The following is a 288358-nucleotide window of genomic DNA, read 5'->3' on the forward strand; positions in this document are numbered from 1 at the left end:
TAAAAGCACCTCCAAACGATGGTTGTTTACCTGCAAACAGAGCAGTAGTGTAGACAAACACAAAGTTATAAAAAAAAGTCTGCAAACCTTAGACGGGGAGGACAACCTGCCCCCCCTCACTCTGCTTTCAGGTGGACTGAAAGAGTGTTTAATAAAATGTCTTATGGAGCTCAGGAGGACTTTTTGTGGCAGGTTTTTCTTGCACTTTATAATCAGGTGGAAAAACTCACCAACCACAGACCAAATTCCCTCACATTTAGATTATTTTCCACCACCAAGTCTCTGCAGAAGCGATAGAATAAACATCAAAACCTAAACCAGGCATGATGACTAAAAAAAAAAGAAAGGTTGCTCCAGTGGAGAAAAGAGCAAAAAACACAATAAAGTGAAGTGCTTTGATTCCTCAATGCAAGAGTGAACAGAGCTGACTCCTTAACAGCGCGACGCTCGCTGGGGTCACTGAGTGGAGTTGTGAGCACATCCAAGCTTTCTATAATTATAGAATGTCAACTTTGTTCATGCTTTCTGCTCTGACCTTTTCCCAGTGCTAAAAGTGTGCCCTTTAACCAGACGGTGAGCAGTTCTAGTTTGCCGAACAGGCGTGAGAGCCTGGAACTAAATACGACGCATTCTTTAGGGCATAATGCAAGTTATTAAATTGTTCTATTACTGTACTTCTCAGAGGGTGGGAAGTTAATAAGTTTGTGAGTCAGGAGGAGATGTATTTTCTATATCGGTGTACGCCTCTGCATTCAGTCAAAGACCTGCAGGTGTTGTAGTATCCAGCTTATATTCTGCAAAGGTGACCAATATGGACTAATTCAAGCCTGCTCTGATATTCAGTGTTTTTCATGCTGCGGTTTCCCCTAATTTTCCCAGTTGACAAAAAGAAGTGGACCAGTGATTTCAGATAAGGCCCGTTGAAAAAACAGGTGAAGCAGATATAAAAGCAAGGAAAGATGTAGGAGCGGCTTCGAGCAACCTCACACATGGAGCAACAGGCAACAAGATCATTTCAAGAGCCAATTTTAAAAAGAAAAGAAAAGCGATGAATGCTTTTCTTTCTCAACTTGTTTTTAGAATCAATATCCAAGTTCTCCCAAGAGATGTGGTCAATTCAAAAGTCCCATTTAATAAAAGGTGCAAATAAGGAACCAGCCGCTGACGCTCGCCCCTGTGGCTGCTCACTCTCTTAACGTACGTGTGCGCTTGATGTTCAGAGTTGTTGGCCCGCTGTCGTTTAAACGTTGGCATCAGTACTCCACTGTAGCTGCATCAATATGAACACAGTCGTCACTTCTGCAGGGGCTAATTGGGCAGACGTAGATAGCTCAGGGACACGGAACAATCGCCATCGAGCGGCAGGGTTTCTGGCATTGAGGCGGGGAGAGATGCGTTGCATTTGGGGACAGGGGAGCAGCAATTAGAGCCTATGGATTTCCTGGGCAACGATCACAGAGGATGCTGAACCGTTGCCCCGGCCCGCCTCACGCAGATCAGCGTAATCACTTCAGTCAATCAGAGTCAGACGATCTATAGGAAGCCTGTTTCACATGAGCTGGAGGCGCAGCACTGCCAAAGGGACAATCGTTAAACACTGGAGGCTTTTTCTGTTTTGCTGTGTGTGTGAGAGCACTGGGTGTGCACCTGTGTGTGCAGAGCCATTGGCTTTCATTGCAACTGGAGGAGTAATTAGCTGGAAAGGTTTCAATCTGCGCTGGCTTACAAACCAGCCAGCCAGCCAGCCAGCGTGGATGAGATGTTGCTGTGGTCTTGTTTTGTACTCGGCCACACAGCCAGAGAGGCTGGAAAGGCGCTTGGCTCGGCAGCCGGACGGCGACAGAGACAGAGAGAGACGGGCGGAGACAAAGCTCCAGACAGGCCACAGAGAAGACAGCAGCAGAAGACACAGAGGCCGATTAGAGATGTCACAGACTCTTTAGACGGGCTTTGGCTGCACGGCCGGCCTCCTACAGTGGATCCTCATTAAAGGAAGACTGAACATGCTGTTAGCTTGCTCGGAGGCCGGACTGTTCAGGACTCCGGTGACACCAGCACTCAGTGCTGAGCTGTGAACATGACAGCAGGCGACAATGGGCTACAAATGGGTACAAGATTCCTGGAAAGTTGGTTTTTGGAAGTGTCTGTGTCTGTGTCTGTGCGTGTGTGTGTGTGTGTGTGTGTGTGTTTTGTGTGTGCATGCGCAGCTGAACATGTCCAGTTTGTTCCTGCCTTCAAAACAAAACAATACAAAACAAAGAACAACAATAACTTAAGTCAAACGAGATTATAGAGGGTTGCAAAGTCTCTGGATTTTTCAAAAACTACGAGACGAGGATCTCTTCTAGCAGCAAGCCGTGGCCGCCTCGACTCTAACGAGGCGGTGTCGACAAATGTAAAATGTTTTTTTTTGAGGGGAAAAGGTGAAGTCAACACCCGCTCTGTCCCTCCCTCCCTCACCTGCTCCCCCTCTTTGTGTCCAGTTTCTGTCATTCAGTTTGTGGGGACCCATAGTTCCCGTAGGAGGACAGGGAGGGGAAGCCCGCTGAGGCTCCAGTCCGCCGGACGACTCGGCCCCTCACCAAAATGTTCCAGTTCTGCGTCCCAGCATGCACCTCTCCCTGCCAGAGTGGAGCTGGCAGAAGTCTCTGAAGGAGGAGGCCGAGGCGGGGGGTTGATTGGAGAGCATGGGTGGTGGGTGGTAGAGGAGGACAGGGGGCGTGGTCAGATACAGGTGGATGGCTGTGCGGTGGGCTGCTGTTTGCGGTTCCTCAGGCCTCCAGACTTCTCCTTGTAGCCCACACACATCTGCTGGGAGACGTCCACCAGCGCACTGGCCACTGCCAGACCTGCACACACACACAATATTATGCAAACATGTGAATGCCATTGGTTTCTTATTTTGTGATCAGGACACACCGAGTTGTGTTTCACTGTAGGGATGCATACTTTTTTGTTAATCATTTAGTCTATAAAATCCCACTCACAGCCACATACACAGGTGGTGAGGTCATAGACTGGCAGTGCAGGCACTCATTAACTTATACCACACTTCATTAACATTTATTAATACTCTCTGAGGCATGAAATTCAAATGAACTGCATTTATCTCCAATGATGGATGCATTTACCCTGATCAAGTACACATAGCCAACGGCAAAATATAAATTCCGAGGGGAGAAGCTGAAATCATACAGTCCGATAGTCTTCAGCGTAACAGGCTGCAACTATTAGCTCGTTTCTTGATCTAAAAGTGGGTGCAGGATGGTTCAAAGCAACCAAATGAGGCTCAGATACAAATCAGAGATAATCTACAGTGCTGACCTCCTCTTGGATGTTTGGAGAGGGACGAGGTCGGCCATTTTGGAACGAGCTTTACTTTAAACAGATGTGCTGTGATGTCACGAGGCTGACGACAGCCCGAGGATACGAAACGCACACGGCCGGATGGGAAACAAGTTAAAAGCATTATAACAGGAGACCCTCGTGGGCATGGGGAGATGGTGGGAACACGGCTAACATGGTCTCAACAAAAGCTGCCCGAGGGAAAGCTCCACCGAGAGCCGAGGCAGTTTTGTTATGACAAAGGGACTATGTGGTAATTAATAAGGGCCTGGGGCGTACTGGTGGTCTGGGGACTGCAACTGTGGGAGGCAAAGAGGCTATAAAACAGAGAAGGGAACAAAAAAAAAATACAAAAAGAAAAGAAATCAAGTTGAGTTCTTGTTTGAGTCATTGAAGACGACAGTGGAAGAAACAGAAAAGAAGAAATAACTTTGAGAAAAGGCAAGTGAAGTGCTTAGTCCTGGGTCCTATCAGTCTGACTGAAAGATAAGGAAAACAGATGAAGGACGGATGGGAATGTAAAGAGAGCAAGTGACAGAGCAGAGGATGAAAAGAAGTAATGGGCTCAATTCTCAGTGCTATCAGACTGTCCGGGAAAGAAAGGAGAAGGAAGAGAAAGAAGGGAGAGAGCACAGGGAAATGCAAGAAAAGACACTCGACAGCGTTTTAAACCCAGACCGCACTGACAAGAAGGAAAAGAGAAATACAACTCAAGAGTGGCAAAGAGGAGAGCTGCAGCAAGCTTCTTAGCTTGGAGAGACATGACAACATGCAGACAGAAAGATGATGAAGGGAGGAAACACAGATGAGAGGGAAAGCAACAAACAGGCTGCAGCCAAGGCAAGACAGAATGAGGAGAACAGAAAGGCAGGGAGGGGACAAATAGGTGAGGCAAAGCAGGGGGGAGCGCTGCAGCCTGCAAGATAATAATCAATACATCCATGTCACATTAATGGTGCAACCATGAAATAATTACTGCAAACAAATGAGACCACGGTCAACATGATTGGTAGCCTCTGCTCTGTAGTTCGTGTATGATTTTGCCACATATCCCATAATCCCCGATGCTTCTCTTCTGTCACAGAGCAGCGTCAGTCCAACGTGTTATTTTCTCCTCATTTCATGTAAGAGGATTTCACTGTGTCTCTTGGTTCTGTTTGCACTGTAAGAAGTGCACTCTTTCCGTTTGGTTTTCTTTATGTCAAACAGCAATGCAGTGAGACGTTTCTGTGAAACGAAGCTTTATGTCAAAAGGACTGACATTGTAACAGGGACGGGACAAATGAAGCTTTTCCAAAACAGAGAGAGCCGATTGAATTGTCAAGAAGCCAAGTTCCTGTCATCTTCAGCTCTCTGATATCCCTCACTGTTTAATGCCAAAACATGTATTGATACATATCTACGTTTCTGTTATCAGATTACATTGCAAGCATAAAACTGTGATTTGATTGACGGACTGCTGTTTAACTGGTTCAGGTAGCATTTCTATTTAAAGCCATTTGTGAGGCAACAGAAACAGAAAATCAATCAAAATCAATACATTATGTGAATGAGAACAACTAAATTGTGTGTTCATGTTGTAATCACCAGTGGAAAACAACTGGGGCTCCATAAAGCTCATGTTATAAGGATAAAGCTAAATTTTGTAGAGGTTTGCTTTGTTGTTGTCACGGTGTTTCAGTGTGGATTGAGAATAGTTTGAAAACAACCTGAAATTGTTAGCGTGGACACAAAAGAAATGGGAAGAAGTTAGAAGCGTGGGGTGTAAACTGGCTCTAACTATAACTAAAGCTTCATAAGACGGAGGAAGGAAGGTGGATCAAGGAAAGGATGTGGAAAAAAAAGCGAACAACAATCAAACAAAGACAGATGAAGTGAGGAAAGAAGAAGAGTGAGGGATTCAACGGCTGCGTCTTACCAGACTGTCCTGGAGGAGGGATGCCGCCGGTGCCCCTGGGTAACCGCACAAAGATGGAGAGCACGGCGGCTTTGTTGCCAAAGCAAGGCTCGAGGGCGATGGGTTTTGGGACGGACTGCGGAAAGAAAAAGAAGAGAAAAAAAACAAAACTGTATTACACATCACAAGCCTCCCAAATCCTGGTGAACACACCCCATTATCAAAGACATGGATAACAGAGGCTTTGCTGCTACTGCTCTTGTTTGTGTCAGCAACATGCACAGCGACCAGAAAAAAACCTTTTCCCTCCCCTGTTGAGATACACATACTGATCTGCAGGCACAAATTGGACCCCTCCCCCCGCCTCCCCCCCCAAAAGCCCCCGCTGTGCACAATTTCATGACAATGCCGCCTGTGTGCAGCACGGGCCGCGACTGGATATCGAGTGGCGAGGCTGGGAGCGGAGATTTGTGTCGCCGGTGCCGGCGGTGCTCTCCTGTCGCCGCAGGCTGCCTGACACACCTGACTCTCTAACACCAATATCTCCTGTTTATCAGCAACTCATCCATATGTGGGGATGAGTTTCCCGCCTGTAAACACTGGCCGGATCTGCTGCTGCTGCTGCTGCTGCTGCTGGCCTCGTACAATATTCATGGGTTTACCTCGATGGAGGATATGGGAGACGCTGCCACCTCAGCCGCATACAGATAACGTCCCTGTCTCTCTCGCCATCTATCTCTCGCTGTATTCTCGAATTCCTGAGGTGGACAGGAAACTGGGCCATGGCATGGTTTCACACACTCCTGACACTGCCTCTCAATTTGCTCACGTACACACACACACACACACACACACACACACACACACACACACACAAAACACACCTCTGAACACACACAAGTTAAATCCCTTCCTATGCCGGTCTTTATACTCTGGAGAGTTGAGCTGAACGGACCAAGTGGAAATGCAGCTGGAGCGTGACACACACACACACACACACACACACACACACACACACACACACACACACACACACACACACACACACACACACACACACACACACACACACACACACACACAGTGTAACGTTCACATGCGGAGCGGGGCAGTAATGATATTCAGGCTCTGACCCATTTTACACAATTATTCTCTGCTCCGTCTCTCGGAGGCTTACCTTTCATACCAGCAGGATACACAGGCTGTCACACAGGTAGCTGGGGAAGTGGCACAAAGACCTGGATGCCTGTGTATGCGTGTGTGTGTGTGTGTGTGTGTGTGTGTGTGTGTGTGTGTGTGTGTGTGTGTGTGGATTCAACAGAGGGGGGACTCTGTATTTGTTTATGCCCCTACGCATGTGTGGCTGCATGTTTTCACATGTGTGTCTGTGTTCATGTACGATATTACGTTATCTTCACTGTATATGTGTCAGTGGACAAGACTTCACTTGTTAAACGCGCAGGTAAGTTTACATGTCGGCCTCATGTAGGAATAAGCCCCCAGTCAGTTTTCTGTAAAAGGCATTCCTATTGGCTCAGACATTTCTACAACACTTCCAACACAGCGTTGGGATTATAGTTCTCAGGTACATGAAGACTTTCTGTGGGTCTACACAAAGGAGGGCGTAATTACAGGTCGCAGAGGAGCCAACGCACACACCTCCCAAGCCTCAACATCATGTCGTGCATCAAGCAAGCTGATTGGTTGAAATAAAAGAAGAAGAAAAAAATGTAAATGTGTACTCAAACTTTGAGTATAAAAGCCACGCCAAGTGTAAAACAAACAGCCATGTAAAGGCCTCTGAAAGTGCAGTCCTGAGCAGCCTTTAACATTTATCTCGTAATTATCATCTCTTAATACACAACAAGCTCATTTTTCAGCTCAGTTCTCGCAGAGCCTTTTTTTCCTTTTTTTTAATAACGTCTTTTTAACTCTGCTCGGACGCCGTCAGACTGTATTCAACAGGGAGCAGAATTTCATGTCCCATCTGATAAGTGATTCAATTGATGACAAAATTTATTAGAGGGCTGATTACACTCGTAAAGCCGGGGCTAGCAGCTCCACGGTATCTGCAATGGTACTGTCATTTTTAAATAAGCTTTATGTAAAGAATATGTATGTTTGAAAGACATCACTTTAACAGATGAATAAAGCCACCAACATTACAGATGTGTGTGTGTGTGTGTGTGTGTGTGTGTGTGTGTGTGCAGCTGAGAACTTACTTTGTTCATGCATCTTTGGACAGAGAAGGTTATCAGGAGGTTGTGTTAGTGTGTGTATGCTTTGTGTGCATGCCTCTGAGCTTGCAGCAATTTTCGGCTGTGTTGCTGCTGCACTCACACACATGCGGCGTCACAGCCCCCCACCACCCCCCTAAGAACTGACAGGGGGGGAATAGTTCAGATGCAGACAAATGGGCTCGTAGTGGGACGAACTCGCCTGCTGGAAACACTGCAGTCAAACCAGCAGCAGCATCAACAACACACAGACGATAACAAATACTCAGAGACATGTTTGGATACCAGAGCTATGTGCGGCACCTCAAACCCTGACACGCTGGAATTTTAACAATAAAATCAACATTACAGCGCTTTGTCTTTGAGAAATTAGCGTGACTAATGTAAACAAAAGAGAAAAAAGGGTCACTGCTTTGTTTTATATCCTCTCCGTCATCAACTCCCTCCTTGATTATATCTTTCTCTCTCTCGTCAAGTCACGTTTATTTAAAAACGACAAAATTAAGACAAGTTGGTGCCGTCAGTCTGTGCAGCACGTGACACTCTATCCTAAGACTCCTAAGTGAACTCAGACAAGGAAAAACATATCAAAGAAAAAACAGAGCTCCTTCTTCTGTTAAATGTTTTCCATCAAAGAAAAAAACAGTTCCCTTCCTTCTTTTCTCTCTTTCGTTTCCTGTGTTGCTTCCTTGTCTTTTGGAGGTGTTACATTAAGCATCTTAACTTCAAAATGAATTTAAATACATGTTAATGACATTTAATTATATATTCAAAATATAGATATAATAATAATAATAATAATAATTACCATAAACAAACAAGACCATTGCTGAGAAGACTGGCAGCTTCTAACAACCAGCCATTACACTGATGTCTGTATCCTCCTTAGCAAAGTAAAACGAAGTAAACACAGAACGATAACAGGACGAGCCACGAGGGACGAGAGGCAACAACCTCCACAACAGTTTTATGAAAAATGAGGTTATAATTATTAAGAAACACGCCACTGGTGTGAAAGATCATTTTACCTGTCAAATCTGTTTGCAGTAAATAAATAATAATAATAATACCTCACATGACACTTTCGTCTCATCATAATTAAATCAAGAAAATTTGTCTGACGTGCTTGGATAAGCTCTAAAAAGTATTTACAGTAGGACACAAAGATGTTTATATAATCCTTATATAATTATAGAACGCAAATAGTACATTGAAAAAATGTGATTTCATATCATGAAATTGGTAATTATAACAAAAAATAACCAGCTACGTATCTCCTCCTGTTGCGTTTCAGAGCAAAGGTTTTATATCTTAATTGATCAATATGTCAAGACACTGGTGTGGGAAGACAATAGCAGAGAGGAACACTCTAATTAGAAAAGTACGTGTTTTTATTCGCTCTTTAATTTGGTCAACTTTGGAAAACTAAACTAACAGTAAAATCAAACTTCTATTAATTTGCCAGCGGACCTTGTGGGACCTCAAAAAGGCTTCTATCGCGCTCTGGAAGCACTTTAGAGGAGCTTCTTTAAAAACTCACGAGAGAGGTGGGAATGAACGAGATAAAAGTCTCCTAATTAAATACTGACAGAGAGCAAACTGAAAGTTTGTTTTTTCCATTTGATTGCAGTTAAAGCCAATATTGTCCCTCGTGGCAATAAAACATTAATACCACTTACAGCTTCATGTGATAAATGAGTGACGGCTCAATAAGATAGATAAGACAACCAAGCGCTCCGTGTAAGGATCATTTCTTTCCATTTTCAGAATCACGGTGCTAGAACGTCATTATACGCAGCTTACATGGATTGCTGAGAAACAGGAATAAAAATGCTGCCAACTATTCCTATACAACATTAGGTGGTGCAATATCACACTTGGCTAATTTTGCCTCTCCATCCCTCGGTACAAGAAAAGATGAAACAATTATTTTGGCCTTGCCAGAAGCAATCCAACCAGGCTCGGTTTGCTCCGGTCCACAGGTCTGTTTTTGCCTCAGGCGAAATGTATTTCTCATCCAGCGTGTTCACAATTGGAAAAATGAGGGCTGCCCGTGATAACCTGAACACATCTGTACTCTATGTGTTAAAGATAAATAAAAGAAGGAGGAGACTGGCAGCTTTTAATTTTACAGCTTAGGGCTGTGGTAAGACTTGTCTGCCAAGTCCAATTTACACTGCAGCAGCTGCAAGCTGCTCTTAGGTTCTGGCTGGTTTACGTGCTTGTTTCTCATTTTCTAACACCAGCATCTCATATTCAAACTGGAGAGGGAATAGGCATTGCAAAATAAATTTGGAATTGGAAGAGGCTTGCTGTCAGACTGAGGCGGGATGTGACAGTTGGATCATTTTGATTTCAACAGTCCTCGTTTCGTAATTGTTCATCAGTAAAACTACTGTGTCCGATGTACAACCTCAATTTCAACCTGAGGGTTCAAGCCAGGTGCTTCACTTTCAATTTCTGACAAAAACAAAACAGTGTGCCCTTAAAAAAAACAAACAAACAACAATTTATCTCCTTCAACACACATGTCCACTTTATTTTGTCCTGAGCTGAAATTAACGGGGGAAAAACAAAACAAAACACCTTGAAAAATTCAATTATCCATCCTTTTAAACTCTTTGTGCAAGTGATTTTTTTTTTCTTTGCCTAAGATGTTCCCCAAAGGTAGTGTCTTTTCCCGTGGTCTTCTTCAGAGGCTGCGTGTTAATAACATCCCCCAGCAGATGCCTTTGTTTTATGGCGTCGAAGCCCTCCCCTCGACTCCCCCCTGCCAAACCTCCCCCACCAGTTCCACTCCGGAGAGTTATCTAGACTGGCCAGGCAGAGCGGCGAAAGGTTTTGTTAAATTACCTCCAGTAATTAGCCCAGCACGTAGGACTGCTGCTGAGCCCACACACACACAAACACACAGCGATGTGGGCATACACTGCAGCTGCATGCTGCTCCTCTTTCATCCGCTGCATTCATCTCTACTTTAGCAGCAGCTGGGGATGAGTTTCCCCCCGCCAGCGACGAGAGCAAGTCAAACTCCCTGTTGCTATGACTCACCAGGTACAGCCACTTCCACTGAGCCAACTTTGATGAGTTTTTATTCAGTTGGCTTCTGTTTGCCAAGAAAATGTTTTGTCAGCCTGTACTAATAATGCCATATTGGGACGCATTTAAACTAAACTCAGCGGAAAAACGAAGATAAACACGATAAGTTTAAGTGAACTTTATTTTACTAAATTAGAACTTTGGTTCTCAATCTGAAACACGACGAGACGACCTGAAGGGAAACGCATCAGAGAGAGTGCAGCTCTTTTCTGACCTGGAACTGTCAATGAAGTACACCGACAGTACACCACTTAACACCATGTAACCGCCATCTTTAATGAATTTCTGCAGCTGGTCAAACCTAACTCTACTCAGCAGGAGAACGGAGGCAGCGGAGTCTTTGTGGAACAAAAGACGAGGATACTTTGGGACAATAGGTGAGAAACTTAAAGTCTGATATCAGCAAACAAATAAGCACCTTTTGTTTGCAGCGCTGCCTCATCTTTCTCTCTCCTCCCGAGTCACCAGCAGCTACCAGCAACATTTTTCAAGTTTTCAGGGACACACAAGTCGTGTTTCCTAAAACAGTTCTGGACTTTCCTCGCTCCAGGTAACCAGGAGACACGACACAAACACTATCCATGCTATGAAAGATGCTATAAATAAACATCACAGGCAATTTACTTCTAAATATAAATAAAACGTCAGATGTTAAAATAGTGTTGAATTTGTTGAAGAAAACCCATCACAACATCATATGGAATATTTCCAGAAAATCTGGCGTCACCTCGTTACGCATGTGCATCTCAACAAAGCGGTAAGTCAGCCTGTCAAAGGCAAGTCTTTACCACACACTTCTATCCGAAAAGATCATAATTGTGCATTCCTCGGGTGGGTCTGACCTTTGACCTTACTCTTTCTTGCCTGTAACACTGGCAATCATGGATTTTAAGGTTATCACACTTGCAGAATTAGTAAAAAAAAAATCTGCTAAATCCCTATAATTCAATACAATATACAAAGAGTGGAGGTGAAGATAACAGTGCACCACAATCCCATTTGATAAACCAGAACAGTTCCTTTCTTTCCCCGTTTTTCTTTTTTTTTGCATAACATGTTTGGTTTTCTCTCGTCCCATGGTATCTATAAATAAAAGCAGAGCAGGAGGCGTCACAAAGGTAATCATCTGCCCGTGATGCCGGGGCCGCAAGCTCCATTTGGCAGAAGCCGAGTGAATATATCTCATCGCCGAAGCAAGTTTGGACTTCCCACCGAGGCTATAAACAACTTTAATGATCTTCAGCTCACTGTGCGGCGCCTGGCCCCCTCTATACTCCAATCGCGGGTAGCGTCCTGATAAAACAGCATGGAAACAAGGGGAAGAACCTGCTCCGAGTCGCTCAATCTGAGCCAGTAGGAGATAGGATAGTGTGCGCTCACCGTTTGAGCTGGTGAAGGCAGAGAAAGCTGAGGAGGAAGATCTAAATTGGATCTGTGCTCCTGGGCTTCTCCTGCCCTGATGGAGAGGAGGAGAGCAGGCCAGGAAGAATGGAAGAAAAGGAGAGTAGAAGAAAAGGTAAAGCCGAGAAGGAGGAGGACGTGGAGGGCGCCTGATTTCCACAGCAAGCTGCATCTTTTCTTTTTACACAGCAGCACAACACGTGCACACACTAACATGCAGAAGTACACAAAAACACACACACAAACTGAACCGGCAGATAAGGCCAACAGAAAAGCCCAGACAGCTGATAGGATCAGTAAAGGGCTAGTAAATTAGAGGAGAACACTATAGTAAAGTAAGGATGTCAGTAAGGAGACGAGAGGAGAAGAAAAGAGGAGAAAAGACACAAAGAAAATAAAAAGACACCGAGAGAAGTAAAGACAAAAGAAGAAAAAGACACTGAAACTACGAAGGAAAAAACAAGGACGCAAGAGAAAAGGAAAAGAAAAGGAAAAGACAAAAGAGTGATGTGAAAAGAAAGAAAAGGGGAAACAAACAGGAGAGAAGAGAAAAGGCAAAAGAGATGGTGAACTGAAAAAAAGAGAAGAGGAGAAAGAAATATTAGGAGGGACAAAAAATAGAGACCACAGCTGAAGAAGTGAAGAGAGAAGAGAAAAGAAAAGGAGACAAAGGAGAGAAGAAGAAAAAGGACGATGAAACCAACAGAGATTAGAGGACAAGTGAAAACAGAGAAACAGAAGACAACCTAAAGGGGAAAAAAAGGGGTCAAGAAAAAGCAAAAGAGAAGAGAGGAAAGGACAAAAAGCGAGGAGGAAAAGAACAGAACAGAGAAAAACAGAAGACACAAGGAAAGGAGAAGAGAAGAGGGGACATTAACAAAAAGAGGCGGGGGGAAGAAGGACAAAAGAGAAGTAGTAGATGGTTTCTGTTCAAGCAGGGATTTGATGAGCTGCTGATCTTCCCGAGGGGCCCTGCAGCCTTTGCTTGGAGTAACCTTGTGTTTCGGGAGCCGAGCCCCTTGAGATGCATGGCCCCTGTCAGAGCCGAGGGGCCCCCGAGCCACCCTGCCGAAACAGCCCTATAATTCTGCGCTACATCTGCATTCAGAGGCCATTCATCACAAAGTGCACAGTCACAGGTATCCCTGCCAGCGGCTCCGTGCCCACCGAATACACTCAACTGCAATTTCTATAACTCTGCACAATTCCTACTTTTAAATGTTCTCTACTGCTGCCGCTGTGCTCAGTATCTGCATTTAAATCTGCTCCAGCCAACTTCAACTCCACTGCTACGTCAAACTCTCCCCTATAATAAAGTCCTCTGAACCACCATCTCCAGCTTCATCTTTACATTTAAATCCGCCCTGCGACTACCTCAACAGGCTCAAGCTCCTCTGTTCATTTGGTACACTGATAATACTACAACTGCGCTGCGCCGCTCACTGTGCCTGAACTCCACATTAAAATCTACACAGCAGTTTGTTTAAAGGTCAACATATCCTGACAGCCAAACAGTTTGTCAATTTATGGCTTGTTGAGGGAGGTGCTTCGAACTTATTTACACATCAAAGTTTATTTACAGGTCTGAGGGAGTACTATCGCAAGTGAAAAAAGTGTTGCATCTTCTTATAATTTGCCTTAAGTGATGTCACTTCAAATCTGTTGCTGTGGAGCTTGAAAGAAGTGAGCCCACCAGACCCCTGTAGCCCGCTCCCCATCTCTGCTTGAGGCTAGCAGCTCCCACTTACCTTGAGTGGTATGTAGTGATGCACTTCATTTTAATTTGACTTGCTCAGGTTTTGAGATATTCTCATCTGGGATTTCTGCCTCCACACTCTGACATAAAGCAGGTTGGTTTGCAGCAGGTTTGCAGCGCTCAAAGCGTTGAAAAATGACATTTTAAAAACTAAAGAGGAGACGGCAGTTTCATTGGAACTACTTTCTGTCTGTGGTGGAAATGTCCTGTGACCACGTCTTTGTTAATCGTCCCAGTTTAAACATGACTGGGTTGTTGATTATTTATCTTACTTGTTTGATTTAACAAATATTATACGGTTGAAAACTTATATTTACAACACCAAGAAACCTAAAGCGAGGGGTTTGGGGTTGTATCTGGTCTTGGGAGTTAAATAAAATTCCAACTTCCAACAGTGTCAAGATTTCTTCTAAGTTCAGAGCCGTAGTTTCAGACTGACTCTGTCTTTCACTTGCTCTCCTATATGTATGGCTTTGTTCCAAAAAGCTGTATATATCCATATGGACTTGCGACCTTGGTTTTCTCTGTCAGTATTTACACAGATGGTTCAAGGCACCAAGACAAGGCTGTAAGATGAAGCATGACTTTAATAGTGTTCCATAACGGTCTTTATTTTCATGCCAGCAAACCTTTTCCCGCAAGTAGGCGTTAATTCAGTAATTTCTTTCCAAATGAAGAATATCTCAATGTTGGAACGAAAGTCTTATCTCATTTCTAAGTATAGTCTTAATCTACAAAACCTTACGCTCATCTGCATGTGTTTAACTCCGGGGTTAACTGAATTCATTCTCATTAGAATTCACAGCCTACTCACAATAACTGGCTATAACTGGTGTAGTGCGTTGTGTTACTCATCAGCAGCCCACTTTCATCATCATCATCCGGCCTTCACACTGTCCCAGCAAACGTGCACTGCACTGACCCTCATTAGGTGGACTAGACCTGCACTTCTTCTTAAGAGCCTTGAAAACTAATGGAATCATCTCGAAGAGTTCGGCATGACGTAAAACAGATGATGTGAGGAATATCTATCACTACGGTGTGACTGTAATCACAAACTGCGCTCCCACGATGGATGGAGCTTCTCCGTTTGCCGTCCTGTCAGTCCAGTGACAAGGTGGATCTCTGGGGTTTTGGCGGTGATAAGAAAAGGTTGTGCTCACCTTGACGTTTCCTCCTATCAGGTCAGGTGGCTCCTCGTCCGTCTCCAAGGCGACGTTGATGGTGGCGAAAGGCCGGCTGGCCATCTGCTGCATCTCCCTCAGCAGTTGCTATGGAGAAGGAGGAAGAAGAAGAAAAGTGTGAAGGTCAGTGACTGATGACCACAGACTCGCTATTGTCCAGTCAACTGCCCAGCATGACGCCAACGTGTTTCATCTCTAGGTACTGAATAGAAACACCTCCGAGTTGTTTTTAAAGAGACACACAAAGTTCACACACACAACTTGAAATCAAGGAGGCAAGGCTGGAAGACATATTCAGATCTTTCACTCAGGTAAAAAGAGCAATATCACAGTATAAATATACTGTGTTGCAAGTACAAGTCTTACTAACAAAAGTCACTATATATACATATTTGCCCAGGTGTGAAAACAAAATTGACATGTTATCATTTTATCAAGTTGACACATTGAACATCAATAGTTGCCTATTTACACATTCAACAGACAACAGAGCAACATCAGAATGCATTTGGAGTCGTGTTTTTTGGCAATCTTACAAAGTATTTTTGTCTCGTCACTTCCTTTAGATTTGTTTTTGGTCTCCACCAACCTCTGAGGGAAATATCTGGCTCTTCAGCTGCTAAATGCTCCTCTATGTTCACCAGCTAGTCGCTCACTGTGTCTGTCTCGGGAGCGTAGAGTGAGTTTATTTTCTATTCGTATTTTTTGCTGAAAACAGCGGCCTGCTGCAGCTGGAAGTGAGCTTGATGAGAGCAAAGAGACTGAACCGAAACAAGTTGGAAGCCACAACACCAAAACAATGAGTTGAAAAACGTTAAAAAACTCCTTGGAGCTGCAGAGGTGGGTAGTGATAGCTTCATCACAATGAGCAACACCTTCTGTATTATAAATATATTACCTTATTAGATTATATTTATTCTAAAATGTAGCAGAACAGAAGTATAAACGACCATGTAATCAAAATAGTGGAGTAAAGTGCAAGTACTCTTTAAACTGTACTTTAAATGTAACTTTCCACCATTGCAAGGCGGAGGCACAGTCTCATTTTGTTCTAATTTACAACATGGACCTTGACCAGAGGAAGAGGAGGAGGGAGGTGATTATGAGGGAAGGAGGGGGAATGGGAGAAGGAACAGAAGCTGAAGAAAGACAACGAACAAGGAAATAAGGAGAATTAGAAAAAGAGCAAAAAAGGGGAAACGGGACGATGAGGATGACAATGATGTGAAAGATGCAGAGGGTGAAGAGCAGTGGAAAGGAGATGACTATGGTAGAAAAAGAGGAAGGGGAGGGGCGAGGAAAGCCAGAGACCGCAGTAAACAAGGCGATGCACTGGTGTCGTCGACTGTCAAAGTGCTATGAATAGAGAAACAAACGGCGTCAACTGTCAAGACACCAAGACCAGAATACCAACGGGAAGCTCCTCAAAACAAAAACACCTGCAACCGAAGCACGAGCAGGAAAAACACTGACAGAAAGGAGACACACAAAAAAGAAAGAAAGTCAAACACGTTGGGGGAAAAAAAAACGTCTAATTGATCGTTTATTTGAAATACGTCTCCTAGCAGTTTAGCTCATAATGGAAGTCAAACAGCGACGATTGAGCCTGATGCAGTTTGTGCGAGCAGAAAAACAGTCAAAACAAGTTCCACACAATCCATCGGCCTCTGTCTCATTACAGTGAGTCGCTGGCGGAGAAGAGGTGCAAGCAAAGGGCAGCGCTGCAATTCAACTTGAAGGCACGCACGGCAGAAATCACAGGTGGCATTTGTGTGTTGATGCGTGTTCACGTGAGGGGGCGGGGCGGGGGGGGGCTTACGCGAGAGGTCGACGGCCTCCCGGTCAACTCAACAGCTTGCAATTAATCTGCAGGGCGTTTACATCCCCCTGTGAGGCTGTCAATTGGAGTTATTGACATGCCTTATAATCAGATCATTACCAAGGGTTACAAAAATAGCTCGAGGGAAAGTCTCACTTTCTCTCCACAGTAAAGCCTGACAAGGAGAAAAAATGTCTAACTTTAATGTCCCGGATTCTGTGTGAGGAGAAAGTCAACTCATTAAATTCCTGCATGTCGGTGGATGTGTGCCTGCATCTCCTGTAAGTCTCTGTTGTGACGACTGGGCGAGAAGGAGCTGAAGCTTTACTTTCCCTGAGTCACTACTTTTAAAAGGAATTGTTAACATTTTAGGGAATATTCTTATTTATTATTATCAGAGTAATAAATGAGGTTGATATCACTCTTATGTCCATTAAATATGACGCTACAGCAGAACCCAGTTAGCTTAGCTTAGCAAAAAAAAAAAAAAGGCCAGATATATGGAGAAACAGCTGGTCTGGCTCTGTCCAAAAGTTACAAAATCTGCCACCTACCACCTCTGAAGTTTTTAATTAACACATTATATGTTGTTTGTTCAACTGATATGAAAAAAAAAAAACAATCAGTTTTGTCATCACTGTGAGGTTGCCAGGCAACCAGCAGAGACTCCAGAGAAATAGACGAGACTGCTCCCAGAAATACAAGAGGACAAAAGCACATAACCCCCCCGTAAAACCACAATTTGTGCTGGTGGGTGGATTCTTTTACCTATGACTGAGCCAAGCTTGGTGGCTTACCCATGTTTTCGGTCTCTATGCTAAGCTAAGTTATTGGTTTCCGGGCTCCATGAGAGTGATGTGGATCTTAGACTCTCAGGGATAAAGTTTTCCTTTAACCTTTTTAAGTCAGAGAGAGAGCGAGAGATCAATGGGAAAAAAAAGTAATTCATCAAGTAAAAATACATTACGGCTTCTCGAATATGAGTATAATATATAACATTCTATAATATTGGTTTTTTTGATAGTTTACAAGAGAAATGAAGCAATGTTTGACACTTAACCTCAATCACTTAATCGGGTAACACACAAATTTCCCAGTTCCAGCTCTGATCCCGTCAAAGCTCGTTACAAACTATTTCTTACAGACTATTAATGTTTACAATCTGCTCTTTAATGGGGGCGATCCCAAACAAGCAGCGACACAAAAACAGACTATTTATTAACACAGCAGCAGGTGACAACAACTGCAGCTTTGAAAGTATGTGAACTGACTGTCGCTTGTTTCTTGTCATCTGAGAGGAGCTGGTGCGTAACTTACCTGGATACCGCCTGAATCAATCACTACCCACCAACCACGAAGCCATTCAGGCTGAACTCTTGATATTTTTTGCACAGGGAAGTTCATTAGCAAATGTGCAAGTTAACAAAACATAAAAGTGCTTAAAGCCAGTGACTTAACAGAATCAGAATATTACTTACTGAGGAGGCGATAAAGTGTAAGAGAGGGTTTATAACAAGCTCTCACATCAAACGGGAAGAAACCAAATCAGTCATGACAAGCAAAACTACGAGCAGAAACTTTAAATAGAAATGCGCGATGCATAATAGCAGAATAAGAACACCCATTAAGTATGAATGAATCCAAACACAATGGCAAAGCGTAGCCTCATTACCATGTACACAAATAAAAACAGGCTGAAGCATCCAGCACGGCCAGTCTAATGTCTTGATGTTGTACGCTCTCCGCTGCCACCGCGGCAGCCGACACGCAGAAACAAATAAAAAACGCAAATGAGCAACTCAATGTTCTGAGCCCCGATTTGTCATGATTAGACACCCTGCTGTGTGAAGCATCGGAGAGCCAAAATATGTAGCCTTTGTGAGTGTAATGACTGCTGGGTGTGTGGCAACACTGCACACTGAGAACTCTTCAGCGGAGCCTGGTGTCCTTAGTCTTTAACTGAGATATCAGTCTATTAACACCAACAGTACTGAGCACTAATCACACGTGTGACTTTCTGGCCAAACCGCAGCCAACACACAACACTCCAGGTTTCACTCTGACATAAGATAATGGACTTAAACTCATAATGAACCTAAAGAAGTTCTGGCAGCATCAACGTCATTCATAATGATGCAACGGGCCGGGCCAGGCAGCAACATCGCAGTCTGGATCTGTGTGGCCAACAGCATGCAGAAGAAGTGAGGGTCTGCATGCACACAACATCTTTTTCCATAAGCGGAGCTGCTTGAACAGCACAAAGCAACAGAATTGATTTACTGGATAAAAAGCAGATGGGGGAGCATCTGAATGCTGCGGTAAACAAACTTTATAGATTCAGTCCGCCTCCCTCAGCCTCTCTGCAAACAGCTTGCTCTCTTGTCTAACATACAGGTAACCTCTGTTTAAACAGTGACAGTTGGCTGAACTCATACGCTCTTTCTTTGTCGTATATACAATTAAATAATTCTGCTGTAAAACTTGGAGCCGTCTACAATCAATAGCTTGTGCTACTGAACAACAAGCTGCTCCAATGGAGTACTTCTACTATGAATGTCAGCAGTTAGAATAAAACATGAACCCCAATCCAATGCGTCAAAAAAATGAAAATAAGATAGATTAGGTAAATTGCTGAATTTGATTGTGTTCAAGACAGTTTAAGGCATCTATGTCTATGTGATTATACCATGTTGCAATAGTGTCGTTTTTAGCAATTAATCTTCTGAAACATTCAGATCTCACAAGTTAAGATGCTTTTATTGATGTTTTCAGCTACTCGGGGGGCAGCAGAACGAGCTGTAAACACAAAACTGAATCACTGTTAACTTACGACATCTTACAGACATGTAGCAACATTAGCATCTATTTAGAGTCGTGTTTCTGGCCACCTGACAAACGTAACTCCAATGTTCACGCTCCTTTTGGTCTCCACCAACTCCTGAGGGAAACATCTGGCTCTTCAGCTGCTAAATGCTCCACTATGTTCACCAGCTAGACACCAACTTTGTCTGTCTGGGTACAGGGCTTCATTGCAACAATAGAGGCAACAAAGACAAGCAGTCAGCCGATCAAACATGTAGTGTTTTCAAAATGAAGTCTTCCAATCTACAGACTATAACCTGCAGTATTTTCCCATGATTACACTGCACAGTTGGTCCACGGTATCAGTCCAGCTTCTTTCAGTCTTCAGCCCTCCTCTCTAACGTCTGGACTGCCACCATCAGGTTAAGGAGGTGTGACAATTTTGAGCACAACAGTCTTGGACGGAGTCCTACAGAAGATACAGTTTGCACAAATCTCATTATGCCGTGCTGCGAGTAGGCAGCTGCTGTACTGCAAACACTCAGCACTCCAAAGATAACCAGGAGCCGGAGGAGTTACAGTGCAAGTCTCCTACTTCTTAAATTGGCTCTTAGTTTTCTGCAGAGTAGTTAGTGTGTGTGTGTGTGTGTGTGTGTGTGTGTGTGTGTGTGTGTGTGTGTGTGTACAGGAGCAAATATCTGACTGCGGCAGAGTGAACCGCATATATAAACCTAATTATGAGACGTGTGCATAGAGGTGGACACACGCATGCATTCACGGACATGCAGGCAGGGTCATGGAGATACCTGCACGTGAGCAATCATGTATGTGTGAGAGAATTCATTTGCAATATTCATAAACACACGAGTGGAATTAAAAAAGGGCACAGAGCAAAAATGCCTGCAGGTAAAGTTAGAATATCTAAATTAAATGCACATAAATAGAGAGGCATAAATACATATACAGTCACATGACAGGCTCCAGCAGCGTGTGGAAACAATGAATAACTGATTGATAAATCATCGGAAAGCTAATCAACAATTTATACGACTGATTAATTTCCATTTATTAGGCAAAAATGCAATACATTCAATGGTTTCAAGCTTTGTCTGTGATGTCAGTTTTTAAATGGAATATTCTTGGATTTCAGACTGTTGGTCAGATATAACAAGTGGTGAAACCAACATCAGGGGCACCGAACCTGTTAGAAAGCAGTGGTTTATTTACACACCCAGCAGGCACAAAGCAACATTAGCATTCATTTGGGTGGCCTTGTTCTGGTCGCAAGAGGGAACTATCTGGCTCTTTAGCAGCTCAATGCTCCACTATGAACACCAGCAAGTTGCTAACTCTGTCTGTCTGACATTTGGAGCTGAGCAGTTAGTGTATACTGGGTTTACCAGAGCTGCTGCTGCTGCTGCTGCAGCTGCAGAGAGCAGTGAGACTGAAACATAACAGCAAAAGTTGAGGGATGTAAAACAAAAACTATGAGCCGAAAGACGCCTCACACAGCCTGTAGAGACGAAGGGAAACGCAGATTCAGCCGATGATTCTCTGTGGCCACTGTGAGCGACACATTTCATTTGATTCAGTGTTAAATATATAGAATACATTAAAGCAGCTACAGATAGATCAATAATGACAATCATTAGTTGTTGCAGCCATAGAACAAATTTGTGGATTCACAAATGCTCCTCTCACATACACACTCACAGAAGCTGTCTGAGGGAATTGTGTTTGAGCATACTCACAGTGAGCAGCGTTGCGCCAAAGAGATTGAGTGCGCCAGCAGGGGGGGGGGGGGGGGGGGGGGGGCACGATGCAGGAGAGAAACAGGAGAGGAGGGAAATGAGACTAAAGAGAAGTCAGGGAGGATGTTGGAGAGGGACGAGTGACGGAGAACACAGCGGAGAAAAAAAACAAAAAAGCTTGGGAGAGCGAAGAGAAAGAAATGGGAGCAGAAAGAAAGACAAAGGCGTTCAAAGAGTTCGCCCCTGGGAGGAGGGGATGGAGTGCCAGATCGCCTCGGCATGGAGAACACACACACACACACACACACACACACACACACACACACACACACACACACACACACACACACACACACACACACACACACACACACACACACACACACACACGCAGTACATATCTCAGCGCACTACATCGAGCCGTTATTTATTGATGTGTCTGTTTAAAAATGCTGTCGGTGGGAGAGCTCTCAATCATCCTTCAGCATCACTGAAGGAAAACTGCGGAGTGAGGGGGGGGGGGGGGGGGGAAGGGAGGGAGGGGGGGAGGAAATCTTTGTCTGTGAAGCGACGTTAGCTGCTTCTCTCTCGCTTCATCTTTCCATCTCTCCGGTGGTGAGGTGGGGTGTAGAGGACACACACTGTGAATACTGACAAGGGAGAAGGCTTTGATCCCTCCCTCTCTCTCTCTCTCTCTACATCTTTTTGTCTATCTTCCTCTCTTTTCTCCCTCCGTCACTCCCCAGCTCTCCCTTCTTTCTCACCGCCCGCCTCCTGCTGTCCATGCCGCGCACCTCTCCATCTCCACTTCATCTCACCCTCCCTTCTTCTCTCTCCTGTACATCCTGTACACACTCTCAGGGACGACACCGCCTCGTCCGCAATGCTAATCAATACCGCATCAAAGAGGAGCGGACGAGCAGAAATGAAACAACGAAAAGAAAAGAAACTTCAGAGAGCTTGTGATGAGACGAAATTGAAAATAAAGTGAAGCGCAGGAGGTTAGAAACAATGGAAACCGTCAAATAAAGCAATTACTGAGAGACTCTCTGAAAGAGCAATCAACCAATCAACACAGTGAGTCTCTTGTTTAAAGCGGCTCATTTCAACTCTCACTCTGAGGCGTCATGTTGAAATGGATCATTTGGACAGACGGAGACGCCTGGAAAACGTGGTGGAGCTTGCGTGAGGATGGGAACCCCTAAAACACAAGGCGTTATTACGAGTAGAAGGAGACGGACGTTGACATCTGTTAGCCCGCAGTCGCTGGACCGAAGCCCATCACGAGCAGCCGAGAACAACTTACATGCCAACAGATGTATTCATAAGAAGCGTTTAGTCAGCAAACTTCTAAATGAAGTTTCCTGACGTGTAGATGTTGTTTAACATGTTTGGCATGCTGTCAGTCTCCTCTGATACTCCTCTCACTAACAGCTGAATAACACCCGGCCCGGTTCTGTCTGCTGGTCAGATCTAATATGGAAACAACTAAATCAACGCGTCCCACTCCGCTGTTTACATAATCATGACAGATTACACACCCCGAACTCTTTGTTTTTAACCTCATCCGGCATCTTCTTTTTGTTTCAGCCCACATTGTTTCACTGTATTGTGTGAATGTGGTTTTGTACTTCAACAGGCTACTTGTTAAAATAAAGGTTATTTAACAGTTTCATTGTCTTAGTTCTGTATGTCGAGTCTGTACGGCAGATGTTAAAGGACAGGAAGTGCTGAGAGGAGTTGTCGGAGTTATCGTCAATATCCTGGAGCTCAGATCATCTACATCGTCATGACAACTGAGACGGTGCGATACGGTCCAAACTTACAGAACAAGCACGTAAGAGGACTTTGCGTCGAGATAGTTTTGTCCATTAATAAAATGTAGTTTGAATTTACTGGTGACCCACTTCATTATCATCAGTAGAAGTTTTACAGCTTTCGAAGCCGACAATAAAAAGGTGCGAGGATCAGCAAAGAGAGAGACGCATATCTACCATGCTCTGTGTTCACATGAAAGGCCTTACATAAGAAAAAAGGAACATTTCAACTTAATATTAAGCTACAATAGTTGTATATGTTTTCAGAGTGTGAACAAAGGTATCAGAGTTGTTTGACTTTGTGACAGAAAACTGAAGTGGTTCGAAGGTTAAAACAAAGATAGACGAGATAAGACAGCTGCGGGGAGAAGAAATGAATAAAAAGTAAGGAAAGTGAAGACAGCCTGAGATGAGATGAAACGGAATAAAAAGAAGAAGCAGAGGAGCGGAGGTTTGACAGAGGTTCTGAGCTTAGGATAAGCCCCGTACTAGTGCCATGATGGATGGGTGAGTGTGTGGAGGGCTGGATGTTACTAGGCCAAATGGGGGTCACCCACAGTGCAGGGGGGCTGGGACCATAAGTCAGCCTGTATATTGTAAGCAACAAGACGCTGGCGCTGATCCAAACTCTAATTATACGCACCATCTCTGTGGAATTAAGATTAGCAGGCTTTAGAAGTGTCTCGGGAACCCGGAGACAAAAAACCACGTGCTCACACACACACACACACACACACACACACACACACACACACACACACACACACACACACACACACACACACACACACACACACACACACACACACACACACAAATTGTGAAATGACACAAGCACAAACACTGCACTGAAACAAAATGTGGGAAGGAGGTAAAATACCACACATAGCCACACACACACAAACATTTGTTCACAAACACAGACAATGACCCCAAATCGAGCAGCACAAACACATACATGTACTATCAGTATTCCTTCACTCGCGCGCACGTTCGTGTCAGCAGTCCATTATTTGCATGCTCGTTATTTCCTTTCAAAGCCAAAGCTAATATTTGCTGTGGAGAGCTGGCACGGCTTCAGGGAGTGCGAAGCTCGTCTTCCGACGCTGTTGCAGAGGTAGCTGGCTGCCAGTGCTGCAGTGGCTCCCGATTCTTTTTCATCACATTTTGATGAATCCGCATCCCGTCAGGTCCGAGGAGACTCTGGTTAGCTCGACTATGCGGAGGACACCATTAAGAGGGCCTTCCCTTTTTACGCAGGATGCATGTTTTCCAGAAGATTCTCAGCTTCCTGTGTAAGTGACCTTCATCGCTGCCTCTCTCCTCTCTCGTCATCTCAACTCCCCTCTCCTTACCTCTCACTTCAGGATTGATCACCTCAGAAGTAGGCCTTCTGTTCTGTGCGGTGGTGCAGCGAACGTTGACCTCAGGAGAGAGGAGGAGATGGAAGGCAGCTCTCAGAATCTTAAAGCAGCGCTCAGAGTTGATCTACAGGGGCCTCACAGCAGTTGATGTTGATGCCTCCGTTCACAGGAAACACTTTTTCCCCTTTATGTCTGTTTGCTTCATAATCTGGAGCTCAGACAACATCAGTAGCTTCTTCGTTGGCAAAGTTACGGCGGGCAGCGCTGGTCGGAGGAGCTGACAACTCACCAATAAATATGAATTGCCATTACAATATTTCATTGACTAATTTCAAACAAGTTTTTGTGTTGCATCATTTAAAGGCTGCTCGAGACACTTTCATTAAAACTTGTTTCAGCGAGGAGTTTATGGCTCACATGGTCCCAATCTGATTAGCACTAGTTTCAAGGGAGAGTTTTACTGTTCGATCATCTACATGCTCATGCACAGACTTTCATTAGACGTGCTTTCAAAGGATAGTTTAAGCATTTTAATGCGGCTAAATGCTGTTTCAGAGAACGGCAGAGAATCAGTGCAGTATTCGCTTTAATGGACAGCTTTTAGAGTTATGAGCAAATCATATAGAGGATTTTAATAAAATGTCTCTAAATGAGTAAAAATGTAATAAAGCCTGATCGTGTGATAATATATTTCTTGATAATGTAATACATCATTACATATTAGGGACTATGAATTCTCCAATAATCATAACACGCCTGGAGATGTTATTGTATAGCCGGTAATTGACTATATTAGCATGTTTTACTACTACATATTAAATATTTTTACGTCATCACCCTTCCAAGAAACACTGGGCCACACGGCAGCGAGCTGCAGGGAGAACGTGGTGGGGAGTCTCAGACTAAGAAGCTGCTGAAGGCGGATCTGAAGTCTGCCGCCTGGGGGGCTGGCAGCGTGCGAGCCAACACAAGAGAATGGGTAAGTGTGAGGAACGGTGGCATGAGGGTGGACGCGCCGAGCAGACAGTGTGCCGGCCTGGGTCACCTTGACCAATCCATCTCCCATCTCCAGCAGGGAGGGAGACTGCAGGAGCGGGGGGGGCAGGGGGGGCAGTTTCCTCCCACTTAATAGCATTCTGCGGAGGGTGAGATAAGGTGAGGGCTCTCCCTCTTCGATCTCCTCTGGTGCAGATGCAGCCACAGCTGGATTGGTGGGAGAGGAGACGTCCTGACATCCAGGACAGCTGAGATAAACAACACATCTCTAAAGTCTGTCAAACGCCGCAGCTCAAATCTGCTTTCACTCAATAAAACAGAAGAGTTGACGTAGGCCGAGTTTTGTTCAGCCTTTGATTCCCTTCTTTCTTGTTTTTTTGGGAGACCACGGGAAGACAAAAGAACAAGGCTTACAGTAGAATAAGCTATTCAATGAGAGCAAATGCATCACCTGCATATGTCTTAATGTTTCGGGGGCACCACTTTCTCCCTGGGGAGCCTCGTAGCGTTCTGCTGCACTGTTAATTGCGTGGCAAGTTCAATTTATACAAGTTTGTGTGTCAGAGAGGAGGAGGAGGCAGCAGGGGAGACGATTTCTGCACATTTCTGTGTTCACTCCACAGCCAGAAAACAGACATTTTCAACCCATAAGACACAGTTACAAGATAGTCAATAAAGTGCTGGAGATGTCTCCAACAGCGCGGCGTGTCCCAAGTCCTTTATATTTCATAAAGTGATCCCAGTTCAGCAGTGTACCACTGAACTATAACGAAGACCATCGGCTCAACAGTCTGCCTTCAAGGGCGCAATTATTCTTACTGAGAGTGGGCATGGTTGAATCCTTTTTCAAGGGCACACAATGGTAACACTGATCCCATCTACCTTCAAACAACATTACAACGTTTCTTTCAGGGGTTCAAGAATACCACGTTTCCTGTATCTATTGCATATTCGCTATTTTAGTCACATAGATTGGGCTGGTTTTTTGTTTTTTTTAAAAGTGACCTTAAATGAGCAGAATTATTTCACGAGCCTTAATTCACTGTTTCACACTTCCACACCACATGAACCGAAAATCTTCAGACTATCTGCCACTGAGAGAGTTCAAGTGGGTGAGCTTACACCAGCAACAAAAGCTGTATTTGCAAAGGGATATTCATGGATTACTTCTTCTTCTTCTTGTCTTTCATTTGTCACCATCAAGTAAAACCCATTTCTCAGGACAAGAGGAACCCAAATGTAGCTGAAGTCTGCACAGGATTAATATTACCAATGGACCTTTACTTGCACCAAAACACCGTAGGCAACCTGCACTGGAATTTCCACCTTTTAAATTACAGCCTTGGCAGATTCTGACACCAATTAAACACAGAAAAGCCTTAAACCATATTATCGACTGGGCCAATGAGATTACAGGGGTGAAGCAGATATGTCCGTCTGAGGGATGTAATGGACAGACTCTGTGCAAAGCTCTTTTAGACTGTAACCATCCACCACACCGTGAATACCTCCTGCTCACCTCTGGTATCTGTTCCTGTCTGCTGAAGAAAAAAAAAAAATCCCTTCAGCAATGTCATCAGAATACTGAAACTGATTTTTCAGTAAATGTGTACACATGGTCCTTTTTTTTTTGTTGTTGCTCACTTTGTACACTGTTCTATTTTTTACTCTGCGTCTGGGCTGGTGATAAAAAAAACCAAAAAAAAACTGAGCGGATTATTAAAAATTACTGGATGTCCCCAGGCTGTGTTAGTTCTAAGCAAATGAGGCTAAAGATAAAGTTTAGCTGGATCAAACTCTGCTCTGCTTAGTGTTATGCTGACGTGTAATCATGTCTCCAGATTGTGAACAACAGGAAAACGCTTTGTTGTTACAACTAGGGAGCATTCACACATTATTCCAAAACGGCTACCCGCACTGCCAAACCTGTTGGTGCCACGGATAAATGGAAATGTTGCCTAAATGGTATATTTATAGTTTGGTACATATTACATAACAAGTTAGATCAGATATAAACAATCTGTGCAGGCTGTGTTGGTCACTTTTGCTGAGGATGCCATCGACCTTCCTCTTCACCACGTACTTACCTACACCTACATTATGTTCATTGATTTTCAGTTTAATACCATAAACCCCATCAAAGAGCACACTCAGGGACATGAATCCCTGCACATGTCACTGGAACTGGAGCTTCCTGTGGGACAGATGACAGTGGGTTAAGGTGAACAACCTCTCACAGGGCTGTGGCCCATCAGCCTGGCTCTTCTCCTTACACACTATGTTGATGGCACACTGGTAGCCCAGGCAGTCACAACAACCTCCCGCTCAACACACCCAAAACTCCCATATACTGTGCGTCTCAGCAGGTGAACGCATGTCCATCACAGACTCATTTAAGCTTCTGGACGCACATATAAGCAACGCACTCACATGGAATATTAACTTGGACCACAACACTAAAAAATAAATGCCCAGCAGAGACCGTTATGCCTCAAACAACTCAGATTTACAGCCATCACTGAAAGCATCCCCACTTCATCTGCAAGAGTCTGGCATGACAGAAGTCAAACACCCAAAAAACTGCAGCGTACTCTCAACACATTATCCAAAATCGAATCACATCATCAAAAAGGGCAGGTTAAATCACATCTCACCATGCTCACTATCGGTTTCATCTTCTGGCTACATGCAGCGTTTCTCTGCCCACCAACTGCAGCAACACTGTGATTATTATTTACTGTCTGTTATACGTCAGCTTGCATCCCTCAGATCTCCCCACTGCCTTTCTTTTAGTACTTAATGTCTGTCTTTTGTTTTTACGGCCGTAAACTGGGGAACACACTCCTCTTGGATCTCAGAACAACAGAACTTCTTTACTGTTTTTAAAAAGAAATTAAAGACCTTTCAAAGATCTGATGTTAGTTTTATTGGTATTGTTTTTCGTGTGTTAAAATCTTAGATATATAATATAATAATTATTTTATAGCACTCCGGGCTGCATCTTTGCACGCGAGGAGCTGTACTGTTGCTGTATGTTGTGCTGCTGTGTACTGAGCATTTTTACCAAGTTGTACCAAAAACAAATTCCACCGACTGTGAAGTTTTAAATAGTTGCATTGACTGCGTTAGTGTTGCTGTTGGATTTTACACTAACACTTTTCAGCTATTAGAGATATCGTAGCCGTCTCCTACTTGTAATCACACTGCTATGAATGGGTTTTTTTTCCCACTCTGCTGAGTTCAGTTTGGTTATCTTGGTCATCATTTTGTCCATTTTGAATACAGAAAGTAAACATGTGGCATATCAAGTTAAGGTCCTGCGTATTAGACCGCTTTCGGGGGATTCAGACTGTGGATTGTGTTGTAAAACACTCCTGGCAAGCAGAAGAGCAGAGGCACAGAGCCACAGTGTATTCCCATGATTCTGAAATTATAATGTGTTACAGAGCACCATCGAGAAGTGCTTCGTAAGGGTGTAACAGCTGCAAAGTAAAGGTGGAAAGATTGTTTTTCCTTTCTTCCCTGCTCATGTGTGAACCGCATTCACATCCAGCCATCTGCTCCTGGGACTGAAGTGTACAGGGCGGGAGCAGACACGCCGGTGAGAGCATCCTCCTTATCATTACAGATGATTCTGGAAACTAATTTGATGTGGGGCTCTACGTGCTCAGTGATATCTTCATTGTATTCCAGGACTCAGCTTATTCGGAGGACACCGATGCCAATCTCTCCCACTCTGCTGCGCTTTCGCAGTGAACCATCTGCCGTAGACCTCGCCGAATGCGAGTTAGTGTGTGCGAGGCGAGCGGGGAGTCGACGAGGGTGTGAGTGAATGTTGGTGTGCGTCTGAGAGCGCGGGCTTGTGCGACTGTATGACTGATTATGAAGATAATTAATTACAAATAATTTACAAATATGCCTCTCCTGGCTGTAGCAGAGACATTCAGGTAGCAGGGTTCTCGTTGTAGCCGGTGCTGACCATCACCTTATGCAAGTATCTTGTCCACAGACCTAAATGAAACTGGTTTATGTGTATAAGACCAACAGAGTGACGAGTCTTCTCGATTCAAACATATCAAGTTCACTGGGCCGCTTTCAGCCGTCAAAATCTCCCAATAAAGCATATGTATGTATTTCATATCAATATTTCATCTGATCGACGTGAGGGCAACACACACTGCGATTTCCGCCACTAACTACTTCCTGTTTGGTGTGTGCGACTGGCTTCAATTGACTGATAATTGACAAAGAGTCTGATTAGAGATCTTAACAGATTCCGCTTTCTGTTCAAAGGGTTTGTATTGAGGAAGGTAGAAGGGGTTTGTTATCCATTTGACTGGAATATATTATGACAAACACTCATCTTAATAAACTGGGGGTGAGCCGATCCAGCTGTTAGTGTTCATACACCATTGTATTAGGTTGGACTTCGAGGATGAATGGGATCATCGGGGTTATCAAATTCATAACGTTATTCATCTCTTTTATTCATACATTTCAAGGATTTTCAACATATTCATTTGTATTAATTCTTACATTCTTTGTAGCACAGTAGTACACTGACTGAGGGACTTTCTTGGTTAAATAAGGCTGTTCTATTGAAGGTTTGAGTGTGTGTATTAGTGTGTGCTTGTGGAGGCGGACGGGCGCACGTGTTTATGTACGAGTGCTATCGAGCAGCAGGAGCAGTCGGCAAGCTGCGGACAGGGTCAGTGACGGCACGGGTCAGAGGTCACACGGTTCTTGGCATCAACGGAGGTGGGAACGGATGAGGGCGGACAGGAGAGGAGGCACCAGACGAGGAGGCTCGGTGACACAGCCCCCCGCCCGCCCAAAAAACCCAGGGTCAGCAGTTTGCAGTGGCCGAGGGCACGAAGACAAGGACACAGCCGTGGAACCGTTTAACAAGTTTGTCGCCGGTTCTGATTCGTCCTCACCCTCTGCGTCAGATGGCAAGACTAGAGCCCTGGTTAAATTTGGCCTCTAGTGCGCATCAGCCAATGAAGGCGTACTGTAGGTGGAACACACAAAATAATAACGTCCGCATTTCAAGGAATACAAAGTGTGGCATACAAAACCCAAAATGAGAAGGTTTATGCAACGAAATAGACTTAATGTTGAAATATATTCCAAGGTGCATTTCCATGAATATCTGAGATGGAGAACTACATATTTATCTAGTTGTTGAGGACTAGCTTTATTTTATTTATTCATTTTTTAATTGATTTATCTACCAAGTTGTAGATTAATCTTTTTCTATGTCAATTATACAAATTCTCTCTCCAGAAAGGTTTTGTAGGTTCGTTAACTGATGTCATCAAATGCACACATGCATATGTGTAAGGGCAGAATTACCTAAAACCCGAAACACTCATCTCAGGCAGACAGACCCAGACAAACATCTAGAGATGTGGCATTCGTTAAGATCTAAACTTCTGTGACTGTACATTCATTGTTTTCATACTTTCTTCGACATCATGAACTGTTTACAATCCGGACGCCAACACTACATTTGGTGCTATTTTTTACAGGTGATCTCACAGGTTAATACACTTGACTAAAACCAGTGAAAAGTCTTGCTTCAGAGAGCGGAGCTGTTTCACAGCAGCCTGTCTTGTTAAGGCCTCAGATCTTTCCTCTGATCTGCTCTCATTCTTTAGAAACCTTCATGTGTGGACTGTGTACTTTCCCTCACAGAATCATCAAAGGGAGAAGTGAAACGGTGGCAGTTCGTTCCCAGCAGGGGAATGTGTGTGTGTTCAGACAGAGGGGACTTTTCAGGGAGCTGTACCTCGGCACATCACTTCATTAATATCCCACAACCTGAGCTGTATAACATTTGATCAGAAAAAATAAATAAAAAAAAGACTTCAGTTTACACATCACAGGCCATTGAGCAGCTTTCCATTCATTTTATGACATAATAGCAGGTATTTCTAACAGAGGCCTGAGCCTTGACACCTTGGTTGACATTCATATTTATAGCTGAGGGAAGGTGGCGGTGAGAGGAGGGGGGGGGGGCAAGGAGGGCAGCTTAATGGGCTAATAAATATGTGAGGGTATCTGGAGACGTTTATGCCGCTTCCTCTCCCTCCCTTGCACCTCCCGGCGTAGTGTAAAGAATCCACAACACAGTTAATCATGAGGGACGCCGTGGCAACGATCAGAGATATTATCACATTCTGCATTTCTGTCAATACCTCCGGGTGCAATTCATGTCTAATATACGTCAAGTTATGTGTGATATATACGCGTGTTAGAGCGACGATGGATGTCGGGTGAATACACATGCTGTCATCATGAGGGTACTTTTGTGGAGGCACGGTAAGGAAGGAGGGACATCACGGGGATATGACAGTGCGAGACGCCCGTGAAGAAGAAGAAGAAGAAAAAAAAAAAGGAGCATTGTGAAAACTGACAATGAACAAAGACTCAAAGACTCACTGTACACGCGAAGTCATTCAAAGGGGCAGTACGATTTTTACTGCCCCTTCATGAATCAGTACGTATGACTCAACTCTTACGTGGCCAGGTACCGAACATTCAGGCCTTCAAAACTCACATTCTGAAGTCTCTTTCGGTGCTACAATCGGGTGAAATGAGACTTTCTGTCCTACGGCAAAGAGAGTGAATGTTAAAGCGGTTCCATCATTACAGTGTTTTGCATCATGATATATTACCCCGCCACTGGATGCTTTTGTGCTGGATCGCTGCTCTAATTAGCCAGCTTGCTCATCTATCAGAGCATCTATTCAAAAAAAGCTTTTATCATTTGTGTCTGTTGCAGGCCTCCGTAAGCTTCGCCTCCTTCTATTACTTAGTCTTTAGATTACTAAATACTGTACAGGTAAATAAAGAAGTCATACCACAATAACATATAAAAGTCACATATAATAAAATACTTTCCTCTGAGAACAGACTCAGGAATAATTAACCAGCAGTGACGGTGGGTCGCTCAAGCTGCAGTGGGGCTCACCCTGACAAAAAGGCCGGTGCCTCCTATGGCACAAAATGGCCGCTGTGGTTGGGTCTGTCTATTGCCATCTGGCAGCTCCAGCTCCTTCAAAGGAACTGTCAGGTTTCAAAGGAAGGCTTTGATTACAACTTAGACAGTACAGAAATACACACGCGTATACACACACATCTATGCAAACAGATGCACAGCAAACACACGTGAGGAAAAACTCTGCACCAGTCTCAGCAGGTGCCGGCGAACACAGTGAGAAGAACCTCATACATAGTCCTAAACTTATTTCTACTCAGTGCTTGAAATTTACACATGAGAGTAATAATGAATTGTGGAGGATAGCATCATCAAGTTACTTGGCAAATTGATGGGGGCTGAATTTGAATTCTGATGCAGCTACCAAAAGGTGCAAACACGAGAGTTTGGTCATGTGCAGAAGGGCATTCACCGTACAGTACTGTCATAAATGTAGACTGTGCATAAAAGTAAAGCATCAAATCGGTCAGCTCGTGATAAGTTGATACTTTCTCGCCTGCACTGCTTGTCTCATAGTCATTAACACTATTTTTGGTATTCTGTTTGAAAATAACCACGATGACTGAACAGAGTCCAACCTATCGACACACATATAACATGTTCATGTTCAGTTATGTACTGGCAGTCAATGCATAATGAAAAACTGCTTATCAAATGGAGAGGAGAGCGCAGGTCAGCTTCTCTACGTAGAAAATACTTCTTGGGTTCAAAATTAAAAAGGCACATGACATGGAAGCATCAATAAGGATGTAAAGGAAGGTGAGGTTCTAAATTGAAGTTGTGTTTTTGTTGATATATAATCTTGTGGTCAGTTAAAAGAGTTTTAATAGATTCATTTTTTTAGAAATGAATACGTTGGATCAATGCAATGACTCATGAACCCTTTTATTTCAAGAAAACTGATCTGGCGAGTGGCTGGTAGTTCCAAAAAGTTGATTTCAAGCCCTGTTTCTACTTCCTTTCATGAAAAGAACTCAGTGACATTTACATTTTAGGGCCTAAACTAACACTGTTATCCAGAGCGACTTACATTGACTGTGACAGCACAACAAGCTTAAACTCCTTAAAGTCAGATGACAAGCAGCCAGTAGTAACAAGTGCAAGGCTCAAGGATATAGACTTAAATTCCTGTGACTCTGCAATGACCAAACTAAATGCAATGGCCACCGTTTCCCTCTGCAACGGGCCTAAGCGAGGTGAACACGGGCATAATTAGTTGCAAATGTGTGTCACTGTACAGCTGATGCAAGCAGCGAGTAACATGGAGGGATCGTGGATGAATGTGGGAACGAAGCCTGGAGGGACAGTGCTGAAAAGAACAGAGCGGTCCCGGTGTCAAGGAAGCAGGCGGCTGTAACGAGAGAGTCGACCTCATGGAAAAACATGATTAGCTTTCCGTTTGCTGGAAATTATGTGTCACGTTGTGTTTACACAATACATGTGAATGTATGAAGGCTCTGTGTGACTGTGTGCACTTCTGCACGAGTAGGACAAGGTAATTATAGTTCGAACTGAAACTAGAAATGAGGTTCCTGCACAGATTCAGTGGCAACACTTTGAGCTTCTTCCAGACCATTTTTTGATTTGTAAGATGGTTTGGTCGGCGTTGTGCTTCCTAAATTCATAGCACTCCATATAACATCACGCTCGGTTGCAAAAAACTTTATGTGTGTGAAATGATGAGGGTCTAAAACCACAGAAAAGGAGTGTATTTGGAGCAGTAAAACAATACCTTTCAATACCTCAAGTTATGAGGAAATCTTGCAGGAGTGAATAGACTATGAAAAACGTTATGTCCAAACATAATTCCTTATGCATACAGAAAACTGAATTTCTTTCCACAGAGTGGGTGTGGAAACCTACTGCTGACTATTCCCAAAAGGAGTCACAGCCCTAATTCAACTAGACATCTGTGGCAGGGGGTGCTAACTATACACTGGCCCTGTGCTGCAATACAGGTCTGCGTTCAGTTGTTTATGTCTTTGTAGGTTTGCAGATCATCACATTTCTTTTAGAAACACCTTAATCACAAACATTATAGATATATTTATGCGTCAGGGCACCATTGAGATGGTCTTATGGCATTTTAAAGATGTGATGCAACAACTCAGTTTAGTCTCAAAGCTGTGGTTCTTTTGTACACGTCCACGTATGATGTTTCGGCTTTGGAAAACAACTAACTTGCATCATCTCATTCACAGCCGATGAGCTGTAGTGTTGCAAAATGCCTCATATATGAAGGTTTGAGGTTTAACCAAGCTAAAGAAACTTGGTAAATTGATCTCACCTTTGCCTTTAGTGACATTATTTACACTTTCAAATTCAAAGAGGTGACTACATAGCCTTTGTTAATGACTTTGAGACCATACAATGTTAGAAAACACTGGTGTCATCACAAAAGAAGTGAATCATGGGACGTCAGCGCTCACTTCATTATGTTAATCTACATCAGAAAAGCCTACAAATGTTTGTGAATATACTACTGAAGTGCGATGTGCTATTTTCTCACGTTAAGGGGGCATGTTGATTCCACGAAAGGCATTTTAGCAAACCCCGCTGTCCTCCAAAAGCTTTTGCAGGTGTTGGGGGAGTTTAATACTGCTACAGTTTCCTGTAGCCCCCAGTCCTCTTAACAAAGGTCCAGTGCTAATTTTGTTTAAAGGTCAGCCTGTAGAGGACCCAGCTGGACAACAGTGGTTGTGTGATGGAGGCAGGTGAAGGGGGGGGGGCGGTGTTAAGAGGCATCCAGAGGTGAGGGTGATGACAGCACTCTTGGGCGAGGTTACAGCCGAAAGGCACTTCAGCGGGCAGGCCGGGTGTGAAAAGCACAAACCAAAAGTTCACATTCACATTAAGCACAACATTAGCCTGCATGCTCTCAGACACTGCCACACACACACACACACACACACACACACACACACACACACACACACACACACACACACACACACACACACACACACACACACACACACACACACACACACACACACACACACACACACTTCTCACAGTGGCTTTTCATAGTTTCCACATCACTTTAGTTAGCTAACCAGCTGCAACATGCTAGCCACGCTATAAATAGCTCAGACAGACAGTCTGCTGGTTAGCCAGTTAGCAACAGCCACTTATAATATTTTACAACTCATTAATAATCATAACATCACTCAATAAGATTGTCAATCTGGCCAACCAGCTGGTCATGACACACTGAGGCTACTGAGAGTTCTGTTTCGTCCTGTTTCCTCTGAAAAAGTTACGTGGACAATGACTTTAAGAAATAAAGTCATAAAGTGAGCAAATCTATTGTGGCTGCTGTCATCTTAGGAGGCCTAAACCAATCACACAGGAGCTTTGTCAGGATGCCTGCTTTCTGCCCGTCAGCACTGTGTGCAGTGTGTGTGTGTGTGTGTGTGTGTGTGTTTGAAAAAGTGGGTTAACGTGACTGAAGCCTAAAATCTGCAGAGCATTACAACATATTTTAAAAGCTTGTTTCCTGATCCAGAGGTACGATACAGACAACTTGACGTATTAAGACTTTTCCTCCAATTAATCAACGAATGAATGAATATTTGAACTTGATTTTGGTTTTCCAGAAGAGTTAAATGACCCTGCAGAGCTTCTCACAGTTCGGCAGATTGCTTGGGCCTCCTCTGTTCATGACTTGAGGTTTTCAGTTGACTCACTGCCATAAGAACAGGAAGTATGGTCACTGCACTTCAGGGATGTACGTTCAGTGGCTGACGGCTTAAAATGAAATTCTGTTTTCTAAAATGACATTTTGGAAATGTTGAGTGTGGTTTTCATCGATGTTCATGAACTTATGTATCTACAGGTATTGAATTAATATACACTTCATTTAAGCATCTATGGACAGTTACTATTTTGATTATTACCTTATAAGGATGCTTGATTCAAATGTGATACCTGCAAATGTCTACTGTTCTGTATATCATAATGTTTTCAGCTGTACTGAATCTAGAAAGAACATATTTTTATCATTAAGTCATGTCTGACGAGACAACAATGGGACTTTAAAACTGGGGTGCTTCTGTGCTTCTGTCCTGGTCAGCTTTTGTGTTACTGGATGTTAAATTACATAAGTAATTAGAAAAAGTTAGCAAAAGCAATAGCTTGCTTGAGATAAAAGCGTCTATTAGGCTCTTAGTACCAGCTTGTCAGAAAAATGGCTGTACTTCAAATGAGGATAAAAAAAGGACAAACGTGAATACACCCCGGCTTGATGTTTTGTTCCCTGGATCTTTGCTCCAGTAATTAAAACGTTGTCTCGTCTTTGTTCAGTTGTAGGTAATTGTGTGACAAATTGATCCACAAATGGGTACAATCGCCGTAGCGAACTGATGATCGATAGGACTGATTTATCACTGGTGGTTTGAGAAATCTACAACTACATGTTGTCTGCACAGATAGTAGAAGACAACGAGAGGTTTGATACCAATCTCACATTGTCTGTCGGCCAATTAGCTGAGCTTCGCATAAAGACTGGAAACGGAGGGGGGGGGGGGACTGCTACCGGTCCAAAGGTAGAGTCTAAATCTCAAAGTATTGTAATGTAATGTTAATAGTTAGGCCATTTACAACTCATAAAATCCAGAACTTGTCTAACATACAGGAAGTCAGAATACACTTATATATACTTTTTCATTGATTTTGCTTCTAAAATTACATTTGAGAAGACAAAACCCATCAAAGTAACTCAGCTTATACCATAACGCCATACTCCAGAGATGCATGGTGCAATGTTGTACGATCCATTTACCAAGTTCCAAGTATTTTTACACTTTCAGGTGTGAAGCCTAATCTTTTTTTAAGCAACATTAACCAAAAACATCAAGCTTGAACAGCAGCTTCGTAGCGCCCAAAGCCTTCAAAATCGATATTCGTTGTCAGCATGAGTCTCTGACTTACCTCTCGTCGCCGTGACGCCCAGCAGCTTTGTTTGATCTTCCAAACCACGGCGGCCACCAGGAGCAGGGACAGGAAGCAGCTGTGGACAGACGGTGAAAGGAAGAGACAAGAGTCAAAAACTAAGAAAAAGACAAACAACTGGGAGCCTTGGGAACATTTGAGGTACCATTTGTAGCTAAGGAGTGCACGACTATGCGTGTCAGTTTCTGTCATACATAAATTAATGAATGAGCACCGATTTTCTTCTTTGAACTTATACATATTCATGTGTATTTTGGTCTGACAGCTCTTGCCAGAAGAGCTGATTACAGCCCACATCGATCAGTATTATTATTTAATGAGCTGCAGGTCTGAAGCTTGGGGACCAGCCTTTTGACAAAAAAGTCATAAGCTCCTGCTGTGCTGTGACAACAAGCACAACCTTTAAAGTCATTTTGACAAATCACTGCAGTTCCTCAGGTCTATACTGTACGTCAAGAGAATGATCACCAACTGCTAGAGATGAGAAGTCATCCAAATGTCCTTCTACAACAATTACAGTCCCATGAATTCAAGTAAAGATTCAAAAACTCCAGATACAAAATGTGACCAGGTGTAGAATCAAAACTGAAAATGTATCTTCTATAAAACAGCTGAGGATGATGTCAATGGTTCACAAGATGACGGGTGTGAGGTGTAAAATGGTGTCAGACAGAGGAAGCAGCTGGAGACAGAGAGAGAGAGACAGAGAGAGAGACAGACAGACAGAGAGAGAGAGACAACAACAGGCTTTGAACTTTCCATGAGGACTGGGAGGGAGGGAGGTCAGACCCACATGAGTGTTTCCTTTACAAGCAGCTCCATATTTATCTCTGGATGATTCTCCTCCTCTGAGCTTTGAGGTTAAATAGCATCTATATCATCTTGATTTGCTTTTTTCCTGCGCTCTCTTCCTTTGGGTTGATATGATTTTTCTTCTTTTTTTTTTTTTTTTTAGCACTGTGGGATTTTCTTCTTTTTTCTTGAGCACTTAATGTTTTTTTTTTTTCCTTCTTCCAAATCCACTTTCAGTATTTTCCACATTTGCGCAAATAAAATATACAAAGAATCAAAACCCTGAGTGTTCTCTGCACTCTACACGAAATCGCCTCGAGGTGAAGACGGTTCAGGTGACACGTCTTGAAGAGGTGGTTTGTTAGCAGTGTGTGTGTGTGTGTGTGTGTGTGTGTGTGTGTGTGTGTGTGTGTGTTCCCTGGCTCCCTCCAATTCCCCTGGCTGCTTTCACACTTGCACTTAGGAAGCTGTGAAGAAGACAGGGAAGAAAACCACAAAAATAAAGACAAAGACAGAGAGTGTGTGTGTGTGTGTGTGTGTGTGTGTGTGTGTGTCTGTATGCGCTAATACATCAGAGACAACATTTCCTGCAATCTGAACTTCATTCCCTGACTGTCGTGCCTTTCACTGATTTCCTGTCAGCGTTCGTGCGGCTCTCTGGCCCAGACTTCCTATATTTCAGCTCATGTCAGTGTCGGCAACGGGCTGCTGATGAGCCAAGTATCAGCAACATGATGGCAAAACGCCTGAACACCAGCAATCCAAACATCATCTCAGATTTTCTTCCAGGAAAACATCCACTGTGAAAAATAGAAATTTGCACATTTAAGTTTGATGTCATGTAGGACGACTCAATTTGTCAAAAAACAGAAATACAAAGTCTTTCCCAAAACGACAAAAACTGATCAGCGGGACAGAATTATAATGTCACAATGAGACAAAATAAATATATGTTTAAACTGAGCTACAGATATATTATGTTTATTTAGGGTTTCAAAGACTACTGAGCTACATTTAACATTAATAAAAAAAACTGAACTGTAAACGGTGACAGCTCCGAGTTTGTATTATGGAGATATTGATGCATTTTCTAAACACAGTCTGTAATCACCGTCAACGCAGCTGATTTAAGATTAATCTCAGCAGCAGCACGCAGTAATGTTTACAATCTAATTCACCACTCAAACAACTAACACCCTTTTTACATAATTCCCACTGCCATGCATTCAAATACTGAACGGTCTGAATTATGTTAATGGTGCTGGTTGATGTTTAACTTGTGAATGAATCCCCATGCATGTGTATAAAAACAACTGTTTCTTACTGGAGAGACATTCAGCTCAACACTGCTGACATCCCCGTTCACATGTACACAAGAAATCAGAGAACGCATTTAAAATGCACTGTGTTGACCTGGTTACTGTAAAATAGAAGCACCCTCAGGCATTTCTTTAACTGCAGTAGTGTTAAAATACACTGCTTCCTTCTGTAATTAATTCACAGCACAAAAGTGTCTGAATCTTACAAACATCTCGATGTCCGACTGTAGAAACAGAGTTATTAAGACTTCTGGACTCGACTTTGTGTTGGCTTCAGTTTTATTATACATTCAGAGGAATTCATTTAAACGCAAGAACGCATCGTAACCGGATCTCTCCTTTCATTCAGCTCATTTTAACTTTTTCTGAGTCCACATGTTTTCTAGACATTAATGTTTACAATTCAGTGTTATGTCATGCAGTCCTGATGGGCTAGAAGCAAAATAACAACACATTTTCTGATGCATTGTCGTTGTAGCTACAGGCTATTTTTATCAACAGAGAAACCTTGCTGGCCGACTACAGCACTTGTCACTTTTTTATTGAAAAGTGGAGAATAAAGTCTTGTTTCAAGTTATACTACTCCCAAGCGTCCGCCGGGTCTCTGGCTGCAGACGTACTGAAGGCAACCGTACCTGGATTGATCAGTGGAGTAACAACCGTCTCTGATTGATTTCTGTGCACATCTAACCACACGGAGGCTGACAAACTGTATAAATATACATGCGTGCAGCTGATTTTCTTCTGTTGTTTAAGATCAGAATAATGAAGGTGAATTCTCTTTCATGGGTTAGAAGTGGAAAAAAAGTTTAAACTCCATGTTGAAGCATAACTTCTCCAGACATATGGGCCTCCAGCAAGACCCCTCACAGATTTTTCCTCCAAAGTTTTACCACCTTTTCAATTTAAATGCCTATGCCCATTTTAATAGTGGCTGTGATGCGTTCAGATCTTTATTCATCACTCCCCCTGCCCACCCTGTGTGACTCTTTAAAGTGCTATCCATTCAAAAAAATCCCTTATCTCTCCAGGCTGAAGAGGACTCTTAAGCGATCCATCCGTTCAGCCATCTTATTGATCTGGCTTCCTGCTCGCTGCTTAAAGAGCGACATGGTGCTGATGAATGACCCGCGTGAATAGATATCAGCCCCACATCAAAGGCCTCCCTGCTCAGCGGGGTGGGAGGGAAAAGGAGAGTGAGACAAAGGACGGGAGGAGGAGGAGAAGACAAAAGGGACAGAAGGAAATGGACAGAAATGGTGAAAATGCAAGCTAAAGTCAGAACTATGGACAAAGTAAAGGGACAAAGAAAGACACAAATAGACATATATGGAATTATATTGACGACAAAACATTTTGAAAGAGCACAAAACTAATTCTGAGTGCTACTCAGTCTGCACGTCAACCTTTGAGAGCGCCGAGGCACAGATTCGTGAGAGCCGAATCAGATCTGAGCGTGCAGTCTGAGTCTGCTCCCTCTTCTCTCCAGATGTTTTGACGATCAAGCTGCAACAGGACACATCTGGACAACAGGGTCATGTCTTTTTCAAAGTCCACACAAGGACAGAAAAGTCAGCTTTTGAATATATTGCTCCTCTGTAAAGGACAATTGGCCATGGCCAACATGTGATTTACATATTTTAGTTCTTAAATTCGGTCAGATTCTGGCTATCAAACTGATCCCCTTAATGTTGCCTAATTATTCATACTAGTATGTCGGATTTGCACAACGCAAACCGACTCCACGTGGAGTCACATCAGATCACAGTAAACCCAACCACCCCTTATTAGGCTCATTAGATTTCTGAGGGCAGCATTCTGCTCAGAAGTGACGATGAGCCTCATTAATAAATGTTATCCTTATTATGGTTCTATTAACATTCTGCAAAGAATTATTCATAAAAACAGAAAAAGAAGAAATGAGAAAACCCTACATCTGGTTCAGAAAAAGATATATAGCTAGCAACTACTTTTAATTTATCAAAATGACTCGGCCATAACGGCTTAAAAATCATGATTTGCCAGCAACCTGAATATGATTTTAGTCATTTAGTGTCAGAGCATTTTGTTTTTAAGATAACGCAGACAAAATACTGCTAACTGGATGGTCTAACAGGATGACCCTTCACCTCCAGGTCATCACTGAACAGGTGACGCTCTGCGCTCAGGTGGAGTTTGCACTCAGAGGATTCAGACTGCCAAAAGTGAGCATGAGTAGCTGTGATTATTACAAGCGTGAGAATCCCTAGGCCTCAAATGTAGTTACATAATTTTCCTTTTGCATGCTCAAATCATCTGCCACGCTCATGATTCTGTCCTCCCTCACGCACAAATCTAATCCTGCTCTTACAAATCTGTGCCAGTGCGCTCTCAAAGGTTGACTTGCAGACCGAGTCGTGCTCAAATTTGTTTTATGCGCTCTCAAATCTTTTGTCGTCAATTCACTTCCGTAGACGAGACCGAAAGACAAAGACTGAAAGAGAAACATATAAAGTAACAAGAGAGAAACATAAAGAGAAAAAGACACAGATGGAAACAGACAGAGCGGTGCGCTTCATTTGATCTCAACCTCCACAAGGGAAACTGGCCAAGTTAGTCAGCCTTCAGCCCCCACCCCCCCCAACCACTCCATCACACCTAGAGCTCCCACTCTCACAGGGAATAGAAATGAGCCTCCACTAAAAGATGCTGCCTCCCCAGATCCACCTGCAACAATCACACTTCACCTTCTTGACTCTTGTCTTGAATGTCATTATTGCAATGAGTCGAGTCGCATTTCTAAACTGCAGCAATATCCCCCCGTTATTAACAACGCGCTGGTCCTTTTAGCATCTTATTCAAATTCAAGGGACAGTGTGGTCTAATGCATCGGCTTTAAACTAATAAAAAACAATATCGAAGTGTCAAAGACTAACAAGACAAGAGTGCTTTTGACAGCCACACAGGCTTAGTCAGATTGACTTATTTCCCCACGGCCTGACTAACATGCTGAATGCATTTTTTACCTCATAAAAATCTTTGCAAAACCTTGAACGTCTAGAAATCCGATATGTTTACTTTGGCCGGTGGTCTTGTTCTGCTCATTTTATTGCCACACTGCTGTCACCAACTGTTACTCCCTCTGCTGTCTGCAAGAATGTCATGTCAAAGCACATGTTCGAGTGCATGCGCTGGCAGACGACACAATGCAAGCATTATAGGTTATCAAAAAGTCTTGTTTTTGTTTTTTTGTTTTTTTAAAATCAAGCCAGACACCAACTGATATGCAGATTCACGGCGGCATCTAATTAGTGAACACTAAGTCCTGAAAACACAGAGCTCAAAATCAGATAATTGGTGCTGAAATTCTGTTTGCCAACAGGCATTTCTTTCACCTCCTATTCTGATGCCAAAATCGATGGTTGGTGCGCTCTGATTCTTTGTTTATGTTGTCATAATTTGTTTTTTTACAATGATAAGTATTCTGCCAGACATGTACACTACGTGCAGCGGGCGTTAATATATTGTTGGGCTATTAAGTTGTTATTCACGCTAAGTAGCTTTTCTACATGACATATACGTAGCGTCTATTTTAATAGATGTACTGGAAAAAGAAAGTTTGATCGATTTGTCAGCTGAGTCGTGAATGCGTGCCAAGTCTGAGGAAATAAAAAAGAGAATGCAGAGAAAGAAGGAGGAGGATAACTGGGGACAACAATGACAAATCACTCCCCTACTTTAAAGCAACCACTGTATTGTTGGGCAAAATACAGTAAAGAAGAAATACGTTGCCAATATACGCATGTGTGTCAAGCAAACCTTTCGGGACTGTAGCAGGTTAAAATATGATGGAAGCTGTCGGTTTCAATGGCAGACTGGAGTGAAGAAAGAGAGCCGGAGAGAGAGAGAGAGAGAGAGAGAGAGTGTATTATAGCCAGAGAGGTGAGCTCTGACGTGTCATTGGCTAACCTGACAGCAAGACAACAGCCACAGGGCAAACACCAACAGAGCTGCTCTGTTGTCTACAGCCAGCTGAATACTAATCCAGCAGCCTGCCGCAGGTTTTACTCTGGGGTGGGAAATTAAACCTGCTCACCAGCCAAACGACTACGACTGATAAGTCTGTCCACTGAACCACACGCACTAACCAGCTCAGAGGTCCTATGCTGCCCTGCACTTGTCGCCACTAAACTCTGCAGCACTGGAGGTCGTGGGACACTTCCAAGAAGTCTAACCCACCTGAAATAGAAGCAGCGCTGAACATGTTGCAGAATACAAATTTCTGTATAATCTCTTCAGCTTTGTTTATGCTCTCCCAGCACAATGGGAGCTGGGAAAAGTGACTAGATTCTCTCCTTCACGTTTGGTAGGGGAGACAAAAAATAAAATCGTATTTGGCATGTGCTTACAGCCAGTGTGGCAGGTTAGCAACCACAACAGAAGCATGCTGCTGCAGCGTGCACAGGTTTCCTCGCTGAACTTGTTAACATTTTGCCAATTCATGGATGTTAATTAGTTACAGATAATTAAATGTGCCACCGACAGTTGTCATTACACCTCTAAAAACAATCAAAACTCCTGTTCTTTAGGCCCTTTTTCAAAATTGGAAGTTCAATAAAAGAACATTTAATCATTTTGGGCTAATGCATATAATTCATACTGTACATCTGGCAAATGGAGCTGCAATGAGTGTACTGATATTCACCTGTACGAAGCTATCGAGACAGAGATGTAATGTAGGAGCAGTGGTGACAAAAACTCAGGGATAAAAACTAAAGCTGGAGTGAAAGAGGGACAAAGGCAGCAGAGGGAATATGAGGATTTAGAAATTGTTTCGCGAATAAAGAACAGATTCCTTCTAAAAAAAAAAAGAAAACCTCAGCAAGCCGAGCCCCGCACCTTTCATTGTGAACAGGTAAAGACATCGGACCGAAAAACAACAAACTGAATAAATAAGAGCTTTTCCATAAGTCACACTATATTGCAGACAACGCTGCACTGGAGGCTGGAGCACGGGGAGTTCAAAGACAACGCTTCTCTTTATCTGTTTCTGCAAGCTTTTTTTTTTTTTTTTTTGTTTGCTTGTACGAACCTGCAGAAACTCATTTCCACAGCAAGCAACTGATTCCACAGCATGAGGCATGGAGGGAGGGAGTGGACACGAGGCTGATGGGATGGGAAGAAAAGACTTTGACTCCCTCTCGGGACTCCCCAGGAGTGCGTTACGGCCCAGTTCACGTTCCCGTTGCTCTCCTCCCTCCTCATTACAGGTGAGGAAGAGGAGGAGGCAGAGGGGAAGAGAGCGGAGGCTCTGAGTCAAACCGACTGATCTGACTCATTTATTATTAATCGGATGCAGAGCGGCTTTCAGCTCCTCGCAGACCTATCAGGAGGACGGTTTAGCCGCGAGGCGCTTCTTGCACTCTCGCTGTCTGCTCCATCTTCCACTTGTATCACTCTCTGATGACCTGACAATGAAGTCGGATACAAAGAGAGAGTGTTAAAGAATGCAAGAGAGGGGAGAACAGGAGCAGAAAGGAGATGGAGCAAGAGGTGGAGAAAGAGGAGTGAAGAGAGAGAAAGAAGGGAGACAGAGGAGGAAGATAAAGAGAAGGTTGGAAATGTGGAAGGAATGAGAAAGACCGAAGGTGGTGGAAAAAGGAAAAGAGAGCAAGAGGGCAGCAATGAGAGGCAGACAGAACAAAAACACAAGAAGACAAACTAAGGCAGGGAGGTAAACCGACAGGCAGCGATGCAGCAGCAAAGGTTCAGATAAAGATGGAGAGAGTAAGAGGAGGCAGAGATTCACAGAGAGAAAGAGACGGGAGTAGAAAGCTCGGAGAGGAGGAGAGAGGGGAGATTCTGGTGCAGCACCGGCAGCAGCCCCTGCTGAGTGCCCGGGGAGGCCCCTTAGGACAGGCAGGCAGGGTTTGAATGTATGTTGAGTGTCTCTCTGCCTCTCTCTCTTTCTCAGGTGTCTCGGGGGGGGGGGGGGAGAAAGAGAGAGAGAGAGAGAGAGCGTCTGCTGTCAGTCAAAACCACAAGGAGCAAGCTGAGGGCAAACACTACACTCAGAGTGCACAAGTGTAAGTGTGTGTTTGAAAGAAATCATGTGCAAACAGTGTAGATGTGAGAAAGCAGCTAGGTTTCCATGCAAATGTTGACTTTCACATTTTAATGGTATGAAAAGAGAGAGTAGATAAAAAAAGAGAAGAGCTGCAACTAACAAGTAACCAGCAACTAGCTGCAGCTTGTGATCAGCGCCTGCAGTGAACAGTTCCAACTGATTTACCCTAAAAACTCCTCGGATGGGATGTATTTCAGAGTGAAACAGAACATGTGGGTGTGTTTTAACTACGAGAGGGATTTAAATCAAATCGTCCCGTCCTCCACCCACATCTCCCTCACCTGCGTTGTTAAATCAGGAGGAGGAGGACGAGGTAGAAATGAATAAATCAGACCTCAACCACATCCTCCGGAGATCTAATCAAAGTTTTTGCTGACTGAGCTGCAAACACTTCTGCAGCTAAGACCCACTGTGTCTTTAATAAAGGTCTACTTACTGAATTCAATTTTGTGTAACAGAACAAGGTTTTGTTTTTTTCTTTTCTATTATGTTAATCACATGAGGTCCCTGTTGGGAAACAGCGGTTTAAGCTAGTTTTTTTCCTCGAGCCTGAGGTGTCATGTTGTGTCCAACCAAAGGTCCAAATCCAAAAGATTTTCTTTTTCAAAGAATTTACATAGATTAAAATTCTCACACTGGAGAAGCTGAAGCCAGAAACCGTTGAGCCTTTCTGCTTGCTAAAGGACTTCAACAGTCCACTATGTGTAGACTTCTGCTATTCTCTAATTATATCGTCTTTCAAGTTATTCTGTTGACAAAAGCTTTTGCTCACAGAAAAATGAGAACATTCCAGTGGAAAGTGATCTGTTGCTCTTGAATAGCATGCATTTTGATACCATTACTGCCAAAGTCAGGAATTTCATTTTCAAATCCTACACATAGTAAACGATTGCTAAAATTATTGATTCAGTTTCTTTCAATCAAGCTTCAGAGAATAAAACAAATTCACTTTTTGTTCCAGTTTTGGACGCAGAGAATGAAATATGGCCAACAATGGATAATAATAAGAACAATGACAATTTGTCCAACACAACTCAACTCTCTTTTTTTATATAAATTTGGAAGTCTGTTTATACAACATTTCAAAAGTTTGAATAACATTTGCTTGACAGTTGATGAAATCACAGCTACGGTTTATGTTTTTGTGCTGCGGAGTCGCCCACACTCTGTCCTGCTGTCAATCACCCATCAGCCATCCTGTCACCGCTGCTGGTGACGCTGATGCAGCCCGACGTTTGTGTACAAACACAAACATGTAAGAGAGGAAACGGCGAGCCCCCGCGCTCCACAGACCGCATCTTACAGTCGGGGTCAATGTCACTTTCTTTCCGACCAATCGTAGTGATGGATCTCTTTACAATTTGAAGACAGAAAACCTCTCTGCTGGATAATGAAGCCACTGAAAACAAATACCACGGGGAAATAATTGGGAAAGTCATTAGTAAACGGGTTGCAATTTAAATTGACATTTAGAATTGATTGTATTGAGCCGACCCCAACGCGTGCACTCGCTCCGAAGATTTAAAGATACAGTAGAGAAGAAGAAGAGCCAGTCGGGGTGTGTGTGTGTGTGTGTGTGTGTGTGTGTGTGTGTGTGTGTGTGTGCGTGTGCGTGTGCGTGTGCGTGTGCGTTTGAAGGACAATCATACAGCTCAGAGGGCACACAGCACCACTGAGTGGCCAGCTGCCTCCTATGTTTGAATGAAGTGTTTCTGAGTGCATGCATGTGTGACCGTGTGTGTGTGTGTGTGTGTGTGTGTGTGTGTGTGTGTGTGTGTGTGTACAAAAGACTGAGTTTGAGAATTTCTGTGCCAATGTCTAAACCTGCAGATGTGTTTAAGAGGCTGAATAGTGAGCTGATGATCACAACAACAGAATTATTTATGTTCTGTTGCAGGCCACTTCCAGCTGCCAAAATATGCATGAGTGGACGCTATGTTGTCCTCAGAGCCTGGGACCAACACAGAGAGCCCATACTGTGTGTGTGTGTGTGTGTGTGTGTGTGTGAGATTATAAAATCAACATTTGTGTATCATGTGTAAACGGGGGGCTGCCGAACCCTCAAAAGCAAAATCAGGAGACGTACAGAACTCCAATCAATGCTGTCCGATGCAAACGCTGCAACTGTTGCCAGCTTGCAAACTGCTCAAAACATCTGACCATGAATAAATGATTTAACTGGAGTGCTGTCCTTCTCTCAATTCTAGACCAGTTCTCGAAGGACCAGTACCTGCTGGACCCGACAGCAAAGTCAGTGTCAGCGCTTTCATATAGTGTCAATTTAAAGGGCCGGTACACCAAAATGCCAAAGAAATTGTAAAATAGTTCCTTTAATAACAGTTCACATTGAGGTCCATGGATTATGCATCGTAACTGAGGCATTGTTTCTAAGACGACATGCTGCTGTTGAGTTTTCCCATATATATTTTTTCAATTAACCAAATACAATTACACACATACACAAAAAAATATCCTTTTCCTCCACTGTAGTACTTGTCGGAGACAGAAGTATCACAGGCGGATATCTCAAAAACAAAAAAAACACACACCAAAGCGAGGGCTAAATGAGGGCTGAAGTTTTTAGGGTTTTGACAGTTGGATGGTGAACTAACGCCCGTGCTGCCGAATCAAATGCTCAGTTTTTCGGTGCCTTCTAATGATCTCTAGCTAATTAGCTGGCTGCTGTTTTGACACAAATTATTTCAGATGGGTTAAGTTTGTAAGTGATTACGTACATTGTTTGGTATTTGAGAAAATAAAAATGAGAAAAGAAAAGCGGAGAGGATAGTGCAGAGGTGGTGTTGTATAACTGGGACACACTGAGCAAAGACCCAGTGGTGAAAAGCAAAGGATCCTCAGTACAAGGGGTTAAAGGCCCTGCTGGGGAGGATGGGGAGTGGAAGCGGAGGGTGAGTTGACAGTGGGGGGGGTGGGGGGTGGAGAGAGGAGGAGAGCAACGTACACGGCCAGCATGCCGAGCCGAGGGACCTGTGAGAGACGACACTAATCACCTCTCTGCTGTAACAAGGTAAATTGTTCAGAACACGGTCAGCGAGTGGAAAAACACTGCGGCCCACTTTCTGCTGCATGTTGATGGTGATGGTGGTACTCAGGGTCTGAGAGTGATTAGGAACCATTGTCGAGCAGATTTTGACGATGAACGCTTAGATGCTCGAAATCCAAGCTGAACATAAATAGAAATATTATAAACAAAGGGGTAAAGAACTCCTGACGGGTAGAACAGACTGAAGAAGTACGTCTGAGTCAAAGTTGTCTCTCTCTCTCTCAGAGGAATTTAAGAATTTAAGTCGGCTTGATGGCAGCAGGGTGATTCATTCATATCATCAACTCCCAGCCACCCACACGCCACCCAGACTTGGCCCAGGGCGGGCAGCCTGCTGGTCCCCCTTCTTTTAATGCCTCCGCCCCGAACAAATTACATCTCCCCTCTGTTCAAACAGCCGGCAAACCAGTATAAATCACTAATCATCTTAAATACACAACCGTGATAACACGCTGCAAAGTGAGGTGAATTAAGATTTTTAAATGTGTTTTAAATTTTAATAATTAATCTCAAACAGGATGACATTTTTCGAAGGGTGTTGAGGCTGATTCACATGAGCTCTGTGAGGGTCCGCGGACATTAATGTTCCACAGTTATGTTGTCAGTGAAAGAGATTCATGTGGCGCTCTGTGCTTTTAATAATATGTTCATCCCTTCTCTATAGACAGACGTCTGTGCATTTCCTTACAGTGCAGTCGCGCCACAAAGATTTCGCTTCCCGGTCAGTACGGAGACTCTTTCAACGTACACATGGCAGTGAGTATTGTATTAAATTAGACTTGAATCAGAACCTTTTCTTTAGAGTATGAAGAAACAGACTCAAGTATCTGACCAGTGACTGTGAACGCTGCCAACATCAGGGCTTCACTTCCCACTCGGACCAGTCCTGTACTAAAAATATATGTAAGCACTTGTGTTGGATGTAAGTGCTCACCAGAAAGCATGGGTTATTTTAATATTAGCTGCAGAGCCGCACAGATGTAGCGGGGACGTACACTCTCGGGGGAAGCAGGATTTTCTGGGACATCGGGCATCAGAGCCACGCCGACCATTAGAAGGTTAAGTCAAGTTTTTTAAGAAGTAAACACCACAGCGGGCCAACACGTGGTCAGCGATCTAGAAGAATAGTTCAGAAACTCTTTTTCTTCCGTTACTTTGATGTTTCCATCAAAAATAAAAAATAAACACAGGTCTCACAACAAAGAAGTGGGATCCCGCTGCAGGTTAGAGGAGCTGAATGTTGCCTCAAAAACCTGACAGTTTTATCATCGTGCCTCGACCTTGTTTTTCCAGGATTACAGTTACATCAAAACATCATGTCTCTCTTGTTTTGCCCACACTGCTGTAAACTGGTTTATTCTGCAGAACTCACTGCTACACTGAAATATGAATACTTGGCTGAATAGGACATTAAAGCGTTCTTATGTAATTTTGTTAATTATATATTCGAGTACCATTAATTCTCCAAGACACACACACACTGATGTAACCTCTGTAGGTTAAGTCCCACTTTCATATGCACCCCTGCTGAACCACTGCTGAACACTGGCTTCATAAACAAGATAAACTATTCAAAAAACATAAACAAACTAACTTCTTTTAAAAAGGAACTCACAACTAGTTGGGAGAGAACAATGCAGGCTAGACGATGTATAAAGTCAGACTTGAAAAATAGCCACAACTGCAGTAATATTTCCATGACAAATATGTCCCAGCGTGCGATGTTAAAGAAGCTGTATTCCATGATAGCTCTTTTAGGTTCCTCCATCCAGCAGTTTGACTTATGTAGCCAAGAAATTTGTCATTCAGGTCACTATTACTTCAAAGGCTGCTTGCTTTAGCGGCAGCCAAGTTTTCAATTAAAAACATGACAGCTTGAGTGGAAAAAAAAAAAAAAAAAAAAGAGCTCAAGACTACATTTTCATTGCATTTCCAAAAATGTGTTGGAAATTTCACATTCTCCAGGGCTTTTCCAGGCCTGGAAGAAAACATTAAATTTGCACAACTAGAGACAACATTCAATTTGTAAAATATTTATGAAAAAGTTTTCCATGAATGTTAGGGACTGGTTTTAAAGTGTTAATTCACTTTTACAAGCCATGATTCAACATGACGAGTCCAAGGTGAGAAGCTGCTGAACAGCTGGATGTGTGAATGTATGTTATTGTGGTTAACGTTGGTGTTTAAAGCATCTGCTTTGTGGCTGGAGAATGCTTGTGGGGGTATCTTTGCTGGCGCTGCAGATAACGGGGTGGCACCACCTTCATCTGTCCCCACAGGGAACATGGCACCGAGAGAGAAAGACCAGAGAGAAAGAGAGTGAGATTAAGACATAGAGAAACTTGGAGTGAAGAAGAGCAAACAATTTCAACGTTAATTAGCATCCCTCTCCTCCCCCGCAACACAAACAATGCTGCGCCCAAAGAACCAGAAGCAAACAGGGACAAGGCTGCGAGCTCGCTAACTTTAGGTCTCTACTCATCTGTGCTGAATCAGTGGCAGGCAGCACACACATCAGAAAAAAGACTGAGCTGTGGGATTAAGAGCAAGTCAGGGGGGGAGTGGTGGGAGGCTGGGAGGAAAGAAAATGGAGAAGGGAGGGCGGGAGGGAGGAAGAGGATGGAAAGAGGGAGAAAGACAAAGGGAGGGAAGCAGAGGGAGAACAAGACGAGGAGAGCAGGAGGGTGAGGGAAAGAGGGAGGACGGGAGAGAAGCTGGGATAGAAAAGGGAACAGAGGGGAGAAACGGTGACCCAGCGATGGAAAAGGAAGGAGGAGAGGTGATTTAAAAAAAACAGGGAGAAGGTAAAGAGAGAGATGGAGCGAGCAACACAGTGCGGGGGGGGGTGTTATGTTTGCTGCGATGCCTGCTTCCTGCACACAGCAGGTGCAGATTGCATGCTTCGAATGCTGACATGCAAACATTCAGATGCTGACGCATGTGTATAAACATACGAGCATCATGAGCGAGTAACTGCAGGGTCGGCATTTGTATGCAAAGGGAGTGAGGTGTGAAACAGCACCACAGCGTTTAAAGCCGAATACCATCCAAAATATACCTCAGTGTGGAGGGTGATTTATTCAGCCGATGCTGAAACATACGGTTATTGAACATCACTGTATTGGCAAAGGGCTGGTGGCAAAACGATCAGCCCTATCAAATCTCCCCGCCTGTAGATGGCTGCTGGATCAATACGAGCAGTATGACTTGGAACAGCCAGCGATTCTTCAGAGCAATTTGGAGAGCACACATACATAAAAAGGTCCTACGATTCTCCCCTGGGTTGTCGACTCACACAAACACACTTACAGGATACACAGGAGGAAAAAAAACACACACACATTCAGTCGAGCATGCAAGGAACACACTTGTCCACCCAATTTTTGGTCCCTCTCATTTTTTAAATCGATAACACATTACAGCAGTTCCTGAAGAAGTAGAACGCAGGGCAGCACATGCACGAGTGTTCAGCCCTGCCAGCAAAAACCAGTGTCTCCAACAATACAAAGCAGCGCGTCGCTCTGCCAAGAATCCTTCAGAAATGTATTCTGGATTCTCGTCATGATCCAAAGATACCAGAAACTGTATGTCAGGGCGAGTCATCCATCTGCTTTCCATCATACGGATTCTTTGAATGTTTGACTCGCTGTTGTATAAGCAGATACAGAATATACTGTACACGTGTTGCTGTCATACATGTTAAACTTCAGTGGTTTAACGTCTCATCTTCCGCCAGTGATGTAAGAGTGTACTCCGGGGTGTGTCAATACAGCGTGACATCACTGTTGGGCGTGGTCACAGGTGCCACAGAGCACACTTCTGACTACACCCAACCACATCCAAATTTAAGGGAAAAGCTTTCATTCATTCTTCCCGACGATGTTTTTGAATGTTCTGCAGGCGTCTAAAACTCTGAAAAACACATATTAATAATGAATCACATGACTGTGTAAGGTGAAAGGGGTTACTCTTATTAAACTCTTTAACTATTTATTGTTCCTCTCTCCTCTTTTTAAATGTATGGACATATTTTAACTGTTGTAAATTGTCTGCTCTTTTATTTTGTAAAGCACTGAGCTGCATTTTCTGTATGAAAGTTAACAGCAAATAAATTATCATAAATTATTATTTGCTGTTCTACGCTGAAATTTCGGCTCTTTTAGCTCATTGTTATTTAGGATGATAATATTGCTCTGCGTCTGCACTGTGTAAATCTTTTCTTTTTGCCAACACATTAGCCATGGCAGCCTTACATAGTTTTATATACACCAGGGTTGTGAGTTTTTATGTTGCCTTGTGGCTGAAAAAACATGCAGTGGATGCTGCTGAATTAAATGCGAACAAATGTCCAAGTTAACACATATTTCAGAGCGGTTAGATTTCTGGTAGACCTCCATTTTCCTTATTACTTGGTAGACCACAGAGATGGCATTTATATAGAAAAAATACATATACATACAGCAGCTACCGCGCAGCGTGCTGGACAACCAGTTGGGAGCAATTTGGGGTTCAGCGTGTTCGACACAAGGACGGGAGGAGGGGATCGAACCAACGCCAACCCTGTGTTCAGTGGACGACCCGCTTTACCTGCTGAGCCGGAGCCGCTCCTCACAGACGTAAGAGTCTGTGTGTGCATGATGTGGGTGAATGAAAGAAGAGAGTGGGACATTTGCCTGTGAGAGCTGACAGCTAACCAGCGCCTTTATACCAGTGAGCTGCAGCACTTCTTCATAGTAATGGCTGCTGCACGGGCACAGCAGAGCAGCTTTGGTGATCCATCACTGTGGTTCACACGGCATCACACACACACACACACACACACACACACACACACACACACACACACACACACACACAGACGTCGAAGGCGACTGCTGCCACTTTAACACCAACACGTCTGTGGTTAGGAGTAAGCGAATTGACAGACGGGAAGAGGAGAGCTGCTCACCTGAAGAACGTGACAAAGAACTGCACCAGATCCATGAAGTTACTGTGCTGGGAGAAGGCGATCTACAAAAGGGAGAGAAAGGACAAAAGACAGAATCAGAAATCTGCATTAATGAGGGCGAGTTTAAAACAAAAGGATCAGCATTATACATTCATAAACATGCAAGCTTTGGACTGGAGTCGACCTTGTAGATCTGACAAAAGGCACACGAACGAGCAGCAGAGATAATGCTGCCTCTGCTCACGAAGGCAGGCAGTGCATATGTGTGTTGTGTACTGTGGATCATGTGTGTATATTTAAACTAGGTTGACAACAACTGTGCCTTTATCCGTACTGTATATTTCGTACTGCGCATATTTCTAGTGGTTCACAAGTTAAATCACAGTCTCGAGATAAGGGATTTCCAGGGGTTTTTCCTTCCTTATGGCGATCACAGCTACTGGGAGGTTCCCAGTCTGTCTGCTTATCTGTGTTTCAGACTGCACGCCTGTCAAAGCGACAACACAGCAGCAGCCGGGCCTCTCAGCTGCCCACAGACTGCAAAAAAAAAAAAAAAAAAAAAGGAAAAACTAATTCCTGCACATGTGGGCAGAAATATTCACTATGTAATCATCACAAGAGCAATTGTACCAACGACATCCTGTCTTAATCAAGGTTGCCAGGGGTAACACTGGCAGTGTCGTACCACCTCCCCACCCCCTCCTCCACCTCCACCTCCACCCCCTCCTCCTCTCTACACTTATGCCCACCCCCTCCCCTGAAAATGCCTCACAATGAACATTCCTGCAACAACACAACACTGCCTCTCTCTGGCGACAGCGGGGTACTGTGCCTCCCGCCCGCAGCAGAATTCCCCTCACACGTCTTTTCTCAGAGGTGACACCTTGGACCAGAACTTATCGCCGCTCCTGCTTATTATTCCCCGGCAAAGCAGGGATTTGCATACAATTCCAGCGGAAGAAAAAGGAGCAGGAGGAAGAAGAAGAGGGGAAAAAAAAAGAAAAAAAAGACAAAAGCCGGGAAACCCAGCAGTGTGGATGTCAGATTAGTCTATGAATACTTAATATGTGATCAAGAATTACAATACATGCATAGAAAAACTTGATGGGTGAGAGTGTGTATAAATCTACAGTGACTTTACACACGAACGCCACAGGGCCAAAGGCACTGGCCTCTGTGCGGAGATGACGGGGGGGGGGGGTGTTTTGCGAACGGCCCGGGGTCTCATTGACTTGTGCAGTCAGCACCATCTGGCTCGCTAATGTGTTGCTGTTGATTACTGTTGAGCGCCGAATCCTCAGTGTGATCATTTTCCTACAGACTGTTGAACACTGAAGGGAAGTTCAGGGTGCCAACACACCCAGAGAAAACTTTTAAAAAGATGTCAGCAGCGTAGGACTGGTTTGATGTGTAGGTGCCAGGCTAGCACAGCAGATGTGGCACGGCACTTAACGCTGCCAAGATCAAGTGTCTCACGTCGATCAGGGCACAAACGTGCCATTAATGACTGAGCAATGAATCTCGATCTGTTCGTCTCATTAAGTTTCAGATTGGTCTTACTTATTTTTATGGTTTTGACAGTTGTTTTAAAAAAGGTACCGTCTAGGTCGTTTTAAGGATGAAATCAGGAGTGTATTAGAAATGTTATTCATGATTTTATAATCGCATTTCTGTTTAATTCTGATTTTAAGACGTTGTGCTATTCGTCCCATGATGTTTGTCCGTAGCTCAATATTGTCGCTGACTTTCTTGGCCAGTACAGTCTTGAAAAAGAACCTCAATGAGGCTTTAAAATAGTAAAGAATGACTATCACAAGTCTGCAAAGCTTAAGTTGAGGTCTGAAGCTTGCTTGTTATATCCAACTAATGGTTCAATACTCAATTCACCCAATATATATAGTGATATGACACAGAGAGCAGGCTGGAACCAGCAGGTGTGTGTAATTTGGCTTAGCAAATGACTTCATCATCATCAAAACAGTGAAACTGATGAATTGATCTGCTCATTGCTTTAGCACAATTCTTAACTGGGGGGCACAGAAAATATGGCAGTGAGTTAAGATAAAAATGTGTGAGGTGAACAGCCAGAACAACAACATTTCTTCTAATATTTCACATTCACTTTTTGACAATATGTAATTTTGACATTACAATCCAAAATATTCAGCAGCTCCACATTCTGCTCACTTCCTCAGTGCTTCTCCAACGTAAGAAGGATTAAAAAAAAATCTTCACAAAGCACTACAGAGCCATTTTTGGAAATTATTCCATAGAGTTTCTAAGACGCCAATCAGGTACTTGCAATTACGAGGAAATCGTTTGGAGGGAATATTTTCCTTCTTGTGCTCATGAATGTAAATGGGAGGTAAAAATGAAAGGATTAAAGAAAAACTACCGGAGATTGTATGAAACTGTGAGCGGCGGGGATTCTTTTAAAAGCAAAGTTTAGAATCATCAAAGAAGGCTTGTCAGCCGGGGTACTGAAACCCGGATCGCTTTGTGACAGCAGCCTAACAAAGCCATCTAACTCACTCTGTGATTAATGAGACATTAATGTCTCTCTGATGACATAATACCCACTTCAAGAACAGCGCAATCTTCCCCAACACGAGAAAAAGCAACGATAGGGGCTTCAGCGTCAGTCATCACTGCACAACGCCATTTTGAAAAGTACAAGCAGGCTGTCTCGCTGAGAAGATGTGCGATAACAGTTATTCTAGCGGCTAATCTCAGGTGTCAGTCGTGTGCGGTGCTCTGTCACCAAGAGGCAGGCTGGCAGTGGCGGCGGGAGGCCCGGGTGACACTCTCGTTATGTGCCCAGCAGAGGGTGACTCTTTAGGGGCCGCAAAGGATCTGGCAGCAGAGCCTGTTAGCCTGCCGCCGGGCATTAGAGCTGGAAATATTCTGCCTTTAATGGCTTCTGACAGCCGCTTGAACTATACTGGAAGTTTTGAAGGAAAGTGTCGTTATCAGCGTGAGAGGGCTGCTCAACAGGTTCTACAGAAAAAGCAAAGGAACATGAAATATGGTGGAGCTGGATTATGTGCACGTGAGATACTTCTGTGCATGTTTCTAAATAGTTTTAGCTGGCATTGTGGCTGTACGGATGGTAATATCCGTCTGTCCGTCCGCCACATTGGTCCAGACTGAACTGTCTCAACCACTATTGGATGGATTGCATTTGATTTTGTACATTCATGGTTTCCAGATGACGTATCCTGCTAACTTTGGTGATCCTCTGACGTTTTCTCTGGCCCCACCCTGAGGTTCAGTTTTGTTCATTAGTGAAATGCCCCGACAACTATTGGAGGGATTGCCATGAAAGATGGTGCAGACATTCGTGGCCCCCTCAGGAGAAAATGTAGTAACTTCATCTCGTGTCATCATCAGGTCAAAAATTTCAATTTTCAATATTTTAAAATCTTATTTATTTAATTACTTTTAATTAAGGTAAAACAACCTATCTTTATACATTTTCTTTGTTTATTAATGTGCAGAGTATTCTTTAATTTGTTTGCATTAAGTCGAATTCGCTGTTTAAATAATAAGTAGCTGGCTGATTTCAGGTTGCACCCGCCACTGTTACAAGCTGGCAAAGCCGCTCGGTGCCTGTTTTCTAACCTCTCTGTGATCAATATCAAGACGCACACATCAGGCAGCCATGCATGGCCCAGATACACACTACACGAGTCCACACAGATACGCAAAGTGGCCCAGCCAGCTGATAGCTACAGCTGCTGCTACTCCACAGCGGGGTATTAAATTGGAGGCTGTTCTAATCTCTACCATATCATGACATGTTCACTAAGGCACGGAACAGGAGATCACAGCTCTTTAATGTAATTAGTCTGGGATTTGCGTTTCATTACAAACATCATTAAATTCAGATCTATTCTTCATCAAGCAGGAAAAAAAAAAAAAAAGAGGGGTGGGAGAAGTCCTCGCTGACTAATCTCTGCAATTGATTTTGCTTTGATGATCTGAGCTGCTCAACGGTGATGAAGTCGTCACAGAATCCACTTTGACCTTTGTAAAAGATCACGTTTTTTGGGAGGGTCACAATGACAATATCAATGTGTTTTTCTCTGCAGTCTGACATCTGTGCTTTTCAGACGTTTTGTATATTTCATCTGATACACACTGGGTGGAAAAACTGTCCAGTTTTGGGGGGTAAAAGAACGTGTGCTGCTGATTCAGTGCAACAGATTGGGTGGCGAGTGCAACAAGTGGAGTCCGAAAACAAACCGTCTTTGCATATGGTATGCACGCTGTTCTAACGCTACTTTGACCACGTGAAAGCAAACAGAAGCAACCTTGAGGGGGGAGAGAGAGAGAGAGAGAGCGAGCTCTGTATAGCTGCACACTAAAGCCGGGGAAGAGAGGGCTTAGCTTGCACACAGCCCACTCTGAATGCAGCATGTGTTTCAACTTAACATTCCACTTTGCCCTCGCTCTTTCTCGGCTGCTGTTTATGAACCGCTTTCCAACACTCCGATCGCTGCCTGCCAACACTGGAGGACCAACCGCCTACACACACACACACATCCGATTGCCACACTGCAGTAGACAACTGACGGCGAGGAGAGTAAGAAAAGGCAACAAAAGAAAAAAACGAAGAAATTATTAAGAAGAAATGTTAAAAAATATATATTTTGAGACGAGGAGCAGTGGCAGAAAAAGAGTAACAAGCGGAAAAATTTTACCTCGCTGACGAAGGTAAAGCTCCATGAGTGCAAGGAAGAAAAATGACACGCTAGCAGACCTGCGCGCTTTAGTTTGAAGGACAGGGGAGATCTTCTATGTGATCCCACCCACTAAGACAGAAGGTGAGGTGGACCAGAGGAGGCTGGGAGGGGGGAAGGCTCTCTCAACTCAGCTAGGCTCTCTGTTCTGTGGTGGAGCTGCTCTGGAGACCTCCTGAGGCTGACTGGCAGCAGCTGAGTTCTGAAGCTGAGAGAACTAAAGGCCTCACAAGGCAGGAGATGGAAGACGGAGGCAGGGTTTTTCTGCCCTTCAGGAGGAGGGCAGGGGGAAGGAGCTTGCAGGGGGGGGGGGGGGGGGGGGCAACCAGTCAAATCACTTCCAGAAGTGATCGGGGAGGCACACAGGCGGGCCAGGCTGCACAAAAAGCCAGGCCCAGAGCACCTCCCGCTCCCAAACCAGCACCAGCCAATCCTGGCAGCGCATTCATTCACTGCATCAAACTATCCTCACGCCGCAAAAACACCCATGTACTAACTATGCATGTACATGTATGATAAAAACTCTGAAAAGCTGCTTTAACAAACAGCTACACGTGTAAGCATGTAGATACAAAGCTACGTGGGGAGCTTTCTGTTCGATGAGTCGGGAAGTTGTGTGATCAGCGTTAGACCTGATCAAATGTCAACAATTTCATTAACTTAACTGAATTAAAAAGTGCTTTTTCAAAAAGGTACTGAGATCTGTTGGTACTATCTGAACTCACGCCTTATCAAATCAAACGGCCTTTATTTCCACTACTACCTCATAAACTCTCAACTGCACATAGAATATTGAATTGTATATTAAACCGTCCAGAATAACATCTCAGTATGGTTTTTAGGGATATCTGCTAGCCAATCAGAAAGAGGTTTCTTCCATGACCATGACATAAACTGTCACTACTTAGTAATGTGTGTATGAACAGACAGAATATCTTTTTTTGTGTTTTTTTTACTTTGAAAAAATCCACATTTTGTACAAACTGACTGAAATGAATCCACTTCCATCCTGTTGCAAATTACAGGCATTAAACAGCAACATTACGGTGACGCCACTTTGCTGCTGACGCACTATTGAGAGACAGCTTTCTGTCCACCGGCCGTCCACATGGCAGCGGGGATCGTAGCTCGGCTGCATAAACACACACCGCCGGCTACCAGGCGGGCAGAGACAGAGCCCCATTCACGGCTACCGCCAAGCAGCCACATCAACACTGGAGGAAAAGCTCCTGCACCACCAAACACAGGAAACTTGTTTTTCCTGCAACTGACCACATTTCACTGGCGACTGCCAACATTTACATTTTGCCATTTTACCAGCCAACGTTTTGGTTTATTGAGTAGAAAAGTGGCTTGTGAATCAGACAAGCTGGCCAGTCACAGTGAAAGCTGACCGCATGTTTTTTCTGCACTTTGATCCAAAATATGCGGGGCTATAAGTGTATCAGTAAGTGGGTATTTATTTACATACATACACGCAAGTCAAATATGGGATAACTTTGCACATGAAAGCACATTAGGACCTGACATGTGCCATTTTATAGACAGTTTCATTCAAAGTGCATAAATACATAAATCCTCAGTACAAGCAGCACCGATACAGTTTGTACTCATGTTCTACTTGAGTAAATCTTTTATCATATTCTATGCTCTTATTAAGTCTTGCTTCTCTTGAAAGGTTTATTACCTGAAGAAGCAACATGACTTGGCTTTAAAGCTGCATATTCCAGATTAGCAGACCCGAATGGTGTATATGGCGCATATGATACAACTGTTCGAACCTTTTGTTAAAGATCATTTCTCCCACATTTCTCCCTTTTTGTTCATATAATGGCGAGTCATTCCCACTTTCCACTTCTGTCACATTTTATTCCCATGCTGTCAAAGCACAAAGCCTCTCGTTTATAGATTTCAAGCATCACATCTAACCAGTCAGCTTTCAACATATCAGTCAGTGGAAGCTGATCCTTCGTTGTCATTCTGTCTGTCAGCATTACATTTGGCCTGTTGAGATGAATCTAAAGCATCACGACTGGGAATGAGTTGCTCCTCTGACAAAACGTAATATAAATATATTTATATATAATATATTGCATAAATATAGTGGAGCTTGAATATTGGACGATAACAATCATCATTTCAGCAGGTTTAAATGCTCTGCGATGGTCTGTGGTGTTCCTCAAAATGTAAGCTGGTTTAAAATGCAGTAACATGTGTCCGTCCCATCTGGTGCAGCTTGACGACATTGTCAGATTGTTATACTGTAGCACAAACTACGTCTAACTTTATATCAAAGTGTACAAGTTGTGTTTTTGTTGCGCTGCAGTGAAGCTTACCTGGATCTTTATGGGCCACGTGAAGTTGCTGACGTAGACAAAGAACGTTATGTTTGGGCTGTTGCGGAAATCAAAGTTCTCGTTGGAGAAGCTGTCTTTGAACTCCTTGATGTTGCTCCGAGAGACGATGGGGATCTCCTCCCCGGTCTGGGTGCCTGCTGAAGGACAGAAAGAAGAAGACGACGAAGAAGACGAAGAGGGACAGAGATCAAGGAGGGAAACAAGAGAAAAGATAATGAGGACGGAAGAGGAAGGACATGAAGTATTTTATATACTGGTTTGTCTCTGTACCCCGAGAACGTAAACAAGAACCATCAGCTTCAAATTAAGGATTTTGCACACATATAACCAGCCTGTTACCTGTTGCATCCTACACTAAGCAAAAACACAGAATCTAATCTCAGTATTTAAGGATCTTCAAATGACAGTGATGCAAAACAAAGAAAAAGCAGCTCTTCCTCACATTTGAGAAGCTACATGAAGGGTGGGTTTGGCATTTTGGCTTGATGGAGGACTTTCAGTTATAGTCTGATTGTTTCAGCTCTACCAGGGGGGGGGGCTTGTTGAGACCTACCGGTGAAGCTCGTGGCCCAGGTTATGTTCAGGTTGAAGTTCTTTGAGGCATTTATGAACATGTCTAGATCCCGGTTTGGCTGAGGAGGTAGAGAGGACACAGAAAACACGCAGTCACCATCACCATCATCATCATCATCATCATATTCCTTCGAGTCCCACATATCAGCAGTGGAGACGGCTGAACCAGATTCAAAAGAGGAGAAGCGCAGCCCCTCTGCTTTACTGTAAATGCTGAGCAGAGCGGTTTTTTTCACCCCCTCTACCAGTCTGCAGCTGTACAAACACTTACTGTATCGCAGACTGGAGCACATTTGCACAGCTAATGGTAGCTCAATTAGCAAAACAAATGTTTGAACAAGAGTCAATGATGAAAATGATACGTATTAAAATACTGTCAGTGATGTCAGCTTTGATAGCGTCAAGTAGGTATAAATTTAGGCCTAATTAATGTTTACTTACAGATTGATGGCAGCGTTTGCTAATAATCATCTAAATAGCTTTAGTGGAGATGAATATTTGAAGAGGCTCTAGTGGGAAAATTCTAAATATGTTCTTAATTTATTATTAAACAAGTGTAATGTAGACAGTTATTTATTTATTTAATTCTATAGCGTCTTTTCTTGTTTAGCTCACTGTTAAAACACCACATCATCATCCAGAGCGTCTCCAGTCACCAAGTTTTGCCTGATCTGAGGTCAGTTAAATTTCTACAGGATATACAATTATAAAAATTACAGGAGCAAGAGCATAATCAGAATTCCTGTGACTCTATTTTTGCACACCTGTAGCTGACAAAGGGATCGCAGCTCTGCGTTTGTTACCGTTTGGTAAAAGTTTTGTCAGGGGAAAAGCACCATCTGGAGTACATAATCAGATCCTTGTGCTTCAGTTTCCGGCTCCAGATGCTGCAGCCCAGGTAAACAGGACCGGGCAAGTTTTCGTTTGCAGGGAAAACATCTGCGTGACGAGTGGAGTTCACGCTACGACATCACACTTCAGTCTGACGTGATTAATGTCTGTGCTCATCAGTGGCAGACTGACTTTCACTGACAAGACAGTGGTCTGTTTTTTTCTTCATTTGTTCATTAGGTTGATAAGAAGAACTCACTCTTAATGGGACTTTCTGAATTATACTATTATGACATAATGCCGGGAAGAGTTGCTCCCATCATTATGGTTGGTGCTTGTTCTTCCTTTAAAATTGAAGTCTCTCTCATTGCTTTTTAAAACAATATACTCAAGCATTTTGAGTGTCTGAGTGTTTCCTTTAGTGTGGAGCTAATTAAGTGTGTTCATCTATGCTTGTGTCTGTCCAACGAAAAGCATGTATCTCCAAATTAGAAGAGGATGAAATGCTCCCTCCTGAGTTTGGAAAATGTTCATTCCACATTTAACAGGAAAGTGACATGTTCAGAGGAAACTTAGTTGTTTGATAATGAGGAAAAAAACAGCCACAATCACCACCATCGTCATCATCATCTGGTGCTGTCTACACAATGTTTAATCCTAATAAAAAGGGACAGCTGCTGAGACGGCGGGCGTTCACTGTCAGAGACATACCTCCTCAGGTGTGGCCACGAAGTTGATGGCGGTGTAGTAGCGGTCGTCCTCCTGCGACAGGCTGAAGGTGAACTGATAGTCGATGAGGAGAGTGTCTATTTGAAGTGATCGAGCCGGCGGTGTGGGTGTGGGAGAGTGTGGTGGGGATTACAAAAGAAGAAGAAGAAGAAGAATAGCTCGATAAGTCTAGTTTGAAAGTCACACAAGAACACGTCTTCACACAGCGCTCGGGGCAGGATATTACCCAGTTCCTCATTCTTTTCCCATTTCAAATTCTATTGACTTTCTTGGATGGACCTGAAGATTTCAGTTGTCAGTCGTCTGTGATGAAGGTCATGATAGACACTGAGTTAGATGAGAGCAAGCCTGCATTAAACGATAACTGGAGATCACTGGATCACCACAATAATACTGAGCCACACATGAACCAGGCCTGGACCAAACAATCGAGTAATCGATTAAATGACTAATTGTTGCAGCTCTAACATTATATAAATAAGGAATAGATGTTGCATCTATTCCTTATTTATATAATGATTATAAAGATTACTATTTCAAAAGGTATTTAATTTACAATGACATAAAATCCTCACATTTGAGATGCTGTAACAATCAAACTGAAAGTTAATATTGGTTACAATTGATTCACCAATTATTCAGCAAATATTACAAAACCACGTTGTCTCAGACTGAAAGTGACTCCACCAGGTCGACCATCACTTACGGCTCCTTCTGTATTCTTTACAAACATTATTAGATTATAAAATAATGAGGAATGAGTGTTTGAGGACCATGGACGTTATCTAAATTCCACGGTTTGACAGATGTTTCCAATTTCCTATCTGCATTATTATATTCGAAATAATCACGATTGACGAGAATAATAATGAGACTAATCTGCAGTGTAGGCCACTCTGCTGCAGTCTGTCCCTGACAAACTGAGAGAAACACCGTCCTTCAAAAGCTCCACTACATTCACTTTCATCTGCGTCTCACTTTCGATTCTTTCCACCTGCGACTTGTTTAAAAAAAAAAAGAAGCTGTTTCTTCTCTGGCTGTTATTTCTTTAAAACATCAAACTTCTTGAGACCTACTTTGATTTAAGAGCCATGTAACTGTCTCGGCATTGACCCAAACAAGGGGAGAGTAAGGCCTCACAGTGGTTTCTTAATGTGATCCCCCGCCCCACACTTTCACTGAAGTTGGTAATTGGAATTCGACTTACAGTAGCATGTTCCTTTGAGAGGGTTGCCTTGGTAACGATTCTCGACTTCACATCTAGAAGAGAGAGTTGGAGGATAGATGTGCGGAAATGAGGCAAAACATAAGCGAAAGACAGCGAAAGGGGAAGAAAGGTGAATCAGGACGATTTAATTGCTGATAAAAAAAAAACAAAGCGGGAAGAAATCCACACATGAGCCGGAGCTGAGATAACACACAGTCGAGTCTTGACCTTCAGTCAAACAGAGAAAGAAGAATGAATGAAGGCCTACGAAGCTGACGGACATCTCTAACAGACATCCTCCATCGACATAAACTTCAGAAATGTAAAAAGACAAAAAACAGCCTCATTTTCAAACTGATGACCGCTCATTTGTGGAACTGTATCTCATGTTTTAATGGGTTTTGGGAAGCCCCACGGTAATGAAGGCCGGGGGTTAAGATTAGTGCTGACACACTAGCACTAATGAACAGCTGCTGCTACAGTATACCAAAAAAAAAAAACATGGAGGGTATTGAGTGTTTTGTTAAAATCTCAACATGTTAACATGTGGCCTTGCAGGTCTTCGTAAAAACTACATTTCTAAAGAAATCCTTGAATTTCAAGTGGTTCAACACTTTTGCGAAAAAGGGTTCTTGACTTTTGAAAACATGTGAAAATACAGATTAATATTAAGTTTCACATCTCTATGACTAACAGCATGGAGGCACCATTCTCCAAAGAACAGATCTGCTGATTGTTTTTGCAGTTATTTATTCTTACTTTAGTATGCAAACACAGTGGAACCATTACCTTTGTTAGACCAGTTTGGAAGATGACTGCATAATCTTGTGTTTTAACCTCAAAAAACATGGAGAATATAACATTCCTACTTCTAATATTGATACTAATGGAAACCAGCACTTACTGGCTGCACTTACGACACACGTACACAAAAACACTGCCGGCTTGTGCTCGACCAGTCAGTGACACTGAGTGTTAACTGCCTGATAATTCCTGAGCCATCATAAAGTGCTTCCCCCAGATCCCCAAAAGTTAGACCTATTGCAGGTTCCTCTGGTCATAAGTTAAGTTTCACAGTTCATAAAAAAAAAAGGTTCCTGGGAAAAAGTCCTGCAGTGACAATCAGCTATCTGAGGGCCCTCTATAGGCCAATAAGAACTTGTGAACCATCAACATCTCAGCGTGTGGTGTCACAAAAATACTGCATGTGAAGGACAAAAGAACAAAAGACTATTTAACTATTTTCTCCCACCCAGAATTTAACTGTAGGGGGCTAAGATATGACAGTTAATAAGGCTTTCCTAAAACTGCAGATGTAGCCCAAGTGGAGGAGACAATGTGAGAGTACAGGACAGAGGGGGAAAGACGAGGACAGAGGAGGAAAGACGAGGACAGAGGGGGGGGGGCAGGTGAAACTCACAGGTGGCAGCGATCTCCTTTGATGCCCTTAGTGGTGCAGAAGCACTTGCCGTTGTTGGGGTTGCACATGCTGGCGTGGCCGTTACACTTGCAGGCTGAACAAAAGACATGAAACATGAAAAAGTGCCTCAGTGAAGCAACACCACACAATTTTCTACATTTTTTTGACTGCTTTCATTCTAAATAACAAACTGCTGCAGAATATCGGATGCATTTCATTATAGAGGGTGACAGATTAACTCTTATGTAATCTTTCTTTGTAGAATATCTTGCAGTAAATGAAGAGCTTTTCCTGTGCGTCTTGTACACAGTTTGACACAGTTATGACAGATTTCCTGAATGTTGACTGCATCCTGGGATGTTCCCAGTTCACCCTCACTAAACATCTGGGTTCACTGGTTCTGACTGACAGCCTATCTAACACCACCCGATCAATCTCAGCACCGGGTGGTGATCAGCTGATGGCTGTGCTCCTCTCTTCAGAGTGTTCAAGACGAGACAACCACAGATCTGATACAGTCAATTTAGCGATCTTTGAAGGCGCTCAGGTAGCAGATACACTTATGAGCTACCTTATAGTCAAACATGGTGCTTTGTTACAGCACAGAAGTCCAAGAACTACTTGGGTTCAGGTCAGGCAGGCGGTTCCTCTCAAGCATCGCCCTCAAAGGTTTGTTTGTCATTGCTGACGTTGTCCTGAAGTCCCCCATGAGTCCCCAGAGCCATCCTTTTCAGAACCGCACACAGAGACTCAAACAAGACCAGATACTCAGAAATGCTCTTCACATGTCTTATCGTCAAAAACAAATTGTGCCTCTATCCAGAACTTTAGTTCCAGAGCCAAGTCTGTGCATAGAGGTGAACCCAACTTTAATGCTGCATCTCTGGATCCTTTCCACATCCCAAGAGACAGTTTTTGTGACAGTTAACAGATGCCAAATGTCTATTAGGTTTGGTGATATTGAGGACAGCTAGTGGAACAACAATATTAGGATTTTATCCTTCATTCATTTATATACGTGTGTTATCTTCTCCTTTTTGAGGTATCCTTCACTCATTATGCCTCCTGAGTCACACTGATATAAAGAATGTCATGATTAGCTGTAGGCAAAACATGCCTGTTAATGTCCCAGAGGGGAGCTTTGCTGTACAACCAGGAGGCAGAAAATAAGAAGCATAAACAACGAATGCAATAATGCTCACAAGATGAAGATATGCAGAGCGGCTGGTTTATTGATTAGCTGTCAGGGATGTAGAATCAAGTACATATACTTTCCAGAGGGACACCTGGAATTAGAGCTCCAAAAAAAGGAAAATAATTCACAAAACATACACCGTGGTTGGTATATATTGGTAAGGTAAATTAAGCTGTCGAAGGAACGGACAATTGATTTGTTGTCCGATTGACTGACTGTCAGTATCAGCTGTAGAGCGGAGTAAATCTTTAATATCCCACGGGGCCGCTTTACTGTGCAGCCAGAAATCAGGAAAATGGCCGACATAAAACTGAACTATAAAAATACTGACAAGTTAAATGAAGCCGTGCACAGAAAGACTGACTGGTTGATTTAGCGCTGGACTGAATAGCCCACGGATACTCACGCTGGCAGCTGCCCCCGTTGGTCGGATCTCCGTAGAAGCCGGAGATGCAGCTCTCGCAGTGTCGGCCGGTTGTCAGGTCCTCGCACTTCTCGCACACACTCTCGTTGACACACTGGCTGTGACCGTTACACTGACAAGCTGCCGAGGAGTGAACAAAACACATGAACATCACACGCCAAAAAAAAAAAAGGTTTAATAATAGACAGCCCGAGGCCCAAACATGAACGGATTTGTTTGTTAATTTCTGCAAGTAGAGAAAGTGATGAGCAGCCTGGGATCTGTCCTGCTCTGAACTGTCCGCTGGTGCTGCTCATCAGGTCCTCATGTTACCTTGATATTCTCTAAGCCTGCCAGGTTTATTTACTACACAGCTCTATTAAATGGAGAAGTCACAACAGCCACTGCAGGTCATTACAGCGGCAGGAGGATCCGTTTACTCCTCAGCCTGAGACGACGGCTGTGTAATGTTTTCTTTGGATCTGAAGGGAGCCACAGCCCTGATGGGTGATCTCATTTTGGGCTTTAGGCTTTAGACAGGAAGCCTGCATAACAAACGAGGCATGTGGTGTGTGAAAGAGGTGGGCACTATTGAGTTGCACTATGGAAGTGTAGGAGCCAGTGTTTTTGGAGTTTGAGCCACACTAAAAGACAAAAAGCTGCGATATCTCGGCCTCTGCTGCTTTGATTTCTGGCCCTTGATTTTTTTTATTTTCTTTTAATCTGTCTCTTGTGAGTTCCTCATCTTCATGAAATATTTGCACAAACAGCAACGCGATTCAGAGCTATAAAAAACGTTTTTCACCTTTGTACTTCCTATGACACGTTTGGTGTAATCCTTTGAGTATAAATACATTTACCGAAATAGCATTTATACAATAGATATTTGTATTATCAAATGATTAATATCCTCGATCACTGAACAAAACTAAGAGCTGATTCCTCCTCACCTGGGCAGTGGATAAAGGACCAGTTGTATTTGGCCTCGCCGGGACACATGCTGGCATTGAGGGCCGGCTGGGGGCTGGCGGGCAGGCCGGGGAGGGTGGACGGAGCCGGGACCGAGGTCTGGAAGGGCCCTCGATACGAGCCCTCGATGCACTGACCTTTGCCCGTATTACTGGGGTCAGTGCACCAACCGCAGCCCGGCTGGTCCAGACACTGGCCACATGTTCTGTACCCAGAGCAGTTCTCCGCTGCAGCAAAACACACAACACCCGTTACACAACAATTCAGACATGAATCAGTGTGAAGTCTGATATCATTATTGTTGTTGGAAGTCAATGTCTCTTTAAAATCCACCTGTGTCATAACAGACACAGACTGTTAGTGTTTCCAGAATCTGGTCACAGTAAGAACAGAAGGCCATACGCTTTCTTCCAAGAGTTAGATGAGAAGATCAATACCTCTCTCACTTCTGTGCGTTACGTACAGAGCTGGAGCCAGGAGGCAATTAGCTTAGCTTGGCATCAAAACTAGAAACAGAAAGCAGCTTTCCTGGCTCTCTCTAAAATATTCAAATATGCCCAGGTCATGGACATAACGTTGATGATGTAATACATCATCAATTAGTGAGCTTTGGACAGAGCCAGGCTAGCTGTTCCCTCCTGCTCTTTATTCTAAAGCTAAGCTAATAGCCTCCTATTAAATGTTTGTTTTATATATAAATAAACAACTTGTTAGACTTATTTGCTTACCAGTTTAAGGATTCCTGCAGAAAGAGAGTTTGTTTCTCTTGTGTAACTTCTCTTGTTTCAATTAATCAATCAATTAAGCAAAGCATGAGTGATGGGTAAGAGTGAGTTTGTTATTGGGTGTTAGTAAGTAAGGTCCAGCCTTTCCAAAAGTTTAAATTAATAAACACTCGCAGCACCTCTACAAGGCTCAACAGTTCATTTAGCTAATTCCTGAGCCACTGGTTCTCTCCACCTGCTCTTCAGAGATATTCGCCTATATTTTAATTCCTAACTCTCCGCCCTCGAGGGGTTTCTCTGCCTATGGCTGTAAGCAACAATTTGTACTTAATTGACCTGCCAGGTTAAATAAATGAAAATTGTTCTCTGCTGCGCTGTATAAAAACAAAGCACCAGTCGGAGACTAAGTTATCAAACTACTAAACCAGATTATTAATCCCCATCTCATCCACTGAAGGGGCCACAGTGTAATGCTCGGCTAAATGAAGGTTAAAAAAACAAACATTTAAAGATGCCCTGCTCCAGAGAGCCACAATCATTTAACATGTTTGTCTGATGAAGATTGGTACATATGCTTAAATGGTACATAAACTGTAACTGGAGCATTACGTGAGAGGACTTCCGATTCTTCTCCTTTCATAGGTTGCAGCTCATGAATTCTGCCTGGGAGGGAGGTGGTTATGCATGTAGCTGTTGCAACTTAATCATAGGTTTAAACAGCACGCTGCAACATTTCATGTGTCAGACAAAGTGTTTGCAAAGTGTTTTCCTATGGCAGCAACAGCAATTTGTTTGGAATAAATAGGACAGGAACTGGGTAACTGGCATAAGAAATGCATGGGGAGATTTGTGCACACTTAAAATTAAACATTTTATGTATAATCAATGGGTTTCGACTCAAGAGATGCCGATGCCAGGGCTGCAAAAGCAAACACTGCAGAGAGGTTCTTACACTGAGGTATGATGAGATCAATGAGTCGAGTCAACTGATGAAAAGACATTATAGATTACAAAAAAAAAGAGCCCAAGAGATTTACTTGTTCCCACAGCAGAGAAGAGGGTAAAGCCTCATGTTGCTGCTCCTTAATTTCCCAGGAAATTTCCTTCAAAGGAGTATGTAATTTGGTTCTAATTATATGGGAAACAGGAGTCCTTAAAAGAAAAGCTTCATTTCAACCCAAGTAGATATTAACATATTATTGAGAACGTCATCCTTCATATATGAAGATATGGTTGCATGCAGACAATGTGCAGCTGACCTGACTAAAAGACAAACTGACTATTGATTGTACCAACTCAACACTATCTCTATTTTCCCTGAAATTACTATCAAATCACACATTTAGAAATGAAACTGAAAAGACTGACAAGTTCGAATGGTTTTGTAGGGCTGCAAACCCCGAAATCATCTCGTGTAGTTTATTTGTTATTTGTTAATTCAAAAGGTGAGACTTTACAACAGTCGCCTAATCATAAACTCCTTGTTCTCAATAAACGAATACCTAACAACTCTACTGCGAACATTTGTGTAGTCAATGCCAGAAACAGTAACTGCAGGAAGATAATGTCCTGCCTCTTTCAAGTTTCTAGCCACAGGGTTTTTAAATCTTTTCTTTTGACTTCACTTCTGTGTGCTAATAAATGTTTCAGGACTTTTTAATTTCAGTGTACATGCTGCACACTGTTATGAAAGGCCACTGAGAGGAATACATTTCTTTTGTATCACATGTAATGATGTAATAACGGGAAATGATTTTCAGACTCAATATTCAGAGTGTGTATATAATTGTGGTGTGTTTTTGCCAAAATAAAAAAAAAAAAGAGACAAGAATCATTGTCATATTAAACCTGTAAATTAAAATATAAAACCTGTAACAGAATAAGATGTCTTACGTGGACATGTGTTCATGGTGTACCACTCCATACACTGTCCGAAGGGGAAGGAGGCCACATAGGCGTTGGAGTCGACGCACTGCTTCATGTTGCTGCACCACATACACTCGGAGCTGCTGCTGGTGCATTCGCTGCAGGTGCTTCTCATGGCACACGGTGTCCGGCACTGCTTGGCACTGTGATTGGCTGAGGAACATTATAAAGAAGTTATGCTCTGGGTGTCTCTGGGAGTCAAACCTCCTCTGGTAGTGCTCTTCTTACTGAACTCTACCGGACTGTGATAAACAAAGCGCTTCTTTACGCTGATGCTGCTAGAGGTCAAACATGCAGCACTCCGATTCAATCCAGCTGAAACTCTGAGTTAATATTATTACAAGTTGTATAATGACCCTCAAATCTAGTTACATCCATTTAGGCCTCAGAATCAGCAATTTAATAATACACTTCCAAAATGTATTTATCGGACGTTCTCAGCCACAGTATTTGCTGATAACTACATGCTGAAAATTAATTGTTTTTTCTAAACTATAACTTATTTCTGTTATATCTTAAAGGATAAGACGCTTGTTTTGATTCAGAAAGTATCGTGAACCCACCTGGCCGTTCACACAGGCTGCCGTTCACTGGGTTGATGCAGGTTTGTGCTTTCAGTCCGCTGGACGCAGGCTCGGCCAGGTAGCCACAGAACCCGGCGTCGCTCGGCTCGCCGGGCAGCCACTGCAGGGTGGTGTTGGTGAAGGCCGACATGTCCTCCCAGCACCAGTACGACACGTTGATTTTCCTGAGCCCCACCCAGGGAGTCACTGTGGCCTTGTACTGCAAACACACAACAGTAAGCCAAAGTCAAAACAAGGACTTTACACATTGTTCTCTCCTTCTTCTTCTACGCTTTATGTCAAGTTTTCTTCTTTTTTTTTAGATTTGTTTGTAAATCAGCCTCTTAACCATCACTGATAAAAATTAAAGAAAGGAAAACTTTCTTTTCACCTTAAAAAAGCATGCAGAAATGACCACTTTGCCCTCGTTGTAAGCAACAAAAATAGAGCAATATTTCTCCTGTGCAGACATAAATTCCACTGGACTGACTGAGCGGCAAATAAAAGCAGCTTTACTTCACTTGACTTGGGAGGCTCCGTTATCCATCCCATCTCTAATCAATGGCCACGCTGTTGCAGTAGTAGTAAACAAAGAGCTCGATCTCTCACAGCCGAGGGTCGAATTACTGTTCCATCGGGATTTAATTGCATTTCTTGGATTGATTGATCCTGTCTGGAAATAGTTGAAACTTCTTAACAGCACAAACGGAGTCGATATAAGACGGCAGGAAGACTTGTGAAGCATGTTGCCGAGTCTCTGCGCCTGTACGGCATTTTATTGTTGAACTGGACCGTTAAATGTAGCTGCAGAGAAATTATTTCTTCTTTACCTTTAAGTGAACATCTGGAACTGAACAACAGAATTGAATTTAGGTCAACAGGGTTCATTAGTATGGATGGAAAACACTCCCTAATTCCGGCCCCACTTTGTGATTCAGACTCAAAGGGTTTTGTCTTATTTAGCTTCAACATTACGTGTGCCATGTGGCGGCTCCGGGGAGCTTTGTATGATCAGCGTGGCTGATCGAGTGGCTTACAAAACTAAAGCAGGACTGTGTTTCATCTAACTGCAGTCCGGGTCGTTAGTACTCTCACGGCGCTTTTGACACATTCGGGATTATGTAATGCTCTTCAGTGAACTCAAGTGTAGACGGACACTAAAATGTTTAGACAGATTTAGCTGTGATTAGGCCGATCATCGCATGGGTCCTACTTCTTTCTACGGCGCCTATTAATTCAGGAAATGTGGTGGTGTGAACCCTATTCTATGTGTCATTTTTGTTGAGGCCTTTCTGTACATTTTAGGGCTGTAATTATTCATTATACTGCTGCTTACTTTCCCGATTGATCGATTCATTGTTTAGTGCATAAAATGTCAGAAAATATGGAAAAATGTGCACATTATAGAGCACAGGGTGAGGACCTAAAATATTCAGGTTACAGTGATTTAAGAGAGAAAGCAGGTAATACTCTGAATAAACTGGAACCAGAGGATGGTTTTTATTTTTGCTTGAAAGGTTCGAGTGAAAACCTTCATTTCTATTAATCGTTTCCGCTCTGTGACATAAATTAGTATTTCTGTGTAATCAAATCTCTTGATTAAGAAATTAAAAAATTCAGAATACAGTCTCTGTTGATGTTCATCAGATACACTCGAGTTTAATGTTCTCAGTGTAACTCTAATTGACTTAAAGCTGAATTTAGCCCGTTTGGCTCTTGCATGTAACTTTTGAGCCGATAGTCACACATACAGTCAAACATAAGCTTATACTGGATTTCTTGATCGTCAACATTACAAGCAACCATGAGTAAAGGCTGCAGGATCAAAGCTACAAGGCCCAGCTCATATCTTCAAAGACAGTAAATCACCATGCATGTTGCTTCTCTCAGAATACTGAAAAATAGTGCAGATGTGCATGTGGTGCATTTACAGAGTGCGTTATGTGTATCAACCCGACACAAAGATTAAAAGGTAACACTGTACATCTCCCCATCATTCACACATCTATCTGTAGATGTGCGACCTGCATCTGATGATATAAACAGCAGCTTGCGATGGTTAGTCGATGGTCGGGATAGATTTCTGCGTATTTGCTCTAATGGAGCGAGTAAGAGACGTCTGAGCTCAGAGGAAAGAATCTGTTAGTGGAAGATTTGTTTCACGCTCACTGGTCCAAAACTCACAGTCAAAAATAATCTAACCAGAGCTCACCTGCAGATAAAAAAGGCAACATCTCAAAAGAGGGCAGCTACCACAAAGACGTCCACGTGCAAAAAAAACCAAACATGCTTCATCATGAACACCCGTGAAAGAAGAGGCTCGATGGAAACTACATCATTATTCAGTTAGCTGATACGTTATACTTCTACAGTCTTGCTGTAATTATCTAGTTTTATCTTCACCACTCTCTGTGCATCTCCTCTGACGAGCCAATTTCCCCAAGTTTCTCTCATCTGATAAATGAATGCCCTGGACTGACTCGCCCTCCTCCTCCTCCTCCTCCTCCTCCTCCTCGTCCTTACCACCACGCTCATAATCTGCAGCTCCTTCAGGACAAAGTCCACCTTCTTCTGCGTGGTCAGCGAGGCCAGGACGGCGTTGTGGCTCCTGCAGGCCAGCTTGGCGTTGTCGTACGAGTCCTTTGCCGTGATGAACTTCAGACAGGAGTTGCCCACCAGATGCCAGCTTTCACCGCACACGTTTTCTGGAACGGAGGGATCAGGTACTATAGACACCAGGATCTGTTTCTTTTGGTTGTCCACCTTCACTATCTATACATCTGCTTGCCACCTTTCAGAAGACTTGTGAGCAGTTCAACCGTTGCCACAGTTACCTGGCAGTGAGATGCACTCCTGGTTGCGAGGTTCCCACTGGCAGTTCTGGTCCACAGCGCAGCTCTTGCAGCTGGTTTTCTTGTTGCACACATATGAGGGGTTGTCCTTGGGGCAAACCTCATACTCCCCTATGGCCCCCTGGGAAGAGAAAGCAGAAAATAACAGCTGTCAACTCTTAAGACTCAAAGTACCTAATTATTACACTTCGTGCTCCATAAATGACACGATGATACGGCACAAAATGAAATGTTACTTCATCCTGAACAGAAGGCAACTGAATTTTATGAAGAGGACTCAGGCTTTTCTAGATTCATGAGATTTCCATTGAAAAAGTGTATGTGGACATAATGAGAAAGAATTGTATTACATCCAAAATAAAACCATTTTCTTTCTTACTGACAATGCAGCCATTTGAGCAGAAAGCCAGTTTATCACAAGCATTAGATTACCAAATAATTGCAGTCGGAGACACTGACCCTTATTAATCCAATATTTTAGAGACAAGTGCGGATGAGTGCGCTGGAGGAGACACATGAACTGTCTCGGGGTGTCATATTGCATCCAAATGAGCAGTGATTTAATCAGAGATCGACAAATCAGATCCAGTGTTGGAAACAAGAATGTTCCTCGTCAGTCCTTTATCTCATCATTACATTACGTTGTCACGGTTTATAAAGGTGTAATAACTCTTAGAGGAAATGAAAGGACGTTTGTCACGACAACATTTGTGTATCGTATTCAACAGTTGGTGGAGTTACACTGAAAGCGGGAAGCCGTCGAGTCCGTGCATTCATCTCTGTGTGATGAGACTACTTATTCATTAATTACAATAAGTCTTAAAATGACATTTCAGATTGTATGGCAAGCAACACCTTAGGACTGATTCACCCGGCTCCCCTCATCCTGTTTTATCAAATTAAGTGCTGCTTTTATATATACATGTTTTTTATTTAAGCTTAAACTGCCAGATGTGGACATGCAGTTGGCTGCGATGTCCCCGCGTCCTCTCAGCAGGGTCAGCGTTGTCTTCTTACCGTGGCAGAGGTGCAGTTGCTTCCCAGAGACACACACTGGCCTGAGCACCACTGGCAGCCGTTGGTGTTGGCAGTGCAACTGTAGCAGTCGGTGTACTGGTCACACCTCTCGTTATCCGCATCTGCAAAAGTTGTAGGAATGTGGAAGATCAATCATTTTGTTAGGAGTAGAGTCAACAGTATAATATTTCCCTTTGAATTGTAGTAAATAAGTATAAAGCAGCATAAAACGCAAATACTCAAGCACAAGTACCTCAAATTAGTACAGGATTTGAGTAAATGTACTTAGTTACTTTCCACCAGCCAGGCAGCAGTAGATTTCTTCTTTTAAATAAATTCATTAATATTGTCTATATTCTTTAACAGTCTGTGCTGTATGAGAGCACTGGGGCACTAACTGCACACTTTTCACAATTTAATGTTAATCTACTGTTTCCATTACTGTAATTTCTTGTGAGAATTTGACCTACAGGCCTAAGATGACAGAACAGGGAATTACTTCTTGTTCATTTCTCACACGGCAGTTTAAGTAATTGTGATTCTGCCGTGAACCACAGATCAGTCAACGCGTCCTGGACGTGAGGTTTGTTCTGGGGAAACTGGGGCGGGGCGGCCGCCAGACGGCACAGAGCAGGAAGGCCTCCTTGGTATTAAATGTGCCTGAAAGATATTCCGCGGTGCAGTTTCCATCTGCCGGCGCTTCTGAAGACGCCGACACCGGAAAATGAGACGGGCCGCGTTGGGAAAAGTGAGGGGTTTTTGTGACAAATGGCAAACACCAAACAGAAGACAATTCTCAGCGGGAAGCGGAGACACCCGGCTGAACTGTCCCTGATGATTACCTCTTCCTGTCCACACACACACACACACACACACACACACACACACACACACACACACACACACACACACACACACACACACACACACACACACACACACACACACACGTAATCATACAAAGGCTATAATATCAAGGTGACATCAGGACAGGAAATTTACCCCTTTTACCCTAAAATGTTACCACCAACAACTATTTTGATTGATCGTTGATTGATCTTGTCTTTGTCTGACCAACAGCTCAGAAATCAGATCTATTCAATTTAAAACCAAGAAAAGCAGCAAATCCTCACACAGAGCTGGTGACTCTTTGGCTTCACAAATGAACGATTTTCATTTTCTGTTGATCAACTAATCAGCTGATCCAACAAATGACAACATCTGAACAGCTCCTAAAGATGAATGGAGGCTACGTTTTCCACACACACACACAGATTTGCAAGACTGCGTTGGCAGTCCTTGACAAAGAAGCGGTTTCTGCCAGTCTTTGCATGCCAGCAGACATCAGTGTGGTGAATGCAGATGAGTTCTGTAGACACGAAAAGACTGCAAGAATCTGAAATCGAGTCGTTTGACATGGCAGACATGCACCAACGCAGGATTTCAAGGCGATGACTGTGCCACATACATGATCGCGTGTTACAGGACGCTGGTAGCTGCTGCTGTTCGCTTCCGATAGCGCTGCTCTCCCAGGGCAGGCAGGTCCCCTGGGTGCCGTTCCAGACGCAGTAGATCCCCGGCCAGGCCTGGCGGCAGGACGCCGGGCTGGAGAAGGCCAAGCAGCTGGGCGAGGTGTACACGAGGACGTCACTGAGCAGCAGGCTGTTGAAGCCGCCGAACACGTACATCGCACTGTAAGACAAGAGAGGAGAGAAGAAGTTAGAGGGCTCCAGGGGAAGGTGGTGAGAGGAGGGGAGGGAATCAAATCCGGAAGCAAAACCAGCCCATTTCTGTCCCGCAATCTTCCCCGGTTTCGACCTTTTGTGCAGAGAGAGAGCCAGAGAAGCTTAGTCCGAGTGCTCTTCCTCTTTTCTGAGCTTCAACCCGCCTCACAAGTCTGCTAAATCCCCAACAAGCGCTCTCTGCCTGTGAGGATGGACCCGACAGTGCCCCCCCCGCTGTGTGCGGATGCCAGGTCGAGGGCATTTCTTTCTTCACCGGCCTCTGCTCAGCTGCTGGATTAGTGCGACTGTGTACATGCAGCCAGCTGAGAGGTTGCGTCCTGCCGAGAAGAGAGCGGCGAGGCTTCAGTGTTTGACAAATATTAGCGGACTAATCGATGACACGACACATTAAGAATTAAGCACTGCACAGCACGCATTAAAAAGTCCACTGCAATTTCCACACACACACACACACACACACACACACACACACACACACACACACACACACACACACACACACACACACACACACACACACACACACACACACACACACACACACACACACAGAGTCACAGCAGACGGCCGAGACACTGAAAGGATGTATTAAAAAAGGTCGGTTCACCCACATAACAGAAAAAACGTTTCCTCCTTCTTTTAAATAGTCCAGGTTTTGAGATTTCTGCCTTCACCTTAATACAAAAGGAGGTGAATGGAATTCTATTTGTGGTTCTTGTTAAAATTCAAGAGCAATATATTCTAATCACCCTGGATAAGCATGCTACGTGTGACTGGGACAATCCACAAGTTAAAAGTAAAAGACTTCCAGAGTTTGAGGGACCCTGACTGCAAAAGCACTGGTCTCTCCTTCAGGTCTGGGTCCTGGATCTGAGGATGAGTGCAGGTACATATGGGCAAAAAATGCTGACAAATGTATGTTGGGAGTCACACGTGAAGAGCTTTAAAAGTAACACCTTAAAAATCTACTGGGGGCCAATGTGAAGAGGCTGAAAAGGAGCGGTTACAGCTGTTTTTCCACTGACTACATTAATGCTGTTTTCTTGCAACATCAGTATTTTCCCCTTCAACATTCAAACTAAAACTTACCCCTCATGGCTCAACCTTCCCCACATCACTGCTTTTGTCTTTAAGAGGAACGAAGTGGGTTTTTGCAGACTATCCCCCGGGATACATTTTCCTGCGTTTCATCATTTTGTTTTTAAGCCTTTTGCCGTTTTCTTTCAGAAGCAAAAATGGTCAAATAAAAATTCTGTCTTGAACTCGGTGATTGCGTTGAATCTGAATTTGATCGATGAGCGAACGCACGAACAAACTCTTAATTGTCATCAGTGAGGATCGAGTCAAACAGGGCCGGTGATTCATGTTAATATTTGATGCGTTCTCCACAACAGGACGTATAATTTAATATGGATTGCTGCGTCTTGCTCTGCTGCCGATGCAGATAATATTTACAGATGAGTCATCCCTTCTGGTCGCAGCCCCATCCCCATCACAATCTATTCATATCGCAGGCCAATAATGAAATGTCATGTATGAATGCTCAAAGGATTCTTTTCCAAGGTAACAAGCTTTAGTTTTTTTCCCAGTTATACTGTCTCTGTCAGTTATCCTTGGCTGAAAGTGTTTGCCTTTGTTCCTCATGCTGTCACAGGGTTTATTGGGCTGAGGTAAGATCTTTTTTTTCCATGTCTACTCAGCATGTGGATTTTCTGCTGAATTAGAACACTGGAAAAAAAAAAAAGAAAAGAAAAGCACATGTCTTTTGTGAGTACATGAGAATCGAGAATGAGATATTTATCCATCTGATCGTGTATTTAGTTTAATAAAAAGGACTAAGAGACCATCTGCACACTGGACATTTTTAACCATTTCATATAAATATAAAAACTCCTCTGTGAGTGGAAGAAATCAAGAGTTAAATACAAAATGATTAATGATTATTTTATTTTTGAACTACTTTAAATATTCCTAACAATAAAAAAAAAGCACAGTCATGTTCTCAACTCTGCGGTTCTTCCGCCAGCAAAGGTTTCAAATTATAACTTCGGACACCCACAATGAGCTTTATGTTTTCCAGGAGCGATCCTTTTTAATCATATTTACCACCAAACAGAGGCTATGTCAGTTTAGTTTAACATATATTTCCCCATTTTTCCCCTCCTCTGCTGAGTGTGCGCATATTGCTCCGACACGAGTGTTTCCAAGTGCACAGAGATGAATGTGATTGTGAATAAAAGAACCAGGAAACTGTAATTTCCCCATCAGAAAAGATGAAAAGTCCCATAATGTAAAACTTGCATATGAAAGAGAAAAACTACATCCCGGCTCACATTTCCATCAGATGCAGATACGTACCGAACATGTTTGTCTGCATAACATATTCCATTTCAACATGTCTTTAAATATCATGAGTGCATAATTAAACATGAGTGGGCCCCAGTAGAAATAAAACCTGTCACCCTGGTTTACATGCACCCCAGCAACAAGCTTACTGAGAAACCAGGTTAAGAAAAGAAGGAAATCTGAGAACGTGTTTATGTGCGCTGCAGTAACATGGGAGAATTACTCGCTACATATTTTAACCCAGAGTGGTATATTCTTTATGCACTAATGATATACAGATGGAAGGCAAATTAAAATGGAAAAAACAAGTGTTGGCACTGTGAAACTTTGTGGGAGGGATAAACTGCCATTCTTCCAAAAGAAACTCCCTCATTTGGTGTTTTCGTCACCCATCTTTATGAAGACAGCGAACTTTGTTTTTCCTTTCTTAATCCGAGTATTTGCACTGATTGTTGTCCGACTCCTCAACTCATTTGGATTTATTCATCTCAAATTTCATCAAAGTTTGAATTGAATTGTTTGGAATTTAAGGATCCACAGCTACTTTAACGGTCCTTCTTTTTCTCTTGCTGCTACAGTTAGCCACAGCCATTATGTCTAGGTTTCTCCAGCTGAACAGTTATCCCCTGCAGGCCCCAGCAGGTTTAGTTTGTTTTATGATCATGATTTCATGATGATTATGTCCAAATTGTTATATTTTGGTAAGGTCCTTAATCTTATTTTGTTTTCATTTCGTTAAGTATTTTAGCCACTTATACATTTTCCATATTATCCATTAAGCCTTTCTGCAAAGCACTCTGCAAACTCTGCTTTTAGTTAAGTGCTGCGTAAATGATTACCTGTCACTGAAGACGGCCGAGTGTCCGAAGCGATTGACGTCGTGGTAGAGGTCCGGTCGAGGCAGCACCGTCCACTCATCACATGCTGGAACGAAAAGAAGACACACAGAGGTCAAACTGCTGACCTGCTCCCACATGCTATACTAAATCATACATGTCTTCTGCAGTAGGAAATTCAGCTGACACGTCATGGCTGGTTAGCGAGACCTTTAGCAGCTCACATCCTCGTGTCAATCAATGAGTCAGCCGGCTAAGTGTCCTTGACCGACACACTGACGGCTGCAGAAAGTGTCTCTCTGGCATGTGAAAAGAAATACGTTCATAAATGATGGTTTCATACAAGCAAGTAGCTGTGAAAAATAAGGTTAAACTCCTCTGCCGCTTGCAGCTACAGGTTCTGAATATGAATTAGGCTGCCGTTAAAATGTTATTTACACAACAGTTATGCATAAACTTTCACTTTGACATCATTTAGCCCAGTTTTAACCCAGACGTCGAGATGTCTTGACCTCCAAATCATCAAGTCAGAGCTTACTGGGTTAAGAAATGACTGAATATGGTGATGGAGTCCTTTAGGGTTGTTTTTGAATGAAGCTCCAGCCGTGTGCGACAGTGTACAACGATCATAAGTCTGTACAAACAAACAAACAAACAAACAAACAAACAAACAAAAAGACCTGGCATGTGAGCCTGAAACAGTGACTGCGGTACATCACCTTCAGTCAGTACAATGCAGTGCAAGTCATCATGGTCTCCCAGAGGAGAGAGAGTGACATCCGTGAGAGCTGCCCATTCACAGGTAGACACTGCCCTCTGGTGGCGCACAGCTGTACTGCAGGTGGTGTGGCGCATTGCCCCTCAGAGTGGGGATTTATTGTGACACCATCCACCAATGTCAGGACAGCGGACGGCCCTTAAATTCTACACTCTAATTGAGTTCAGCTTGTTAAGGAGGGCGATTAGTCCTCGACGCGCAGCCCATCTCGACTGTAATTACCAGACAATTACAGAGCTGCTGCCGCTGACACCGACCCTGCAGCTGGCTGCTGGGGAGGGGGGGTACGGGGTCTACTAGTCTTTCCTGTCCAATTACAAAATCATACAGAGGATGATGAGAAAGAGGGAGGAGAGAGGGGCCAGAGCGAAGGAAGGGAAGACAACAATACTTGAAGTTTTTAATTTCGAAAAGTTCGACTCAAATGCGAACTCTCCGGGGAAATCACGACAACAATTTGTTTCCCGCGGTGACTAGTGAGAGATGAGTTAGTCTCATTACGCCAATCAAGTGAGGACATGTGGCAGTATAAATGTATAAATGGGACGCTATGCTAAGAAATTAAATGAATGCGACGCCTCTACATGTGCTGCCGCAGCCTCCATCGTCTGCTCTTCACACCACGCCGATGAGCTCGAAAAAGGGACGTTTGTTGGGGATGTTTCAGCAACATGCAATTCTCATGGACAAAAGCGGATTGCACAGGGAGGGGGGAGGGGGGAGGGGGGTGCTTGTGCCCCTGAGACTGTAATTTCCTTGCCTGTCAATCATCTTCGTAATGACACAGAAAAACAGAACGTCCTGGGGCCATTTCAAGGCCCGCAGGGAATTCTCCCTCCCATTAACGAGCAGTTTATGACAGCACTGCGGAAGGAGGCAGACTCAATTTACAACAGTGTTCAGCAGGCAGCTAACAAAATGAGGATGCCAGTAAGGCTTCTGACAAAGCTCCTATTAGGACACATCAGAGAACTTTAAAATGGGATTATAAGTAGAATGCAAATAAAGTACGCTACAATGGACAACAATCAACATTTGATCGCCATATTTAACCAATAACTAGAGGCAGAGCGCAAGAATAAACATTAGAGATTTGAGAATAAGCCCCCAAGGCACCAGTGTGAATCTTAGACTGCCCAGTTCAGAGTTTACATTATTAAGCTTTGATCACTTTGTATTTACCTTCACCTAGAAATCCTCAAAGAGTCAAGTGCGAACTGCAGCTCAACGGTGAGTTCAACGGAATCTGATCTGCCAATTAGCCCCCTAAAGACCTGACTTCCCTTTAAGGTACAGCTGTGAATAAGAAGCAAACACCAGGCATACTAATAACAGCTTCTGGGGATGTAGTTCATGCTACAACTTCAGCTCACAGCAGCATCTTTACATGCGGTCTATGATATGGTTTCAGGCTTTCCACCAGATTTTGGAGCCCTGCTGCAGAGATTTGCTCCCATTCAGCCACAAGAGCATCTTGTCGTCTGCTTATGTTTGGAGACGAGGCCTGGCTCGTGATCTCCAGTTCAACCCAAAGGTGTTGGAGGGGGTTGAGGTCGGTGCTCTCTGCTGCAGCATTTGGCAGCTAACCCGGACCACAAGGTGAAAAGTATATAACAGTACTTTTGACCCTGTTGTGTGTGTGTGTCTTTCAGGGTTCCTCTCTAGTTATCCAGGTGATATCATGTCTGGAGGAAGTTGAATCCAAACTGATGCAAACAACATGATTAATATGCACATGAATAACAAAAACAAGCAGCTTCCAATATGCACTTCAAAAGCCAACACTCTGCTTCACTTCCTCTATCCAGGATAATCATATCACATATGAGTGCATTCTGCATGGAGATATTACAAATAGTGTTCATCATGCAAAAACACTACACTGCTGGAAAGTTGAAGAAGACATTATTCTGAGTATTATGTATGAAGAGGGGCTGTGGTTTACCGCTCGTCTACATCGAGTTGCGACATTTGACCTTCTCTTGCTCCAGTGGAGCTGCTCAGTGTCCGACAACAAAACACTGCAGTTGTACTGAGCAGCTCCCAGGTGTGACACTGCGACTGCATGAATGCAAAGCAGCTCGGTGCAGGAAAGAGAAGATGCGGCAGGCCGAGCAGCTGCTGCTGTTACTAACCCAGACTGTAGGCCAGGAAGTCGGAGGAGAAGCACTTGGCTCCGTGGCTCATGGATGTGTCGTTGTGCGTGTTTCCTCCAAACACCAGCATCGTCCCGCTCACTATCACCGCCGTGTGGAGGTAACGGAAGAAGCCGCTGTCTCTCAGAATCGTCCTGCACAAACACACGTTGATGGTTGTTATACAGTCGGATGTTACACAGCTGTTACTTTCAGACAAGCAGCGCGGCTGTCGTGACAATCTGCTGTTGCAGCCGATTTTGTAACTAAAGAGAAGGTAAAACTCACAGTAAATCCTATAAAAAGACATTTTCAAAAGTCGCTTCAAACACTGATGTCTTGCATATATTGCATGTTATTCTTGTTGCCATTTGCAGAACCACGAGGAATGGACACATCTGTGTGTACATCAGTGGTTCCTAATCTCCGAGTATAAAGAGCCGTCTATTTGCAGATTTTCCATCTCTGTTTTACTTGAATCATTTTTAGAGGCCTGAAGAGGTAAAACTACTGTATTTCGCAAGAATGTGTAAATAAAGTGAAAAATACACAGAATACAATACTTCCATAATTCGACAGCGTACTACACTATCGAATTGTGTCAGTACCAAATACATTATTGTCAAAATAAGTCTGCACCTAAAGGAAATCCTCACCATTTCCTCTTGTCCACGTCGAACTTGTACAGGTCTCCAGCCAGGCCGTACTTGTTGGCACTGAAGGCCTTATAGCCTCCGTGGATGTAGATGGCTCTGGTGCTGGGGTCGAAAACACTGCTGTGACCGTAGCCGCCCTGGACCAGCGCACCGTCCGTGGACACCACGCTCCACGTGTTCTTGGCTGGAGGATCACACAAACATCTTTTACTGAACAACAGAAGACTTGCCTCAAGTTATCATAATATAAAAGAAACACCAGTAAGAAAGTGAAGGGAAACTCCAGTCAGGTTAAGAAAGGATGGAGTTTTTGGTCCCAGCAGGGATGCAGTGATCAGTAATTACCGCTTAACTCAGTTTACACTGTGTTATATTAGTGAAAGAGAGTTGAGCCAATATAAATCTTTGTATTATTGTTCCTAAAATGCATAACAAGTCCAAAAGTAGCATCACACTGCCATCAGATTTTACATTGGCTCATTCAGGAAATGATAATAACCAAAATCACTTTCATTTGTGAGCAAATAGGAGATGCACTCTTGTCCATCGGCCACAGTGGCAGGTTAATTCATCCCATTTTCTCAGACAGATTGGCATTTAGAAGACAATGACAACTCCAAATGAAGTTTGGCTGCCCGCCAACTCGGTTGGTGAATTAGATGAACAAACCGCCCGAGTCCAAAACTCGTTAGTTTTTCCTGTTGTTATAAACTGATATATGTAGGCACTAACATCCAGGCCAAGTTCTTAAGCTGGGCGCGCGGCTCGGAGACACATGCCAGATGCAAAGACTGAACTTGTGGGTTTTTCTTTCTGGGACAGTCTCTCTACAGCTCGACACGGACCTGCAGCTTTCTGCTCCTACAACTTACCGAGGTTGTACTCCTGCACCTGGCTTATGTAACCGTACAGAGGACAGTGTCCAAACAGGACAAGCATGATGGGACTGGCCCCCTCCTGGATGGGAGGCACAATATGGGCCGAGTGTCCCACCACGGCGTACTGCTCCTTGGCCCGGGGGCTCAGGAGGACCCAGGTCTGGTTCTGAATGTGGAAAACCCACAGCTGGCTGGACACGTTTCCTGTGGAGTCAATCTTTCCTCCGTACATGTAGATCTTCCCCTGGAGGAAACAAACCGAGGAGCAGAATTTGACGTGTGCGATATAAAACACGTTGTACCTCATTATGGCTTCAGACTTAAACACAGCAAACACACGAAGGATTCTCAAAGACATAACACACCCGGGCCCCAATAACCTTCCATCCGTCCTTGACTTTTGAATAGTAACACCAGGGTATTAATCATTCCCTGGACCTTGTTTCCTTCAGAACAATTTTCAGCGTCAAGAGGTCAGACAGAATAATGTCTCTCCATATTAAGAGCCAGTCATCTTACTGTCTTGATTTCACACTAAAAAGCAAACATGGGCAACATTTACTCATGCACTTGATAATAAATGTGCAAGGTATTGCAGATAGTATCGGACAGAGAACTTCTTTGGGGTTGAAATTGATTTGTTTAGCTTTGGAATTAATATTGTGGTGCATTTGGCCTTTACATTGTATTTCTACACAAAACTTTCTCATATCACATCAAAGAAAAGAGCGTTTTCTGGACCCAAAAGTCACAGAAAACAGCTCGATTTCACAAATGCTTGGATTGTCTCTTCAGATTTTTAGAAACCAGTGAGGGTTTGTGTGCTTTAGAGCCTGAACCGGTACGTCTTCTGTTTTTGCGAGACTTACATCAGTTCTATCTGTTATGTATCATCACGGATTTGATTTCGGATTTGTCTTGCAAGCCCACATCGACTTACAAGACACATTCATACACCGAGATGCAATTTGTGCATTATAAACACTCTGCAGCTCAAACCGAGTTCTCTCAAACCACAGAGCAGTCAGGCCGAGTCTTCCTCTGAATCCTCCTCTAATTTATTATTCCATCAGCGGCTCCTAACAGTCTTTCTGGCTGAGAAGAAACTGCTTCACCACTTTACTGCAGCATATCAAAACCTAGAGATTTATATATTAGTTCCAGACAACAGACACCACTGAAAGCATAAATAAAAGGATGGGGAGTATATAATATTTCTGCAAGTTCCTCCATTTAATTTAGTTGTCATCTGTTGTTTTCTTCCTCTTCCTCTTTTGAAGCTCTGTTCATAGCACACTGAGTTGGAAGAAACTACAGATGCATGGAAAATGCACTTTAATAACAGTGAAATGTACAGTAAGGAGACATATTGTGTTCATAGTAGATATGCATACCTCATGCAGAGCCAGTGAATGGCCATATCGTGGCGTGACAGTGTTGACGGAGGGGTCAAGGGTCATCCAGCTCTTGCTACTGAGGTTGTACCTACAGAAAGAAAACAAAAAGGTGTGAAGACCACGACAGAACTGCTTTAAGAAACTCCTGGTCTCTTCTGTGTTCAGTCATTTCTACATTTCAAAGTAAATGTTAAAAAACTGTCCCTTGATCCCTTGAATGTGACCCCAGTGAACCCAGTTCAGCCGGACAAACGGTAACCGTGACGCATAACTTTACACATAATGTTGGGCAGTTCCTTGCACCTTACAGCAGGCGATGCAGCATTCAATATGGATTACAGTGCTCTGCAGATGTCTACATGCAGTAGCTCAAAAGTTACTAGCTAGACGTCACCCCCTGTTTTCAGTCTTAATACTAAGCTAAGCTAAACGGCTGTATTACAAAATGCTGAACTATTCCTTTAACTCTTTTTGCCAATTTGAGCTTCACATGTGGGACTTTGGCTGGTGCAGCTTCAATGCTTTTTTATGGGGTTTGCTTATCTTCCTATCAAGCTGCTAACTGCCTGGTCATTCAAAAGCTCCCCACGCCCAAACTTACTTAGTACCACACAACAAAGACTGTGGTAAATAAAACTACATGTGGTGTCAATAAACAACACGATCCTCAATCAAGACTCCAAAGTCTAATCTGAACCCTAAACCTACCGACTACCTATCGAAAAGAAAGGGGGAATGCCTCTCATTACGCGCCTTCGCTGTGTTTCTTTGCTTTAGATTAGATGTATGGTTGTTCCACCAACTGCAGGAAAGCATTGCTCTTGAAATACCTGTAAGACTGCAACTACATCAGGAACAAGCTAAACAGTTAGACTGAGGAGGAGAATTACACGTCTGTCCTGTCTAACTATGGCAAGGTGCCAAAGTTGGCAGAATGTTTCTTTACAGATTAGATTCAAGTACTGAGACAACGACATTTAAGCAAACGGGCAGATAACTCCTAATGTGCAGAATCTGGAGAGACGCCCAGCCTTGCATTGTGCGTGTGCCACGATCTTAGGTCATGTGATAGATGGTCTCATGTGATAGACCGTGAGCAGACGGAAGGCTTGGCCCGCCTGAAACTCATAAAACCAAAATATGAGCCAAGGGAATAAGTGTGACCTTCCTGGGTGGAGTTCAGGGTGAGGAGCGTCAGCCTATCCTGTAATTTTATGGTTTTAATTACACCCCTCACTCTGTGCCTGACGCAGAGCTGTCTGTACAGAGCTGTCTTCTTTTTCTGACAGCACTGACAGCCAAGTATTACTTTAGGACTCGGTATTACAGGCATGCAAGTTAAAAATATAAAAAAACATTTGCAACAGAGACACTGTGTTTGAAAAGTACATTCCCTGCAGTTGCATAGCAACAGCAGGACTCATGTCTCACAGCTCTTTCGGATGAGAGGAAGAAGCGAAATGCCTAAAATCCGAGCGTGGATGCTCACAGGGGAGAGTACTTACGCTTTGACCATGTGATAGTCGGAGGCGTTGAAGACATAGCCCCCAATGACCCACATGATGCCCTGGTCCACCGCAGCCTTGTGGGAAGCCCTGGCCAGCCCGGCCTCGGTGTACTCCTCCCGGCTCCAGAAGGAGGAGTTGGCAGGCACTGAGACGGAGCAGTCTGGACCTGAGGAGGGAAGGAAACCACAGAGTCAGGGCTCCACAAGAGATTAAATGATGCAGGAAGCTCAGTTAATTCATTCTTTTGCGCTGACCTATGAGAAACAAGCTGCCACCTTTTAGAGGAACATAGAAACGGACTGCCTTAGAGGGCCCATATCATGCTCATTTCCGCTCTATATTTTTATTCTGGAACTCCGCTAGAGTAGCTTTGCATGATCCACAGTTCAAAAAAGTCCTTCAGTATCTTCTACTAGCTCTTCATGCAGCCCCTCAGTTCACCGCCTGTCTGAAACAAGCTGTTTTACACGAACTGAACAACCTCCAAAACCTTGAGGTCCTGAGCAGAACAGTCCAGTAACTGTGACAGACTGAGCGGGTGGATGAGCGTCCCTGTACTTGGTGGGTTCGCTGTAGCCGGAGCAGATGACCTGTTGGGGGCGTGGCTGAGTGCAGTGACATCACAACCTCACAGAAGTCCTGACAGCTCGTTTAAAAAGGCACAGTGTCTGAATACGGGCTGTGTGCATTTCTCTGCGGACTGAGCGTTTTGATACTTTCACAGTATTTATACAGCACCCAGACCTGCTTTATAATCAAACAAGACAGGGAAATCTCACTTTCTACAATATGGGGCCTTTAAGAGAGACAAAAAAATACCAACAAAATGAATCAGCATAAAAGCTCTAGCTTGTGAAGAAGTGGAGGATTAAACTTTCACAGGCTCCATTAGTTCACTTTAATGTCCTGCAGCCCGGCAGAGCGTACAAATATGGGGGCCATCTGCCTTCCATGAATTGACAGTGTCGGTAAAAAACCCCATGATCCATTATTGATTTCATCTCTTGAATTATGAAAGCGAGGTGTGAAAGAAAGGGCAGAGAGGTTAAAGAAGCCTTTAGATAACTGAGACTGATTTATGCAGGTGTGGAGTAATTTAGCATGAGAAAGTAGTTCCTAAAGTTTTTGAAATGCGTAGAGAAAAAATGATGCGTTATGATGTTTGGAGAGATTGAACTTTTTCAGGAAATAATAACTATGAAGGCTTTACGGATGAGTGGAGTGACTGCCTTCCTCTGTTACGGGACAAGAACAATAACGGCAACATAAACCGGAATCACTTCTGAATGGAGGGAAAAGATTCGGAGAAGTTTTTTGGCAAACAAGTGCCCAGTCAGAAACAGACAGATTGGCCTTGTCCACAGGTTGTGATACAGTTTGTGGACAGTTTGTTGATCTTGTTCACCTACAGTCTGTCCTTCCTACCTGAGGAAAGTCACAGGTTAAATAAATGCAATAAAACGTTTGGTGCCATCGCTCCATCTTACAGCAGAAACAGGATGTTAACTACTGGGGGAGTTCCTTATTGATAATTAGCAAAACAATGCAGAAATGGCCACGTGACAGGAAAGGAAGTGCTGCGATTCACTGCAACAATCAAGGTCACTTCACCCATTCTCCTTGTTGTTTTGTTCAGTGGCTGAAAAAAAATCCCTAGTGGCTAATATTGTTCAACTCCAGCATGCTAGGCAAACAAAATTACCTTTGCATCATGGTGGCATTTCCATAAATAAAACAAACGCGGCCTTAGCCTCCCTTAAAGGCGTAATTTGTTGAAGGCTACGCATCTGTGAAAGAGAGATTAAATGCGAGGCTGGCTTGACTAAACAGGCATCTGTCTCCGCTTTTACACTGGTAGGTGTAGAAAATGAGTTCATTTGAAAGCTGGCAGCACAGAGTACAAGTAAGTGTGCTATTCCTCGGCTAACACACCATGACAGGGTAATAAAGGCTAAAGAAAACGCCAGTCTGTTTCTCAACTCCCTCAGCTTTGGTAATTAGATCGTGAGCACACTGAGCTGCTGATATAACTGCAGTTAAATTAAGCCGATGTCTACGCTCGTGCAGGGTGGCGCAGTGGAGCCGTTTAAGAACTAATAGAGCGGTTAAAACGCCCATACGGTCTGATTCAAAAAGGATACAGTAGTGTCAGGTCATCACCAAAGAAAAAGACTCAATAGGCATGACTCAACCAAAAAGATGAGGACGCTGATCCTGCAAAAAGTTCATTTGAAGTGCATCAGGTTCCAGCAGGTGGATGTTGTGGGGGCAGCGGGAGCCTCAACAACAGTGGCGGAGGCTTAAAGCTGAAGAGGCACTGGGTTGAATCACCGGATAAACAGGCAAAATCTGGACGGATAAAGTCAGTAACTCTCTCTTTAAAAGACATCCAACTGCTTCAATGGAGTTTTATTCCTGGGTTCTTTTTGACTGGGATTAACCCTCGTACGGAAACCGTCCCTCACTACTGACTAGTGGGAGGTCAAAAACTCCTAACGGCTTCATTAAAACCTAAACAAATTATATGAGCGGCTTTCAGCCCCTTTCTAAGGGGGAGGTACACTAATCGTACTGAATTGACATTTGGTTTCACTTCATTCATTCTATATGAATCACTGAGCAGGTCGCAGATGCAAGGGTCTGAAACCAGGGTAGTTTCACATGGTCTGTAGTCTAGTTCTCAGATCTAATCACTTTATACTCTCCGCCTGTGATATAACAGCTCTGCATCAAACGGACACAAAAGGTCTAAGCAGAGTTGTTGCATCTACTCTTCATTTTCTTTAATCACTGAAAGCACCGTACCTGCTCCGTTAAAAATAGTATCAGAAATAGGAAGGAGGCACGCTGTTTTTCCATAATTATCCTGCATTAATAATTTTGGCTGTTGAAAGTGAATGTTGGCAGCTCAATGTATGATTTACCCACCCCTGGGACCAGAGCCACTGTTCATTCTGTGCAGTAAGAAGCTTATTTAAGTCGCTGAGGAGGGTTTGGCATGCGTGGGCCTGCCGAAGCCAACCTGATGACATTGTGGTTATTCAAAACCAGCGCAGCGTACGAAACAATGAGGTCACATCACTGGCAGACGAAGGGATGCTGCTGCAGTGCCAGCCCACCTTGCCATCCGGTCTTGCAGACACATGTCTTGCCCTGGCAGTGACCTCTTTCAGGGTAGCCACAGTCAGCCAGGCAGCAGGGGACGTCACAGGCTTCACCCTTCCAGTTGGCTTCACACTCGCAGTACACCGAACCAGTGGAGTTCCCCACGCGACATTCGCCACGGCCGGAGCAGTTGTTGGGACATGTATTCACCCTGGGAGCGAGGAAAGAGGAGGAAACAGAGAGGGAGAGAAACTAGGATTCAAATCCTGGCCTGAAATATAGACTCTGAATAAAACATCAGGAACACTTTTCAACGATCAAGCTACATCTGCTTTTGTGCGAGCAGCGCCTCAGCTGTCTCCACGCTCAAAGGTAAAATATGCAACATTTCCCCTTCAGCAGGAAATCAGCAGAAGGTGTTGCTAGTGGCACTGTCCTCCCTCATCAGTTGGTCAAGCTCCTGCCTCAACACTTGTCACTCATCTCAGAGGACCGTCTGCACTGAAACAGCATCGAGCCAGAGGATGAGGCAACTGGCAGACATCAAGTCACCACGGACACAGCAGAGCAGATGGAATCAGGGCATATACATTATGTCTGTTGTAGATAAACATCTGTATATCTGTTAAGAAATCATTAAAAAAAATCAGCAGATTTTGAATCTTCTTCAGTGTCAGCAGTATTTCAGGTTCACACACTGTTGTCCCACAATGCAATGCACAAAGAATATGGAGGAATCCACAGCTGGAAAAAAAATCTTCTTTGAGATCTTGGAAGATAAAAAATGAGTAATAAATCTTTGGAAAAACATTTTGCTTTCTCCTTGTGAAGTTTAACTGGCAGTAATAACACACGTTGTTTTGTCATGACAAAACACATTTTTCTTACTGTCAATAAATCCCATGAAAAGACCAAAACCAACAACGTGTTAGTCCATCTCTCCATACTTCAGTATACTGAATACTGACTTCCCTGTTTGCCTGAGGCTCTTAGCTTCAAATAGGTTCCTACTGAAGCCGTAAATCTTCAGAGATGGGTCACCAATATACTGAATAGTTTCATTTTTAAAAATGGCTGGACACTGTAGAGGAACACACATGCAGAAGCAGCGCAGGGTATGTAGGGTCGACTCAAAATAAACTACAGGGTCCATGTTAATGGTAAAATATGGAAAATGTCACCCAGTGTGGGTGGGTCTCACTGATTTGATTTTAATAGCTTTTGGACAACAATGGAGATCTATGGGAGAGAGGAATAAGCTGTATCAGACATTGGATACTTGGACAATACTTCATTGTTGGTTTTGGTCTAATTTATGGAATCCATTGACCACACAAAAAATATAGAATATTGCTTACTCTTTAATACGGGAAACACTGCAAACTGAGTACAAGACTAGAAAATATTCCTAATGTTTTTCTATAACAAGAGTAAACAAGTCAATGTCAAAAGTTTTGCTTTGTTTTGAAAACATTATTATCCATCAAAGCGAGAGTGAGACGCCTGAGATGTTTTCCTCCTGAAGACAAACATGCTTGGGAGCGAGACAGACGACACAAAGGACCCCCGTCATTCATTCATGTTCCTTCGGCAGCCTGATGGTTTGATGTTTCGGGCTCCTCCACCTCTCCCAGACACCAAAGACCGGGGGCCCGGGGGCACTTCGCTTTCATCCGACTCTGTGCTTCTCAGCCCAACTTCAATCCCATCACTATGGCGACGGTACCAATGAGAGAGGGGGGGGGGATGCAGGAGTCCATTGTGTCCTTTGCAGATGTTTGGAAGGGACAGGCTCCACTTTGGTTTTTAGAATACTTTTCCTTTTTATGCCAGTTTGAAACTACCAGCCTGAAGAAATGAATGACATTTTTGGCTCTTTCTGACTTGAGCAAAGTTTAGTTTGATCTATCCATCTGTGGATGACGTGTCTTGCACCCAAGTTTTAGAAACATGGGAATGAATACGTTTTCTGTGTTTATAGATCTGTGAGCAAGCACAATATAATGAAATAAAGGGTTTTTTTTTGCTGCAAAGAAGTCCAAACTGGTCTCTGAAAAGTTGATGACAGGTACAGACTAAAGACACTGACAGCTCACAAGGAAAGATCGGTGGAGTGAAGCTGGGTTCAAAGAAGGAAAAGGAGCTCTAATCCAGGAGGACACAGAAGTTCAATCTTGGCCTGAAGTGGACCCGCAGAATATATAAAACATGTATGTCTGGTCAACAGATGGACAGAAAGGTGGACCATAAATAAATAAGCCATAAATGATCTTATTCTGTCATAGATGACATTTTGTATTTTCCTTGGCCTCCACGCTGCTTTACAGTATGAAATACCACAGATGTTATGATTCAGCCCAGCGGCGTGTTGCAACTGATTTATATTTCATGTGTTTGTAAGGTTGCCAGTACCAGAGTTACCTAAGATCACCCTTCAAGTCCTACACATGTGTGTGTAGCATCAGAACCAAAAGACAGTCTATCCACACTGGACCCACTGATTAATTAATTTCACAACAAACTCTGACAGGTGGTCTTTAAAGATAAATCTATATTTCCTATATATGATATATGACATATTTCAATTCCATAATTTGTGGCATTTAAATTTCAACATTAAGGATTCAGTAGTGGTTCAATTTCTCAATCAGTTTCTCATCAGATAACAAAAGGCCAAAACAATATCCCAATTATTGTGGCATTTCTTTGCTTCCATGTAGCGTTCATGTCAGCATCCCCCTAAAGAAGCACGTACCGAAACACAACAAACAACAAACCACAGTGTGCCTGACAGGTAGATGATGGTGTAACGATGCAACAATAACATACTGCAGCAAATGGACAGCAGCAGCCCGACATGATCCTCTAAATGCTGTCAACCAGCCGTGCCAGCGCGCAGGCTGAATCACGGAGAAAGTGATAGCTTTCTATGCGTCATCACGTCCCATGGAAGGGTGTGAAGTGGGCCCTTCACCTAAATAAATCTCAAGTAAAACAGAAATGATTTGCACTGGAGCTCGGTATCAGAGTATCTGTCATTTAGCAGATACTTTTATCCAGTGACTGACACTATCCTGAATGCATGCGTGGACCCTGAGAGATGCGACCCCTGAGGCCTGGCAGCTACGCACTCAGCTGTAGGGGATTATGAGCAATTTGATATGCGGAAGCTGCCATCCCAGCTAAGATTTCGAAATCAAGGAGAGGCCTGAGAATATAATTTAAGACACTTAAAAACATTTCATTTACTAAGAGAATACGTGTAAGAATATTTTCATGTTGTGCTTCTCTCACCTGTAGGATATGTTGAAGCCTGTCAGGTTGTAGGCAGCATCACTGAAGAAGTGCAGCAGGGCGTAGCCGGACTGAGACACCACCTCAGGAACCGTCTCGTTCCCGTAACGTTCAGGAACAATCAGACCGCTGCAATAATAAAAATAAAACACAGAAGTCAAATCTAACATGTTTTTAGTGTCATTTTTACATATTTTCCTCCTAAACTGAAATGTATTTGAAGGTCAGGCTGTCATTGAACGCAATATAGTAAACGTTGAGTTTAGTAAAGAGTTTAAAAGTATGTTATTAGTCTGTGTCTCAATGGTGAGTTCAGTCAAACCCACAGTAGACGTACCTGAAAGCGGCGAGAAGGGGGGCGTAAATGGAGTCTCCGTCATACACGTAAAGGTGGTCCCAGCTGCATTCAGTGGCAAAGTGGTTGAAGCGTAATCGGAGGATGGTGTTGGGCCTGGAAAACACACACACACACACCCCTTACCTTAATACTAACCAAGACCCTCTAACAGCAATTAGAAGTCCACCCGTGTCATCAGTGCATCAGAATCTGTGACAACTGTATCTAATAATATTTGAAGATCATATGAAGATTATACACTTTATGTACAGTCATAATGCTGATTTGATGACTGTCTTTGGGAAACTTTGGAAATGAGAAGGCTCGCCAACTTCCCTGCTTAGAATTCCAACTTAAAGATCACTTTACAACTTAATAACATCACATGAGAAGTATTAATATTTCAAACAAAACCCTCAAATACCCATTGTTTACTCATTCACGTTCACGCTCACCACAGCTGCACACAGCTTTTGAAAGTTACTGTTTCACTAGCTGAGGAGGCTCATTGCAAAAGGAAACCATCCAAAAAGAGGAGGGAAGAACACAAAAGGCCCATTTAGCGGATCCATAACGAGGGCACAACATGTACAGGAAACGTTATGAATGGTCACATTTTTGTCTTCACAGTTTTATTTATCAAAGTGAAGCGGTGGCTCTCTCTCCCTCCCCCTAGCAGACAAATAAACTCGCTTCTATTAGTAAAGTGTGACCGGTAAATTAAGAATCAGAAGTGAGGAGTGACTGGGGCGTGCAGCAAAGCGCAGCCACATTTCACTGATCATTTCCCGGCCTCTCCGTGGGTTAAGTCACGTCAGGCCACTGCAGACGGATTCAACACACTTGACTGCAGAGAAAGCTCAGAGTGGATATATGTCCGGGGCTTATTGAAGGATTCTTGTCATTTTGACGCATATACTGCATTAACCTTCTGTTCAGAGCGGGCCGAGGTCTCAAGACAGCACATAAAAGCGCCATTAGTATGTAATGAAAACGTTGGACGACAGTGTGGACTAGTGATTAGAGGAGCCATCCAGGAACAGGAAGGTCAGAAGTTCAAAACCCTGCAACATCTACACGTCCTGCCAAAGAGAACATTAGTGTGACCTCCAGAGCCCCAACCAAGTCACCCGTGGTTAAACCCCCTGAATGAGAGCGTTGGCTAAATGCCTAAAATGCAAATGTAATCAAAGAGTTTATGGTTGGGATGAGCTGGCTGTCGGCTCTACATCGATACTCTGCGGCGTGGTTATGCTGACTAACACAACAGCGAAGGAGTATTGAATTTCTCACGGTTACTTTGCCATTCATTTTCATCCATCATCTTCTGGACACTGTATACTCCTAATGCTGGACGGATCTCAGTTAAGGACTGCAGTGCATTCTGTGTACATAACAATCATTACGAGCACCATTGCAATATTGAGTCGCAGCCACGCTTTTCACAATCCATCTCTCAGCTGTCTCGGGGTGTTGGGATTCCTTCCTTAGCCTTTATCCTTTATGGCAGAGGCCGACTTAATGGATGAAATCGATAAGGGAGTTTCGGTTTCATGTACTGGGTCTACGGTCTTTGTTCTGGATACTTAGAGACCAGACGTACGGGGTTATAAGCAGCAAAGATGCTTGATCACCTCCAAAGATCATTTGAAAAATGAATTGATATTACTTTTGGATCAAGATTCAAAATGTGCACAACATATTTAAACTGTCTGGACAATCAAATGTAGGTACTACAAGTAGTCTATTATAAACACTAACTTTATTAGAGAACATCGATTACCAGATTAACTTATTTATAGTGCTGTTTGAGAGTTTTACTAATACTAATAAAGGAATTCAGTCAGTGTGAGTTTTCCAGTCTTAAAGAAAGTCTTTAAAGAACAGTCCTGTGCTGATCTGGTATTTCTGCACTCCACTTACTGTCCCTCGATCAGCCAGGTGCACTTGGTCTTGTACTTATAGTTTCCTGGACCGTCAGTCAGATGACCAGAGGGCCCCGTCAACCTGAAAGGAGAGAAAAGAGATTCAAGGTTACAGAAGAAGATGTAACTTTTTTGTTATTCTAGACAAGCTGAAGTCCTGGAAACTGTGTCCTCCCGGTCTGAAACAAAGTACGACTGACGGCAACACGACCACAGCAAAGATCACTAAGAGAATCACGCAGCAGTTTTCAACATACTGTATGTACCGTTTAAAAAACACACTAAACTAAGACGGTGAACATGGGAAACATCAGCACGTCAGCACTGCTGTTTGTGAGCATGTTAACATGCGGCCTTAGTGCAGCCTCACAGAGCCGCCAGCAGGGCTGAAGACTCTTGGTCTTATTATTTGATAAATAATCAAACTGATAAATCAATATAGTGCTGAAACGATTAGTGGATCGATCACTGGTCATTTATCAGGAAAAACCTTTTCTGCTTCCAGCCAGTGGGAGGACTTTATATCACTGGTTTTCAGTCAAAGGATTCCAGCACTAGAATATTGGTCAAAGTCAGTTAAGTAAGCTGCAATACGGATATCTGTTTCATGTCACTATCTAAAGCTTTATGTTCTGTAGTGGCACCATAAAAATTATTACACAAGAGCCAGTCAGCAGAGCAGAGAGCGCAGGTAAACACTAACGTTCACAGCTTGGCAGTTGAGCAAGCAGCAGATAGGACAGCTAAAGGGCTGAGAATGATTAAACCTCGCAGCAAATTATTATCTAAGGCCGACACCGCGACGGGCAGCCGCAAACACTCTAATCGTACAGTGCGGCGCCCGGCCTCTGTTATTGCCTGATCAATTCCAGCTTGATGACACAGCAGCAGAGAGGAGCTGAATTACACAGGGGACACTTAGATGCAGTCAGAGATTGTATCATTACTGATGTAGGTCTCAGGGTGCAATGACTCCGCTAACACACCCAGTAACAGTAACAGTCTTGTTCCAAAACAGTCTCTCAGCTTCAGACTAAAGTCTACTGAGAAAGCTGCAGAGAACACACTCCTGCCCCGTTCAGCTACACGAGCCAGTTAAAGACCTCTGCACCACAATGCAATACCAACCTAAAGGAACGCACTGATGAAAGTGCTCCACATTTTGACAAAATATTACATTAGTCTCAACTTACTGTGGATGATTTCTTTTATTTATTTATATAATTCTACTTCAAAAAAACAGGGTGTTATTCTTTCACACAAGAGATAAAATATGTTTTTTGAAACTGATAACATTAATCATACCCAGAACTTCTGGGGAGGTCCCTGTTGTGTATTGCATAACAACGTTTTGTTGTGTGCTGCAACTTCTTGTTATTGAAAACTTTAGCCTGCAACCATAGCTGCAGAAGTGCAGGCCAATAGCCTCAGCTGTGTGGGCTGGGCAGCTCAAGACCCAAGGCCAAGGGTGTTGTTAAGTTAACGACAACTTTACAGACCAAAGGTATGACTGTATATTGCAACAATACTCTTCTGCTATCTCTGCAATGTTTATCAGCTTAGATGTCTCAGAGTCAGTACGTCAGCAGATGAAGCCTTTACTCCAAATAGATGTGGGGTTTTTTTTGAGGGAAACAGACTTTGAGAAATAATTTATGCAACAAGTTCAAACACTGACAGCCACACAGGAGTATTGCCGGCTCACTGTTTGTACTCTACGTGTTTTAAGAGAGTAGTTTCACCCAGCCCTTTTCACAAGGCAGGTCTCAGCGGTTAGCTAACGAGTACACTAACACTGTAATTACAGATCTCTCAGTGCTAATACAGCCGTGGGCCTGCAGGGACTCTCAGCTCTCCCAGCTAGCAGACAAACAGAGCTCCCTCAGAGGACGAGAGGCTCCAGATTCTCCTGAACCCAACACACCACCACTCTCAACCCTATTACTGTACCTTTCTTAATAGTACTGGACAGACTGTACTACTACTACTACTACTGGGATACAAATATCAAACGCCAAGAGAGATGATCTAAAAATAGTTATACATGAACCTAGAATTCATGTTTTTATCATTACTGACCACTTAAAGAACAATTAAAGGGTTAGTTCGCCCAAATCATGCATATGTGCACCCTAGGAAGAGTAGTTATTGCTAAACCAACAAACAAATGGGGATGCAAATAGACAAATTTGACTTCATAAAAACTTATCTCACGAATGTCTAGTGGAGGTAAATGGAATTTCCTTTGACTAAAGACTTTTCAGCAATGTCAGGTTTTAGAAACAAGGTCTGTTAACTCAGGATTAAAAAACTGTGACACTGAGGTCTGGACTATCCAGAGTAGTGTGGACACATAGCTCAACAGTTGCTGTTGAGTTTTGCAAAGTCTCAGCACCTGTTAACGTGTCAGATGTCAGATATATTATGGTCATTTACAACCCTGAGGCAATACAAAAAAAATATGATCAATGCTTTAAGGACAGCAATCTGTACATGGAACATATTAGGGTCCAAAATGGGAACTGAACTGAACTGAACAATCCTCTATGAATCATTTAAAGCTTTGAAAATACATGTTTTTACTGCATTGGATTGTGAATTAAATGTGATGCTGATTTACTTCATTATCACATGTAAAATTAAGTTCTGTTAAAATAGCGGCTCCTGCTCCCACTCCACCTGCTGTTATTAAACAAATGGTAGCTAATTCATCACAGTGAATATCTGAGCTTCTTCAGAACTGCTTGTCAGTTGGTGGAAAAGCTTCCAGTGTGAAACAACGACGAACACTTTTGATTTCCTATGTGGTCCGACAACACGTCACACAAACTAGTCCTGATCGAGCACAACCCGACCTTTAGTCGCCTTTATCTTATTGTCAAGACAATGTTGTCATTGTGTTGCAGCCATAAACTCTCTTGTTAAAAGGATCACTCAAGACTTGAGAGATGTCATATCATAGTAAAATTACTAAAAGTTTTCCTGGTGCTGGGTTGATACATCTGAAAACATAAAGGTGTCAATGGTACTTTAAAGGTCATGTGCTTTACAGTTAATGAGCACACATATATACATATGGCAGCATTAAATTCGAGGCAAACTGTTCCAAGTGTCATGTTAAACTCTGATAAAGAGTAAGCCAGCAGGTGCCTGTACTTCCCGTTATTAGAGGGACACTGATACAAGCAGAGCCTTTCATTCACCGTGACGTCCAACAACGGCTCCCTCTAATGCAAACAGTATCCCTGCAGCAGAGCCAAGTGGTCTGCAAATGGCAAAGTGGTGCAGCATGAGAGCAGAGCAAACACGATTCTTCATTCAAAGGCGACAACAATCGTGTCCAGTGGCACAGACTGGAGGTGGACAGAGCGTGCTCAGACAGTCAGTAAATGCTACAGAGGCCTAAAAGGGTTTTCCCCTCAGACTCTCTGAGCGGACACGGAGAAGCTGCTGATATGAGATTTTAAATCAATTAGGGAATATTGGGATATAACACCACATGAAGGGCTTTGGACACTGATAATGTCACGTGACTTTGCACATGTTGGCAGAAAGAAACTTCAATTCATTCACTCAAAGAAAGATCCACCAGATGCTGTAATCAACAATAAATATGCTATCCTCCCTTGTTAATGTTAAAAATAATGAAGAGATACACAAGATGATATAAAGTTACTCAGCAGCAGCCACGGAGGAGGAGAGCTGTGAACCGAACATGGCTGGCAACAAATCTACAGAGGCTGTGCGCCCAAAACATGCTCATGGAGCTATAAGTCAGTTATATTGTGCAATAAATATTTCATAAATTATTAAAAGTGGCTATTTTCCAAGTTCCTGTGCTTTCACACCTCAGTGTTTTACTTGAGTTACAGTTGCACTTCAATGAGAGCTTTTTTTAATGTCCAAACGTATCCGTTCATCAGCCTCAAAATGCATCCCATCTCCACTGAGACGATGTAGATTTACCTCATGCTGTCCTTTGATATTCAGCAGCAAAGACTGAGGCCACCTTACAAGATTTAAATAGTTAGCCCACTGCCATTTCAGCCACCGTGGCCTTTCTGTACAGTTATAATACAAATCCATCCAGTACCTGTAAAACCCCTTCTGTGAGTCTGGGTAGCTGTGGAAAGGGATGGGGCAGATTTCTGTGCCTGTGCATCACTAAGCTGGAAAAAAAGAATACATCAGTAGTACAGCAGTGGGGACCATTAGTCTCTGCAGAGGGCAGGCAGACTGGTCGCTCAGCGGGGCCTTTAGTAAAGCGAGGTCAGCCTTCAAACAGGTTCCAGAGAGGGCCTGAGGATGGATGTGGACTAATACGCAGACCACACAAGAGACGACGACAAAGGAGCAAGCTGTGAAACTGAAAATACCGAACCAAAGTTCCTCTTAGGCCAGGACAAATGTATCAGCAGAGTATCAGTGGATGAGATATTGTTAAAATGTAGTTTTGTCATTTCTACCAATGTGGATTCTGCACCCTGGTCAGGATTCGAGATCCTGAATGATTCAAACTAGTGCTGCAAGTAGAAGATTAAATCAATTAGTCAACTGACAGAAAGAAAAAGAAGTTTTTAAGAGTAGGTTATCGTTTTGTTTATATCTCGTACATTCGCACAAGAACGTGGGGACGATACACATTGCTGCCGCCGTCTATGCCACTGATTGGTGGTGGCAACACGATGAGGAACGTGGCAGGAAAAGGCAGGAAAGAGGAACACTGCTAGCTAGCAATGAACGATGAACAGGAAATTCAGTTACTTCGGGAGTTGGCTTCATGGAGATACACATTAATTGCATTAGATTGGGGGAGTCAGAGTTGGTGCCAGGACATGGACATGCAGCAGAGGCACACTGGCTCTAAGTGGCATGGACAAGGCATTTATTCACCACCCCATCCCACTGCAAGAGAAAAATGGCTCATAACTCCATTCCTAGAAAAAGAAAACTAATTGGTCTCGTCAAAAGCCCCATCTCATACTAATTTCAAAAAATTACAGTTGCGTGTCTTTGGGACTCGTGCATAAAGCTGACTTTTGTAGCCATAATCTGATCAGAGCAGTTATGCTGCATTCACGTGGGTTCAGGCAGACAGCAAACCAGACATCACTTTAGTGGAGGAGAGCAGGGCGGTAAAATTAGGTGAGGCTAACAGAGAAGAATGACAACGGTAGATGGCATGGCTGTCCAAAGTTAAGACATGTTACGTAGCTCCCTGACACAAGGAGAAAACACGGGCGATCTGGACAACGAGAAGCTAAAAACGTCTCAGGCAAACATAAACAAAAGGATACACCAAGTGCAGTTCTCCTTTCACTCTCCATGCTGGAAACGAATGAATGACCTCACGTCTTGGAGGGAATTTAACATTGATATTCAAGTTTGCAATTAAGAGAAAGCTGCATTTTATAGCTACATGCATTATTAGAATAATTAGATAAGATAACAGAAACAAAATAATTCTAATATATTCTACTCCATTCTTTGTAAACAATACGATATCACCATCGCAACATATCACCATGCCTGTTTCCTTCTGCCATTTATGTTATAGTAAACCAGACAGAAGTAGGTTTTCACATGAATATAGAAAGTTCATAACTGCCATGTTACATTTTTTGGCTTTCTGAGGATCAACAACATAAGCCAGCAGACTGAGCAGTTCAGCAACAGGGATGATTTTCCCCAAACAGACTTACCATTAACCTCAAACAAGCAGGTATTAGACTAGATATAGGGGCAGGACTTGACTTTGGGTGGGCCGGTTTGGTTTGGTGGTGGAACAGTATTCACTTTGCATATATTTGTCATACTAGGACAATTTGCATTAATATTGTGACATTCATGTCAACCATATTGCCCAGCCCCAACAAGATCTACTCACTGAGTCCCGTGTGAAAGAGTTACACACTTCACTACTCAGAAGCACAAATTCACAATATCCTCAGATGAAAGAGGAAATCTATTTTCTATGCCATAAAACGACAACAAAAACACACTTGTCTGCTTTTGTCCCCCTCCTCCTTCATGTTGATTTTGGCCCTCATGGCTAGTCGGGACTCCATCTTGGCACGACCCTGCCAGAGAAAGCTGCTTTTACCAGCATTCAGCCAGCCTTGTATGGCAGCATTGTCTGTATGCTAAACACGGCCTCAGACCACCGGCTCTCCCCGAAAAACTATCGGCCCTTTGACCGCGTTAACAAGACAACACAGCCCTGATTCCCGGCAAATCTGCCATCACAAAGCAGAAAGTTTACCATTCCATTCAATGATAATTAGCACCTGACGGGGTATGGTAGCTACAACATCGCTGATAACGCTGTACACTGTGGCACGGGAGTTAGCGCCGATAAACATTATACTGTAAGTCAGTGCTCTGCTGTGTTATTAGTACAGTTCAGGGTCAGACTAGCACTCCTCCAGCAGACAAGCACCAGAAGAATACAAACTAAATGCTTGTCTGTTGCTTTTAAAAGTAGTTGGAAAAGAAGACAAACGTAGCAGCCACTGAAAAAGTTCAAATTTAATAATCCCCACAGGGACGTTCATCCTCTGCACTTGGCCCAGTGGTCAGTGCTAAAGCAGTTCCCAGGAACTAACTCGAGCTTTAAGGGCCAGTGACTTGGTCAAGTGCGACGGCAGGAGTATGCCTGATACTTCTTACACAGCACATATGCTTGAGGAACTGCAGGCGAAAGGGCCATGCAAAGAGGGCTGCAACTAGTAGAGTATAGTATACAGTATAGTATAGTATAGTATACTTGAGTCATTATCAATAAATTGGTCCATTTTCTAGCATAAGAAATTGTGAAGTTTACAAAATGTTAGAAGTGAAAATGGCCATTATAATTTTGCAGAGCCCAAGGTAAAGTTTCAAATAGATTTCTTGTCTGGCCAGCAGCCCATACAAACCAAGGATATTCAATTTACAGTGATATAAAACAGAGAAAAGCATCTGCACAGACAGATTTGCCTGAACGATTAATCCATCATCCAAATTGTTGTCGAATATGTTTTGTCAATCAACTGAAGAATTGATCGACTAATCCAGCAGCTCCCGGGCCTTTCCTGTTGTCTGTCCCTTCTGGCTACAATCTGCTCATCTTTACATTACATTGCATTAGAGTTCAGTACAAACCAACTTCCATTGTTCTCTACACACACTGGCAGTTAGCAATGTGAAGAAACCTTTTCTCTACCGCATGTCGTTATAAAGCAAATCTCTTTAGGTTTTAGGCTAAACAAGCAACTGGACGATCACACCTTAAGGCTCTGGGTCCCTGCGATGGACATTAGTCCTTTTCTAACAATTAAATCACTTGAAAAATGATAGCTAGATGAATCAGTGATGAAAATAATGATTGCAGCCCTTAACCTCCACTCCACTTGAACCCAGGACTTTCACGCTAACATCTGAGCCAGCAAGTTACCCAGGATGCAGCTGGTGGCCAGCGATGATTTCCCACAGTGATAGACTGTTTCAATTAATCGTTGAGTGCAACGGGCTCCCAGCTCTTAACCACAACCAAGACGAGCTATTTCATCCTGAGAGCACTCAACTCTGCCATTCTGAAACATTAGAAGCTCAGCAGCCATTCAGCCTCCATTTTACCTGTTTGGATATGCTCAGCAGCCGATGGTGCTAATGTGCAAATAGTTCCAGCTTCCCTTTTTCTTGACCACTACTGATTTCTGAGGATGCATAAGACAGCAGGCCTCCTACCAGCACTGCTTTACGACCTAACAGGCTGGCACTAAGCTGAGACAGCATGACAGAGAATATCAAATAAAACAAAATAAAAAAAAGGAAGAAAATGCTCTGGATCTCCTAAAAAAAAAAAAAAAAACGTTTAGCCGAGGCCTGGCAGTAGGGCACACCCTGATGTCCACATTTTAGCTGCACAGACATGCCACCTCATCACAATTATGGAACAAGATCAGCTTGCTAACAACCAAAAAAGAAGGAAAGCAGAAGTGTAATATTACCGTTAGCGCTCAAATGTGACTAAACCAATGAAAATGAATTTGGAAAAAAACGTTTTCCTCATGAAATGCTGGTTTATGTTATCTTGGCAGGATACACAGAAGGGCACAAGCCTCTATAAACTGGCCAATAGCGTAATCGTCATTGATTTTGTCCAAATGAAGCTGTCATCAAGTAATGCAGGACAATTTTCCTCACCAGAACATGAGACTCCAGTAATGAGAAGTGACACGTTAATGGGCACAGAGAACGAGCTGCGCAGCACTGATTGTCTGAGTATTCTTATCAATTGACATTTGACACCTTTTAATTGCATACTGCTTTTGCCATTGAACAGTATGTAGTGTCACCATCCTTTGTTTACATCAGGGGGAGCACCTACACTGAGAGCTAAAATAGATGTGCACAGAATGGGAGGGGGGGGGGGGGTGAGAATGGATTTGTTATTGGTTTTTATCAAGTGGTCACCTTCCTCCCACCTCTCGGATGTTTCCACAAGTTCGACCGAGAGCACCAACCTTGATGGCTCAGCTGTAAAAACGCAGAGTGCTTTCAGCATGTGTGCACGCAAACATTCCCATACTTTGACCCTGAGCTACTGTTGTCCTGTTGTCCTGTTGTCAGTGATTATCTGGTTATCAGTTATCTGAACACTTCATGCAGCCCTTTGGTTCAAAGCTAGCCTGACACCTCCTGTATTTACAGTAATGTAAAGCTGGACAACACAAAACAGTCTTACTGAGGGGCCTGAGGAAACCACTAAGAAAAAGCCTGTTTGGACGGTACCCTCATCTGTGCTCCCTGCTGAGATCTCCAGCAGCTACCACCTCTGTTCCTGTTCAGCAGAGGGGACACTGCCAACTCACCGTCCTCACAAATACAACCACAGCGATCAACACGTGTTCTGGAAGAACCTGACTGGAAATATATACCTGCCTGGGTTGTATGGAGGCATAGAAAGCTAAATGAAAGGGTTTGAGTGCAACAATTTTGATAATCATTTCATCATTCAAGTACTTTTTTTATTTAAAAATTCTAAACATTCTCTGGTGGATTTGCTGCCTTTCTCCGTTTTATGCCATTTTAAATTGAACACATTTGGGTTTAAGGTTAGATGACGTCTTCTTGGCACCTGGGGAGATTGCATTGAGATTTCTTCACTATTTTCTGACATTTTATCACCAAAACATGTAATAACAAATGTATATGACGGAGAATATAATCCTTCATTTCAACCTTGCTATGGTTACACTTGTGTGGTTGACAGGTGATCACAGTCAAGCAGCACCTGCAGTGATGTGTTCAAAGACGGTTACTTGGTTTGGTCACACTGCAACAGATTTGAGTGACTGACTGACAAGATGGTGACAGTAATGAGGATTAAAGCACTGAGGCTCAATATTGCTCAACTGCAAGCCTCATACACCTTGTAATAACCATCCAAATGACATACATGCACTATTCAGTATCTAAACATGTACCGTATGAACCAGGAGGACTGTGCCTTCATGGTAACGTTATTAGCAGTAGTAGTAGTAGTAGTAGTAGTAGTAGTAGTAGTAGACCGGTGTTTAAATGCCTCAGGTGTGCACTGCTCGGCACCTCTTCACTAGAAATCTCGGCTCTGAATTAGCAAATATTTGGCACGAAGCAAAGCAGACTTAGACCACATACACAAGCTTTTATCAGCGATACATGGAGCTTTATTCTGCCCGTGTGTTCACTGTACCTGAATCTCCCTCCGCAGTGCTGGCATTGGTCCCCAACCCAGCCGGGAAAGCACACACAGTTGCCAGTCGCGGTGTTGCACTGCCCGTTCATGCAAGGTTTGTCGCATTCCTTCGCCTCGGTGAAGCCGGGCAGCCCGGAGAGGAGCCCGATAACCGAGAGCAGGACCGCGGTTGTCAGCATCAGCAGGCTCCGGCCCCGGCCAGAGCCCGAGCAGGCCCGCCGTGTCGCCCCGTACATTCTCTCACCAAAGATGGCTGCTTCGGGCAGGCGCTCCGCTGCTTCGGGGATAGCGACTCAACGAGCAGCCCGTCGGCGTGGTTCCGTCTCTCGGACCTCAGGAACAGTCTCTCTGGAGATAACGTTTAGTGTCTTTGTTGAGGCTGGTCTTCGCTGGTGACTTGGTTTACATCTTTCCCAGTGGTTCCGTTTCCCAGCGCCGCACCAAGCCGCATATTGACATCCAGAAGTGACGTGATGGCAACGGAAATGCGCAACCGGAGCTGAGGCGAAGCGCGCAGCTCTTTAAAACTCTTATTTTGAAAACGGAGAGCAGCAATACTGACCCTTTACAAGCTAGCTTGTTAGCTTCTTTTCCATAATATCTTAAATGGTTCCTGTCATCAGTTATTCTGTAAAGATGAAACACGATATCTGCCCCCAGGAGCGTCCCACAAACAGCCGACAGGTGCACGTCAAAGCATCATGGGAAATAATTAGTTTAAATGCTAATAAAAAAAAAAATCATGTTATCTTTCTTAATATAAAAAAAAAGTACTCGGATAGTAGTGAAAATCCGTTCTTGACCTTAGCATTAGTTTGACTTAATAATCATAACTCAAGGTCTACTTATTAGCATTTTCTTGGGCTTTCAACCGCATCCTCTCATGGTCTTCATCAGCGAAAATGTCATGTGAGCAGCAGTAAGCAACTTCATGAAAACTGAACAGCTAGTGGGGGACGAAACGACCTACTCAGACCTTTCACTTTGAGTAAAAGTGGCAACTCAAGTAACAGTACAAAAGTATTAACATCAAAATATATTTGTAGTACCAAAAGTAAAAGTACTCATAATGCAGAATGGCCCATTTCAGAATGATATAGATTGTATCACTGGATTATAATTAGTGATGAATTAATGTGTAAGCATCTCTTACGTTGCAGCTGGTAAAATCTATAATAATACATCATAATTAATTAGTATATTTTACATTATTTTGTATTTACTATACGACTCTAAATAGATGCAGTGAAGTAAAATGTACAACATAGGCTTCCAAAATGTGGTGGTCGTGGTCTACTCTTTCTTACTTGATTCAGTGTCAGTGTAGTGGTGTATTAAACAACTGTGTTTCTGTGCATCACATGTTGTGCTGGAGAAACACAGCTTGGCATAAATATATATATACAGCAACTTTAAGTAGCACCAAACCAGTGTGGATGATTTATAGGACTGGTGTTTATGGAAAGAAACATTATTTTTTATGAAAGTTTTAACTTTGGTGGTTGTTTGCCGAATGATGATCAGGTGATAAATATCAGAAGGATCCAACTGCCCAACACCGACCCACAGACTGCACACCAAGGACACAAAACTGTACAAACGGTATAGAACAGTTTATTAAATTTAGACTTGTAAGAAGTCATCATATTCCAACGCGCTCCGTCGCATGAAGCGCATTCATAATAACACCAACCCAAAAAGGATTGATCACGTCATTAAAACATAAATAAAGCAAATAAACATATTTACAATTCAACGTGGACAGAAAATGGAGTTTGTGCACAAGAACACGCAACTAAATGTCCAGACAGAGGCGTCAGAGATTGAGAAAGGGGGTCTGATTCTTCAATTGAACTATCCTCAGGAAAAGCTACCTGGACGGCAGGAGTAGAAGGAGGATAAACACAATTCAACGTAGCATGAAAAACCTACTGTATAATCACATTTTCTTGGTTTGAGTGAAAAGAAGAAAATCTCTAGAGCCTCCGATAATACACTATTGTCAATAATGCTGTTTTCAGTCTTAACGGTATGAAGCTGACAAGCTATTTACTACTGTAGGTGATTTAAGTTGTGAAAGTTTCCTTCTTTCCTGTCGTAAATCATCCACAAACAAGTCTTTGTATAGCAATTCACTCAGAAACTGACTTCTATGAAATGGAGGAGAAAAAAAAAGTCTCCAAATCCTTTCAGCTAATTTTATGGGAGAGAAGGATTTACTCTGGAGCCATTATTGAATTCCTTTGAAATATCCAACATTAATTCTACAAAAAGGTGTTAAATTGTCAAAGGACTTAAGTAACCGGACCTACATGTCTGAATTCGCGGCATGAGTTTTCACATTTCCCCCCCTAAATTGAGGATATGTCATTATGGAACTCTTGTCATGGTGGGAGTACAGTCTGTTTTAAACTCTGAAGAGAGAGTTGATAATTTTACAACAATGACTCATCTTCAGTGGGCTGGGTGGATGGATGAACATCAGTTTGACTTCCTGTATCAGACACAGTCAAGACTTTACAGTAATCAAAAAACCCTGCAGAATAATCAAAAAACTGCTTATTTAAAAAAAGAAAAGAGAGAGAGAGAAGATCCTTAGAAAAGTACAATCATTGAAAGCACATTACAATTAGCAGTTTGTGTGTGTGTAGTTACAAATGGGTCATGTGACTCTCCCAGCACTTCTTATGTACATAAAACAATGCTTATGCGGATCACATGACCAACATCAGGTCCAGGTCCCCAGTAGACAACGTAGAGGGGATAAAACGGTTTCATCTGCTCGACTAAATGCTATTTTTCCTGCACCGCGGGAGAGCTGCAGACCTCGGTGTTCGTGTTTGTCGTGCTTCACCGGAAACACCAGCAGGATGGGGTTGGGGCACAGTAGCACAATTCCAAAAATGTGAGGTGAGTTATCAGTTACAGAAAAGTACACTTAACCGACTTTCAAATGGCACTCTGGTCCTGTGGGTTCTCCTCTATTGCTCAAAACAGGGCAAACCCCTTCCACTTGGTACCCCACACATGTGAAAACAAACACTGAGAATAATTTCAACAGCTAGAAGAGGTGACCACCATCATCTGTCTCTGGAGGTCACACTGTAACATTCAGCTATCCGTTAATGGCAGAGATCGTCTCCTCTTTGTTCCCGCTCCCACAGTATATCACACTATCTTACAGTTTCCTCATGAAAAAGCCATTTACAAGCAACAGCGTCTTACAATATGTACAGGATTGATCACACATATCTTCTGAATTTAAGAAAAAGATATAAACAGATTTTCCCTTCAATTATGTACACAGAGCAAAGAGGAGGTGTTGGAAAATGATTGAGCACCTCAGAGTCATTGTGTAAATTTACACACAGAAAAACTGCTTCCAAGTACTGGCTTTAAGATAACAAACTCACTCAACTCTTCACTTTCCTATCAGGTACATGCAAAAAAGACAGTTGCCAGAGGCTCAGCATTCATTCAGAGGGGGCCGCAGTCCCCTTTCTAAAGGCAAATCATATCTGATGAACTTCTCTACGCAATACATCACCTTCTCTCATTAAAAAAAACACATAGGAAAAAAGATGGTCTTTTTTGGTCTCCCAAATCAGGCATATCGGGTGTCAGAACACCAGTTAGTGCTCGTACCAGTGAGCAGTACTAGTCACTAGTAGATAGGTTGATCAAGCATCAAAGGCCCCTTTGGAGTGTCCTCTTGGTTTTGATACCTGAGGTGTAGCGTGGGTGAGTGAACACTGGCTGAATGTAGGGCGCAAGCAGCATGTTGTGACCAGACAGGGATCAAATCATACCTGAAATAGTTCTCAGCATGTCTGTCAATTGTCTCAGAGTACCAGATGATTGAGTTAGTTGTTTAAGACACAGGTAAACATTTCATAATCATTTGGTTATAATGTTCTGTGAATAAATGCTTAGTCTACACTGAACTGACTGGCTGCAGTAAACACTGCCCATCTGGTACTCGGAGCCATTTGAAATAACCACTAAGAATTACTTGCAAGTACCACTTAAGCCTGGTCTGGTCGTGAACGTTACGGAACGGCTGTCGCTTTTAAAATATTCTTTCACTTGTAAGTGTGATTAAAATTGGGACCGTGGGCAGCTTAATGGTGTGCGAATATGTAACGGCATGTGTATTTGCTAAGCAGAATAACTGTGCAGGACTTTGTCTCGCTGCTCTAAAGCCACAGAGATAAATTCCTGCACATTCGTCTTACTTGGCCTTTAAAGTGATTCTGTCTGAGGCAGTGCGTGATGGCGTGGGGCTGAGGTGTTTCTCTTGGGTGGCAGACCAGCAGGGGGATGAAAGGGAAACGGGGGGGGGGGGTTGTGGGATGAGGGTTACATATTGCGTCACGGGATTTTCAGGTAGTCGATGTCTGGCGAGAGGGGCGGCCCATGGATGAGGCGCTGTAGGTGCGGGAGCGCTGCCTCATGGCCAGTCGGCAAGGCAGCTCCAGCTCCTGGAGGAGGGGAGTCCCTATGATCTCAGCCGCCTCAGGACGCTCACTGGGGCTCCACGACAGCATGCTGCGCACCATGCTCAGCTACACAAACAGAGAAAACAGTACAGTGATGTCTTTCAGAACAGTGCCATGCTACTGCTAATATCATCACCCATTAGTTCAACTGACTTGCTTCACGTAAGGCTCATGTAACACAGCAGACCCAGTGGAAATTGTAATTTAAGCACTAAATTACACACGCAACTCCTATAATGAAATACTACATAAAAGCATTCAGCCACAAACACACACAGATCGTACACAAAAAAACACAGAAGCACGATGTTACAGGACATCTTGAAATAGAACAGTACACAACTAGTAAAGTGGGATACTAGGATAACAGGGCGAGGGTATTTCCAGTGTTGGAGAATCACAGATTATGCTATGGGATTATGTTAATCTCATTACAAAGTAAAGAGGTAAACAAGGTAATGTAACCAACCCCACACCAAACTGCAGGCCGGGGCCTGGCGCGGTACTAAACGCATTTTGTTGATTATTTGAACATGTAGATAATTTGATTACAATGGGATTATGGATACAAATTAGATTTACAAATCACGTTGATATGATTGTCTCATATAATAACGTTGCTATTTACATTTCAGTGTGTGAAATTATGATTTTTGCATATTTAATTTCATATTCTGTTGACTTGGGAGCAAATAATCCCTACATCTCCTAATTGGATTAGCTCAGTAGGAGGATAATGTAGGTGTGGACAGGTCGTTTTAAATCTGTGACAGACTACATACTGAGAATGAACTCTCACAGCTCTGTTCATTGTTCATTTCCTATGTCTTGTTCTCAGGATAAACAACACACCAGTTTTCTTTTCTTGGTTCAGACGTTGTTTGTGTTTACAGCCACAAGGTGGCAGTAGACGGCCACTCACCTCCTGAACGTTGTTTTTGGAGAAAACCTCTGGGAAGCGCAGCGCTCTCACCTCTGTCAGCGTCTGGAAGAAAGGATGTAAACACCTGTGAGTGGAGCTGTGCTAATAGCTAATCAGGCCCTTTGTTACTGAAACAAAGACATCCTGGTCAATCGCACACACAAGGGCAAAGAACATCTACCATTTAAACTGACAACAATGATCATTCACATGACAATAGTGATTATGTAGTACAGCTCCCCAACAGACTATTCACACAAAATAGAATAATTAACTGAATAAAAGACCAGACAGAAAGATACACTGCCTCATTACAAAGTCTCTCTCTTCTTCAGCTTAAACTAATTACAGCAGCAGGGATTCTTCCTGGAGCCAAAATTGAGATCATATTATTTCCATTTTAACTCTTAATCTTTATGATCCGTGGTGGTCTGTTGTTTTCGAAATGATCTGAAAATTTGAATTGCTTCTCACTCTTTAATAGTTCAGGCTGGGTAAATATTGCTTACAACATAAATGAATTCTCAAAAACACACTTGAATCTTTATTCACTTCCAAACTCCTGTAAATTACACAGAAATCATTGTGTATTATAAACAGGAAAATACAAATACAGTCAAATACTGCGGCCATATTGCTGTATAACTGTATAATAACCCTTCTGAGAATCAAATAAAAAGGAGAAAGAAAATGAAGTAAACTTCAGACATGATTATGTGCCCATGTGTTTGCTGACTCACCCTCACTCTCTCCATCTGGGTCCTGAACGGATACAGCAGCTCAAACAGGATCAGACCCAGAGAGTAAATGTCCACTTTGTGAGAGTACGAGTTTCCAGAGAGCTGCCAGGACAAAAAAGAAAGGATGAAATTTGCAAACCTATCTTACTTACCCACAGAGGAATTCTAGCATGTTATAGTTTCTTTATTGCAGTTTCAGTTTATCGTTCTGGTGAAAATCAAAACAGTAGTAGAATGTCTCCTGTAATGTGTCTTACATTATCACTGGTCCACGCGTCTGCTCACCTGTTCTGGGCTCATGTACAGCTTGGTGCCGACCTGGCCCGTGTGTCGGGTCAGGAGCGGGGCGGGCGTCAGGGCGCTCGGCTCTTCCTCATCCTCCTCCTGATCCATGGCCGTCACCAGGCCGAAGTCTCCCACCTTCACCACGTCATCCATTGTGAAGAAGATATTGGAGGGCTGGAGGTTATATAACATGTACAAAAACATTAAACACATGAAGGCAGAGAGTGTTACTAATGCATGAACCTGTTGACGCTACCAGCTAATATTCCACTTCTCGTACATAAACACAGCCAATCTCATCATATAGAGAGTCCAAACCAAATCCAGGCAGGAAAATCTTTTTTGAGAGTTGTGTTTCATTTCACATTAGGTTTTAACTTGACACTTGCTATACACTATGAAGGGACAATAGTTGAGACCAACATTTATTTAGATTTTAGGGCAAAAATAGTGAATCTACAGAAACTCAATTAGTGTTTTCTCTACCGCTGCCTCAGTGTTAGATTTAAAATATCCTTCACTTGTTGCCTGTAAAGTAGACAGTGTGTAGTGTGTGTGTGTGTGTGTGTGTGTGTGTGTGTGTGTGTGTGTGTGTGTGTGTGTGTGTGTGTTCACCTTGAGGTCCCTGTGCATGAGCCCCTTGCTGTGCAGGAAATCAACGGCCTCTGCAATCTGGAGGAATATATCCAGACACTGATTGTGCTCCCTCTGCTCCGGGAGGCAGCGCTGAGCCATCCAGTCCTTCAGGTTCTCTTTCCGACAGAGCTGCATCTGGATGTACAGGTACACCTGGAGGCAGGAGACGAAGGTTTCAATACATTATGATTTACTAATGTTTCACTTAAGAGAAAAAAGAAAAAGGGAAATCTCAGGTGTCTGTATTCACTGTGTAGTGAAACAGGATTGTGCACCAGTTAATCAGAGCTGACTCAGTGAATGATTGACTGACCTTGGGAGAAGGTTGGACTCGCTGGGTTGGAGGAGCCGTGGGGAGAGCCAGGGTGAGTGAGGTTGGCCGGGGGGGAGAGGAAGAGGAAGGCGGGACGGATTCCTGTCGTCTGGTGTGCGAGGAAGACGAGCTGGTCTTCTCCGTTAGCGTGCCTGGACTGGCTGCACTAGAAGCCGAGTCTGTGTCTGCGTCGGCATCTCGGTCGCAGCCCGAGTCCTCGAACACGATGTCAAAGGAAGAGGAGGTGCAGTCGCTGGGGCCACGTGGAGGACAGAGCTCGAAGGAGTGGGGGGTGTCCGAGGCGTCGGGGTCGGCCTGGCTGTCCCTCTCAGACATCAGGCTGTCATGGCCCAGCAGCGGGTGGAAGGACAGGTCTCCAATGTCAACACCAAAACCCATAGCACCACCGGCACTGCTGGAGAGCAGGGCCCGGGCATCAACAGAGGCCTCCAGAGCGTATCCTTCAGGCCCAGAGACAGGTGACACTGAGCTGGACACTGGAACTTTGACCGACAGCGCCTCCATGTGGTCAAGGAAGCTCATCGGCCAGCCGGTGGTACTGAATGAGAGAAAGGAGAGAGTGTTGTTGCTGACAGGCTTACTGGTACAATCGAATAACAATCCAATCAAATTATATTATTATTATAAAATACTAAAATATTCTATAATCTTTTATTTTGACAAATTGACCTTATACGTTTTCATTCTGTTTTGGTTTTACATTTTTGCACATATTTTGTATTGCCTTGTATTCTTCATTAACATCTGATTTACTCGCTATTGCTGTGCAGTTAACTTGAGTTTGTACAGCACTTTGGACACATCTATATAAATGAACTGGATTTGATTTGAATGAACTACTATGTCAATATTACCACGAATGAACAGATAACAAGCAAATGTGCAATAAAATAATTATGACAAAACACTTAAAAAAGTTTATAAAATACCTTAAATAGTCAAAAGTAACAAGACAACCACACTTACACAGGGTATATGCAGGAATCCTGAAGTTAAACTGAATATCTTTTAAGACCCTTTTTTTAAGACCCTTTCCATATATTTTAAGACCTCGTCGTCACTTTGTTACTGAACTCAGACTTGAACTTATATTTACTATACATTGATTGTAAGATGATGAAGCGGTGGCTGTTGTAGTAACTTCAGCGGTGGGGGGTAGGGACGGTGGTGTAGCACAGAAATGTGCAATAGAGACCTGCTGTCTGCATCCTATAGCAGCTTTGTGGCTCGCAGGGGCGGTTCTAGGGTCAGTGGAGATCCAGGGCTCAGCCCTGACATCTTTGAATAAGTCTGGCATCATGTGTCGATCGATAAATATTGCAATATACATAAAGGGTATATGAATAAATGCTTATCATCATTATTCATCATCTTCTTCTTATTATTATGATTAGGCCTATTATTTCATTTTTATTTCAAATACACTGCATTTGAACAACATCTTTGGACAAATATACATAGTGAACAAGCTACAAAATGTAATGACTCTGAAAATGGCATTTAAAACTTTTTGAAGGCCTTAATTGTCGATAAATTGATTTATCAACTTTTAATACTGAAGAGCCTGCATACAGCGAGTGATGTAAAGTCTGTGGTGCAATAAATGTCATAATGTCTCCTGGGTTAAATTTCGTTGCATGGATGCCATCCCTGGACAACAGACCCCCGACAGTGTTAGAGCCATGCTCGACCTGCTGAACTGTATAGGATAACAGGTTTAAAAGCCCCGGCTCACCTGGCGTCTTTCAGCCACCTCTGGTCCATCTCCTCCTGCCAGCCCTCGGGGGGGCTCTCTTGCCAGGCGTTGAAGTAGCGGATAATCCCCGGGTGCTCCAGCTTGGCCAGGGCCTTCACCTCTCGCATCACCTTCTCGCGGGCCAGCTCTCTGAATGCCATAAAAATTGAGCTTTAGGGTTTAATCCACATTCAGGACAACCGCTTCCAGACACAACTTTGCTGTTATAAGACTTTCTTTGTGTTTGGTATTCAGAATCAGAATCAGAAATACTTTATTCATCCACGGGGGGGTAATTGTACAAGTCCAAGTCACACACTTTATTTCTATAATTATTACAGTCATTACATTAACTGACTGTAATGACATTCACATGAGCCCAGTCTTGATACACCAATGGCTCAATAAGTGCTTCAACAAAAACACTGGGCACGAAAACAATGAACAGACTAGTTTGTCATGCACAGCGTGATGCACCAGTCGACAGGGCTGACATGAAAATACACGCAGAGCTGCTGTTGCTGAGCACTACATTTTCATGCTTGTCAGTATAAATATAAATACATGGCTAATATTTGTACCAAACTGTCAGTTATGTCTCTACGTGGTTTTCTGTGTTTAGACAAGGAGGTTGCTGCTTACAAAACTGAGTGTAACAGCTTCAAAAGAAAACAGAGATAAAGGATAATAGCCTCAAGCAAGGAAGTCTGTGTTGTGACCAGCGAGAGGCGCTACCTGTTGGGCAGACGGATTCTTTTGATGGCGTAGTTGCAGTCGTCCACTTTGTTGCGGGCTTCAAACACGACACCGAACCCCCCGTGGCCAAGGCACTGCACTGGCTCAAAGTCAGTCAGGTACCTGGGGAGAAGACACTTTGGTTGTCATTATGCAAAGAAGAATCACACTGCTCTCAGTGGTAGACAGGAGCTGTGTGTGACACGTCCCTGACAATTTCAAAGACCTGGGATCATACAATTCACTGCGGTCAAGGAGGCGTATAAAGTGGTAAAAAGGTGATTATCAGGGAAGGAATTATTACCAGCAGATCCCGGTCAAGGCTGACGCTAGCTGGAAGTTGGTTACCTGCCAGCTCAGCAAACAGTATCACTAATTCAAACTGATGTTGTGCTGTCAGAAAAACGCTTGGCTGTCACTAAGCCACGACAGACTCTAGTTAGGTGCCCCATGCTGAATAACAGCCAAGACAAATGACTTATAACACACTGTAGAGGGTGACAGTGCTTTAACTATGTGCTCAGTAAACATAGCTGTACTGCAGTGCGTTTTTAATAATGCATAAAAATAAAATAATAAATACAGAATCACCGTATTAAAAATATGCAGTTTCATATGCAGGTATGCCGCAGCTACTGACATGACAACTCATGGTTGCCGGTTGTCATAGTAACACAACACGCTTTCCTGGTCGGGACTTTTCGAGAGCTCAGCAGAAAAATGACCGTCACAACAAGCGGTGGAGGATGGATATCCATCATTGTTCGAGAGTGCATTCACTGTGGTACTGCACATTCCCGACATCATGTAAGTGTGATCTTGCTCTCTCATCCCTGGTAGTCATGAAAACAAGACAAGAAGTTGTCAGTAGACCTGCAGGTTGCGCTCTCTCTCCCACCACACGAGAGGGTGTTGCGCAGCAGGCTCACGTGTCCCATTAAAATGCCTGCAACCTTTGTTTTGTTTTGTTTGTCCCTGTTAACCTTAAATATAAGCCAAATTAAATTGAATATTTATCTATAAATCTGCAGAGCACCTGTTGGCTTTAATTCTGTGTGATGTAGAGAATGGGCCTATATTATTTAACTTTATATCGATATAATATAATATATATCTTTTTTTTAACCAATAAGCATCTGTGTGCATACATACGTACATGTTATATTTGGCTGGTTGGCTCTGGGTACCACGATAAAAAGAATGTGTGCCGTGCTCTGAAGAAGTTTGTTCTACACCCAGTCAAAGCATCCCTGCTCAGGCTCCTTGGGGGATTGAAGGCTGTCTTATTAGGAAATGTGTGGGCACATGTGGTTCAGGCCATGTTTCCTGATCTCTATCTCCCTCCTAATGATCCTGACTCATGCCAGCCTCAGCTGCTGCAACAGCCACCAGTTTTATTTTGGGAAACTTCTTCGGCTAAAGCAATTTGCATGGATTGCAGCAGCAGCTTTGAAAGGAAAGGGGTGGGTGGGGTGTTTGCAGATTTTTTTTCTACTGTTGTCATCACTTGCACATTCTCTTCTTTTGATCCACCCTGAAATGACAGTTTAATCAGTATCTTGCTTGTGTTTGGGGGGGGTATAGCCATATTATTCATCCAACGAATCTAAACAGGCCAACTCCATCGATCACACTACAGGAGGTCAGTGGCAGGCCATAAATTATGGCTACTGATCATATTAGGGATGTCCAAAATAACAAAAAAAACTTCTGACAATGTGCTGACAGTGATGTAAAGTGACACTCCGACCCTGTGGCAGATGCTGCTGGGTAGGGTGGGGTCTGCGGGGGCCAAGGTCATTCTCATTTGATGGTAAACAGCTGAGTTATCCAATCACGCACTACTACGATTCCTATCTCCCATCTCTGCCTTGTCCTATCAAGGCAGGCTGGAAGACCAGTGGTCACCATGGTAACAGTGCCGGATCTGTAGCTACACCTTGAAAGAGTGAGACTCGCGTGTGACTTTCAAGTGTGGGGATAACAATTCCCAGCACAGTCGTAGTGTTTATGTGGAGTTCTCCTGAGTCATAACAAAAAATCATTTACAGAGAGCCTCGGTTTCACAGTGTATTAATGATGTACCTGGACACATATTCGCTGGAACGGGTCTCCATAGCAACCGGCTCTTTGGATTCCACCACTTCAAGGTCAAACTTGCTGTCTGTCTGGCACTGTGTCTCTGACTCTTTCCGTTGCTTTGAGGGACAGAAGGAGGACAGCAAAGACACATAGGGAAATTATAAATAACTTCTGTGGCATGCTGGGTATTTTTTGGTACACGGATGTGACGATAAAGTTCATTAAGTGACGTATTTTCCTGATGGCCACATAAACGTCTGTGTGATGAAACAGAAATGCTGACAAAATCAAATGAAGCCTTCATCCACACTGAATCACAATCATAATCATGTGTGGAAGCAGGTTTTTCTACTGTACACTGGTTTCAGAAGTTACATGCAGTGTCTAAATTAACATTAACAGCATATGGCAAGAATAAGCTGCAGCAGTCACTATGGTATTCTGGCTGCAGGAGGTGTCTGTGGTCTTACCCTCACGTAGGCCACAGGGGCGGGAGGGTGGAAGAACTTGCGGACGACGTAGGTGGTGGCGACGATGCAGAAGACGATGGTGCCGAGGATCTCCTTCCACCAGGGCAGCAGCAGCACGGGGTCCTTTCTCCTGCGACTCTCACCTCCCGCCCCATTTTCCTTGATCAGGCTTACAGCATTGTCACGTTTCCCCCGGTAACGCTTGCTGTAGGGGAAGTAGTAGCCGTTGTCTACAGAGAGGAAAAGCAGAAATGAAGTTAGTGGTGTTTTGTTCATTTCGTCCCTCTCAACCAATGAACTTTTCTCTTTATTGTGGTCTTTTACAGCCTATGTCAGGTTAGTACCATATGGATACTGAAGGATGGACAGCGCTCCGTTGCTGTATTCTTCATGGGAGAACTTGTCATTATTCAGACACTTGTCGAATTCATCAGAGCCGACCAGGGCTGGTGTTCGAGATGGGGAATCTGTGTCAAGGACATGATGAATCAGTTCTTTGATCTCGGTAGAAAGAGGGATCGATACAGTCAGAATAACAATGACGGAGCTCTGAGCAACAGGGAACAAGCCCAAAAGGCTACTAATTCATTTCTAATAATAATTTCTTGAAGACAAAATAGAGTATCACTTTGTGTTTAAAGCAATAATAATGGACCCCAAAGGTTGCCTTGGTGATCAGACACAGCACTGAATGACAAAGGAGGCCTGAACTTACGAATTAGAGGCTTCCATTTGACAGTGGGTAGTGGAATTATGTCGTTTTCCAATCCGATAGCTTTGGAAGGGAACTTTTCAGTGATCCTCACTGAGGACTGGAGGTAGAGTTGTCCCTGGAACATCCCTGATAGACCAAGAAGTTACACATTCAACTGTTGAGGGTTTGTGCCGATACAAATCACAGAAATTGCAACATTGGAAACGAACAAACGCATGCAGTGTGAGCATCTGTGAATGTGTATGAAGTTACCAAGGTAAACACTGGACTCTGCAGCTCCTCTGGCCTTCTTCGGGTCGTCCTCATCATCCTCTTCATCAGTTTCCGACTGGTTGCTGTAGGCATTGTCATCAAACAGGGTGATTGGCGTGACTTTGCCCCCGCCCACCAGCCAAGCCGAAGCGATGGGTGTGCAGAACTACACAACACGGGTGATACAGAATGAGTTAATATACTTTATAGATCTCCAGAGTGAGGGTCACGAAACACTGAACTCGACTGAATTCAAGCAGCCAAGTAAATAAATAAACCACATCTCACCTGACGTTCCCAGACCAGCTGTCCATCAGGCTCGGTACTGAAGGCCATGACCTTCCAATCAGGAACAGACACTTTGATGACGAGGTCCAGATGTTGGTTCGGGTTTTGCTGGTTCTCCGTCTGCTCTCTCTCTTTTGGCTCATCAGTGATGACCCGCTGACTCTCCCTCCAGGCGTCGCCATTTGCAACTTCTCCCTCCAGGAAGTTCATTCCAGACTGCATCTCTGGAAGGAGCTTCAACTCAAAGTTTCCAACACTGAAGTTCCACCTAGAATCAAGAGAGATAAAACATGAACGAAGGAACTACTTCTCTTGTAATTATGTAACCGATTATCACAATTAAGAGTCAACCTAAATACACATAAACGATAGTTAGTTGTTGATTATTATTTTGTAATACTCATAATGCTCACTGTATTTTAAATATGCTCAGGCCCAATGTAAACAGAAGCTATATTTATTTACCATGATGGGCCTGCTTTATACAGTTACATTGACAAAAAGAATGGATATATTATGATACTTCAGATAACATATAAGAAAGTAGAAATAAAAATGAATTTAAAATGATCAGTCTGGACAGAGTGGTAAAGCCGGCAGGTGAAAAACAAGACGTACTAATGTTAACTCCAAGTGGCTGAAAAGTTTACAGAAAACTACTGACAGAAAGTCAATCTGTGATGCTTTCTGAAATACCACACAAGATACAGCAGCTGCTTCATGACTCAAGTTGGCTGACTGACAATGACAAACTGATTGACTGATTAAATAAAACTCACTTCTCCATCCCTGATCGGGGCCTGATGGCTCGCACAGTCTTCTGAGTCCTCTGCAGCAGCAGCACGTCTTCGGTCTCTACCTCGTCGTCCCCCCAGCGACTGCAGCCCACCGCAGAGCAGATGTACCGAAGCTGGGGTTAACAACGTGAGGGGGAATTACAAAGAGGGTTATTAAGTTCAATTCCTTTAATTTATTCAAAAGAGAGGACAATTATCATTTAATTCTTGAAAATGTATTAACATACCACAAGCTGATTTTACTGACCTTGCCACTGTAGGCCCCCAGGCCATATGTAGTAAGGGATTTGCCCCCAACCAGGACCGTGTCCTCTCCGATTCGGTAGGACGACTCCAGCAGGGACTCCACGCTGAAAGGCACTGCCTCCATACTCTCCCTGTCTCGGTTCCACTGAAACAAGGCACCGTCCAGTGAAGGGATGACCATCTTATTGCCAAACACCTGCAGGCACAAACAAGTTGGTTTGAAAGTGTTAGTGTCGATTGTTGAATTGTCAAAACAAGTTGAGGTTAATGAGTTGGAACAAGCTTAATTGCCACGCTAACTCCTTCCTGTTAGTTGCCATTAGATCGCTGGTAGCTTATCCTTGCTAATGTTGTGTTAGCTTTGTGTCCTTTGTGTCTTCCCCTGAATAATGTTTTCTTATCTTCATGTTCTGTTAGCTGATGAAGCTAATGTTGTGTTAGCTTTGTGCGGCGTTACTGGATGTTGTTGACGCTTATATTATGTTTGCCATGATTCTTTATTTTGATTTACCAGTTTGCAAACTAGTAGGACAAGAATTGCAATACAGATGATGCTGTGGCACACCTGGACTCAGTTGTCTGAACAAACCTCTCATACACAGAACAGTAGGTTCTGCTGCCATTGCTGCAGACACTACGTTATGTCATGACACCCTGTTCCAGTGTCGCTAAAACAAATTGCTGAACTACAATGTCCTGGGCAAAATAATTGATTCCGAATTTCATTACTTCTGTCTGATGCAATAGCTTTTAACAAACATCAAACCTCTTGGAATATCTTTTACAGTTTGAAGTCGTTTTCAGCTCAGACAGACAATCGTTCAAAAACACTTTGTGCAACCAACACTGGCCGACACACATCCGCCCACACAGCAGCCGCTTTAGCCCCCGCACACTTGGACTCAATCCACAGGCTTGGGACCATTACACAACTAAGAGCCTAAGTAATTAACCTGGATCTTTATAAAAGTGTGCAACCATGGATAATGTGTGTGTGTGTGTGTGTGTGTGTTCCTGTGTGTGTGCTACTAGGTGTTCACTGTAGGGGGGCAGTAAGGATGACATCATTGCAAAAACCTGAGCCTAATCCTGATCTAGCCTCCACAGCTTTAGCTCATCAGGGGGTGTTAGGACAACTGTTTTCTTCAAACACTTTATTTATTTATTTAACAGTCATTATTATACATAGACTGTCAAAAATCGGTTTATGTGGAAGTCCAAGTTGTGACTCACTCTTTTGAACAAACAGTGACATAACAGCAGTTTGGGACTAATTAGTGATTCATTGTCTTGTTAATAGACTTCCAAAAGGGATGGACACATCAGGTGCTGCTGGTGTTTAACCTGTGACCTGTTCTAAAAAGACCTCAGTGTAGTAGCTTTATGGTAGATTAAAAATGCCAGGAGGGATAAACGTGTGGTAGAATGATTTACTAGAGAGCAGAGCCAGGAGCAGAGGTGATGTCATCTCTTTAGAGGGAGGGGGAGGTGTGGAGACAAGATGAGGATAAATTTAGCAAGTGAAAGGAGGAGGGGTTAACAATCTGACCATCACATCACACCACGCTGGTATAGCTGCGGGGGTGCAAAGAGGTTTACAGCAGAGGGGAACTTCTCAGAGGATGAGTCATCCTGCTCCTGATGCCTTAATCCATGTCCCTGATCCGGCCCAGTGTTCGATCACCAGTTACCCTGGATCTCGTCGTGTCTCATCTCCTCCATGTTGTGAAAAGTTGTGCAAGAGTTTGCATTAATTATGCATTTCAGTTTTTATTCAAAACATAAATTCTCCAAGATGACAATTATGAGGTTTCAATAGGACAAAAAGTGTACGACTCGCAGCAGATGTAAGGAAATCTAAGTGGTGCCCTGCAGGCCGAACCCAACTTTATTCAGTGGATGACCCTTATTATTACCATCACAGTGGCTCTTTAACATCCGGCAGGGATGTCAGGTTCAACAGAGAAATGGTTAGTTTACCAAAGTGAACAGGGCCTTGACAACCATTATATCTCAGCACAGCGTAGTTAGAATGAGTCTGTAGAGGTTTTCGTGGCATGTGGGATGATTCACTTTCACATATTTTGATAGCTCTTGAATCACAACGCAGTCTGTGTATATGAAAGTCATGAAGGAAAGCACTAAAGTTTAGTGATTAAAAACGGCAAGACAAGATGGGACTGAGATGACTTTGAGTTACTTATAGATAAAAAATAAATGACAAAAACTCTGCCTGTACTTCTACACAGATATACTTTCATGTAATTAACATTTTTTGCATCAACTTTATGTTACCCCATCCACCTAACTTCCAACAACTTACAGTACATTGGTATAGATGAGGGAACAATCCTCACAGTGTCACAGATTTTTTAGTCTGGCTCACAGGAAGTAGGCTGTGGGTATAAGCCTGCCATTGGCCGAGTATTTCAGTAGGAATTCTCCTACCACTATCTATTTTGCAAGGGCACCGTTGCTGCATCCTGGGCTTAATGACGCTCAAGACGATTGTGATTGGTTTAAAGAAATAAAAACAAGCCAGATCGTTTTCTTTTCTCCAGCACTGGCACAGAGCTAAAACAAAGTGTGGAGAAACAAATTTAATGACTTTTGCCATGAAGCTTACAGAAATCCTGCGAGCCATTGCTATGAAAATGTATTCCATTAAAATGGAAATCTGTTGTTCTGCCAATTGGAATAAGGTTATTTTTAGTTTGCGATGCATTCAAGAAAGAAACAAGGTTTGAGGAAAAGGATGTATTTGTATAAGATATGGCAGCCCTATCTTCATTACATGAAACCCACCCCCATCAAAGCAAATTAAAGGTATCCTTTGATGATCTGTGTATGAAATTATGATCAACGTCCCACCCCCACTCTGCCTTTTTGTCTTTGTCTTGTCTGTTTGTATAAAATGATTTTTGTTTTTTTGAAAGGGTCTTGTGTTTTATATTTTTGTTACATCTTTTAACTCCCCCCCCCCACACCCTGCCAAAAAAAACAGAAAAGGGCTTAGATTGTGCTTTTGGAGAATAATAAAATAAAAGCTCATCACTTATTAAATTCTATATATATTCTAAATGATTTAAAAAAAAACACATCTACATATATTTTTCTTCTCCTTGGTTCTCATTTGCTATGAATTTCCGATGCCTATTAATTCTTAAAGAGTTAAAACTCAGACTCATTCAAGTCTTACCCTCTTCTCTTTCTTGAATGAGTGGGAGCACATTTTTCAAAAGGAAACAAAGATATCCACTACCACTCTGAGACCAGAGCCATTCAGTTATTTTGAGATATTCATCTGTTGACAACAGAGAGCCTCCAGTGTATGTCTTCACTGTGTAAGGTCAGAATGTAGTTGGATGTATTTGTTTTTGCACCATTAACACTACATGTGCACTCTGCAATGATGATTATTAGTTCATCTTTATTAGTGTTGTTTAAAAAATACTATTTCAATACACATTCATCCAAAGTCATCCAAATGAGCAAATGATGATTATTTGATATCACTAATTATATCATTGTATTCCACTCTTGGGAAAAGTGGGGGTGGGGGTGGGGCTCTAGGTTCAAAGGGAGTGGGATGGGGGGGTCGGATAGTCGCGGTCTTGTTTTGCTGCTGACGCTCCAGCGTTCCTGTCAAACAGAATCAGCTCAGCCACTGTTGGCCCACAAGGCTACTGCTCCACTTAAAGGCGGCAGACAGCGTGAGGCCAAGTAATGCTGGTGGTCTGAGTAGAACAAAAACACACACACACACACACACACCAAAAAAAACAAAAAAGACATTCGCAACAAAATCAGAGTGGCCGGAAGGAAAATCGACTTTCTGCCAAAAATATCGCCCGTCTGGCCTTTTTCATTTCCTTCGCCACGCTGGAAGAATTATTGCTTGTCACATTAGTCACAGCTAGGCGATCAATCGTTAGTCATTGTGTAGCGTTCAATCAAATTCTCTCATCGTTCATTCATTCACGCCGCATGCCGGCACAGGGCGGCAAGTGTGTGTATTGTCTATTATGTGATGACATCATCTCTGGTCTGAGGCATTACCTCACCTCCCTGATCACCCAAACTCCCCCTCTTCTTCATCCCTTTAACCCCACCCACCCCCAGTATGAGTCACTCCACGTTGGCACAGACTCCCTCCATGTAACCCCCCACTCCATGCACACACACACCCTTAACCCCCCTCTAACACCCCCAAGCGACTCCTGGCTTTTTGAAGTGATGGCTTCTTTTTCTGCAGACAATGCTGTTTGTGGCTCTGCTGTCCCTCATTTCACAAAAAAAAAAAAAAAAAAAAAAAAGACACACACATACACACTCCGCAGGATGCAGCAGGTGACTGGCTGTTTCCTCCCCGGCGTGTCGAGGCCAGCCAATGGCACGGCGGCAGACCCCCCCCTAGCCTCTAATCACCGAGCAGACTGGTGTCTCAGGGACCCAGCAAGCACCAATGAAACCGTTGCTAAGCGCTCTGGAGGCATTGGGTGGGGGGTTGGAAGTAGGAGCTAGTGGCAGCCCCCCCCCCCTCTCCACAAACACACACACAGCAGACAGGCATCCCAGGTTACTGAGGCCAAGGCTAGATTTAAACTTACATAAAGTAAATGAGAATTAAAAAAGCACTCATACAAGAGACACACACACACGAAATCATAACAAATGACGTCACAGCGAGTCACCGGGTTCAGAGCTGACAGGCATCTCTCCTCGTTCCGCTCTGTCAGCCAAATGAAAGCCAACAGGTGAAAACACACAGATAGAGGGAGTCCAACACACACACACACACACACAGTCAGCATCCTCTGTCACAACATGAGCACACAGGAGGATGACAGGAGGATGTTACATGTGTGTCTGTCTATGAATTTCTTGACACTTCTTGTGAAGTCTGACACACTGAACACGGGTGTAAAGGCAAGGAAAACAATGTAATGTCCTCGGAGATACTGTAAAACAGCTGTGAAAAGCAGTGACAGAAACATTTTGCTACGGTGTCATTACTACTTTTACTCTGACTACTTCACTTTTAATTCATTACATTTGGATATTTTCTGGAGAGAACTTCTTGTACTTGCTACAAAATAAACTAAACCAAATTGGTAAACAGTAACTGTTGGACCATAATATTAAATGGTAAATGTCTCCAAACTTTCTGGCTTCTGTAAGTTTAAACTCTACATGTGCAAAGACAGAAAATATTTCTGAGAAAATGTAGAATTGCTTTGTTTTGGATTAACTCCATCAGTCCCGCCCACTGTTTAAGTGAGACTTGCAAACGGTTGGTCTATTGTGGTGTCAATCAACACATCGATAGCCCTGGTTCTTGAATGAGGTGAAAAATTAGGAATCACACTTGCTTGAAACTCCTCCTTGTGTGTTATTATGGCAATTCAATAGACATGCGAGCATCACAGTCTGGTGGCAGAAGAGGCTGTAAAGACTGAATAGTTGCCTGTTGTTAACTGGTTATGATGCTTTAACCCCTGTGAAGTCCGAAAGGTTTTGCTTTGAGTGAATCTTTGTCACTTTATCAATTTTCACCTGTTTTGTTAATTGGTTATGAGGCTGTTGTAAGCTCAAAGAAATAGTATAGGAAAACATTGGTGACAAAAAACACACACTTTGAATCTCTGAGAAGAAGAGTTTTTGGTTAAACAACAACTTCTTTTCTTTTTTCTTGAGTTTTTAAAGTGATTCAGGAGCAAGTCTGTCATCAGACCATAGAGAGTCATGTTATCCTTCCACTGAAGGCATGGAAATCACCAAAACTGCAGATCCCATATAACAAGTGTGATATCTTACCATTCAGTATAGCAGGGTGCAACTTTATATTCAAGGTCAAATTTACATTCTGATGCATCCAGTGGAGAAGCTATACTGTGCTTGCACAGTCTCTGTACAAACTCTAAGTGCTTTGAGGAACCTTTAGGGGTTCTCCACAGTATAACCTCCGAGGACCCTGGAATAAAAAAGGGTTCATGAATTCTGATTTTCTAAATCTCAAACACAGCAGTTTGCAAAACCATGTGCGATCAAGAAGCACAGATTCAAAGGTTTTTTTTTTATTCCAAACCCACACTACAGCAGCTGATTTCAGTGATTAGTTCCCTCCTTCTAATTGTAGGTTTACTAATCAGTGAACGTTTCAGGCTTCAGGTTTGTCAGGCTGAATGGAACATACTTGAGAACCACTTCACCCACTAATATGGGAGGTTCAACACTTCTTATCTTCTATACTGAGTAGCCCCGAAGTTTCTATATGTGGATTGTTGAAGATCAGATGAAACTGCTTATTTTTTATACACATTTCTTATCTTTTGCTCTAAGTGCATTGGTTTTTTTTATCATTACTTCCCAGAACGGTCAGGGTTGGCTTTTGATCTGTGTTACCCACCACCTCTGATCAATCAACCAACTTCTGTGGGAAATATAAAATACATCCCGACCTATGAACCAGGCTTTCTCAGCAATCTGGAAACATGCCACCTGTCAAAAGATATTAAACTTCATGAACTGGTTCTAGATTGCTTTTTTATTGTTATACCAGACTAATGAGCAGAAATGAACAGAGCGTTCAGAGAGTTCATTACACTCAAACACGCCTTACGAGCACCAACAGACTAACATTAAACTGATCTCAGCAACCACCCAGACCCTTGTTAGTATCAGAGGCTTATTCCCTGAGGCAAAACTCTCACAGACACAGAGCGAGTCCACATCAAAGTAAACCACGAGCACATCTCTAGTATGTATCTCGGAGAGCAGAGCTCTAAGCTACACTTCACTTTCAGCATGTCGGTGTGGGCGGTTTAAGCTTCTGTATACATGTACAGACGAGGGTCTTGCTATGCTTGTATGTGTAAACCACTACAGTCAACAAAGAGGCTAATCCTCCAGGCGAAACAGCTACACTCAGATTTATGTGGGGGTGTACAGTATGTCTGGTGTGTATTGGGTATTTGTGTACATGAAATGAATGTAAGCAACAGCAACCCTTGGTTGACTGTTCAAAGTGCACAGAGCTCAAGTATTGGACTCACTGTCTCCAGAAAGAAAGCCAGGAGGGACAGTGTTTGTTTTGAGGCAAAGACTCAGAGGAGAATGCATCCTTAACCTCACATTGACATGTCAGGACTGTGGTAATTGACTTTTTCATCTATAGGTAGATCTTAATCAGCTGAACAATGTAACCTGTTTAACCCTTTAACACCGAGCTGAGACGTTGCGCTTTACAGCCAATATGGTGTCATTACGGTAATTTCACTCGCACTCAGTCAAAATAAGCAAAAACGTCCAGGCAGACATTTTGAGGCTTAGGTTTTAACCCTTTAAAACCTAAACCTGGCTGTAAAGCGCAACGTCTCAGCTTTCAGAAACCGTTGGATTTTTTCCGATAACGCAAACTGTGACGTAATTATGGTAATCCAAAGTGCGCTTGCGCAAACGTGTCTCCTCAGTGTTAAAGGGTTGGCTGTGGTTGATTCTACATATTTATGGGTCATTCGAATAAAACTGAAAGGGAGATTCTTTATAGTACTAGTCTTCCAATCAGGATTATTTCAATTTTTATTATTCATTCGCTAAGGTGACAAAAACGCCAATAAATCTAGATTTTTGTTGCATTAACATTCTTCCATATGTGTGCCTGTTCAATATTGGGTAGGTTTCCTTATTTTCCCCATTCAAATGAATAAAAATGCAAAAGAAACAAGTGTTGGTCTACCTCAGGTTTGCTGAGGCTTGAGGACACCAGGCACCCTGAGCCGACATCTAGGTCCCATTGTTTCCTGCCCTGGTTGTGAGGATCCAGAGCCGAGATCCGCCCATCCAGGGTACTGATGATCACAAGAGACCTGTGGACAGAACACAAAGACTTCAACACACTCTCCAAAAAGCTTTAGATACTGGCAAGGCGACACTCTTTTCAGCCCTGGGCACCAATGTTGACAAGACTGCCTTGCAGTTGGCAAGGCGGCAATCTCTGCAAGCTGTTTTTACAAAAAAAAATTTAAAAAATGCATTTTACCAGTGTTGTCCTATCTTCCCAGTGGGGGTTTAAGTTTAATACCATCACAGACAAGACACTAAAGGGCGAAGAATTGTTAAGCGGTGGTGCAGATGTTGTCTTTCCCTCTCTTGTCCACACCCTTGTTTAGCAATCAGGGTGACCTTCAACTGCAGCCAAAAGCACACCTGTGCCATGACAAACACCATCCTGTCAGCTCGTCTGTTGATTAAAGATGGGACCAGACCGGAGGATTATTAAACCTGACCAGGCATCCCACACATAGCAACTCATTTCCATAAAAACAGTATGAAGGTGTAAGACCATGAATTCTCAGTTCTTAGTAAACCAAAACAGGAATCCATCATCCTTGTTCATTTATGTTGCACTTGGCACTACAAAGGTAAACCATGTGAAAACATCAAATATGGCTGAAATGCTGGATGAAGAGAATTGGGCTACAAGGGCTGTAAACTGATGAACTGGATTGATAAACTATACTTACTAACGCACATCACATTATGTTTCTTTTTCCATATTACTTCTATCAGAGTCTAAAACTGCTGTTAAAACATTAAACCACCTGGGACGGAATTTAAAATCCGTCTCAAAATCAAATACAAAAAACAAGCCTGGCAGGCAGACGAGGTTGATTTCCTTTCTACAAGTACTGAAAATAATTTGCCTTTCTTATGTCCTCATTTTATAAACCGTGGACTTCATCGTTATCCCCTTTTTGTCAGAAAAGACAGAAGAGTTTGCTGCACTTCAGGTATGGGAAGAGCCACTGATGGTGCTCTGGAACAGATGGTAACAGCGACTGTTAAGAGTACACCGGGGGATTTGACATGGTTCCTTTTCTCAGGCTTAAAACCGTTATTACTGCCATAAAATTAGGCTCATTTACATGTAAAACCTCAAATAAATGTTTTATGTGTCGACAAAGACCGTCTTTTATTCCGAGCCGATGGATTCGTTCAATGACATTTCTGATTAGTCTTGGCTCTCCAACATTGGCAGAAAATGAGTGTTCACAAACATTGGCTTGACTGCCCACGATGACAGCTCAGAGAAATACCGTATCAGTGCTGTTAAGAAAACAACCAAACCCTTCAGAGACTTTTAATTTAATTAAATTTCACTCTCAAAGATCTTCGTGAGTTTAAACCTCGTCTTAAGCCTGCTGGATATAATGAAAGATGTTTGGCCATCACGGGCAAAAATTACTTTCATTGGTCAAAAATCGGTTTTCGCAATACAAAAAAAAAAAGACGTGAAAGTTACTTGAATACTGAACGCTGTTGCAAAATATAGTGGACGTATTTTCCACATATTTCCATTCAGAGGCATTGTTGGCAGAGACACAGTGAGGAGCTAAAAATAAGATGCAGGAGGAAAATAAGATGCAGGGGCTGAAAGTGTTTTCCCTGGGATGATGTATGGGCTAAGGATTTCTCACAGCACCAGGGTGCTTTACCTCTGAGAAAAGATTTAAAAATTATTGTGGTGATGGATTTTTACATTTTAGTTTTTTTTTCTCCCCTCCCAATTAATTCTCTACCAAAACGTTGACTTTGTGAAGGGTTTTTCCTCCATCAGTAGTACAAATTCTCCAAACGAGTTTTATTCCCCTTTATGTGCCGACACAGCAAGATTCTTCTCTCTCTTGTCTAGTAATTCCAGGCTAAAAACAGTCGAACTGACTTGAATTAATCGAGACATCCAGCCCCACCCTTTGCCTAACTCTTAAAGGTTCTGCCGCATTGCTTGTCAATCATGTCCTGAGCTCTGGCAGGGGCCGCCTCCTGACTATTGATTTGTATCTGTCTGGAGGAGATGCTGTCAACTGGGCTTTTAGCTTTATTTAACCAGCAAGGGTCGTCTGAGCACACATCTTGTCTCTGAGCACCCACTGCTTCACATCCACACAGCTGGGACCCAACCAGCTTCCCTCTGTTGGCCACTGGGGCATATGGGGTTTTAACTACCTCCCTCGAGGGCCACTAGACAGCAGTTGGTGGGGGAAGAGACAGTGTTACACTTGTTCACTTTATAGCTCAGACTGAAAAAATTTGGAAATAAAGAAAACATTCATCCTCTATCCTCTTTATTTACGTGCACTGATAGTTGTCAATTAAGCTGAGTGTATTTAATATTGGCATCACCTGCACTTTCCATCATTTAGACTGAGCAGGTGAATTGCTATTGACCAGATATAATCCCTTATTGATGTAATTTATCGAACACTCTTCAGTCACGAAGGGGAAGGAGCACGTTCAAGGATGTTTAAGCTTTCAGACAACTAAGACATGGATTGTATCAGAGGGTGCAAATCAATTTTAGGAAGGTTTCTCTTGTGTTTCACAGTAGTCACTGGCACATTCACAGGGAGTTACAACTGCTGCTCTGGACCAACTAGTTGTTTCAGCTCAACTGAAGCTGGAAGTTTGCATAAAAATGCAAATAGGATCACTTAACAGTAATGAGCCATGTGTCTTTCAGCGCCATCAAAGCCAAGATTATCTCCCCAAATCTGCTCTTAGCATTATCAGCACCGTCACTAGCACTGAAGTGTAGAGTACTAAGAAAAACATTGTTTTTCCACTCAGCCACCAATAAAAACAGAGCACTGAAGCCCGCTCTCGCCCTCTCGATTGGCTGCGAGACCCTGCCAAAATATTAGGCTGATTGGTTGTTGCTAAGCAGTCGGCTCTGTGAGAGGGTGGAAGCTTTGGCGGCTTTCGCTCGGCCGGCCCCGCCCCCCCCCAAGTCATGCTGTGAATGTAGAAGTAAAGACGAAGTCACTGAGAGCATCGAGTTCAACTTCAGAGATGGAAAGAGGGTGAGCGAAAGATAGAAGAATTTCATTCTGAGAGGGAGATCAAAGGCTTTTGTGGACTCTTTGTACTCCAGATAAAGAAGGCATAGAGAGGGGGGGGTCGGGATGGGGGTGCACTTAACTCCACAACTTAGGTATCTTGATGGTAATGGAAAGAATGAGCTAGGCTACAAAAATAGTATTAAACCGAACAATAAAAACAACTCAAACAAAACAAACAGCCCTACTGTATCATTTAGAACTCAGGGCAATTTATTTTCCACGTCTGAGCCCCGAGACGCTGCTGCTCTGCTCGTCACCAAAGGGATAACATGTAGCCTGTGGGGCTGCTGCTGCCGACTGTGACAGATGCAGGCGGCTGAGACACTGCAGAAGACGTTGGAATGGAGAATGGAGACGGAGAAAGAGTGAGACTTGTGCCAACAGACTGAGGGTTGTTAGCGTTCTCGCCTGTAATGCTGTCAAAGTGTCATAATAGTGCAGAGAGCTTCTTCAATCACAAAGCGTATGGCGGAGCAGGGAGCCAATTAGCCTCACTCTCACCAGACTCTCTGCTCCTCAGAGACACTCAGGCTCAGTCTGCATACACACCGGCAAAACTGAGCTGCTGGTAAACACTCCATTGAAAGAAACAACCAGGATGTTTACACAGGCCGAGTCTCTAAGGAGCGGGAGCCGTCGAGCCAGGCCAATCGCAACAGCCTGCCACTTCCCAGCAGCCAATGGAAGCAGTGTTTTTCTCCTCCCTTACCCAATGTGCGGGCAGCTTTGCAGACTCTGAGCCAATGGCAGGGCAGAACTGTCTGTAACCATGCAACAGCGAGCAGCCTGGATGCACGCTGGAGTGTGGAGTTCTGCTGCCGCGCAGCTGCCACCCAGCCTGCCATGCAGCCACCGAGAGGCAGAACAAAAATACGAGAGCATGGGGAGCACGTGGGGAGAAAGTTATGGATGCAGCTCTGAGCCGGCCGCACCCAGCACCACCAGCTGCACTAGCAGGAGAGAAAAAAAAAAAACGTCAAGTGCATTCCTTTAAACAGTGCACATTCTGATAGATAATGCCACAGGGATGAGCCAAAGAGGGGAAGGTTTAAAACATTTAATTTGAGATTATTTATTCAGAATCAGAATTAGACTGAAGTCCAGTTTTACCAAAAATACGTAAAAGGAAAAACAATACCAGTAATCATAACCTGTTTGCAGTGAAAATGAGTGGTATGAGCCTTCAGGGCTTCAATTAAACAGAGTAAGTTTTCTTTTCAGAGCCATTTCAAGTCTTGCAATTGTAGTAATCCCATAATTCAATACAGGATATTTTAAGGCTTAAGAACCTGCAGGCAGTTAACGCAACACAGCATGAAATCAGTAACCGGTGTTTTTCTTTGGCAAACCTGAATATGCTCCCATGTACATAACAATGCCTAATATAAATGATCACTTACAATGACTAGATTAACTGTTTAACTTCAAAAGAGAAAACAAACACCGCCTTTGTAGGGTGTCACAAAGGTGACTGACATGGCAGTGATGTGCCACTAAGCCTAAAGAGACATTAATAATCACAGATGACATAACACCAGCACTTAAACACAGCTTAATGTGACTTGAAGGTTTATATAACTGTCCTCTAAACCTGTTAAATAAACAAGTGATCATTTTTTATGCGTTAGTCACAGCAGCTGAAGCCTGATTAATGAGGACTTGAGTGACACCTGCGATGTGAAGTCTGCTTTTAAAAATCGACCTCGCATCCATCAGGGTCACTGCAGCAGACCACCGCAGCAGAGAGCAAAGGGTGTGGTTGTAAAAAAAAATAGTGCTAGCATAAAAAAAAAAAAAACACACACACCATTTAAAAGCGTTGCCATCACCCTCTCTCCTCCTGCATAAGTGTGCTACCCTCTCCAACTAGTATCATCTCACACGTGGTAAAATCCAAACTCTATGGCGCCACGCTCCTGCCGGCTGATTGGCTGGGCTGTAACTCCGATACGAGGATCTGATTCGTTGTTGCTAAGCAGTGAGGAGCCATCGAGAGTGAAAACAAGACAGCATGGTCCTTAACTCCTTGTTTTCATCCTCCACTCCCTCCCTTCCTCTCTCTCTCTCTCTCTCTGAGTATCCCACCTTTTTGCCTCTGCCCCACCCATACTGCAGTGCTGCAGGATGGGTCCTGCCGACTTACCAAAATAGCCACTGACCTAATAAATTCCCTCCTCTTAATAATTATATTCAAAACTAGTGTTGTTAGGCACTCACATTAATGAAGAACTGGTTACTATTTCTGTCACTACACATGGTTATGAAACAACCCACAAACATCTTGTTTAATGAGTCATAAGCGCTTCTATAACCCAGACAGTGTTCATCATGTGCAGAAAATCAGGAAGTCAGTGACAAAGAAAGGTCATTACATCCCAACATCAGCACCTGCGGGGCAACTTCTGCACAATAAACAATAACTTTACAAATAATATTATTACAGAACGCAATAAAATAAGAAATAGTCGAATAACGCAACAACAAAAAAATAGCACCAGACACGAATAAAAACATGGTTACATAAGGAAAAGACAATGAGGATAACACAGGTTAAAGGAGATTATATAAGCATGTTTGAAGTGGCAACGAGTTCAGTAGTTTGAGTTATACATTCAGACCTCTCCAATGTTAAACAACTCCAGTACACCGACTGAGTTTCAAGAACTGAGTTTAAAGTGCTCAATTAAAACTTCCCAGAGGGAGTTCAATCATCTTCATCTTGACCTGTTATTTTGGGGACAGTTGCTATTAATAAAACCCACAACATCTCCCTGGTTACAGGGAGCGGACTACTGAAACAAAGTATGAGGGAAAAAAACAACAAGGAAATGAACTCTCCCCTCCCAAAAAAAAGGAAAAAAAATCTCCTCCTCCTCCGTTACCTAACTATAGCCAGACCCATGCGGCCAACTCAAATTCTGAGCACTAGCCCGTCTCTCCGACGCAATTGGCCGACAAGTCACCCGGCTTGGCCGATTGGCTGTTGCTAAGCAGTAGGCTGGTGGGAGCCAGCCGACGAGCACGGCGGCCCAGAAGAGTTGTTGCCGCTACAGGGCCCTGAGGGGGGTGTGGGGGGCGGGGGGTACAGAGGGTAGGGGGTGGGTGGCGGTGGGGGTAGCAGGTTCAAACAAAGCTGCCGTCCTCTCACCTCCAAGTGTTCCCAAAGGTGCTGGAGGCCCCGACGGAGCGCTCGCTGGCGGAGGCATCAAACCTGGCAGTGCCGTCACATGCATGATTCTCACACACACACGCACACGCGCACACGCACACACACACACACACACACACACACACACGCCGCACACACACACTGAGACAGATGTAAACACCAAGTCTCCAGAGCAGAGTTTGTAACGTATAGATGGCAGCGTTAAAGGTGAGGTGACAGCCGTCAGCCGACACGACAGCAGCTCTCGTCACAAACTGAAGGCCGGATCAAAGCGAACATCTAGAATATTTATAGATTACAGGATACAAGGGCGGAGGAGGGAACAGGAATAAAAAAAAAAACAACTGCAACTGACAGAAACTTAAAAATGTTGACATCTGAGCGTAGACGGTTTTTCAAGCTGTCCGCATGAAATGTTTTCAAGAGTCTGTGTTTGAAGTGCTCCACTCCAAAATGTAATTTTGAAAAAAATAAAACACCAAGAGATCCAGACTGAGAGTTATGATATTGTCAACAAACCACTAAAGTTGCCGGGATCCTTCCAACGTGGAATAAGTGGTTCATAGGTGTGAATTTTGTGCCACGAAGGAGGTTATGATTCTTTGCTTTCTTTTTTCTTTTTTTTTTTATAGTGACTTTATTCACATCTCTGTAAAGTTGTTTCTCTAGCCAAAGGGATCAAGGGTGTGTTAGCATTTATTATTGTCACAGGGTGGCACTTGATATCACAGGAACTGGTCTGTTTGACTTGGAAACAGCCGCACCTGCAGGTAAAGCTTTGAAAGGTCACAGAAGGATGTGGCGAAATGTTTTCAGGAGGCTGACCTAATTAATACTGGACTTAAGAGACGATTACGTCCCAAAAAGTGTTTTTTGTGTTTCTGTTTCACACTGAGTCATGGCTGGGTTCCCTCTCCAGGTCCATTGCTTTGGATGTGCAAAATCTCTTCCATCAACACAAACCATTACATGCTTTTTGCTTACAGTGCTGCCTTAAGCAAGACATTCTGCTAAAGTGATACTTAAGAACAACAACAACTTGAACTGAAAATGAATTGATTGTTGAAATACATTTTTCATTCCGTTGTAAATGTGTTTTCTGACATTTAGGAAGTCTTCTTTTGTTTAAATTGACCCATCTGAAGGCAAACACACCTAAATCATGTTTCACTTAATTTGACATTTCTAAAGATCAACGACAATTCTCTTGACAGATGGATGGAAACAGAGCATGGAGTATATACTCAAGGGGTGACATTAAAAAGCAATGTGTATGTGTGAAGGTAAGATGAGAGAGAGAGTAAATAAAAGAGCAAGAGACAAAGAGAATATATGCAGGAGAGACAGACCTCAACAAAGACATAGAGTCAGAGACAGACAGGGTGCGATAGCGTAGGTTGCATGAAAACCAGTGCAAGTTCATTATTTTCTTTATTTCATCCGTCATGTTTTGCATATTTGTTGTTGTTTTACAGACAGGCTTCTTAATGAATAATTCACCTGTTCATTCTTGCTGTATCTGCATCTCAAGCTACTTTGTTAATTATTTGTCTCATTGACTTCTACATATCAGTGTTACTGTTTGTTATTGTGATGGTGTGTAAATTCACACCCTCTGTAGCAGCCTTCGGAAAACTGGCAGAAATAAAACTTTTTGTGAGCTCAATATTTCAACAATATTTGTTCAAAAGTAAAAAAAAAAAAAAAAAAACAAGAGAGAGACATGAATACTTTAAACTTCTAATACTATGGACATTGGTAAACAAGAAAGCAGGAGGTACAGATTGTGAGAAAGGAAGGGGAAACGCAGTAGAAACCAACAGAAAGTGACAGACACAGCTAGGTGCACTGTATAGGAACAGAGGCAGGCACAGAAAGCGAGCAGTGGCAGGGTGTGACCAGCAGCAGGATGACACTCAGGAGTTTTCCTGCAGCAGCTGAGGTGCCTGGCAGGGGAATAGCAGGCATCTATCAGAGCAAACTGCTCTGCTAATTACTTTCGATTTCCTATTATTGTATTGAAGATGACAGGCAGAAGCCTTACCATCCTTGAAGTCCTTCACCATGTACTGCCCTTAAACCAGACATATTTTGACATAACTTTTATCCTGATAAGTTTGTTAGCTCGGTAGTGTAAACAGTGGTGTAAACAGTGGTGTAAACAGTGGTGTAAACAGTGGTGTACATAGGGTTGCAAAGGGTCGTTAAATTTCTGGAAAAGCTCTTAAATTTGGGGCATTTTGGAAATGTTACAGAATGTCAATATAAAAATCTTACGTTTTAAATCGTGAACTTATTTGGGGGGAAAGTACACATAAAAAAGTAATACTGGGTTTCATGTTGCATGATTGGGTTAAAAGTATGCATGCAGTATGCACTGCATTCAGCAGCGCACTCTTCCATCACATGTACAGATAATTTGCCAGGATCCCATTAAAAGAGGAATTCAGTAAAATTACAATCCTCTGCATTTACAGTTCATTCTCCCATCAACACTACTGCACTGTCTGAGCCAAAGGACGACATCCTGTCAGGTAACTTTTGATTATATATTACTGGAGTGAGTATATTTTACATCTTTTATATTTCAGTTACCCAACAGATAACACGTTAAAGCAAAATACACAGTTTATAGCTTGTTAACATCTTCTGCTAGTTTTTGCTAGTTAAATAGTTAAATAAATGGAAAGTTTCCACCTTGAATATTCACAGAATTTTTCAAAATAACATCTACAACAACTAATCACACCTATACCTCTTGACTTGCACTTCATGGGGATGAAGCTCCCGGTTGTGACAAAGCTGGATGGCATCCCAAACAACAAGAACTAATATCTGGTGCTTTGGGGGTTGTCAGAAAGCTTTTAAGTGACCCTCATGAATAAAAAGGTTGATGGAAAGTTGGAAACAAGCTGCATTTTTACCAAGTAGATACAGTAGCAGCAAGTTTCAGTATTACAGTAAGAAACAGCCCCAAAAGCCTTCAAAAGGTTTGTTTTCAATTTTATGACTGACATCAATCCAACTTTCTCTTGAAAAGCAGACAGCACATTTGGAATACTACACAGAGAATAATTTAGTGAAGGACCTGATGTGTTTCGACAAAGAAAAAGGCACTGAGATAAGAATGATTCTAGAAGCTGTCGAAAGTCGAAAGTATCTGTAATGGTCTTGGTAAAAAAATAAAAAATAAAAAGAACAACATGGCAGAGAGAAGTAACATCATGAAGAACACACTGCGCCAAACATCTAAGGTGGGCGTCAAACCCACTGTTTACCAAGGAAGACAAAATCAATGCCCTACCCACTGCGCCAAGAACTGCATCTCACTTTGGGCAGCAGCAGCAGGTCTAACAGGGTTCGGTGAACCTGTGGACTGTGTGAAGCCGTAAACTTTTGACTGGCAGGATCATGGGGATTTTCTCAGCCCAGTGACATGCCTTTACATGATAGTCTGTCAAAAAAATAAAATGCGCTTGACATGTTTTATTAGTATTCTTAGTAGGTGAGCGGAGCACCCCCCAAATGTTTGCTTTTTATTTATAACAACTGCTTTCAGTTTCAGTTTAAGTCTAAGCTTAACACTTTAGATTGTGTATGAAAGCTTTATTCTTGTGCTGCAGAGCCACTTTGTCACAGCTTTAGATTACCCCAAACACTATCACTTGCCAAAATCCCAATTAACTGTGGCTAATTAAACAAACGGACTCCTACTTTATCTCAACTTTACTTTTCTCATCTAAGAAGTAGAATCTGCTGACAAGGAGGAGATAAGCGGCGGATCATGGGAGGATGGTACCTCTGCTGTCAAGAGATTAGCAATGTTCCCCTCATGTAATGTGATTTCTGTATGATGATAAATGGAAAGCAAATTAACTCAACAGTGCAAACTGACGACTGAATGAGGAGAGAAGAAATCAGGAACAAGAACCCACAGAAACAAAGCAGACAGGAACCTTCCCCTCCACATCATACTTCTGATAAACCCGAAACTCGCTTATTAAAATCACATAAACTGAACCTACTGCAGGTTTTAACTGCTCGGGATCTGTGGACTCAACTGTGGACACAACTTCCAACAAACCCGCATAACAACGAAGCCATGCCCGGTCATGACATGTCCCTGCAGCGCAGGAGGACTCCTCATCATCGTCCCTCACAAACTTTCTGGTCGATGAAGTAGATCGCGTTTTGCCCCGACATGCCATGACGTTAGTCTACTTTCTAAAAACGTCCCCCTTTTTAATCAACAATACTAAGACTAGTAAGCAAAACAACCACATGTAATACCTAAAAAAGCAGCTACTTCTAAATGGCCTCATGTTCCTGTCGCCTGTGTTTTTCAAACTCGAGTCGAAACTCCGCGACGAGTTCTCGCAGACGAAGTCAAACCCGCTCGTCAACACGGTGTTTTTCATGTTTTGTGCCCTGACAGCTCGCTGACACCGCTCGACATTACTCCCACGAGGATTTATCAGGAATATAGGGAGATGAGCTGGGATATAACACGCGTTAACACGCGTTAACGCAGCGTTTATGAGTCCGCAACAAGTTTTGAGCGCAGTAGTGAGGCGGAGGAATACTCAGCGTGCGTCCAAAGCACGAGACTGAACGTTAGCTGGCCGAGCACTCGGTGAATTTCATTGTTTTAATAGCTAACGTTAGCTAGCTAAAATAGACGTTCTGCCTTTTTATGCTTTAATTTTTTGTTGTTTATTTGTCATTTTGGAGGTCGTCCACATTTTGCAGGTGTTACATACGCATGTCATAATGAAAGTGTCCGATAATGGGTGTCTATCGGCTCGCTGTCCGCTAACCTTTGAGAATTTTTAAAACAAATATTACCTCGTCGGTCGGACGCTTCCGTTACTTTCTCCATGTGACTCGTCGGCCTCCCCTGCCGAGCCATTCTCGTCGTCTTCCACGGTAACGTCTGCTACAATGACCGGAGCGCCTACGTTCTCCAAGCCCCGCTCCATGACTCTTGCACCATCTTCCTCCGAGGTCGAACCTGAACCCCGGGTGGCGGACTGCGGCTCCCTCCCGATGGCGGAGCCCTGAGTTTGCAAAGTCCCAAATCCGATGAGCGCTTTCAGCAACAGCAGGAGCACCAGGGAAATGCTCACGTTTCCAAAGTGAAGCCCCCTTTCCATTTGTAAGACTGGCACATTAGTGAAATATGAGATTTACATGCCACTGGCCTTGTAAATCTTAACATAAAAAAACTTAAAGTGCAAAAAACTGTGTAACTACAAAGAAAACTCCGTTGTGTCTTGCTAGACGCCCTTTCAAATCTCTACTTTAAGTAAACATAAACAGCCACTGGGTCACCATGTTATTCCCTTTATACTTGACTCAAGACTTGCCTTGGTAACGCTATGTCCCGCCTTGTTTCTACACTAGGATTGGACAGTAAATCATGTTACCGCTTCTCATTGGGCTGTTTGCTGTCAATCACGCATACTCGCATACTAAGCAGAATACGATTGCGTCCGATATCTGTCACTCAAAGAGGCGGGATCAGAACGTTCCAGCCCCCCAAACAGTGCACTTCATTGGCTAATCCACTGTTTGTCAAAACGACGCAGGCGCACTGGCGGCTGACACACAACGGGAGCAAAAGGTGACGCAAAAAAGTCCCCGATGGCGAATCCTGTAGCGGAAATATGATTGGTGGGATGTGTCGTTGTCTGGCCAATGAGAGAGACAATACGGATAAGCAGCAACACCATTGGTCGATTTCTGCCCTTCAGACGAAATGTAAGCACTAGATTCGATATTTCAGCTGCCATTCATGAGTAGTTGTCAAGACAGTCGGTATGAAAGCATCAACGTGGCTGCAGCTGTACATAGGTACATTTCCTGTTCCTGATCACGAGTTATGTCTTCTCATATTTGGCCAAACAAACTGAAGGCTATGACATAATGTCTATGTAAGACTTTGCGTTAAGGAATTTAGTTTTTTTTAAAAAGGAAGCTCATCTTAAACTGCATGCCATCCACGAAGCTTTCAAGTGATGTTTTCATAAATATATATTATACATGGCAGTTACTTTAAACGTATCACAAAGCATTTGTAGCGGTACAGACAGTTGCTCAATGCGTGTAGCATATATTTTATAATGACTGTAGGTGGCATTTAAGGTCATTGTGAACCCCGTTTGCTGATAGGAGTGAACTTGCAGCAGATTTAAGCTGCTTGCTTTTCTAGCGCCCCCAAGTGGCCATAAAGGAGAACGGCACCTTCAACGTTTTCTTTCAACTGTCACCTTTTGATGGAAAATACTGTCTCATCGTCCTTGACATGAAAACTTACAGCAAACAATACAGGCTTGTTTCATCCAAATTATGAAACATTTTCTCACTTACCTCCACTGATATTTACAAGGGACAGGGAAATAGTGAAATATCACAAGGAGTTGACATATATAATTGCCTGTTTTTGTCTGACTAACAGTCCAAAACTTAAAGATAGAGTTTACCATCATAGAAGACAGCAAATATTCACATCTGCGAAGCTAGAAGCTGTGAATGTTTGACATTTTTTCCTAAAAAGAAAAAAAAAAGACAAACAATTATTGATTATTGATGGAAATTTATTTTCTGTCGTTTCACTAATGGAATCATTATCATCACAAATTGTTTCTGCTTTAGTATCTAGTTTTGGAAGTCTGTGTACCACCATATCAAGTCATTGACGGAAAGTCAACATTTCAGTTTTCACAGAATCATCAGAAGTAAAACGAGGAGGCATACTGTTCATTCTCATCATTTTGGTCTTGTATTGGTTGACAGAGAAAACAGTACCTTCACAGCAAAATCATTATCACAGTCCATTGGTAAAGAAAATAATAAAAGAAATGCTGGTGCAAAAATATCCAACATAGTGTACAACTTGTACTGGACCCAAACTGGGTCACATATTCTCAGCTGAGTTAACGTCACTTTGTCTACACACCACTGAGGCTGATATATCCTAGAAAATCATCCACTTCCATTTGATTTATGAGTAGAATGACTAGAAATATTCTACTAGAATAGAATCAGATTGCCCGTACCTAATAACAGTGGCTTGTAGATAAACATGTCATCCAACTGCATTTGCTTGATTGTAATAAATTACCCAGCCTTGATGTTCTGCTGAGTCTCTCAGAGCCGTACATACAAAAACAAACATACAATAACAAAAAAAACAGGGTGTAAGGCATTGTGAGCCAAAATCACAATTTTCAAACAAATGATGGTTGTTCTGGACAGTAAAGAAACTTGCCTTAGTGTCAAGAAAGACAACTTGACTATTTGAATCTTTGAGAAAAGGAATGATGATGCTTCTGATTACTGTTTAAGGAGGAGGAGGAGGGGGGGGCATCAATTCAACAAGAGTACTGTGCTGTAGACTTGAGACACATTATCTCACCGACCCCTGCTGCACACTGAGCATAAGATCTTATACAACACCTTCAAAGCTGCACTATACTGGTTTGGGGTTTTTTCTCAATTAGAAATTCAATAAAGATAGGACCTTGTGAAACAAAGTGACCAAACATGACATATAATGATGTCTTTAACTACCACATTTGATATATTTATATAATGAAATATCTTTCCTAAAACCTGATGATACAGCTTTTAACAACATGTAGCACTGTTGCTGAGTGACAATGTGATCAGCTACAAGATCAATGCATTTTGCTACAACTGAATATAAAACTGTTACTACTACTGCTTTGGCGTGCCAAGGCACATAGCATGCCCTTGTGGTGCTGTTGGGTCAGACTAGAGCTACATCAGTTCACCATTGTGACCACTTTATAGCATAAGCGCCCATTACCACTACCTCAAATTGTTTTACACGTCTTTCCATAGCTACATTTAAAATTAAGTTTATGGCACAAGACTTCCTGTGAGCAGACGGCTTATGTAAGGAATAAGAAATTGTAAAGTAAGTTATAGGCACAAAGAAAGAACCAACACCGTGGAAGGAGGTGCATGCATGAAAGTACCATGGGTGTAGCTTAATATACGTCTATGGAAAGTACACACTTTCAGTTGTTTGTTTTTTAATGCAACAGTGAGAGGCTGTGGCCTTCAACTCTGCTGATCTTCTGCTGTTGTAACTCTACAGGAACTGTTGTTGAAACTTGGAGGAAACCACAACAAACTTCCACTGTCTTCACTCAGTGCAGGAAACCAGATCATTGGTGCATGGCAACATATATATCACATGCTAAAATTCAACAGCCAAGGAGAATTACAGCTGAACTTCCACATCACGACCACATATCCCACCAGCCAGTGAATTCAACAACTGTGACTCTCAAGCGACAGAATGGAGCCGTTTCCAGGTTAAAATCCTGAAATGCACACGCTGTGTGGGTGTGGTTATACCTGTCTAACCTGTACAGTCGTCCAGAACACATCAACAAGTTAAACAACTTCAAAATTCCTAGTAAACAGGATGTACATTTGTTGACAAGGGCGGCTGCATGATTGAGATGATGAAAAATGTCCCAAAATGAAACAAGAGCTGCTGCGGGACACACAGGGACAGCAGACACGACAGAATAACACCAGGAGCTGCAGTGACATGGAGGCGCAAAAAAAGGACCGGTGACACCTGCATGTTTCAACAACAGGAAGTGCATGCTCTCACAGTGACAGGACGGTTTCACCTTGTCCTTCGGTTTGATGGTTCTCAACCCTTTTGCTACTCGTATTTTTCAAATAATCTGTTGACACGTCTGTTTGAATGCCAGCAGAATCTACATTATATCTATTACAGCCAACCTCTGTGCTATAACCAACATTGTATTCTCACAGTGTCACATGTCTTCTTAACACAATAACCAAATAATGGAAGCTTCATGGCGGCACCACAGGGTTTCCCTAAATTATCAACAATCTCATTAATTTGCTGTTTAAATTAGCATATTAATTAGGGGAAATTAATTTCATGAAAAAAGTATAACTTTCTTCTTTTTGTTGTAGTATACAGTTAGTATTACTCCCCCATTCTGTGATCTAATTAAACAAAAAGACTTCCAAGGCATATCAGCTTTCTGACTGCTTAGTGTCTTGACTGATGGACTTTTGTTTGCAGCAGCTGACGACAATAGTTTGATGTCTGATTATGAGCTTTAAATGTAACTTTAACAGCCTCATTTCTTTTAGTAGGACTTAAAATGTAATCTCAAGGCACACCTTAGTTTCATTCTGCAGCACCGCTGTCATTCCCCACACTGGTTGAGAACCACAGCTGTGCAGACATTCAGTCAAACCCGCTAATTACAGGCCAACATTCCCAGTGAGACCAGGCAGCCAAACTGAGCAACAATACAGACACAGACAAAAACGCTACGTATATCAGATGCACTTGATTTTAGTCATCAGGCACTTTAAAACTCGCAGAACCAGAAGCACCACCTGCAGGATGAGAAAAATCAAGTGATCCTCATTTGGATCTGGTTTTGAGATGTGTGAAAACGTCCCTGCTACGGTTTTGTCCAGTTCTGCAGGAGGTGCAGCTCTGTCCAAACACAGCCTGAGACCGGGTGTAAATCATGAACACGGCACTTGCGGGAGAGGTGAGGTCATTCAAGAGGAGGTGAGAGACGGTGATTATGGCAAACTTCTCAGTTGACTGGAGGATCCCGAACCTGCACGCTTCCATCCTCCATCCCGAAGTAGGCTCGCTCAGCCATGCCGACGAAAAGCCCCGTCTCCACCACACCTGAGGAGGACACACAAGAGACACTGAGCGTTTTGATGGACAACAGTGGTCTTTAGTCCAATATTTCCTATTGCTTCCTATGGGAGGCTGTATGTGGTGATTGGTTGGTAGGTGAGCAGGAGACACCATCACTAAACCTAAACTGCACTTCATGAACCGAGATCAGTCGCCTGTCGGCTCCTCACCTGGAATCATCTTGATCGCGGTGTTGACTTCCTTCCAGTTCTGAGCCTGCTCAAACTTCCAGTCCAGGATGAAGTTGCTGTTGTCAGTGACCACAGGACCCTGAGAGCCAGACAGACACAAGTCAGACCTCAGTCAGGTACCAGCATCATTCACAAGGCTCTTTATGCCCCAATCTAACTCAAAGTTTGTGTTAAGTGGTCAATCGTTTTTAGGACATGAATTAACAGTTATTAGCATTTCATTTGCTGACATACAAGCACTTCTGAAGTCTTTCCAACAGTCTTCTTTATCTTGACTAGGCAACGACTGAAACTCTTCAAAACTAAACTGCTGAACGGAGGTTTCCCAGTTTAAAAAGTGGAGTAGGAGGTAAATCATCACAGTACATGTGTAGGTTTCAAGTAATATCCGGCATTAAAAAAACGATGTAATGCTTATTAAATGTTTTAATTAACTAAGTGGTTTCTAACTGGTTTAGCTGCTCTGACCCTTTCTGGGAAGGTGACTTTAACTTTTTAGTGTCACCATGAAAAAGGTCTCACTACTGTATGAAAACAAAACATCCGAGCAGAGCTAGGAGTAAAACCATGAACAGTGACATCGCTGCTGTAACAGACGGAGAGCCGATAGGAAGACAGCAAAGACGAGACAAGTGTTGGACACAGAAGTAAGAGTCGAGCCAATCCTCCACTTACTGCTTTACTGACAGCCATCCGTAAGTTGGCCTCCCCTCCAAAGTGGTTGGCTATCGTCCTGGAGACAGGAACGTACGCCATGGGGATCACCTCAATAGGAACTCCCTTCTTCCACTGCTGGCCCAGAGCCTTGGAGTCCTTCCTGGGAGGAGAAAACAGACTAAGAACCAAAGCTGGACACACATTTTAAGACACATCACATAGAGGCAGATTAAAGACCCTTTTTAGTAGATGTAGATGTGGGGAAATGTGTCATTAAAATATCTGAGAGGTAAAAGATAAATCTAGGAGAGGCAATGTTGTTTCTAGTGGTGTGAAAGCAGAGTAACAACATTCAACAAGTCACCCAAAGTCCAAATGGTTTCCTGTCGTGCTGAGTGACTCCAAAACCCTGAGGCACTGTCAACAAGCTCATCACATGCAACATATTTTTTATTAATGCTTTAGTTAATGCTACTAACTGGAGGTTAAGAAAAAACAAAACACACCACACAAACTTCATGATTTGCTTTGCTAATGCAGTCTTGTTCCACCTCTTGAGGCCGCAACCAGCTGGATTTCACAAATCTCCTCTCGAGGTAAACCAGCAAATACAAACCTGTAGTCAGCAATGACAACGAAATGTTTAGCACAGCCGGCAACGATTTTCTCCTGAGCCAGGCAGCCGCTGTGAGACAAAGAGAGGACGAGCGTGAGACAGAAATCACGGGAGACACTGGCTGTCGAGTTCTGCTGTCTGCGCTGAACTGTACTCACCCTCCACCTTTTATCAGCGTGAGATCTGCGTCCACTTCGTCTGCTCCGTCAATCGCCACATCCAGCTGTGAGAGAGGAAAGTAAAAATGACTTATTACACGAGCAGAAAACAAAGCAAAGGTACAACAAATAGACCCCTGAACAGTCAGCTCCACCATTCATGTTTGTTTTTTTTTGCAGTTGCATAATTTTCACAGCGCTCCAACTCAAGCTGACAGGGTTTGAGGGCCAACATATTGTGGCCCTTCCTCATTTCCAAGGCTTTCAGATTCATTTGTAAAGAGCTCGTCGTACCTCCGGGTGCCTGTCCAGATCCGACAGCGTGAGGCCGTGCTGCAGGATCAGCTGACGGGCCTGTGGGAAGACGAGCCGAGAGAAAATGTGAGGAATCTTCTCTCGCAAGTCACGGTGAATCGATGTGTTCACAGGAAAAGAAAAGACGGTGTGTGTGGTAATGAATTGCAGTCAAAGCCGCAACGTTGCAGTACATGCTGTTGCCACATGCATCAAGCCGCCAGTATGAAAATAATTAGGAGTCATGTTGGTCTGTAAGTAAGACTAAATGTCTCAAACTAACCTGGAAAGAGGTGGGCACACACACAATGTTGAGTTTCTCCTGACGCACTCTCTCAGCTGGAATAAACAACACACAAAGTTAAAGAGGCATCGTGAGCGCGTTAACCTCAAGCATTGGTGATGAAAATCCAATTCTGCTGTATTTATTAAGAATTCCACTAATGATAAAGTAGAAAAACATGCAGTGAGACGAGTGAGACAACAGCTGTCTCATGAATTACATCTTAAATCTGTATTATAATGATTCCACTCACCTAATCTGTCCACAGCATAGACAATGGTTGATCCGCTGCCCACTCCAACCACCTGGTTGTTCTACGAGAGACGGGAAAGAAGTCAAACTGATGCTTCATGTTAAAGCAGCTGCTACAAACAGATGGGAGCAGAAACCTGCCATATGCACTATGAACATATCGACGGTGAGCTCCTGTAAAAAAAGGACACAGTATCATCAGCAGCAGTTATTGTTGATCTAACCGATTGTATTCATGTGTTCAAGGTGTTTTGATTAACACTGACTCATACAGGAAAGACCATGAACACAACATCTAGGTGAAACACACATATGCCACAGTCTCAATTAAAAAAGCGGAAATTATAAGCTTTTTCCTGATATTTGACACCAACAGACTGCAAGGATGTTCATTTCATGAGCTAAGTGTGGGGATGTGGGAGGTTAAGTGTCCACTTCAAGCATCTGGAACAGGCAGATAAACTCCTGCTGTATCACCACAGTCTGTAAAAGACGAACTGCCACTTATTGTTCATTATTTATGTAGTGTTTCACAACAGCAGTGCAAAGTTATGTGAGCACCAGCTTCTGGTTTCAGGCTGCGCGTTTAAATCATGCATAACATGTTGGCTCTATCTAGTCCTGTTTGTCCATCAGTTAAAACCACACTGCTAACAGCTAACACATGCTGTAACATACGGCCAGTATATTTAGTCCTAAAGCTCACTATCCGGGGACAAGCATGCATAACACTGAGCTAAGTCCCTTCCCAACCGCGCAAGTTAGATAACAGTAATAAGTTAGCAAGCTAGGCTACACGGCTTCCTATTTGTGCATTAGCTAACTTTGCTAGCGTTCAGCATCTGAGCAACTAGCTAGGAGTAGAAATGACCGTATTTTACCTGAGCAGGTGTAAACGACAAGCTAGCAGAGCGTGAACACACGTCGACACACTAGCTAACAGCGACCCTACGAGCAGTCCACTGTACCTGGACGTGGTTGTCCACAGCGGCGTAGGCGGCCAGTTTCTTCGCCTCCTCTGCCATGTTCGCTCCGGTAAGACTGAACTGACCCACGTGTTTGTGGTGGCTCGGAGCCGCCAGCCTCCAGGATGCCGGAGAGACTGCTGATCCAGCTGCGAGGTTACGGAGGGAGACCCACCCCTGGAGTCTCATGGCCCGGCCCACAAGACACAGAGGCAGGCCCACAGAGAGACAGACAGACAGACAGACAGACAGGTGTCCTCTGCACCAGGAAGTCAAGAGCGCTGTTTTAACTCTTTGCTTTTAGTCCTGTTTGACAGCTGCTCACCTGTCCTGCGTCCTCTCAAGTAACTTAAAAGAGATCTGCGCTCATCTGCGCAGGTGCGGCGCAGCAGCGACACCAGGCGGTACAAACAGAGGCTCACCTGTTTGTTATGGTGTCACTTAGAAAATAGTTTTTGTGTAATGTGTCTAGTAGTTACAAACCACAATACATCTTCCTGCTGATGAGGATTTGCATACAGCTTCCGGTGTGGCTGGTGATGTAACGTTTTGTCCTGAGGGGGGCGCCAGAGGAAAAGGAGGTCAGTGAAAGTGCAAATTGTTCATCCTCTCGGGAGCATGAATGTTCTCAGCAACTTTCACAACAGTCTTACATTGTGACATTTCTTGTTTGCAAGGTTGACATTATGGCCTGAGGGTGGTGCAAGAGGAAAGGGTTCAGTCTCTGGGGTGTGAGCAACCGAGAACGCCACAATTATAGTCTTCAGTCACCGGTGAGAGTCGTGTGTTTTTGATGGGATATGCAGAAGAAATAGATTTAACTCTCTAAACCTCTGTTCCCTGTGTTCATACATCCTGTGTTCTCTGATGCCTTGTTTTCACTTCTCCAGCCTGTTATCTTCAGGGCGAAGTATTGATTTTTAGGGTCGATGTGATGCCAAAGTTTCACTGCTGATATTTTTTCAATATCTTACTTTGGGGAATATAAACATGTTTGCCTACAAACCCCTTTTTTTTTCATTGAATGAAAAGGCCAAATTTTTACAGTTTGTTAAATCACAAGCATCTGTACAAAATCTTTGCATAAATATACATAAAATATAGTTTTTCAAAGACCACATAAACAAGATTACAAATCTGACCTCACGTAAGTGCTAGCTTTCAGTATGTGACAGTTTTTGATACTACCTTTACACAAAGAGACTTGTTGAGCATCTCCGCAGCAGATTTGTAGACTGTAAATTCACTGCATACTCTGTGTAACCATTTAGCACATCTTGACAAAGTGTTTGGTTCAGCCTGATGGTAAACAAAAGGTCAATAACATTACAAGGAATCCTCCTCTAAAGGCCATTAATATACAAATCAAGCACTGTGACAATCTGGACATTCATTTAGATATTTTGCTGTGGTCTAAATGAACACACACGCACACACAGGTGTTTACATCACTACTACTTTTTATTTGGCAAACAGCTTGAGATAGTCTCTCTTTTTCAGTGTACAGTATATATACTATAGTAAACCAACACATTCTGTTTGATAACCATTTTTTTTTCTCGTTTTTACATATTACAGCTTACAAATATAGCTGATCTTTTTGACAAAATTACAGATTTTGTTTGACACCTAAATTAGTATGCTATATAAAAATCCACACATCTTACATTCATGATTAGAAAAAGTAGGCTATATGAAATCAGGAAAAGAAAAGAAGAAAACAAAAACACCACAGCACGCAAATTTCAAACAAATCCAATTGGGAGGAGGGGAAGGGGGAGGTGGGGGGGGGGTCAAGGTTTCACAAACAGAGTAGTATGACTTTCACTCTGAATCCAACATCAAGTCCTCTGAGAGAAGTTTGCTGCTATTCCAAAATCATCAGTACAGAGAAGATATCAAGGAACAACAACAATAATGTCACACAAGAAGGTTAAATCTCTGCTCTCGGTCCAAAGTTAGAAACTAATACCTTGCCATGGATTATAATGGATAGCTGATAGAAACTAAACTCTGCATTGCAAACTGTACATATTACTTCATACCTCACAATCTCTCTCTTCTCTCACTAGTGCTGCCTTAAGCCTTAGTCCAAGGATTATGTAAATGCTTCCCAGCTTTCCTTTCGCGCCTTGCTATCTCGGCATGAGACAGCTGCTTAAATTGGACATCTTTCTCACATCTGTAAGACAAAGTTGAACAGAACTGCATGAGGGAGCTGCCATTTGGATATTGGGAAAGCAACTAAACCGTAATAAAATCCTGCACTGAGAATGCCTCATTGACAGGTAGACTTTTTTTTTTTTCTCTCTCTCTCTCTCTCTCCTTGATGTGTGCAATAATTGAATCAGCACGGAGCAGTTTTTGTACCATGACGATGGACTGAAAAGTTGCTGTCTTAAAAATACAGCTGGCCTCTTTTTGCTTCACTGATGGGTCCGCCTTTGCTGGGAAACCCGAATCTCACCGGTGAAGTTCTGTTTTTATACACAGTATTGCTGAATATTGAGCATTGCATTCGGTTTATTGAGAAGTTACTGCTTGACTTGCTATTTTTTTTTTTCTCGTGTAGGATACATGTCCATTGGCATCACATTGTATCAAAAACCCAGATGAGTCATGCTTTTACGCAAACCAGTGCCTAGAAATGTTCTTTTTTTTTTTTTTTTGTCTTTTTGTACTGTAGATAACAAGATAATCTTTCCAGCGACTGGATTATTACATGACAACGTTTGCAAGCATCGATCTAATCATAACATCTAAATAGAAAAACAAGACCAGATTATTCTAAAACTCATCTCTGAACACTGGTTCACAAAAATAAAAATTAAAAAAAAAGGGATGCATTTCGTTGAATCCAAAGCCCACAAATGTTCATTTTATTTATTTTTATTTTTTTTACCTTTACCTGACTTTCATCTTTACTAGCAATGCACCAGAACTGTGTTGGACTTCGACATGGAGCTGGAAGGGACTTTGATATGTAAACACTGCGGCAAAGCCAGATGTAAGACAACACACTCAAAATACGAGAATCAGTAACTGTGGAATGTAAAGGAGCAAACAGAGAATTACAGATTACGTTCCAGTTCGGGGTAAAAACACATAATTATAATTTCGTACTTAAAAGATAAACTGTCATTATGATAAATAAATATTCTATTTCAATTTAACCTAAAATACATTTTTTTTTTGTATAGTGCCATAATATATTCTAATATATTCATAATTTGATAAAGATTTCACTATATGTTTTGGTTTGTGCTGTCGTTCTAAATAATTACATATAATATATACCTGTGGAATGTATTTTTTCATTAGGCTGAATACTTCAATTCAGCCTTAAAAACGAGGTTTTCTAAAGAGCTGGCAGGAAGCTAGATGAGGGACAGATTAGTAATGTCCATGACACACACACACACACACACACACACACACACACACACACGCTCCTTTGTCCTCTCCTTAATGAACACTGACATTTGTTGGAATGACTTAGAAACTAAATATGTACGGGCACAAGTGTCCTTTATAGAAAAAGGGGGAATCACAGCTAAAAGGTGCAGGAATGTAAAGGTTTTAACACTGCACAACGACAGAATTACAAAAGGTAAAGATTTACTTTGCAGTGGCCTAAATGCAGTCTTCTTACCAGTTAAGTCACCCATGGAAAAGTATTTAAGTACTTGTCAACACAGTGTACGTATGTAAAATTTACCCAAATGAGTGTAAAAACACAATGTGAGTGCAAAGTGTCAGAGAAGATATTGTTCATACTTAACATTGTGCCATTACACCTTTCTAAGTACTCTCCTGTATGTACACTGGCAGCCTTTTTTATCACTTACACAGCATTAGTGAGTACTTTCAGCGCTGACCCATAGCTTAACACACAGATGAATACACTGCAGTAAAGATATTGTAAAATGCTTCAGTAAAATGTAAAGGTGTGTGAGGAGAACGTGGAGGTATGTGGCACTGAACGATCTGACGGGGTCAAACGGAGGTGAAACAGGGAGTTCTGGGCGGTCCAGTTTTTCGGTGGAACTTTTCCCCAGAGAGATGCTGTCTGTCCATGTTTGGAAAACATTTCCTACGGCTCTCATTTCTCCTCCTCACTCGACTACCCACATTTCCAGTGCTTCACCTGTGAGAATGTTCTTATCGGATACAAAAATCTAAACAGTCGGTATTTCTCCTTTTTGCTTCCATACAGTTTTGCATTGAAAAATACGTCTTTTTTTTTTTTTAATCCTCATTTCTTTTCTTTTCTTTTCTTTTTTTTTTTTTAATGCTAGACGTCTTTTTTGTGGATCCAGAACTCGTCTCCATCGGTAGCTACATGTGTTGGGCATCCATTATGTCCAAGTATTTGGCCTCAATGATATGAGGAAGCACGTTGTTCCTAAACACAGAGCAGACAGAGTTTATGTCAGTTGTTACCAGCGACAAAGAAGAACAGAAAACATAAGAAGAAAAAACAAAACACACCATCAAAATGTCAGATCTTATCAGACGAGATTCATCACTTCCTTCTCAGTTGTACCAGTGAACCGGAGAGAAAACCAGCGATACAGTGGTGGCTGATATACTGAAGTATGTGAGTGTGAACAACAAAATGATACTTTGCATGGAAGAAGTGGAAATGTTTTTAATGTTAAGACAGCACAAGAAAGGCACAAGTCCAAACTGGACACGATGTCTGTTTTTAGATCAACAATGGATGAAATGACCAAATGTGTGTGAAAAGGTGTTGAACTCAGAGGGAATTATCACCGGACTCTGCAGTTCCCTCAGCTCTACAGAGCATTTTAACGCCTTGCAAATAGTTTTGGTTCAGTCTCACTGTTTTAATGAGTGTTGTTTCAAGATGCAGCTGTTTTTAGTAAAAAATAAATAAAATAAAGAGACGTTACCTACTGTTCACTACCAGCACCAAACAACTGTTGGTGAACATAGTGGAGCATTTACCAGCTAAAGATGGTAATGAATGTTTCAGTAAACTGGGGTAAAACAAACTTTGAAGTCAAACCAAATCAATAGGAAAATAAGAATGCTTAAACTTTGAAAAGTTTACTTTACATTCTTCACAGTTTAACAGTTGCAAACCATCATTTTTTATTGACGATATCCCGCTAGTTTGATGCTATAAGGGTGCAGGTAAATTATTCTGAGAATTTACAAATATCATGTATAATGCACTGCACCCATCTGCTGTTAGTGCTGCAGACACACACCATGTTTAGTATGTGTGTGATGAACTGCAGATATTTCCAGGTGAAACACTTTAAACCTCGTTGTAGGATTGAAATATGTAAGTAATAAAACTACTTTATTCCCCAAAAAGGTGCTGTGTAGAGATATATTGGGTGGTGGCAACAACAGCAACATGTCCACAGATTTTACTGAGGCTGAAGCACGTTTCCATCGGAGGCAGATTCAGGTCACAGCACTCGTTACCCGCGTGCTGCTCCATGTCATCCTGCTTTAAAGCACTTGACAAAATCATTTTCGGGGACAAAATTGCAGCAGTCGTACCTGATTGGAATTAGCAGGATCATGAGCAGAGGGAAGATCATCTTCATGTACGGTATCGGGTACATGCCAAACGTACACAGGATCAGCAGCTGCATCATCTGCAGGAAGGTGAAGTAGTGGATCTTTCTCTGGGGCACTTTGCGTATGTAGTGGGTGGGCGGGTAAGACGTCTGCAGGAGGGGAGAGGATCAGGACAGATTAAAATACAATCTACCCTGAGGTTATTTTCCTCACCGTCCTCAGGTCTCCTGCAGTCTTGAAGAAATGACTAAAGGAAGTGAAAGGCCCACACACCTCTAAGAAGTGCGGGTGTTAGATCGTAAATAACAGTTAGCTTTCAGTGGAGGCTTTCTTATAAAGTACAATACGTGTATTTATAGCGTGAGGGTCTCCTGTGAATGTACAGGAGAGAAGCTGCTGGTATTCTTGTAAACCTGCGCTCGATAAGATTCTCATATAAAAATACACCTGTCTTTCCAGTCTAAGTGAAGCTGCGACAAAAACAAACTCGTCTCCCCCCTAACTGATAAATCAGAAGTTACCAGATACCTCTGCCAAATAAAACCATTTCACAATCCTAATTACCACCTGCAGTCGTTACGACATCTGGAATGTACAAGAACAAGACTCGCTCCACAGTTGAGGCCTTAAAATGTGTCTCATCAAGCAAAATTAACTTGATTTTCCCATTTTAGAGAGATTCTGTTTCATGTTGGATATTGTAATAAAGATGTCTTATAATCACATCTACTCCTAAGTTCCCACATCACATCGTGAGTTGCATACTGCACCAATGATTGGCTTTATATACAGTATATGTTCAGTACATGTTAAACTGAGATTTAAGGTGAGCGCAGAGACACTTCAGCAGGTGAATGTGAAAAACATCATTCTGCAGAGGGAAGCTCAAACATCCAAGTTACCGCTCACTGCCATTTGGAGGCGCCAGTGTGTGAAAAACAGAGGAAAATGGCATGTGTTGCTTCCAGTGGGAAGGTTAAATCGGACACACGAGAGAGGAGATTCTTGTAGATTTCCTTTTTGGGAAGAATGTTTTGAAAATATTAGATTTTATGTGTAAATCTGGGCGACCATTTTAAAGAGTTCAGCAGTGGGATAATGAATAAAGATACTAATGTCAATTTACTGGCTGATCTGTCTTAATTCTCTAAACCCTACCCACCTGGTATTCTGAGTAGATTAGAACAAACAAAAAATTATATTTGCAAATATTATTTGACTCAGGTCTGGTCCTCCAGCACCGGGCACCCAGTCAACCGTTTGATCTGCAGAGCCCTGCAATCGACATATGGTCACACACACACACACACACTTATTCAGTCAACCTCTTACACCACACACACACACACACACACACACACACTTTCTCACCTGCTCCTTGAGGAGGAGAGCCATGCGGTCGCACATCTGGTTTCCGTCGATGGAGGTGAGGGCGATGTAGAGGAAGAGGCCGTACAGGACGGGTTTGGGGATCCACTGCAGCGGGAGGGGCAGCAGCAGCACCGACACGCCGATGAAGATGTTGGCAGTCAGAGACGTCAGCCGGGTCTCCTTCACCTGGACGATACTGAGGAGACACACACACACACACACACACAATAACGCACACAAATGAATGGCTACTGGAAAGCACACAATTGTTTCATACAATGCAACAGACAACATTTTTCCCAGGATTTTCTTATCAGTGTTCCGGCACATTTTCCATTCGAAAACATCTCAGTTTTCTAGAGCAAATTTCCAGAGTTTGAGGGAAGTATATATTTGGTCTAATCTTGGACTGTGGTGAACAAAATCATTATTTACATATGACAGTATTTATGAAACATCATCGACAGGCCCTGTTTCTTCTTTTCATGACCGCCTTTGGTCCCGCACAATGAAAAACTCCCTTCACTTGTTCTGACGTCTTGACTTTGTCCTCTGATGAGTGTCACGAGATCTTATGGCCACATGGCTCCTCATGTTCTTTGTATTTAAAGCGTATATACATGTTCTATGATTACATATGGTCTAATTTAATGCCCATTTGTCTGTTTAGGCATCCTTTGATGCAACGTGTTCGTGGCTGTGCAGGCTGGGCTTAAAATGGCCTATTCCCTCGGTGTAGTTTTGTGCTGGACAGTGTCTACAATGTAGAATTAGGTTTGTCTTGTCTAGTGTATTGCATAAAGTGAAACATCCATCCATCCTGTCTGGAGAAGGGTGAAGCTAGTGAAAGCAAACGCATTCATTCAATAAGTGGTTCCTAACCTGGTGCTTAAGACCTAATTAAACATAATTAGTGAGATAGAAAAGAAGCTATTCTTCCTCTAACTTTTCTTTTCTTTTTCTTGAATAGCGTTACCTCTTCAGACCTCTAAAGAGTATTCAAATGAGACAATCTTAGTCTTTGGTTGAACAGTTCACAGCTCATGGCTCATATGCAACATGTATTGCTTCTCTTTCCAGGCTTCAAACTGAGGGAGACAGTACTTTTGAGGTTGTGGCTCCTTAACTTTGGAACTCTCTCCCTTTGAACTTTAGGAGACACTGTGGACACCTTTAAAAAGCAGCTCAAAATCCACCTCTTTAGACTTTATTTATTATATTCATGTCCTTTTCACTCTTCTTAAGTCTGTATTTTATGTCTCTTGCTTCATTTGCATTTTCATTGTGGAGCACTTCTGATGTTGATGTTCTGCTCTTGAAAGGTGCTTTATAAGTAAACCAACTTACTTCTTAAATGTTGACACATTAAAAAGGTTGGGAACCACTGCCTGAAGTAACTTTCTTCACAGAAAATCAGATTTGGACATTTGGAATATTAATTTCCAGACATATACTTCCAAGAGCCCTGGATTGCACATTTTTCTACAACCAATATCTCTAATTAGATCTCCTGTTCTTTTAGAAATTGCCCCCCTATGCCCCATTTATCACACTTGACTACTTAACAAATCCTGAATATATGCTAACTACAACTTTGCACATATCTGTCTGCCAGAATGATGAACTTAATCCTCTCATCTCTTAAAAACTCCCTCACCTCTTCCACCCGGAGAGAAAATGGTTAGTTACATAGTAATCATGCAATCAGGGAAGAGCAGGATACAGTAGCCTGCAACACCAAATTACAGTCACCACACGCTCTGAAGACGACCTTTAATTGAGCGTCTGATTAGCGCCGGCGATGAGAGGGCGGGCAACTCACGTCTCATAGAGATGCCCCCCCTCCACGCGCTGCTCCACAAAAGCCAGCTGGCGCACATGGAGGGTGGAGTGGGGGAAGGCGGCGTGCATCCAGGGCAACCCCAGCACCGACATCAGTATGTTAATGAGCCCAGAGAGCATCAGGTCCCAGTGATACGCAGTGCCCTTCAGCAACCTGAGGAGCAACACAACTGTTACAGTCAACAACAACATACTGCACCACAACAGCTCAAGGAAAACACACACACACACACACACACAGACAGAGATGTAAAAAGAAAATACAGTAATATTTAGAAGTGAGCACATGTGACAGTAGTCAACACACACAAATACAAAGGGCATCATTCTCCTAAGGTTAGCGGTGCCCTTCAACACAACCTGAATAAACCCGCTAATATGTTTCACTAATTCTTCTCATTCAACATTCGAGAGAATCCGTGTGCACGTTGTGCATCCTCTCGTGTTTTCATACGAAGCAAATCGATCGATATGTCACTGGTGATGACATCATAAGCCGAGCGTGACATTACAGTAACTTTACGTAAAAAAAAGTTGACTGCGACCTTTATGATGCCACACAACATTTTGCTGCACATGTTAGTGAGGGATCACTGCTGTGCATCTTCCCTGCCTCCCGCTCTGTAGGAGGGCGGTGTGTGTGTGTGTGTGTGTGTGTGTGTGTGTGTGTGTGTACGTGTCTGCGTGTCTTTTGGGGGAGGTTTAACTGTGAATAGGTTGTGTGAGGGCAGGCAAGTGTCTACGGCAATCGTTCTGTAAAGAAACATCAACACACTGATCATCCAAGCGTCCTGCTGATGCGCCCTTGAGCGTGTCATTGAAACCAGCACGCTGTAAATCACTCTGAATAACAACTTAAATAAATAACTAACTGGTTATCAAGCTGTATTTTCATCTATTATTCTTCACTGTATGTTTACTCACATAACAATGACAGATGTTTTAAATAAATATATTATGACAGAAAACAAAGACGAGATGCAATAAAAGGTCTGTGCAGGTGGAAAAAAAGTCCAATAAACATCTTAAATTTAAAGCAAATAAAGGAAAGCACCAGATAAGGAACAGAAACAGCCTCAACCTTTTCCACATGAGGGATGAAGTGATACAGCAAATACCAACCTTTGCTTTGATGTTAGCTAAAATCTGTTGTGGAGAGTAACTAAGATCACAATAGTAGAATTTATAGAACAATATGAAAATAGTGTTGAGCAGATCAATACTCTCAGAAAACACACTTTCTTACGCTATAGCAGCCTTTGTTTTGCCTTCCGGTGACATTTAGATTAATTAATTTCTGCGCAACAAATGTAGAAGATGAAAGGTTGAAATTCCATCATTATAGATTTTGACTGTAGGGTTGGTTGATGGCTGGTGGCTCTAAATTGTTCCGTCCAATGCAAATTTAGAAGAACAGGGTAAAAGCCCAACGTCGTGTTTTGGCTCTGAGGCTTCTTCAGAGCTCCCTGACTGCGACAATTTGACTCAGATGTCAAGTTTCTGGCTGAGTTCATCTCCTCTCCCTAACAGACCGGCAAATATCCGGTTTCAGCAGATCCCAAAGTGGGGTCAGTGGATCCCCAAAGGTCCTTGGTGGCTTTTTGAAGAGTCATGGAAAGAGTTTAAGCCACTTGTGACCTGGGATCCCGGGTTTCACCCTCGCTAATAACTTTAAGCCAGATAAGAAACAAAGCTCGAGATGGGTGCTTGGTAAACCTCTACCTGTTCTCTGGGGCATTGGTCAGCGAGACGACAATGTTCTGGTCGATGAAGATGAGGAGGGCCAGGAGGAAGCCCAGGCCCATGGCGCTGACAACGTTCATGGCTGACAGCCGCTCAAATGGGGCCACTTTGAAGATGGGCCGGTCATGAACTTTAAAGACGGGAACTGTTTAAAGGAGAAGAGAAAATATTACAACTACATGCTGAAATATTAGTCAATTAATCAATGACTCAATCGACAGAAAATAAATGGCATATGTTGATATTTTGAAACATCCGCTGATTCCAGCTTCTCTAATATGAGAATTTGCTTTGTTTTTCTTATTTGATAGTAAATTGAATGTGTTTGGGTTTTGGGGAGGACTCACTTTCGGCTCTGGGACAGTTTTCACTATTTTCTGGACAAAACAATAGATCGATTAATCGAGAAAATAACCTGCAGATTAACTGAAATATAATTTAAAAAATCCTTTAGCTGCACACCTAATCACAACTATTACTACACTAGTGTCATTCAGCAGTTAGATTTTTCTGAATGTGTTCTCACTTTGTTAGATAACAGCAGCTTCGGACGTGACCGACCTGATTACATCTCTATAATAGCTAAGTTATAAACACTGGTTTGGCTTAAATGGTGACAGGAGTCCATCTTCACAAACATATCTGTCTCTCAAACTGTTGTGATGACTCACGTTTTCACACCAACAATCGTTTCCTAAGAGTGGCTGGATGTTTTTCAAACGCTCGGTTCCTCATTTAGGACTGTATCCCCTCAAATGCTGCTGAATTAAGTGCAGTTGGTTAAATTTAGGAAGACATGACAATACAATAATGGGTCTATTATCTTATGACTTATTGTCTCTGGAGGTAAAGCACTTAAATTTAAATTCACTTGAGGGTTTGGCGCTGGTCTCTGTGTTTCTGTGTCGACCCCTGGAGAACAGCTGCTGCCTTGGCAACAATGAATGGAGATTCAAAATGATGCTAAACAATAGAGGATACAAACTGAAAATCTCCAATGTGTTTTGGCCTGTGCCTTGATTAAGGAACATAAAAAGACAATAAAGGCACCAAATAAGGTGTGTGGGGGGGGGGGGCTCGCAGTTAGACAGCCTGTCTTGGAAGTAAACAGGCTATAAGTTTGAGCCCTTCAGCAGGTCTGGACCAGAATCCAAAACCCTGTTGTGTAAATGTATCCCAAAACACAAAAAGACAGCTGACCTGCAACCAGCTTTTTTAAAATTACTCATAATTAAAACTGTGACAATAACAAACAAACTGTGCGCTGCAATTCAGAGTATTTTAACACAAAACACAGCTGCTAATCACTTCATCATTCATTAAAAAGCTGTGAGAAAACATATATGTGCATGTGGTGTAGAGTTTCCATGTGGGAGGAGATATTTTGGGCGTCTGACCATTTTCTGCATAGACAATAATGGTGACGGACAATTGTAGCATTTCAGGCACGAAACTCCCGGTCGAATCACACAAAAGATGAGCTACTGTGTTATAAAATATCTGGTTCTTTGATGCACAGTCAAAGGCACGAGTCCGTGTTAATAAAAAAGTAAGGAAGAGGTTCATTGGTGTCGTAGCGTTTAGAGTTGAGATAAGTAAAGCTGATGTCAGCGACATAAATCTACAGTGTCATTCAATTATTCAAAAGGCTCCCGTGTTTCTATGTTGAGAAATATTGAGGGTATTATTAAAAGAAAACGCTGAAATTGTCATTCAGGATGGGAAAATATTCCCCTCTTATCGACTCTATGGAACATCAAGGTCACGGAAACATGGAGGGTCATTACAGAGGCCATGTTTGTGATTTACACTGCTGCTCTTCAATTTAAAAATCTAAAATATCAATATAAAAGCTTAATGTACATACAGGATGACCAGAAACCTCACAACAACTCTGGTGTGCAACGTCTTGCTCATTAGAAATGACCACTGTGTACGATTTGATCCTGACAATTTCATAATAAAATGCAGCCATGACCACATTTCAACAAGGACCATGTGTACTGCAGTAAATCTAGGATGATGAAGGACCTAATTTCACTAAACTGTCTTGATTTTTAGAGTAAAGACTCCAGAGTTTTGCATGTTGAATCTCTCCTCAATCTAAAAGTGTAACGACAGTTTAGGTGAAAACAGACTGCGGTCACGTTTGTTGCAGGCCGATAGACACGCACACACTATGATTAGACTGTACAGTTTTATATGGCATGGAAAATCTGTAGCGTCTGGTGAAGCAACAAATGATACTAACGCTCGATGTCACTGAAAATGTAGGAGCCGATGAAGGAGAACAGGAGCACTGAGATCGGCAGGGCGCAGTCCGACATCACCTCCCTCACTTTGGCATGCAGGAATGGACTGAAAGAGAGAGAGAGAGAGAGAGAGAGTGGAGGAGGGAGTGAGTGAGGAGAGACAAATAATAGAGGAATACAATTACTGTGGACAAGACAAGGACAATGGCTGCAATCCTGACACTGCTTAAGTACCTTGGTTCGCCTTTTGCTTACACAATTGAATCTGGCTTTGAGGTTGATTTGATTACTGGGAGCAATCAGAAGTAGAATATTAATGCTTATTAAATCACAGGCTGGAACAGAACCTGCGACAGTAAAGGGAGCTTAGTAAGAGCCCGTCTGGAAAGTTCCTGCAAGCTCTGTCATTCCTGACAATCTTTAGAGTCAAGGGCCAACTCAGCAGTATTCGCTCTAGCCGGGAGTGTTCCCATCCAAACACGATTTAAACTTCTCCAGTGATTTATCTTAAGAGTGCTGCAGCGTTGCAGTGCTGAACGTACCTCCTTTTGAACTGGTAGAGGGTGTAGCCCATCCATAATGTCCCGAGCATCAGCAGGAGGCAGAGCACAGGCCTCTCTCGAGAGCACTGGATGAAGGATTCAGGGATGGCGCTGAGAGCCAACCCGGCCGCCACCTCGCTCCTGTTCCCCCTGAGCAGGTCGGCGCCCTGAGGGAAGTTCTCTATGCTACTGTTAGCCAGCGTTGGGGCATTGTAGTACCTGTGAAAGACTGAAATCACATCCACAGTGTTTAGTTAAGCTGAGAACGGACCTGAAATTACTACTTCCAGCTACATATGCAGATTTCTGGCTCTAGGGTTGCCTGCCCGTAGGTTGACATTTGTGGTCCTACTCATAGCATACATGGTTTGACACCAAATACCTGCAAAACAACTAAGATGGTGAACATTATACCTACCAAACATCAGCATGTTAGCATCATCATTGTGAGAATGCTAGCATGCAGTAATTAGTAATTACAGAGGAAAACACACTGAACGATGGTTAGACTTTGAGTATGGACTTGTTGCTCGGTTAACACCGAAATCCTGCAAGAAATCTTGTATGTGACGCGAACAAACAGCCTTTAAAAAAAGTTTGTGCTGCAATCAGGACAGAAACCAAAAAAAAAAATTTGTCGTTGGTAAAATGTTGGATAAGGAGAGACATGGGCGACAGGGACTGTAAAGTCTGCAGGGAGAGCAGAAGGAGGCTCATAAAAGTGAGATAAACCTCAGCTGAGCTGTGACTCTGCACTGAAACCTGATCGACTGGATCGTAAAAAATACTCGCTCGAGGCACACAGCGCCATTTTGCTTGTTTTTGGCTCACATACAGTAAATATAAAATATGTTTAAAATCATCTTAATGAGAATGACCAAAGGTCAAAAGATTAGAAACCTTAAACACCTTCCTTAAATCACTGCAACACCAGCTAGCTGTACCAGACTATCAGACCCGGTCATGTTGAAGGCTGGGATGTTAAACTCTGTAGAGCAATGCTTTTACAACTATCTTAAATAAGAGGAAAGAAATAATTTCTCTCATCGCTTTCACTAGAGAGTGTGTGACACGACCTGCATGCTGCTCCCTCCGCAGGCCTTCTCATCAAACCAGGAGAAAAGTTATGCAGCGAGCAAAGTTGTACAGGAGACTGGATACACACCCAAAAACGTATTCATTCATGTTACTGCAAAATACTCGGGACGAAAAGTGTCAACAAAATGGCATAGGTTAATGTTATGGTAATGGCATATGAGCTCGGAGCGTATTTTACAAATGGTTTCCTGAAAATTGGCAATCTCCAAAACAGGACAACATCGCATTCAAAATAAATTACATTCTGCTATCGTCATCTCATTTTTTGGAAATTAAATTGTGTAAAATATTTATGATATACTAAGATGAGGTGCAGTAAAGGCAGGGGTGGTGTAATATGGCTGCAGGCTGGGCTCGAAATCTGGATTGATTAATTTAGTACTCAGTATCTCTCTAAGTCTGTTGACCCACCAGAGTAACACTGGAACTAATGCGTTTTCTTCTGTCTGTCCAACACTGAACTCTCTGCAAGTCCCTGTTTCTAGAGGAGTTAACTAATCAGTTGTTTGGGTCTTGGTTGTTGTCTTTTATGGTCTACTTTCAGGTCATTCATGATGAGTTGTTTGTGATTACTGGAAATGTATATTTGGCATCATAATAATATTCAAAAATACACTTTAATACACTTCAGATTTTAAGAGATTCTTCTGAATGACTGCTTTCATCTGCAGAGGGACAATAATAGTGGGGACAAAAAACTGTTTTACAGTTTTTAATTAAAATGACTAAATGATTAGTTGAAGAGATCTTATGACAATCAGTCAACAAAGGATTCTTCAGTCGAGGACAGCCACGCTAATTAGTGAGCCGCACACTTAAATTATAATCTAAGAAATGCACCTATAACACAGTGTAAATGCTCATTCTTTTGGGGATCTGCAGATGTCTTGTAAAAATCAGACATGAGTTTGAGGCTGACACTCTGGCAAAGACAGGAGTGGTGGTGGGTCTGACAGCAGGTATGATGACTACAAGCTCTTCATTTACGTAGCCAAAGTGCCAGTAAAGTGGCAGGAAGAAGCCACGGGAAAGGCAACGTGAGACTGTGAAAACAGTGATGTAAACAAGCTGTAGGAACAAAGGGAAGAGACATCTGCGTGTCAGGAACTTACTTTTGACTGTGCCTTTCACTGCATCGACCACAAACGCGATGGAAATGAACAGAGCGATGACCTCCTCTGTCGACCTGCAAAAACACACAAACATGTCACAGAAGTGACAGTCAAGGCTGCTGTAGTACAGTGCAAAAAGAAACAAGGTGTTACAAAACTGTTGCTATGATATAAAAACAAAAACTAATCTTAATGGAAAAATAATTTCAAAGTATTGGTGAAAACAAAAATTAATCTTAGCAAATAACAAAAACACATAAACAGATCATATAAGTCAAAATGAATAAGTCAAATTATGAGTAAAAATCTAAATTCATTTAAGATACGATCAGAATATAAACCTGATATATTTGCTCATTTTCTTCATAGAGTTTGGTTGAGACAGGGCAGAGAGTCCTTCTATATAATATATGTTGTTTTTGGCTAAAAAGGGAAGCACGAGGAAAGATCTAAAACTCTGGACGTGTGCGAGCAGGGAGGGGAGCTTTCTTTAAAAACTGCTTGTTGTACAAAAGAGACAGACGTCTCTGTTGAGTGCCGGTGATTTTGCTGCAGACGCTGGCGTGACCACCCAATTTAAAACATTTCTCTGTTTGACGGAGAAGGAAGCACACCAGCAGATGAAAGAAAATGTAAGAATTGCCACAATACATTTGGATTTTTACTGAAATAAAAACAACTAAAAGTGAGTTCAATTTAAAAGTGTGAGTGCATGAGGAATACCTTTTGAAGAGCTTCATGAGCAGGCTGACGTTGAAGATCCCTCCCAGGATGAGGAAGAGGCAGTTCCACAAACCGATGCAGGCGTAGAAAGCTGGGAAGTCCAGGTTGTAGTCGTCACAGATTCCTCGGATCACTGCACACAGAAAAATGAGCACAGATCATAAAACATCTGAGACACGACTCGACCTTATTATCCATGTGCTCCAACAACATCAGGATACTTCAGGAGGAGTCGAACTTGTCTTTGAAGCAGCGGTGAACGTTGAACACTAACTTCACCTTGGTTGTAACTGTAGCGCCGAACGTTGAGCTAATCTGTGTAGTTTTACAACGTAGAAACATGAGGAAGAAATGCCTCATTTCTTTCACGTTATATCAAAATTCAGCCAGTTGTGTTGAGAAACTGTGTGTGACGAGCAAACAAAGAAACCAACAGAAAGAGACTGATCAATGTTGATTTAATCAATAAAATAAGAAACAAACTAGGTTAATAAGGAACAGTATTGATCATCTTTTTGTTACTCTGTAAATACAGATGCTTTAAAAGAAAAGAAATAACAGAAAATACAATTTCTGCTGCTGCTATTAGTGAAAAACTGAGGAAGAACTTTATTACAGATTTCTACATCAGCTATGGCGGAGATTGATTTTACACACACACACACACACACACACACACACACACACACACACTTTTCATTCAAACATAAAAAGGACAAAAGAATTGCAACGGGTTTGTTAAAACCATAACAATTTGGTTGTAATCTTGAGCAGATTTGAGCGCAGATGAGTTACGACTCCACAAACAAGCCATTGTTCTGTTCAGACAGGCTGCTGAAAATGTAGTATAATTATCCCCATGAGTATGTGCTTAGCACAGTCGTAACCCATTTACTTCAAAGATCATCACACCACAAATCCAACAAACAGCTTTGGTATTAAAACTACATCTTGGCATCGAGGTCGCTGCTTTTCCTCATCACTGCCCGATTCGGCAGCTTCCAGACGTCAAGATTGTTTAAATTCCAACCGACAAAACACCGCTGCTGGGTGAAAACCATCGAACAGTTTATGTGCTGTTGCCTCTCTGAACTGAATGTAAAGTTTGTGTTTGTTTATGCGATGAGCGAGTTTCATTGCGTAACATCAGCTTTCTTCGTTCCTGAAAAACGAAAAGTTTTTGGAAAGAAAATGTGCTTTTTGCTCGACTGCACCGGGAACATTTGGGGCATATGTGTGAACAAACAGCTCCATTACTCCGACCGTGGTGTTTGCTGGTAAAAGAGAGAGCAGATGAGGACGCAAGAGTTTCTAGCTGTTGTTCTACACGGTTGGGTGCCTCCTTCTCCTGATTTTTGACGTAATCTTCTTAGCACTCCACCCACCCCCAGCCTCCTTTTCAAAACGGCCATCGGCATAAACTGTGAAAAGTGTGAGTGTATTTTGGCTGAGCTGAGGTGAACGAAGGAGGGGAAGCCTACCGCTGATGAAGATGGCGAGGGGGGCTGTGGTTAGAGGGATGACCAGAGGAGAGCCGGCGAACAACGAGTAGATGACCCCGCCGATGCTTTGGCCGATGATGGTCTTCCGAACATCTGGACAGAGAGGACACACACAGAGACAACTCAGGTGGAAGTACTGATGTGGACTAACTAATGAGCACGAATGTCCGCTAGGTTCTTCTGCAGAGCTGAACAGAAGCTGAAGTAAATTTCCAATTAATTTTAAAATTAATTAAAACAGGGAATGTTAATATGATGCAAAAACACTTTCATTTTGCACCCATTTTAAAGCTCCACGAATCAACATTTTTATAAATGACATGACTACTTGCACCGTGAATGCAGTCACTCGGCTCTACGGAGCTTTTTTTAAGTCTCTTTTAGCTTTTTCTTGACTTGCGTCCTCAGAGCAGAGACTTCTGGATGTTCCAAGGTCGAGGCTGAAAAACTGAAAGCGATAATGCCTCCCCCCCCCCCGACTCTGGAACGTCCTTCCACCAATCTCAGAAATGCCAAATCAGAAGCATCTTAAAACCCATTTGTTTGTTTAAAGCTTTTATTTTGTGGATTATTTCTTGCCCTTTCTTCTTCCTGTAAAGCATTTTGTACATTCTCTTTTGAAAAGCGCTGTACAAATAAACCTTATACAGTACACTGCATATATATGTGATTATCTGATGAAAACAGTGGGACATCTGGAGGCTAAAGAGGCAGATATTTCTCTCAGCAGTTGGTGGAGACCAATCCAGAGCTAAAAGCAGTGTGAATGCTGGACTCAGGCCAGTCTAATTTCAGCTTCGTTCTTAAATAAATAATGTCATATCCTTGGAAAGAGAATTAATGACATTACTCATAATGCGGTATTAGTAGTTTATCCCCTGTACCACACTGTGTACACCCCCAGGTACACTGGTGCGCTTTAATCTGTTATTTCTGAGTCTCTGATAAAAATAATAGGCCAAACTCTTAACGTGAAGACAGGGATAATAAACAGGACGTTTAAAGTGTTCACATGTCTACACTGAAGCACGCGCTCATACCTATCTCGCCACGCGTGCTCTCGTCGTTGAGGGAGCCGAAAGCGATGGCGGGCAGGAGGATGGCAATGTAGAGGAAGATGGCTGTAGTCATGTACTTCAGCAGGGTTTTATTACTGCCAACTATACCTGAGGGGAGACCAACACAAACACATGAGCCATATTCACCTCATAATGGAGCGGAGGAGGCTCAACACTTTAATTTCAAAACGACAAAAACATTAACAGAGTTCATTATTCAGTGCCTCCACAATATGGAACATCCAGTGCGTACAGTGAAACTATTCAACACGGGCTCACTCTACCTACTGCCCTTTTTAAAATACGAGTCATTTGTTTCGGTTTCGTGCCATCCATCATTTTGTAAGAGCAGTTATCGCTTAAATCCAAATGATGGATAACTCATTTTTGGAATAATACACTTTAATTGGGCTCTAATGCGATCACAATGGTTTTGGTCCTGTGACCTTCATGAGATGATCATTATCTGATGACACTCACGAGACGGAAATATCTTGATTTGGTTACAGCCCGATGAATTTTGTTTTTGTGTGGATATTATGAAATTAGAAAGGACTGAAAGAGAGCATCTGGAAAGGAAGAAAACCAGGTCAATTCATCCAGTTTGATTAAGTAGTTCTCATCTTTTTAAAACACAAACTCTATGAATCATTTCCTTAATGGCAGCTAAAACATTCAGAAGTATTTATTGTTCTCTTTTTAAAACCACCAAATTGTAAAGGTCACGTAGCATCTGTACAGTTGAGTGGGATTTGTTGATAGACTGATTTGATGAGCCTGTTGAGATTGCAGCGGGAACGTACACGGCCACGTCCTTGTCCGATGACTTGGGACATTGCGATAATATTGGACGTACGGGAACATATGGGAGCAGCGAGACAACTGAGACAGTCATTTAGGCAGAGGAGACAACCCTAGATGTGACACAGATGCAGCACAGATGTATCTGAGGCAAAAGGTGACAGACAAATGAGGAGCTGCCAGAGGCACCCCGGTGTGGCATAATAAGGAAGATGATTCACTTTCACTACAAGTCCAGGTCCAGCCTACCATCTGTGAAGTCAGAGGGGTAGAAAGGCAGCCTGCGGCAAAAGTCCTCATAAATCCCCCGGCCGGCTTTGAAGAAATCTTTACACTGTGGACAGAAGGGAAAAGGTTAGATACTCAACAAGGACACAGAGTAACAGCAGCAGCAGACATGCCAGAGAGCGCCATCTACAGGCAGGGAACGTAAAAACCGCACATTTGACACTTGTGCCACCTGCAGCCCTGAAGTGCCACAACTGAAGTTTCTTTCATATTATAGCTGCTAGATTTTACGGTTTAAACCTGATGAATGTAAGAATTTAGTTGACTGGAGTATATTCTGCTGAATACTGGAGAAAGTACAGAGTTCACGCTGAAGGTTTATTTAATGCAGAGAACAACATGTTCAGTATGTATGTATCTAAATTCTGTCTTTGTCTGAATATTTGAACAGTAACCTTGAACTTTAAATCATTCACACGTTAAATTATTTTACACAAAGAGCAATAAATTACACATTAAATCACAACATCTTTTTGTTTTCCAGGCACAAGCTGAATTGTACTGTATCTACAATAAAAAAAAAACACCAATGGCACCAAAGGACTCATTACCTGCTGGTGTTGCAAGTGTTTAAAATGGGAGAAGCTTTGACTTTCTTTGCCTGTTGGTGGCACCGTCAACGTGTCTACATATGCAGATCCAAACTGCTGCTGCTAACAATGCAGCCGGCTAACTCACCTAAACCCATACACACAGTTTGTTTTCCCTTATTCACGTATAATGTTTACATTTTGCTCTTTGGCATCGAATGCAGGCCCGTCTTATCTACGGTGACCTCCCAAAAAATGCAACGGCACAAAAAGCCCGAGGCTGTATCCAACTCATACATTTTCTCTCATCCTGCTCTCTGCTGTGGACAACGACACAGTTAGATTAAAAATTGCCCATTTGATGATTCAGCTAAGACGCTGGTGATTCCACATGGGTTTCTCTGAAAGCTGATTTGAATCATCAGATTTAACGAGATCGTCCTGGAAAAAGCTTCAATTGCGTAATCCAAAACAAAAGTAAGCAGATCAGCGGGACCACATTTACATGTACATTTAATAAAGATCCCTGTGTTCCCAGAATGATCAAGGATGACAAGAGAGATGACAGCAACAGCGAGGGATAGAAGATTTGGAGTATTTTTAGAGAAGTCATGGGGAGGACGGTGAGGAGCCATGTGAGGCAAAAGGAGACATGAAGTGCTTCTTAAAAAGATGAGCTTTCAGGTTACAGAAGATTGGGCACAAATGTGAAGTCCTGACTGAGCTTATTAAGTAAATTATCCAATTACCAAATGTTTCATTTTCTTGTTGAACATAGCATTACATAATTAAATGGAACGGGTGACGAGGGTGTGTGTGTGTGTGTGTGGGGGGGGGGTGAGTAAGAAAAGCCCCAGGGAAAATCATTCCTGCTTCATTTGTCATCTAAAAAAGTTTTGACGTTTTTTGGCAGAACAAAGCAATTTTATACAACGTAAACAACCTGAAAACAAAAAACATTTCTTTTTCCCTCTCGGAGCTGACGGGGGCTACTTTTATGAAGCCACGCACGCTTGTTCAACAAGGACTGTTCATCCATTAATCCCTATACATCATGGAATCATTTATTATTACAAGGGAGCCCGAGTGTGTACTCTGTGTGTGTGTGTGTGTGTGTGGCCTGATCACCAGCTTTTGGCTCAGGTTCGATAAACAAAAGTCTCCGAGAGGAATTACTGTCCACCTGTTTGCCATTCGTTGTGAGCGGTCGATAGAGCGAGGCAAGGGGAAGGAAAAACATAAAAACACAACAACGATTTGGCCTCGTTTTCTAAGTACAGGAAAGTGGTGTGTTCTTGCGGGTGGTCCGATGTCAATTTCGGGTGTGGAAGGAGGTGGAGAAGGCGGGTGGTCGTTCCTTTTCTGTTCTTCTTTTTTTTTACTCATTTCATCATTTTCTGTTTCCTCTTGATTTCACCTGGCCTCCCCCCCCCCCCCCCCCCCCCTCTACCATCACTTCTCTCTCTCTCCCCTTTCTCTCCATCTGTCTTTCTCCATATATCCCTCTTTCACTGAGTGGCACTGAGCCTTTCAAGCCCTGGGATAAACACCTAACAAAACCCTCCACTATAAAAAATAAAATAAAAAACACAAGGGGAAATGTCTGGGAGCCCTGGCCTGTCAACCGCAACATTAGGAGGAGATGTTGGTCCGTGGCATTGAGCAGAGCCCCTCTGGAGGTGTGTGTGTGTGTGTGTGTGTCTGTTAATGTGTGTGTGTGTGTGTGTGTGTGTGTGTGTGTGTGCGCACATGCACGTGTAGCTAAGGGGTGGGGAGCTCTGACAGGACTGTGAGAGATGTAAGGTCATTTACCCACTGAGGAGGCCTGGCAGGAGTTGATGCTGATTGATTAGGTGGAGAGAAAAGATGGAAGAGTCAAGCCAGTCGAGTGAGGAGGAGGAGGAGGAGGAGGAGGGGGGAGGAAGAGGAGGAGATGCGGGGTTGGAAGGGGAGATGGAAATGGAAGAGAACGCAACAAAAAAAATGGTTGAAATGTGTAAATGAATGTGCATAGTATGATTTCTCTACAGAGCCCCGCACAGAAATGAGATGACGAAAAGTAATTGAAAGGTGAGGGAGGAAGGTAGGACGAGAAAGTACCTCTGACATGTAGAGGAAAATTACTGAGTGCTGACCAATCACAGGCCTCATCTCAGGGCACTGGGAATGACTCATAATGCCACCACATGAATACATGCTGCTTCAAAATGTGTGCAAATGTGCCTAATCGCTCAGCACTGAGAGGTTGTACACACTGGATATGCTGCTCACACACACACACATATAAATGCTGCTGCCCACCTTGAGGGGTTTGTGACTGCGGGGGTCGGTCTCCTCCTTCCCCAGAGCGGTGGGCTGCTGGTTGGTTGCCGTCAGCTGGTGCCTCTGGAAAACCAACGCCTCCTTAAACTCCTCCTGCGTCTTGGTCTCCAGCAGCTTCTGCCTGAAGGAGATGTCAGAGAAGAGGGTGGCGAACGTCCTGCCCAGCTCCATCGCTGTCTTGGTGCTTTTCTGTGGAAGAAGCATTACAATAATGAAAGAAAGCTGCATTAAACCAGTGGTGAACTGGTTAGTAAACAGTGTGTTTGTGTCCAGCTGTGTCAGCTCAGTTTTTGGTCTCCACCATCTCCCGAGGGAAACATCTGGCTGTTTAGCTGCTAAATGTCCCACTTTCTTCACTTTCTTCACCGGCAAACCGCTAACTCTCTAAAACACTGTGTGCCACTTTCCCGGCACCAAACACAGACAGAGCTTCTTCAGAAATGACAGAAAACAGCTGCGGGGTCAGAAAACCAAAACAATAAGCTGAAAGATGCAAAGCTCTGTAGAGCTGGGGGGGGGGGGGGGGGGGGGCTGCAGAGCCAAGTGCCACTGCGATTGACTTCTTTCACATTACACAGTCATTTCATCCATTGTTAATGTAGACATGTTGAATTACTGCAGGTTCAACTTGGAAACTGACGTGTATAAATATTACAATTTCAAAATGTTTACACATATTTTCAGATTGATTTTGTTGAAGTAGAGTTGGGTGATATGTTGACACTGTAATGTATACCAAGAGGCAATAGAGATTTGTCTCCTGTCAAAATTAAATAAAATTAACTGATAAAATATGTCAGGTATTCAATTCAGTGGATTCTCATGTGGTCAGTTTATGTGAAGAAAACTGTATTATATCATGATATTGTGATATAAAAGCAGTCACGACCGAAATGTCTGTCTTTTTCAAAGTGCACTAAAAACCTCATGTTTTGCTGATAAAAATCTGATCTTGACATTAAGGGTCGGCACATTTAAACATTACTGCTCCAAAGTGTGGGTTAGGTAGGTGGCAGGTTTGGAACTCGGTGTTTTGCGGGGCTTTTGTCAATAATACCACATCTGTTACAAATAATGCTGTCACAAGTCACAGAGTGATGGTAATAATGTCCTGGCAGGCTCTGAGACAGCGTGGTGCCAGGGAAGCCTTGTTTGCCAGGTGGTGATGATACCAACATAGCCGGGCTCAGCGCGTACAGCAGCAGCTGCAGCAAACAGAATAACTAAAGCATTTAAGCTTTTCCACAGTGGTTACTGAATTTCAACCAGAGCTGAAAGAGCCGACAGAATGGATCTTGATTAATCTGCGTGAAGGCACAGGATACCCCACCTTCAGTCACACCGCAGGCTTCAGCCTTATAGGAAGAAGCCATCAAACATCTGACTCATCAGCATCAAACACTCGACCTCTCGTGTGCAGCTACAGTCAGCTGGGATTTGGACCCAGAGTCGCACTAAAAAAAACAAGACTCGTTAGACTCTGTGAGACTGTGCGCTTCGAGGTAAATGCTAACTCGCTGATGTGGACAAATTAAAATGTTGACCTGATGATGTCGCTAGATGAAAAGTCATCAATGTGACTACAATTAAAAAATGTTGATGTCATGGTGGCACAAAGGCCCTGGGTCTCCTTTGGAATCAATTATAACTCTGTGGAGTTAACTAAAGCTGCCATCCTCCATACAGCAGGAAGCTACGCACATTTCACAGCCACTTTTCAGTAGTATTTCAAAAGACAGATTTTCATTGTGGGATTCATTTAAGGTCATTAGTTTGACGAAGCAGGCCGACGGATGAAAACGCGGCTGTAGAAAAGTGAGTGATAATGTGCCATCGACATCAAAGACTGAGGGCAGCTCGTCTAAGAGCTGGAGGAGGTTCTGTGAGGTTCAACGGGACGTGAATGTGCTGATAGGCGCTTTCAGGTATGTGTTTAACTGAGAGATTTTTGAAGAAAGGTCAGGTCTGTTGGGCACATTCATGCTGGGTAAAGAAAAGGAGGAGGGAGGGGGGGGAAGCCACAAACGCTGTAAAGCCCTCTATATGGTGGGTGATGGAAATGGTCCACCCTTACACGTGCTAGATTACATACATTTGCCAACCAAAGGAATTTCTATTATCATTATCATCATACCCCTTCAAAGATCTTTTTCTCGCACAAGCAGCCACCATCAAGGATAATTGAGACACAACAGTGCTTTATGTTTATTTGGGGCTTAGATTAATGTCTCTGAGCATGCCATTAGTGGTTGTGATTGCTGCCTAGAAGACTGGCAAAGAGGGCGCTGGAAGCATCGAGGAGAGGCACGAACACAAAGGGAGGGATCACGAGAAAAAGAGAGGCAGAAACCAAACAAACAAACAAACAGAAAACATGATGCAGTCAGCTGAGGCATCGCTGATTGCCAGGGTCACTCCAACCCCCCCGGTGGTTCCACAGTTTGATGGTGGGTTGGTGAACACGGTGCGCTTGGGGGGGGGGGGAGGGATGCCACGCTAAAAGTAGTAAGTAGCAGAAAGGGGGATGAGGATTGGAGTGGGTTTCCATCGGGAGTCAGGCAACAATCAGAGTGATATGTGTCCGTGCATGTATGTGTGTGTATCCAGGTGTGCGTTGAAAGCTCAGGACGAGGCAGTGGAGGACAGGAGGGTTGAGTGGTTTGACGGGAAGTACAAAGAGTTCATGTTTTGATGGGAGGGAAGGGTATTATAGGATATGTGGCACTCTCCATCGGCTGCAGCGAGCTCTTCAGAGCCGAAGAAAACAGCAATCCTGCACACGGCAGCGACCCGAAAAGGTTCAGCCAACAGGACACTCGTGCCCACGCAAGATACTGAGAGGCCCTTGGAATGAATTCAGTTCAACAGACATTTGGCAGCATGGCAGCAATATTTAGTGAATTAAAATATAAAATGCAAGAAAAATTGGTAGTAAATGGCCTTAAAATGAAAATCAACCCTTAGAAATGTGTTACAGGACATTTCCCTTAAAGCCGGCCAACCTCTAAGTTAGAGGTGGAGATTCAAAAGAAATTAGAGAGGAAATCATATTTCCATATATATGATAATATTTTAATACTACCATTCGCAGCCCAAACGTCATGTGCTCTAACTGTTTATTCTTATTACTATAATCACCGTGGCACATAATCAGTAGCTCATTTGTGTTTTTTTTCATCCCATTTGTCTTTTTACTTGAAATTACAGAAAACATTTTCTTGTTGTTGTCATCGTCACAACGGGATCTTGTGATCGGAGTCGTGTTGCAGCTTAAACCAATCTGGACATTTTGGGGTAAAAATATGCCAAAGCAGAAAATGGTGATCCTCATTCCTTCTATGCTTTCACCCTGAACTGAGCTTGCTTTTAAAGAAACTCAAGCTTAATTGGACTCATGACAGAGAGAAGAGAAGTTAACTGTTGAACTGAATATACATTTCTTTTTAAACAGAGTAGCTGAAAGCAGATCTATTACTTGTGCTATAGCAGCGAGATTCTTACGTTGATCATATGGTGAGTTGGACTTTTAGTTTTAGGCATAGATGAGTGATAAAAAAAAAGCAAAATGGCTGACAGTGGAAATGAAAGAATCTCTTCCCAGCACATTATCAGGGAATAACTAAGAAATTAATAAATTAATGAGGAGGAATGTTTTTATATAAAGAATAGAAGAAAACATAAATGAATGAATGAAATATGAACAAATGTGACAAACAGGTGGGTCTACAAATCTCTCAGTGATCCACCAAAGTCAGGTAAATCCCACTCCCCCCTCCCCTCCCTCTGGGGGCGGCAGTTACCATTTTGAGAGGGGCCAGTATCAGGATGACATAGCGGACCTCGCAGCAGTTCTCCCCCCAGTTCTGCGGCCTCTCCAGGCGGGAGATGCACACGTGACGCCTCTGGAGATGCTTCACGTTGCAGCTGGAGCAGAGAGGGAGAAAGAGGAGGTTTCATAAATGTCAACGCCTCACCTCACCGGCAGCGCCCTTCATTTCCATAGATTAACCTCTCTCTCTCTGCAGCAACAGGTGGACACTATTCAAATGTGCTGAGCCGGCGTTCACTCGCACACAATCACACACACACACACACACACACACACACACACACATGTGAATGCATGAGGCAATGAGACACTCACACACAAATTGCTGTAGTTCTATCAGTTGGATTAAAGTGCATTTTATACAAGATTCAAATATTACATTTCGAAAAACACGACGTACCACGTTTGGTTTATTAGACCCGCAAATTAAAACCATGTATCTCCAAATTTGGTGATTTTGAATTTCTTATGTAAACTGAAGGATTAAGTGTCGCTTTATGGGTTGAGAAAATTCTTCTACTAAATCAACAAGTCCTCCAAATTAATCAGCAAAACAGGTGGAATGACAGGAAATATTTTCTGATCTGTCGTCAGCAGGAGGAAATCATCCGTCTGAGCCGTCCAAAGCTGTTTCCAAATCACTGTGGAGAATTAAATCTGTTTCATGATGTGACGACGCCACGGTTCAGCTTTGGTTCGGTGCAGGGAAACATCGAGGTTTGGGTTCAAATGAGAGCTCAATTAATTACAATAATAAATATGTGGTTATGGTTAAAAACTGGGGAACAAACGTCTTCCACATTGACCTCCTCCATCAACGACACCACCCGACCTGATGTGGTGATGCTCTCTCATGTTATGCATTTATGATTGTTGTTGTTATTTGCCTCGCCTTTATGTTAAGTGTGTTAATGCATTGATTGTTTACTGCATAAACTGTACAAACCCAAAAATATTCAATTTACAATGATATAAAAGAGTTATATCAAATTTAATTCTCACATTTGAGAAGCTACAAGGGTTTTTCTTCATTTTGCTCGATAAATAATAACAACAAATAATCAATTAACAAAATAGATTTTTTGTTGTTGTTGATGAACTCTAAACCTCTCTCTCTCACACACACACACACACACACACACACACACACACACATTGCGGCTTACAGGATGCAGAGCCAGGACTGCTGGTACTGGATCCCGGTGGCGGTGGCTGTCACCCCCTGGATGGTCTCTGACAGCAGGTGGACTGCGGGAGAGAGGTCAGAGGTCAAACACAAGTTAGCTGAGATCGACCTCAAGTCCAGTTCAATCTTCACATGGTTTTATTTTCTGCTACGCAGTGTTGGACTCTTCTTCTTCTCCGTGTGGGGCTTAATAACACCAGCAATGCATCCACTGCAGCTGACTGGAACTAAAATGTACGTTACGTGTTCATTACCACGTTTATAAGCGTCTCTAATGTTTAAATCTAAAATATTTATGTATCTAAAAATAAAACCTGGCTCTGACTTCGTTATCTGGCCTAATGGTGTCAGCCAACTGCCTAAAATGTTCAATAGAAATCTAGAGCCTTATCTGCTGTGCCAAGCCTCTCAATATGATGTCTACATCAGAAGTGTCTAACAAGCTCGCCTTCTGCTTTAGACCGATGATGCCGGTCTGCAATGTGTGCAAACAACCCCGCCACGACAGGCTAATGACGATGTCCGTCCAACCCCAGAAAACACCAACGCTCGTGTTTGCAGATTATAAAAAAAACCCAAAACACATTTCATTATGCTGCCATGTTTGCACAGTACAGTGCAAATCATTAAACATGGGGCACAACTAGGGGCACAGCTGAAAGTGTCTCGTTGCTTCTTAATAAGAGGAATCTCCCTTCCGACTTCTCACGCTGAGAGTGATGAATAATAGTGTTGTGGGGGATATTCTCCAGCAGCCCCGACTATCCCCAAACCCCTAAAGAAGATCCTGCGTGCTTTGGCTTGTAACGTCCTCTTCGACTCATCTGCACTGAGCAAATTGCAGGGTGGAAATATTATGTATCGTAAGCAGCAGGGACGATCATTTCCATATCATTCTGATTTTCCCTGCCAGCGGTTTCTCCCTGTTCTTTCTGTCTGTCTTTGTCTTTCTCTCCATCACTCTCCCTTTCTCTCTCTCTCTGCCATGCCGTCTCATCAATAAAGTATCCTCCATTCATGCCAGAAAATGATGGGCGTCACCATGACAACAGTATCACAGTGCTCAAGGAGTGAGAGAGCCAGGAAGGGAGAATGAGTGTGTGTGTGTGTGGGGGGGGGGGCAGACAAGAGAAACAGAAAAATAAGAGAGAGAGAGAGAGAGAGAGAGCATGTAGATAAAGAGTAAGAGGGGAAGAAAGGATGAAAAGAAGCCTGCAGAGAAAGAGACTGACAAGGAGGGAAAAAAAGCCGGCACGTGGGGTGGAAGAGAGTGAAGGAGGCGGGAGGAAAAAGAGAAACAAGGGAGACACGGAGGGAGAAAAATAAAATACGAGAGAGAGACAGACAGGAAGAGAGAGCTGGAAGGAGGAGACATGCAGAGAGAGAGAGGATGAAACTGAGAGGAAGGAAAAAATGAAGCAAGAGAAACAGGGGCAAAGAAGGACCAAGGGAATGAAAAAAACAACAACACAAAGAACGTGACAAACAAGAAGGAAAATGAGAGTGAGACAAGATGAAAATAAGAGCGAGAGGGAATGAAGGGACAGGGACGTGAAGGAGATGGACTGGGATTCAATTCAATTAATAGCAGTAAGCCTGACAGCCATGTAATAATCAAAAAACATCCAATTTCTCATTGACGTCAGGGAGGAGAAGAGGGGAGAGACGGAAGGAGAGAGAGAGAGAGAGAGATGCAAACAGAACAAAAGAAAGATTAAAAGATAAAGGGGAGGAAGAGACAGATGTTACAGGAGAGCAAAACGAAGAGAGAAAGAGAGGTAGGCGGTGTGTGTGTGTGTGTGTGTGTGTGTGTGTGTGTGTGTGTCGCAGGGTATCTGCAGACTAGGGGGCCAATGTCAGACCACCTGAGAGAAGGCAACGTTCAGTTCACGATAGCAACACTTCCTGATTTGTGTTTACTTGTCATGCATGGCTGTGTAGGATTTTCTTCTCTATATATTTTCTCAATCTATAATTCATAATCTCAGAGTGACCTGATCACGTCCGTGACGTCCGAGACATGTCATCTCGTCCCTCTCACGTGCATCCGGTGGAACAGACCTGCTCCAGGTGTTTACACAGTCTCCTGGCAATTACATTTATTAGGGCTCCGCAATAATAATAACTATTATCGTTTATTGACTTTTTAATTGGAATTCTGTTGTATAAATGTAGACAAAACTAATTCAAACCTACAAAAAAATAATTGTTAAAATTAAAAAGTTTTAATTTTACATGTGTGAAGAGTTTTATCTGATCTGACACGTAACAGAGGACGAATATCAATATCGTTATTTTACATGGTTTTGCATCTACTTGCCGTAATGAAGGAAAGTAGGATTGTAAACATAAACTACGTGAGCGAACGCAGCTAGTGAGCTAACAACACCAGCCCACAAAGCTGTAAATGATACAGATTTACTGCCATAAATCTCTGTTACCGTCCTTCACTGTAGCCAAGCAGCATCCCTTCTTCTCGGCTGCTTATATTATTTTGCCGAGCATTTATCTGAAAATCCCCTCCAGACCAGTTTTAAGACATAAAAATTCTCTGCTTGGAATAATAATTTGTGTCTGCTGTTTTCTCCACAAACTTACCAAATTACCTTGTTAAAAAGTTTAAAATGACTTCTGCTCCTTCTCCCTCATTGAAAAATACAGCATCTAGTAATGTGCAAATATTGTTCATGTAAGTTTAACTGCTGAGCACAAGACGTCTGCGCACTGGAGGTTTCAAGCATCCACGTCGCGCTTGTGTAAGTTGCATACTGGACCACGATTGACTTCCCAAATTGTTATGATGTCACAAAATCCTGGTTGTAAACTGATGGAAGGTGAGCAGAGAGCAAGCGACTGTGGAAACATCCCTCTGCACTGTGAAGCTCAAACATCCACATTTTTGGAAACGTATTCACACAGAAGTTAACGGAGAGCTCAATCTGATGCGACTGCGTCTTTACTTTTGCTGATATCCTCAACCAAACATCGCCCCAGCCTCCTTTGTAAATGGTCACTGGAATACACTGTATCTCACATCAAACCTGACTTGGACATCAGAGGACGGGAAGTGTGTGAGTCAGGTCACCGATGTGATCAAGTGGGAGACTAATTAAGACGCGCACATTCGATACTTGTCAGTTATGTTAAGATTTCTGCACGGTTTCGTCAGCTTTTGGGATGCAAACACCGCTGTTTCCACACACAGAGAGGAGAAGAAAAAACCCCACAGATGCTCACACGCAGCATATCAAATGTGACAAACTTCAATGGAAAGTGATGAAAAAATATGAGGAAGGCAAGACTGGATGGCTGGATTGCCCCCTTTGATCTTCTGGGATTCTTGGTGAGTTCTTGAACTGCATTATCCACATGGTTTGGTTGGAGGGGGGGGGGGGGGGGGGCAGATTGCAATTTCTGTAAATCGCACGTGGATAATGCAGTCTTTCACAAATAAGGGAGAGACGAATCAATAAATATGCTAAACCAGTCACAAAAACAGTGATGTTAATATTTCTTCTGGCTGACGTGTCAGTCTCACATCAGCGGCAGAAAATCTACAGAAAAAAACCACAGAGAGATTCATGGTTTCTCTGGAAGTGTGTGAAAAGGCCACGAGTCCTTTTGGCAAGGAGACTCCTTAGATTATGCTCAGAGGTGACCTCAATAAAACCTCCCGATCTTATGCTGCCTTACAGATTAACTGTGGTCGCAAACCATCGGTAGACCTGCCAGCAAACACACACACACAGTCATAAACACACACACACACACACACACACACACACACACACAAAAGGAAATGATTGGTTTCCTTCAAAGCGTGGGTTGCGGAGGGCACTTTGAAGGAGGTGATTAAAACAGGAGGGCTCCATACAGCAGTGTCAGATGAAACACTTACTGTATATTAGGTATTTATCATAGCCAATCAGCATGCAGGACACAGATGCTGTGATGTCACATGGCGGTGAGAGGGCCACTAGGACTGGGTCAGTGGTGAAACCTTGTTATCTAGAGAGGTTGTCAGTGCTGATCTTCAGCTCGCTCGCATAAAAACAAATTACATTAATGGTAAATAGACCAAAGCCCTACATGGATATATTATCAAAGTCAAGCACATATATGACAAGCTAGGTTTCAATTACATAACCAGCTTGAAAAGCAAATTACCTGAATATAAAATCAATTCTTTTCTGCCGAGGACAAAACTCTAACGCCAAAAACGCTGATTTGAATTTCATCCCCTCAATCTCAATCAAATGGATTTATTAATTTTGTCACTTTGAACTCAAAGAACCAGCATGTTTTGTTTTTTTCTTCCTTTTCACAGGGCTTTACAAAAAAAGAGCTGATAACATTATTGGACAACGAGTCCACGAAGAGGCCGTTGATTTGAGGGGCAGCTGAAGAGTCATCGATATCTGTGACACGGGAGGGATTGCTGGTGTCTGTAATCATTTGATGACTCAATGGATCGACCCAGTCCCGAGCGTGGAGAAGAGGAACACAAACGGCATACTGATGGTGATTGGTACAGAAGCAAACCACTGATTGCAGCCTCATGGCGGCCGATGCTGACATTTTCATCCAATTAGCACAGCTTACCGTCGTCAAAGAAAACGAAACTTTGAGACTTGTCTGCATGGAGAGAAGGAGGGAGAAAAACCAGGAGGAGAAACCAGAGAGTCAGTTCAGTCACCTTTTCTGATCAACAGGCCAACAGTTGTTAGATTTTACACAAGCACACGCAAAGAAAATACACACCCTGCAGCTACACACACACATAGACAGACTCTCTGCTTAACAGGCACACACATAAATATCTCTGCCGAACAGAAGCTTCATTTCCTGCCCTCCTTTACCTCATGCATATTAAATATCATTTTCCAGAGAAAATCCCTCAATGTCTGGTCTTTGTTGGGCGCAGAGAGATCTTATCTTGATTACCGTCTACAGGCTATTACCAAAAGTTGGATTTTATCACTGATAGCAGTTGTGTGTTCAGCAAGTGCAAAGAAACCCAAAGACGTCAATGATGAGATCAAGATGAGAGAAATGACACACGTGGCCGCCATTTTTCACGTGGTAAAGAGCTCGAATTAATGGTTTCAATTTAGTATTCTGATCATTCCCGCAGAATGTTACAGAGAGATTCTCACAGTGAAAAGTCACGCCGGCGCCCTGGAAGAGATATGTTATTATAAGGGAGAGGCATAGTGGGTTGATTCAAAAATACACAGCACCTTTCCAGTTCATTATATCCAGAATATTTACAGTGCCTGCTGTCAGAAAATAAACATGTATCTGCAAAAATATGTTGTTTGGAAATACAGAAATACAGATAAGTAATAATCCTCCTGCTTTAACAGATGCTCGTGTGTTTTTTTTAATTCATTAACAGGTTGTATGTGATTTAAAGCGCCTGAGGGTCACGAAGCTCACAGACCTGAGATCTGAGATTATGTGTTTCCTTAAGACAGTTTTGAACACATGAGCACGTTTGTTTTAAGACGCAAGTCCCATCCTCACCTTTGCGTCTTTAAAACTACGAATATGTGACTGTTAAAATCAATTCAGTCTGATTTGAGCTGGAGGATTATGCAAATCGAGGCAAAGCGGAGAGCCGGCGAGATCGATCAAAGGTGACAGCAATTTAGGGAGAAATTATGGTACAGTCATCACAAATAGGGCACACAATCAGCCGCGCACAGAGCACCGAGCGCTGTGGCTGCAAACAGCATCACGGAGGAAAAGAGGAAAATGCAATTATACAATATATCATTACTCAAACTATTGACAATTAGTCATTCTGTGGCAGGCGCTCATCACTACTGTGAGCACCGTCATGATCTTCAAGCTTCCTCTAATCATTTATCGGTTCAAATACTCGCCGCGTCTTAAAGGATGAAGCGTTAATTTTCACCAACAGAGGCAGGTTTAGTGTTTACGGTATTATTATCAATGCATTGCATCATCAGCAATGCTGTTCGTTACTCCTCGGCACAGTGTGTGTACTGTGCTCCAAATCCCACGACAAAAGTGAACCAAAAAGAAAGAAAAAAAAAAACCCCCAGCACAAGTTGGCCTCTAAAAACCGACTCCTCGGCACAAGTTGGAGCAGGACTAATTATCTCTGTGGGCTTTCATCTTTTTCATTTCTGTAATTCTCTGTTCTCTCTGTGCCTGTTATAATCTCGCCCTGTTCTCTTTATCTCACAGCTGTACAGTATTACACTCCAAATGAGCTGGTCCGCTCGCCATCCGTATCACCCCGCTGTGGCAGAGTGAACGTAGATATGGCAGAAATTAATACCTGAAGAGATGTGTCCCGTTGATAACATACTTACGTGCAATATGAATGTATTCAACCAGGAAGAGCCTTTGTTCCTCCCCCGGAGATATTTTTTTCTTTCCCCTCCCATGTGTGAATGTTCATGATTTTAATTTAGGGATCCTACATGCGACGTGGGGATTCTTACTGTGAGTGAAGGGAATTCATTGCAAAACAAGATACTGAAGAGAAGGAGTTCAAAATGAGAAATCCACCTTTTGAAGGGGTGCATATGTAAATGCGTATTTAAATGTCTAAACCAATTAATTAATATCCATTAGTATCTTTTCTGCTCCGTCTGTAAATATGTCTGTATGTTACATCCATCTGCGGATATAATTTAATGGCTACAGTGCAGTACTGCTGCTCATTAGCATGTTTAAAACCGCAAATCTTTGTTATCTTTATTTGTTGCATAATTGTGGAATTGTTACATCACCCTCTGCACAATTAATTATCACCCAGTTCTCATCTACTACTATCCCATTCCTTCTGCTGCAGCTAATGCATTTCCCCAGAGTGATAACTCAAGTTTCAACTGGTTTAAGACAGTATAAAAACAAATCAAGACTATATATTAGTCTTTAGTTAGTTAATAACTTTGATAGGATGCACACTTGACTACTGACTGCTTTTATATCAGCAGGGTATATGCTAATATTTTTAAATATTTTGTAAAATTATAAATAAATAATCAAATCAACACAGTATTTTGTTGTGCTGGTAATCCTTTTAAAGTGCTTTACTTTGATGATATGTGCAGAATCATTCTTTTTTTTTTATAATGAAGTATCACTGATATAAAAATATTTGTTCAGTGAAACCCCTGAATGCTCAAATTGATTTTCAAAACATTTCCAGACAACCCAGAACTGCGCAGGAAGCCTTTTTGTTAAGATGGCAGCCACAAAGAAGAAGAAGAAGAAGAAGAAGAAGAAGAAGAAGAAGAAAAAAACAAAGTCTCTTTCTTTTTGCGCCTTCGTGGGGTATTCTGGGAGAGAAACAGTCAAGTAGCAGCAGCCACCACAGCTTGAGAGTCTCAGAGAGCCATTTGAAAAGCTAAGTGAGTGATCGATGACAGAAGTCAATTATCACCTCGCGGATCTGTCAGAGGCGGCTGTGCAGGGTGAGCGTCACGCACCACCCACCTCTGACTAACCATCAACAACTGCGGACACCAGCCCAACCACACAGGAAAACACTGGAGACGGAGTACATGACAGGCAGCCCTTATACTACCATTACCTCCACATGCTCCTATAGTGGTAAGAAAACCCCCTCTCGTGCTTTCCTGCATCTGCGCAGCATCTTTAAACCTTCAGCGAACATTTCACAGCCCTGCAAAAATTTATGTACTGAAAAGCGATAAAATATTTCTTCCATTCTTTGACAAAAAAAAAAAAAGAGAAAAAAAAAAAGGGAAGCAAATTTTGTGTTCAGTACAGCTTGCAGCTCAGAGCGAGGCTTCAACAATGGCTACATCCAGTTATGTAAGAGGGCGGATTTCTGCTGCTCTAATGGGCTGAGGAGATTCGCCTTAACCAAGAGGCTTTGCTACTCAGCCAAAAGGACCTGCGCTGAAGGGACTGAACTAATGTGACAGGGATCTGTAAGCCGACAAATGGGCACCAAACCTGGTACATTTCAGAAATGAATCTAAGCATTAGGAGAGAGTAAGGTGTGCACAGAACTTTAAGCATATCTTACACACTTTAAGGTACAATAAATCGAAGCATCTCAGGTTCAAATGGGAAAATGAATGCGTGCTGCATGCATTCTGAAATTAAACCGTTTGAATTATTGCATCAAAATGTTCGACCTGCTTTAAAACGAACGAAAACATCTCAAAAATATTTTCAATTATCTGAAAAACACTGAACTATTACTTGGCCGTGAGGGGAAGCACACAGGATTTTGTTGTGTTGTCGTTGGTGGCTGTGGTCAATAAAACTGTACCTTATGCTTGTGCATTAATGTGTAGGATGTTTTCCTGGGAAACGGCTGATGTCTGCACATGTAAATGGTTGCCAACGCGATTCAGTACGTTGAGCTCTGTTTGTGTCCACTTAAAAAAGCCACGGGCCTCGATTCAAACATCACAAACCTTCCTTTGGGTCTTGAAGGCTTCTTGAACCATTCTCAACTCTGTCTGACAACTCTGCTCCTGAGCCTGCGGTGAAGCTATTTTTCAGGTAGGTGTTGACATGTGCCGACGTCAGATGTTTTTAGGTCAGGTGTCACACGTTACGGGGTCTCGGTCTGATTGTGGGCAGGCATGGATGGTACGAGCTCTCTGTCTTATTTTCCCTACATTTTCCCACATGCTGGTTTACACATGCATGTCGACAGGTTCTCTGCTTACCGTTGACCTCCTGAGCTCCTGCATCTGTGAAAAGCATGCTCATCACCTCCTCGAAGTTGCAGCTGGGCTCGGATGCGTTGCTGTCCTGGCTCACGTGGTGCAGCATTCTCTTCAGAACATCATCCAGGGAGGCAGCCGTCTCGTCCAGCAGGATACTGGCCCGTGCCAGAAAGCCATCCAAGTCGCGGTGTGCCCGAATTTCTTCCTCAAAGTTCATCAGCTTCACATACTGCGGAAAGGATTGAATTCTTTCAAAGTCAAGTTGAATATGTGGTTTATCGAGACAATTGGCGTCTCAGATGTGTTTCTAAGCTAAACAAAATCCACAATCCCCAACAGGCTGAGGTATTTACATGGCTGTGGTGTCTGAATGCATGGTTCTTGCATATGTTCGCCGTCAAAATAGCTACTGCTAATAATATGTGTGAATCTAAAACACTCACATTACCGAATGCTACACTTGTGGGTAGGCTATGTGTAGTTTTAAAAAGGTAGTTACGCTAACGGTGGCTTGCGTTAGCTCCTGAAGTTTTACGGCAGGATTAGTTACTCTCTGTAGATAATTTATTTATTAAAGTTTGGTAAAGAGTTAAGCACGGGCATAGGTCTCCATTTGTCCTAAGATGTTGACTATAGACGCTCAGGTTGGTTATTTGCCATCCAAAAGAAAACGAAATAAAGATTTAAAGCATTTCTATCGTTTGGTGCAGCCGAAAATGTGTACTGAAATAAGCTGTTTTCTTTTCACACTTCGACATGCAAAGACTTTGCTGGTAGTTTGATATAATATTATTTGATGTGAAGTTTATGCACTTTGACCGTAACATGTGCAACAGCTTTTCTGTCTTTTGTAGCGGGTTAGGGTTAGCATGCACACCTGACTGTGAATACAAGTAGTCGCTGACTACTGTTTTTGTGTTTACTGAATAAAGGGCAACACAACGTTTGAGCATTGTATCAGTTTGTGTGTTTTTTGCTTTGTTTTATTTTTTAACGAAGCAATTAATAATTAACTTTGATCACACCATGAAGAACAGAGCTAAGTTAGCGTATTTTAGGATAAGCCTTTTGTAGCACAGACAGTTGGAAAATATTAATACACAGGTGAAGCTAAAGTGGAAAAAGAATTCAAGAGTTAAGCAATATACACAAACTTAAGTACAGTCTTAAAGTTAAGTCGCAGCAGTTTCAGTTTGCAGATCTGATAGAAAGTGTAAGGAGCTTGTTAATATTACTGGAGTACTATTTTACATGTTGTGTCTAATTAAAGTTAACACAACGTCCGATTATAATAAAAAAACGTAGTGTCTGCCAACACGCAGCTGAGCCCTTTGTCATCGTTGTCGCGGCTAAATTTGTGTTCGTCAAATAGCCGAACACAGTGCAGAGACTTCACGCCTCAAAAGTTCGTCATCTTTGGACGAGTGGTGTCTGAGAATCACCTGAGAGACAGAAGAATGACAGAGAGATGAACACAGCTCGATTAAGAGCCCAGACACCCGCTAATCCTCCGATTTCGTCGATCGTGTGATTGAAAGAAATTCTGAAGATGAGAGGATTCCCTGCTGTTCTTTTTAAAATAAAACAAGCACCGAGCAGGACGTCCATGTCTACAGTCTTCGGACTCATTTGTGTGCGGAGCTCTACAAGTAAATGTGAGTTTGTTTGCACGAATCTTTCCGTTCTTGGCTCTGGGTGTCTCTCTCACCTCGGGTCGAGTGATTAACGGGTTAAGAACGAATTGAACTCATTTGGTATGTTTTTATTTATTTATTTCTTTCTCGTCGTAAGAACTGTGCAGAATGTGTTCTAAGACTTCTACTTTGAAATCTCCCTCCAATGTTTAATTCTAAGGAGATTTCATGAATTGTTCATAAAGAAAGCGAGAACATCTGCGGCAGAAACATAACCATATCAAAATTAATTCTATTTATAGACCACTGCAAATAAACACATCCACATAAAAGTGCTTGGCGGGGAAATGAGGATGGGACCATGTGATATGGATAAAGAAAACAACAAAAAGAGAGAGAGCAAACAAACAGAACTGTAATACAGAATGGGAAGATTAGTGAAAAGAACCAGGCAAGCTGTTGGCAGGAACAAGGCACAACAAACTGAAGTCTCCGACAGGCGTGTGCTGAGGAAGTCTAACTCCTGACAGCATCGGTCACCAGTTTAAACTAATGCCCTCTGGCTGCTGCTTTACTCCTTGAACTGTGGAGGCAGAGAAACATCCATTTATCTCCAGCGCAGCGAGAGATGCACGCAGTAGTCTGTTAATATCACTGCTACCTTTAAAGAAGTTTTTGTTTAACATCTCTGGACATTTTTTAGCTTTGGCGGTCATTTTCTTATGTTTTATTAAATTTGAATAATTTTAATTGATTATACCAACACGTTAGAGATGATTTATATTCTAACTGTACACGATAACATCCGAGTTCGAGTCTGGCTTTCATGCTCGCTTGTGTTGTTCAGCCTTTACGTGCTCCCGCTGGGAAACACACACACAGGGACCTTGGGACTGATTAACGAGGCTATGCAGATGATATGCAGCTGCAGCTCCATATGACGCATTAGTATTAGTCCTATTGATGAATTGGTTCACTGTATGGATCGCAGAATGTGCTGCAGCTGAACAGAGACATAAGATAGAGGTTGAAATTATTGAAAATTGCAAGTGTTTTTTTTTTTTTATTCTGATTAGATTTTCGTAGTATCGTCCTTTCTCTGTCAGGCAGACTCAAGCCTTCATCACCAGCAGGCTTGATTACTGTAATTCTCTCTTGTCTGGTCTACCCTGGAAAGCCTTGAAATGCAGATGATCTAAAATGCAGCAGCAGGTGTCTGAGTCTGAGTCCAGAGGCTTGAGGACACGTTACACCTGTTTTAAAGTCCCGTCACTGAGAGCAGGACTTTAAAATACTGCTATCGGCTTTTGAATCACTCAACTTGCTGATTTAAAGTACGGCTCACGGAGGAGGCTGGTCCGTAGAGGCGGAGGTGGGTGTTCCAAAACAGTAAAGAGTAAGACGGTAAGAAAGTAAGGGGGGGGCAGAGGAGGACTCCTGCTGTCCTCCTCAGGCCGGGATCTCTTAGATCAATTTAATGTGCTCTCACTTTCATGCTAATCTGTTATTGGCCAAAACATGTGAAATGTTGCTCCAATGGAGGACGTCCTCGCTAACCAATCAACAACCAGGATGCAATGTTTTAATAAATATTAAAACAATTTAATTTAATATTTTAATATCTTTTATATCTGTATTTATTATTTGTATATTGTTTTTCTTTAAAAAAAACAACAACTTCTAATTCTTATCGACACAGTGTTGTCTGACTTGTAAATTTCCCCACTGTTGGATTAATAAAGTCTAAGTCTAAGTCTAATATTGACATTGCGTTGGTCTAATGATAATCTTCACCACTGTGTTGGACACGAGTGTGACGAACTGGCGGAAAAGTGAATTGCAAACTGCTTTTAAACGCTAAAAATATCCACTTTTCAGATTTACGTTTCCCTTTTTTTCTTTTTCTTAATCAAGCAGCAGCCAGCTACGTGCATTAGCCAACGCAACAGTTAGCTTGTTGTAGTAGCCCTGACGGACTGTTAAGCTAACAGCGAGAATGGATTTGAACTTGGGGGGGCCCGGCAGGACGTCGGCGGGGGGCGGACGCAGAGCCACGGGCCTCGCTGCCTCGGCTGTGCGGTTGGATCACTTTTCTGGATGAAGGTAAAACTGCTTCTCAAGTCAAGTGTTCTCAAAATGTAATTTTTTTAGTGATGTGTTTAAAAGTAGTTTGCAATTTGCACGTTATATTTTCTTTTCTAATATGCTACTGTATGAAATCATGCATCTGTCCTTCTGCTTTGTGTTGGTTTTCCTCTGAGTCACCAGCTGCCACTGATGGCTTTGAGTGTCTAATATGTTAATGTGGTCTGTTCCTCTGTTCCTCTGACACTGTTCGGTTTCTGTGCCAGGACTCTTCCTGGGGCGGTCAGTACGAGGAACTGAGTGACTGAGACTGAGTCACACCTTTTGAGTCAGAATTCACATAGTAAGTTAATTTAGATTGACTTTAAATGACTTTTAATTGTCCTTCTTGTAGCTTTGTTTGGGATTAATTTGACCTTTATTTTATTCTGTTTAATTTTATTGTTCTTTACAGGTCTGTAATTTCTTAGTAGTTCCTCTGAGACCTGAATGAAGACCTGCATACAGCACACAGGTCTGTCTATGACTGAAGGCTTCTGCCCGTAAGTGTTCGTTCACACAGAAAGCCAATTAAGATAAGAAACACATAGGACCTCCGGCCAGCCGTCAGATCTACAGGAGCATAAAACAGGCAATACCATCCAGATGTTTTGTTGAGACCCACAAACTCTGCAGCCGGAGAGCCGCTCCTGACATCTTTAAACGCCCCGTATCAGCAAACGATAGTGACATCATTGGGATTTCCTGAGCCTTTCTGTAAGATATATCCATCTCAGCCTGAGCCAGGTAGATTTTAATTGATCAGATTCATCAAATCACGAGTCACTGCCTTTGCTAAAACACCAGAAACGACTCCTAACATGGAAAAAGACAAACAAGTGAGCCAAGTGGCATGAAAAGACAAACAGCAGCAGACAGCAGTTTCACAGAAGACATTCACACTGACAGCAGAGCGATTCAGTTGTCAAGCATATCTTACATAAATTGGATTGGTTTTTACAAACCTCAGTGTACGTCAGCTGTGGGCTGTTACAGTATGTAGTAAATAGAAGTAGTAGACTCGGACTTGCTATCAGATATCTTGATTAGGACATCCCTAGATGTAATGAAGCTTAGCATAAGTTACTGACAGCGACGAAAGACTAAGGAAGACTACGTCATTTACGAAAATATTCTTTCTAGTCTCTCATTCACTGCTCCTACTTAATCGCTTCTACTTCCATCAAAAATAATGTCTCTACGTTCTACGTCGTCGTCATCATCCCCTCAACCTGATGCTGATCCTTTTTCGAGACTCCATTAGGATACCAAAGCTTTATGGTGTTTTCCCCCTCATAGGTAAGACGTAAAAGTTATAGCAGATTCTTATCTGATTATCTATCATAACATTTCAGATGTTTAAATCTTGTATCTGAGGTCAAAGTTCCTCCGCAGAGGAGTTCAGATCTGACTCGAGCTGAACTGCACTCGTTACCAGCGACGTCGAGTTCCTTGACTGACAGAAATACAATTGGCATCCCATTAAATTCAATGAGAATTCATGCTCACCCTTCTTGATGTGTTCAGTAACACACAACCAGAGTCGTCAGCATCTGAGGGGGGGGAAAAAAAACGAAACAAGAGATGCAATTAGAAAATCAATGAGACATTAGAATGTGTTCCCCATACATGAAAACCTAATGATCAAGTTAGACTGATTGAAGGACCATCCAGCCAATCACAGCCATTTGACCAACCCACCAGGAATAGGAACAAATCAGACGTATGAAACGGCTGTTTAGCTAGTTCGTAATGTCGAATTTTCTTTTCTGTGTCTTGTTGTGTGATGTGTCAGCTAACATTAGTCACTGGACGTAAAATGAAATCGGCTATCCTAGTTGGCTATCCAAAAGAATACCTGGTTGCCAGTGGTAACCATTTCTAAACATGACTGTCCTGCCCTGAACATCATTAATACGAAGACTAGAATTTTCTAGGCATTACTATGTATGCTTTTATCAGAGAGTCGACGGTAAAGAGACAAGAAACGAGAGGAGACATGACTTGAAAGCAGAATCGAACTGGGAATGTTGCCCTTGGTCGTCAGCACCTTGAACCTCTGGGCCACAGTCTGCGCCTTCGGTCTTTAAACCACACACAAGCATTTGATTTTGTTGAATCAGAATATTACAAGTTAAAATGCGTAACGTTTTAATGCAAATTCTGTAGTGACACGGTAATTATAATGTTCTGCATTTGCATCTAAAAGCAGAAGAGCATTACTGATGGTGCAAAGTCTGAAATAAAGATCACAAGTAACAACCACTCAGCCAGTAAAGAAAAGAAGCCTGACACCCTTTTTCTAATAGTGATGAAAATGTCAAGAGGCAAGTCTCTAAATGCTCTCATTGAACAGGGATTGGAAGTTCTCTGCTGATAAGGCTTTAATGCACACGTCTGTGGAGCTGAGGCGAGCGCTCAGATAAAGTACAAAGGTCTGGATTTTCCCAGAGTCGGGAAAGGAGGAAAAACCTTTTATGCTAGAAAACAATACTGGGACAAACCGAGGGAACGAGGTTTTCAACACACTTCAGTCCCTTAACAAGCAGACTGCCAGTACCCTGCTGACTCTTATAAAACAGACCGCCACTGCGTTACATAACGCAGTTATCGCCGTTTACTGTGGGGAGGACGTTATTAGGCTACCATGGGCTTTCCTCCTCTGCTCCGCGTGATGCACTATGTCGGCTCCGTCTGGAAATCAATCAGTGTGTAACTCCTCCCTCCAGCAAGGGAAAAGCAAGGATGCCCCCCCCTTAAACAAGCCAATAAGCCTTAGGAAAGCGCCAGGATATCGTAGTATCAATAAGCCACAGCCACAAGTGAACATGTTTGAGTGAGAGTCTGCAGGAAAGGAGGGGGGGGCTTTGATCGCCACACCAAACACCTTTCCATCATAAAACCCTGCAGGCTGCGGAGGAAGAAAGAGAGCTCCAGCCCCTACCTCTATGATGAGACTATGGCGGGGGGGGGGGCACGTGTCGTGTGCAGTGGATTTGGTTCATCAAAGCCTCACAATCAAAAAGCACACGTCTGGGCTTATCTGCTCCCGGAGGGGAGAGGGAGCCGCAGCTCTAATTGCTGTCAGGCTGCAGCCGTAAGGAGATATTCATATATTCATATAAGATTACCTCATCCCCAATGATCACCTCCTTCTAATGGCCTCTGTATGTCTCAATATACTGTGTGGCTTAAAGTAATCCGGGAGAATTTCAGGGTTTAGGGATTAGGGAGAGGAAGTGTTCAAATGTGACATGGCCTTGTTTCCCTACTTGGTTTCCTTATTTGATCAATGTGGCACTGCAACTGTTGATTATATTCAGTCATCCACAAGTGTTATGTAATCTCAGAGTGGAGTGCCGTATTATTTTAGTCATTAAGGCTTGCAGGGTGGTGACTGACGATGGCTGAATTACTGCGATAGGAGACATCTTGTGTCTGAACAGGCTCAAGTGTCCTTGGGTCGGGGCTGGGCGGCGCGTTAGAAACAGAACATGCATTTCAGATATGTGTTTGAAAGCAGAAATAATTGGTTGGCAGTGTAGAAAGAAAGAATTTAATTGGTATCAAAATACCAGTTTTATATTTTTTTACTTTCAGAATATTAAGAATATATTTACCATCAATCTCCCACACTTTGCCTTTCACGCTTAATGTGGTTATTTCATTTGGTAAAGTCTATAATATATAATATATCGACATGAGATGAATCCAATCCACATTTAAAAACACTTTGTTTTGATGTTACATGTAAAATGTTTCATTTCCCAGGTTTTAAGTGTTGCTCTTGTCCATAAAAAGAGAAGTTAAATTAAAAATACGTTACTTTTACTCTAAATCATCCCTAATGTTAGAGTCTGATAAAAAAAAATGTATGATAAATTGAAAAAAATGTTTTTGTTGCTCTATAAACCAGTGCACCGTTCTATAGTTTTTATAGCACCTTCATCCAGTATCATCCCTCATCAAGGACAGTGTGAGGCTCAGTGAAGGTTTGTATAAAGAGAAGTCATCTTCGACCCTTATTTCATCTAATTTAGCTTAAAACAAATGCATTAACTTTAGCTATTGTTTACAGCAGACAACAGTCCCTCCTGAAAACTTCCAATTGTAATCACTGAAACAAATTTGCCCAATGCAATCTCATTCATCCCCTGCAATATCTCTGCAAGAATGGAAAAACTGGCACAGTGCTTGTGCATATTTTTACCAAAAACCATGTCGTCCTGATGAAAAAACTCAACCCCTGACCTCAGAAAACACATGTACATGCAAATATGTTAATATTCTAGGAATCGGCTTCTCAGTATTGAGTGTTAAGTTGATGTCCCATGTCTGTCCTCATCTTAAGCATAGAGGCACTATTACCTTCCATGACCACGACGGATGCCACATTAATCCTTGCGGATCTGAGTCGGCGCCTCCTTTCCAGCACCCTGGCATAAGCTTTCCCGGGGAGGCCGAGCAGTGCGACACCCGAAGGCTCTGGACAAGATTCTCTAATTAATTTACGACTGATTTCGTAACTATAAATGATGAAATCCTTCAATGGTAAATGATGAAATGCATTTTTTGCCTTTATTTCATGTTTATCTTTGCTACACTCAGTGTGCTGTATGTCCATGAAACAAACCCCACACGGGGGCTTACCAAGGTCAAGCAGTGACCTCAGTAAAAGCCTAAATCCTCAAGTTCCCCGTGTGAGAGACGCCTGTCCTTCCTCCAAATTGATTGAAGTGAAATGGAACTGAGCCCAGCGCTGGCAGAAATATAATCATGAAATCAATTCTATTTATGGAGAGCATTTGACAGCTTTATGACAAAGTTCTCTGAAGAGTGAAGAATGGATAATATCGTGTCAAGACGATAAAGAAAACAAACAGACAAACAACATCCTTGTACCAGCTGACAACGTTTCCAGCAAGCTCTTCAATTTCTAATCTTCAACACTCACTTGAATAACCGCCATCAATCACTTAATTTGATCTTTGCCTGATGCCACTTACGCACCAATACTGAGCTGAATGTATTACCGACACTTCGGCACTCACACGGGGACGGTGAGCTTCCTGCAGTTACCTTCAGTAGCGTAAACTGCAGGCTGATGGGAATGTCCTTAACTTTGCAGGTATTTGGTCATAAAATATTGGAAGATAAGCGGATCGCCTAAGCTATTGCAGTTCACTCTCAGGGGAACAAGTATGTCTGTTCCATATTTTGTGGCAATTCATCTCATATTTGTCTAGTCGTGCCAGATCTCCATACTTTGGAGAAAGTTCTGGCTCAAACCATCGTCCTTCTGGGAAAAAGGGGAAAAAAACACTCACACAGTCGTCTTGGGCAGCGTCACGTGAGGTGACCTCTTTACTCTAACACTAATGCATCTTTATGGGGAGCTCGACTTGTAGTATCCGCTGTACACGACCTGCAGTAAGTGCCTGTTGTTGGGGTAAAACTGGTATCTCTTCCTGTTCATAATGGATTTCCTCTTGAATTATTGCTGAAAGTCAGTAAAAGAAACAGTTTTAGTTTGGAGAAAATCTTGTTTTAAATGGTTCTGCTGCCTAAACTTGACATTCAGCAGAGAGTTTATTCGTCCTACCGAACATTTCAGCTGCACGAAAAAAGTAAAAAAAAATCAGAATGAACCTAGAAATGCACGGTACAGTTCCAATAGTGGTTTGAACGTGTTTTACTACGAGTGGATCATTTTCTGTCTCAGCTTATTGAAGCTGTCACAATTCTTCCTTTACTCTGACAGTCATGACAAAGCTCGCCACATCCTCGGTGTTTGGCTGCTGTCTTATATCTAAGATGGAGCTCGCTTTTTGTTTTTTGTTTTCGTACGCGTGCACGGTTTGCAGGAGAGGAAAATGAAAAGCTAAAGTTTGATGATTTAAGAAATAAAAAAATATTTAATGTTATAACACTGACGACACAGAAAACATGAAAAGTACATCTGAATGAGCTCAGACAGAATGAGCACACGAGGAGGAACAATTCAACGTTGCCGAGATGAAACCGGTTCTTCCTCTGGATGATGATGAGGATGACCACTTTAGCACTTTGTTGGAGGCCATTATAAAACGTATCTTTAGCGTGGTGCAGTTAGCCACTGTTAAATTTAGGGGGAGAAAAAGAAGTAATTATAACAGACAGATGTTTCTGAAATGAGACGTAGGTAGGAGCTGCTGTCTCTGTGTCTGATGTAATCACTGCGCTATTTGCTTTTCCAAACCACTGCTTATGTAGTCAGACAGGATGTGATTAAAAGTCCTGTTCAGAGTCTTACATTGATTTGATATGGTGGACATGTCCCACAGCGGCCTGCTGATGTGGAATAATAAAATAACATAATAATTTGTGACATAAATTAAAAGCAGAAACAGGCACGCAAACAGCTAATGACACTGGGATCAAATGTATGTGACAGCTAGATTTCTGGGTGGGGAGGGTTGGGGTTGGGGTGGGGGGTGGGGTGGGGGGGCAGGAATAAAAACAAAACACTCTAATCAACATTCAGCTGTGCTGTCAATGAATAATGCACTGATAATCTGGGAACAGACACTGTTGGGCATGACAAACACTCTGCACCTGCGGGTGACAATTTCTCCTGATGACAGCAGCGAGGATTCAACATATTACAGCTGTATGGGGGGAGAGGAGAGCATCAAACTAAAGCCAGGGGTGTGAATCAGGGGCCGAGGGTGAGCGATACGACGATTGTGTAGCATGAGATCATACAACTGATGGACTGTCAGAGAGTTTGCCATACTGTTAATACAGAGGTACCCCTTTAATATTTCAGGGGGTGTTTGGGAAGCGTTGGATTTAAATGTGTTTTTGCATCAAAGTGATGAAGTTTTAAAGTATGTTTTTTTCAGGATTGAAATATTATGGAATATTTTACTGGAATATTAACAAAACAACAAGGTCGATTATTACATTATACTCTCCTTTACATACAGCAGTATACAAGTGTGAATGGATCATTTACTCGTGACGTCACAATTCACAAATTCACATTTTCTGTGTTACTAAGCAAAACCATCCGTAGGATTTCCACAATTGTCATTATATATTGAAGTGAATGGGTGTATAATGGAGACAGGACACACCCATCTACGAGGAGATGCCACAGTTTGACAATCAATAAGGGAAAATCCTAAACTCAGCTCTAACCAAAACTATTTGTGAACCAGTTTTCTAGTTCTGGAAACCCCTAAAAGGACAAGCATGAACCTGGATTAAGAGTGAAGATGCTGATGATTTCAGAAGGTCTTATAACATAGTTTGACATACAAAAACTGAAGTGGTACGGTCCAAAACCCCATCAGTGTCATAGAAATCAGCATGTATTGACTGAATAATCTGTTCTGCTGTGACAGTTTACACTACGCCACTCTTGTATTTTACTCCCCTGACGCTCGCAGCACCCGTCCAACTCGCGTTTTCTCCCTCGTCTTCTTCCACTAACTTGTTCCCAGCCCGGACCACTCCAGCTCTCTTGTCAGACGCCTTAAGTGTTACTATGTATGGAGAATCAGCCCAAGTGACATGGTCACCTGTCACATCTCTCCCTCTCTTTCCTCCTCTCCCCGTGGTGCACCTGTGACTGTTGCCGTGGAGACGGTAACCCGTTGACTCGTGGGGTTTCTGGTGATGGGGTCAAAATCATCTGCACCTGCAGCTGAGAAGCTGTCTGTCAAGTCAACACCTGCCATCGGGGGCTCTGGATGGACTCAGACCCCACCAGACCTCCACAGAAATTAGTTTAAAGTTGTTTGAGGATTTTCTGGACATTTTCTTTTTCTTTTTCTTTCGTCTTGAACGATGCCTCGGAGAACTGCAGACACGCACTGCCTTTGAAGAATGTGCCTCATGTTATGATATAAAACATCTCCACAAAGGCTGGAGTGCAAGGAGCAAAAATAAATGGTGATATTGATCACACAGATGAACAGCAGAGGAGATTATTGACTGGAAGAGGCATATTCAGAGAGGCAGCCAGCCAATGGTTTACCTTTTTTTTTTTATATATCTGGGCAAGCTGATTGTTACACACACACAATCCCACTTAAAATGAGATCAAGTCAGAGGTTGCGGTGAGACGGCGCTACAGGCACAACATCATACTGGCTATCTGACATGATTTCAAAGTGTAACCGTAACTTTCGGGTAAGAAAGTTCAAGAAAACCTCATTCAAAATCAACAACGCTAATAACTAAAGAGCCTTACTCAGTAGTTTGTCGTGTGATGCGCTTCATATGTTTAGATAAGGAAGGGTTTTATTTTTAATGACCTGATATTGTTGATTATATAACATTTCAGTTTTTTAATGAACGCCATTTCCCATGCAGCAACAGCCGGACAGAGAGCAGCGAACACTGTAAACGTTTTCAGAGATTACGACTAAAAAAATAGGGAAAAAAATGACTTCTGAAGAGAGATTTGGTGAGTTTTTGGATACGGACGATGACTCTGTTCTCATAAAGTAATCGTTTAAATTCACACAGAAAAAGTAACAGTAACAGAGTAACAGAAGCTAGTGGAACAGGGGCTGGTCCGGACGTGGGGGTCAGGACTTCAGCTCTCTAGTTGTGTCAGGAACAGTGCTAAGAGTCTTATGACAGTTGTTGGGCTGTTTGCTTACGTTGCCGGGGCGACCCCGCTGTTAATCTGATCAAATCTGATAAAACGCTCTTTCAGCTCTGTTGTTGGGTCTCCACAAACCCCTGAGAAAAATATCTGGCTCTCATGTTGACCAGCTAGTCGCTAACGTCGCCTGTCTGCTGTTCGGTGCAGGACGTGTGGCACACTGCGCGTTTATCAGAGCTTTTTACTGAGAACAGCCGCACTGATGAGAGCTGTGACACCGAAACAACGAGCTGAAAGACGCTGAAAAGGTCTGCGGAGTCAGGTGTGGACCCCTTTCATGTACAAGTAGTCATTTCATCTATATTGACTATAGCCGCCTTAAAGAGCAACTTAACTTTACTGACTCACCAAATCACATTTTGTCTTTAAGATTTGAAACCAACTTTTCAGGCGCTTAAAACTGGAACACCTCTGAGGTACATAAGCATTTTTAAGGCAGAAGAAATGTGCGTCTCAGCCTTTTCCTTCCTTTATCTTATCACTTCTCCAGCAGTGTTTCTCCTCCCGTGTCCCCATCTCTCCTTCTCCCCCCCGACTCTTTCTTCCTCAGTCTCTTTATCCAGCGGTCCTCCTCCCTCCTTATCCCCACCACACACTCTGACCCCCGCTGCCCTCTCACTCTTTATCTGTCTCTCTCTCACTCTTAACTCTCTCTCTCTCCGTGTACTGACCTGGCCCAGGGCTGATCTGGTTGTCATAGAGGTGGATGTCATCTCCGCAGGCGATCGGCGAGTCCTGTCCCTCCTCTCGGCCCTCGCTGCCCTCCTCCTGCTCCACCTCCCGCTGCTCTGGGGACACAACAGCACAGGGTCACCTCCTGGACCTCACCGGCTACCAGGCAGGGCAGCAAACTCACTTTTATTATTATCATCTCCAGCCAAAGTAGTTCAGGAAGTCCAGAAATTCAACAGGTACTTACGGTGCATTATTTCACAGGTCAGCTCGACAGAAATCTTCACGTATGAGAGCAGAAACCATTGAATTTTAATCATTTAGTTGTTTCAGCTCTACATGTTTAATAACAGCCCGATCATTGGATCATTTGGCTGTGATCGTGCCTTGTATGATTGCATGTGACCATTTTTAGAGAGATCTTAATGTGATCAAATGTTAAATTATTTTGGGGTGGACAATGTCTAAAAGATGTAGGAGTTAGTCAAACAATAACCAAATATGTATCACGCTATGTTTTGAATGTGACAGAAAACGAAATGTCCTTCCGTGTGTTATTATCTACCGGTGGATTTTATAAGACGTGTTATTTTATTCTATTTTTTTAGGGTATCTTTGTTGATCCTGTCAAAATAAATTCTATATATATATATAGGACCTCTACGTCTAAAACCCTAAACAATGGCACAAACTGTCAATTGAAATGACGCCGGTTGTTTTGATTTGAAGGCAAGTACTTCATGAATCAGCATGCAGACATGTTGTTAGCAGGTTTTTTGTGGTGTGTAATGGGCAGAATATTGTGTGCCAGAAAGCATCACAGGATCCAGCCTGGAGCCTGTACGTATGACTCATCCCATTCTCTCTTCCTGACACAGCAGCCCCTTAAATCCAATCCTACAGTAACTAGTGGGCTCCCAAATATCACCCAGCGATCGGCTTGATGCGACGAGAACAATATCTCATACTCGTGCTCTTTATCTGCTGACCTTATCCGTGAGGGGCCCCCAATTTCAGTTCATTCAGTTTGTCTTGCATCAGGATCATCCCTCAGCACTTGACATTATTTGAACCTCGCCGTGTCGTCGCCTTGCCTGCATCCCTCTGTGCCTCAGACTCACCAGCTGGGCTCTGACTTTCAAATCACCTTGGGAGAGAACAGCGGCTGCAGAGCACGAGGAGCACGTCGGCGGTTTTACTCCAACATGCAATGGTATCAATTTTAGAAAAAGTTTTTAAAAGGTTTATTACTTATTACTATTTTTGTAGTCTGGAGATATTCTAATCTGTCTGCTTTATACTTAACACGTATGTTTATGTATTCAAATATATACGATTTTCTATTAAGAATTAGGGTCGATGGTAATAAAAATAACAATCTGCATCCTTAACACATTCAGTCGTTCGAATAATAAATCAATCAATTCTGCAGCATTCGAATTCAGACGAGCTGCGCATGAAGCCAAGCTGGCCCTCAGTAACTGTGACCAGTCAATGCAAGCATGCAACATGTAGAAGGAACGAGGGACGTTTGATATGAAAACACTGAATGATTGATGTGTTTCCTTCAAATGGTGCGCAGCGTTCTGCAGCAACCTTTCAGATGTGATTGGAGCTGTGAGATGCAGGAACACCAAGGTGTCGCAGACAGCCACACTAGAGAGACATTTGCATCATTAAGATGCTTTAAACTTGGATGCTTTGTGTTCTGAGAATTGCCCGAAGAAGATACACAACACTGTAATGTGATCTAAGGCTGCAACACACCTTTGTTTTCATAGCTCTTATGACATAAACATTAGTGTACTTTATTTTAATCAAACCCTCTCGAGCCACTGAGGTGAACGTTACGTTGGTCTTTCACTGTGTGGATGTTTTAAAGCTGAGACGAGCCACCTTGCCTGAACTAAAGACCACCTCCACAAATAAAAATAAAGAAATGATATACACATTCACAAAGGCAGACATTTCTTCAGGGAACAGAGCTGAGGTATTATTTCACATGGCAAATTCCATGTATTGAGTGTGGCTGTTGTTTAGGCTGTTATTTACTAAACAGATCACAAGATAAGATGAGTCAGGATCTGACTCATCTTATCCTTCTGCTAAAAATATTCCTTGGGGAATCCCTGAATTAAGTCCTACAATCCACAAATTCCCCTTTAAAAACCAGCTGTAGAGTCGCTTCAACATGCGACACGAGGAAGCAATGAAGTCTATCAGGACGACACAAGCACAATCCCCTCGACGCGTCGCAAACCACGTTACTAAAAAACCTCCTTCAACGATCGAGGAGATCACACAGGCGAGTGCGTATCACACAATTATGTTTAATGTTTAATTCCCATTCTGCAAACACTGCACGTTTGTGGTTGTTGTTGTTACAGTTTCTTCTGTTCTGTATTCTAAGACAAAAAGAACAAAAATGTGCAGCCGTGATCAGATTCAGTCACTCACAGCTGCTTGCCAAGCGCACTGAATGAGCACATTAATGGTTGATATATATCGCAGTGACACATCAACTATTAACACACGAATGACGAGCACAATGGCACAGAAGGAGGCACCGGTACAACGGGATCACTTCTACACTGCACCACGTTCAACAAATATTATTTGTCACGTCACTCCGCTCAGCCTTCGGTCGACAAGTGCATTGTTCTTCCAGACCAGCCTTCACTAATGAACCTCCGAGATGACAATGTCGGATAATGCTTACTTGCCAACAATAATGTAATTGCATTTATATCCCGATAAAAGGTTCCCTAATAAAGACGGTTATGTTCGGCTGCAGCGGGGGGCCTTCTGTGAATCTGCTGAGTGAATCGGTGTGTTGCAGGAGGGGAATAATTGGCTGGGGGAGACAGGGAGATCCAATGCAACCATATTCTGTCCTGACTGCTTGTGCTGCACATACTAATTGGGTGCCTCTCCTTGGCTTGAAGGTAATGAAACTGCCGTTATCATAACAGCCGGAGCAAAGTTCATTATTTATATCCAAACGCAGTGGAGTGTGAGAGCTGGGAGAGTTTTCAGTGTGTGTGCCGAAGCTCTAATCTTTAATTCACATCTTCCACTATGGATATACTGTACAACGCACATTATTGGCGGCATTCAAAACAACAGAAATCCCTCGTCTGCCTCTTTTCCCGTCATGATAAGAGGATCACGCCGTTTTGTTCGCACTGTATCTCCAACTCATGGATCCCTTATTATTGGCTGCTGTGTTGGCTAACATTGAACATTTAGTGCACTCATGCGTCCCGGTGGTGGCTCAGACTCACCCATTTCTTGAAAGAAGTATCCATTCTTGGACATCCCAGAGGGGGGCGCCTCTGCAGGAGAGAGCAAAAGACAGTAGTCACTGAGGTGAAACTGGGCAGCAGTAACAGGCCCCCCCGCAGGGAGCAGTTTTCATTTTGAAATGAGATACCCATTATTTGTTATTATTTTAACACAGTAACTGTTGATATGAGAGATGTTACAAATACAAATATGAGAAATTATCAGACTTTTGTTAGTCATTTAGTGACTGATGTTCAAATATAAAAGCATCTCATGGATCCAGGAAGTAACTCACGAAAAATATTAATCATTCATCTGCCCCCTACTGGCCATCAGGAAACATGACAATGTCTACTGCTAACCCATGCAAGGGCTTTCATGACTGTGACGCTTTACAGTACAATGCAGTACTGATTTAACTGTCTTTCACATTAAACTTCCAAAACCGCTTCAACAAGAAAAGCATTTTGCATGTTTAAGGTTTGGTTAGATTCAACGACTTGGTGAAAGATTGTGTTAAAATAAATGTTAACTGTCTGTAGAAGCAAAGCCCTCTCGCGTCAAAGTCTGCCATTTTGTTGGCCCATCCATCCGCCCCGACCTCCTCCCGCTGCGAACGGCGTGACTTTATAACGTCCCAGTATTTCCTCCCTTTCTCCCGACAGCTGAGAGGAATAATTTCTCAGCACCAAATGATTGTGTTAATGTCTAAACCTATACTCTCTGTCAGACTTGGGAAGTAAAACCTTTCCTCCTGATGGGGCCATAGCTGTCAGAGACACTGTTGAGTGTGAGCGAGCACAAACTGGGAGACCCTGCAGTTCAACCAGAAGGCGAAAATTCCCTTTAGGGGCAGCGTTGTCAGAAAAATGTAAGGGCTTCATTCCTAACATGTTCATTAGGTAGAAGAAATGTTAACAGGCAATGATAATATGCAATACGCACTCTTTTCATCAGCAAAGGTCTTGACTTTGTTAATGCATTCAGTGATAATCCATAGTGAGTGTTGCTTCCAGGCGAGCAATCGTTTTGCGATGGTGGGGTGCAGCATTTTTTAAAATGGTGGATATCTCATTTTGGAATTAAAGTTAATCTGGTGAAGAGCTCCACTACAAATACACAGAGAGGGAATTTAGAGTACAACATTTCAGAGCGTTTGTCACGCGGCCCTGTGGATGCGTGCAGCATGCGGATGGCACAGAAAGACGAGGCAGATATGGAGAGGGGGGTACTTTGAAGGTTATTGAGACATTGTGGGCTCATGCTGAAGGAGGGAGGAGGGGGGGGGCGCTACCAGACTTCAGTGAGGCTTTTCTTGAGCATTAAGCCAATATGTTTACGTATTCATCATATAACCAAAGATCCACAGCATGTCTCGCGGGTATCTCCCTGACTTGACTGCTAAAATCACAGCCATCCCAGACAAAAGGACACAGGCTGGGGGGGGAACGGCACACGCACACACCTGTACAAGCACATACACCAACGCTGAAGAAGAGGTGCGTCCCTCCTCCTGAAAGGATTCTTTGATGTGACAAAGCCCAGCATACAAATACAGTATACAATTTTAATTAGACAAAGTATTCCTTCACTCTCGGGGTTGGACGTGGAGAGAAAATAAAACTCAAGAGTAAAACAACCGGGGATTCATTTATTCCCACAACAATTAGCTTGTTTAATCTACATAGGTAATGATCTAGCTGCTTGGTTCTGTAATAGATATTTGCATCTTTTTCTGTTAAGTCTCTCTCTCTGGCACTTTGGCTCTTGCTGCCCTGGTTGTCTGCAAACCAAATCTTCCCTGCGGAATCCAGAACATTTTAAAATAATCGTTTGACATTTTGGGAAATGTGCTTATTTGCTTTCTTGCCGAGAATGAGCTGACAGGAACGACACACTCTCATGTCTGAAGGGTAAATTTGAAGATACTGCCAGGATAGCAGGTTAGCTTAGCTTAGCACAAAGATTGGAAACAGGGGGAAACAACTAGCCTGACTCTGACTAATTAACACACAATCTCATTAGTTTAATCAGTGCAAAAATCTAACAGTAAAAATGAAATGTTGGGGTTTTAAGGGGGGTTGTGTCCCTAACAATTTCTTGGCGGGAAGCAGTGGTGACAAGACATTCACTGCTAGCAGCCAAGAAGCAGTCTCCCCATAAACCCCTATTTACACTTTTGCACTGATTAAACAGACGAGATATAAATTGTTTATTTGTGAATTTAGGGATCGATTTTTTCTATCTGTTCCCAGTCTTTATGCTAAGCTAAGCTAACCATCTCCTGGCTCCAGCTTCATATTTATGGATAGATACTGTATGTGAGAGGTTATCTTCTGATCTAACTCGCTAACTGGTATCACATGATTTACAAGATTTAGGAGTGTAATGTAAAGATGTGACACCTGCCTCTTTTACTCTTCGTTCAGGACTAAAGGAAAACGAATTCTAATTTACAAATGTTTTATATTATATTTGTCACATCACAGCATCCTTCTCAGAAGAGAGACACACACTTCGTTTCTGTCTTTTTCAAAACTGGAATGAGATGAAATGGAATACATTGATTTATCAGCCCGATGTGGCGACCTTCAAGACCGTCAGTCTGCCTGGTTACTAATGGAAAAAGACTTTTAAATGTCAAAGACCTTTTCTGTGTGAGCTTCTCACAAGTAACCGCCTAGACACTCTTAATTTTAGCAGGTAATTATTTACTTGACACTTGGTGATACTGCACATATGTCACACTATAAGAGAACAAAGATCTACACTGACTTTATTTCTATAAAATGGGCTGAGTTGCAGTAAAACTACTCCTTACTAAAGCCAAGGGGAAAATACTACCAGGTGAGCAGACTGTGTCTTTTTCGTCTTCACGAGGAATTCTAACAATGACTGATTGGGAATGACGATCTTTCAGATTTATGCAAAGAAAGTTAGTCAAACAAAACTCCCCAGTGTTTTTTTTATTTCCTCCCGATTTGGCTTCCTGAAATATTCAAATAAAAAACACAAATCAGCTGCCGTGTTAACACAAACACGTCGGGTTTCCCTTCACCTTCCGACACAACATCACGCAATCTGCTTACCTTGAGCTACACCACTCAGCTCGACTATAGGCATAATGTTTTTTGATATAATATTTAATCATCTTTTGCGTACCCTGGGTTATTTTACCTCACCTCCAACATCTGTTATTTCTACTCTCTGATTAGTCATTTTTATACGTGCAGCTAAATAAACCAAGAAGTCACTCAAAGTTCAGCAGCCTGAGGTGCACACGAGTTCTTGCATCATAGTGTGTGCGTTCTATTATGGTTGTTGTTATGATTCAGACATGCACCTTTTCACATAAACGTGATGTAAATTTTATTTGGTTGGGCCAAGTAACATTTCCATAACCCTTCACAAAAGTCTGAACTGAATTCTGTCACATTAACATAAAGGCTGCAGCAGCTCGAGGTGAAAACATCACATCATGTTCTGCCGTTAATCTATTACCTGGTTATCATCTCTAATGCATCCGTTTATTTTACAGTAAGTTGTTGAGGCGATTTTCTCTAACGTCCGCACAGAAAGGTGGGTTCAAACCAAGAACCCTCTTGCTGAGAGGCAACAGTGCTAACCTGCGCCACCCTATCACTCCTAATAATAATCAGATCTGTGTTTTAAAAATCTAATTCATGCCATCTGTATGGATGAAATTACGAATATCCTATGCAGCAAAACACTACAGAGCATGTGAGTAAATGAGTCACAACTGAAAGTCTCTTTGGGCATTGTAAAATAGGCCACAGAATTCTCTTTCTAATAAGTAATAAAGTCTATGAAAACACTTAGTGGTAGATCCACGATTCCCTGACGAAGCCTGTGAGAGAACAGTGAGCGTCGCTTCCTCTCCCACACCGAGTGTCACACAAGCATCGAGGCTAGGGCTGCAACTAACGACCAGTTTTATCATCCATGAATCTGCCACTTAAATTCTCAATTTGTCGATTAAACATCAGAAAACAATGACAAATGCAAAAACACAATTTCCAAGAGGTGACGTCTAATGTCTAATTTTGTCAAAAATAATCACAATACTGTAAAGACATCACATGAGGAGCTGCAGCTATCAAATGTTTGGCAATTTTGACTTAAACGATAAACTGATTATCAAAATAGTTGCAGATTAATTCATTGTCAATCATCTGATCGATTAATTGACTACTGTAAAGATGCTGTCATGTCTGAATAAAGCCATAAAGAACATTTACGTTGTAATGTTACGTACTCCATATTAGAAAATGAGTTTTATACTTATTAGCATTATTATTTAGCAGTAGCAGTTGTAGTAAAACCTGGAACAAAACACCACGGTGTGAAATGGTGGGCAAAAGAATAGTTACATAAAAATCAATGAAACTATGTTCAAAGAAATTATTTTTAGTACACACGGAGAGATGAAAATCACTGAACAAAAGCAACTCCTTCTATATCCTCGAGGGGTTCTTCTATTGGACTGCTCATTTATTTATGTGGCACATCATGCCAGCTTCCCGTGGACGCTGTGCTCCTCTGAACTGCGTCGTAGACTGAGTGCTGTGATCAGGAGCAGCATCACAGATTCATGCGCTCTGCTTGTATTGAGTCGTTTGGCACTGACAGATGCAGGAAGAGATTTAGAAGGATTGGAGGGGAATGCATGTTCTCCGTGTACTGGCTTTACCAGATCAATGAAAACACAACGGCCACTCTGCTCTGTTGTGAGACACCTAGCTTTGCTTCATGAGCAAATTAAGAGCTTTGTTCCAATGAAATGAACAATGGCACAAAATAAAAGTTTATTTTCTGGAAGTGAGTAGCGTGGCGTGTCCTTTTAACATTTCCGTAACGTAAATTAACTCCTAAATTCGATTAAATGTTTCATCTTCAGTTCGGACAGATAGAGCAGAAGTTAAATGAGCTGTAGTTCAGACTGCATTATTTGTTTTTGTCATGCCTTAATACACTCTAATACACTCTGTCTCTGCCTGCTATAATGGGCTGCACACACATGCAGATAATTGTTAGACAGAGCTGATTAAGGACCCTTACATAGTTCATGCTCTGATGGTCGTTTATGAGACGGGCTCATTAGCAGTCATGAAGGCTATTCTTTTGAAAAATCAGAAGCAGAATTGAGACGTACTGACAAACCAACAGAGTCCCTGAAAACTAAAAGGTACAAGGACACCTGCCCCTGCATTACTCTGCACGAGTCATTCCTCTTGTTCACGTTTCTTCGACCAAACTATCCGAATCTCAGAACACTTCTGGTGAAGGATGTAGAGCTTTCTGCAGCCCCGGTGACTCAAATGAAACATATGCAAATGATCCGATGTGTGGATGGAGGAGTGACACACGATCCTGAACCGCTAACCTGTTTAAAACATTATCGTTTCAGAGATGGAGGTGAAAGATAAAAGATGCAGAGACAGACCTTTGCCTTAAAAACACTCAAAATGAGTCTACAAATACCTTCATTTCACTTCAAAGCATATTCACGTTTCAATAATGTCAAAATATCAAAGCAATAGCTTTTCATATGTAACCAAGTAATGCCAGACAGTAGATTAAGCACACATAAAAGAAACTATACATTGAGTAGCAATCACTGACGCGACCACATTTTGAAGAAACAGAAGTCAGATCTGTGCGCAAGCCGCATATTGCATCACAGCAGAGGCACGCAACGACACGCTAACCCACACAAGTAACGCATTGTGCTCCAGCGTTGTCCCTTCAGTCAGCCGCTGACGGTGTTTACAGCCCCTCCAGATGTGATTCCTGCTGGCCGTCTTGAACATTTCAAGGGCTTCTCCTTCTTTCAGCCCATTGCTTCCACAATATCGATGTATTTATTGATTGTTTCATTGCCATTAAATGCAAATCCATCTTTAATTTGACCTATTTATTGAAGCTTTTTTTTCCAAGATCTTTTATTAATCCCCGATTTCACTGTCAGGTGAAACATCAGTTAATGAGCTTCTTTATTAACCGTTTGCAAAAGGTCCTCTACAGGGAGAGGAGGCAACAGAAACAGACTACATTAAAGAATAAAAGAAGAGAAAAGCTTCATAATGACAACTTTAAAATGTGTAAATGTTTTTCTTTCCTACCCACACCAGGGGCCACATGTATAAATGATGAGTACGCACAAAAACCATGCATGCTCCATTTCCCACACATAAACTGGTATTTCTAAAAACAGCGTGAAGTGCACACTTCAGGTCATCCGTGCACACGTTTCTCTAGAGGCTGCGGCGAGTGATCTGATAGCGATCCGACAGTGACATTTTTAAAAAATGGTGCCCAGGTAGCTCAGCTGGTAGAGCGCCTACCATTAAGCGCAGCGGTCCGGGTTTGATTCCAGAAACTGGTTTCAGTTCGGTGTTCTGTTTCTGAACGCTGTTCACTTCTGGAACAGTTCTACAGCTGTTGCTGCTCAACCGACGTTGTTACATCCACCATTTTGTCAGATCTGTGACCAAGAAAACACCTTTTATTTACTCCCAAATGTCCTTGTTGGAGCATCATCTGTGGGTACACAGCTGGTTTGTGACTGTTTGTGATTTTATTTCTATGATCGGTTTACTGCTAACCAAGCTAGCCGCTACACTGACTCATAAGTAAGTAGGTTTCCTACAAAAACTCTGGTCTAAATCTTGTTTGTGGAATCTCGTTTTGTGATTTTTAACCATTGAATTTGTTTTCACAGTCGCCTCTAGTAAGAACTTAAAAGGCCAACTGCTGTCTTCAAGCTTTAACTTTGCTAGCTTTGAAAGAGTTTTGGAGCAGGCAAACGTATTGATATGCAAACAGTTAAACAAACGGCACATCTACATTTATTTATGGCTGAATGTGTGATGTAAACTCTCACTAAAATGAATAAATGCACAGGAACAAAACCAACTTCCTCAAGCTCAGCATGCCTCTCATAATGCACCCATACAGTACGGGTTATCTCACAACTACAAAAGAGAAAGCTCACGTAACATGTCTGTGTTTAATTTACCTCTGAGGTGAGTATTAAAAGCATGAAATAAACACAAACGGTGGTGAGACAGAAGTGACTTCCAGGAAGAGACACTTTAGCAGAACAGTTCATGCAACAACAACAAAAAAAAAAAAGATGTATGATAACTTTCTGCAGAAAGGAGGAAGCGGTCTACTTGCAAGCAGGAAGTCACAACTGGTGGAAGAGTATCGCACACACGTCTGATCACTTTTACTGATCTGATGTGTGTGCGTGGGTGTTTGTGCATGTGAGTCTCTTAGTCTGAGTCAGTCCTTTCATCATCGCCCAACATATACATGAGGGAAATATCTGTCAGTCAGCCGAGTTTACATGTCACAAACCCACAAGTAGGGCTACATCTGCTCTGCTCGTCACTTGCTGCCGCGTCAGTACATGCCACATGACAAACTCTTTCTTCCTGATAAGCCCAAACCTTCGTCTGATACCAGCTATCTGCAAAAAAAAGACGGCAGGCAGCTGCTTGTTGCCTTTGCAGCGATTGTGGTTTTTGCATCAGTTTGATGACTAGCGAGCAGCAACGCAGCAAGTAACAGCTGTTTGACGACGTCAGACAGACAGGTTTCAGCAGTGAAAATGTTACCTGAGATGTTCTTGTGATTTCTGTCTCTGGAACCACAAACACCCCCTGTGGGCTACGAATCAAACACCAGCCGACCCTTCCCTCTGCTTTGAATCCCCTTTTTGATCCTTATGTTCTCAAAAGAGAAAAATAAAATGTGAAGGGAACATGAATTCCCACAGTCCTTAAGAAGAAGAAAAAAAACCAAACAAAGTACACTCAGGGATAGTTTTAGTGATTTGGATGCCCCAGGCAAAGATTGAGATGTAGCCCACGCGGTGTATGCGCGTGCCCATATTTAATATGATTTACCACCTCTCTTACCAAGTCACAGAGCGCCGTCACAGCTAAGCACAGGAGGAAAGCCAGCCCCCCCCCCACCTGGCATGACACAGTCATATAGAGAAAACTGTTTCAGTAAACAAAGCTAAGTTTGGATTCTCCGTGAAGGACTATAAATGCTCTTCACTCATGTCACAAGAAGATAACGGTTCTTAGGAGCAGATCCTTTATACTCCAAGTGTCAAAAGCATGTGAACTAGCTGCGATCCTGGTGCAGCATGGCACAACCTACAAGAGGCTAACACAGGTGGCCATCACCTCTAATCCCCTTCACAAGCAGCCGGCAGTTTAGTCGTGACTAATATGGAGCAATCAAAAAAAAACATCTTTTTAAGTTGTTTCCGTTGCCTACATTGATTACATTCGCATCTGATTACATTTACATCAGTGACGATGCTGCAAATACTGTGAGAAAAGCACCAAACTGGCTGCTCCGTTTAAAGACCAAAACCAACAATATGCAACGATGCGTCTCTTAATACTCTCCATCTTCCACAGCCTGTCTGCTGCGCTCCTACTTAAGATGTAAATCTTTAAAAACAGGTCAGGAAAATATGCTTCCACTTTTTAAAAAGGCGAAATAATTTCCTAAACCAGCTGGACGCTGTATGTTTTACAAAATATTACTCAAAGAGTAAAACGAGCGTTTGTTGGGAACTATTTTCAGCTGAGAAGTATAAGAAAAATATTGAATATCACCACTTATCCATCTTTAAAGGACAAAACACCCTGAGAATACCTGCTCTATTGATGAATGATATTCACTATATTGGGAAAATGGTGAGTACAAAAACATGTAATGTACCTATTTTGCTTGATCAAGATGAATCAATAAAGGGATGCACTTCTAAAAGGTAGGTACCCATGCTGTTTGACCTTTGTTTAATAACGCAGTGTGTTGCTTACAGACTGCAGATGCAGTACACTCCACACTCCTGCTGCTGTTTGAGGGCTTCAGGTATTTAATCAGCAGAAAGGGAAGGATCTTATACATTCTACAAGCAGTTGTTGATGACTTTATTGGTGAGAGTCACTCATTACTCTAACCCAGTGCAGACTCTCAGCCTTAATTGCATTAAAAAACACGTTTTGATGTGTATTTAAATGCTCCAAGACAACAGGAAGTCAACTTATACGACCCTTGGTGTGTATATAAACCAGCCAGGTTGAATCGGAGCCAACCCTCCTCCCCACGCAGGCTGATCTATCGCAGGGCGGTGCGCTGCAGGTACATGCAAAACAGATGCCAGAACCCCCAGGAGGGACAAACCCTGGAATTTAAGGGAGAGGTGAGGCTGAGAAGTGAAGAGGGCAAGAGATTAAAAGGCGCCCCTGCTGCGTTTGTAGGGGAATCTACGAAGGCTGGGCCAGCACCGCGGAGGAGGCCGGGCCTTTTGTTGGCTAATTGTGCCCACGGGCTCTCTCGGCACCCGTCCTCTCTGGACTGTGGTCGTTGAGAGAGCCCAGGCGGAGAGGGAATTCCTCCCGGCGCCCTGCCCGGGGCTGGTCTGTTCGCTCGTATACACGTTTTAAACAGCAGGCCCACATTTGGCCTTTATTTGTCTTCTTTTTATTCCAAAGGAATTTTAAAGGAACTTCAGTCGGCACGCTAATTACACACACATTGTAAATGGCAATTTACAGTATGTGTTTGCATGGTATTTCCCAAGAGGTGTGGGGGCATACTGGGGCCTAAAGTTAGGTTTGTTTCCCCCGGTCTGAACCATACTACAAACACGTACTTTGATGCAGTTCTGTATTTCATTAATTCAGGTTCATAGCGAACTGAACCAGTTACTTGTCACGTAGACCTACATGTTTATTAGACACAGGTTTGGCAACTTGTCTTCGCATGAGGTTCAATTTGAAAAGGAGGGGAAGTAAAACTAAAACTCATGGTCTTCTCTTGACCAAGACCAAAGGATTTATCAACTAAATGAAAAAATAATCAGCAGAAGAATCGAAAATAATCAGAACTACATCACAAAAAATGTTGTAAATGTGTGTGAATGTGAGCTTACAGTTTACAGTTCAATAACAATGGAGACACAAGCTGCTGCAGGTATCACACCCCCACCTTAACCTCTTGGGTGACAGCCAACTGCTCTACTCCAAGCTCCTCTCGAACATCTCAGATCATTATCCTCTCTCTAAGGGAACTCCCAGACTCTCTACGAAGGAGTACAAGTGCAACGGCTTGTATTTGAGATCTTATCCTTTCCATCACCAGGCGAGGGCGAATCCACATCGCGCTGGCTTGGGAAAGCCGCTCGAGGAGCTGGTGGTGAAGGGGCTCATTCTGTAATCTCGTCCCGGATAAGCAGCCAAAACGGCTGTGGTGGGGAACCACCCTGCCATTCTATGAGGTGTATTTGTGCCGCAGCGTAACCACGGAGCTGCTGAAAGGCAACCACATCAGTGAGGTGCCGTTTCAAGCCCAATCTGGTTTGGATGACGTAAAACGAAACATGATTTGGCTTGATTCTCATCATAACCCCACAGGGTCGCAGTCGCTCGCATCCCGGCTCCATCAGGACAAGTCCTCGCTGGTCTCCCGTCACATTCGCAGGCTCGCACTTTCACTGCGATTTGCCACTTATTTGTCAACTCCACCTGCCACCAAGAACTGTGGCGTTAATACATGCTGAATCTTAAACTACAACAGCTAAAAACTGAGACACCAGTTTCAATTTCAAAAGCCGATAAAATCTCACCTTTCCAGAGGCGATTCGCTGTAGAAGTGAACCTGCATTTTTAATCAATATTTCAAACTGGAGGAGTCAATAATATTCAACAAAATTACAGACCACAAAATGTGTTTATAAGATGCAACCAAATCCATTTAAAAGGTCTCACATTCTCTGGATGATACGCTGATCCATATTACAGAGCAGCCAACGAAAAAACTGAAAAAGAAACATTGATTAATCATCATGTTTTAAGCAGAATTTCCCAACATTTTCAGGTACTGTTTGTATTTAAATACTAAATGCATTTGAGAGAGATCAATATTATCTGAATGTTGTCAATATGTTTTGCCAATTAAGTTCTTATAAAACCCTAACCCTAACCCCTAACCCACTACACCAAACAGGCCTGTACTGTACTGTCCTCCAGCCAGGCAGCCGAGGTAAACACCACCTTATTTGATGGATGCTTTTATCCAAAGAACCTTGTACAAGCACAATGAGTCACATCGGAAGAAAAAAATATCTCTTTTTGTCCTTTAGTTTCCTTGAAACAGATTGGTAGAAATCCTTATTCAAACTCAAGGGTATAATGAACCACATGTTTGCAGCTCGCTGTCCCCGTGTTTTCAGGGAGGGATGCTTACGCTGTTAACAAGGAAATGTAGAGACATTTGAGTTTGTAGCACCACATTGTGACAAGTGACTGGCAAAAAAACCCAAAAACAATAATTAAAACTCAAAATGTCAAAATATCACAATTCAATTGTGAGTCTCCTTCTCCAGGATGCATTCTGCCAGCACTTGTTTTCATCACCGATTGTTTTATCCACAACATGTTGTGGAAAATGGCCGTCGCGTATTCACATCCACGCAAGAGATACTGGTTGAGCTTCTTTTTCTAAATGTTAGAAAAATTAAAATATGACTTTGATTGATTAAAAGGGGAAGAACTGCTGGCTCTGCTGCAGACAGCCGTGTCCCCGGGCTGGCGTCGGGCGTTGATGATGTCACAGCAGAGCGTTGACCACGAGGCTGGCGATGAGCGAGCTGTCTGGCCAGCAGGTGGACTCTGGCTGGGCTGATGCTGGACAGCCATATGCTGCTGATGAGTGTGTTTCTAACTGTTCACACACCTTCACACGTCGACGTGTATGATGCGTCTGTGCGGGTCTAAGAGGGGATGAGTTTTAACGTGTGTGGTGGAGGTTGTGCACGTATGTCTACGCAATTTTGAGAGAGAGAATGTGACAGAAAGCGAAAGAAGAGTTGCTTCAGGCTGAGGCGCAGCAAAGCCCGAGTGTTTAAAGGACGCGAGCAAACCTGACCAAACCAGTTAAAACAACACTGCACGTTTGATCTGAGGATAAAACAAGAATATTTCATACTGTGTCAGCCAGATGGCCATGCAACCAGAGAAAAACGAACAGGTTTGGCCTCAATGTGATTCATTTTTGAATAATCGTGTAATTTAGATTTTACATTTGTGCAGAAATTCAGTCCTGCAGCATTTCTGCTTCCCGGCCTGTTTTTGCCCTGAATGTTAGATGCGTCCCTTGGCGTCAGGTCTGTGGACTGAAAAGCTCTGCAGTAATCCTCTGGTCCTTTCACCTGAGAGGGAGTGATAGTTATAGTGAGCTGGCTGCTGCGAGTTCACAGATGAATCCGGCCCCCGTCTGCGGGCGCAAGACAAGGCATCGTGACTGAGGTTAGCGCAGGAACACGCTCCAATTTAAACCCCTCCTTCCCCCGGCGCTTCATCATTTGCTTACCCCCTTTTTTCTTCTCGTCTGTCCTCCCTCCATCTATTTGTATGTCTCATTTTCCATTTTCCGTATCTTTCCCTCTCTTTTTCCCTGCTTTTCTGTCTGTTCTCTCTAAATCTCTAACAGTTACACACAGGTACGGGATTACGCTCAGGTGCTGCAGCAGGGATGCTCTGCTGTGTGTGTGTGTGTGTGTGTGTGTGTGGATGAGGGTGTTGTTCCACTACACACACACACACACCAGCCAACCGCTCGCTGAAGAAATTGGCTGCCTCGATTTTCATAGAAGGGGGGGGGGAAGCCGCCATTGCTGGGGGATTCCTGCTAATTGCTTGCACATTCCGCTCTTCCTCTGGCTCGATTAAAGCCAGGCCACCATCTCCCTTTCAAGTCTGCTGTTCTCCACACAGCCCCTCTACTGTACTGTGTGCTTCTCCAGCCTGCCCGCCAATCCGACAGCACATCTCACTGCTTTTCATTTGTGGTGTCCCCCCCCCCCCCCCACCACACACACACACACAGAACTGCACAGACACAGTTTCGACTGAATCGATGTCAGGCAGCGGGAGAGAAAATGCCGGCACAAAGTCTAGTCTACTGTATATCTGTCAGGCTGTCGCTTCCCAGGTCCTTTCATGTGCGTGTCCCTACGCTGTGTGCGATGTGGAAAGAAGTGATTTGGATTCTAATGTTTCCACTACAACACTTTCCAGTAGCGTACAGACGATGTGACATTTTTAAACGAGATAAAATATCAAATTCAGTAGCTGTTTTAATCAAATGAGCCTTTCAGTCGAGTATTCATACCTTGTTAGTACGTGGGGGCCCTGATGAGAATCAAACCACTAACCTCAGCAGTGTCAGCGCCCTGCCCCGTTCAGTAGCCCTCTTTCTCTTTGCTTTGCTTAGTCGTATCCCGCACCACACTGGCAGAATTTAAATGAAGCAACCTCGGCTACCTACTGTTCAACAGCTTATTGTCCTACAGTATGTTCCACTGCTTGTTGAATCCTCCACCTGACACTGGGTGTAGATGGGGTTTGTGTAGTCTTCTGTCCGTTTCATGTCTTGAGCCTTCTCCTTGCTCTGTAGGTGAGATCTTTTTGCTCCTGTACATCAGTCAGTGTGAACTGTGCTGCCATGCTGATGTGCCTCTGCAGCAGTGGTACCTACCAAGTCACACTCCTTTATTTTTATTGTACGACACCGTATTACTCAGACAGACCTTAACTACGCTAAACGTGCTGGAATATGGACGCAATTTTCGGCGCTGCAGCATATGGATGATGTAAATGACACCGTCGCGACATGCGGCAAGGACAAAAAGGACATCAGACAGAGTGCGAAACGTCTCTTATGGACAGAGACTATTCGTGGCGTGTATGTAAACCCGGCACTCAACAGCTGTATGGAAACAGAAACCTGACAGAAATAACACTCAGTCTGAGCGGGAAGGAGAAAATGTCTGCGGGACTCACCGCACAGCGTGATGCAACTTGTTTCTGTGATGCAATTGTGTAGGTCATACATAGTAAGACGTGTGTGTCTGCGTTCTCATGCGTGTGAGATTATAATGAAGTGTGTGTGTGTGTGTGTGTGGTGAGTCTGCGGTATACCTGCCACACATATTACCACACTCACTTCAGCACATTGATGTTTCTGCTCAGGCGCATGGAAAGGGAAGCGCTACAATCAAGGTTTGGGAATTCATCAACACGGGCATCCTCATGCATCTTGGAATAATTACTATGTTGGGGAGGGGGTGTACATATCAAGAGGAGGGGAGCAGCAGAGCGCCATGTCTACCAACTCTGCTGTGTTCTGTTTGATGGGTTTAAATTTAATTCACTGCAAAGGAGAAAGTACTCGACACAGTACAAATTGTTCTGTGCTGGCGACGCTGTGCAGCCTCAGTAGACCGTACAAGAGCAATATTAAATAGGAACTGAAACAAATACCTCGCTGTGCACAGTTCTGCTTCCTGTGCTGTAACCTGTAGAGTAAACTTTAATCTGCAGTGAATGGGTGTGTGCATGCTAGAGGGTGACGGTAAACTGCAGCCTAATTACACGACGGCAAACCAGAGCAGCATGTCATGACCAAAGACGGGAGAGGACCACCAACACCGTGTGTTTTTATTTTCTAAACATGTGCATTTATGTGTTTATGTGTGTGTGTGTGTGCGTATGCTGTGTAAGAGATTATGTGCACTTCCATGCCTGTGTGCATTTATACTTGCTTCTGCTTGACTCAGCGAATGATCCTCTACTTTAAATCTAGACACAATGGCAGCCGACCATCTGCTTTATTTCTGAGTTAAGAGCATCTATTGTGTTCTGAATGAGACGAAGACGTGACCTCTCTGTGAAGTCGGCCCATAACATCGTTTCTCATCTTTCGCCCGCTGAAAACCGCTTAAATACTACTGATGAATTCAAACGTGCAATCTTCTGCTAAAAACAAAGCAGACTAGGAAAAACGACTGTGGAGAAACAAGTACGTCCATGTTTGTGAATAAAAAGGACCTCCCCGTTAATTGTCAATGACTGTGACACTTTGGTTAAAAATAACTGTACTGGTGTAGCTGGATTCAGTCTAACTTGATTTATGATTACTGGTTGTTGCACAGTAGTATTTAAACCCCATTTTATCTGACCATTGAAAGACAACAGTTTTGCTTTTATCCTCACAATAATAGATGCTCTTTTTATAGTGCTGCTACAAAGCAATGAAGACATGTGGAATTAAAAGGTTTGCAAAAGTAACACATTAAATACCATGTTGGGACTGCAGGGCTATTTCTGTACATGGTGGTAATAGGGATAGGACGCTTAAATAGCTTGAATAGCTTGAATAGCAGAATAGATTTTGGTCATTCCTAAAGCCTTCACGCTGCAACAGAGATGTCGCGGAGCGCTGTTGAACTCTGTTTGTTAACTACTGTTTAGTTTGGGCTTTACTTCATTTTCTTTCTCATGTCTAATAATAAATAAACTGGGTGAACGGATGTTTGACTGCTCTTAACTTTGTCCACTTTGTTCATTTGGATGTTGAAAGGAACACCGAACAGGACATTGTGTTTAGGAAAGTTATTCAGTCAGTTGATTCTCATAATTACGCTTATATTGCTAATAATTATGAATTTAAATTTCTATTTTAAAAAGGCAGAAATTCTACAAATTTTAACATTAAAATGAATTTAAGAAAAATGTATTATTAAGTATTAAGAAGTGCATTTTTCTTTCACTTTTACCATGAAGACCATGTTTAATGCACACTGTGGTGTCTTCTTGAAACATAAACACAACAACTGGGGACATCAAATCCAGTTTCAATCTGCCCCTTTTAAAAACAAAGTGGTAAAACTAAAGAACCTGAGTCCGTCTCCTAATAACACGGAGGAAGAAGAAATCACTTGAAAACCTTTAACCTCTAATTTAGATTCTGGTCTTGACTTGATTCAAAAATGCGATAAGCAGAGCTGCGTGATTAATTGTACAAAGACTAGGTGCTGCAGCTAACGACTATTTTCATTATCAATTAATCAGCACATCATTTTTTGATTAATTGATTAACAGTTGTGTTTATGAAATGTCCCACCGCCCGAGATGATTGCTTCAAATGTCTTGTTTTGTTGCCGATTATTCGATTATCATAATTGCTGTTTAATTTTGTGTCGATCGACTAACACATTAATCAAGTCATCACTGAAGCTCTAATAAAGACCGTGATCTTGATTCCATCTCATCATTATGTATCAATGATTCTGCCGTGTTTGCATTAGTGGGGAGATCCAATGCATCTTACCAAGTGCTCCCAATTTCTCTCTAAGCTGTAGGGTGACTGTGCGTTAATCCATGTCACAGACTGTGCACAGGAATAGGGGGGCAGGACACCGACATAAATAGATCTAACGTTTGCGAGAGACAAGCGGTGGAAGTAACGGCTTCTCGGGGTGAAGCACATTCAAGAGCGCCATGCCCGTTGTGTCAGGGAAGTGGTATCTTCATGGCACACCTGGAGAAATGTATTGTAATGCTTTTTACGTGGGTGTGTTGGGGGGCTGCTGTTAAACGTGACCGGTTACATCAGCTCCTTTTGATGTACTTACCAGAGGCCAGACTACCCTTTTCGGAGGGGGAAATTAAAATTTGCATCAAGGACATGCAGGAAGGGATGACAATAGGACAGAGCACGGGTGCACGGCGCACAACGAGCCACCAAAATTGCACCAAACCGGTTGCATTACTGAAGAAAAATACTGAGAGGAACTGCGGTCTTGGTAAAAATGTAGCTTTGCCAATGCAGAGCTGCACTTTGCACTGTTAAACTGCACAGAAATGTTTTTGAAATCGTTTGCCATCCTGATTATCTTTAAAAACACTGAAGAAGACCTAAATGTGGGTTTATGTTACGGAGCATTTCCCCCAAATGAATCATACTGCTATGGGTGGAATCCTGTTATCATTATTCATACGACTATTAGCAGCAACAATAGTTGTTGTGGTAGTTGCACCTCATTGATGTCAGAGAGAGAAAATCCTTTATCACCAAAATACTACGTGATACAATCCACAACACCAACAAGACCCCTTTCACATAAAGGGCGACATTCAGAAACTCACGATACAGTAAATATTCACCAGTGCTCACTCACGTCACACAGTATCCCTCCGCAATTTATCACCTTGACCTTAAATTGATTGAGATTGTGATCAAGTTTAATACGTCATTCCAAAAATAACCTCATGAGCCTCATACTGACTCCACTGCCCGCCCAGTGACAGGAAGTGTTTTCATCACACACCAGCACTGCAGGTCTGAGTATGTAAAAACAAACACTCTGCTTTCGACACTTCTCCCTCTTCTGCCTGTTTTATCTTCAAAAATACACCCCAGCCCCTGGTGTGTGTGTGTGTGTGTGTGTGTGCGTGCGTGTGTGTGTGTGTGTGTTTTATGGATTCAAATATCCAGATAAAAGAGTGTGTATGTATGTAAATGTGTGCGTGGGAGAACATAAAAACAAAACAAAGAAGATGGAGTAAGACAGAGATATAAAGACTAACAAGAGGAAGTGTGTGTGTGTGTGTGTGTGTGTGTGTGTGTGTGTGTGTGTTGTAATTGTAATGAGTGGCCTTCTCCATCCTGTGTTCCTTGAACTGTGCAGGATGAGTGTCTGTGTTGACACATCTACATAATTGTTTCGTGTGTGTAAACCAACAAATTATGTAGATAGAATGAATTGTGTATATAATTACATGCAGTGTGTATGGACAGTATCTGCAACACAGTCGGTGTGTGTGTGTGTGTGTGTGTGTGTGTGTGTGTGTGAGTTTTCAAAAAATGCTCATGCGTGAATTCACTCGTGTGTGTGTGTGTGTGTGTGTGTGGCTGTCTTGTCGTGTCTTGCACGGACGTGTTTTTTGTAATATTTCAGTGCTGGTGTGTGTTTGTGTTTGTGCGTGTGTGTTACTGTACATAATAATGTGTGTGTGTGTGTGTGTGTGTGTGGATGTGTGCTTCTCCTCTGCCCAGATGGCTGTGCTCAGAGGCTGGAGCTTCTGAGATCTGTTGCCAGCGGTGAATACTGATCAGAGATCACTGTCACATCTACGGGTCACTCACACACACACACACACACACACACACACACACACACACAGGCTCACGTCATCCATCTTCACTCACACACACCTCCACTTCCACATGGTCGAACTACTAATTTACACAGCCACTATGTGTCCTCCATGCTGATATTTTCTGGCTCCGCAGGTCACGGCTGCAACACTGATTGCCAGGCTGCCTGTCACGGCCGCAGATTGACACCCTGCTCGCACCACGCTGGGATTATGATATTTAATCAGAACTGTTTAAAGAAATGTGTTTTTACAGAGCCGGATCTTTCTGCTCCCACTGAACACTTCGTAGCTACAATGGGCTCTTCAGAGCACTCACTACAAAACAATTTCACGTTAATTGGCAAGCAGATTGATAATCGATGAATAGTTAAAATCGTGTTTACAAAATGCTAAACATTCCCTCGCCGCAGCTTCTCAAACGTGAGGATTTGCTGCTTTTTGTTTTGTCTACTAATGACAGTAAACTGAATATTTTGGGGTTTTAGACTGTTTTTTAGACATTTTGTCACCTCTGGCTTTAGGAAATTGCGATGGCCACATTTTACTGACCGAACCATGAATTAATTAATTGAGAAAATCATCGGGTTGGTTAATCAATAATGAAAATAATCGTTGGTTAAGGCCCTAAAACAACGACGCATTTGGAAAACAAAAATACCTCAGCTATGTAATTTTAATTAAACAAGAGTTTCTCTTCGGAAATGCTGAATAATTTTGATTCTGGTGATATGGTTTAAATAATGATCATGATATTGATAAGAACATGTTTATGATATATGTATCACCATATGGTGAAAATGCACTAAACTTGATGTTCAATGCATTAATGTGTGCTCCACTGCTGCATTCCTGTTTTTTTTTGTTTTTAACAACAATTTACTGAATAATCAACATGGATAAAATAATTTTGCATGATCGCCCATTCCTATTGTGAATATTACCTTTTCACGAACAATCCAAGGGAAAACATTATAGGAAACAGTTCATCATCAGTGAGGTTCCCACAATGCATTGTTACGAGCTGCAGTCATTTGTCGTTGTCCATTCTGAGAGCAAGCAAACAAAATCAGAAAGGTAAATGAATCTACGCCTCAGTACTAAATCAGAAACTCACTGCAGCATCATTACACTGTGTAATCACATGTGAAGCTCTGTGGGAATTTACAGCCCCATAAAGTGAATCCCGTACCTGCTGACCTCGTCCCACAGCGCCAGCTGCTCCTTCACCTGTCAGCAGGTTGCCACTGATAATGACACGATCTGGAAGGTTGCTCGCAATATGCTGCAATAAGGGTTTTCTGTAACATCTTCTGTAGTCTGTGTATACATTGTGTTCCACTGTGGTGGACATGTTCCTGTTATGTATGCTGAAAGGTGCTGCGCAGAAAGGCTCGCTCTGCTTTATTTGAAAATCCAGAGGGCCGTGAAGTGTTTGGAGAGCAAGAAATCTAATCCTCTGGCAAAGTCATTGTTGAGTCACTGGTGGTGATCAATAACTCCATCAAATTCCTGCAGATATGTTTCGGTCATTTTGCTCTCCTGGGCATTTAAACGTTAAATTACACAGAAAACAGTTGTTGACATTAGCGGAGGCGTCATTCCTCTCCTTCGATTGGTAACAAACCTTTTGAATATTTTTCCGTTCACAGAAGCAAACGGTTCTTCTGCCCTCTCCGCCTCTAATCAGCACTAAGCAAATGAATGCAAATTACTCTTCAGAGGACGAGCCACAGCAGTGTCCATCACGCCTCGACACACACTCTGAGATGTAGTTAGTGTGCACAGCGCATGACGCTCACACACACACACACACACACTCTAATACATCTCACGACTGAACTCTGACAAATACACACACACAAAATGAAACACAGATATGTTCCCACACATTATCCCATGCAGAAAGGGTTGTGTACTACAAACAAAAACACGCTCGCGCACAAACACACATACGCTCAGATAATATTCCTGCACTCGCATTATCCCACATAATGTCCTCATCACACACACACACACACACACTGAGACGCAGTATCCCATTCTGCCTTTCCAGACAAAATGAAAGTGAGGAGGCAGCCGCATCGCACCTCCAAATGGGCTCTGGTCTCTCAGAGGACTTTCAGCGGGGGGAGAACTCGCTGCTCTCCTGTGTGTCACCAAGTCTAATCTGTCTGTCTTTCTCTACCTCACGCACACACACACACACACACGTTTCAAACAGGCACAAACGCACACATACACAGACGCCGATTTATGGATGCACACATCTTTTTTCCCCTCAATTTCTCATGCACTGAAACACATGCACACACACACACGCACGCACACAGTACACACAGATCCATGTGCACACTCACACACTCTGTTTCTCGCGCCGCGTCGATCCCTCTCCGTCTAGCAAGCGCACTTGCACGAGCCCCGTCAGTGCAACACATGAGAAAGTGCATTATGAGCCCGGGCTTCCTCTGCATTCCAGCTGTCCCCGCTCGACAGGTATACAGGCTTTCTCTGGGGGGGGGGGGGGGGGGTTTACAATGCAATCGTTTCTCAAGGTTCAATGCCTGAACTGAAGAAATACAACGCAGGAACCTCTCATGTCGCATTCCAGACATCAAGAATAAGAAGAAGAAGAAGAAGAAGGAAAAAAAGGCAACAACAGCGCTTCAACAACCCCTCCTCCCCTGAAAAACAGGATTTCTGTCACAAACAGAACATCGCCTAAGTACACAGAAAGAGCAAACACAAAAAACACCAAGAATGTACAGTAGAACGCACGCACACCCAAACATCTGCCGTCCCTCAGAGTGGAAGTGGAGGTGGGCTGCACATGTTTTCACAGGGGGTTCTCAGGTTTCACTAGGTAGGGAACCCCAAGGTTCTCCCAGTGAACGCTGTGTCGTGCACAGCTGAGGAGCAGCTCTGAGAGCTTTGATCCACTTACCCGAAGGCACAAAATGAAGAACTTTGTTGGTCTCCATAGCTGAGCAAGTGGTGGCGAATGCACACTTCCTCTCTCCAACCGCCTCCCCCCCCCAAGTCAACCCATCATGGTTGTGTTATCCTGTGCTGATGAGTGTGAGATCACCTCTGCTCCCTTGCTCTGCTCTGTTTCTGACTGCCTCTCAGACACATGCAGTGACTCAGCCCCACTCTGCCTGCCTATTCACTGTCTCACCGCTGGGTCCTAGTGCCTTCTCTTCTCCGCCTCACTATCCCAGCTCACCAGTCAGCAGCCTATGGCAGGCCAGCATGCGGCGAGGCGAACCGCACGTCAAGACACACCTCCCCAACACGGCAAGTCCAACATGTCATCTCGTTATCGGCCATACCGACTCACCTGGTCGCCATTGCTTTGTCATATAGGTCGGACTGACCAAAGTGGTTTCACATTATGTGAGCTAATCTCCCTCCATGATCTCGTTCACATACGTCTCCAGTTGTACACTCATACTGGCTCATGTTATGTCTGAGTTATGGCTTTGTCTTTCTCTGCGAAATATTGTGGATCAGAATTTAATCAAGATAAATCTGAACCAATTCAGGTTCCAGCTCCTCAAATGTGAGGATTTGCTACTTTTCTCATTTTATTTCACTTTGCACTGTTGGTTGGACAAAAAACTATTTAAAGACATCTCCATGGGCTCTGGAAAATTGTGATTTTTCACTATTTTAAGACATATTTAGAATAGCTGGACGATTAGTGGTTGGAACATATGGCGGCTACGTCAACCTTTGTTGCATGTCATACTCCCCTCTCTCTCCCCATGTTTCCTGTCTGCATCTATACCGTCAACTATTGAACTGAGCCCTGATCAGAACTGACTTATATCTTTGCCTTGATGTGAGAAGAACATGATGGCAAAAATTGGTTGATATAGTACCTGACAGGCAGAAAAAGAAAGCAAAGCATTACAAAATATGTTTTACAAGAGAAATCCACAGTTAGAAATACTGCTGATTTTGGCAAACCGGCACCAGGGAGTGTAAATTATGAGCACAGAGAAGTCCACCATGCCTAGATAAAGTGACGGGGACGGGGATCTTTGTGTCGACACCTGATGCCAGGTAACCTCAGGTAACAACTAAACTAGGTTTAATTGTAGTCACTGTGAACTCAAACACACAAATCTAATAAATTAATTCATGTTTGTACTAAAGACCACAAACTGCACCTGATCACATTCTTACATTCAAATTCAAATACTCAGAAATAAAACAATAATATCAACCCTGTACCCCCCCCCCACCCCCACCCCTCCTCCCACTAGTTGTTTCCACCACACACGAATCTGCATTTGTAAATAGTAACACCAACGCTTTTTCACAGGATAGCAACGTATGACTCTTAACACCGACAGACTGCATGAATCCTCTGAAATAGAATTATTAGAAACAAATAGATATCGATTGTAAGATAAAACCACAATGTAGATGGCCATTTAGACACTATGTACTACCTAATGTATGCACCAGGTATGCATTTGTGTCCTTCCTATGACCCCTACCAGGCACCGTACAAGCAATTGTTCTGACATGAAAGGTCATAACTCTGGAGAACAATAACTAAGGCTGCTATAGTTCAGAGTTTCTGCTACTCTCACAGCCACTTCACCTTTTATTAGTAATAATACCGCCGTTAAACCTTTTTATTGTTACAACTACAATACGGGTACTACTTGCTGTTATTATTTCATACACTATGTGCACTCTCAAACCAAAAACTGCACCATAGCAACACCTTGCACCTGATTTACTAAAGGCAGCTTATTTAATCACACCATTTGAAAGCATGTTTTAATTTAGGCGCAAAACTGAATCGCAAAAACTGAGGATTAAAAACCTAAATTCCAAAAATGTAGGAGTCGGACAACAACGCCTACCAAACATGAAGTGCGATACCTGTCTTAAACAAATAATTCCTAATTGTTATATTCTTATTAATCCTTTTGATTTGCCACCGTCACTGATTTTATTTTAATTCACTGGCATATACAGTTATATCACTATGACAAGTATTTGAAATATTTATTATAATCACATGGTCTGCTCAATGAAGCAGACTTAAAAAAATGTCGCCTTTTATAGCGTCAGATTTAAGCAGCTTCTTTTTGTAATGTAATAATGAGCAGTTTGGTTGAATTTATAAATCTACCAGACACAGAGGCTACTGGATCAAAAAGTTAATTTTCCCACCCTGATGTAAATGCTCTGTGAAAGGTCAGTCATTTGCATAAGCCAGCATATATAACATCACTGTGTGTGGTAACGGCCAGTGGGTCTGCTTTGCATACGAACTGTTACGCGCTGCGAGGGCAAATGCGTCACTCAGTAAGCCAGGGCGCATTCTCCCTGGAGGACAAGTCAAGTGTTCTCACCCACCACCAACCTGCAACCCAGGTGACATGATGGGTGCACACTACTTAAACACCAAACGCCACGGCTACATTACAACCCGTGTCTGGGTAAATGTCAATAAGAGCGAAAAACATGGCCGTGGTGTGTGGTGACGCGTCGAAGCCTTGAGGTTGCATTTACTCTTGTTTCCATCTTTTACTGGAGCCAGAAGAGTCAAATGTCATTAACGTGGAGACTCACGGGTGCACCTGAGGTGGTCCGGGTATGTGTATGTGTCACATTAAGCTCAATAGAGTGAAAATCAAAAGATACTGTAAATCAAAAAATAAAATCTGCAAATGTGAACTCTCTTTAAAAAGTGCCAAGAAGGCTGTACCCAGGTTATGTAACCTCGCTTTATGTTGTAGGAAAACTATTTTCAAACATTTCTCTCAGTTCTTACTTTCAGTCTAGAACCTGTTTTGTTGCCAGAGGATCAGCTCAGTGCCTACAGGCGTCCAAGCAAGTGACCGACAGAGGTCAAAGGTCACGTCAGACCTGCCCTACCAGCTCTCCAAGAGCCATTCTCCTGGTTTGAGCTCCGCTGCTGCTTGCTCACTTTTACTGATGTTGGCCAGTTAAGTTGACGAAACATATGTTTCTCGGCTACCACACGTTTTAGTGAAATTAAACCCTAATGCAGAAAGGATAACTGCCTGTATCAGACCATTTAAAAAAACTCAGGCGAATACATAAACACATTCAAAAATTATGAAAACTATGCTACTTAAATTTGGTTACTATACCTGCAATAGCTTATTATTTGAGCCAAACAATCTTTAAACACAACACTGACATATCATCGCCTTTCAAGTTGATATGGTGAACTTGTTAGTTGTGTTTCTGGCCACCTGATAAATGCAAGACCAGTATTCGCTCTGTTTTAGCTCCGTGTTTGGTCTCCACCAACTCCTGAGGGAAATATCCGTCTCTTTAGCAGCTAAATGCTCCTCTATGTTCACCAGCGAGTCTCCGACTGTGTCTGTCTGCTGTTTGCTGCTGAGCAGGTCGTGTACAGCGAGTAAACAATGAGCTGAAACTCGCTATAAAGCTCCATGAGCCGAGGGGACAAATACTTGCTGCAAATTCAGCAAGTAATTCTTTGAAGGTTCATCACAAGAGACCGACAGAGGTCAAAGGTCACGTCGGACCTGCCCTACCAGCTCTCTAAGAGCCATTCTCCTGGTTTGAGCTCCGCTGCTGCTCACTTTTACTGATGTTGGTCAGTTAAGTTGACGAAACATGTTTCTCGGCTACCACACGTTTTAGACCCCTTTCCCATTGTTTTCACAGTCATTTCATACGTTTCTTAGTATAAAAATATTGATTATAGCCACCAACTGTAGCCAACATGATCTGGATTTTTTACAGTAACTACCCTGTGGACAAACTAATGGTGAATGTTTGTAAATTACCTTTAAATATATGTGTAGCATTTTGGTATTAGCAATTTATTATAAGTTATCGGTCAATAAAAATGCCAATGTGTGATTTGCTTGTGGATGCTGATTTACATCGGTGGGGCTTTATTAACAGCGATCTACTGTGTATATTTGTCTGAATTATTCTGTACTTCATCTCACAATAACATTGTTTTGGCTTGAACGTGGGGAGACTGTGGGAGAAGTGTTGGCACTTGCTGTCAAAATATCACGAGAAAGGGAAAAGAGAGTTATGTAAACAGAAATAATTTAACTAATGTTTTACTTAATTATAGCTGCCATGGTAGTCAGGAACCAGACTCCAGTACAACACGGCTGCTAAAAACAAAACATGTTTGAACAAGGATTGCCTTTCATTACCTCATCTACAACATTTCAACCACACCGACGTTCTACCCAAACCTTGAGCAGAACTCCTTCTTCTTCGGCTAGTGGTAGTGGAGTTATAGGGTACTAGTTACAGTATATAGTTGGCCAGTTGTCTTTGCTGTCAGTTTGCAACAGGGAGAACAGGAGGGCATGAGAGGTTTCACATAACCTGCCACAGCCATATGTTCAACTGTCCCTGACACCAATCCCTTAGTGTCTACTTACTGTAAGTCACTGTGGAAAACAGCGACAACCCTGAAGGCTTGAATCTTTGTCCCAATTTTCATTTGACTACAGTAAATGCTTTGGAAGAAGCACATCTTTAAAGACTTTAAGGCCTGGTTTGTTGATGTTTGTGGGAGTCCAATGCTTTTAGCAATTTTTAGTACTAAGAGAAAGTACAGTTAGTGCTCTTTATGCTGCTCCCCACCATGCATAACCACGGTTTCACCACGAAGGAGCTGCAACAGGCGGCATTTTACAACACTTCTACCGCTGCCAATCTTCTTTAAGTGTACAAAAAACATCAAAAATACTGTTGCCTATTTGTTAAATAACAGAGACTGTATTTACTGAGATTCTGATGAAGACCGTTAGCCCCCCCCCCACCAGTACACACCTGGAGGCTGCCCAGTACAACCACAGTCTGATCTGTTGACCAGACGAGAACTGAAACAATTAGTCGAATGTCCGAAAATTACTCACAAGACAATTTATCATAAAAATAACTAAAATAATTGTTAGTGCTAGCCCCAGATTAGCTCCACTGAAACAGTTTCAGCTAAATGTATTGATCAAGGCACCTCAACAGAGGCACTACTTTACTTCCCTGCCCAGCATTATCCTTACCTTTAGGATACTAGGTTATTAAAGAAATTGATTCATTTGAATTGCTGAGAGTTAAATGTTTATAAATATTTTTTTTCTCTTCACACACAAGAATCATCTTTGAGGACCCATTTGTCAGCGTCTACATCGTTTCATTTTAAGAAGAAAACGACTCCCTTTCGCAATGATGAAGAGTCGTGATGACCATTTCATCATTATGTGATACATCTCAATGCCATCGTCGATGGTGTCAAACGCTGGCAGGTGATCTTGGTAAATAAATCATTTATAGGGACCAGGAATGCCACGCTGCCTTGTTGTCATGGAGTTCAGCTCTGCTTCGGACTGATGTCTGCCCGAGTTATGATTAAGATGTTAATTTATTTGTAATTTCGCTGCATGAGTTTTGTGTTAATTCGTCCAGGGACACACATCCACACACATACTGCACCGTATACGCGTGTATTGTTATAGCCTAACGGGGGCTGCCGTCAGCCTCCCTCCCTCAAGAAAATCCCATCGTGCCTTAAGACTCCAGCTGAGGGCTCGAAGCCAGGTCTGCTTCTGGTTTCTGCTCTGAGCGACACATCTAGTAAAAAACGCTGCCTCGCTCTCTCTCCTGCTAATTGGCATCAAAAGGTAGTTTCAACACATACCCGGAGTGGGAGGGGTCTGTGTGTAAAAACCAGAGATAGAATTTCAGCTTCAGATGATACTGAGTGCACAGGGAGGCGTCTGGAATGACCCTGCGGCGACTCTGTGGCTCGTCATCAGTGGGTGCTATGAGGCTGGAGGTGGGAATGGCCTCCAGGAAGTTCACAGCTTGGTGTGTGTGTGTGTGTGTGTGTGTGTGTGTGTGTGTAAGTGAGTGATGAATCACCGCTTGTGAACCGCCTTAACCACTAAAAAGCAATAAGGTGCACAGAGAGAGTTTAGCAGTTAGGACCCCCGCCTCTGGAACCACATATATCCCCCTGCTGGCCTGGGATTGATCCCTGCCAGAACCGTCTACACTGTGAGTGTCTCTCTCTCTCTCTCTCTCTCTCTCTCAGCCCTCCTGCTGTTTCAAGCCTAAAAAAAGTAAAGGGTTTATATGTGATAGGGTGTAACACTCACAAGGCCCACAGGGGAGGTTGCACATAAAAGGTTCAACCTGCATTCAGGAGACTTCCTCCCATTCAGGAGTTAAGTAAAGTTATTTCTGTAGTCCTTCATCACTAAAGCAGGTCTCAGAGAAAGTTAGAGAGAACGAGCCGACTTGGACATAACTACTGGGGATGCATAATTATTAGGCAAGTCCATATTCTGGACAAAATATATTCCCAAGAGCGTTTTTCTCAACTATATCAACCTAAATAATCTAATTTATTGATTGAGACGTTCAGAATGGGACGGACAACCAGAAAACTAAATTCGGCTCCGGCTGCGGCTATCACAGAATCACAAAACAACAACAAACGATTGAGCAAACAAAATGAATCACAAGAATATAGAAAGCAGCACAGGACACATGTTGAGAAGGTACAAATAAGGTGACAGTTTTTAACCCTAACCCTTGAACAACCCTGAGGGAATCAATTGATTAAAGTCAACAACTATTAAGATGAAGCTGCAGTGTACACCTTCTCTAAACATCAGAGCCGGAGCTAAACCGACAGTCCTGGTTTCACACAGCGAGTCCCACAGTGCAAATAAAGCTACATGTCAACATAGTGTGTGTTTTGTACAGCAACATTTAATGTGAGCTGGATGGTCTGCAGGGCAAAGAGGAAAGTAATCAAGTAACTGATGAACTGTTCGGTCAATAAAACATCAGAAAACAGTAGAAAATACCCGTCACAATATCCTAGAGCATGAGGTGGCATAATGTAACGTCTTGTTTAGTCTGAGCAACGTTCCACATCAGCGGCAGCCATCTTGGTTGAACGAAAATGCCTCAGCGGCGCTCCCCCGTCAGTCACTGCATCAAACCCGCCCCATATTAGATAAATGGTTGCGATTCGCCCGATCCAGGCCAGACCGGCTGGAAATCTGCCAGAGCAAATAAAACATGAGCTTGCAGATTTGTTTGGTTCCCAGGCTAGTGGATGTACTTTCATCTGCCTGTTAAACAACTGTTACCTTAAACATCTTAAACATAATATGTTAAAACACCAACGGAGCTGCTCACCATTCTGTTCATTTGTGCGCATACATGTGTTGTTTTTTCAACGTAGTCCTCCCGCTCTGACAGTTTACGCCAAAATAATGGAAAAAGAATCCTGCAGTTGTTGAGCGCACGGTCCTTTTGTAAATGCGACCCCGTCGCTAGCTATTCCGATACACAGTACACAGCCATGATGTGTTGAGTACAGCCTGCAGAAAGTATGTGATTTAGCTGATTTGTAGTCTAGTATTGTACAGGACTGCGCTGCTGCAGCGTACGTGGTGTCGTGTCCTTTTGTCCTTGTGCCAGATGTCAGGATGTGGTGTTCAACTCATTTGGATGCCAACATGCCTCTGCACCAGCGTTAAGACCTTTACACTGCGATTTTAAAGCCTGCCGACCCTGTTTTAAGAAGCCACAGGGCTCCTAAGGTAGCTGCGTCTGCAGTAGTGTAGCGTTAATGGTAATACAGCATAGCAAGTAATGATGCACAAACAGCGAGAGCTATTGCCTCAATGAGTCATCAATCAGTGAGGGAATCCTGCTCTCTCCTTTTGACTGGGAACAACCTTCATTAGCAGCCGAGTGTGTGTGTGTGTGTGTGTGTGTGTGTGTGTGTGTGTGTGTGTGTGTGTGTCTACTGTATGCGTGTGTGGGCACGTCTGTGTGCGCGCATGTGTTTTAACTACACCTCGGTGTCTGCATGTGTAGGCGTCTATCTTGTCTTTCTGTTACAGTGTGTGTCTATAAGCTTGTGTGCCTGTGAGTTTTTGTGTGTGTGTGTGTGTGTGTGTGTGTGTGTGTGTGTGTGTGTGCATTCGGGAAAGTCTGCCTCTTTTTTTTCCTTCAGCGTCGTCTTTGTTGTTGTTGTTCATTCTGTACTCCGGCACAGAAAGAGAGGCACAGTGCTAATCATAATAACGCTCCGGAAAAGAGGGGAAAAGAGAGATAGAAGGAAAAGGGAGGAGGAGGAGGAAGATGATGAAGAGGAGGGGGGAGAAGGAGGATGAGGAAGAAAAGGAGGATGAGGGGAGCAGCTGGTTCTTGTTACTCTGCTGCCCCCACACATCACTGCAGGAGCTATCAGAATATAGCCTCCTGCAATTCCCCCTGTGTGTGTGTGTGTGTGTGTGTGTGTGTGTGCATGTGTGTGTGTGTGTGTGTGGCGGCGTTCAGTAGAGAGCTGTAAGTATTGCCAAGGGGATGAGGGCATATTTCAGGTCACAAACTAGCTACAGATTTAATTTGGAGAAGAACAACTTGATTATGTTCTCAGGCAAAAATGGCTCAGGGAAATGTAACTGAGATGACAGGTGAACACACACACACACACACACACACACACACACACACATACACACACACACACACACACACATCAGCGCAGGAACACACACAGTTCGAAGGACACTTTCACACTGGTAGTTTAGTCTCAATCTGAGAGCTGCTTGCTTACGTGTTTGGTGATTTGGACACTTTTTGAACCCAGATTTGTCCCTCTGAATGAGCCAGTCTGGTGTTAGTTTTGGTGGCATTGTGGTGCAGCCTGTGTGCTGTCAAAACGCATGGTGCATGGTGCATGGTGCATGCTCATGTCATTATGACATCATCAGGGACGTGCTGGCATTGTTGGAAAGAAAATGGAAGTGATAAAACATAAAACGCTTTATTGGCATATAAGCAGAGAGAAACATTCAAGTCGACTTGATAATACATGGTATCTTTTTTTTTCCTAGGACAAAAGTGAATGAGGAGCAGTTGATTTTCATCTCTTTGGGGGGGGGGTCATGCTCCCATCTCTCAAGCTCACGTGACTCTGCCCGCCCATACAGTGCTGTCCCTCTGTGCATCAAATCGATTGTGCGGCTGAGCGATTGAATGAAAATCACAATAGTAATAATATTTACATCAATCTACATGGTGACATGGAAATGGTACGCAAAAAAGTAAAATTGATATTCAACAAAAAGTTCGATTTTTACACATTACATCGGACAAATCTAGTCCTACGTACAAAACTACAACTCCAATAAATATCTGTTAGTTTTATAAAGCGATAACATGATACGGCTCCTCAGAGGGTGTTCCAAGGAACAGAGTAGAAGTAGAAGAAGAAGGCATACGTTATTAATCCCTCTAGGGGAAATTCAATTTTCCCCAACACAAGCTCTCCCTGTCACACTGTGGGCACAAGATGATCTGCAGCATGTTTTGTGTTTTATATTTTGTGGGTTTGGTGCCAGACGTTTGACCTTCCATTGTCCTGAAGTCGGCTGCTTCAGCACAACAACGACCACCGCAACACACACTCAGACAACAGGAAACGTGCTCGCACAGCAGCTCATTTCTACAAACAATTTGGTGAAAAACAGAATAATTATTGGCCACTTCCTATCACCCTGTTTTTAGCTGCAGCTAAGCACAAATCAACCCCACCAGCAGATTTAATCCAACTTTATTAGTAGGGTTGATTTGTCGGCCCCGAAGAACAACAAATAAATGTGACTTACGACAAGTTGTTAAAAGTTTAGCACAACATCGACCGGCTTTGCCAACAAAGCTTAACTCTGTTTTCACAGTATCCAAGTCAGCCTTCTTTGAATCCTGCAGCTTGATTAATCGGCTGGTAATCGTTTACCAAATCACTCTCTCACACACCCTCAGGATGTAGGATAGAGGAGCTCCATCAGTTTTACCTTCGCAGAGTATGAACCCCCCTTTTTTTAAATGTAAAATCTCTTTTAAAAAACCTAAACAAAACACAGAGGAGAATTAATATTTAACTCTTTGCTGAGTCAGTCCTCAAAAGGACCTCCTAGCCCCACACCCACCTTCTTTCTATAGGCTGCCACGTATTCCTACAGCTCCAGCACAATAAGTCAAAGGACGCATCTCATCACAAATGACTGTTTGTTTGTTTTGGCTAACTTTTTGTTTGGCATCAAAATGATGGACGGCGGGGTGGCCCACAGTTTGACAGAAACAATCCTCACGTGTGTCCAATAACAACCATGTGCCACACAGTAAATCCCACCTGCTCGCTCAGAGTAAGCTGTCCTGGAAACCTGCACGACATAAGTGCCTGAGACGTAAAATGTGAATTCCAGTGCAGCAAGCGTAAGTGGGGAAGTTTCAACCCTAATCTAAACGGGGAAGGCTGACTGAGCGCGCACATTTTTCAGCACCTCCTCGCTTAAATCACTTATTCATTTACATGCAAAAGCTACCCCACGCAGCAGTCTTGCTCGCTTATTCACTTCCCCTGCCTAGCTCTTGGATTTGAACCAGCAACCCACAAATATTCCTCATAATGCTCAAATAAAAACGTGATAAGGATGGACTTTATTAACAAAGTCAGCAGCAGAGAAAGGGGTAATAAATGACAAATAAAAAATGATTACAGGGTGTCTCTTTGATGCAAACGTTAAGTAGACTTTACATGTTGAAGGCCACTGACTGATACACAGCCTACAGATGTGCAGATGTGATCAATAACTCTCTTTCCTGAGCAGACAAAAATGCACAGTAACCACGTGCCTTGTTGAATCATCCCGACGACTGAGGATTTCTAAGCAAAAGATCATGAAAATCATGACAAGCACACTCAACAGGATACATGATGTCGTCCAGGGAGACGGAGACACATACACACTGCCCTCTGCTGGAAACTACAGAGGCTCAATAAGATGCATCAAAATACATCATTTCTACTCTGCTTTTTGTTCTGTGGCACCAACTTTTTAAAGGAATTATTGGTCTACATCTATTTGCGTGCAGTCAGAAGTGTAGTATAAGTGCACAGTTTAAAGACTGGTTATCTCAATGAGGCCTGTCTGCTCTTGGATTGGTCGGATACTGAAATGTCCAGAGCGTGTGGAAGCGGCATTGAATTGAAGATAGCGGCCGTGCCCTTTGACTCCCAGTTTCCCCTACATGTTTTCCCTCTTCAGTGCGATACCCTCTACACACACACACACACACACACACACACACAGGAAATGTTTGTTGTCTTTAGATTTCCAAAAGCCCTTATGGGGAAGCAATGCTGACACAGACACTTTTAACTTTCAAGTGAGTGAAATGGTCACATCAGCAACATGGATCATCCTGCCTCCTCTGCCCTCACTGCAAGTCACTCTCTTACAGCAGGATCTCACCAGAATAATACAATAACATAACATGGTGGTGATCTGCTTGGAAATCAGGTGTACATGTTTATTCAAAATTAATTTAAGACCCCTAAACTCTGCTGAAGGCCTTTAATAAGCTAAATATTTGTCAAATACTGCACTAATTGAGACTTAGTAAGACGTTAATACGTGGTGGGTGGTCCATATTTCACACTGTCCTTAACAAAGTGTCAAAATTATTGTAGATTAAAACATGGTAAATCCAATAACACTGCATGTGCTGCTCACTGTATCTGATGTGCGGTTAAAGAATTCACTTTGAAATCTCTACCCATCTCTTTAGGAGAAAATTACAATTTCCTGATGTTCATCATTCAGAATCCAGTCTGCAGAAGATTTTCATTTTTTATCAGCCAGGAATACAGGCTCCGACTTTGTGCTATTAATATTTTTGTGCATGTCACTATTATCAAAAGAGATTAAGCTGCCTCGTTTTGAAAAGAAGCCTCTCCCTTTGCTTGTAGAGAACTGCTTCTGAAAAAAATGTCACTCTGCAGCAAGCTTTAGGATTCTGTGCACCTACAGAGCGCATTAAAAACGCAGCAATAAACTGCAAAGGGCACCTTGTTGTATTGTGCTCCAAGCAGGAAGACAGCAAAGACACAGTTAGTGGACAAACACTGGGTGGGATTTCCTCTCCTCCTGACTGGCTCCTGCCCTGCATTGTCCCTTTTCAGATGCTGGCCGAGTGCCGCTTGCCAAGCAGAATAACAAAATGCGTCTGTCATGAACCCACACACAAACACACACGGACCAATTCAAACAAAATGCATGCTCTGGCTCACGCACACACACACACACACACACACACACACACACACACACACACACACACAACCTTTCTGACACTTTCCAGTGTACCAGTATCGCAAACCAATATTAACATCATGACTATCTATGCATTCATTTTTACGCTAACGACATACTTAAGTTTCTTTTTTTTTTACAACCAATCAGAGCAACGAACCGTGTGAAGTAGCAGTGGGCTGCTAGGCTAGGCAGCTAGTTCCAGCATCCACTTCATACGGCTTCTAGTTCAACATAATGCGCAGACGTTTGGCACGACGCGATTTAGAAGCCAACACTTTCCATTTGTACGCAACGTCAACTACCGTCAGCGACGGCCATCTTGGTTGTTTAAGACGATGCCTAAACGACGCTTAAACTCGCCCCACGTTAAACAAACGGTTGCGGTCGGATGGAAATCTGTCTGGATGCGAGCAAATAAAACACGAGCTTGCAGACTCTAGGGTTAGGCTACTAGGTATGTTTCTGCTTGAAGCTAAGTTTAAAACAATATATGACAATACTATGTTTTAAACATTGTTTTACATGTCTAGGTTACATACAGCTTTGTTTTGGAGTAGAGCAGCCATGGAGCTAATAAAGTAACTGCTGTCTGTTGTGATGGGTATCACTGACGTAGTTCATATTGTACTTTTGCCTTTAGTTGGTTGCTGCTGAAACTCGACGAAAGTGATTATTTTTGTGAAAGTGATTCGTTAGGAGAAGTAACACCTTTGTTACTGATTATATTTGCATTTCTGGACAACTGCTAAAAGCTAAAGCTAAACATTAGCTTCTGATTTGTGACATTTTAAAGATTTTAAGAATCAATTATGAAAAATATGATGATAAAACAAGACTGAACCATCTGTGTGTTGTATCCTGCACTTCTCACAGACTCATAGACCCTGTCGTCTTTATATTATGTGCATCTCAGTTGAACTCTCAGACACAACGACTCTCTATTTAACTTGGCACATAAAGTGCGACTGAGGGAGCTGGAAAGCTAAGTGAGTCAGTGTGTCTGAGCTGATTGATTAATGTCTTCACCAGTAGCTACTTGATTATACTGCAGTCCCACCAGACAGCGGTTAATGAATGACACTTAACAAACAATTAACACTGTGAACCAAAGTCCCATGCGTCCATGAACACACCACTGACACGCTTATTTAAGACAGAACGAGGAGGCAGAGAAGGTAAGGTGAGCTCATTGTACGCAGAAACAAAGCACAGAAATAATGCTGCTTTATATCAATAAGGACGAATTATTGAACTCTGACTATATTCAAGACCTTGGGTTAGCTACTGACTGACATCCAACTGTGGACAGATAAATACCTTTTCCCCAAGGTGAAACTTTATTATCTCAGCTTGGAAAACCGTTCGAAAAAATGAAATGATTCTTGGTAACTCAGTGAATTGTACATTCCTCTAATATTGCCTGGCTTTACTGTCCAACTATGTTGCTTGTTTACCCCAACACACCAATTCTTTTTAAAAACTTAAATTTCAGTAAAAACAATAAATTTCACGCGGCATCGAGCAGTTCCGCACATATTTTAATGGATCGGTATCGGCTAAAATAAAGCCAAAATCTTCAGTGAAGCTTTACTGGGCTTTATTCACCTCAGCCTGATGTTGCAGCTGTGCTCTCGTTCACACAGTCACAGTGTGTGAACGTGGAACATTATTTGGTTGCTGGTGTCTGAGTGTGTTTATAGGTCCAACAACTCCAACAGAGTGATGCGTCTTTCAGGAGTCGCTTTCTCCCAGTTAAAACTTTCAATCATATCATATCAATGATTTAAGCTTATAAACTTAATGATTTTGAATCAGGACTTTCAGTATTTTTTTTATGGAAATACTGGATTTACAGAATTGCATTAATGTGATAAAAGTACTTTGATTTTTAATGTCTTTAATTCACAGAATTAGATTAGCCAAAGAATAAAAATCAATAATTCCCATCTTGATATCTAGTTTCTCAACTAAAACAACTTCCCTAAATTAACTATAATACAACATATATCGCTATATATTGTAGTATTCTCAATTTATAAAATGTCATATACCATGATAAGATTTTATCCATATGGCCAGGTCAGTTAGGGGGATGCTATTGTACCGCATACATTCAGGGGCTAACCCAACTAGCACGGCTTAGCTAACAGACAACAACTGTCCCACTGCCGACTCAAACGTATGTTACGTTTGCAAAATGTAAAGACGGCTAACTTCGGCTAACTCAACAGTAATTCGATAGTTTAGTTTATACTGTGGAGACACACACACATCCATGGTCTAATGCTATTATACAGAGTGTTTTAGTCCCTGGGGGAAACACTGAATATTTGTCCTTTTTGTGATTTTCACATGTCTAGAAGCCAGAGTATCTGCAAGTCTTCATATCAGGTGCAAAAATAGAGCGATAGACAATGTTAAGTAAAAGTTATATTCAGCTTATACTGTAATACTGTAATGTTGGATTATAAGATGCGGTTGTGTACTGTATCCTGTAAAAATCTCCCAGTAACAACCCATGTGGTTTAACCCCTGCAGTACTTTTTCTTAATGTGCAGCAGCTAACAGGGTCATGGGTGTATTCTCCTGAGTAGGTCAACATGTAGAACACGGTGTTAACAGCGTCAGAGATAGAGGCTCTACTCCCTCCGGACCAAAACAACATGTATGCACTCTCAAGTCCACGAGGAGCTCGGGATGAAAGTGCCAGCCGAATGGCAAATAAAAAAAATATAAAAAAAGAGGTAATCCTGGTTAAGACAGTTAGACAATGCACACTGGACGATGTGCAAGAAAGTGCTTGTTTGGGGGAAATTCAAGGTCACAGGAATACAGATTTTCTAAAACAAGTCTCTGAACTTTGCGAGGATTCAGGACTACAAAGCCTCTGTTACTACAGCGACCAATTAAAAATACGAGATAAGGCAAAGGAAGGTTCAAAAGGCTAATAGTGTGTCTTTCTGTGAAGTGTTCCAATTACAAGCACCTTGATTTAATTTTGATGTAGGAAGTGAGTAGTATAAAGAACGTCCAACCAGCTGCAAGCCTACAGCATGTGTTTTAATTTTAGATCTTATTTAAAATAACACTTTTTATGGTTTCTATGATACTCACATTTCTACAACACCAAGTGCTAGAACTTGTCATTATCCATTGACTAATTATTATTAACCGATTGACCCTTTAGTCTATAAAACGTGAGAAAATGGTGAAAAATATTTAATTTACAGCAGTATGTAAGTGAGAAAAGCAGACCATCTTAACATTTGAGAGGCGGGTACCAGCGAATGTCTTTGCTTGAGAAATGACTTTAAGAATTAATAGATTACGAAAATTGATGCTGATCACTTTTCTGTTGAGCTAGTAATTGATTGATTGGTGCCACTGATTACTACACTTGCAAGCTTGTTAGATTACTCTACATTACATTATAAGATGTCACAGGATCCGTACTGAATTAAAAGTCAGTCTGTGAGGCACTTATGGAACTGCAGTATAGCCCAAAAACCACATAATTACATGAATGTATGGTGTGTTATAGATATACAGACAGGTAGATGTCCTACTTATCTGAACCTTCTTCTTTGGTCTGATTTGTGATGCTGTTGCACTTGTATTTCCTCCCAGAATTCAGAAAAGTCTAATTGATATTACATTACTTGTCCTCATGCATGTCGTTAGATTGTGGGAATACAGTATTTTGTCACCTTATCTGTGGCTCTGGCCATTACTCTTCCGAGGTAAAGCTTATTTTACTGTTTCACGTATTTATAAGAGGCTCTAAAATGTAAATGCGAGGCTGCAGACGTGTTGGACAGCGTGACATTTTCAAGACGCCACATTTCACTGTTTGTTCAATTTAAAGCTGCTTGTTTACACGTGTTTTGGCAGCAGTGACACTGTTTACTGTGCTTGTGTGCTCAACATTTCCTCTATCCATACATAATGACTTCTGCTGTCTTCCTCACATGATCTCCATGGATGCAAAGATGATGTCAAACGCACCAAAACTGCAGCATGCCTTTTCATTAGTTTCATTCGGTCACAAAATAAGATTTCACTTTGCTTATTCATCGCCTTGAAACGGTCGATGCTCTCTTATAACAAACTCTGAATTCTCAAGTTTGTAGTTTGCAGATTTTCTTACAGCACTTCAACTAGTGCGAAATTACTGTAACAGAAATATTCAGCAAAAACACAGCTAAGCCAGTCAAACCACATAATGGAGGCTGTTTCCACACTGTCTAATTCTCCTCTTTAATAAACTGGCCCCCCTCTGGTGCAGTTTGTGTCCCATTTAATTAAGGAGACTCTCTCTCTCTCTCTCTCTCACACGATGCAGTTTAACTAACTCTGCAGCCTCATTTACCTGCCAGTGCGCATGACAAGTAGCATTTACAGTAGTTTACAATATTAAAGAAATGACCCCCCCCCCCCCAGCAAGAAGTTAAAAAACCAAAACACATCTTACCTCCAGTGACTCTCCTCACTGCCCCCCCCGTCACCTCTCCATCGTCCTTCACAGTTTTCATAACAGAAATGTGTCTCCACGCGGCGTCACGTCTCCTCTGTTTGTGCACGAGGACCGTGTTCTGACTCGGCTCGCGACACGCAGGAAGCTAACGGCTGTGACGTCAACTTACCGACGGTCATCGCCAGGTGTTGAGGACGGCACGCGCCCGCCGAGTGCCCGAACCGGCAGCGGCCCCGCCCACCGCTCGCTCCGGGGCACGAGACCGTCAGAAAGTGTCCAAAGGGTAGTTTGTGTGTGCTTTCCTTTCCTGCCACCCCTCGTGAGGGTCCTGACCCCCAGTTGGGAGCAACTAAACATCCCAAAATACAATTATGGATATATCTGTGATTTATATGATCAAACATGAACAGATGCAAACAATTATAAAAAGGCCAGCTCAGCATCATTAAGAGCCTGATGCAGCTGTAACCCTAATAGGAAAAGCACCATATGTAGCATTGTGGTATTAAGCTGGCAGGCTGCATGAGGTCAGATAAGATCCTTTTAAACTTGACTACTGCTGAAATATATTCCTCAAGTACAACCATCCAGATGATGCCATCCACCTGTTATCCACAGTGTGCACAACTGGCATAGGCAGCCAGTAGAGGTGTACCAACAGCTTTGGGCGGGTTGATTTTATGATCTTCTGTGGGAAATATACCACAGCTATTTCCAAATAATCTAGAAACGCCACAACACAGGCAGTCAGTAGCTCCTGTGGTATTATCCCCGCAGGGCACGTTCACCGCTGGCGTCAGGGCCGGACCCTGCACATCCGCTGCCATACTCTCAGACATTAACATCAACACGTCTGAGCAGTTCTGCAATAAAAGTACTGTGCCTTTATTTATTACAAACAACAACACAAGCTAATAAGAAATCAACACAAATATCAGCTCAAGCATGTTTTTGTTTACGTCAAAATGAAAAAATATATATATATATATATTTAGCTGTTTTTAAACGTTAAAAGGGTGCTATCTGCTGAGTTATTGGCTGTGGCAGATGAGTACTCACTTACACTCACAGGGGTTCTTTAATTATTTTGTGCTAAGAACCCTCAGGTAGATGTGCTTTATACTGCACACCCTTAGAACAGAGGTTGTATCCCAGAGACCCTATTTGATAAAGCTTTTATTTGTATCTGTAGGTGGGAGTCAAACCTTGGATCAGAGCAGTCATGCTGCACTCTGCAAACTTACTCCCTTTTTTTTTTTTTTTAATTTGCTATTAAAACTAAAATCCAAGTTAGAAATATCTTTGTTTTAATGGGCTCTGATTGTATCTCACAGCGCTGCCACAGTAATGACTAAATCAGCTGTTTATCATCTAAAAATAGCAAGAATCAGAGGTCTCATGTCCACGTGAGATTTAGAGAAACTCATTCATGCCTTCATCTCCAGCAGGGTGCAATGCGCTCTTGTTCTTGATCTTTCTTGACGACTGCAACACATTTTGACTGCTGCTGCCACCGTAACGAGAACCAAGACAACTGAGCACATTACACCAGCTCCAAGTTAGTTACAGAACACATTTCAAAGTGCTTCTGCTAGTTTAAAAATCACACAACAGCCGAAGGCCAAAATATGTTTCTGATATGTTTGAAGAATATAAACCCAGTTGGTCCCTTAGATCTCAAGGAAACAGGTTTTGTGCCTCCAGTCAGAAGCAAACATGGTAAAGATGCATTTAGCTACTATGCTGCAAACACCCGGGACCCCAACTTCCCCACTTTCAAGCCCAAATTTCAAATGATCTTATTTCTCCATGCCTTTGATTGATTTCCTCCACTGCACTTATTTTCTTTTCCTCTAAATGTGTTCTTCTTATATATACCTTTACATTGTTCTTGTGTGTAAAGCAATTTAAATTTGCTTCAACCTAAATGGACGAGTTCAGTGTGAAAGTTAATTCTTGATTTGGAAACAGCAGTTTGTGCATTATACATGGAGATAGTTCAGTGGTCATCATGTGACCAAGTATGAAACTTCGGTCATGTGTCATGTCTCTGCTGAGGAAGACTGTAAGATGCAGTTGAAAGCTCTAGAAAAAGACTGTGAATTACAGTTAAATTACATAGATAAGTATTTAAACAAGACTGAAATTGTGTCATTGGTCAAGTATAAAAACATCTATATGAGCCAACGACTGCTTTACTGTCATTTCTGATCCCGAGAGGTCTGGACGTGTCTTCAGTGACCACAGTACTGAAAACACACACAGTCTATAATGTAAATGCTCTAAAATTAAGAAAACACCTTGACCGCAATCCATCTTTGTCTGATTTGTTGCTGAACTTTGTCATGAACCAGAAGGACGACATAAAAAAAAAGACATCTAAAGCTCATGAACCCAGAAGGGACTGAAATCCATATTTTCCTCACTATAAGAAATTCACAAGTGCCTGGAAGCAGATTAACGTTCCTCCTTTTCCAGCCTGCAGTGATATCCTTTTCATTTCTCTGCCATATCAATGCTTCACATCTCCCCTCCATGTGTTTCACCTCTCTTTGAGTTGGAGAATCCCCCCCCTGCTCCTCTGCTCTCCCTAATAAGCCAGAGCGAGATTCCTTGGCTGACAGCTGTTCCAGATGGCATTATTACTCCACGGTTTCGCAGTCAGCTGGCTCAGGATCCACCACCGGCGGAGGTGCTGTCCCTCCGCCGTGCCCACGCGTCAACATCAACACCAACACCAACATATGGCCGTGTTATGTAATACTGTATCTGTGGGGTAATAAGTTACGGTGATCACCCGAGAGGAAGAAGAGTTCTCCGTCTTTCTCTTCATTTTTTCGGTGGTTCAATTTGACAAAAGCTGGGTTCAAGGACGGCTTTCCTTCCTGGAGTATTTATGTATGCACATACAGAGATGCATTGATGACTGTCGAATTGAAGGTAAAGGTGAGAAAAGCACAGAATTGGTTGAGCTTAAAACTTTAAAGCATTTATGACTTTGTCACTGTTTCTGATCAGAATCAGATCAGAATCAGAATCAGAATCAGAAACTGTTTATTGCCAAGTAACATACATTACAAGGAATTTGCTGTGGTCTGAAGGTGCTATTGATTCGATAACAAATAAGTAGAATATAAAAAGTAAAATAGAATAAAAATAAAAAGATAAATAACAAACAATCCAAACAAAACGATCCTGCATAGACCTCCTTACATGTCTGTTTTGCTCAGTTTACCCAATCTTACATTTTTACTTGTTTTTCCTATATTTGTTGTTCTTATTGCAAGATTTCTCGTGTTTAGAAATTAAAAGTGTCATAGCGTTACTGTGTAAGTCTTTTTGTGATTCTGTTTCTCCACATTTGCATCTTCTAATGCAGCCGGCTGAGGAAAGGCATCTCTCTTTGGACAGCCAAGTTTTTGTCACTTTCTTTTTTACTTAAAGCGCTTGTACTGATGAACCCACAGAGAATTATCAACCAACTCTGCAGTTCCCTCAGCTCTGCAGGGTTTTATTGTTTTGCTCGTTTCAGCTCATTGTTTTTGTTTTCCAGTTTTGGTTAATTGTCATTGGTCTCATAACGTAGTTTTTGACTGCAGCAGGCAGCTGTTTTTAGCAATAGAAGTGCTGATAAACCAACTGTACGCTACCCGCCAGCACTAAACTGCAGACTGACAAAGTTAGCAATTAGCTAGTGAATATAATGTAGCATTTAGCTTCTTAAAATAGTAATCCACCGATTTAGCATATAGCCTTGTGGAAGTCATGATGGACAGAATCAAACCAGAGATATCATCTTTTTTTTATTCCACACATTCTTCCTCTGCAAAACTTGGCGCCTACATTACCCACAAAGCAACTCAAGTGCCGACAGTTTGGTCTGTGGTCCAGATGTGTTACGCTAGTAGCAGCTCATGTAGCCTCTAGCCGCTACCATAAAGCTAAGATGAGGAGCGTGCTACAGAGGTCTGGTTAGCTCACTTCTTTCTAACTCCACACCCCCAGATTTATTGTCATTTTCAAGCTTGTAGTCTTGGACAGCTTCCTCTGCAGCCACAAAACTTTGCTCACGTAAGCAGTAGCACTCATCGAGACCTGTAAACGGACTTTGATGTGTAAAATTGATGTTACCTTTAAGAGGGGAAGAGTAAGAAACCCTTCACGGGAGTTGGTAGAGACCAAAACAGAGCTAACAGCAGAGAGAATATTGCATTCGCCAGATGGCCAAAAACATGGCTCCAAATGAATGCTAAAATTGTTCCGCATGTGCTGAATGTGTACGTATAATATGTCAGTGTTGTGTTAACAGCTTGTTTCCGCTGCTTCCATTCATTTGCAGTCATTGCAGGTTTAAATGTTTTGGGGTTTTTGTGAGTTTTTCTTTCTTTCTTCATGTTATCTTTTTGAGGAGTTCCTTGCCTTCTTAATGAACATGGCCTGTTTTAAGAACTGTAGATTGATGCTGCATGCCTGTAAAATGTATGAGACATTGCATGTGATACTGGCCTGTTCAGTTAAACCGACTTTCTATTTGAATATCCAACCACTAATTTCACAAGATCTCTGTACATCTCTGATCTCACGGAAGTGATCAGCATAGATTCAGACTGGTGCCTCGCAAAAAGGCAACTGCGACGGAGTAAACAGAGTGTTTCTGCCTGTGTGTGTGACTGAAACAGGGGTGACTGAGTGCGTGTTTGATGCTGATGCAGTCGTTATTGCGTGCCAGGCCCTTCATAAACCCCTCTGTTCCTTTCTTTGAACGGCCAACTCTTCGTTGAATCCGATCCCTCCGTCGCACCCAACACATGCTCACACGCCAACCTTCCCACCCACCCATCAGTGTCTCACAAACGCACGCATTCACAAACCATATGGACATACATGCTGACATACACAACCTGACACACACACACACACACACATATTCACAAATTCACACTCACTCGTGTGCTCAGATATGCTGCAGCGTGTGTGCACTGATTAGAAACTGCATGTACAGAGCGCACACAAGCACACCAGAACATACATCTGTAAGCAACACACACACACACACACACACACACACACACACACACACACACACACAGACGTCACACTCCTGAGTTGGGGCTTACTCTATTGGCTGGTCTTAACTGCTTTGTAGTATTTTTAGGCCTGTTATTCTGGGGCCTGTCCTGGCAGGCCACTGGGAGAGTATATAAGCCTCCCCCTTCAACTGGGGACCACTGAGGCCACACAGTGGAAACATCTCTGCCCGACACTCCAGAAACATCCAGCAGGCATTTTAAATCCTCTCAGGGTGAGTAAAAGCCTCAGCGACTTTTAGGGATGTAGCGACAGTTAAACCTACCTAGGCTGAGTTTGCCCACCTTTACTTCTGTGAGTGTGAATCTGACATAAATCAGCATTTTCAGTTAGTTATCATGAACTGCTGTGTGATTTGTTTGTAGATATAATTACTATTCTGAAAACAAAATTCATGACTTTACTTTATCATTGGGCTTGAATGTACATAAGGGGTGATACCTTACGATATCCTGTGGGACCTTCACTTTAGTTGCACTCCAGGAAGGTCAGAGGTCAGGGTCGGCTGCACTATAGTGCCCACGGAGCTGATAGGACTTAGTGGCCAGCTGTAGAACACTTGAGCTGTGTGGATATTTGCCAAACTGGGGCTTCAGTCTGGGTCATCTGGTTGAGGGATTGTCAGCGTCTCCATTGTGCCAACCTGCTCTCCCTTCAACAGATTAGTACGTTTCAGTCAAAATATGTTTACTAATGCGCTCACACATGTCGCACACATGTTGAATACAGCCGTCAATCTGCAGTTTGTAAATTATAAGGTCATACTAATCTGGCTTTGACTTTCTTTGCGCCGTTACCTGTGACATTGACTAATGATTCCAACCTTTGTGTTAATTTCTGGTCACAAATAGACACGATATAATTGCCAATTCATCACTGTCTCACACAGAATGCACTGTATAGAACGTACTTTCTGCTTCACTCCGTGCAGCATGTGCAATAGTCCTATGGATCTTTTCTGAAGGCTTCCCACAGCAGCCATGTGTCTCCTTTTAAGCTGCTGAACAATCTACTGAAGCCCTATCTGCTCACAAGATTAAGAACATTAGCTAAAAATAGCTTTAAAAAATGGCTACTGTCTTTTGAATAGTATGTACCTTCTCCCCGGATAGGACGCCATGCTTCCAGCATAATGGCAGCTAAAGTTGCAATTCAGAAGTTCTCCTTCCCCTTCTCCTGTGCTGCACGTCTTCCTCCGCAAGATGAGGTGACCCAGGCAGGATGCGTTCAGGCGAAGCCCCTGGAGCTTCATGGCCTTCATGAGAATCCAATCTTAACCAAACCAAGCCCTGTTGCAGTCATAGGAGCTCTGGTACACGATGAGAACCAGGCCCAGGAGAGTCCAAAGCCTCCTGCTGGGGGGGACATGGCAGCCGCCAAGGTCCTGGTCCGTGCCGAAGCCTCCCAGAGTGCTGTGCTCTCCAGGCAGAGCGTTTTTGAAAAACTGACGGTTGAAAGCGAAGATCAGCGTCCAGCGGCGAAGAGACAGCTGTCGTCCGAGAGCGCAGCCAGGACCATCACCGTGGTGAAGAAGAGCGCAGTGAGGAAGGAGGCCGAGGAACAGAGGCACCTGAAACCAAAAGCACACCTGGGACAGAGGGTGTCACCATGCCCTGTGGCGGCAGGGAGGAGGAGGCGTCGAAAGGACCTCTTCACCAACTCTGATGTCTTCCACAGGGTCGATTCACATGTCGTCAGGGCAGGAGCAGAGGTGACAACACTACATCCCAGTATAACATGACATAAAGCACACAAACATCAGTCCATGCTTTACCTGTTAAGCTACACAGAACTGCCAACTTATAGTCAGGATAAAACAAAACCAAAGCTAACTAGGAACGGCGAACACAAGGCCACAACAGAGATGGGTCTTTGTGTTCCTGAGCTCTGCAGGAAAAACACTAAGAAAAGATAACATCTACTCATCTACTGCAATAAAACCACAACAAATACCGCAGCTCTCAGGCAGAACTCACATCCTTGAGCATGGATGGTAACCTTGTTTGTTCAATACACTGAATGACACTGAAGGATGCTGGCAAACAAGATGACGTGGTAAGATGATGGAAAAAAACATGTTTGCGTACCTATGTTAATGAACCACATATAGGATTAATTACCTGTGAAAACCTACTTAATCTAATAGCACCTTTCGGGTGTGTGTTGCAGCTGAAGGAAAAGTGTGTGTATGATGTGAAGACGATAGTACGGAGCATCACACACGGAGCCAGAAATGAGCTGGAGAGGCTTCGTGCCATCTGGGTCTGGCTGTGCCACAACATCGGTGGGTAACTATACATACTTGCAAATAAATCCTAGCGTTCTGTAATATATCACATTATGGATTTTAGGATAGAATAAAAGGAATAAAAGGGATGTTGTCTTCATAGAGTATGATGTAAGTGGGTACCTCGGCCACTCGGAGAAGTTGAGCTCCCCAGAGGAGGTGATAGCGGCCGGTCGGGGTGTGTGCTGTGGCTACTCCAGCCTCTGTACAGAGATGTGCAGGTAAACACAACAAAACTAAAATTCTTCTTTACTTCACAGGCAACCTTCCACCCATTTGTACTACTCCATGAAAACCGTGTTAGAAACTGAGACTGATTTAAATTTGCAGTGATGTTTCAAGCCTCTGCAAGTTAGAGCTGCATTAACTGATGTTTTTGGCCACTTGGGGGCAGCAGTACAAGCTATAAACACAACATTGACATATTATCACCTTATAACAATTTGTTATGGCTAATGTGTTGACATATAAGTACAATATAAGCACAATATTCACTTTCTGTTTCTCTACTTGGGTGTCCAAACCACTCTCGAGGGAAACGTCTGGCTCTTAAGCTGCTAAATGTTCCAACTGCCAGCTGCAGTGGAAGTAAGGTTGATGAAATTGGAGTTTGCGGGCTAGAGAACCAAAACAATGAGCTGAAAGACTCTAAAACGCCCTTTCGATATGAGGGGAACTGCAGAGTCGGGTGATTATTGTGGGTTCGTCATCTACAGTATGTGTTCCTCACTACGAGTGAACCCCTTTCACATAGCTTTTGGACCCATTGTTAATATACAAATATTGAATAGAGCAGCTTTATTGTTCATATGGGTCACTATTAACAAACTGAAACCAATGGTTGCTTGGAAAAAACCCATTCAGACTCCTTCCGAAAACACTCATGTTAATGTGTCTATTATGTCTCATTTTCATTTTTTTTCCAAGAGAGACGTGTTGAAAGAATGAAAATACAGTTACAGGAACATATCACACAACATGATTCAATATTGCAGTACAGCTTTTCAATCATCTGTCAGTATACACTCAAACACAGCAAGCGTTCAGGATCCAGTATTGTGCTGCGTTCTGCAGCCTTGATCCCTTCTGAGTTCAAGTTAGACACTTCCAGTATAAAAAGTGTGCAAGTGAATCAAATGTATTGAAGACCTACCGCACAAACAACAGCCTTGAACTTGAGTTTAAGGACACGGGATGTGAAACAAAAGGCAGTGAGTGTGCTCTGTTTGGTTTGTGTTTACAGAGAGGTGGGCATTGAGTGCCAAGAAGTTCCGGGCCACAGTAAGGGCATCGGGTACCGCCAGGGCCAGAGCCTCGAGAATGTGAAATCTGATCACCTGTGGAACGCTGTGCTTCTGGGAGGACAGTGGTTCCTATTGGATGCCTGTTGGGGAGCAGGACGAGTAGATATGGAACATAAAAGCTTCATCAAAAGGTTTGAAAAGGGAAGAGGGACTCTTGTTTGTTTTTTTTTTTTACTGCAAACGATTCCATAAAACCACTGCAATCGTGACGAGTTTGAGCTTGCTCTTTTGTTTGTTTTCATACACCCGAAACCAGCAGCGAGTTGAGTCTCAAACCAGTCTGCTGTCTCCATCTGTTGCCTCCAAGGTTCGATGATTTCTATTTCCTAACGGACCCAGAGGAGTTCATAGATTCGCACTTCCCTGATGAGGAGAAATGGCAGCTCCTGGACGTGCCCATCACCCTGGAGGAGTTTGCAAGGAGGGTCTTCAAGACCTCAGCCTTCTTCACTATGGGGCTCAGGCTGATTCAGCCTCATCACTCGCACATCGTCACAGGTCGGCTCTGAGTTTTGTTGATTATACAAGGGGGTGTAAATTACTTAAAATACACAATTTTATATAACATATTATTTAGTTTTTGTCCAAGAACGAGCAAGTATTTGTTGACTGAGGAAATTACATTTGAATGTATTAATCCTGAGAAATGATCATAAAATTATTTTTAAAAATCCACTTCTGATTTCCTCCTCAGATGATGGCGAGGCAAACGTGTCGCTCGGCTTCTCCAGGCCAGCAACTTTTACCTATGAGATCACACAGCACCAGGACCTTCTCCACTGTGGATCTTCAGAGCAGAAGGAGTCCAGCAACTCCTCCTACGGCCTCCTAACGGTCTCCCATCGGAGCATGAAGCTGCAGCTCCTGCCCCCTGCAAGTGGTGCGTATGACGTGAAGGTGTTTGCCAGACCTGAAACAGCCACCACGCATCTGATTTGGGTCTGCTCCTTCACAGTCGAATGTCCGACCCCCAGGGCCATGGAGGAGATCCCAGAGAACCCCTTCTTGTCTTGGGGCCTGCAACCTGTCGCAGGATCCCTGGGTGTCGCGGGCAGCATCCAGGGCAGCGAGGTTGCTGAGGTGGAGGATGGTGTCTTTGAATTGGCATTGAAGACGTCCAGGCCTCTGATGGTGCTGTGTGAACTGGTCCACCCAGAGCTAGAAGCTGCTGTAGCCAAGCGCTGCCTGGCTACTCAAATTCAAAAGGATGTCCTGACCTGCCATGTCCTGTGCCCCATGCGTGGCTTTTACCGGCTGTCGGTGTTTGTGCGGGACTATGAGAAAACAGAAGTCAAGTTCCAGAACGCTGCAAACTTCCTGTTGCACTGCAAAGGGAAGGTGGTCAGTCCGGATGAGCTCTTCCCTCCAAACCTGGGCACAGCGTGCGGGCCGGGGACCCGCACATCAGAGGCAGGGCTGTCCAAATTCAGCCACACGACAGCGCTGGTGAGCACCCAGCAAGGCAAGTGTAACATCACCTTCCACAACCAGCAGGAGCTTGAGCTTCACACTGTGCTCAGCAGAGAAGAGAACAAAACAGCAGCCATCCCGCTTTCACGCTACCTCTTCTGCACATACACAGACAGCAAGGTGACGGTGAGCGTCAGCCTCCCTGATCCTGGGGTGTATCGGCTGGCCCTGTATGCTAGGCTCACCCCTGGTGGAGATTTCAACCCCATGTGTGACTTTGTTCTGAGGAACAGCTGTGATCAGCCGGGGCCTCCGTTCCCCTGTGTCTACTCAGCCTGGAGGAAAGGCTGCGTGCTCTTTGAGCCTCGCGTGGGCCTGCTGGAGCCCCTCTCATGGGTCCGCTTCAGGGTGAGGATCCCCGGGGCCCAAAGGGTGAGTGTGGTGGGAGAGACGCGAACTGATCTGAAACTAAATAAGAGCAGAGTCTGGGAGGGCGAGGTTTTCAGTGGAAATGGTCTCCAACAACTGAAACTGGCCTCCGCCTCGGGCGAGTCCAGTGACATGGCTGTTTTGATGACCTTTGACATCAACCAGTCGGACAGAGAAGTGTGAAATCAAAAGTCTGTCAGAGACCGGATGGATAGGTCTCTGAATAGAGCTGTTAACTGCCTAATGACGTTATTAGTATGGACTGATGCAAATTAGACTGGGGTTGAAAATATTTGCAAATAATTAAAACTGTGAGCCGTAATCTTTCAGGTTTAACTGCATCAAGACAATACAGACGGAGCCAGGTTATTGCCAGTCGCAATAAGGTGTAGAAAATGTAATTTCAAATATGATCCTGTGAATGTGTAAACTCTGTAGCAATGAAGTCATAAAAATGCAATATCAAACTTACCTGGCAATTGCTTTGAAGGTCTTTGGTGCAGGTAGTATTCAGTACAAAAAAAACCTTCAAAATTGACACTGGTGCTCAGCTGTGGTGCTCAGCCGTGATATCATACTGAACAGGAGTGCATTTGTGCATTACTATTGTGTTGTTAGAAGTAAATGTGCATTATGAAATGATGGTTGTCAAAAGGCGTGAAATAAAAATATACTGTGAAAACAATCTGGACAACTTTTTTTTTCTCCATTGCAATTTCAGTTTCCATAATTCCAGCATTAATCAGAGGCCTATCAATGATCTTTAAACATTTGTTTTGGAACGTTGTTAAAATGTTGGTAATCCTAGTAGTTTAAGGATTAAGTAAACTGAATCAAAATATCCAGACAGATCACTTGAACACACACCCACCATACTACTTCCTCATTTTCACATTATGCTGTTTTTGCAGTTGCTATTCAAGAAATCAATGTCTTGTTCTGTACTAACAGGAAGTGATAGAAGACGCTAAGGGATGTCAAACAATCTGTGACCTTGGAACTCTGCCGTCACTTAAACTTAACAAAGAGAAAGAAAAATGTTTTTGTTCAGATTTAACAGGAGCTGTCTCACCACCATCTACAAAAAAATAAGGAATAAATAACGTTTGTTGTTGTGCAGCCGTAAGAAGCTCCTCCATTTCCTTTCCTTTTATATGACAATAGTGTTTATTACTGAAAACACATTTCTAGTATGAACACAATACACTTATAACCTGCTTGGAATTAGCATAAAGTCTGGTATTGGGACTCAGTTGCCAGTCTAATACAACAATAAACCCTCCCCTCATGAAGGTTATGAAGGATTTGATGTATTCCATTATACAGACAGGTGTTTCTGGTATTCAGCCTGAATGATATACACGGGGTGGACAAAATAACAGAAACCCCTGTCAGTATAATGCAATACAATTTAACAGCACTACAAACTCCAGCTTCCAAAATGGCCATACAGTAGAATCAACACCTCTCTAAAACCATATAACAAAAACTGAACACTATAACCTTCATGAAGGTCAGATTTATTGCAGGACTGCTGTATTAGACTGCATTACTTTTAGCCAGGCGTAGTTAACAACATGAATTCAAACTCGTTGTCCCATGCAGCTGGAGACAGTCAAACCCAGGGGACAGTTTAAGTTGGGGTCAAAGCTGGTGACACCTTCCTTTCCATCCCACCAAAACGTGCAACATATCACCTTATTAGCTTCAGTATAAAAAAAAAAGAATCCCCCCCACCCACCATCCCCCTTAGTAAAAGTGAACAAACCCAGCACTGTACAGTACACTATTGTTGCAGTGACCTGGGCCCACTCAGCAGGCTTTGGCAGACGCCAGTGAGAGTGATGAGTGTTTACATGTGGCTGTCATAATAGCCCACAAATAGCCTCGGCTCACTGCCTCAGTAAGAATACAACAATAGTGGGGCGGGAAGGAGAAAAAGGGCGGGTAACTGGTGGAAGCGATATGGTAAGAGTGAGTTTTAAGTGTGGTAAGTGTATCGGGGGGGGGGGGGGCTCGCCTTGAGTCGCCGGGGAGAAACTGGCGGCGCAGTGGTGGCCGGAGAGAGGCGAGGAAGCGCTGATGTCAGAGGTTAGCCATGTGGAGGACTGTGTCTGCCTGGCAACAATACAAGGACACACACACACATATACACACACACACACACACACACACACACACACACACACACACACACACACACACACACACACACACACACACACACACACACACACACACACACACACACACACACACACACACACACACACACACACACACACACACACAGTCTGTCTTCCTTTCTTTTAAAACACCCACAGCATGAGGAAATGGAGGGCTAGGATTCCTCACATTCTCTCAGCACTATTTCAGCTGCCATTTCTCTTTAACAAAGTGCATTAATAGCTGAACCACACACACACACACACACACACACACACACACACACAGTTTCTGTTAAGTCTCAAGTCCCAGTAACAGAGAGCTCCCCGCCTCAGCTGGTGCTGATACAGGGTTTGGATGCACAGAGGGAATCCATGTTGTCTCACCAAGTGACAAATCCGCTACTATGCTGAACTGGCTGCTGACATCTGACAGCAAAACAATTATCACACAATCGAGTACGGCAACTGCGTGTAGACCTTTAAGTGAAATTTTAAATGACTGAATGTTGCATAAAGATGATAAAAGAACAAAGATTGATCAACCATATAAATATTTAATGGAACACGTGGTGCCATAAAAACAACAATTAGATTATAAAAGCATCAGTCACAGGAAAAAAACAGAAGTTACAGTAGTTTTGTGCAAATGCAATTCAGTTTTGCTCACATGCTGTGAACACCCTCAAAACAAAATGTGGAGGTCAGTTTGGCACTTTTGAAGTTAGTTGGGGTTTTTTGCTTCTCATTACAATAGCAACAATACGTTCTTTATACGTTTTTTTTTTTCCTTTGACTTTGGACGGCCTGTAGATAGAGAGAAGAAATGAGCCCTTTGCTTTTTTTCCCCCAGATCTAATTCTGCCATCATGACATCCTTTTTTTGTACGTGGCTGTGCGGCTAGCCGGTACGTGGCCACAGACAGAAGAATATCAACCACAATTTCACCCCCATCTTCTTCTATAACACTTGGATTTGATAGGGCAAATATGTAATCTCAGGTATGGAAATAATAAGTACACCTGAGCAAATTCCTCTCGCTGTCTGTGAGGACTGTGGGGCGAAGAGCCTGTGATTCCCTTTTAACCTCGATAGGACAGAACAGCCCAAAACAATTAGTATCAACAGTCCCCTGAGGCCTAAGAATTATATTTGGACAGTTCAAAATCCATTTCCAAGCCGCCTTTCTCCAATAAGCACAAAATACCATGAAAATATCCACTTCTTCAAGAAGTGCATACATTCCTCACTGTTGGCCCTTTTGAACATTGGAGCCAATTTCCAAAACTACAAAAGAACAAAATCGTCTCACACTGCGTTGTCACATCGCAGTACAAGAACATCACATTTCCCCACTTTATATAAAACCAATTAACACCAAACTTTGTTTTTGTCCTATAACTTCAGCTACAAAATGGCTAGCCTCCACATACGCGATGAAGACACCAGGGTGCTCAGTCTGCCAGAGAGCTGCGTAGCAGTCACACCGAGAAGCTTGTGGAGGGCTCTTTGGGCCCCCAATGTGCAATAAGTAGGGGTCACCCGACTTTAGTCACAAACTCAATCTTCATTTTTTTTTCATACTCTGATACAAGACTTCAAGGTTTTGTATCCCAACTAGGGCTGGGCACAAAAAATGTACTTTTAAGTGCGTCTATTTCTATTATTTCAGATAGTTGTTTATTTTAAAGGAACACAGACTTTCCATCTAGTGTATGCAGATTTCCATTTAAGAAATCAACTGATCTGTTTGATCTGTTATTCATGTAATAAACTAAAATAAGCCACCAAGAAATTTACCACTGTGAACATAAATCAAGTTTAAGTACCCAGCCCATATTCCAACATCTTTTTGGTTAGTTTGTAAGAATACCTGAATTGTCCTGAGCCCTCCAGCGACCTCCCCCTGTGTGACCTCGCCTACTTTACCCTCTGGCTTAGTAAAAACACATTGCTTTAATAAACAACTCCATGGATTCCTTTCACCAACACTGTTGAAGGACGGATCCTCGCCTGACAACACCTCCTCCCCCTGCGACAGGGAGAGGGATGGAGCTCTGAATGCAGCTTTAATCTCTGCTTTTCTTAGCCGTAGCCAAGGCACTGCTGGATCAGAGAACCCTGACATCTCACAACCGATCAGATTCTCTTTGAGTTTTTTTTCTACAAAAAAAAATTGCATCTGCTTTAGCTTTTTGTAGCATGTGCGAGAGGAGACGTTTTGCTTGCACCTAGAATGTTCAAATTCACTGTCTTACAAAAATACTATTCGTCGTTTCGAGGTAATTCAAATTCTGAGCAGATATGTAAAATAAATGTGATTATTTTCTCTTGGTGGTACCAGTTTGGTGAAAGGCAATTTTGTCAGAATATATGTGGTATCATATTCACATGACATCTCAACACATGCAAAATAGTGTAGACGTACTTAGTAGTAGTAGTTGTGTATGTGTGTGTATAAGTTAGTGGTAATTTGATTTAAATATCACAAACATCTTACATAACCCTCAACTCTTTAAGGACTACCTTTTGGTCTTTTGGCCAATTATGGTCTCAGTTTCTCAGTGTAGCAGGTTTCAAAGCTGTGGCACCTTCAGTCTTCCATACATCAGCCTCACAACTCTTTCACTGTCACTCAGGTTAACTCTCTGCAGTATTACATAACGACAGAGCGACAGCAACTGTTGCTCAACACAGACGGCTTTGAGAGTGCATCTCTGAAACGCTAAACAGAGGATCCGGCTTGAACAAGAGTTATCGTTTAGTCAACAAAGGATTCATGTTACATATCATCCTGCTCCACTTTAAAAAAAAAACTGTACGCTGTTTGCATTTTGTTGCAACAACAGCACATCAGTCATTTGTAAGCATAGGTAATGCTCTTTTTTCTCCAAATGGCATCTCCGTTTGCAACACAATCCGTCACTTGTTGTTAAGACCCTACATGGTGTTATGTGAACCACAAGCACTCAAAGCCAGAATCCAGCAGACCACAGAATACAAGCTGTGAGAGACTGAGAATTTAGCAGCTCATTTGTTCACCCGGCTTTGTCCTTAAAGAGCTATTCGAGGGTACTGTAAGTAGAATATATAAAAACACAAGGTACAATTGCACTTGCAGAAGGACTGTAAGAGAGGAGTTAATGGAATGAGTAACTCGGGGTGAGCTCCTCCTCTCCACGTGAACCCCTCTTTCGCTGGCTGGAACATGCCAGAGTAATATATGTTAGAAGCATACTTCATTGCTATGTTATGTGCTATTCTATGCATTGTATTATTCTCCTAAAAGACAGTGGCACATCTAGCATAAGATGGTATGGCTTGGTCAGATCAAAGTGGACGGATGGGGCCAGCAGTGTCAGGTTGAGTTCATACACTCAAGGGTCAACTGGGGGAAAATAACTTGCTAACAATGTTATCAGTCTCTGTTTGTCTGCCAGCTGAAAACTAAATTATTGATTGTTTCAGTTTGTCTGTTGACAGCGCTGACAGACAGACATGTAAAACATGACATAGTCAGCGTTCTGAATGGCAACCCAAAATACACTGAGGTCACCACACATCTGTTTAGATACGAATCGAACAACAGCCAGTGTTCACCTCACTAGCAAGCATTTCCCCCCTCTGCTAAGGAATTAGATTATGGACTTAAAATATGCTCTTAGCAGAGACGCCCTTCCTCTCTTATCTGCCATGACTCATTATGCAGAACAGGTGCTTTTTTTGGTACAGTGTACAAAGGCTAATGTAATATATTGTACCATTATAGCAGCAGCAGTATGTGCACACTTCTAGTTTGCATGTTACACTGCTGACCCCATAATGAATGAAAGCCATCAAATCTCCAGAGATTGTAGCAGGGTTCCTACACATTTTCAACTTCTAAATTCCACTTATTTACCAAGATTTCACTTTGAAATGCTTGGTTGGTTAAATATTGCAATTTCGAATTTAAGTGGGTCTATAGTACCCAAATATGCAGCTGTACAAATGACAACACAGGTTTTCCACAGAAATTACTGACAGCTTATCAAACACACACTTTCTTCCAATTTATAGAATTTCAAAACGTGTGTAGGAACCCTGATCAGAGGAAGACATGCATAGAACATTAGTGTGACACACGATCGCAGAGGAAACAGTGGCATAACTACTCATTTAAACAGGACATAAAGTCTGATTCTCTGCAACATCATGCCACTGATACAAAGCCTTATACCTTTCACTAAAGGCTCTACTGATGTTTACCCAAACCTAATCAAACAGGAAAGTGAATCAAGGTTTTCCCAGATTATTTCATTTCCCCAAAAGCCGTGACCCAAAAGATTAAAAACAATAATGGGAATGTTCACACTTATAACTCCAACCATTTTGACCAAATGGTGAAATGAGTGATCCACACCTGGCTGCAGGTTAAGGAAACGTAACCTCAGTGATTCAATGTGTTGCAGGGACTGAAGTCTGCTTTATTGCACTTTCATTAGATTCACTTTAGGAGTCTTAAAATAAAGCACTGGGATGGCGTTTAGCTATGTGATTAATGGCATCATTCATCAGTTGTCTACAGCCAACAGGCTGTCCAATGTTTACAGCTCTATGGCCAAGCGCTCCCTCTGCTGCAGCGTGGCACGCAGACAAGATAACAGGTGGGCCATGGATTGGGTGACAACAGAGGAGGAGCGATTCTTGAGAAACCCCACCAGGGAGCCCACCAGAATCACACGGCTATCCATGCCTGTCCAGAAATAGAGGCATTAATTTGCCAACTGTGATAAACAGAAACGCACAAGCTGTAGGAGTGTGCGGTTGGAAATTCCCTTCAATTGTGAAAGTCTCATAGCTTGCAGGCTTAGTGGCGTAATCACATTGGTCTAAAGATGGAGTCTCGTGTTGCGTTATGTTTCAGATTTGTCTGCAGTTGTGTGCAACTCTCATCTCTTGACAAACGTTGATTTGAATTAACACAAGTGACCACATCAATTTGCCACTTTCATTTGATAAATATGATACCAAACTCGCCAAAGTGCTAACTAGAGTTAGTGGTGCTGGAGTAGGACGTAAGGCAAACAGCCATGCAATGACATAACTGGCTTTTGATGGGTGATGTCATTGTTTAAAAGTTTGCCTGCACTCAACCTTTTTATGCCACCAAATTAGGAAAGAAGGTGACACAGTACATAGATAATGAATGGGCGTCTAGCAGCAGCAGTTTCTGCAGATGCATGTGGTGTGAACACACATTGACCATTCTAGTGGAGTGTTGAGCACATAACCCCTGTGCCCTCCCTGCCCCTCCCACAGTGGTTCCCTTAGAGTTAAAAAAAAAAAACAGATGGAGGCTGGACATACAGACGGATTCTATCTACGGATCAAACAGGTCAGGCTGTCCCTGCAGCTCCAGCTGACGGTTAAATAGCTCGATCTCTTTGTTGGCCTCTGTGATGTACTCCTTAATAAACTCTTCCATGTCTGCAGTAACAGCAATGTAAGGGAAACAGCAGCACAATCACCACACACACACACAACAGCAAATACAGGTGCAAGCAGATCCATGATCACTGCATTCTTTGGGTCAAGGTCCTATCTACATCTGTCAATTAAACTGTACACATTTTCTATGAATTATCAAACACAGAGTTAGATTTTTATTAACTTAACTACTCACCAGGTGCGTTTTTGTTAAACAGCTGATATAAGTGCAATATAAGTTTCTTTAGCCTTTGAAAAACTCTCCAGTACAGTATTCCAAGCCTGAGTAACAAATTAGATGTAATTGAGGTTCTACAATAGACAGTAACCACAATGAAAAGGATACTGGGATGGAAGCTCCTTTTTTCGCCGAAGATGTCAACATATTGATAACCGTTGTAGAAGTAGCCTGGTGGTAGTGGGTCCAAGTGCCTGGCCATCTAAACAGAAACATGTTAAGATTATTGACTGAAAAGGCCCACATCAATAACAGCCTGACCCAGCCCAAGCTCTCTTAGAAGAGAAAATCAAAAAAACCAAACAAACAAGCATCAGAACACCAAGAGAACAAATGTCTGGCGAGGCTTGTATCTAACATTAAAGATTTCATTCTCTTCTTGCTCTTGAAGTGGCATTTATTGACAAACTTAAAGGTAGTTTTCTCCACAGTTATGTTGTGATGTATTTACATCCATGTATACATCAGTTAGAGGTGTTTTTCTTATCAGTCTTTTGCTGGCGAACTACTACATTTCTTATAGCCACCAAGAAAGAAACCATCAGCAGGGAAGTGCATTATGTGCATTGCATGCATGCAAGTCATTCAATACACATACAAACAACACAGCTGCTAGCTCATAAAAACGTTGATCCTTGTCAACAAAACTCCATAGAGTAACTTTAATGCAGTATTGTCCACACAAAATTCCACCACAGGTAAATATAAAATTATGTTATATATATTTATATAATTATAAATGTAAACACACTCACATGTATGTGCTTGATTTCTTGTGGTAAAAGGGTATTTTTAGCCTTCTTAGGCTTCTTTGTCTGCCTCTGTAAACACCAAAAAGAAACAACAGCCTTGTGGTTACATAACAGTTTATTTTCTTACACAGTACTTGACTGATGCTACCCATAATAATAGATCTATACATGAGTCTCAGTGTGTATAGCCATCAAAAACAACAGGGCTATTAAAATGTCTACCTGCTTGGAGCACAGTCTGAGCCAGTCCTTCAGTCCATCCTCAGTAAGGCCAACACCATCAAAGATCAGGAAGCAGGGCGTGTCGGTCTCTTTGAAGCCTGGTGTCAGAGGGTCAGTGCTCTGGTCTGGGATAATGCTCAGGTTCCCGCTCACTGTGTTGTAGCTCACCTCCATCGGTTGGTCTGAGTCTGGAGGTTCCAGAGATGAAGGAGCTCACATCCAAGTCACAAATACATTTCACACATTGTGTAACACCTGCTACAGCAGCTTCATATGGTAACAGCATGGTGTTGGTGGGGTGTTAATGTTTTAACATCCATACAACCTCTCAGCTCTCAAAATGGCTCACAGCACTCACGTGTGTGGTAAAAAAGCAAGATAAAACATGTAAAATATGTCCTCACGCAATGTAAAATAAGTACTGAATGTGCAACAGCTAAATACAAAAATTAAAATAAAGTAAAATAACTAAATATAAAGGGATGTAAATGATACACTACCCTAAAGACAGTGACTGAGATACACACTTGGCACTCAGGGAATGTGAGTATTAGGATAAGGATCATACAGTACAGTCTCCACACTCGTTCCATACTAATGTCTCCTTCCAGCTCTCTACAAATATCTGCACACTCTCTGCACATCTCCTCACAGGCACCTGCACTCTCTCCTCATGCAACAACTCTACACAGGTCGTCAAAAGAAAAAAGAGTGAGAAAACTATGTGGAGGAAACCAAACCAGTGGACTATGAGCTGAAGTCTAGACACCAGACACCAGAGCAACAACCGAGCAATATTCCTACCGTCAGGAGCTTCTGGCCTGCCTTGAGAGCAACCTTTTCTCTAATAATTCCCAAAACTGGGAAATGCAAATGCAGGTCAAATATTTACCAAGGAAAGAAGTCACATTTGTTTAGTAATACTTAACAAAAGCAAGTTCTCTGGAATTTGAAATACTTTGATCTGAAAATGTCAAAAGTTAGCAAAAGTGGCAATGTATTTTATAAAACAAAAAAAATGAATATTCCTACCAGAAAATCGGACTTTTCCCCAAACATTGTACACATTTCCTCGGAAGGGGCTTGGTCTTAGTGATGACTTGAATGCTACAGAAAAATTATGAGAGTTTTAGCAGTTAGTACTGTGAAACAAATTGTAGGATTTAACTCAATCAATTCAAATTAACAATTTCCTGAAAAGCAAAACTGGCGGCAAGATGTCATAAATGCATCTTTTGGGAATACAGATTATTTCGCAGCAACCGCAGACAAACACTTTGAGACCTCAGTTGTCTCCATATTTGGAGGGAAAGGCATCTTATGTAATCAGCATCAAACCCTGCCAGCTCATATCTAGAGCTTCTGTCACGTGTAACAGTAAAAAAAAAAAAAAAAAAAAGGGGGGGGGGGGGGGGGGGGGGGGAGGGATATTTTCCGTCTCACCTTTACAGCGGGTGACAAATAGAGGCCTCTCTAGGGGCCGGTTGAAAGCCACGCGCTGCTGGGTGAGGACCAGAGACCCAGAACCAGAGATGAATCGCCCTTTGCACCTGAAACACCGAACACGTGCACATTACACAAATGGTGAGAAAGTTAAGTCTTGAGCAAGCCAAATGTTTGTGCTACATTTTGTCTTTGGCTGGAACGTTGTTTACTCTACCAGCTGCCCACAGGAAAGAGGCCAGTGTTTGTGATTTGCTGCTAGCACTGTGGAAGAGGATGATGAATCCATAAATGTAAAAACTCTCATCAGCAGGTGAGAAAGATTACTGTCTTGGTCAAAGAGTTCAGGACGTGTAAGACGCATCTCAAACACACTCACATCCTATGTGTACATGAAAAATAAAGCTTGAAGATGAGTAAATCAAAAGGGCCAAACTCTGGCCAAATATCCAGTGTATGATCTGACAGGAGGATTAAGCAGAGGTTCATATTAGGCTGACCACTGTGGCATGAAGGCTAACTGGACCAGGTCCAAAGGGAAGGAGACCCCCTCTGTGTACATGGCAACTGCATGGCCAACAGCTTGTTACTGTGCTGCCAGGAGGCAGCTGGTGATAGAACACAAGATGCCCTGAGGGGCTTTACAGCAATCAGCAGCCGATACCCCCACCACTGCAGCCGAGTGGCAATTAAACCACAGGGAGGGAGGCGAGGCAGGACTGAGGAACGCAGAGGCAGGAATCAACGCCAATCTGTCGCTCAGTGGCCAAAAGGTTGAGTGTGGACACAGGAGGACACACGGGGGTCACAGCCAGCAGAGTGGAACATAGGATAAGGGTCTTACCATCCAGGGTAGAGGACATAACGTGCTCTCAGCATCTGTGGCTCATTGAAGCTGCTATCAGAAAATATCAGATTCACATCTTCAGTCCTAATTGATAAAAAAAAGAAAGAATACACAATGAATACGTAACACTACAAATATTTGTATAAACATATGCAAATATGACATGTCCTTTATCCATAATGGGCTTTTAATCACAAAAATGAAATATTCTTTGAGTACAGAATGCATTGGGAAATGTTCATGACACATTACTGTGCTAAGCTAGCAGTGCTCTGACCCAACAGATTCAGACATAGACTGAAAAAGCAGAATAAAATGTAGCCTAGAGTGAATATTTTAGGCAAAGATAAAAGCAGTTAAATTGACTGTTTGCGGCATTGATCACAATTCTGTGGGCGCCTACCTGGTGACAGCTCCTCTCTCTGCCAGTATGAAGGCTGCGGTGGGGTTGGCAGAGCGTACCAACTGCTGAACATGCTGCATGAGAGGGTGCTTCTGCTCTGCTGTCAGCCCAGTGAACACCACTGTACTCACAATACCTGACATAAAATGAGGCACAAAAAGGGAATATGAATTTCAGGAGAAGCTGGCTCACTTTCCTGAAAATGCAAAGCCACATCTGTGTAGCCACTGCAGAAAATACCGTATTTGACAATAGATTTGATTTACAGGTATTACCGCTGCTGTGTTCTACCTGCAGGCTGAATTTTAAGGGAAATTGAAATTTTGATTGCTTCAAAACGATTGGTAAGTAATATAAATTTGGTGGTAATATAAAAGGCATAATAAGTCATTCTGTGACATCATTCTCATCTCCATCCCCGCTGCCCAATTTGGGATTTTTCTGGTTCCAGTCACAAAGATGGCAAGGATGATGGCAGTAAACCCAAATAAAATCTTCAATATGTCACTTCAGATACAAGATTGAATGTGAAATGTGCGCTCTCAACATGAAGTGATGGTTGGGTGCTTTAGGTTTAGGAATATCTCTGTTAAACTTTATCTAAATCCTCTAACAACAAAATAGGCTGTAGTGCTCCTACAACAGTGGTGGAGAATAACATGATGGGTGATGTTTTGACCTCCATCACTGCAAGTTCTGTGTAGCAAACTCAACCTCAAAATGTACTCGGATACATGTGTGATATTTCATGGTGTACTTAGAGCTTCAATGCTCCACAGAGCACAATGACCTCCGTATTTTTGCTATATGTTGATAATAAGTTCCAATTTTGCATTTTCATGCAGGATGATCCTGCTGGGGGTGAATGGCACTACAACACAACAACAAAGCATTGCTGCACATGCACACATTACTTTTTTTACACACTGAGTGTTTGTGTTAGATCTGTGATTTGCTTTTTTTATTTTACTCAACTGTGAGAATATGACTATTATTTTTGTCTGACTTAGTTTGGCAAAAATCATTAATTTCTTGACCTTTAATGGTAATATTGTACAACCCAGCAGCATGACATATGTTTCAAATGGCTATGTTGAAAGGCTTCCAAAAGAGCATTACACTTCTGGAAAAAATCCATATCAATGAATATCAATATAGTGTTTCCTCAGTATTCCATGAAAAAAACATTATCCTCAATGTATTTTGTTGTTGGGAAACTGGAGGGTACGACAGTGCAACAGTCAGGACTTACCTTGGCTGCACTGCTCCAACAGCTTAGGAAAAGCAAACCTAAAGTGACAGACAAGAGACGGAAATACTTAAGTTAAATATACAGTTAAATATACGTAGTTGAATACAGGGTGAGGAATGACTGCCAGCCATCAGTCAAATGCAAGTTTAGTTTGACTGAGATGGTCACTGCTGCATTGTAGATGGATTATGTTGAAAACAGGGTTTTTGTATCTGAGTAACACATATACAAGAGCTGTGTTTTAATATATTTAGTTAACAGTCCTCTTTATTTTAACTCATGTCTTGTTCAACAAAATCATCACTAACAATAACTCAAATACTTATGACTAATGGGTGCTTGCCAAAGTTGTGTGGCAATAAACAGGCTGATTCCTTGTTATAGCTCTTGGCTAGCAGTCCGGTTATCAATCGTGAGGCATTTTTCATAGGATGACATCATGACTATGACTGGCAACTGACCAATGTAAAAGCTTTCTGTAATCTCATTTAATCTTAACATAATTTATCCAGAGTTCTCAAATCGATCAGTGTTATACACCACTTTCTGAATAACCGTTCTGAGCCAAGTCCCCCTCCAGCCACCAGAGGCCCTCCCCTGCAGCTCTTAGGGAGCCTGCAGGCTGGGGGATCAGCAATTTGAAAGGCATTTATCTTTCCTGTCCTGATGTAATGAACTGTCTACATTCATCACAAAGAATGGATTATGACTGACTGATGAGCTTCACTGAGGAGGGTGTGTTGGTAACACATGTGGACCTGGAGGATTAGAGGGCTATGCTGAGGGGGTTGACAGGCAGGTCAGGCCTAAGCTGGGCTAACCACACCCAATTAGCACCATAGTGGGGGTCCACAGACCTCCACACAATCTATGGCAACAGACAGTGATAGGGGGCTTGTTGAAGATGCCTCAAATGGAAAAGTCAGTGCTAACCACATTGCTAACTAAACCTCTTATTACACATTTTTCCACTGCTGAGCCAAGTGGGGCTTGTCAGAGTTTGACTGGAGGGTCATCACAACACGTTTATAGCACAGGATCCAAAACATGTTTTAGATTTATTATTAAAAAGGTCAGCTCGCTAGACAATCATGTTGTCTGAAGGACTGTGGGAGTTTTCCAAATAGAATTTTTATCTAGTATTTATGAATGTTACTGTGCAGAATCACATTATTATACTTGAACTAGTTACCAGGACATTTGTCATAACACACCAGCAGCAGTAGGTTTCCAAGCATGTTGTAAAAACTAGACCCTCTAGACTGACTTCATCTGTATGAAAGTATCACTGGCCAACCCAGCTTGGCTGTGCAGTGGAAAACAGCCTATTAACCGGAGTGGTATGTCATATTGTGTGGAGCAGCTCAGTCGATCTACGACAGTGAGAAGCTCTGTAAGCTACATCTAAAGCCTGTAACAAAAGGAGAGTGAGATTAGATGTAGGAATGATCCTCTCTGTAAAAGGGACCCAGCCTTGAGTTTCAATAGCTAAAAGTGTCATGTAACCTCGTCCTGGAAATCTCCAGTGCTTCAACAATTTATCAACATCCAGCCCTGTCTGTCATCATCTGGTCTGTACATATGTTGAAACTTGAAAACTTCACTGCGTGAAACGCTTAACTTAAATTTCAGGTTATGTCACAGGTGTGTTTTACCTTATTTCACCTCTTTAACTTTGCAAAATAGGCCAAAAGATGGCTTAACACAAAATGTATGTTTTTGGAACATACTACTGGAAGCATATGGACAGCAGAATAGCAGCATAGCGGATTGTCCTGCAGGAGTGTCTGAGTACTTTTTTGTTGTGAAACTGGGTCACCAAATGCATTGTAACTGCAGTGATTCCTGGTTGACTGCCGTCTTCTGCAAAGGGGCAAGCTACAAACTTTTCTGAGTCACGTTTCAAGCCTTTAGGTGGTGAGTATTTACTACTTGTTAGATAGATAGGTGAAGTATTCTTTAAGATGCTGTAAATACAAACAGCTGCTTCAAAGTACAAGAATCACGAGGCAGGCGGCGCTGCTTCAGGGAACTAACTGTGAAGCAGCTGCAGGATTGTGACATGTACAGTGTTGAGTTTGCTAGATGCAACTGAGTCACTAAACTGGTTGTGTTTAGACAGGATATAATCAAATGACTCATCTTTTATCAGTTAAGTCATTTAGTATATTGTTATTATCTTTCGATGAAGTTCAAAATACGTAAGTTGAAAGTGATTTGATTTCAACTTCACCTCAAACAGAACAGTTTTGGGAACCTTTTCCACGGCATGTACAATGTAAGACACCTTGAACTGTACACTGACATCTTTGATTGATCTTATCGTCATCCATCCCACTTGACATTGTTTCTAGTTTATGAAAATGTTATTTTTCCAATCCATTTGGGAATCCAATCAGTAAGGGATTTTGTCAACTGAATTTAGACATTGTGGGGTTTTGTTAACTTGATGTCAGTGGATATGAATTAATCAGATATACATTTCTTTATGGAAGTCGAAACTTGTTTTGTTTGTTTCCTTTTAACAGCAGCAGTGTTGAGAACTCATCTACTAGAGAAAGAAATTTCACCTGTGCTCCAAACAGGAGGCGAGGGGGTCCACACAAGCAGTGACAGCACCGATGGTGAAACACGCTTGGACAACTGGGTCAGGGTGGAAAAGCACAGCCTGGACCACATCCAGAACATCTGTGTATCTGTACAAATCATACATTTACAAATGAATAAGTCACACACTGACAAAGAACAGTCAGTTAATTCAGCCTTTTCTTTTTCTAATTTCTTTGAATACTGTCTGTTACTGTTAGGTTTGAAATACTCAATAGGTTCAGATGTTAAGACCTGTTTTATGTACAAGGATGAAATTATTAGTATTCAGGACAATGAATGATGAACGTTAGATAATATTATGTTGGAACGAAATGCTTCCATTTAGCTTAGCTCTGCTCTACTGGATGAGTCTAAGCTGCTCAGTTGTATCAAGCTGATCAGCGGGTTTCTTACCCAGGAGAGAGCACCAGCAGACGGGGTTTGCCTCCTGGGCCTCTCTGGTTCTCCAGGAAGCTGGACAAATATTGCTGCAGGTGAGAGGCTGAGAAGCTGTCACAGCTGTCAGGACCAGGCTTATACACCACCCACCTACAGATGAAATGATAATCAAATTGTAATCGTTTTGTTTGTGTTGTTCTTCTCATTATCATTATAACAGAGATATGACAACAGCATATGTAAGATTAAAAATGATAACAGCGAAAAAAACAATAACAAAAGACAAACCAAAGAAACCTTGTCGGGTGAAATCTGTCTCACCTTCCATGCTCCTTGTTTAACTGGATCAGGAAGTTGCAGAGTCTCTTCTTATGGCTTCCCGGCAATCCAGTGACGATGGTAATGACAACCTTTTCACACATTAAAAAGGCCACATCAGCAATGAATAGTATCAACTCAACTTAGGAAGACGGAGGACACAGCATTCTTCGAAGGAACCAGAAATGCTTTTTTTACTTCCTATTTTTCAAATGAGGAAGATCCACTGCACCTTAGTCGATATGCTCACCTTGTCTCCCTGACTGTTGACTGGATTCCTCAGCTCTGCAGAGGGGAAGAGCACCCCCAGGTGGTCATACAATATGGGCTCCTGACCAATACTACTCAAGGCAAAGTGCTGAAGAAACCTGGCATAGAACACAGCAATCAGCAGGCAGAAATAGGGTCACAACTCACTGGCAAGACTTGATTAAAAAAAAGTATTTGGGGATTGATCATGTATTTAGGCAACTGACAACATTAGTGATGAATACGCTGTTTTAAGAAACACAGGCTTAAATGTTGTTTTTGGAAGACAGAGTCATAATTGAGCAATACCTAGCATCAGGTCTTATTACTTGTTTGGTCCAACTGTGAAGCAATCTACTGAGTGACTTGACTATGTACTAACATGTCCTGCTCTGGCAGCTGGGAGTATGAAGTCTTCAGGCTGCCTCTGCGTTTGGCCACTGGTGGCTCCTGACTGTCGTGCAGCTTCTGCAGTCGGGTGTGCCTGAGAGAAAAAAAAGTCATTACAATATATTTTGTCAGGATTTCATGGACAGGGTTAACCTGAATTATCTACCTTATATGACATCTAAAAGACTGATTCATTACTTAACAGAATCAAAAACTATGTTAACAATGGTAATATTATGTATCAGACAGGACTATCAAAACCTCAAGACATAATGAGAAGGGTAAAACACATTTAAATGTATTTTCAATTTTTCAAAAAAAATGTTCAAATGGTACCATTGTGGCCCAATTTATCAAAAACGTCTTAATTTTAGGTGGGGAATGTGCACTGGAATCTATCATACAGACAACTATTCTTGAGTTGTAAAGTTATCTTACATGTTTTTCTGGTTCCAGGTCAGGTGCTCTTGGTCCACCAATTGCAGAGTGAGTCCAGATTCAGAGTTTTGCCACACTGACAAAACCTGAAACCAAGAGACAAGAGGTTCATACAACTGGAGCTGTATCTTTAATGAGCAAAAAATGAAGAAGTAGGCTAAAAATAGTTTTTTGTTTTACAGTAATGGTTCATCCATGAACCAACACAAAACCAAATCCTATCCTGTATTTCATCCACAACTCATGATCCCTCAAATCAAATATATTAGGTCCTTATATATTTTTTATTTCTGTACAGCATTTTGTCGTAGTAAAACCCTAAAGGACATTTAATAAAACGTGATTTTTTTATGCTTTTACTATGTTATTTTGAACACTTAAGTAATATACCAATAGTAATACTGATGTAATAACTATTAAAGTATTAACTCTGTTTACCACTGTTATAAAGAAATCCTTAGATTAATGTTATTTAGGCGTGATGAGAGACTGATCAGTCTGAATCAGTCAGATGGCCTATGTGTATCTATCCTATGTGTAGTCTCAAACCCTGTCAGAGGTCACTGGCTAAAGGTCTTACCTTGGAATAGAAGGCCCTGTGGCTCTTAGACCTGGGCTGAAGAGCAAAGACCAGACACCGGTCAGAGCTGTGGAGAGGGAACGGAAGGTGGGGGAGCAGGCTGCTCTCATACTCCACAAAGAGAGACGCCACAGTACTGGAGTCCTGGTAATAAGAGGAAATCATACACAAGTTGGTATCAGATCTGCATATGGATTCATATCATATGTTTTATGTTTTATATGTTGTATGTTGTATAGGGAAGAAAGCTAATTACTGTCTTTTAAATCCTAATAATGTACTAAGTAACAACATATCACACGGTACAACCGTAAATACTACCGGATCGTAGAACTTGATGGTGCTGATGTGATCCTTGGACAGGGTAATGCTTCCATATTGAGAATGGATAAACAGGAGTCCCTCAGAGAAGAACGTGATTTTCCCTAAGATTAACACATTTGAAGAAATATTAAAAATGATGTTGAATCACAACTCTTTTTCACATATCTTGTAAATGTATTTTCACATTTAAAAATAGAAATTACATTTAATACTGGAAAGTATGTTTTTTATACTGCAGTTACACTCACTGTAAATGACTGTATATGAATATAAACTACACTACATGTTAATATTAAAGAAAGTGTTACCTTCTTCGGGTGTGGAGAGCTGGCTGCTGGAGAACACATACGCATCATCTGCTACAGTCAGAGCAGTTCCCAAACAAGTGCCTTCCTCTTTCTGTTTGAGACACATACTGTGAGTCATGAGGTCCCATGCGCTTACATACATGAGCATGTATTCATACACTGCAGTGGACAAATGAAGCCTCTGAGCTTACCTTAGTAAGACGTTGGGCTTGCTCAGATTGCTTGACATCAGATTCCATCTAAAAACAACATGACCATAAGACTTCTGACAACAAACAAACAATGTTGGAAAAATAAAACTGTTTATTCTTTAAACTAAGTATGAATGTATATCCATGTGTATCCAAACATTCAGTTTATCACATCAATCTGAAATTGATTTTCAGCCCCACACATACCAGCCAGCAGGCATAGCGAGGCACATTTGATGTCAGGATGGTGTAGCAGCTGTCTGAGGACACAGTGCCATCTGTGGAGCAGGAGAGGAAACACACTAAAATTAATCATAAACAATGCTGCCAAAGAATGACAAACATGGAAGATGAATCACAAATATGATCCTCAGGGCAGAAAATCGGCTATTTTTAGACTAGTCCTCTGTTGTTTCAAAATGACTTTTGCCTTTTTCTGTTAACGGTGACCTGTGGATTTGTCCTGCTTATTGTGTAAATCAAATTTCCTTTGTGGAATCAATCAGCAATCCATTCTAATTGGACTTAATCTAATCAATATTGTACCTTTCTGTTGAATGTTGATGCTGGACTCCAAGAAGGATTCAGAAAAGACCACAGAGCCTAGGTCCCCCCCATCCCACTGCAGATCTGGGATGTCATGGACAGTCATGGAGGCCTTAAAAAAAAGTTGAATTTGTCAAGTAATTTCATTGTTATCCTTTGGTCAAGCAAAAAATAATAAGCTTCTCTATCTTACTGTTTTTACTACATAACGGCTTCCTTCATCAGTCAGAGGAATGATCCTGAAAATAAAAAAACAGGCTCTTAAGGTCTGAAATCACATATTTACACAAGGGTTTTAAAGAAAACATCAATTTGGAGTGTATTTCAAATAACACAATGACAATTTCAAGGAGCTGTGTCAGATAATACAAGACCTAAGAACTTGTTAACACCCACCTTCCTTGCTTATTCACAGCTTGAATGCTGAATTCACATTTGGACCTGAGAATAAAAACAAATAAATTCAAACAATACATTTTATACAGGCTGAAAGTCTCATATAGTGGATGACAGTGAATTTTTTTTTTTTAAATCTCAATCTTTACCTGAGAGAACTGCGGTACTGACTTAAATTCATTGAGTCCAAAGCCACCAGAAAGGTGTTCTCTGCTACATCCTTAGCCTACAACAATAAACATTTCTTAATGAACAACTGTACATGCTACAGTACATGCTTTAAGATACATGTTAAAACAGGTGGGTTTTTTCTTACCTTGGTAGCACTGGAGGTACAGGAGTAGCATTTGATTCCCGAAAGGACTGATTGAACAGCAGCTGAGTAAATCTGCGACAAAAGTCTGAGAAAAAAAAAACTCTCTTTCAGTCAGACATTCTTTTACATTTAAAGGCAGAAGGAATGTAGGATTGTAGGATTTGTTGGTTGTGGTTTAAAAACACAACATTCAAAGTTGGCCCCTCCTCCCCGGCTTGTTTTTCAGCACTCTGTCCGCCATTATCATAGCTTCCTCTTGGATGTGTGCTTAAGATCTGGCACTCATTCTGCCTTTAACGCTGGCTAACCACTAGCTTACAGAGAAAAATAATGATTTTGAGATCCAAAATGAAATCACTTACAAGACTTCTGTTTTCTTTTGCTCTGTGTTTTGATTTCCTGTGGGTTAAATACAAGAAGTGTAAACAAATCATATACAGATGATACAAACAAGGACTTCTCACATTACACTTCACCCCAGGCCAGCTAAGACCCTGCATTCAACTCCATGCAAAGCAACATTTCACACTAGGATTTCTGACAGAGGGTTAGTTAGTAGTGCTTTGACTCCTGGATTAATAAACTACGCACTGCAGCAGGGTTACCACTGAAATATGATCCTAAGGACAATCATGTAAAATATAAAAAAACTCAGTCATAATTTTACAAACATATGCAGTTGATCAATATTAAATAAGCAAAGTAATAGAGAAAAAAAAACTCACCAAGGTATGGAGTGTGGTTGATCCCAAAGAAATAGGTTCGAGAGCAGGCTAGAGGTCCTTTGGGGGCCACACACTGCAGAATCTAATGGACAAATCAAGATACAATCAGGGCATGTTCCTACTTCACAAATGACACACACAAAAGTGGTGCAAAATTACCTAAATCTCATATTTACAGAAGACGTAGCAATCGTATGTTCAACACGATTTGTTAAAAACACTGTTCTGCACATCACTGATCACTGGTTGTGCCAAATTACTTCACCGGGTGATGCTGCAGGCCAGTTCTCCTCTTTAACTTGAGCAATGTAATTTATAAAACATTAAGTGCACATAATGGAAAAATGACATGAATGCCATTTGAAATGCTGGAGAGTTTTCACCCTGGCAGGTCTTAAACTCTACCAACCACTTTGGCAGCTTCTAAGTCATTAATAGGGGTCCTATAGTAATGTAACAAGTTTACAGTGTTTCACATCACACTTTTTTATTTCAGACTTCTCACCATGTGCCTGGCTGTAGAACCTTGAGGCCCTGTGTTGCGGACCTGATGACTCTCAGAGGGAAAGTTGAACGAATAACTCTCCATATCCTCTGAGGAGGAATGCTTCCCAAACAACACGAAGGGCTGCTGACTTTTACTGAAACAAAGAAACATTTGATTAAACAATAGTATTCTTGGTTCTATAAACTACAAGACTAGACTACTGATGGACATCATTTCAGTATTGTTGTACATTGTTGAATACAAAGAATACCTTTTATCTGTGATGTTGCTTGAGATCAGTCCATGAGAGTAATAAGTACGGAATGCCTGTGGATTGATGAGAATACGCTTTATGGGGACACAAGTTCACTTAGCTGACCAGACAATGAACCATGCCAAAAACTCTTTACATTTCTTATATTATTCTTGTAACTACACAAAGTTTACCAGGCATTGACTTGTTCTCCTTCCAGTCACTATACCTTTGCCCTGCCCACCCACCTCCTTTTGCATGTCCATGTTTAATTTGCAGGAAGAGGAAGTGTTCTATAATACCCTCAAATTAGGGTGCATTGATGCTGACTTATGATACCTCATTACTCATAAATGAAGTGCAGAGGATGGAGAAGGCATGATACTAATTTAAGCATGATTTAGCTGTTTTATATAATATATATAATATTATTTTTGATCATACTCATACTACTGTACTGTATTTTCACAGTTGTTTTAAACCAAATAAATAAATTAATATCTAATTTTGTGAAGAAAATCGTGTTTGCTTTTTATTATTATTAAGATTTGTCGAACAAATAATTATAATTGCTTACTATAGCACAATGTGATTCTGTTGAAAGGCAGTAAATTATTGTCCAGAGATTGTTCTAGGCTTTGTAGGAATATATAGCAACAAACGTACCTCTCCTGCCTGTGCTTCAGATAGCTCCAAGATGGAGAGATGGCTCTCCAGGTCCATGCTGGAGAAAAAGCCACTCCACTGCTTCTCAAAGTTAACCAGGTCCTAAAATACAACAAACAGCACCAAAGCTAGAATACATATCATACTGAATGGTCATGTTCACACCTTCACATACTAAATATGACTTTTTATCAGCCAAAAAATATCATTGTCATTTATGAGAGACTAAAACAGTTGATTATCAAAATCAATTCAATACATTTCAACTGACTGACTGATTAATCAGCACAGCCTTTAAAAATATGGACATTTTAGATACTGTAACTTTTTAAAGGAGGAGGAGGACAAACGTTCAAAATTTCCATTGATTTAAAAAAATAAATTATGGATCACTCTTAATAATTACAATAGATTTCTGGACATGTACATCTTTAAATAAGAAGCTCAGTGTTACCTCTGTGAGGACATTGTCCAGGGACACTGGGTCGAGTCTGTTGTAAACCTGCCACAGCTTCTCACTCATGTCCATTAGCTGGGAAAGCAGGAATATATCAAACAAACAAGTGTAAGACCACATGACCAATGAAGTGCAACAAATACTTTCATATGACATTTTTTTCCACTTTTTTGTTTTTGTTGTTTTTGTTTTGAAAATACCTTGTATTTCATGGTAAAAAAGCTTCCTCCACCGATGCCTTCCAGGGCAAATGCTTGAATTAGGGGCCACTTTTCCACCATAAACATATCAAACCTCTGGATGTGTCCTAAAAGTAACAGCAGAGCAAGTATAATTACTTGTGCTGTAGGTGTTATTATACAGTATACGCTGTCAAGTAGGTGAAACTAGTGACATTACATTGTCACCATCTCTTAAACACGTGTGTAGTGATTGAATGTGGAGATTAAAAGGTGATTATGTGTACCCTGGGGGCTGTAAGGTACTCCGATACGATAACAGTCCTGCACCATTGTGACAAAACTGGAGATTTTGAATTCTTCTGCTGCTTCCTCGTCTTCATACTGTGAGTGGAGGTGGGAAAATGACAGGGGCAGACAACTTAGAAAAGGACTCAATCCCAAGAATAACAATCACAATTACAAACACTGCTACAAAGGGTCATATTTAGAATTTCCAGCAATGAACCATGTCTGGCAATCATTACTTTGATAGTAACAGCTCTGAAGAGAACCAGCATCATGTGCACAAATTGTAGGTACATTGGTAAAAACTAAAACACACTGTTCATTGATGAAAATTAATGTGCTACTTTCACTGTACAGCCAGTGTAGACAAGGTGTAACATTTAAAATTACTTGTCTAATAGGCAAATGCCTTTCTGTCTCATTTAAAGCACTTTGAATTTCCTTGTTTCATAAGGTGCTGCTGAACTTGCCTTGCATGAAAAAGCGTAATAGTAACCCGCAAGAGTTAAAATTGCAGCCAACTCAACATGCCTAAATACTCTTGATAAGGTTGCTACTTCTATCTTAAGTGTACAGGAACTGTGATTAACAGGAACTGTGGGGGAGGACGATGGCTTTTTAACCTCTGCCTCTGTCATGCAGTAGAGATGCAGGTTCCTCCAGTGGGACACATAGGGCAACAGGTAACTGTAGTTCATTGGGTTGCAGTACAGATGAACACACTCCGCCTTGATCAGCAGGATTACATCTGGAAAGCAGACAAGTAATGTGTCAGAGTAGATACAAACTAAAGCAAGCATTAGAAATATAGTGAACAACACTTGGAAAAACTCACCATCCAGCATTTCTTCAGGAAATTCCTCAAGGGCATGTTCCAGATTCAGCTGATTTCTTCCATATAATCCATAGAACAGGTATTTCGCCAGCTCAGTGCATCCCTCATTATATCTGCTGTCAATTCCTAAAACACAAATAAAAGACATTAATATTTGTTGGCTGTTATGGAATGACCATATAAATTGTTTTATTCACACCATCTGTTCTGAAAAATAACTTTCTCAACTTAGCAGTTGGCAGTGCAGTTAAACAGGCCAGACATATAAAGATATAAAGGTTAAAGATAACAAACGTTGCAACTTAACATACCAAGAGAGCACAGGATGCCATCAGGAGTGGCAGTGCCCCCCTCGAAGAGCAGAGACTGGACCTGATGCAGGCGACAGCAACTGAAAAATGTAACAATAAAAATATATATAGACATGTTTGTTTGTTTGTTTGTTTTTGGGAGCCATGCATTAACGTTAACGTTAGTTTTAACTAGGTTTTGGCAACAAACAAATACCTTACTGAGGTGCAGGGCATTTCTAGGTATGGGTGTTAGCTAAATTATTACGTAGCTTAACCAGCTAATTAATACTGACAGTGTAACCTATAGCTGGCTAAACACCCTGCTAACGTTAGCATGATTGTTAACAGTAACATTGCCGTTAACGTTAATTAACGATAAGTGATGTCAGAACGTCGACAAATAACGGACAGTGGCTCGCGCTAAAGTTAGCCATGTTAGCCGGACAGCTTCACTGAAGCGTTTTCTGTAAACACAATTCGGTATTAACATTACCTGACGGCTGGATTGACTCCCGATAATTTTCCGTTAACATTCCTAATACCGGCCATTGTAATTGTTGTCGCGGTTCACACAATTTTCGTTTTAAACCGAACACCGTTATGTATTTTCAGGCGGAATATCTACATTTTCTCCATCACCCTGAAGAGTGTCTACACTAGATAGCATAGCAACGGAGCGAACCATTTCATATTTAGGGGGGGTTGAGAATATTATTATGATATTTTGGGGAAATAGTGATATTATATACTACTAATTATTATATAGTCTACAAAGAGTTTGCCATATATAGCATCATATTTCGTTTTGGCCGATTCAAGCAATTAACAAAAAGGATTGTATCCGAATTTGCCAGGCAGTTTTCCCCCCATTTTACGCTGTAGTACTGCCTTGATTTGGGCCGTTTTGACAGCGGCAGGCAGCAGCGCGCAGAAGCACAGGGAGAGATGGTGCAATCCCTCAGTAATCTCAGTTGTTGTGTATGTGGGGGAACTCCTTCATATACTGTAGCTGAGTCTATGGCAGTATGACAATACATGCATGTGCTATCAATGATACATTCCATGTTGTTGTTGTTTTTGCCTTCATCATAAGTGATAAGAAAGCAATCAAGGAGACAATTCAACCAGAAATCTTTTTTTCTGAATTTTCTTTGAGAAAATTCTTTGAGAAAATTGAAACTGATCATCAGTGTTAACGAGCATACCACTCCCTCTGTTTTGATTGAATATCTGCAGTGAGGCTGATTCAGCAATAATGCAAACCAGAAACAATCACAGGATGCTGCTCAGGTTTAACCGTGCAGAGGGCAGCAGCTTGATCAGGTGGGAAAAGGAAACTGAACCAGGCCAACTGATGAGGAGTTTGCAAATTCCCATAATGGTTCAGTTTAAAATGTTTGCCTCAAATATGATCTTTGAAACGCTGGCATATTTAAATGTACTCACTTTGTGGGGGACATAAATCTATTCATTACGGGGACTCACCCACTGTGTTTGAAGATGCAGAGAGTCAGGCTTGGGGTTAAGCCTGTAGTGGTTATGGTTTATGTTAGGGTTAGTCTCTAGCAAGTTAAGGCAATGTCTTTATGTGTGTGTGTGTGTGTGTGTGTGTGTGTGTGTGTGTGTGTGTGTGTGCAGAATCTTGGTTTAAAGTGCACAAAGGCATTAGTTAGAGTTACTGCTTCTTATTTGCAAGTAAAGCGATGCTTGTGGGGGAAGGGACGGAGTTCTTTCATAGAACTCAAGCATGACGTGAAGCCTGAGAAAGTTGCATTGGACTAGTACCTTGTTTGTTCCAGGTTGTGCATTGGAATGCACTTCCTTGAGAAAAAACTGCAGGTGACACATGAAATCAGGAAGCATCTTTCTGCCCTCATAATGCTTGTTTCAGAACCAGAGAATCCAGTTTCAGGTTTTATCTTGAACTAACAAGGATCTTAAAGCAGACCTGTGAGAGCACCTGCAAAAGACATGTCGCACAGTAAGTCTTTTCTACATAAAATGTATTTGTGTTTTCCTACATATTCAATGCTATGAATCACTAATTAATTTCATTTACAATACAAGTGCAATGTTAGCCAGTGCTAGGCCTGAGCAGGAACAGATTCAGTTGGGTTGCAGTCACTTTGCTGCAAAAATTGTAACAGGTACTGTTAAAAAAATCACTGTGTTGTTTTGCAGACGGCATTACTAACACGAGGCAGATGATGGTGGTCATATCCACAGTGGAGGAATGGCTGTCTTGGAAGTCTCTGCCACAGGATAGCTCTGGGGATAAACATCTCCAGTTAACCTTTAGTTCTCTCGCATCAAATCAAGTCTGTGACATGACAATGGATGGTCGCTTGATCAGCTTGCGCTATGCAGATTTGAAAGAAGACATGACAGAAGAGGGCATCAGCCAGGCAATAGATGGCTGCTTTAAGTCTTGCGCAGATGGAATCGGTTCATTTCTGCTGCTGATCCAAGGTGGACATTATACAAAGAGGGAAAGAAGAATGATAGAGATACTGCAGGCACACTTTGGAGCTGAAGCTTTAAAATATTTGGTAGTGCTCTCTCTGGAAGATGGAAAGGTTGCTGACACATTGGACGACACCCTCCTGGAGTTGATAAACATGTGCGACGGAAGATACTGCCGAATCACATCATCTGCAGCAAGTGACGACCTGTGCGCTCTATTCGAGATGGTCGACTACATGCTGAGTGAAAATGGTGTGACTGGCTACACAGAAACTATGCTGACTGAAGCTAAGAAAAGGAGCACCGAAGATTCGTCCATGAAGATGCTGAAACAGAAGGTACAAGAGGCCGAGGAGAAGGAGCAGGCCTTCAAGCAACTGGTTCAACAACAGGAGGAGAGAAGAGCCAAAGAAATCGAGAAGCTGAAGGCGAAACATGCTGAGGAAAGAAAGAAGGAGGCAGCTGAAAAAAAGCAATATGAGACAAAAAGAGAAAGCCTGGAGGAGGCTGTGAGAAGCCACAGAGCTATGTTGCAGCTCCAGATGAGTGCTACGGATGGTAAGACTTATTTTTCAGTTTTAAATCAGAATTAGTTAAGATAAAGAAAATTACAGATGCAGATCTATCTCTTCCTGTGCTCCAAACATTTTGTTTCATCTGTACAAACATGTAATGCAGTACAGTGATTACTGGAACAGGACATGGGAGTTTCTAGATCAACATTTATTTCATGTGGGACACTTGTGGGAAAAAGATTTTATTTAGAAACTTTCTCACAACATTAAAGTGAATTTTTGCTGAACTGAATTTTCAGACATTCTGATGCAGCAACATCTGCCACTAGGGGGTGATAGAGTTACACATTGAGAGGGCATTCATCACTCATTATCTACAGTATAAAATATCTAATATTCAGTTTTACACCTGCAATACAAAACAGTCAAAAGATATTCTTGCTTTAACCCCAACACTGCAAAGGACACATTAAGGGTTAGAGATACAATATAAATCATTTAGAGATAGCCAGATATGAGTCAGTAAGTGTGTTCTTCCTTTTAGTTAGAATATTTAATGTTCTAATCTTTCTGGAAATGCTTTCAAACAGCCAGTTTCCTTTTCTTTTTTGTCTTTAAGATGATGACACGAAGAAGATTTCAGTCATCCTGTTGGGTCTCTCTGGCAGCGGGAAGTCCTCTGCTCTAGATCTAATTTTAGAGAGAGCAGGTAATCAATACTCATTTAATGAGTCTAGTCATGAACCCCCTCAGCCCACCTTGTCTTGTGAGAGAAAGGAAGTGTTTGCAGCAGGGAGGCAGCTCATCCTGGTGGACACCCCCGAGCTATGGGACGAGGACGGGGTGGAAAATCTGGAGCTGGTCAAGGACTGCTTGGCTTTGTCCTTACCTGGACCCCACGTCTTCCTGCTGGTGCTCCAAGTGGGGCGCTTCACCCAGGGCGAGTGCGAGATGCTTGGGCACCTGCAGAAGGTTTTTGGACGAGACTTTGCAGAGCACGCCATCGTCCTCTTCGTTTGCTTTGATGGCAAGCAGCGCAGGCCTCAGAGGATCAACGACTACGTGGCCGAAGCCCATGCAACCCTTCAGGGTCTCATCCAGAAGTGTGGGAGCCGTTTTTATGAGCTGAATGTTACAAAGTCCCAGAATGCTCTGAGCTATCCTCAGGTGAAAGACCTGCTCTCAGGAATCAACAAATTGGTAGCTTCACACGGAGGCCGCTCCTACTCAATGAGAAGATTTTCTGTGCAGGAGCTGCAGGAGAGAAAGAAAGGTATTGAGGAGAGAAAGGAGGGGGCTTTGGAAGTGAACTACTTATTACGAGATGATTGATTTCTATACTCGCAGGCAGGGGGGTGAATGTAATAAATGCAACACCTGTAAAATGTGATTAAATCAGCAACAACAGACCTGCAATTAATATTATCAGTTTATTTTTGTTAAGATGCTGTCAGAGAAGAGTTTAACTATGTGGAATTATATTGCAGATGTATTGCTTTTACATATTTTTTATGATTTGCTTGCAGACTATTGCCACTGAGTGAATTTCACAAAATCTCAAACCATTGCAATTTATATTTAAACAGTACATTCATCAAATGCAAATGGCATAGACATTCTAGTTTTCAGAAAGTTGAGATTTATGCCCAACTGACACAGCCAGTCAAGGTTGTTTAGCAAATAAGAAATTATTATTCATTTTATAATTCAATTTTGCATTGTGAATAAAAACAATGGTGGTGGTGTGGGGGATTTTCCAAACTAAACAGAAGAGCAGAAGACATCAGGAATTATTTATGTGTGTGTTTATCTGCACCGAGCAGAGAGGGGAGGAAAAGACAAAGTACAGCTGCAGATTTGATTGGTATGAGGAGTTATCTGACAAGTTTATGAGATCTGCTTGTTGATGTCTAGATTGCCCAACTGTTACGTCCTTAAAAACCATCCTTCAGATGTGCTCAGTTGCCAACAAACTGATAAAACTGCATAAAAACAACAAGATTGATGCAAAACGTTGTTTAGCTGTCATGATAGCAGCTCCTGTGTTAACTCTTAAAAGGTTTCTGTTCAATCTATGAACTTAGTCTGCGATGATGTAATGTGTGTAATGTAACATGTTAATGATGTTATCTGCAGTCTGCTCCATAACTGTTCATCTTTGTACACATAACTGAAGAAACTTTTGTGTTGATTATTTATCTCCCCACATCTCTCTTTGTTATTGTACTGCATCTGATGCTTATTGTGCACGATTCTAAACAGCTCAAGAAAGACACGACATCTGAATGTGATAAAGTGTATTTTATTGATTCTTTTATAAAGTGATTAAATGTCTTTCTATCTCTACAGCCATGCATTAGTTGCAAATGAGAAAGGACCACTTCTGTCCAACATATAAACACATTAGCTTCACATGCAGGTAGACTAATCAGTGAAAGCCGAAAACCGTAATGTGCTGTAACTGTAATGCTTGCTCTCCTTTGTTTAACTGCCCTGGTCCTCTGTTGCATCGGGCTGCGGGGCCATGGTCTTATCAATCCACTCAGTGTAGTGGGAGATGATAGTGTAAATACCAGGCTTTCTAACTTGACCACACTTGCTCCCTCCATTGGAAGTAATTCCCACTACAATGCCATTGTAGAGCAGAGGACCTCCAGAGTCACCCTGAAAGACAACAAAAAGACGAGCAGAAGGGCCTTAAACAGGAAATACAGTATAAACCTGCAAAGTGCAATGACGGCTCCAGTTTAGTGTGTTAGCTTGCAAACATTAGTGCTGCTGTATAAACAAGGAGATACGACCAGAGACATATCGAAGAAGAGTTTCTGTCAGGGAGGCAGTTTGCATTTTGTTCACTCTTCTCGGTTGCAGTCCCATTTTGAGATTTGTTCTGACAAAACACTTCCATAAAGTTTTTTGCCTTTACTGTAGGCTAACTTATTGGGTAATAACATCAGCGCTGGCAAAGAATATGTAGTTTATGTGAGCCTAATCAATAGCAGTAAAGTCCCTGAAGCTTTAAACACAGAAAAAAGAAGGGTTTTAATACAGACAAATATACATTACTTGGCTCATGGTCATCCTAACTTGATGCTGTCTATCCCATTTGTTGACAACCATTTATATTTAATAGAAGAGAAGGAACTGAAACTTACATCACAGCTGTCTTCTTTCCTATGAGGTTGATCACAGGGGTCTGCGCATAATTTATGTGCACACATCATGTTTTTGGTGAACTTTCTGCCAAAGTAGTCGCCACGTCTGCAGCGACTTGAGCTGAACACCTCAACGGTCACCTCTTTGAGCTTGTCTGGTCTGGCCCCCAGGTCATTGATCGATCCCCAGCCGGCTGTGTCGACCTCTTCATTCGTGCTGGGGTTTGTGCCGCCTTCTCGCAGGTATTCCACTGCTTTAACAGCTTCCGAGGCGTTGAATGGACGATCCAACTGTTAAAAAAAAAAAAACGTTCCCAAATGGATTGTTTTGTTTTGCTTTTTGTCTAGATGTCTAGATCTACATCAGAGCTAAGAGTTCTGTTCCTCCCAAAAAACATAACAACATATCCGTTCACATCTCCGAATAGTGTACCACTGAGAGATTGACTGATTGACACAATTATACACTTACCTTAATTAAAGCAATGTCATTATCATAACTTGAGGTGCTGAAGTTTGGGTAATTGTGAAGTTCCAAAATATCAAATGTCTGCTTCGTCTCTTCAGGTTCACTCAGAGAATGGACACCCAACACTACTTGCCTTCCATTTGGCCTGCGAAAAGAGCGCAATAATATTATAGTATTGAATAATCTTCAATATTATATGATAACACACGTTTCCCATTTCTATTAAATAAACATTATAATCACAAAAAGGGGGCGTACATTGAAAAATAATGATAAAACTGCATGTTTTGTTCCAGATATCCAATGCTTGACAAGAAAATGCACACAGTCCTCCTTTAAATTGGAGTTAATGAATGAACTCAGTCATGAAAACAAAACAAATATGATGAAATTGAAGACAAAGAAGTTCCGAGCTACATCAGCTCAGAGAACATTTACATGTATATAATCACAGATGAAGTAAATATTTTAATTAAAACTTTTTGTTAATCTTGTGAAGGTTGCCTCACCCTGTTGGCAGACAGTGTGCTGCTGTCATCACCCACTGATCTGCAATCACAAACCCTCCACACTCATGGTTCATTTTCTCTCCTTCCGGCACCTGGATGGAGGCCATGTAGGGCCGAGAGTGCGGAGCGGCCTCTCTGCCACCAATTATACCCTCACCTGAAACGATGAAAACACGAGCAGAAAGAAGACGTACAGTAACATACACACACGGAGAGTATTGCATGGGAAGGTGCAAAGTCACATCCCCCTTTAGTATTTTCATAATAAAGGGGGATTTTAGCATTTCATGTCAAGAAAACTTCCAAAATTATCAGTAAGAAATACAACCAGTGTAAAAAGTGTTAGAAAAGATTTTTAGAATAGTAGCAGAAAAATACAATAATACTACAGTGAAAATAACACAATCAAAATCTAAACCAACGGATATAAATGACTAAGAAGCCAAATCTAAATAGATGAATCATTAGTTATTGAAGAAACAATGTCAGCATAAACTCACTGTGTGAAATGAGGGCAAAAGCAAAAACAGCAGCAGCCACGAGAACGTCTTTCTCTGACACCATGATGTCGGTTTAACTAAACCAAAACCAGCAACTGGTCTTTTAAAGGATCCCACTTGAAAGAAAGGAAACATAAATCAAGCAGATATGGTGCAAGGCGCAAGTGGGAGTCTGGCAATCCTCCTGCTGCCCCCCCCCCCCCCCCCCCCCCCCCTTTCCAGGAATAAAAAACAGGAAAGCAAACATGTTCGCTGACAGCTTTTACTTTGATAGATGCTTTCTTCACTCACAGTTCTTGACAAGACAAACAAGGCAAACATACATTTCATGCTTAGCGACAGTATGTTCCTTCTCATCTTCACATCACTTTTGGATGACATTTAGATAAAAAAAATAGATCCACACATTTCTTTGCACAGACATATACGCTTGTTTGCTTCCAAAAAAAAAAAGTTCCACTTCATGTGTAGTTTAATGACATTTTCAAGTTACATAATGCGGAGATTTGCATGAACCCCCCCGACCTCGTGCACTTAAACTCAACACTCAGAAGAGGAGGAGGACATTATCTTCTTCTGTTCTTCCCGTAAATCCAGCAGGAAAACATGGAACACAGCCAGTCTGGAAGAAGTAAGTACATTACAGATGAACAGCAACAACACCTAATTGTGTTTTTTCAAAGAATGCATTGCAAGAATGTAATCTGAATACAATACAGATTAAATCTGTAACAAACAACACATATTATAGCATTAAATGACCACGTAAATCATCAATAAACAGATAAATCATTTTAGTACGTCAGTTTGACTGTGTAGGGAACCTCATCTTCATATCTGAAGCTGCCAGAGGACACACAGATACAGAGAAAATATATTTTTCAAACATGAGGCTGACACGTAAAAGCCAATTTTGCAGCAGCACCTAATTGTTCTCAGTGTCAGAGATGATGCAGCTCATAAAGCTCTCAACTCAGCTGAAGCACAACACGACTCTCTCAATATGCAGTTCAGGTCCGGATGTCACTTGCCAAAGGGTTTTATATGCAGTGTCTAAGCGCTCACATTGGTAAAGACTATAATTGTAGTGTCGTGAACAATTCCCACTGTGTCTTTAATTAAATATTACACCCTTGCTTCCACCCGTCTTTTAACTTGGCATCAGTTTGATGTTCCTTGTCCAGACAAACTGTGCTTCTTGCACACAACTCAACCCATAGATTTGTTTCTGCTTCCAGAGCGACTCTGAGAACTGTTTGTTTGTCTGAGACTCCTGTTGGCTGGTGTTTGGACAGATTTATCCTGCCGTGAACTTGTAAAGAAATATTGCCCCTCGGTCTGGGAACATTCCTGTTTGGCTGATTATATTTTGGGTGGAGGTACAGGGGAGGAGAGGCCCTCCGGGAGATTTACAAGTCAAATATTTTATACAGGGAAATGTACCAATGCTGTTTTGTTTCAGCAAAAGGTCTGTTGCACGTGGTGATTAGTTTGTGCCACCACATTCTGACTGGGTATAGATAATACTGTGCATATGCGTAAGCCTCTGTGTGCCTTTGCTATACAGAAAATACACAGCAATGAACATGTTGCAGGTTTACAGCCCACGTCAGTAACTGAGCATGCGTTCAAAGAATACATAGAAATGCACACCATATACAATACGTTTAGAGTGAGTTTCTGAGACCAGCCCATAATCAAAAGGTCACATGTTCAGAAGCACTAATGTGTCCCGTCCAAACGTCTTTAAGGCAGGAAGTTTAGCTGCTGTACCTTCAAAGTGTACGATTGAATAAGAGCTCATGAGAACAGGTTTGTGGTGGGAGGCTGAGGACGACAGGTGAGTTGAGGTACACTTTACACTTTTCTCACACGCAGTTAACTTTTGTCTAGAGACACAAGGATTATTGATTGGTGCCACGTCTGTATTTGTTCTTTTTTTAGAAGAGCAAGTTAAGTCTTTTGCTTGTGTTTTTGTTTTCAGAGCTGGGGATTAGTCATGCCTACTTCTGTTATATTGATTTCTATCTGTTTGGCACGACCCCCTTGTCCCGTCCTCTCCCACATTTTGAGAACCTTTGTTATTTAATTTATTTTATGTTAATTCTACTGTGACTCCTTCAGATTCTTTGGTTGTCGTGTTATCATCCCCTGTATTCACCGAGGGGACGTGACAGAGACTTCAGTTTGTTGACTTTACAAGCAGCTGCTAAAGGAATTTCCTTGAAAGAAGAGTGTTTTCTTTCTCTCTGCTGTGCTACAGCCCCTCTTGCAAAAGAAAACTTGATCTCAGTGAGACTCCCTGATTAAATAAAGGTTACATAAACCCAAATATCACTCATTTATATTAGAAACTCCAATATTCATGAATGTTGAATTCTTTGTCTTCCTGTAGACAAATTTGACGTTTTTTGCTTGTTCAGGTGATCTGCTGTGTATTGATTAAATTACCATCTATATTACACTATAATAATAATTATATAATTGGAACTGTACCAGCTGAACGCTCTTTGTGTTTTCCCTAAAAGTAGTAACAAATGACATTGTTCTTTCCAGAAAACTTCCTTGGAAACGATTCGGACATTTCAAACTTTATAAATGAAATAAAGCAGTGAAGACATAACTATTTTATCGTATGTCAACCAGATTACAGACAATATATCCTGTGTTTCTGAGTGAGTTTTGTAGAAAACAGCAGAGTACGGTTTCTAATTCTAGACCTGCATTGCCCTCTGCAGGTACAAACAAGTACAACTAGAAAACATGAATATTTCAGAAAAAACAAACAAGCTCCTCAATGTTAATAAAAAAAAGTTTGCTGGCTGCCTTAACATGCAATATATTGACCTAAACGGTGAATGTTTGGCTGAAAGTTTAGTTAGTAAACGAAGTGAATGTTAGACAGTAAAATACAGGAGCGAATGTCTTGTCATATCAAAAAGTGTTACAGTTTATTGATTTCTCTGGATGCCAAGTTTATATCATTATGGCTAATTTCTCGGAAATAGACCCATTATGAGAATTAAAGTTGCACAAATGCTTACTGAGAGCCTCCTCTCCTAATGTCTCAGGGGCTTGACCTTACGTACGCGTTACTGTAAAATGGAGAAATAATACTTGTTATCTCTTAATAAGATTTTCCTACTTCTGGCCAATTAAGTCGTGACTCATATTCTCACAATTACATGTTAGGAGGAACATAATAGTTAGAAATTATAGGTTAAAACTGACAAAGACATCTGTATGCACCTGGATGATGATGATGATGATGATGATGATGATGATGATGAGTTAATTTAGCTGCAGAAACATTAGCTGTGAAATGGAGGCATCTGTGAGTAAATCACAAACAACACTCTTCACCACTGGACATGAGGATTATAAGCAATGAATTTCAGTTCATGCACGTGACATTTTATATGTAGAAATGTCCACACAGCTGAAGAGCAACAGTATAAACTGCCCGACGTGTTGAGTATTAGTTCTTAGTATTGCTCTGTATCGGACTTTTGATTGTCACCTGAGCGTTGTTGTCGTTGCCACGGAGACGAGTTACAACTACAACCGTAGCCTCGAGCAACAAAGCCCACCCAGCCAGGTATGCAGTGTGTGTGTGTGTGTGTGTGTGTGTGTGTGTGTGTGTGTGTTTGTTTCTGTTACATGTGTTCGTGTGTAGCCATCCGTATCTGTTCATCCGTGTGTGTGTGGTCTGGCACTGAACCAGTTATCAGCGGTGAGTTAACAGAGTCATTTTCCACTTTATGTTTTTCTAAATGTTTCATTACTCTCTCTCTCTCTCTCTCTCTCTCTCTCTCTCTCTCTCCCTGTGTCTCTCCTCCCTCGCTCGCTCATTCCAACCTCATCTGAGTTTTCATTCTCAGACGCTGAGTCAGCAAGCCTGTCAGTCTGTCTGGCAGGCTTTCTGTCGTCCATCAATCAATCAATCAATCAATCAATCCCGGCCTGTTAGAAAGGTTTGTATTCTGTTTTGTTTTATATCAAAGTGTATTTTAAAGCAACATACGATACATACAAATATACAGTGTGACTTTCCACAGTCTGAGTGTATGAAACAGCTTGGTGCACAGGGTTTGAACCTGCTGCTGTTTCTTCCACATTGACAGGTCTTTTAATTATATCTAGATGACGATGCCGTGATGTTTTCAAAGGCTGATTTAAAACAGTGATTCTATTTATCACGTTTATCACAAAGGAGTAGTCAGCTGAGAAACATACAACAGGCTGATTCTTCATATACAAGTGTATACATGCGATAATATGTGCAGACTGGGCCATTCAAACTGTACTTAACAGGACTCTTCATGTGTCATCGTGATTTACAATCACTCAAACTGAGTTTCTGGTGCATCAGTCACATATAACAGAAACACTAGTGATGTGTTGAGGGGGGAAATGTCAAAAGCCATTCTGACAGATACCAATACACACAAAAAAAGTGCATTAAAAACAAACCCAGCTTCACCAACACTAAAAGAAAGTCAACAGGACTTGAAACTACATGTGCCGTCTCAAAAACCACCATTGATCTCAACCTACATAACAGTTCAGGGATATTTTAGACTTAAATCATTGTGAGTGATCATTTTAAAGATCAGAACAGTTGCATTAGGAAGCTTCCCCTTCCAGTTTACTGAGACACGATAAACTCATATAACCCCAAAAGAAATTCGGAGGTGGTTTGACCATGTTAGGTGGGCTTTGTTCCGATCTGCACATGAGCACAGACATGTAATCTGAAAGAGACACAAAACGACTGCCGGTGTGTTGCTTTTGGTAGCTTTGTGTCTCTTTCAACAACATTTTGCAGAAGAACCAGAAGTCTCAGGTGTTGCTGTCGGCCCAAAACTCCACCTGTTCATGCTGCAGATGAAGAGACTCAATGTGCTCGACATTAAAGCAAAACAAAACAAAACACAATCATCTCTAGTTTAAACTGAGCTCTGTGACTTTCCACCAAGAAATGTCACTTTTAACAGTGGCTCAGGCCCAAGGGCCACCTGACCCCCCCCCCCAGTGTTGAAGATGTATGTTGCACAGATTCATGCATGGATTACTGACTCGTTCTGTAATCCATACATCATACTCTATCTTTACTCCCTTCAGATAAGGATAAACTTCACAAAATTAATATTTATCAGTAAGAGTTGTACTGACATAATGACACATGTCAGGAATTAAATCCAAAACTCTCTAATCCCTTGATGTCTTTGTGGTATAAAGCTTCATAAACTAGAACAAAACATACAGGATTTCTGTGTTGGAGTTCAAGTATCAGCTTTTACATTCTGTAAGACCGAACAACAAGAAGCATCATTAACAGTAAAAGTTTGAATCTTTCCCCCTCTGTCTGTCTCTGTGTCTCTCTTTGTCTTTCCAGTCGAGTGGTGGTCTTCTGCTCCGTGCTGGCGTTGCTCCAGAGGAGGGGGATTACTGTTAAACGGGTATAATCTCTGCTGTTTCCTCCATCAGTCCAGGCCCATCTGATGGGAGCTGGTGTTTAGAAGGGGCTCCACAGGACGAGATACTCTTTAACTGTAATCTCTCTAATCTCTCTTCTTACTTCAGGCCGGGGTCCCGCAGACCTGCCGTCCTCTCACTCTGCAGCTCACGCTCAGATTTCTCCCACAGCCTTTTGAGAAACCTGACAGCCTATATTTTCAGTTTGGAAAACACAGGCAGTTTTTAAAGGTGTGTATGTTTTTTTCCCTCGATGGGAAACCATAAAAAAATATCTTCAGGTATTTAGTTTTGAAAACACCTTAACATGTATACTGTACACTCTATACTGTACACTGTAAATGTGCTGTTTAGAAACTTTGGTTTTCTTTGTTTTCTGGATGGAGTCATTTATTTGGCTCGTATCATGTAGCATATAAATAATGCAATCATGCATCCGTTTTTACTGATATATATGAAAAATAAAATTACATTTCAAACAGAAGAGACGCTTAAGTTTCTATATGTGAACATGGGTGAAACTATTTGCCATTTTCTGAATCCTGTCATCATTATTTGAGAATCTGTGTGAATGTGTGTTTTGTTCATTTGCATAATCATATGCCTAAAGCATGTCAGCTATTACAGACAGATTTTCTAGGAACTGTGCGACTGTACAGGTCTGAATATGCCCGTGTGTGAAATCCATCAGCTTGTTTTCTCAGCAATGGTAAAAAGTGTAAAAGCGCCTGCCTACTGTTAGTTATTCCATTTTCCCCAGTAAAAGTGTGTGAAAGCTCGAACTGTATGCGAATGCGTCAAAGCCTCCTCGTTTCCCAGGAGAACCCTGGATCCTGTAAATCTGACATTTCTCTTCCTGGTGGTGGTCCCAGGAGGATCGCCGGGAGATTCCACCTTTCCCACATCGCTCCTTGATCCACCTGACTCCTCCTCGCCTCGCCCATAAGCCTGCCTTTTGTCCCCATCTGCGCACAGCGCTCGGTTTGTTTGTACATCCAGAGAGCATGGTGAGAACGTGCGACAAACCCACAAACCTGAACACACATTCCCACAATGAATGAGTTCAGCACACGTTCATAAAGAAACTACAAGAAACGACAAGATGTGTCTGTAATTACCTCGAGGGAATACAAATTAATCCCTAAAGAAACCACGTAACTTTAAAAAATCTCTGGAAAATATCTCAAAGACCAAAATTAGAGACTTGGGAACAGAAAATAACTTGTGAGAAGTCTTGAATATTTCAGTTCACACTTTCTTTTCTGCAGCATTTAAAGTCTCCTTACAATGGAGCATTTCCAGGTTTTTTACCACAGAAACTAAAACTTCTGCCGATAAACGTTTCTACAAAAAAGGGGTTTCCATCCGAGTATTTTATGATGTTTCCAAAATGGAAGAGAACTGACAAAATATTTTTCACCAAAAGATGAAAAACACATTGGAAATTCTGCAATAAATAACTAATAATTGCATAAATCGAACAATTGTGTGCAATAAAACGAAACAATTGATCTAGTTTAGTAGAGTCAAGTTCTAGACTGATAGATGCTTGATTGCTTTTAATCTTTTTAGAAATTAAATCCCATTACTTCCATGCAGCTGAGTGGAAGTCTCATGATTCATACAGGCTGAACAGTGTTTGGATTAGAAATGAATATTTTCATCCACATACAATACTGACCTGCTTACATGTAGAATCTGTCCAAAATGCTCACATCCCTACATGCTACTTTGCTCAGTGGAAGAAATATATTATATTTTGTTTTAACCGGAGGTGTCAGAAACGAACCTACAATACATTTTTGTATTGCGATAGGTCAGTGGTTTGTATAAAGACCATAACCAAACAAAACAAGGACAACAACCAGAAGACAGAAAGAGAGAGACACAGCAAACGAAAAAAAAGGAGGGAAACAAAAAAAACCAAAACATGAGCACGCAGACAAAGAGAGAGCGAGAGAGAACGATCTGCGGCCGCGAGCCTCGTCTGAACATGTCGTGAAAGTGAGGTTTTCAGACGCTGTAATTTACGCAGATTCAGATTCAGATCACTTTGGCAGAACGTCGGACCACCTGCGTCTCAGCTCATGTGAGCAACTTCCAAACTCCTGAGAGCAAAGACGGAAAACCGGTGTTTTACTAAAGCATGAGATCTGAGGCCAAAAACAGCTCACAGTGCGACACCTCCAGTGTGTTTGAGAGTACGTGTGTGTGTGTGTGTGTGTGTGTGTGTGTCTCGGCCTGGAGGTATTCAGAGGGTTTAGAGCAGCTGTCAGTGTGAAAGCAAGATGAATCTAGTGGAAGCTGCCAGTGCTTTCAATGAGGCGGCGCTGGATCGAGCCACTGTTTCTTCTCTCCCTCCTTGTGTCTTTGTCTCCCCTCATTTAAAAGAAGATTTCTTACCTTTTTGG

General features: G+C 42.5%; 7 protein-coding genes across 7 annotated transcripts; 1 reads left to right on the plus strand and 6 right to left on the minus strand.

Annotated features, from left to right (window-relative positions):
• Window positions 1-2724: 2724 nt before the first annotated feature.
• On the minus strand, window positions 2725-106105 carry atrn (attractin). The gene is made up of 29 exons (XM_070919909.1): window positions 105821-106105; window positions 96101-96184; window positions 94178-94291; window positions 93841-93969; window positions 90561-90757; window positions 87439-87607; window positions 85931-86021; window positions 84531-84780; window positions 83659-83842; window positions 83003-83157; window positions 80093-80177; window positions 76631-76854; window positions 75163-75284; window positions 74128-74266; window positions 73817-73998; window positions 71294-71513; window positions 70698-70883; window positions 68061-68306; window positions 67114-67251; window positions 65513-65606; window positions 64093-64145; window positions 62868-62962; window positions 61306-61384; window positions 60732-60889; window positions 53654-53715; window positions 37404-37482; window positions 14899-15006; window positions 5264-5378; window positions 2725-2849 (listed from the first exon to the last, which is right to left on the minus strand). The coding sequence occupies exons 1-29, from the start codon at window positions 106057-106059 to the stop codon at window positions 2725-2727; spliced, it is 4122 nt and encodes a 1373-aa protein (XP_070776010.1). The 5' UTR covers window positions 106060-106105.
• Window positions 106106-110187: 4082 nt separating this feature from the next.
• On the minus strand, window positions 110188-139534 carry eif2ak3 (eukaryotic translation initiation factor 2-alpha kinase 3). The gene is made up of 18 exons (XM_070920210.1): window positions 139475-139534; window positions 128298-128427; window positions 120561-120755; window positions 120296-120426; window positions 119517-119784; window positions 119229-119394; window positions 118977-119102; window positions 118606-118728; window positions 118262-118491; window positions 117795-117907; window positions 115710-115832; window positions 114975-115124; window positions 113219-113777; window positions 112885-113058; window positions 112270-112443; window positions 111985-112086; window positions 111245-111307; window positions 110188-110388 (listed from the first exon to the last, which is right to left on the minus strand). The coding sequence occupies exons 3-18, from the start codon at window positions 120738-120740 to the stop codon at window positions 110206-110208; spliced, it is 2865 nt and encodes a 954-aa protein (XP_070776311.1). The 5' UTR covers window positions 120741-120755; window positions 128298-128427; window positions 139475-139534; the 3' UTR covers window positions 110188-110205.
• A 1670-nt stretch (window positions 139535-141204) lies between these two features.
• Window positions 141205-147979, minus strand: rpia (ribose 5-phosphate isomerase A (ribose 5-phosphate epimerase)). The gene is made up of 9 exons (XM_070920798.1): window positions 147794-147979; window positions 146827-146887; window positions 146574-146629; window positions 146291-146350; window positions 145997-146061; window positions 145839-145907; window positions 145241-145382; window positions 144545-144644; window positions 141205-144359 (listed from the first exon to the last, which is right to left on the minus strand). Exons 1-9 carry the CDS (start codon window positions 147977-147979, stop codon window positions 144262-144264), a joined length of 837 nt encoding a protein of 278 aa, XP_070776899.1. The 3' UTR covers window positions 141205-144261.
• A 3445-nt stretch (window positions 147980-151424) lies between these two features.
• On the minus strand, window positions 151425-221724 carry slc4a11 (solute carrier family 4 member 11). Its single transcript, XM_070920026.1, has 21 exons — window positions 221610-221724; window positions 200612-200662; window positions 197327-197443; window positions 189506-189549; window positions 184239-184467; window positions 180151-180183; window positions 175529-175610; window positions 174334-174457; window positions 170513-170722; window positions 167643-167727; window positions 166575-166700; window positions 165514-165627; window positions 164033-164165; window positions 163310-163383; window positions 161100-161328; window positions 160557-160663; window positions 158285-158450; window positions 156543-156716; window positions 154721-154916; window positions 153329-153498; window positions 151425-152195 (listed from the first exon to the last, which is right to left on the minus strand). The coding sequence occupies exons 1-21, from the start codon at window positions 221644-221646 to the stop codon at window positions 152129-152131; spliced, it is 2568 nt and encodes an 855-aa protein (XP_070776127.1). The 5' UTR covers window positions 221647-221724; the 3' UTR covers window positions 151425-152128.
• A 34643-nt stretch (window positions 221725-256367) lies between these two features.
• dnaaf9 (dynein axonemal assembly factor 9) lies at window positions 256368-273491 on the minus strand. The gene is made up of 37 exons (XM_070920500.1): window positions 273352-273491; window positions 272877-272956; window positions 272566-272691; window positions 272354-272478; window positions 271730-271826; window positions 271464-271570; window positions 271261-271338; window positions 270807-270908; window positions 270159-270214; window positions 269906-270041; window positions 269401-269482; window positions 269038-269074; window positions 268676-268760; window positions 268509-268585; window positions 268360-268404; window positions 268157-268202; window positions 267964-268075; window positions 267625-267695; window positions 267418-267465; window positions 267227-267317; window positions 266916-267019; window positions 266595-266738; window positions 266015-266100; window positions 265569-265670; window positions 265188-265305; window positions 264941-265029; window positions 264635-264769; window positions 264202-264327; window positions 261632-261669; window positions 260380-260515; window positions 259974-260060; window positions 259130-259236; window positions 258719-258793; window positions 257687-257874; window positions 257468-257533; window positions 256821-256914; window positions 256368-256474 (listed from the first exon to the last, which is right to left on the minus strand). Exons 1-37 carry the CDS (start codon window positions 273405-273407, stop codon window positions 256368-256370), a joined length of 3459 nt encoding a protein of 1152 aa, XP_070776601.1. The 5' UTR covers window positions 273408-273491.
• A 1298-nt stretch (window positions 273492-274789) lies between these two features.
• Window positions 274790-278184, plus strand: LOC139297642 (GTPase IMAP family member 8-like). The gene is made up of 3 exons (XM_070920396.1): window positions 274790-274839; window positions 275040-275879; window positions 276456-278184. The coding sequence occupies exons 1-3, from the start codon at window positions 274830-274832 to the stop codon at window positions 277166-277168; spliced, it is 1563 nt and encodes a 520-aa protein (XP_070776497.1). The 5' UTR covers window positions 274790-274829; the 3' UTR covers window positions 277169-278184.
• Window positions 278185-278286: 102 nt separating this feature from the next.
• Window positions 278287-280533, minus strand: cfd (complement factor D (adipsin)). Its single transcript, XM_070920821.1, has 5 exons — window positions 280470-280533; window positions 279970-280126; window positions 279464-279605; window positions 278992-279282; window positions 278287-278500 (listed from the first exon to the last, which is right to left on the minus strand). Exons 1-5 carry the CDS (start codon window positions 280531-280533, stop codon window positions 278321-278323), a joined length of 834 nt encoding a protein of 277 aa, XP_070776922.1. The 3' UTR covers window positions 278287-278320.
• Between the last annotated feature and the right edge of the window lie 7825 nt (window positions 280534-288358).

This window comes from Enoplosus armatus, chromosome 15, assembly GCF_043641665.1.
Source record: "Enoplosus armatus isolate fEnoArm2 chromosome 15, fEnoArm2.hap1, whole genome shotgun sequence".
Taxonomy (NCBI): domain Eukaryota; kingdom Metazoa; phylum Chordata; class Actinopteri; order Centrarchiformes; family Enoplosidae; genus Enoplosus; species Enoplosus armatus.

Coding starts and splice junctions, on each gene's coding strand:
- atrn (XM_070919909.1), bottom strand. CDS start 106,059: ATGTACGGGGCGACACGGCGGGCCTGCTCGGGCTCTGGCCGGGGCCGG. Junction 94,292..96,100: donor ACCTGGCTGATCGAGGGACA/GTAAGTGGAGTG, acceptor TGTGTTTTCCAG/GCCCAACACCATCCTCCGAT. Junction 93,970..94,177: donor CCCCTTCTCGCCGCTTTCAG/GTACGTCTACTG, acceptor TTATTATTGCAG/CGGTCTGATTGTTCCTGAAC.
- eif2ak3 (XM_070920210.1), bottom strand. CDS start 120,740: ATGGTCATCCCTTCACTGGACGGTGCCTTGTTTCAGTGGAACCGAGAC. Junction 119,395..119,516: donor AGCTGGTCTGGGAACGTCAG/GTGAGATGTGGT, acceptor CGTGTTGTGTAG/TTCTGCACACCCATCGCTTC. Junction 112,087..112,269: donor TGTACATGAGCCCAGAACAG/GTGAGCAGACGC, acceptor TTGTCCTGGCAG/CTCTCTGGAAACTCGTACTC.
- rpia (XM_070920798.1), bottom strand. CDS start 147,979: ATGAGACTCCAGGGGTGGGTCTCCCTCCGTAACCTCGCAGCTGGATCA. Junction 145,383..145,838: donor GTTGTCATTGCTGACTACAG/GTTTGTATTTGC, acceptor TTCTCCTCCCAG/GAAGGACTCCAAGGCTCTGG. Junction 144,360..144,544: donor CGCGATCAAGATGATTCCAG/GTGAGGAGCCGA, acceptor TGTCCTCCTCAG/GTGTGGTGGAGACGGGGCTT.
- slc4a11 (XM_070920026.1), bottom strand. CDS start 221,646: ATGGAGACCAACAAAGTTCTTCATTTTGTGCCTTCGG. Junction 189,550..197,326: donor CCAGATCAGCCCTGGGCCAG/GTCAGTACACGG, acceptor CCCCCCCCTCAG/ATGCTGACGACTCTGGTTGT. Junction 166,701..167,642: donor CCCCTCTGACTTCACAGATG/GTAGGCTGGACC, acceptor GTCTCCCCTCAG/GTATAGTTGGCAGTAATAAA.
- dnaaf9 (XM_070920500.1), bottom strand. CDS start 273,407: ATGGCCGGTATTAGGAATGTTAACGGAAAATTATCGGGAGTCAATCCA. Junction 271,339..271,463: donor TTTTTACCATGAAATACAAG/GTATTTTCAAAA, acceptor CTGCTTTCCCAG/CTAATGGACATGAGTGAGAA. Junction 269,483..269,905: donor GTTCTACAGCCAGGCACATG/GTGAGAAGTCTG, acceptor TTTGTCCATTAG/ATTCTGCAGTGTGTGGCCCC.
- LOC139297642 (XM_070920396.1), top strand. Junction 275,880..276,455: donor CCAGATGAGTGCTACGGATG/GTAAGACTTATT, acceptor TTTGTCTTTAAG/ATGATGACACGAAGAAGATT.
- cfd (XM_070920821.1), bottom strand. CDS start 280,533: ATGGTGTCAGAGAAAGACGTTCTCGTGGCTGCTGCTGTTTTTGCTTTT. Junction 279,606..279,969: donor GCACACTGTCTGCCAACAGG/GTGAGGCAACCT, acceptor CTCTTTTCGCAG/GCCAAATGGAAGGCAAGTAG. Junction 278,501..278,991: donor GGAAAGAAGACAGCTGTGAT/GTAAGTTTCAGT, acceptor GTTGTCTTTCAG/GGTGACTCTGGAGGTCCTCT.